This window comes from Pistacia vera, unplaced genomic scaffold (genome assembly GCF_008641045.1).
Source record: "Pistacia vera cultivar Batoury unplaced genomic scaffold, PisVer_v2 Contig607, whole genome shotgun sequence".
In the NCBI taxonomy this organism is placed as follows: Eukaryota; Viridiplantae; Streptophyta; class Magnoliopsida; order Sapindales; family Anacardiaceae; genus Pistacia; species Pistacia vera.
In genome coordinates, this window is record NW_022196454.1 from 8,759 (window position 1) to 295,419 (window position 286,661).

At 35.2% G+C, this 286,661-nt stretch overlaps 25 protein-coding genes, 1 long non-coding RNA gene, 2 other non-coding genes and 4 pseudogenes across 36 annotated transcripts; 16 read left to right on the forward strand and 16 right to left on the reverse strand.

Annotated features, from left to right (window-relative positions):
• The first annotated feature begins 4,702 nt into the window (after window positions 1-4,702).
• Window positions 4,703-6,637, forward strand: LOC116110584 (annotated as a pseudogene).
• A 2,523-nt stretch (window positions 6,638-9,160) lies between these two features.
• Window positions 9,161-10,135, reverse strand: LOC116110561. Its single transcript, XM_031396768.1, has 2 exons — window positions 9,455-10,135; window positions 9,161-9,364 (listed from the first exon to the last, which is right to left on the reverse strand). Exons 1-2 carry the CDS (start codon window positions 10,052-10,054, stop codon window positions 9,161-9,163), a joined length of 804 nt encoding a protein of 267 aa, XP_031252628.1. The 5' UTR covers window positions 10,055-10,135.
• Window positions 10,136-48,325: 38,190 nt separating this feature from the next.
• LOC116110576 (CBL-interacting serine/threonine-protein kinase 24-like) lies at window positions 48,326-55,433 on the forward strand. The gene is made up of 15 exons (XM_031396786.1): window positions 48,326-48,479; window positions 48,773-49,010; window positions 49,546-49,608; window positions 49,723-49,794; window positions 50,004-50,111; window positions 50,227-50,301; window positions 50,451-50,504; window positions 50,944-51,069; window positions 51,716-51,805; window positions 52,722-52,844; window positions 53,065-53,184; window positions 53,753-53,869; window positions 54,491-54,547; window positions 54,618-54,692; window positions 55,001-55,433. Exons 2-15 carry the CDS (start codon window positions 48,846-48,848, stop codon window positions 55,082-55,084), a joined length of 1,329 nt encoding a protein of 442 aa, XP_031252646.1. The 5' UTR covers window positions 48,326-48,479; window positions 48,773-48,845; the 3' UTR covers window positions 55,085-55,433.
• A 2,246-nt stretch (window positions 55,434-57,679) lies between these two features.
• On the reverse strand, window positions 57,680-60,186 carry LOC116110562 (EPIDERMAL PATTERNING FACTOR-like protein 8). The gene is made up of 2 exons (XM_031396769.1): window positions 60,096-60,186; window positions 57,680-57,915 (listed from the first exon to the last, which is right to left on the reverse strand). Exons 1-2 carry the CDS (start codon window positions 60,184-60,186, stop codon window positions 57,680-57,682), a joined length of 327 nt encoding a protein of 108 aa, XP_031252629.1.
• On the reverse strand, window positions 59,510-62,757 carry LOC116110575 (EIN3-binding F-box protein 1-like). The gene is made up of 2 exons (XM_031396785.1): window positions 62,537-62,757; window positions 59,510-62,177 (listed from the first exon to the last, which is right to left on the reverse strand). The coding sequence occupies exons 1-2, from the start codon at window positions 62,559-62,561 to the stop codon at window positions 60,268-60,270; spliced, it is 1,935 nt and encodes a 644-aa protein (XP_031252645.1). The 5' UTR covers window positions 62,562-62,757; the 3' UTR covers window positions 59,510-60,267.
• An 8,004-nt stretch (window positions 62,758-70,761) lies between these two features.
• LOC116110563 lies at window positions 70,762-74,031 on the reverse strand. The gene is made up of 5 exons (XM_031396770.1): window positions 73,975-74,031; window positions 72,074-72,335; window positions 71,717-71,807; window positions 71,286-71,352; window positions 70,762-71,000 (listed from the first exon to the last, which is right to left on the reverse strand). The coding sequence occupies exons 1-5, from the start codon at window positions 74,029-74,031 to the stop codon at window positions 70,947-70,949; spliced, it is 531 nt and encodes a 176-aa protein (XP_031252630.1). The 3' UTR covers window positions 70,762-70,946.
• A 1,837-nt stretch (window positions 74,032-75,868) lies between these two features.
• LOC116110587 lies at window positions 75,869-78,102 on the reverse strand. Its single transcript, XR_004124924.1, has 3 exons — window positions 77,982-78,102; window positions 77,192-77,348; window positions 75,869-76,117 (listed from the first exon to the last, which is right to left on the reverse strand). It is a non-coding gene; the product is annotated as an uncharacterized LOC116110587 (long non-coding RNA).
• Window positions 78,103-82,252: 4,150 nt separating this feature from the next.
• On the reverse strand, window positions 82,253-83,347 carry LOC116110588. Its single transcript, XM_031396797.1, has 2 exons — window positions 83,086-83,347; window positions 82,253-82,956 (listed from the first exon to the last, which is right to left on the reverse strand). The coding sequence occupies exons 1-2, from the start codon at window positions 83,264-83,266 to the stop codon at window positions 82,706-82,708; spliced, it is 432 nt and encodes a 143-aa protein (XP_031252657.1). The 5' UTR covers window positions 83,267-83,347; the 3' UTR covers window positions 82,253-82,705.
• A 7,469-nt stretch (window positions 83,348-90,816) lies between these two features.
• LOC116110560 (phospholipase D alpha 1-like) lies at window positions 90,817-94,462 on the reverse strand. Its single transcript, XM_031396767.1, has 4 exons — window positions 94,446-94,462; window positions 94,247-94,352; window positions 91,648-93,547; window positions 90,817-91,339 (listed from the first exon to the last, which is right to left on the reverse strand). The coding sequence occupies exons 2-4, from the start codon at window positions 94,322-94,324 to the stop codon at window positions 90,906-90,908; spliced, it is 2,412 nt and encodes an 803-aa protein (XP_031252627.1). The 5' UTR covers window positions 94,325-94,352; window positions 94,446-94,462; the 3' UTR covers window positions 90,817-90,905.
• Window positions 94,463-95,596: 1,134 nt separating this feature from the next.
• On the reverse strand, window positions 95,597-98,603 carry LOC116110577 (TBC1 domain family member 13-like). Of its 2 annotated transcripts, XM_031396787.1 has the most exons (9): window positions 98,109-98,600; window positions 97,861-97,953; window positions 97,495-97,599; window positions 97,193-97,345; window positions 97,006-97,104; window positions 96,666-96,794; window positions 96,292-96,471; window positions 95,969-96,085; window positions 95,597-95,843 (listed from the first exon to the last, which is right to left on the reverse strand). In XM_031396787.1, exons 1-9 carry the CDS (start codon window positions 98,511-98,513, stop codon window positions 95,664-95,666), a joined length of 1,461 nt encoding a protein of 486 aa, XP_031252647.1. In that variant the 5' UTR covers window positions 98,514-98,600; the 3' UTR covers window positions 95,597-95,663. The 2 variants fall into 2 exon arrangements, with proteins under 2 accessions (XP_031252647.1, XP_031252648.1); XM_031396788.1 differs by lacking the exon at window positions 97,006-97,104 and having other exon boundaries at window positions 98,109-98,603.
• Window positions 98,604-103,266: 4,663 nt separating this feature from the next.
• On the forward strand, window positions 103,267-104,491 carry LOC116110590 (ethylene-responsive transcription factor WIN1-like). Its single transcript, XM_031396799.1, has 2 exons — window positions 103,267-103,561; window positions 103,689-104,491. Exons 1-2 carry the CDS (start codon window positions 103,482-103,484, stop codon window positions 104,215-104,217), a joined length of 609 nt encoding a protein of 202 aa, XP_031252659.1. The 5' UTR covers window positions 103,267-103,481; the 3' UTR covers window positions 104,218-104,491.
• A 14,951-nt stretch (window positions 104,492-119,442) lies between these two features.
• LOC116110580 (SPX domain-containing protein 1-like) lies at window positions 119,443-122,600 on the forward strand. Its single transcript, XM_031396791.1, has 3 exons — window positions 119,443-119,868; window positions 121,631-121,757; window positions 122,048-122,600. Exons 1-3 carry the CDS (start codon window positions 119,569-119,571, stop codon window positions 122,491-122,493), a joined length of 873 nt encoding a protein of 290 aa, XP_031252651.1. The 5' UTR covers window positions 119,443-119,568; the 3' UTR covers window positions 122,494-122,600.
• A 3,424-nt stretch (window positions 122,601-126,024) lies between these two features.
• Window positions 126,025-127,766, forward strand: LOC116110583 (peroxidase 25). The gene is made up of 4 exons (XM_031396793.1): window positions 126,025-126,266; window positions 126,440-126,619; window positions 126,728-126,890; window positions 126,983-127,766. Exons 1-4 carry the CDS (start codon window positions 126,048-126,050, stop codon window positions 127,402-127,404), a joined length of 984 nt encoding a protein of 327 aa, XP_031252653.1. The 5' UTR covers window positions 126,025-126,047; the 3' UTR covers window positions 127,405-127,766.
• Window positions 127,645-127,726, reverse strand: TRNAS-GCU. Its single transcript has one exon. It is a non-coding gene; the product is annotated as a tRNA-Ser (tRNA).
• Window positions 127,767-129,767: 2,001 nt separating the features above from the next.
• LOC116110574 (heme oxygenase 1, chloroplastic) lies at window positions 129,768-132,418 on the forward strand. 2 transcript variants are annotated; one of them, XM_031396782.1, is made up of 5 exons: window positions 129,768-130,433; window positions 131,215-131,259; window positions 131,367-131,590; window positions 131,826-131,933; window positions 132,135-132,418. In XM_031396782.1, the coding sequence occupies exons 1-5, from the start codon at window positions 130,004-130,006 to the stop codon at window positions 132,225-132,227; spliced, it is 900 nt and encodes a 299-aa protein (XP_031252642.1). In that variant the 5' UTR covers window positions 129,768-130,003; the 3' UTR covers window positions 132,228-132,418. The 2 variants fall into 2 exon arrangements, with proteins under 2 accessions (XP_031252642.1, XP_031252643.1); XM_031396783.1 differs by lacking the exon at window positions 131,215-131,259 and having other exon boundaries at window positions 129,772-130,433.
• A 1,008-nt stretch (window positions 132,419-133,426) lies between these two features.
• On the forward strand, window positions 133,427-133,499 carry TRNAR-CCU. The gene has a single exon. It is a non-coding gene; the product is annotated as a tRNA-Arg (tRNA).
• A 1,074-nt stretch (window positions 133,500-134,573) lies between these two features.
• On the reverse strand, window positions 134,574-137,744 carry LOC116110582 (protein BUNDLE SHEATH DEFECTIVE 2, chloroplastic-like). Its single transcript, XM_031396792.1, has 5 exons — window positions 137,586-137,744; window positions 137,364-137,461; window positions 136,435-136,498; window positions 135,652-135,748; window positions 134,574-134,895 (listed from the first exon to the last, which is right to left on the reverse strand). The coding sequence occupies exons 1-5, from the start codon at window positions 137,641-137,643 to the stop codon at window positions 134,817-134,819; spliced, it is 396 nt and encodes a 131-aa protein (XP_031252652.1). The 5' UTR covers window positions 137,644-137,744; the 3' UTR covers window positions 134,574-134,816.
• A 198-nt stretch (window positions 137,745-137,942) lies between these two features.
• On the forward strand, window positions 137,943-141,066 carry LOC116110585. The gene is made up of 9 exons (XM_031396795.1): window positions 137,943-137,992; window positions 138,245-138,372; window positions 138,657-138,729; window positions 139,323-139,405; window positions 139,709-139,747; window positions 140,165-140,235; window positions 140,305-140,419; window positions 140,723-140,846; window positions 140,960-141,066. The coding sequence occupies exons 1-8, from the start codon at window positions 137,947-137,949 to the stop codon at window positions 140,789-140,791; spliced, it is 624 nt and encodes a 207-aa protein (XP_031252655.1). The 5' UTR covers window positions 137,943-137,946; the 3' UTR covers window positions 140,792-140,846; window positions 140,960-141,066.
• A 908-nt stretch (window positions 141,067-141,974) lies between these two features.
• On the reverse strand, window positions 141,975-144,099 carry LOC116110579. The gene is made up of 2 exons (XM_031396790.1): window positions 143,362-144,099; window positions 141,975-142,848 (listed from the first exon to the last, which is right to left on the reverse strand). The coding sequence occupies exons 1-2, from the start codon at window positions 143,965-143,967 to the stop codon at window positions 142,489-142,491; spliced, it is 966 nt and encodes a 321-aa protein (XP_031252650.1). The 5' UTR covers window positions 143,968-144,099; the 3' UTR covers window positions 141,975-142,488.
• A 1,347-nt stretch (window positions 144,100-145,446) lies between these two features.
• LOC116110573 (nuclear pore complex protein NUP205-like) lies at window positions 145,447-172,744 on the reverse strand. The gene is made up of 45 exons (XM_031396781.1): window positions 172,451-172,744; window positions 172,272-172,367; window positions 170,699-170,773; window positions 170,468-170,572; window positions 170,254-170,364; window positions 169,143-169,302; window positions 168,497-168,582; window positions 168,251-168,373; window positions 167,930-168,157; window positions 167,263-167,352; window positions 165,937-166,095; window positions 165,263-165,379; window positions 164,952-165,158; window positions 164,361-164,462; window positions 164,093-164,236; window positions 162,621-162,751; window positions 162,405-162,524; window positions 159,700-159,817; window positions 158,466-158,663; window positions 157,607-157,725; window positions 157,366-157,516; window positions 157,166-157,278; window positions 156,997-157,078; window positions 156,765-156,851; window positions 156,559-156,636; window positions 155,884-156,075; window positions 153,719-153,811; window positions 153,535-153,648; window positions 153,254-153,424; window positions 153,073-153,128; window positions 152,914-152,986; window positions 152,630-152,820; window positions 152,419-152,545; window positions 152,237-152,314; window positions 151,110-151,274; window positions 150,281-150,445; window positions 150,061-150,198; window positions 149,253-149,396; window positions 148,895-149,017; window positions 148,698-148,793; window positions 148,431-148,568; window positions 148,229-148,329; window positions 146,945-147,064; window positions 146,629-146,761; window positions 145,447-146,017 (listed from the first exon to the last, which is right to left on the reverse strand). The coding sequence occupies exons 1-45, from the start codon at window positions 172,589-172,591 to the stop codon at window positions 145,937-145,939; spliced, it is 5,640 nt and encodes a 1,879-aa protein (XP_031252641.1). The 5' UTR covers window positions 172,592-172,744; the 3' UTR covers window positions 145,447-145,936.
• Window positions 172,745-196,301: 23,557 nt separating this feature from the next.
• LOC116110571 (2-alkenal reductase (NADP(+)-dependent)-like) lies at window positions 196,302-225,983 on the forward strand. Of its 6 annotated transcripts, none has more exons than XM_031396777.1 (6): window positions 196,302-196,707; window positions 196,800-196,977; window positions 197,515-197,681; window positions 197,786-197,868; window positions 205,148-205,430; window positions 225,696-225,970. In XM_031396777.1, exons 1-6 carry the CDS (start codon window positions 196,474-196,476, stop codon window positions 225,789-225,791), a joined length of 1,041 nt encoding a protein of 346 aa, XP_031252637.1. In that variant the 5' UTR covers window positions 196,302-196,473; the 3' UTR covers window positions 225,792-225,970. The 6 variants fall into 6 exon arrangements, with proteins under 6 accessions (XP_031252637.1, XP_031252636.1, XP_031252640.1 ...); XM_031396780.1 differs by lacking the exons at window positions 196,302-196,707; window positions 196,800-196,977; window positions 197,515-197,681; window positions 197,786-197,868; window positions 205,148-205,430 and adding exons at window positions 203,688-204,081; window positions 208,279-208,456; window positions 208,691-208,857; window positions 208,967-209,049; window positions 209,134-209,416 and having other exon boundaries at window positions 225,696-225,983; XM_031396779.1 differs by lacking the exons at window positions 196,302-196,707; window positions 196,800-196,977; window positions 197,515-197,681; window positions 197,786-197,868; window positions 205,148-205,430 and adding exons at window positions 203,700-204,081; window positions 204,161-204,338; window positions 204,693-204,859; window positions 208,967-209,049; window positions 209,134-209,416 and having other exon boundaries at window positions 225,696-225,980.
• Window positions 200,438-202,263, forward strand: LOC116110570 (2-alkenal reductase (NADP(+)-dependent)-like). Its single transcript, XM_031396774.1, has 5 exons — window positions 200,438-200,709; window positions 200,789-200,966; window positions 201,201-201,367; window positions 201,477-201,559; window positions 201,644-202,263. The coding sequence occupies exons 1-5, from the start codon at window positions 200,464-200,466 to the stop codon at window positions 202,020-202,022; spliced, it is 1,053 nt and encodes a 350-aa protein (XP_031252634.1). The 5' UTR covers window positions 200,438-200,463; the 3' UTR covers window positions 202,023-202,263.
• On the reverse strand, window positions 217,524-220,711 carry LOC116110569 (beta-glucuronosyltransferase GlcAT14B-like). The gene is made up of 4 exons (XM_031396773.1): window positions 220,032-220,711; window positions 219,209-219,284; window positions 218,958-219,073; window positions 217,524-218,304 (listed from the first exon to the last, which is right to left on the reverse strand). Exons 1-4 carry the CDS (start codon window positions 220,594-220,596, stop codon window positions 217,787-217,789), a joined length of 1,275 nt encoding a protein of 424 aa, XP_031252633.1. The 5' UTR covers window positions 220,597-220,711; the 3' UTR covers window positions 217,524-217,786.
• Window positions 225,984-228,056: 2,073 nt separating the features above from the next.
• Window positions 228,057-229,343, forward strand: LOC116110565 (pentatricopeptide repeat-containing protein At5g66520-like). Its single transcript, XM_031396771.1, has one exon. It carries the CDS (start codon window positions 228,057-228,059, stop codon window positions 229,341-229,343), a length of 1,287 nt encoding a protein of 428 aa, XP_031252631.1.
• Window positions 229,344-231,848: 2,505 nt separating this feature from the next.
• LOC116110566 lies at window positions 231,849-234,420 on the reverse strand (annotated as a pseudogene).
• Window positions 234,421-236,963: 2,543 nt separating this feature from the next.
• Window positions 236,964-238,134, forward strand: LOC116110591 (probable sugar phosphate/phosphate translocator At4g32390). 2 transcript variants are annotated; one of them, XM_031396801.1, is made up of 2 exons: window positions 236,964-237,630; window positions 237,733-238,134. In XM_031396801.1, the coding sequence occupies exons 1-2, from the start codon at window positions 237,021-237,023 to the stop codon at window positions 238,077-238,079; spliced, it is 957 nt and encodes a 318-aa protein (XP_031252661.1). In that variant the 5' UTR covers window positions 236,964-237,020; the 3' UTR covers window positions 238,080-238,134. The 2 variants fall into 2 exon arrangements, with proteins under 2 accessions (XP_031252661.1, XP_031252660.1); XM_031396800.1 differs by having other exon boundaries at window positions 236,964-238,134.
• A 4,574-nt stretch (window positions 238,135-242,708) lies between these two features.
• On the reverse strand, window positions 242,709-245,415 carry LOC116110567 (annotated as a pseudogene).
• Window positions 245,416-247,941: 2,526 nt separating this feature from the next.
• LOC116110568 lies at window positions 247,942-248,860 on the forward strand (annotated as a pseudogene).
• A 3,954-nt stretch (window positions 248,861-252,814) lies between these two features.
• On the reverse strand, window positions 252,815-256,501 carry LOC116110586 (protein NRT1/ PTR FAMILY 6.2). The gene is made up of 6 exons (XM_031396796.1): window positions 256,389-256,501; window positions 256,143-256,245; window positions 254,676-254,893; window positions 254,014-254,561; window positions 253,559-253,893; window positions 252,815-253,468 (listed from the first exon to the last, which is right to left on the reverse strand). Exons 1-6 carry the CDS (start codon window positions 256,389-256,391, stop codon window positions 252,939-252,941), a joined length of 1,737 nt encoding a protein of 578 aa, XP_031252656.1. The 5' UTR covers window positions 256,392-256,501; the 3' UTR covers window positions 252,815-252,938.
• Window positions 256,502-261,303: 4,802 nt separating this feature from the next.
• Window positions 261,304-263,805, forward strand: LOC116110589 (pentatricopeptide repeat-containing protein At4g32430, mitochondrial-like). Its single transcript, XM_031396798.1, has one exon. It carries the CDS (start codon window positions 261,354-261,356, stop codon window positions 263,652-263,654), a length of 2,301 nt encoding a protein of 766 aa, XP_031252658.1. The 5' UTR covers window positions 261,304-261,353; the 3' UTR covers window positions 263,655-263,805.
• A 14,599-nt stretch (window positions 263,806-278,404) lies between these two features.
• On the forward strand, window positions 278,405-280,090 carry LOC116110578 (protein kinase PINOID 2-like). The gene is made up of 2 exons (XM_031396789.1): window positions 278,405-279,035; window positions 279,152-280,090. Exons 1-2 carry the CDS (start codon window positions 278,437-278,439, stop codon window positions 280,014-280,016), a joined length of 1,464 nt encoding a protein of 487 aa, XP_031252649.1. The 5' UTR covers window positions 278,405-278,436; the 3' UTR covers window positions 280,017-280,090.
• Window positions 280,091-283,716: 3,626 nt separating this feature from the next.
• LOC116110593 (early nodulin-93-like) lies at window positions 283,717-284,769 on the forward strand. The gene is made up of 4 exons (XM_031396802.1): window positions 283,717-283,848; window positions 284,224-284,285; window positions 284,383-284,458; window positions 284,557-284,769. Exons 1-4 carry the CDS (start codon window positions 283,758-283,760, stop codon window positions 284,649-284,651), a joined length of 324 nt encoding a protein of 107 aa, XP_031252662.1. The 5' UTR covers window positions 283,717-283,757; the 3' UTR covers window positions 284,652-284,769.
• Window positions 284,770-286,661: the final 1,892 nt, after the last annotated feature.

Consider the following 286,661-nt stretch of genomic DNA (forward strand, 5'->3'; position numbering starts at 1 on the left):
TTTTTTTTTTTTTTAAAAAAAAACTGGATAATGGTTTCCACCTAAATTATCATTTATTTCCACGGGATCATTAATCATTTGATCACAGTCTTAAATATATAAAATTGTTTTAATTAAAACTTTTTTAAAGTAATATATTTTAATCCATCACGTCACGATAAAGTTATTATGAATATTATGAAGGTCTGCAAGGTTAAATAAATTCAAAAAGAGAAAATAACATGCACCCACCCGTAGTTTGTCATAAAGACAAGTTGGTACCCAAAAAGTTTGTAAATGACAAACACCCGCTCTCCGTCAGGCTATGTTAGTGAATTCTGTCAGTTGAAGGACAGTGGTAAATTCAAAAGCAAATAAAGGATAATTATGTTATTTTATCCCTTTCTTCTTCAGTCAAACTCACATTTCTTCCATCAACTCCCCATCTTCCACCTTTCTTCTTCAAAGCAACCGCCGCCGGCATTCTTGCCGGCTTTCTTTCCTTTTTCCTTTACCTTTTCTGTTGATCTCACCTCCCATCACCATCCTCCTCCATCCCCAACCGGATTTGAAAAATCGGTTTTAGAAATATTCAATCAAAATCAAGTGTCTCTAGCAACCATGAATTCGATGTTCAACAGCTTTGATGTTTTCTGTGCTGAATTCTTTGGGCAGAAGGTGAGGGCTTCTTTTTCTTTTTGTAACCAAGAAGGTTAACAACATGCAGTCGGAGTCGAAGGATTCTACAAGGGTGAATAAAACTTCCCACATGGAGAAGAAGCAAGTGGGTCCATCTTCATCAAACGGAGTTTTGGGAAGGCTACATTTGCTCCAGAGTTGGATGGACTCAACTGTTTTGAGACAATCGTCTCCTATTAATTCAGTTTTCTGCTTATTATTGTTGAAGAAGCTGATGTCTTTTTTATTGAAGAGCTACAAACATATTCTCTCTCAAGTGAAGAGTTTTTACTTGTTTAAGGGAATTTAGTTGATTCATAGGAATTAGAGTTAGTGAATACAGGATTTTCTTCCTCCATTCTTTCATTCATATCTCTGTAAAATCTACTTAATTGATAATATGCTTTTTAATCTTAATGTTTAAGATTTGTTCTTCTTCTTCTACCTTTTTCTTCTTACTATTATTATTTGGGGTAAATAATTGTTGATCTTGAGCAACCCGACTCTCCTCTTCAAAACCCATTCCTCCACTAGCACTCTCCACTCGCCGTTTGCCACCCATGACCTGCATTTGTCGCCACGAGACAGTCGCGTTTTGCGGCCTTTTCTTTTGCGTTTTGCTGGTTTTCTGGTGTTTGATGGGTGTGTGGCTGTTTAGAAGTGTTTGTGTTGCTGTTGTGGTATTTTTTCTTGGTCGCCGGCCGCTCCCCCATCACTCCAACTTGCTGCTTCATTGTCGCCCACCACTTGTTCGACCTTTTGCCGCATCCAACTCTCAATCTGCCTAGCAACCAACTGCTGGAGTCTAGGCTTATTGGTGACTAATTGTAAGATTTACCCGGCCATTTCCCTGCTGCCGGCGACTAAAAATTTTCTGGATATGAAAATGTCCCACCACTTGTTTGCTTTTTTTCGGCTAAATAGAAAATTACCACACTGCCCTTCAACAGGCAGAATTCATTAACAGAAGCTAACGAAAAGTGGGGTTTCTCATTTTCAAACTTTTTGGATACCAAATAGTCTTTACGATAAACTATGGTGGGTGTATGTTGTTCAGCCTAATTTATTATAAAATATTTATTTCAGTCGGAGATTTGATTACCAAACTTCATGGTGAAGTGATTCAGATTCATATCATTACGGGGTTTTGCAGGAAAACTTTGATAACTAATAATAGAGACAAGATCACAAGAACCAAAAGCTTCAAAAACCAAAAAGGAAATATCAACCGACACATCGTAGGTCCCTATAAGAGAAAACGACTATACTTTTAAATTATTCCTTTTTCCTTCAATTTTAATTTTATTTTTCTTTATATATTTAATTTGGCATCATCTCTGTCATACTCAGGAAAAAAAAAGACGGTACGTTACCACTTCAATTTACGGTTAAGTGTATCTTTTTAGGTTAAACTCTAGAAAATAGTTGGAAAACTCTTTTCAAATGTATCAGTGCTTCTTCTAAAATGTTTCAACTGTTTTTAAGATTACAACACGTTTTAAAAACCCAATTTTATTTACTTTAATAAGATCTATGAGGGATTTACAATACTTTCTTATGGTACCATATTTTATTTATTTATTTATTGAAATAACTGAACTCTCAAATGCACTATAATTCCTTTCGGTTTGGCCTGCCACAAAATGTCTAACGTTACTCTTATTAATCACTTGTTACAAGAATCTTAGATTCATGCAATTAGGAATCAAAGAGCTGAAATTGCATATAATTGATTCGTGGCAGGATGTGCATTGGGAGATAGTGTTTTGTGTAGCTTTTTTGTCTTGGTTAGACTTTTGTTTTTTATTCTATCTCAGGAGTTTGTCCTATGGTTGGCTGATCGTCTTTATAGGTCTTTTTATACATTCTTTTTCTTTTTCTATTTAGAGCTTAATTACCCAAAAAAAAAAAAAAAAAAGAACAGGAATCAAAGAGCTAAAATTGTATATAAAAAACTCTAAGACGTTAGCTTAATGGTCAAAAAGGTTTGCTTCATTCCTTGAATTCCTAGGTTCAAACCTTGGGTTCAACTGCCACAATAATATTGTGGCTTACCTGGCCTTTTGAGGCTGTAAGGTGTTCAATGAACCTCAAAGATTAATTGACATGTGCGCAAGCTAGCCCAGACACCTGGATTACCAAAAAAAAAATTGTGAGAGCAAAGTTGGGTGTGTTTGGTTTATTATTTTGGATAGAATTTTGGGAATAATATTGGGTAGTTGGATAGGGGAGTATTATAAGGTAAAATTTATAAATTTATAAAAAAAAACCCTCTAGGTTTGCTAATTTGATAAACAACCCAATATATTAAAATATTGTAGAATGACAAAAACACCCCTACCACCCGCAGTGCCAGATTCCGGCCACCACCGTCGCAATTTGGTTGAAAAATTTTTTAAGGACACATACCAGTCAGATCTGGCAGGTATTCGATCGATATGACATTTTCTGGTCAGATCCACCACGAATCTGGTCGGAAAAGGCTAGATGATATGGTCGTCGTTGACTGTCAACGACGACCATTTCTTTGGCACGACTATTTCTTTGGCCATCGTCGACGGCCAGATCAATGAATTACCGCCCATTTTCGGTGGTGGTGTGACTATTGTGAGAGATTCCAGCTACCATCGGTAGTGGTTGCCGGAATCTGGCAAGTATTGGTGGGTGGAGGTGTTTTTGTTAATTTTTAAACTTTTTTTTTCTAAGGGTATTTAATGAAATTAATAAACTTAAGGGGTCTAAAAGTAATTAAAAAAATAGACTAATATTTCTAGAATAATGTGCCAAACAATATTTAGGAAATAAGATTGAGAATATGAGTAGAAATAATAACTCAAACGCATCCTAGATATTTGATCATAAATTAGCTTCATGAAGGTGAAGTGGATGACAGAGGTTGAAATAGGCCGGCTGAGTTGTTTTCAGGTGGAAGGTGCTTTGTAATGCCACACAATTTGGACATACGCACGGCCAATCATGTCTTAATTTGTTCCCATCAACTAGTTGAAATGTACAAGTACAATAATGCAGCTTCACCAGAAAAATTTATGCTAAATTTGTACTTGCCTAACCTTTCCTGTGAAGGCATGCTAGTTTTGGGTCACCTCTGTCTCTAAAGTCTGAACAACACTGAGCTCGCAATGGTTGGTGGTTAATTGCTAAATACAATATAAAGTGAGAAACGAATAACAGAAAAGACACATGTCAAATAGGGAATGAACAACCTCTCTCAAGTTCAAATCAACATCTCTTTGATATTACAGCAGAGAATCAAGTTCTGCACGCGGATCAATGGTTAACCAATGGCTACACTACTTCTTGCTCTCCTTGAGAGGAACTCTTCTTTTATTTCTCACCACCATTATCAATCACAAGAACAAGTAGTACTTTTGAAGAAGCTTGCCGCTCAATCCTCCTAACCATCATCAATAATTTTGACCATTTGCATTTCATCAAGAAGCTAATGGATTGTGAGAATATTGGTTTTTCATAATCATATTTATGCATAGTAAGTTGGACAAATATCAGTGGCCTGACCCTTAATGGGACGCAAGTGACAACCATTAAATCAGGGATAAAGATATTCGCCAGTAACTACCTCAGTTCTGCTAAGGTTCTAGCAAAGGACAATGCCAGCATGTGTAGCAATTGAATGAATCAAAAGCTACTTCTTCTAAACACGCCCATCCATTTCCGTCCCCACCCATTCATTTTCACATCCATCAGCCTCATTGATTCCAAATCCGAACCCATCAATCAAATCTATGGTCCTAGTAAGTTGAGCTGTCAGCTCCCGACTTACTTTAAGCTGGTTTAGTGTTGCTAGATTAATTTAGTCATCATATTTTGAACCAAGTTATTGCATATATATATCAATAAGTTGTGGTTTTTCACAAGCTTAGCCCCCCAGTTAGCTAGTTCGATCTCTTTATCAGCTCAGCTTGTTTATGCCTTTCTAATCATCTAGTCAATTCGATATGTACATGTCGCCGCTAAAATAAAGCTGAAATTTTAACACAACACTGTTTAGCAAGAATGCAAAAAAATGGAAGCTGTGAAGAGTGTTACAGATCGACTGAGCCAAGAGACACTACAAGATTGTTATATAATCCATTTCCTTCTTGGTGCAGGGAATTGCTTCCTTGGAATGTTTTTATAACAGCAGTTGATTACTTTGGTAGTCTCTATCCAGCTAGGCATGTTGAAAAGGTTTTCTCTGTGGCTACATGACTTCTCATTACTGTTCTAGTTTAGTGGTCAGCAGAGGTGGGTGGAGTTCCAAGCTGAATTATAGATGAGAATGAGACTTGGGGCTTTCCATGTTTGTTCTCTCTCTAGTGGTGCCTCCAATTATAGACCGAGCTGGAGCGACAGCGGGACAAATGGAGCATATGGCTTGTGACAGTGGCATCAGTTGTGATCTGTGGTTTAGCTGATGGCTTAATAGGTGGAAGCTTGATTAGGATCGGTGGGAAACTTCCAAAGAGGTATATGCAAGCTGTTTTTGCTGGAACAGCTTCTTCAGGTACAAAACGTTTCTCTTGTGTTCCTATTTTCATATCTTTTTGAATTATCAATGTACCACAAATACATGAACACTGCAGTAAGAGGTTAAGACATTTCAAAGAAAAATAGGAAACACACTAAATAAATCTATTTCCATGTCAGCAAATATGCTGATGAGAACTAGTTTTTAATGGAAGAACCAAAAAAAAAAAAAGCATACTTTTTAGATCAGTTGAAACAAATTGAGGAAGAAAGGCCTTAAACGACATGAGCATGCTTTGCTTTTTGCGAGAAGTTTAAAGGTGCATGCTCGAAATATTAAAGTAGTGCCTCCAATTTATGTTACCAGGAATCCGGAAGCTATTCTTTCACTTTCACTGTTTTCGTTAGCAGAGAGATCCTTAATGCCTCCTATGGGATCACCTTTTATGTTTTTCTAATCATCACTCACCAATTTACTTTCTGGTACAATAATTGGATCACTCCGAGAAAGTCTAAGCAGTTCCAAAACGATGTCGCATGTTGTTGCAAAAATACCAATTTATTATAAATATTATGATTGAAGAGACTGATGTTCTATATAAAACCATTAGATTGTTTTCAATGGCAATAATTTTCCTTGCACTAATCCATCTGGCTGCTCTGCTTAATCATCTGAATAGAACACTTAGACAGTGCTTTCAGTTTTTTTTGTCTAAAATAACCTGTAATATCAGGTGACAGGTTAGAAGAATCCAAGTCAAACTCAAATCAAGTAATGTGTCCTAATGAACCCTTTTTTTGTAACAGGTGTTCTCGTTTCCATCTGAGGATTGTTACAAAAGCATCATCCCACAGACTTCACATGGTCTTCGAACAAGTGCCCACTTCTACTTTATAGTCAGCACAGTCGTCATGCTATGCTGCTGTCTGGGTTGCTACGTTGTTAAACAAGTTACCAATCATTCGCAACTCATTACGGACTTCATAGTGTCAGTGCGATCCACTTTCTTCGAGGCAAAAGTTTTGGACAGTGGCAAAGAAAATTCAGTGGCCGCTTTTGGGGTTCTCCTTACATACATAGTGACTCTGTCAATTTTCCCAGGTTTCATTGCTGAAAAACTGGAATCTAAGCTTCTTCAGGATGGTATCCTGTTTACTGATCACAGTTATAATGTTTCGGACTTGTTGGGGAAGTCTTTCACTGCAATATATGTTCGAAGAGTGTGAAAAAGGCAACATGGGCTGGCACTGCCAGGGTTTTGTCTATCCACTTTTGCGTTGGCCTCCATGGACCCAAGGTTGAGAAGTGAAGCACCTTTTTAGCTTGACATTCATGCTCGGGTTGACTAATGGGTATCTGACAAGTGTGGTCATGATCCTCACTCCTAAGTGGTGCCTATTGCAGAAGCAGAGCTAAGCTGCCATTGTCGATGATTTTGTCCTTGGAATTGGGCGGGTTGGTGGTTCAGTTCTTGGTTGGTTGATTGTTTGAAGCTTTCAAGTTTTCAGGCTCATGGTCAACTGTGGCTGGAAGAAATTAGGCTGTCTCAATTAGATATTGGATTATCTCATGTAGGCCCAAAAAAAAAAAAAAGAACCATTAGTGAATAACAAAAAAATCATTTGCAATTATAATGAGTGTGATTGATGAACTACTTCCAATTCTGTAGTTTGTTGATTTTTCAAATCTGTCATGTCATCCTACCAGTTCTTCATCGTACTCTTTGACGGCTAATGGCAAAAGTACCCTGCCCAAATGAAATGATACGATATTAAAAAGGGCAGAAGTTAGCAAAAACAAAAATCATAAAATATCCAGCAATTAAGATCTCCAACTTCATGAATAAATAGTGGAAGTAACGGGAAAAAAAAAAAAAACATGAAGTGCACTGAGTAAGGTCAACGGAAAAAACCCTTCATTCATGTGCAATAAGAATTCTTCGGGCATTTCAAATCACAATCAACAGAGAATCAATTCCACTGAGGCTTAGCTTGAGCTACAACAGTATGTGGTTCTGAAACCGCATTTCATATAGTCTGATACTGTAATTTGGATTTGACACCCTGGCGGCGTACGATATATTTAGATTGTTGGGCATTTAATAAGGTTTATGTTCTTCAATAATTCAAGCCAATCCTTTGCCAAAAAGCAAAGTTTCAAGAATAAATTGTAGTAGTGATGCAGTGGAGAGAGAAATTTCAACAAAAAATTCATTCATTGTTAGTGATATGGCAAGTTTTGACCTGTTTATTATTTTACGTTTCTCATCCTTAAGTACCATAGGTTATTGATTGCAGAGTTCTGACGTAGAGGGTATATTACCAAACTGCCCTTCCTCTTCTTTTCTTCCGGCCATTGTCATTGTCATTGTCACCACCATAGCCGCTATCGCCACTGCTGCCACCCAGGCCACGTTGGTGGTGTTTTTAACAAACAGATGGTTGTGCTTTTTAACAAAAAAAGATGGTGGGTGCTGATGGGTGGGTGGAAAATGGCCGACTTTTCAACAATCTGATCTCTTAAAATTCAATAAATCAACTCTAATCAATAGCCAAGCAAACTTCAAACAAAAAACTCTTGCAAAATCATTTTCAAACAGTTCCAAAAATCAAATCCAAGCAACCCAGAGCAGTTGCGTGAATGGATAATCGGGAATGGGTTGGGGGTCCTAACGCGACCGACTTGCGGCGGCAAACGAGGAGCTTGGGGGGGGGGGGGGGGGGGGGGGGGTGTCAGAAGAGGTTGATTGATGTGTAGAAGGGGCGAGGATGAGGTTTCAATGGTGGCGATGGGGGGAATTCATGGGTGTCCAAAATGGACGAAAATGGTCGAGAAACAATGAGTTTGCGTACAAGTGCAAGAGGCCGTCGGTTAGCGATTGAGCGTGCGCTGGGGTAGAATAGAGAGGGGTTTTGGTGAGCGTGATGTGAGGATTTAGATAGAAGTGTTTGGGGGGTTCGGTGTGTCGAAATCCGACCAGATCAGGTCAAAAACGACCATCGAATGGGTTGAAGACGGGTCACAGGAAAACGGTGCAAATCTGGCTAAGAAAACACTCAAACAACCTTCAAAAGGTGAGGGTAGCTGAGTCCAGCTGATTTTGGTGGTCCGAACCAGCGAGGAGCCTGCTGAACAGCCGATGGCAGTGCCAGCAGTGTAATGGGTAGGAAATTATGGGGTTTTGGATTGATTATTTTACCCTTTAACCATTACAACGAAAATTTATGTTAATTCAAGGATGAAAATCTGGAATAATGAAATTGGGGGGAAAACTTAATTTTGGGTGGGGAAAACTTACTCTTTTATCTTTTTTATTCTACTACATGATATGGCTCGAAGAATAATAACATAAATAGAAGTTACAGGTTAAATACAACTCGTCTCAAAAGCCAGGAAAAGGTTAACGAAATCTACAGGGGGTATAAACAAAAGGTAGAAGGTTATGTCCAAACTGTATGATACAAGAAAGACAACAGGTGGGGAGAATCTAAGAAAGCAGCAGCTATTGGAGAAGGTCCAGAAGAAAATCCATGGGAAATAATAATAGGTGCTGCTGTTTTGGTTCATTCTTCTCCCTCCTCATCTTCTTCCTTCTTCCTCTCAGCATCCCAAAGAAATCGAGCATGATGATGCAAGAACTAACTGTACCATCAAATTAAATAAAACAAGGTCAACCCATTGACTCTTAGAATCAATTTAAAGGTAAAAAATCACAATAAGAAAAGGCTACAAGTCAGACTTATATCACCAACCACTGCAGGTTTCAAACAAATCTTTGTTTCTTCATTTCCCGACTTAAAAACAACTTTAGATTCGTCATAATTTACATAAAGAATATAAATAAACTATCATTTCAAGAAAAACCAACTCTCTTTATGCTCAATTAGCAGCCTCTAACCGCGCGAGATCTAGAATTATTACAATCTGTAGTCACCTTCTTTAAGAATTGTATAACATGTACCCATTAATAGTCCATGGTTAAGATCGGGTTCCATTCTTTTCCCATTAACTACATCAGAGATTTATAAAATTTAAAGATGATTCCACCAGCATCAGGAGTAGCTTTACAGCGTGATCAAAATAAGCTTCGGCTCGAGGAGCATCCTTATGACTCCGCCATATCAAATCCGCATACATAGACAAAACATTTCCATCATTTGGGTTTGCCAAAATTGCTCTCCCGCAATACTCCTCTGCCTTCACGAAGTCCGCGCGAACCTGTTTTCACATCCATCAAACCCATCAGCACAAACAACAAGCAATTGTATTTTTAAATTATTAAAGTGATAATCTTGAATTAACATTTACCTCTTTCAAATATCTGGCATAGTTACTAAGAAGTAGCGGATTTCCAGGATTAGCTTCGATCATCTTCTGATAATAAACATCAGTTTTATCATTTCCATTATTATTTGACTCCCACCTTCCATCTCCACTTCCACCGTTCGATCCACTGCCACCACCACCACACATCTTCCCGCCACCACCGTACACTCCACCACCTACCATAACACGAGCGTCACCCTCTTCACTCGCTAATCCAGAATTCGAAAACAAACTACAATCCAAAGCCGCCGTGCCGATTTCGTCTTCCTCCGCGACTGCCACTCCACTGATAAATGTGTTGGACAGTCTCTTCTTTGGCAAGGGCGGCACAGTACAGCTTCGAAGATCGGTCTCTGAGAGCGCTCTCGTCATAATTTTAAAAGAATCATCGCTTTGTGGAGGAGAAAATTGAGGAGTTGGAGACGAAGCTGTTAATGTGATGGATTTAGATCTTTGTATTTGGTGAAGTGTTTCTAGCTCCGGTGAAGACGACTCTTTCGCGTTTGGTATCCACGAATTCAGTATCGGCGTTGAAGAGCTTCGTAGAAGCATTTTTTTACAAGAAGCACAAGGGTTGAACATTAGAGAAAGTAAGTTTGAGAGGAGCTGTGAGATCTCAACTCTCCACTCGTATGGAGTTGGTGGTCTGAGGGAGAAGACGCGCTCTCATTGATTTTTATAGGAAGACAGAAAGGAAGGTACGGCTACGATCTCGGCCGTTGGTTGAGTGTGCAACGGATCAAAGTGGTACATATGACTCGGTGTGGCTCACGTGCTTTAATTATAGATTTCTACGTATTGTTGTTGGTTGACTGTTATTGCCTTCCTTGGCTACTATTTTCCAGTAAGTCCGATATTACATAAAAATTTTCTTTAAATAGATTGAATATACAATTTGTTTAATAATATGTTGACAAGTGCTCTTATTATCGTTGAATTAAGTAAAAACGTTATTTTATAATTGAGCAATGTCATGCTTACAATTGGGTCATATAACAGAACATATAACCATGTAAAATACGAAAGACAAAATAATCATTTTACATAAATTTTGTTTAATTTTTGCCTCAATCATATAAATCAATGGTAAGCAAAATATAATTATTCATGAAGTTGGTACTATTCTTTTACATAAAATCAAAATCATATACTAATGAAGAAACGTTGGATTGATCTCTTTCCTCCAACATGACTTTTCAACTTAAGAAAATAATCAAAGTATTCAAACGGTTTCTCATTAAAAAAAAAAAAAAAAATGGTCACAAGAAAATACTGACTTTGATATACATTGTATCCAACATAACCATAAGGGTGTGTTTGGTCAAGGTTATATGAGATTATTGAGGTAAAGTCGTTTTATATTACTTGATTATCACGTTTGGTTGTCAAGTAATATAAGATTCCGATAATCTTTCAATACCAATAATAATTATTGTTGGTAATACAGGAAGTAATCTGATAATCTTCATTTTCTTATATATTTTAAGATTATTTGGTAATCTTATTTTTATTATAATTTTACCTATTATTAATAAAATTTTAGGACAATAATGCCCTAGTTTTAAAAACAATATATAAATTGCTAATAGACTATTTTATCTTTATATACAACGTTTTTAAGACATAAATACCTCTGAAATTTAAAAAAATTACCCAAGGATGGTAGCTGGATCTGGCCACCACCGCTAGCCACCGGAAAACACTGCCAGCGGTAACGAAATGGCGCACGACCAGCCATATCTGGCCAGTCGTGCGTCGATAAGGCTGTTTCCAGCCATGGATCGCAAATCCATGGCCGAAAATAGCCCAATCTCCAATTTCGTCGCTGTCGGCAATGGCTTGGGGTGGGTGGGGGTGTTTTTGTTAAGTTTTAAACTTTTTTTACTGCTGGGGTATTTTAGCTAAATTTGAAATGTAGGGGGAAATTATTCAAAAAATAATAATAAAAATAATATTATATTAATATTTAAAAATGTAGGCAATTTAGCAAATTATATAATATACCAATTAATTTATTCCTTTCAACTAAACATATTAATATAACATACTCACCAATTTATTCCAACCAACCAAAGACATTTTCCTAAACATTCCCAATAATCTATCTTTCCATTAGTATAATATTCTCAGTAATACAATATTCCTTTAACCAAATACAATATTCCCTTAACCAAATATACCCTAACAGTATAAGTTTTAATTTCAAAGACTAATAAACAATAGACCAAAAAAAGTAAGAAAAAAAGAACGGACCACGATCTAACTTAGTTAATACTTAGTATAGTATTTTTTTTATGATTTTGTTTTTAAAGTTTAATTTTAGAAATAAAAATAACAAGTTTGATTCTTGTATTTAAAAGAAAAATTTTGAGAATGTGCTTACTTTTGTTTTCTTAAAATAGTGAAAAAAAATAAATATTATTTAAAAAATATAATAATAAACATATTTTCTTTTATATTATGTGTATTTCTTAATTTGTTTGAATTGTATGTGTAAATTGGAATTGTCTGTTCGATACGACTAGTGGTATTTTTCTCTTGGTTTGGAAGTACTAAGTCTCACATCATTTTCAAAAAATTTCACTAAAAATTAATAGTAAGATAATAAAATAATAATAATAATAATCTGAGCCAGTACACGGCTGAAATTCCACAAGAGTAGGCCTACATAAACACAGTCACGTGAGCTGGAACCCTTATTACCGTGTGATTCATTACGTACTGGAGTTTGACGGTCTCGATTCAGCTAAAGCACGTGATATTTCGCTATAGCGATTAGCGCGGTCGCTTCCTGTCAACATGAATGAAAGTGAAAGGGCAGTGTTTTCCCCCAAAAGCCCCTGCATTTTATCATATCGTGTAAGGCTATGTACGGGTGGCTGAGCTAAACTTTGGTGGGGCAGGTGGTGATCGGCAGTAGCGAATTGAAAACCATGAGCCGCATGACGGTGGAGCCCATGGATTTTATTCAACGGTGAGGCGTGAAGCTTAGTGTAAGTGGAATCAAGTCGTGATCATCACGTCTTGGCCATATTTGGAAAGTGGACAGATGCAGCCGCTCTTGGCTCTAGTCAGATTTTTAATGGATCCCACGCTTCCAGTTATTTTAGTTTTGTAATCAAGAGCTGCAACTTGCAAAAGGATGGGTACAATTGTCAATTTCTGTGGTGTCGATAATTTGTGCTAAGATATTTTCCTGCCTCTGGTTTATTATTGCATTTGTCTATTCTCTACATTATGTGTGTAATTGACAAATTGTAGTGAAATTTTGACGCACGATAAGTACGGGTTGCTGTTTAATAACGCCCATTGTGTGAACACCAAAATCATTATAATAATAGGATGTTTGAGGAGGTGCATAAAGCATAAACATAAGTTTCAATATTAATGTTAGATCATTATTAGATATTTAATCAAATAATTACTTGACATGATTTCAAAACTAAAAGCCTTATATTTGAATTTAATATTACAAGTGGTTTAAAAATCGATATTTATCAATAAAATTACAAAAAAATTGAAAGTACAAATTTCAAGTTTGAATAGCTTTGACTCATAAATTGGTAAAGACAAAATTGTACAAGCAAAAGAAAAAAGAAACATTATTATATGTAAGGGCATGTTTGTGAATACGAAGATTGTATTGAACTATTTAAAACCAAAATACTCACCCAATAGAGCAAGCAATTCTATTTGAAACAACGACCGCTGGGTGGCATGGTAGTAAAATAGAAGGATATAACATGGTCTTTCAAATTCGAATCTCTTTAATGGTAAAAGAGAAAGAGAATGATCCAACATATTCTGTTGAGTTTAATTCCCCATCACTAGAGCTTTTACTTGATTGCTATTAGAGTTTTTACTCAACCGATAGTTCTAAGATCCGAAAAGATTAGTTGAGGTGCGAGCAGACTAATCTAGACACCCTCAGTCATAAAAAAGAAAAAATTCTATTTGAAATACTACTTAATATATAAAGAGTAATGCTACGCCAATAACTCAATCTCACAAACTTCTCTTACAACTCCAAATGTGACAGTTAAGTTGACACTTTCATATCAACTCTACCATACCCAAGGCACAAATTTTTTTACTAGACCTAAGAAACAATCGTTCATTCATAAGGAAATGGCCATTCCTTCATAGAGAATTATTGTTCCTTATGAAAGAATGACCGTTCCTTTCTAAGGAACGATCATTCCTTATGTAAGGAATGAACATTCTGTTATAAGGAATGATTGTTCCTTATAAATTAAAGAACGATCGTTTGTATCTAGTTAAAGTTATTTAGTGTCTCAGATGTGGTGGGAGTTGATATGACAGCGTCAACTTTACTGTCACGTTAAGGTTGTAAAAAAAAGTTATAATATTAGGTTGTAAACGTAACATTTTTCATAAATAAACTTCAAGTTTAGAAGAACCAATCATTAAAATTGAGAGACGACCAATAGGTCAAGTAGATAGCCACCCAACCCAACTTGCAAATTTAATGTCATAATTAAAGTATTTACGGAGAAATATTTTGACCAATAATAATTAAGATGGCGAAAGATGTATTATGAGATGGGCCACCAAAAAACAAGGTGGAGATGAAGTTTATAAAGAGATTATGCGAATGAAATTCAGGAGAAGGATGCTCAAGATACATTTTTCACACAATCTCGATCTCAATCTCAATCACAATCCTATCAAATCAATTTAGTAAAATCCTCCGATTATAATTAGTTGATGGTTTTGTAGGACCCATATCTTCTTTAAAATTATTATTATTATTATGTTTATATTGATGATCATGCACTTCAAAATATATATATAAACTGGATACTCATACAGCTTGTTCGTCATGTGGTATGTTTAGAAGCTCATAGAATTGTTCCATTTTGATACAAAGGATTTGTAGTTACTATGTGGTTAAATTTTATTGGTGATATTGTAGAGAGATATTAATTGCTGAATTGGTATTCAAAATCCAAATGTAAAAGCATACCTATTTGAGTGACACGTAGGACACTTTTTTTTTTTTTTTTTTTTTTAAGCTCTAAAATTGGTTTATTTTGGAGCTCTAGAATTGCTCTCTTTTGTCACGTTGGATGTGTGGTTTAATGAGATATTTTTAACTCTAAGATTCATGAATACCCATGCTCGATGGTCGCCATGAATACCCATGCGGGTTGTTTGCCATGTGGCACATTTTGGAAGATTTAGAATAGCTTAATTTTGACACATTGGATTGACAAGCCAGTTAAATTGCTCTATCTTGATACGTTGATGCATTTATAATTATTAATTAATTAAAAAAATGGGATTTGTATTAATATTTCACCATGAATACCCATGCAGGTTGTTCACCATGTGGCACTTATTGATGCATCTATAATTATTAATTAATTAAAAAAATGGGATTTGTATTAATATTTAATAATGATAATAATGATATAGGTGCATTGTATTGACATTCCAAAGATGTGCATTAATAAAAAGTATACAGGTGCATTGCATTAGCATTTCAAAGATGTCTATTAATAACAAGTATACAGGTGTATTTGATTGCTATTACTAATTGTGGTTTAATGACATTTGTCTATGATTGCTATCTATAATTATGTAGGTGCATTGTATTCACATTAATTGCGTTGGTATTCAGAAGATCTAAATGAGGGGTTATAAAAAGGGCTCATGTTTAGTTGTGTATCATCGCAATTTGTTAGTTGACGTCAACGATACGTCTAGTCTTTTGTTAATTGTTTATATGTTATTTTAGTTTGTGAGAATAATATGTCTGTTCTTCACGTGCATCTTGATCGATGGTTTTTTATTTATGTATGTTTTGGTTGTTGATTACAGGTCAGAGATTCATGAATTGGCATGAAATAAAGGCAGGATGTCAGATTGATACTATCAGATGAGTTGTTATTTTGATTTATTCTTCTGAACTAAAAGTATATGTTCTAAGTATTTTAATGCGAAACTGTAAGTATGTCTCTTAACTATTTTAACGTTTTTTGTTAGATTGAATGATTACTTTTGTTCGGCCAATTTATCTGAATGATTGATTGTAAGGTAAGTGTGTTCCTTGATATTTTTAACATGAATACTGATGAACTTTTGTTGCTTCCATTTTTTAGGTACTAGTTTTTATACGGATGGATAATTGTTCCTTAACAATGTTAACATGAAGATGAGTTACATTTTGTTATGTTTGTTTCAGGGAAATGAGGATTTGTGTTTATTCTTTTTTTGGTAGAGTCATTGATTCGGTGTGATTCTTCTGCCGACCGATCGGTATAAAATGTGAATTCATTGATTTTGTTGATTTCATTTTATACGTTGCAGGGAAAAAAGTTGACATGTTTATACAATGTCTAACATGTTTCGTACCAAGTTGTGTTTATTAAGTCTTCGGTAAGTTCATTGATTTGGTATGTCTGTCATTGCAATCGATTAGCGTGAATTATATGCTCACTGATGTTTGCTAATTTTATTTTTCAGCTCACAATTCTGACCTAGTAGTGAGTATTTGTTGTTGGTATGTTCATGTGACGGGCAATTAGTTTTTCCTGTGTTGTTGACTCTGAGTAACATTAAATGTTTATGGTATGTACTTTGTCTAAAGATTAAGCATTGTTTTTTCAGCCATGCTATGTGTTTGTTTCAGCCGATATGTAACCATTTGTTTTGGGACTGGGCTACATGAAACGTTTGTGGATTGGTTTATGTTAACAAGATTCGTGTGGGTGTTGTTTTAGCTAGCTCTGTTCTCAGGTTACACAATCGGACCCCAACTATCATTGAATTGTGATGCTCAGTGCACTGTTGTCATAGGGTGGCAAAATCTGATAGTAGTTCAGGTTTGATTTTGTGATTTATGAATGGAATGTTATTGTATCGGGTTTAGTGATTGTGGATGTGAACATTTCATGTTGTCAGAGTGTCATGGTTGGTATCATGGCATGATGGTGATGGTGATGGTGATTTAGAGATTTGGTTATTTCGAGTTCGGTGTTGTTGGATTATGATGGTAGTTATTGTGCAAGCTATCTTGCCTACATGAACATTTGCGGTTTGGCATTTGATGAAGTAAAGCTTTGTTGGTTGTAGTCAATATACGATGATTTTGATGTATTCAACTGTATGTGTCTGAATCATCTATATATTTATTAATACTAAGGCAATAGATCAAACGTGTGTTTTCTGGATCGTGATATCTTATGCAATGAATTACAACAAACAAGTTGCCAAGCAAACCATGCTGCCAAATTGGAATAAAAATGTCGAACTATAATGTTAATAAAAAATAAAGTGGCTTGATTTCTCTTTGAGTTCATATTAGCCAAAGTGTCAAACAATAATATTATTAAAAAAATTGAAGCGACTCAATGTCTCTATCAGTTGAAAATTTCAGTATCAATCTATAAACGATAAAGGTTATATCAATCTATAAACGATAAAGGTTACGATAAAGGTTATGATTTCCATTGTAATAAACCTTTTGTTGTGCTGTAATTTATTTAGTATATCGGAGGTGTGGTTTCTGAATGATGGTATTTTATGAGGATAAATTGTAATAAACAAAGTGTCAAACTAATCATGTAGCCCGATGGGTTAATACACTTACTTTTTCATTGATATGTTCAGTGTTTTGATGATGTTTGGTGTTCTCATATTTAATGTTGTTGTTAATGGTATTAGTCTCTTGATATCGTGTTTTGTAGCTTTACAATTGCTCCTTTTCGATGCAATGGATTTGTGCTATTAATATTTTTATCCAAAATGAATGGGTGCATTGTACTATTATGTGATACTTTCAACATGATATTCAGCATGTTTGGTTCATTATTTTTATTCCTATTCTGGATTGGATTATTAAAATAATGTTTGGTTCATTTTTTTTAAAACTCTATCCCCAAAACATGATCCCGACACAAGTTTGAATTGTCTGCATCTTCACAGCTTTCTCAGGTTTTGACCGTTTCAATTTTTTTTTTTTTTATTCATTTTTCTGCACTGTGTGAACCATTTTCTGCACTGCGTGAACCATTTTCTTCACCATTTTTTTTCACTTTTTGTGACTGCTTCACCATTTTCTGCGCTGCATCTGACTGAGAAAATTAAACAGTTGGATTAGTACTCTATCCCCAAAACATGATCCTGACACAAGTTTGAATTGTCGTAGTTGTTAATGGAGTATACGTGTAATAATGATTGTAAGGGTTGATAGTTAGTACTTTTGTTATATATGTATTAATGTGATGTTTTTAAACAGTTGGATTAGTACTTGAAATTAATATGGGTTTTTGTTTTTTAATATCTACGGGTGACAAAATTACCAATAAAATATTTAGTATTATTAAAATATAACTTGATAAGTTATATATATAATAATACATTATTTCAACAAAATTCAACAAAATATTATATTAATAAACCATTTATAAAAAAATATATTAATCAAATATTCAACACAAATATCAAGGTCAAAATACTCAACCAAACACATATTCTATAAATCCTATTCTCGTAATCATAACCCTATCCAACTATCCAATTCTATCCCCAAAATCCTATCCAAAATAATGAACCAAACGCACCCATTACTATTAATGACCACGGTATCAGGATTTTGGTTTTGATTTATGTGTTTGATAGTACAATGATGTTTGGTATTCTGATATTTAATGTTGTTCTTAATGTAGTATTTTTGTTAAATTGTTGAAGAAATTTATGGTATTGTTTATGTCATATAATAGTGTAAGTTTGTATCGAATACAACTTAAATAAGAATTACACATGTCCAAGTAAAAAAATTACAAAAATGAAAAAATCCTAGTCGTTATTTAATTTTGTTATTATTCTTATGCTGTTTTTTAAGTGTTATTGAAGTTGATGTAATTTTGTGGATAGATGTTTATCTAAAAGAGATCAATACATTGTATTTGCTATGTATTATGTTTAATGTGAAATGTGAGGAGTATTTATGTGGATGTGAGAGGTTTTATACATAACTCTTGCAATTAATGTGTTTGTTATATATACGTAGTTGTTTAAGTTGTCGTTTAAGAGAAATAAGTAAAGGTACTTGAAAGTATATATTAGATCATTGTTCCCAAAAAAAAAAAAAAAATTGCTGGTATAATTGAGATATAGGTGCTGTTAAAGGTAATGTGATACGTTCAATTGTTTTTATCTTTCTATTGTAATGTTGTATATGTTGGATTATGAATTGGTCTATAAAAGCTATTAATTTGCATATAATAAAATGGAGTTTAAAATTTTAGTGCCGAACAAAAAATTCGGCATACTATTAAATTGTGATAAGAAATAATTATAGTATGAATTAGATTATAAAATCGAAACATTATGTTATTTATTTATAATTGTGGTACAACGACATTTGCTTTAGTTGTAAACTCTCGGTTGGGAATCTTTATTACTTTTACTGAATTGTATTAAGAATGAATTTCTTTTTGCAGGTAGGTCATAACAATGTCTAATACTTTTCTTAAAGATATTGATGAATCAAGGGATGAATGGATAGTCACTGTCAGAGTATCTAGATTGTGGGAATGTAGGAATTTCATAATGCGTGATGAACTCATGAGCCTTGACATGATTTTGATTGATGAAAATGTATAAAATATAGTCTGAAAATAATGTTAAGACTTTTATTTCCGATTTATACAGCTTTGCTTAAATTTGTGATTTTCAGTGGTTTTTCAGAATCAAGTTATTCATGCCTCGATACCAAAGAATAGGATTGCAAAGTCTAAAAATCAGCTTCATGAAGGGTTGATATATTTGATCAGACATATAAAAGTCATACCATCTACTCCCTCTTACAGACCCGTTGACGATATATACCGTATACAAATTCTCATTATCATGACCGTACAAGAAATAAAAGAATCGAGAGTTGTTATTCCAAGATATAAATTTGAATTTGCTGGTCTTCGTGATCTTCAAAATAGAAGGAACGATACAAGGTTATTATCAGGTATAGTTAATTTGAATATTTGTGTTTTAAATGTGTGAGAAATATATTTGTACATCAAATGTGATAAATTATATGCAGATGTCATTGGAGTTTTGAATGCAATAGGAGAAATTGAAGAGATCAAGTCGACAAAGACTAAAAAAAAAGACATCAGATTGCAGATGGCAAAGTAAATTCCTTTGTTAATGTTTTTACGTTCTTCTTCCACTTTAAATAATTTACAATAATATTGATTTCAGAGAAGCAGTTGACATTACGTTATGGGGGAAATTTTCTGAAGCAATAGGTGAAGATTTGTAATTAGCAAGTACCAACCCAATTGTCATAATAGTTACTTCAAAAAATGTTAAAGATTTTCAAGGTAATACAAATATATTACGTGAAGTTAATATATTTTCGATTACTAACTTATGTTCTTTTCCATACAGGAAGATTATATCTCAATACAACTTTGGCATCTAGAATTTATATAAATTTAGATATTGGGGAGGTGCATTCTCTACAGAAAGAGTATGTGTTTGAGAAATAGTTTTTTAAAGTAATTTCATGGATATAATTGTATTTAAAATTTTATCTACTCTTTGTTATTTCAGAATGGGAATTTTGCCAGTAAGTCAACTTTAAAAAAAGATTCTGAATCAAGTTCTGATTGAGAAGGAAATGTTTGAGAATAGAACATCACTCAAACATGTTACTAATCTTGTGTGGCATGATGTTGATGAGGTACAATATTCATTAAAACGTTAAACTGGTTATTGTAACATAGTTTGTGAATAGAAATTACAATTGTATAGGTGATGGATTATACAATTAAGGCCAAGATAATTGAAGTTGATGACAGATATGGTTGGTGTTACAATTCCTACATCTATTGCAAGAAGAAAATCCCTGATATTAATACCTATTTATATTGTGAGCAATGCAACAAAGAATCGAAATCTCCTTAGATGAGGTATATCATTGTTTATTTTTTACTATTTATAATTATGTATTGTCAATGCAATGAGAAGTATATTCAATTTTAGACATTTATTTGTAACAATGTGTTGTTAATGTTATAACAAATACAAGGTGGAAATGAGAGTGTCAAATGGAACTGCCAAAGCAACTTTTATATTGTTTGATACTGTAACCCAAAGATTGGTTGGGTTATCATGTTTTCAATTGTTGAACAAACAAGGTAATGATTAGAAGAATATCCCAACAGTTTTGAAGGACCTATGTGGACAAATGTTCGTTTTCAAAATCAAGTTGAGAATTATGGATCTGAAGGAAAGATATGAATCTTATACTATCACAAAACTTTTTCTGATTGATGAGAATCTTGAGGATGAATATAACTTACGAGAATTGCAAAAGATCACCACCTCAAAAAGCCTTCATCACTTTGAGTACGCTGGCATATGATGCATGAGTGCTCAATACATGTTAAGAACTCACGTAATGAAGCAGCCTTTTCCAAGATAATTTTATCTAGCCTTTTAATAATTTTTTCGTGCATCAGTGGAGAAAGACGTGGACATTCTATAAGAAGACTATGTGATATGTTGAGGACTTCTAGATTTGGTAGGTCATCCAATATAAGCAATAGGGCATCCTTAACTATCATTGAGCATCTCAAGCTCAAAACCTTCAAATTTGGAAGAAATTTGACTATCGTACAAGCAAAGAGAACCTCAAAAGGACCCATGATCTTGAGTTCATTGAAGTTCTTGCAATTTAGGGCTATTTCCTCTATAAGATAAGGCGGATGTACTATACTAGGCATTGTCAAGGATTCAAGAGATCTCCTTGTACGAATGGCCTTGCAAATTACATGCTTCTTTATTCTATTCCAAGCTGGCATAATGAGACACCTCAGATGCGGGCACCTGCAAACAACAATATATGGTGTGTTACTTCCCAATTCATTATACCAAAAAGAAAATTAAAAGTGATGATCATTGGTACCAAAGGCAATGCCAAAGACTCAGTCAATAAATAGTGAGAACAAAAAAACAAAATTACCTTTCGACAAGAGGTTTTAAATAGAAACATAAAAAAATTACCTTTTAGTAATATAGGTAAATTGTTCGTCCCCTGCATAAAAATTGAAGTGAAAAATCAAGGTTCTTATTTGTCCCCAACTGAGACTCAACAAAATTTTCAACAAACGAGTCAATGCCTCATCAACATAAACATATGGCTTTAATGGGTTTTGATAAAATTTGATCTCAACATCGACAAATCAAGAGTTTTCCAAAGCAGAAGATCATGGCAAGTTGAACGCCATGAATTACAAACGTGAGCAATGCCTAAAGTCAACTACAAAACATCAAAACACAGGAAGATTTTCACCAATAAGTTAGTGTCTAGATCCTCTCATCTTCTTACAGCAGAGGCACCCTCTTTCATCAGACCAGTTGCCCAATTATCTCATAGAACTTTCGGACTTCAGAGCATCAGACACTTGCATAAGATATGCACATAATTCATGTACGATGCAAAAAATATCATCCAATACATTAAGTTATATGAATTTAAAAAGATTTGTATTAATCGAATGTATCAAATACTTAATATACCTACGTAGAGATATAGATGAATGCAAACTGTTTACACTTAAGATAAATTAATACTTAACATTAAATGATTATGAACAAAAAAGTTTATATTCGTTGAATAAAATAATCAATTTTTCTCAATAGAATAAACAATGAAGGAATGATATATAATATATATAACAAAATCAAATAATTAATGTTCAACAAAATAAAAGTAACATCATTAATTTAGAAAAAATACTAAAAGCAAGTTTCAAAAATAACAATGCTAAATCTCATTAATAATTAACACTATAATATCTACCAAATCCAAATACACAAAAAACTATTCGCTATCCAATATCTACACAAAAATTATATAACCCACTAATACCATAACAACTTTATAATTTCAATATACTTTCACCGACAAAAATGCGACCAAAACAACATGATTCCGTACAAAAGAACAAAAACACAACCCACAAACCTGTTATGATTACCATCACAAATATTGCAACAAATCATTGTAAAAGCAATTCAAAATAACAACACCGCTCTTCAAGCAATATGATTAACGTAAGTTTTATGAATATCATCATGTTTTGTTAATATGTTGATTTCATTGTTTGGTTAGTTATATAGAAAACCGTATGTCGACTCCCAACAATTGAAACAGATTATGCTGAATCCCTTATGTCTTTAATTCTTAACAGCTTTCTAATACATAAAAACCAAAATACATGTTAGAATGGATATTAAGCTAAACCATATTTTTCACATTTTTTTATTGTTAACTTCTTCATCATACAAGTAATGATATTATGATTACCAACTGTTTGAAACCATTACTTACAACTTTTTTTTTTTTTTAATTGTGGATCTTGTGTTTGAAAACCATTATTTAACTTAGAATTTACAGGTGTAAATCTCTAAACCAATAGTCAAACGTAAAGCAAGTCTTACACAGAAGAAACATCTTCAAACAACGACATAAACTACTACCAATAACAACTGCAAGGCTTTCAATTCTAAAGATCCTTGCAGAAGCAGAAAATAAGCATGCTTCACTATTGCTTGGAATGCATTAGTTCTTCGTGGAACATGATAGAAACAGAGGATTACAACTACTTATTGCATCTTGCAAACAAAATAACTAGCAAACAATGTATCAGACCATCGTTGCTCTAATCACTATGCATGACAATAGAGGTGTAAAAATTCTAATGAAATTAGTGAAAGTAACCAATCAATTCCACAAAATGAAAAATTACAAGGAAGTGTTCAAGTCCATGACTCCAACTACAACAATTCTCATTAAAAGGAGAATATTTCGAATTTGAGACAAAGAGAATCAAAATCGTATGCATTGGAACAGATCAATGTCACCAGAAAATATTACATGTCCAAGATGTAACATAGATTACCAAATAGTATGTATGAAATATAACTTTTAGTGAGCTCTTTATATTATTTATTACACAAGTAAAAGTATCTCAATAAAAGTGTTTTCTTTATATTCAATTTTATCATTGGATTGTCTACACATGCTTGACAAACATCGATCTAATTATATTATAATGTAAATTAACAAAATCTATAAATAAACATTCCTATCGCACATTGAAAAAAACTTCGATTCTATTACGAACCAATTTAAATCCCATGCCGAATGATAACATCCATTTGAAGTAAGATTGTCGAACCATTATTGACTATACAAATGATATATTATAATATCATCATCACATTTCTGACTTGAATACTTAACAAAATAATTATTACATTTGTTACCGTTTCATATCCTCTTATGCAAGAACTTATTGATGTTTCTTCAATCAACGTGTTTACTTAGTCCTAGACATTTATTTGTTTTCCCAAAGAACCTTTGGTATTCTCAAAACTAGATTCAAATAACAATACTGACTCTTATTAATAATAAATATCAATCTTATATTATAATCTTAATTAAAAAAAAAAACTAGAAATAACCATTTCTATTACACATTTAAAAAAACTTTTGTACCATTACTGATCAAACAAGATCAAAGTCAAACTATATGCATGTTTCATAACCATATTACCAACCACAATTAAAAAATTAATAAATATATTGTGAAATTGTCATATCACCTCTGACTTTGATCACATTGTTTGTTTATCATAATAACTCAACATCTTGCCGAACCATGATTAACTATCTAACAAATATGGTGCACACTTAACAAAATATTTATTACGGTTTTCTTTAATATTGTACAAATAGTCTACTAACGTTTCGTATTACCTTATCCAAATAATTATTAACACTTTTCGATTGACACATTTATTTAGTGCCAGTTGTTTGCTCATATTCCACCTTTTCGTATCTTATTCTCCTATAAATATTGCTCTGACATCAATCACCCATTTAACTTTCTTCAGGTACTATACACTTTAATTGTTCATTTCTTCTCCAAAACTTAATTGAAAAATAGCTAACAAAACATCACAACCAAAAGAATCTGCAACTAATTCCAGCAATGACCTCAACAACAATAATTCTCCATCGAGGCAACCAGAAGGTATAAATATTGCACATCTTTTGTATGATAAATTACAAAATCGCAAACAAAACGATGATACATATTTGCTGCAATATAAAAACCATTAAAAAATTTTGATATGTCGAGAATTCATCTCATAATTATATTTACACATTCATGTTACAGTTTCCATATATTTATAAAATTTGATTGTATATTGTTTTTGCAATTGTTTTAGACATTTTTCAGGGAATGCCGAAATTGAAGGAGATTTTCAAAAAAGTTGAGAACAATCTGGATGATCTACATACTGCACGAGACAAATTCAGAGAAGTCAATGACCAAATGTTACAAATCATGAAATCTGCCGTGTATATTATTTATAACCTAAACAAAAGAGAGTATGCATATGCACTAAAGGAACTGAACAACTATAAGAAAAATAGAAAATAAAGTCTATATCATCCAAACCCACTTCACAGTATAAAAATGCAATGTACTTATTTCTTTTATAATAAAAGTGTTATTCTCTATATTCAATTTTGTCTTGATTTTAGTGTTACTCATAAATTGATTGAAAATTGTTCTCCATGATAACACCTTAGTTTTGATTTAATTCTTCCATTTTCGCACATTGGATGAGTACTAATAATAATTATATAAGTACATTACATAGATAAATCATCGTGATTGGAAAGAATCCTACATTGTGGGAAAAAAATTTACCAATCATGTCAAACGTGAAAATGAACTCAATATAAATTTTAAGTTCAAATAATTGATCTTCATAATATTAATTGATGTTAATAATTATAAAGGTACAATTATTAATTTTATATTAATACAACTTTGTACATATATAGAAGTTATATATACTCTAAAACTTGTATAATCTAGCAACTATCATCTCTTAATCTAATTACTTTATTCTGTTAAAATAAATTTGTTTACAACCTCATGTAACATGTTAAGATAAATCATTTTTTTTTTTATCAACCAAATTAAATTTGATTTGTTATGTGATAACATCAATACACTAAACCCTAAACCAATATTCACGATCCAAGCAATATATTATAATATCATCGTGACGTTTCTTACTTGAATACTTAACAAAATATTTATTATGTTTACTACCATTTCATACCTTCTTATCCAAAAAGTTATTAACGTTTTTTCAGTCAATATGTTTACTAATACTAGAATTTATTGGTTTTCCCAAAGCACCTTTTGTATTCTCAAAAAACAAATAAATACTTTTAAATTTTAAATAAATAATTTACATAACATTAAAGTGATACGAACTTAAACCACTCATGCAAGTTGAGAGGACTACCTGAATATTATGTGGTCTAATTATAGAATCAATGTTATTTTTCCAATTTATTCTTCTCATCCTTTCTATTAAACTCATGCCAGTTAGATCTTATCCTTCTTAAACAACCGTGTTTATTTATTATAACATCTTTATTCATGTTCCAACTGTTTCTTTTGTATTCCTAATAAAACAGAACATGTGTATCAATAACATCAATACCCTTCTCATTATATTGTTTGATTGATGTGATTGATATTTTGATGATATCTCGTGTTGGACTATGTACATACTAATCAAATATCTAAAATATTTAATATACCTATATAGAAATTAACATGAATGCGAATCGTTTACATTTAAATATAAGAAAGACTTGACATTAAGTGATTAATACAATCATCATTAATTTACAAAACTATTAAAAACCAGATTCAGATAAGAACGCTAACTGTTGGAGTTGTCGACTACTTTAGCATTAATGGGTAACGCAGACACATTCGGGGGTCCCGCTGAGCGGTCAGGGGTCGTGGGGGCTGCGCTCCTGAGCTCGTAGGCGGTTTTGGGCTTTTCCATGTATAACCGCTGTAGAATTTCTTTTAAGTTACTAATTCCTTATTGGGTTGGGCTTAGGAATAGGAATCCTTTTAAAACTAGGTTTAGTCTCTTAAACCTAGTATATAAACATTCTTTTATCTTGTTATGGAGAAGATAGCAAATCATAGGGCAATTCATTCATTTTAAACGAGAGAGGTGAGGCATATTGCAATAATATTGACTCAGCTAGACGTAGCCCACATTGGGTGAACCAGGGTAAATCACGCGTGTTATTTTCTTTGTTTACTGTTTGATTTGTTTTACTGTTATATTTTTGTTCCTGTTGTTGCCTCTATTTCGTTCAATTGGTATCAGAGCCAGGTTTTGTTAGATTGTGATCTAGAGATGGCGGGATCAAAGGTTGAGATTGAGAAGTTCGACGGCAAACGCTTCGAACTTTGGAAACTGCGGATGGAGGATCTACTCGTTGATAGGGATATGTGGGGTGCAATTGTGAATGATAGGCCGACAGTCAGGACTGTCGTTGTTATGACGAGTGAAACGTCTAGAACTGCATTGTCAAGTACGCCTGGGTCTAAACCTGCAACGCCACCTGAAGGAGAATTATCAACAACTGATCATGCCGTACTTGTTGAATGGGACAAGATGGATCGAAAAGCCAAAGGTTTGATTCGCATCTGTCTTGAGGACTCTGTTCTAACGAATGTGATGGATCAGGATACGGCTAAGGGTTTATGGCAGAAGCTGGAAAATATGTATCTGAGTAAGTCTTTGGTGAACGTGCTGTTCCGTTGCAAGAAACTGTACAATCTCCGTATGCATGATGGGGATTCTCTTGCTGCACATCTGGATGAGTTTAATACTCTGGTGAATCAACTGCTAGCTGTGGATGTACAACTCACCGAATCTGAGAAAGTGGTAACATTGTTATGCTCGCTGCCTGATACGTGGGACAATCTGATTGTTGCGATTGGTGGTGGAGGATTGACACAGATGTCGTGGGAATCTGTATGTTCTACATTGTTGGCAGAGGATATGCGGCGAAGAGGTTCAGAGGGTTCGTCTAGGGATGCTTTAACTGCTAGGGGATGAAACCTTGATAGGAATTCTAATAAGTCTGGCAACAGGGGAAAGTCGCGAGGTAGATCTAAGAGCAAGGATAAAAGTAAGATTAAATGCTGGAGATGTCAGGAATTTAGGCATTTTAAGAAAGATTGCGGAAACAAACCAGTGAAGGGGAAGGAAGCTGCAACTTCGTACAAACGGGAATCAAATAGTGATATGTATGTGGTTGCTGCATGTATGGCTAGATCAAACCAATCAGTCTGGTATGTTGATACTGGTGCGTCATTCCATATGACACCTCACAAGGAATGGTTTTGTGAGTACGAGACGTACAATGGAGGAAACGTTCTGTTAGGAGATGATACTGCTGTGAAGATTATTGGCCGTGGGAAAATTAGTCTGAGGTTGCATGATGGTTCAGTGATGATGCTCCCTAAAGTGATGCACATCCCTGGTATGAGTAGAAATCTACTCTCTATTGGAACAATGGCTGACGCAGGTATAGTATTCAATTGTGACAGAACATCCTATAAGATGACTCGGGGATCTATGGTTATTGCACGAGGAGTTCGACATGGTACACTATACAGGCTGCAGGCATCAATTGTAAGAAATTCCTCTTTGGGTGGTTATGTTTCGGAAAAGGAGGCTGAAAAAGAAATTGATTCTACAACATTATGGCATCAGCGAATGGGGCACATTGGAGAGACGGCTTTGTCTACTTTGGTGACTCAGAATATGGCTAAAGCTATTCCTAACTGTTCCATGAGTTTTGGGTTTTGTAAGGAATGTTTACAAGGCAAGCAGAATCGGGTTAGTTTTCAATTGACAGGCACGAAAGCAACAAAAATACTGGAGTTAATTCACAATGATGTTTTTGGGCCCACTCCAGTGGAATCTGTTGATAAATCTAGGTATTATGTATCTTTCATTGATGATTTTTCTAGATAATGTTGGGTTTATTTCATGCACAGCAAGTCTGAGGCTTTTGAGAAATTTCGAGAATTTAAAGCCTTAGTTGAGAATCAGTTTGACAGGAAGATTAAAGCTTTGTGAACTGATAATGCCGGTGAGTTTTGCTCTAGTAAGTTTGAGCAATTTTGTGCAACACATGAAATTGCAAGGCAGAAAACTACACCTTACACACCTCAGCAAAATGGAGTGCCTGAACGTCTCAATCGGTCACTGTTAGAGAAGGCTAGATGCATGCTAAATACGAGAGATTTGGGGTCTAAATTTTGGGCTGAAGCTACCGCAATGACTTGTTATTTGAAGAATCGGTCTCCCATTTCTTCTATTAAAGAGATGACATCGTATGAAGCTTTGTATGGTAAGAAACCTAATCTATCTTTTATTCGAGTTTTTGGTTGTGATGCGTATGTGCATGTGCCAAAGGAGAAGAGAAGCAAGCTTGACAGTAAATCTGAGAAGTGCAAGTTTGTGGGGTTTAAGGATGGCATCAAGGGATACAAGTTGTGGAATCTTGTGAGTAGAAACATTATCTATAGCAGAGATGTAGTCTTTAGAGAGGTAAAACAACGTGTGGGAACTCCTGAAGATCTTGAGCAGTCAAAGAAAATTCAATTTGATATGACTACAATAGAGCAAGAGGAGGAGATGACTCTTAATGTTGCTGCAGAGACTGAAAATTTAGAGTCTATAGAATCTGACCATGAAGATAAACTTGATAGTGTGGCTGATGATGGTTCTGTGGATGATTCAGAGGATGATTCTGATGATGAAGTTGTGGTGCCATCAACTTTGAAGAGATCTACAAGAGTTAGAAAGGCACCAATTCGTTTCTCTCTAAGTGCCTTGAGTGGATTACATACTTTGAATGTGATTGGTGATGAACCCAGGAATGTAAATAAAGCAAGAGCCATGGAAGATGCAGATCTGTAGGAGGTTGCGATGAATAATGAGATGCAGTCACTGGACAAGAATAGTACATGGATCCTAGGTAAATTGCCTAAAGATAGAAAGGCAATTGGTTGCAAGTAGGTGTTCAAAATAAAGTTGTAGGCAGATGGGACAATTGCAAAGTATAAGGTGAAGCTCATTGCAAAGGGATTCTCGCAGATTGAGGGTGTTGATTATGGTGAGATTTTCTCTCCTGTGGCCAAGTGTAATACCTCCTTTATACTAGAATACTCATAGAAATATATATAATAAAACTCATATATTGTAGTAAAAGTAGATGGGCCCAAAAAATTTCTTTTATTACATATAAACATTCTTTATGCAAGATAAAGCATCATTTACAAAAAGTCATCAAAAACAGTAGACAGTGCAGCTATTGCTCCTCGCTTGCCGACGCCCATCCGACCGCGTCCTCACCTAGATCCTGTAAACACAAAGAAAACAATGGGGTGAGCACAAAATAATGCTCAGTAAGTAAGTCCTCTACTCGTCTGTCCCCGTAACTCTTTCTCTTAATTCTTTCCTTACACTCTTCTCATGTCATTTATTTTCTCTTTTTGTTTCTCTTTCTCATAACTCTTTTCTATTAACTTTCTGTTATAGGTCACGGCCTCATCTTACCAGAGGTACGACTGGGTACTCATCCCACTCTTCGTGACTCTACTCATTCTCTCTCTTTATTCTCTCTCATGTTTGCTTATTCTTTCTCACTTGAATGTCACGACCTTATCTTACCGGAGGCACGGCCGGGTGGAGTTCATGAAGCGCCAACCCACTCTTCATGACTTCTACTCATTCTTTACCGATCGGACTCGGTTATGCATGGATTCAGAACCCTTGGCCACGTGAGTGTATTCTTTCTCTCTCTGAATATCACAGCCCTATCTAACCGGAGGCACGGCTGGAATCCAACATTCCACTCTGCATGACTTCATTCATTACTCACGGGTTTCCCATCGCACAACCTACTCTATTCTCTTATTTAGCACTACTCTCTCTTTTATTCTCTAGTGCTAAATCTCTTTTTCTCTTTACACTTAGAGTGTTCTCGTTCTCTTTACTCTTAAAGTAGCTTATGCTCCAAATTCTCTATTCTTTCTCAAGCTACTTCTCAATGCACAATTAATGCATATGGGTGGTTCATGCTCATTAATGCACTCATGAAATGCAATGATGCCATTTAGCAATAATTAAGGTTCTCTACTCTTACTTATATTTCTCTTAGGCATTTCATCAAACAACTCATGTGCATAGAAAAACTCTACTTTATCTATAACTCTACTCTTTTCTTTAACCATCCAAAATGGGAGAAAACTCTCTCATATACTATAAATTCCTGTCAAGGAAAACACTCCCACAAAGATTCATACAAAACTCTTCCAACTTCAATCAAATTCAACTCATCATCATGCAATCTCAACACTTCTTACAACTCAAGTATATTCAACAACAACATAGATAAATCTCATAGCATCTCAATCTCTCAACAAGCATAATACATACATGCATAAAAAAATCTCTACACAAAAGATGTCTTAAACCTAAACTTGGGTTGGATTTACTTACCTTGTGATGGAGAGATTTTACTAACACTTCTCCTTTCCTTTGGTAGCTTGTCTCTTCTCTACAACTTTAAACAATAGTACCATAAGACTTCAATATATATATAAGCAAAACTTCACATCTAAAGCAAGAATCTTTACCTTAGGATGCCTTAGAGTAACTTTCTACCCCAAACTACTCAAAAAGCCCTCTAAAATCCTTAAAAGATTGAAAGAAGAGTTGAGAGGAAGTGGTGAATGGGAATGGCGGTGGAGAAGAAGAATGAAGGGTTTACTAAGCTTAACCCCTTTTTAGCTCATAATTTACACATGCATTCCCATTTTACCCTTGCTCTTTCTTGAAAATTTCAACTTTGTCCTTTAAGTCCTTGCACTCACACCCCCAACTCTAACACATTCTCCATGAAATTTCCTTGCAATTCACTCCCCACTTTTCCTGCTAATTAGGGGTAGAAAGGTCATTTTGCCCTTATGAAAAAATATCTAGAAACTTCATTACACATTTCAGCCGGCTCATCGCCGCGGCGAAGCTTTTTCCATAGCTATGGCGAAGAATTACAGAGCCTACGTCGCCGCGGCGAAGACTGAAATTCAAAATTCGCCAAGTCTTAACCAATTTCAGGGCAAACAGTCAACCAAACCAACACATACATTCAACCAAGGGCCAACCAACCAAAAATAACAACATACAAAATCAATTACGTGCAAATCAATAAACATTTAAGTAATACAACAAATCTTAGTTACGTACCTCTAGTGGGGCGTTACACCAAGTTAACATCAATCAGGTATGTTCTATCTATTGCTGCATCGTATGATCTTGAAATTGAGCAACTTGATGTAAAGACGGCATTCTTACATGGAGATTTAAAGGAGAAAATTTACATGAGGAAACCTGAGGGGTTTGTATGTAAAGGGAAGGAAGACTTGGTGTGTAGGTTGAGGAAGTCTTTGTATGGGCTTAAACAATCACTAAGGATGTGGTATCAAAAGTTCGACTCCTATGTTCTTCAGCATGGTTTTAGTCGCAGCAACGTGGATCACTTTGTGTACATAAAAATGTTAGAAAATGTCTTTGTTATTTTAACCTTATATGTAGATGATATGTTGCTGATAGGGAATAGCAAGGAGTTGATAAATTCTGTGAAGGGTTTATTGGCTGCACAATTTGACATGAAGGATCTTGGGGCTGCAAATTTTATTTTGGGTATGCAAATTAATAGAGATCGTCAGAGTTGTAAATTGTGGTTAGGGTAGAGAAAATACATCGAGGAGGTGTTGAAGAAATTTAACATGGTAGACTGCAAACCTGTGAAGACTCCTATGACTTTGGGAGTGAAATTGTCTACTGATCAGAGTCCTAAGTCTGAGGAAGATGCTGAAGAAATGACACATGTGTTGTATCGCACAAGCAGTGGGAGTTTGATGTATGCCATGGTGTGCACGCAACCTGATATTGCACAAGCAGTAGGAGTTTTGAGTCACTTTATGTCAAATCCTGGTAAGGAGCATTGGAGTGCTGTAAAGAGGGTTCTTAGATATCTACGTGGGTACCTTAGATTTATCGTTATGTTATGGAGGCATGGCGACTGGGGATGAGCTAGATGTGATAGGTTTTGTGGATGCTGATTGGGGAGGTGATCTCGATAATAGGCGTTCCACAAGTAGGTATGTATTCTCTTTATTTGGTGCTGCTATTTGTTGGATAAGGAAAAGACAAAGTATTGTGGCTTTGTCATTGACTGAGGCAGAATACATGCCTTTAACATATGCTGGCAAGAAAGCTCTGTGGCTTCGAAGATTGAGTTTAGAGCTTGGTTTCAAGCTTGATGCTTTGAAGATTGGGTGTGACAATCAAGGGGCTATTTACTTAGCCAAGAATCCTACCTTTCATTCGCGATCAAAACACATTGACATACAATACCATTTCATTAGGCAAAAGGTGGAGGAAAAATTGGTGTTGTTAGAGAAGGTTGATACACTTGTTAATGCTGCAGATTTTCTTACCAAGGTTGTGAGCTTAGCAAGGTTTACATGGTGTGTTGCTGAGGTAGGCCTTCATTATGTGAAGTATTCGCCAAGTGGGAGAATGTTGGAGTTGTCGACTACTTTAGCATTAATGGATAACGCAGACACATTCAGGGGTCCCGCTGTAGGATTTCTTTTAAGTTACTAATTCCTTATTAGGTTGGGCTTAGGAATAGGAATCCTTATAAAACTAGGTTTAGTCTCTTAAACCTAGTATATAAACATTTTTTTCTCTTGTTATGGAGATGATAGCAAATCATAGGACAATTCATTCATTGTAAATGAGAGAGGTGAGGCATATTGCAATAATATTGACTCAGCTAGACGTAGCCCACATTGGGTGAACCAAGGTAAATCACGCATGTTATTTTCTTTGTTTACTGTTTTATTTGTTTTACTGTTATATTTTTGTTCCTGTTGTTGCCTCTATTTCGTTCACTAACTCCTATTAATAATAAATAGAACATTATCTAAGCAGTTTAAATACCAAAGAAAGAAAGAAAAAAAAAAATTGTTCGCTACCCACGTGCGAACTATATAAACCATAGATACCATATCAACAACATAATTTCCATATCGTTGCACCCAAAAAACAGCACCAAGAGATCATGATTCCTTTCAAATTAACAAAAAAACAACCCACATGTCTATTACAATTACCATTAGAAATTCTATAACGAATTATTGTAAAAGCAACCGACAAAGATCACACCGCTTTACAAGCAATACGGTTAACGTAAGTTTTATTAAAACCATGGTATTTCATTAATCTATTGATTTCATTATTTTCTTACTCATACAGAAAATGATATTAAAAAAAATGGTTAAATATACAATTAATAACGATAAGATAGTTGTTTGTTCCACAACAGTCTTATAACAATAACAGTTAACCATAGAAATGACTCTGTCGAACCATGTGTATCTTTAGTTGTTAATAGTTTTCTGATAAACAAAAAACAAAATGCAATTTAGGATCCATATTTAAGTGAGTCATATTTGGTACACGTATTTATTCTTAATTGCTTAATCATAAGGTAATGGTTCCCAACTGTGGATTTTTTTTTTTTAACTATTATGAATCTTGTGCTTCAAAAACATTACTTACCATACAATTTATAGGTGCAAATCTCTGAACAAACAAGCAAACATAAAAAAAATATTACAAAGAATGGACATTTTGAAACAACAACACAAACTACCAGCAATAACAACAGCGGGACTTTCAATTATGAAGACAATTGCCGAAGCAGAAAATAAATAAGCTTTGCTATTGTTGGGAATACATTTGTTCTTCATCGAACATCTTACATATATGAGATTAAAACTACTGATTGTAGTTTGCCAAAAATATAACATGCAAGCAATATATCACACTGTCGTTGCTCTGCTTACTGTACATGACAACAGAAGTTTACAAATTCTAATGAAATTAGTAAAACTACCAAATCATTTCTACAAACTGGAATATTGTAGGAAAGAATTCAAGTCCTTGACTCCAATTGCAACAATTCTCATTAAAAAACGAATATTTGGGACTTGCAACAAGAAGAATCAAAATTGTATACACTAGGATAAATCAACGTCACTAGAAAATATCACATGTCATTGACGTAACGTGGATTACCAATTAGTTTGGATGAAATTTAATTTTTAGTAACTTTCGTATGTAATTTCTTGCACATGTACATATTTAAATGCTTTTTAGTTTAATCTGAAAATAAAAGTTAAAACTTACTCAATTATCAACGATTGACCTAAATATTTAATAACTTATAAAAAGAAATTCATCACAAGATTACAATGATAAAAAAAAAAGGTAAACAATATTTAATAAAACTATTAAACACCAATGATTATGACAATTTCAAATAATTAAACATGTTCGACAAACAACAATCTAAATAATGTTCCTATAACATATAAAAATAAATTTCCATTCCATTATTCATTAGATTGAATTCTACGCCGAACCACAACATATTTTAGAAACCCGCCTGCTGAACCATTGTTAACTATTTATTATGCTCTCCTTTAATGCACTACAAACAGTTTTGCTATAAGTTGTCAAGACTTTTTTAATCAAAATGTCTATTTGTTGTTAGATGTCTATTAATTTTCCTAGAGCAACTTTTCATACTGAGTGATACAGTACCCCAAAAATTGTTCAAACATTATGTTAAAAAATTGAACATATATAACAAATATCAATCTAAATATCTTATAATCTTAATTTAAAAAATAAAAAAAAAACTAGAAATAACCATTTCTATTACACATTTAAAAAAAAAAAAATTGTACCATTATTGATCAAACAAGATCAAAGTCGAACTATATGCATGTTTCATAACCATATTATCGAACCACAATTAAAAAATTAATAAATATATTGTGACATCATCATATCATATCATCTCTGACTTTAATACTTGACAAAATATTTATTGTCCATCATTTAAAAATTTATCAATAAGATTTTATTATTAGTAAATCACATTGTTTCTTTATCATAATAACTCAATATCTTGTCGAATCATCATTAACTACCTAACCAATATGCCGCACGCTTAACAAAATATTTATTACAATTTTCTTTAATATCGTACAGATAGTCTACTAATGTTTCGTATTACCTTATTCAAACAATTATTAACACTTTTTCGATCGACATGTTTATTTATTACTAGATGTCTATTCATATTTCATCTTTTCGTATCCTATTCTCCTATAAATATTATTTTGATACTTGACAAAATATTTATTGTCCATCCTTTGAAAATGTATCAATAAGATTTTATTATTAGTAAATCACATTGTTTCTTTATCATAATAACTCAACATCTTACCGAACCATTATTAACTACCTAACAAATATGCTACACACTTAACAAAATATTTATTACGATTTTCTTTAATATTGTACATATAGTCTACTAACATTTCGTATTACCTTTTCCAAACAATTATTAACCATTTTTCGATCAACACGTTTATTTATTACCAGATGTATGTTCATATTCCACCTTTCTGTATCCTATTCTCCTATAAATATTGCTCTGACATCAATCACCCATTTAACTTTCTTCAGATACTATACACTGTAATTGTTCATTTCTTCTCCAAAACTTAATTCGAAAATCGGTAACAAAACATCACAACCAGAAGAATCTGCAACGAATTCCAGCAATGACCTCAACAACAATAATTCTCCACCGAGGCAACCGGAAGGTATAAATGTTCCACATGTTTTGTATCCTAAATTACAAAATCGCAAACAAAACCATGATACATATTTGCGGGAATATAAAAACCACTAAAAAATTTTTTTTTTGATAAGTCGAGAGTTCATCTGATAATTATATTTATACATTCATGTTACCGTTTCCATATATTTATAAAATATGATTGTATATTGTTTCTATAATTGGTTTAGACATTTTTCAGAGAACGCCGGAATTGAGAGAGATTTTCAAAAAAGTTGAGAGCAATCTGGATGATCTACATACTGCAAGAGACAAATTCGCAGAAGTCATTGATAGGCTATTATAAATCATGGAATCTGCCATGGATATTATTTATAACGTAAACAAAAGAGAGTATGTATATGCACTAGAGGAATTGAACAACTATAAGACAAATAGAAAATAAAGTTTATATTGTCCAAACCCACTTCATAGTATAAAAAAACGATGTACTTAGTTCTTTTATAATAAAAGTATTATTCTTTATATTCAATTTTATCTTGATTTTGGTGTTGCTCATTAATTGATTGAAATTTTTTCTCCATCATAACATGTTATTTTTTATTTAATTCTTCCATCTTCACACATTGGATGAGAACTAACAATAATTATATAAGTACATCACATAGACATTCCAAAAATCTAACCATTTTCAAGAAAACATGTATAAAGATGGAAATTAGTCTGTTTTCAAACCTTGGCTGGAAAGAACCCTATACTGTGAGAAAAACAATCAATATCAATCCTGAAAATGAACTCAATATAAATTTTAAGTTCAAATAATTGATCTTCATAGTATTAATTGATATTAATAATTATAAAGGTACAATTATTAATTTTATGTTAACACAATTTTATACATATATAGAAGTTCTATTTACTCTAAAACTTGTATAATCTAACAGTTATCATCTCTTAATCTAATTACTTTATTCTGTTTTACAACTTATTCTAAAAATATTAAATAAACATACCCACGCAACGCGCGGGCCCCATATCTAGTATATATATAAAGATGAATACCCATGCAAGTTGTTCGCCATGTGGCACATTTTGAAACTCATAGAATCATTCCATTTTGACACATAAGATTTGTAGTTGCCATGTGGTTGAATTTTATTGGTGATGATGTAGAGAGATAATAATTGATGCATTGGTATTCCAAATCCAAAGGTAAAAGCATACATATTTGAGTGACACGTAGGACACTTTTTTTTTTAAAGCTTTAAAATTGCTTTATTTTGGAGCTCTAGAATTGCTCTTTTTTGCCACACTGGATTTATGGTTTAATGAGATATTTTTAGCTCTAAGATTCATGAATACCCATGCGGGTTGTTCGTCATGGGGCACATTTTGGAAACTCTAGAATTGCTCCATTTTGACACATTGGATTAACAAGCCAATCAAATTGCTCTATCTTGACACGTTTGATTGATATTTGTTGCTCCATTTATAATTATTAATTAATTAATTAAAAAATAGAATATGTAGTAATAATAATAATAATAATAATAATAATAATAATAATAATAATAATAATAATATAGGTGCATTGCATTAGCATTCTAAAGATCTAACCATAATGACACCTTGGATTTGTGATTGTCATGTGATTGAATTTTATTGGTGATGATGTAGACAATATTAATTGCTGCATTGGTATTCCAAAGTCTAAATAAATAGACATAAAAATTGGATTACATAGATACATTGCATTGGTTGTATAAATAATTACTAATTATATAGGTGCATTGCATTGACATTCTAAAGGTCTAACCATAATGACACTTTGGATTTGTGATTGTCACGTGGTTGAATTTTATTGGTGATGATGTAGACAATATTAATTGCTACATTGGTATTCCAAAATCTAAATAAATAGACATAAAGATTGCATTAGATAGGTGCACTGTATTGATATTAAAAGCATATCTGTTTATTAATAATTATATAGGTGCATTGTATTGACATTGCAAATTTTTCTTCATATTCAATTCGTATTTAATTGTGTTGGCATTTGAAAAGTCTAAATAAGGGGTTATAAAAGGAGCGTATGTTCAATTGTGTATTATCGCAATATGTTAGTTGGTGTCAACAATGTGTCTGGTCTTTTGTTAATTGTTTATAGGTCATGTTAGTTTGTGTCAATAATACGTCTGTTCTTCATGATTATGTTAATCGATGATTTATTTTTTATTTTTTATGTTTTTGTTGCTGTTTATAGGTCAAAGATTCATGAATTGGAATGGAATAAAAGAAGGATGTTTGATTGACATTGTCAAATGAGTTTTTATTTTGATTCATTCTTCTGAACTGTAAGTATATCTTCTAACTATTTTAATATGAAATTGTAAGTATATCTCCTAACTATTTTAATATGAAATTGTAAGTATATCTCCTAACTATTTTAATGGTTATTATTTGGTTGAATGATTGTTTTTTGTTCAGTCAATCTATTTGAATAATTAATTGTGTTAGTCCTGCCGAACGGTAACTGTATTCCTTAACAATTTTAATATAAAGATTAATTAACTTTTGTTGATTTCATTTTCAGGTAATAGTTGTTATACAAATGAATAATTGTTCCTTAACAATCTTAACATAAAGATCGATTAAATTTTGTTATGTTTGTTTTCAAGAAAATGTTCATGTACTTTACTAAGATCAAATCGAGGATGATCCTATTATCAATCAAACTGTGAGTATGTGTCATAACTATATTAGTAGAAACCGTTCATTTGTGTTGAATATGTTTTCTGTAAAAACATTCATATATTTTAATTTGTTATATGAATGATTAATTGTTTATGTCATGCTAATGTGCGAATATATATGTTAAATGAATTAATTTTGGCTGATTCCATTTTCCAATTAATAGTTGTTATTTGAAATATTTCTTATCAGTCCTAATATGATAATCCCTAAAGTTTGGGTCAAGTAAACCATTCATTTTATCATCACTTACACTTTCGTTTCTACTGAACAATAAGTAGTAAATTGACCTTAACTTGCACAATAAAAATCCAACTGATAGGAGGATTGAATCTTTAGAAACTAGGTAGACAGTGCTTTGTTTTGATATATTATACGCTTAATTTGGATAACTATAGCCCCACTGTCGAACCATTCATTTCATCATCACACACATTTCGATTTTCACTGAACAGTCAATAATAAATTGACCATACTTTGCTCAATAAAAATCCAATAAATGAAAAGTTTGCATATTGAGAAACTAGATAGATAGGGTTTTAAATTGATATGTTATACACTTAATTTCAATAACTGTAGCCCTACTTCCAAACCATTCCTTTTATCATCACACACAGTTCAGTTTTCCCTATTTCTTGATTTCGACTGAATAATCAGTAGTAAATTAGCCATAACTTGCTCAATAAAAAACCAATTGATAAGCGTTTTAAATCTTTGAACACTAGATAGATAGGACTTTAATTTGATATATTATATTCTTAATTTGGATAATCGTAGCCCTACTTCCAAACCATTCCTTTTATCATCACACATATTTCAGTTTCCACTGAACAGTCAATAGTAAATTGACCATAACCTGCTCAATAAAACTCCAATTGATGAGAGGTTTAAATCTTTAGAAACTAAACATATAGGGATTTAATTTGGTATATCATATTCTTAATTTGGATAGTTGTAGCCCTACTTTCAAACCATTCCTTTTATCATCACACACATTTTGGTTTTCCCTGTTTCTCATTTTTCACTGAACAATTAGTAGTAAATTGGCCATAACTTATTCAATAAAAATCCAATTAATGAGAGGTTTAAATCTTTGAAAACTAGACATATAAGGATTTAATTTGATATATTATAGCTTAATTTGGATAACTATAAACCTATGGCCAAACCATTTCTTTTATCATCACACACATTTCTATTTCCACTAAACCGTTAGTAGTAAATTGACCATAACTTTCTCAATAAAACTCCAATTGATAAGAGGTTTGAATATTTAAAAGCTAGACATACAGGGCTTTAATGTGGTATATTATATGCTTAATTTGGATAATTGTATCCCCATTGTCGAACCATTCATTTTATCATTACACATTTTAGTTTTTACTGAACTGCCAGTAGTAAATTGACCATAACTCGCTCAATAAAACTCCAATTGATGAGAGGTTTGAATATTTAGAAATTAGACATATAGGTATTTAATTTGATATATTATACACTTATTTTGGATAAATGTAGACCCACATCCAAACCATTCCTTTTATCATCACACATATTTCGGTTCCCCTATTTCTTGATTTCCACTGAACAATCAGTAGTAAATTAGTAATAACTTACTCAATAAAAAATCCAATTGATGAGCTATTTGAATCTTTGGAAACTAGAAAGATAGAGCTTTAATTTGATTTATTATACGATAAATCTGAATAGTTATAGACCTGTGGCCGAACCACTCATTTTATCATTACACACATAAAACCAATTCAATTTTAATGATGACAAAGAAAAACAAATATTGACATGCAGATTTAATTGTATTTGTTCTATCTCTTTTTGTTGATTTTTTTTATGTCACATACATATATCGAAAACAGGTTGTTGTTGAATATAACAAATTTTATTTGTATCACAAATATCATCTAATGTGTGTTACCGAACCATGTAGTTTTAGTAAACCATTTATAATTTGCCGAACCATTATTATTATCGTTAAAGGAAAACAAATATTGATATGTAGTTTAATTGTAATTGTTCTATCTCTTTTTGTTGATATCTTTTTATGTTACATACATATATTATGAAAAGAGGTTGTTGTTAAATATAATTAATTTCATTTATTTAACAAATATCAACTGATGTTTGATGCTAAACCATGTAGCTTTAGTAAACTATTCATTTTATCATCATACACATTTAGGTTTCTACTGAACAATCAGTAGTAAATTGACCATAACTTACTCAATAAAACTCCAATTAATGAGAGGTTAGGTTTCTACTGAACAATCAGTAGTAAATTGACCATAACTTACTCAATAAAACTCAAATTGATGAGAGGTTTGAATCTTTAGAAACTAGACAGATAAGAATTTAATTTGATATATTATACGCTTAATTTGGATAACTATAGTGCCACTATCAAATAATTCTTTTTATTCTCACACACATTTCGGTTTTCACTTAACAGTCAGTAGTAAATTGACTATAACTTTCTCAATAAAGATCCAATTGATGAGAGGATTGAATCTTTAGAAACTAGACAAATATTTGTTTAATTTAATATATTTTGCTTAATTTGGATAGTCGTCGCCCCACTTCCAAACCATTTCTTTCATCATCATATACATTCTGACTTCCACTGAACAGTCAGTAGTAAATAGACCATAACTTGCTCAATAAAAATGCAATTGATGAGAAGTTTAAATATTTAGAAACCAGACATACAAGACATTAAATTGGTATATTATCGCTTAATTTGGATAACTGTAGCCCCTCTGCCAAACCATTTCTTTTATCATCACACACATTTTAGTTTCCTCTGTTTCTCAATTTCCACTGAACAATCAGTAGTAAATTAGCCATAACTTGCTCAATAAAAATCCAATTGATGAGCGGTTTGAATCTTTGAAAACTAGATAGATATTGATTTAATTTGATATATTTTATGCTTAATTTGGATAATTGTAGCCCCACTGCTGAACCATTCCTTTTATCATCACACACATTTCGATTTCCATGGAATAGTCAGTAGTAAATTGACTATAACTTGCTCAATAAAATCCAATTGATAATAGGTTTGAATATTTAGAAACTATACACACAAAGCTTTAATTTGGTTTATTATACGCTTAATTTAGATAATTGTAGCTCCGCTGCTGAACCATTCCTTTTATCATCACACATTTCGGTTTCCACTGAATAGTCAGTAGTAAATTAACCATAACTTGCTCAATAAAACTCCAATTGATAAGCGGTTTGAATATTTAGAAACTAAATAAATAGGTATTTAATTTGATATATTATACAATGAATTTGAATAACTATAGACCTATGGTCGAACCATTCATTTTATCATCACACACATAAAATCAATTTAATTTTAGTGATAATAAAGGAAAACAAATAATTGATATGCAGATTTATTTGTGTTTATTCTATCTCTTTTTGTTGATATTTTTTTATGTTACATGCATATATTGAAAACAAGTTGTTGCTGAATATAACAAATTTTATTTGTATCAAAAATATCATCTGATGTGTGTTGTCGAACCATGTAGCTTGAGTAAACCATTTATAATATGCCGAACCATTATTATTATCCTTAAAGGAAAACAAATATTGATATGTAATTTTAATTGTAACTGTTCTATCTCTTTTTGTTGATATCTTTTTATATTACATACATAAATTATGAAAAGGATTGTTGTTGAATATAACTAATTTCATTTATTTAACAAATGTCAATTGATATTTGATGTTGAACCATGTAACTTTAGTAAACTATTCATTTTATTATCACACACATTTAAGTTTCCATTGAATAATCAGTAGTAAATTGAGCACAACTTGCTTAATAAAACTCTAATTGATAAGAGGTTTGAATCTTGAGAAATAAGACAGATATAGCCTTAATTTGATACTTTATACGCTTAATTTGGACAACTATAGCCCCACTATCGAACCATTCCTTTTATCATCATACACATTTTGGTTACACTGAACAGTCAGTAGTAAATTGACCATAACTTTCTCAATAACAATCCAATTGATGAGATGTTTGAATCTTTAAAAACTAGGCAGATAGAACTTTAATTTGAAATCCAACTATAGCCCCACTGCCAAACCATTCATTTTATCATCATACACATTTAATTTCCATTGACTATTTAGTAGTAAATTGACCATAACTTGCTCAATAAAAATCCAATTTATGAGAGGTTTGAATCTTTAGAAACTAGACAGACAAGACTTTAATTTGATATATTATACACTTAATTTGGATAACTATAGCCCCACTATCAAGTCATTCCTTTTATTATCATATACATTTTGATTTCTCTTGTTTTTCGATTTCCACTGAACAATCAGTAGTAAATTAGCTTTAACTTACTCAATAAAAATCCAATTGATGAGCGGTTTGAATCTTTGGAAACTAGAAAGATAGGGCTTTAATTTGATATATTATACATTGAATTAAGATAACTATAGACCTGCTACCGAACCATTCATTTTATCATCACACACATAAAACAAATTCAATTTTAATGATGACAAAGGAAAACAAATATTGATATGTAGTTTTAATTGTATTTGTTTTATCTCTTTTTGTTGATTTTTGGATTGATTTTGTTTTTTGATTTGTGGGTATTGTGAGTTTTATAATTATCATCTTTCTTTAGGATGCTATCATCAAATGCTCTTTTTGCTATAGGTGGAGTTTTATAATTATCGTCTTTCTTTAGGATGCTATCATCAAATGCTCTTTTTGCTATAGGTGATGGTCAATTCTAATTGTAGCAAATAGATTTGTGTCACAAGACCTTTATCTTTGTGGCTTCTTCAATGCTTCAATTAAGTTGCAGATTTGTGTCACAAGACCTTTATCTTTATGGCTTCTTCAATGCTTCAATTAAGTTGCCACAAATTATGCTGTTGGAGTTATTATTGCTTTCTATGTGAGTTCTCTTCTCAACATTCTTAATTTTTTTTTAATTTCTAAAAATAATAATAATAAAAATAATTCATTTTTTCTTCTCAACAATCAAAATTAGTTTTTTCCTTTGGCTTGGCAAATATCTTGCTTAAAAGTTCACATTTTTCAACAAAGCTTTTCTTTCTTTGATTGATTTATAGACTTATCAATAATACCCAGTGGGTTATCCTGCAAATTTTTTTGCTTTTCTTGACAAAGTTTTAAAGTTTGGTTGCAGATTTCAAATAGTGACATATTTGAGAAGAACCATGATGATATATAGACTTTGAATTCAATTTGTGGATATTTTATTTATTGATTTTTCAATTATCAATTTAATATAAAATAAACTTCAATATATAAAATATATATTTAAAAGACAAAAAAAACCAATAATAATGTAAAAAAATATATATAATAAACATATCAGCGCAACGCAACTTAAAAATGAATATAAATTACATAAATTATAGAATGTCAGTATAAATTTTAAGTTTAAATAGTTGATCTTGATAATATTCAGGTGATCTTAAATATTATACACGATTCACTACAAAATACTGACATCAAATATCAAATACATGTCTGCAAAAATAATATCAATTGTATAAGGTGATGATCCTAAAAAATATAATTAGATGATATAATATTCAGTTGATCTTCTCAAGTTGGATAAATGATTTAATAATAATATTAATAATTATACAAATACAATTATTAATTGTATCTTAACACAAGTTTGTGTATATATATAAAATTTATATTTACTTTAAATTTTGTATAATTTAATAATTATTATATCTTAATCTGATTAGTTTATTTTGTTAAAATAAATTTGTTTATAACCTATTTAAAAAACATTGAATTAATGTACCGCCTGCACCCATGTCTAGTATTCATACGTAGTTAAAAAAGTAAAGTTAATCATTTTGAAGTTGGATTTTTCTTCCGTTTGTGTTTTTATCAAGAAGTCAGTTCATTGAATATCATGCTTAAGTTACGGCTGCGCCTTGCCTTCTCAACCGCTAGACTTGTTTGTCATATCAAAGTACTCAATTAATATAACATTATAACTTAATTTCAAATGTACAATGACTATTATTTTTTAACAAAACTAATTTAAGAGTTGTATCCAATATTATACTATACAAACCCCTCTTGTTTTAGAAGAGTAAACGACATATTCCCACCCAAGGTTTGGCAAAATCTCAAGTTAGTATCCTAAGTTCTATTTATTCTAGATTCTCACCTTTAAAATAATACTGTTAATAATTTTTAGGGTTGTGAGAGTGTAATTACCATAATGGCCTTAACCCTAAATTAATAAATTATGTTTTAACCTCTAAATTACTAAAATTATAAAATTAACCATCTTATTTAAAATTACTTCAATTACACTCTCAGTGACTACGCACCATCTCGGTTTTCACCGGATCTGGGCTGTTTTCGATGGCAGCGAACCCCCTAGTCACCTCCATCACCTTCCCCATCATTCGTCGTCCAAAACCCCTCTGGTTCCTGACTCATTGGGCCCTCCAATCACTGACGCCGTCAGGCTTAGGTTTTCGTCGTTCTTCGCTGGATTCTAGTCGATTCCTACGACAAAAATCCAATTGGACATCACCACTACAACCAGCGTCTCCAAATCTACAAAACCCTTATGTCCCCAGCAACTGTTTAGTGGCCATTCGCTGATGAAGACCAACAAAAACCAGTCGCATGTGGCGGTTGTTGTGGCTGGCGATCGGCGAGTGATGAGGGGTTGTGAAGGGTAAGGTTTTGTAGTGGGGAGGATGAGGATTCGAATGGTGGTGATAATGGTGATTTTAGGTGAAAGAATCACCGAAAAAGGGCAAAAAAACGTTGGCGGTGATGTTGGCTAACATGCGCCAGAGCTTTGTTAGGGGTGACGATATGCTAATGTGCGCCTCCTCTGTGAAATAACAATTTACCCTTGAGCCGTTATATCTAACCATTTTCTGTTTCTTTAAGGGTGGGAATCTGGAATAAATAGAACTTGGGATACCACCTTGAGATTTCATCAAACCTTGGGTGGGAATATGTCGTTTACTCGTTTTAGAAATATCGGATGAGATGTTGACAGTGGTAAGCATATTTATTAATATTACTTCAATTTGTGGTGTAATATTCTTTCGAAAACTTCAATTATTTTTTTCTTTTTAGTTTTTCCTTTTAAAAATGAACCGTTTTTAGTGGACTTGGATGTGCAGGTTCACCAAGGAAGACTTTCTGAAAATGATTGTAGGCGATACTTTCAACAGCTTATAGATGCAGTTGCACATTGTCACAATAAGGGTGTGTACCATAGAGACCTAAAGGTGCACAGAGTGGCAGATATTTGTCACTGACTTCTTTTCAGCAAATATGAATTATTGACATTATGATTCGGTCCTTATTCATTACTATTAATTATCTCTTCCTTGTAATGTCTAGCCTGAAAATCTTCTTCTTGATTCCTATAGATTGTAAACGTAACATTTTTTCATAAATAAACTCCAAATTCAGAAGAACTAATCATTAAAATTAAGAGAAAACCAAAAGATCAAGTAGAGAGCCACCCAACCCAACTTACAAATTTAATGTCATAATTAAAGTATTTGCGGAGAAATATTTTGACCAATAATAATTAAGATGGCGAAAGATGTATTATGAGATGGACCACCAAAAAAAAAAAAAGGTGGAGATGAAGTTTGTAAAGAGATTATGATTTAAGTGAATGAATGCCTCAAGATACATTTTCCACACAATTTCAATCTCGATCTCGATCTCAATCACAATCCTATCAAATCAATTTAGTAAAATCCTCCAATTATAATTAGTTGATGGTTTTGTAGGACCCATAACTTGTTTAAAATTATTATTATTATCGTATTATGTTTATATTGATGATCATGCATTTCAATATTCATATGGTTAAAAAAGTCAAGGTTTATTTTTCAGAGTCGGATTTTTCTTCCGTTTGTGTTTTTATATTGATCAACAAGTCAGTTCATTGAATATCATGCTTAAGTTACGGCTGCACCTTTCCTTCTCAACAGCTGGACTTGTTTGTCATATCAAAATACTCAATTAATTTAACATTATAACTTAATTATTATTTTTTAACAAAAAACTAATTTAAGACATTTATCCTATATTATATTCTAGAAACCCCTCTTATTTTAGAAATAGCCGGTGACATGTTGACCGTGGTAAACATATTTATTAATATCACTTCAATTTGTGTTTTTTTCTTGGCAATCAATGCCCAGATTTGTGTCACTTATCTATACACCATACTGAGATCTGACGATCAGGCTCATCCCACGTGTCGTTCCCACAGCAGATGACTTCTCCAACAAGTTCATCAGTATTAAGCATGGGTTATTCAGACTTAAGCATGGGTGGAGCTGACTCAGATCTAGATTACGAAGGATTATGTGTGTAATCCAACATCCACTGTCAGATAGTGTGTATAAAAGGGAGGATCCACATCCATTTTGGGGGATCGATCATTCATACCAGCAAAAAAAACCACTTAGAAAGAGATTTAGCTCACTATTATGTGTTTCCTCCTTGTAATCACCTTGTATATAAAAGCAAAAACAAAGCAATAATATAACTGTGGACATAGGCTGATTTACACTTACTAAACCACTTTAAAAACCGTCTCTTATCATTTCATTACCAAGTTTCCTTACTCATTCCAAACTTATTATTCTTAACCACGCACACATCTTACCTAATCCAACCGAAGGTCAAATCGGTACCACTGGTTGTTGCGTTTTTGCGTAACAACACCATCTACTATCCATATGCAATCTTTACCTACAGTCCTTGTATATTTTGGGCGTTATTTACGTATTTTGGAGCTCCTCCTCCTCTTAACTCACCCTAATGGATTCCTTCTTGGGGCTGGACCCAATTTTATTTTTAGCCCAAATCCATCAGGGGTTTATTATGTTTGACAAACATCAAGAGTCCAAAGAAAGTTCTAAAACAATTCGGAGTGCATGGATATAGCGTATTACCTCGGGATTCAGGGGAAATTATTTTATAACTTGAATTGGTTAAGTCAATTATGTTTGATAGTTTAGCAAGAGGTATTATTACGGTTTTGAATTTTAATTATAGCATATGATGATATCCGGCGAAACAACTGGCACAAGAAATACATAACAGCGTAAAAAACCCAACTTAATACGTCAATAACACATCATTATTTATTCTGATTATCACGTTATCTTCGCTAAATCTAAGTTTTGTCCTCACAAAGACAACAAAATCAAACAGATAAAACTTTGATGATTTCAGAATATATCAAACTAATCAAACTACATTCTAGAATCTATTAAACTCTCTTTCTTATTAAAAAAAAAAAAAACAAAAAAAAATAACCGTACACTATCACCAGCTCAGCAAGCCGTTTTAAACTTTATATTTTACTACAACTTTCTGCAAAAGTTAAAAAAAAAAAGAAAAAGAAAAAGAAAAATTCGATCGCTTTAAGCAGATACCTTACCAGAGGCCGGAGCTGACGAAACTCACTGCAGGTTTCGGAAAGTTCAATTTAACCGAACTTCATTACCTCAACTTTGGTGGTAAGAACCAAGAACTAAGAATATTGCAGCAATATTCTCCAAAAACAAAATGCTATTGCGTAAATTCTCTTCGATTCGCATGTTTGGTTGATGAGAAATTCGACGAAATTCGACGGAATGTAAACTATATAGAATTTCGCCTGTGTTCTACGCAACCACACAGACCATTTGTGGACATGCTGTCTTTTTTTATTTCCTAATTGTTAACCTTTTTTTTTTTATCAAGTATTTTTGGTGGATAAATATATTTTGAATCTAGTTTGTTGATTTTTTGTGTTATGGTCGAATTTAAGTTTCTGGTGAAGGTAGTGAAGAAGTTGAGCGAAGTTGGGGGTATTTTGTTGGGAAATGTGAGTTTGTGGAATCATGAGGAAAGGAACGAGGAAGGTGGGGAAATATGAAGTTGGACGAACAATTGGTGAAGGAACCTTCGCCAAGGTTAAGTTTGCGCAGAACAGAGAGACAGGGGAGAGTGTAGCCATGAAAGTTTTGGCTAAAAGTGCTATTCTGAAGCATAGAATGGTTGATCAGGTACTCAATTGTTCCTGCTCTTTAATTAGATTATCATGCAATTAACTTTCTCGTGGTTTGTTTCAGTTGATCATCTTGTGCTTTTGTTCAAGCTGGAGTTGGATATATTTTAGTTTTATTTATTCATATTTCTTGTATATTGATTGTGAAATCAGTAAATTATGCTTCCACATTGGCTTTCACCTGAACTGTGTTTATAGGCTAGTTAATTTATATCGAAATGGAATTTACATATTAATTGGAATTTGTACAGTAGTAGCAGGATATGTATGCCGTAGCAATAAAATTTACTGGAGAGGTTTAAGCTTTACAAGCACTAAAAAAATTTGTCTATTCATTCATTTATATTGTTTTGTATATTGTCAATTATTTTGTCCATTAATTCATGTTCACTATTGGCTCAATCAAAGTCTTTAAGTTCAATAATGGAAGAAATATATAGCTTTTGGTTTGATTTGTTTTCCATTTTTTATGTAGCAATAATTTGGGTTAAACTCTTTTTTTTTTTTTTTTTTTTTTGGGGGTTGGGTTTCAGATTAAGAGAGAGATATCCATTATGAAGATCGTCAGGCACCCAAACATAGTTAGGTTGCATGAGGTATGCTTGAAAACTTCATGTTTTACCTCATTAATTTACTGATCCATATTTGGTGGAGATTTGTCATTGTTGACATGCTTCTTATTTTTCCGCTCATTCTTGTAAGAATTCTAGGTTTTGGCAAGCCGGACGAAGATATATATTATACTTGAGTTTGTGACAGGAGGAGAACTCTTCGATAGAATTGTAAGTCTATTGATTTCTTGTTGCATGTAGAGTGCTGAGATCTGTTTTCTTACTCGAGTGGAGAACTTCAAAGAGTTTTTTCTCTTTTTGTTTGTGTTTGATTGCTGAGATCTCTGGTGTAATATTCTTTCGAAAACTTCAATTATTTTTTTCTTTTTAGTTTTTCCTTTTAAAAATAAACTGTCTTTATAGTGGACTTGGATGTGCAGGTTCACCAAGGAAGACTTTCTGAAAATGATTGTAGGCGATTCTTTCAACAGCTTATAGATGCAGTTGCACATTGTCACAATAAGGGTGTGTACCATAGAGACCTAAAGGTGCACAGAGTGGCAGATATTTGTCACTGAATTCTTTTCAGCGAATATGACTTATTGACATTATGATTAGGTCCTTATTCATGACTATTAATTCTTTCTTCCTTGTAATGTATAGCCTGAAAATCTTCTTCTTGATTCCTATGGAAATTTGAAGGTTTCTGACTTTGGATTGAGTGCATTGCCCCAACAAGTAAGAATGATTTCATTTTGTCTGCCTTTGCATGCCCAAGAGTCTTGCTTTTAATTATTTATTTTACTTTTGCTTCACTTATGTGTTTGTTTAACAAGAAATTTGTGTCTCTCTCTCACACTCTCTCATGCTTTGCTTATCATGAACAGGGAGTTGAACTTCTTCACACAACTTGTGGAACCCCAAATTATGTTGCCCCTGAGGTACTCTCTCAATAAAAAACTTCAATATTTTGTAGTAAGTGTGATATTGTTTCCCATGCTTTGCTGTGCCATGGACTTCTTGTATCTGTGTACAATTTTGCTAATTTGATGTTGCTCAGTGTGTTCATCATCCATGCTGTCATCTTAAATTTTAGACTTCTAGATTTTTATTGCTGAGATTTAGCCATTCAGGATCTTCTTAAAATAGCAATAGACTACTATTTCATAGTAATAAATCTTGTTGAACCAGTTTATAGTAGAATGCCAATAGAAATTTGCAAAATCCTATGGCTTCCTTAGTTGTTGAGAGTCATATACTTTTCAATTACTTCATTTAGTTTAAACATGAAAGAAGTTTCTTTATAATTTATTTCTGAGTTTAAAATAGTAACATGTGTAATTATTTCTTGAATTTCTTATATTAAATAATTGCTGATAGGTCCTCGGCCACAAAGGTTATGATGGTGCTGCTGCTGATGTGTGGTCTTGTGGGGTAATCCTGTTTGTTCTTATGGCTGGATATCTTCCATTTGAAGAGACAGACCTTCCGACCTTGTACCATAAGGTTAGCTGATACTTTCACAAATATGAATGAACTATCAATACTATCAATTACTAAATAACTCCACGGGAAGGAGTGAACAGCTTTTAGATACCCTTTTCACTAGTCTGGCAAGTGTGTTCATAGTTGCTTCTTCCTGTTTTGTTTAGCTGTGATTAACACTTCTTTTGTGTCCATAGTTGTAACTTGTTAGATTCCACCCTTTTTTTAAGTTGTATCTCATTTTATTGTTGGCGTTGGTAACATTAGCGCTAAGGGACATGTCAAGTCTGCAAACAAACAATTATTTTGTAGAAACAATATACTTTATTTACAAAATGACAAGAAGACACATTTTTCCCATGCATTGGAACAATAAAACTTTGTCTTTTTGTATCCTTATCATGTGCTCTGAAGGGAATATGTTAACAAATACCTTTTATGTTTTAGAGATTGTGTCAAATGCATCTAATTCACACGCTGATATTATGCATTTTTCCTATCACAATTATGTCGAGAGACATAAACTGCAAAATTCCTGTCTGATCTTTTGTTCCCCCTGCAGGCAAACTGAACCTTTCTTGTTCGATTAAATTAGTATCACACAATCTTTTTCTACTGCTTCATTATGATTGGGAAATTTGTAACTGTTCTTTCGGTTGATGTGTAGATAAATGCTGCAGAATATTCTTGCCCATATTGGTTTTCATCTGGGGTAAAGTCATTGATCCATAAGATACTTGATCCAAATCCCAAAACTGTGAGTATTTTGTTTGAATGTGTGTATACTGCTATTGCTATACCTTAGATATTTGCCTTACTGTTGGAAGGAAATCAAGTGCCAAGTACTGCATAGATATGAATTAAAATTAGCTGTAACTTTCTCTTTGACAATAATTCTCAATTCCACGATGCTCAACTCTGATCTACTTAGGGATATGGTGCTTGATGTTTAAATAGATCCACTTCAATTAGATAATTAGTCAAATGCCCTGATAAATAAAGTTTGTTAACATGATTTTCTTTTCGTCAAAATAATAATAATAATAGATAAACAGAATGATTTACTTTCCGATAATATGGCCAGATATGAACTTGTTTAATTTGAAAAGTGAGCATGTATAAGCAAATTACATTGGAAAAGTCGAACCTTCATAGTTAATGTGAATTTTGCACATTGATTTGGCTTAGAAGGTGATCTTTAGTGTACTGGTTGATGTACTAGAAGACTCTTGTTTGTTCATCCTATTGTGACTGCTGTTTTCACTTTTCGTAAGTTTATTTTATTATTATAGAGTATGTTGAAGAAATTGACACAAACCAAGGACTTGTTGGAATGGTGATCTGGTATTAATAGTACAAGTACTTTCTGTGTGTTATCACATATACATAGTTAATGTGTAAGAATGAAAAATAAGAAAACTAAACTTTCATATACTTTGTCTTAGTTTGGTTCAGTGTTTTTAAATCATTATAGAATTTGAACTATGTGGTCTCAAACCTTTATTTTCGGTTTTATAGGTTCTATATTAGTTATCATATCAATTCATTGATGTATTAATTTCATTATAAATTATTCATGTGCCATGGGCATTAGTGGGTAGGGTGACTAGAGTGAACTTTAGAATCTTTTTCGTCTGCATGTTTCCTTAACTGTGACTGTTTTCATAATGCAGCGTATTCAGATTGAAGGGATTAGAAAAGATCCATGGTTCCGGAAAAACTATTTGCCTGTCAAACATAATAAAGAAGAAGAAGTGAATTTGGATGATGTTCATGCTGTTTTTGACGACATTGAGGTTGGCTGTTGTTCAATTTTGTTTCATTTTTGTATGTTTTTCTTGTTTGAGTAGAATAGATTCTCTAGTGCAAGATGACAGTTCTGCATGTTCATGACATCAACATTAGATATTAATGGTTGTTACTTGAGTTTAGTAAGTTTGATTACCCTTTTAGCGGGTGCTTTGTTATTCTTGAACTCCAATTTGACTTAAGCTTGCAAAATTTGCTGTTTTGCAGGAAGGTTATGTGGCTGAGCAGCCAGAAAATAAAGAGGGGGGTCCTCTGGTAATGAATGCATTTGAGATGATTACACTATCCCAGGGGTTGAATCTAGCAGCATTGTTTGACCGGCGACAGGTGCAGTGATATAGTCCTGTGTCCTGAATTCCTGCTGCTAGATGTGTCTTAAATTAAGTCCTTGTCTATTTTTTAGCCTACTATTATAGGTTGTGGTAGTGATTCTGACATTTGATCTATTGCATTATTTTACCTAATTCTGGTTTCTGGTTGCTAAAACATGTGAATCTTAATGAGGTCTTCAAATGAAATGTCTCCAGGTTAATCTAACTTAGAACTACATATAGATAGATGTATTGGTCAGGAGATTGTGAAATATGTATGGCTAAAATATATATATTCTGAATGTTAATTTAATGGATAATTAGTTAAAAGAAAATAAGAGTAACAGGAACTAATAGGCCAAAAGTGTTTTGATCTGCTCTTGGAACAGAATTTTAATGCTCTACTAGTAATTTCCAGTCTATTAATATGGTACCGCTGCAGGTGATTTCCAGCAATACTGATGTTGCAATGCTGAACCTCAAATATTGCTTTTATTTTTTCTTTAATTTCTTTTATAGAATGTATTTGGATCCGGTGGTTTGATTATTAAAAACGAAAATCTTAAAAGCACTTGTCCTCTCAGGATTATGTTAAACGGCAAACCCGTTTTGTATCGCGCCAACCAGCAAAAGTTATAATTTCAAACGTTGAAGCTGTTGCAGAATCTTTGAGTCTCAAGGTTCATTCTCGTAATTACAAGGTATTGATTGTAATATGTACTTAAAATGTCATGTCATTGTTCTTTTATCAGTATCTTGTGTCTTTACTTTGACACTGAAATGTTGAGATATAATCTCCCGTCTGAAGATTGTATTTAGAATGATGCTATTACAAATTCTTTCTCCTAGTTTTGTGTTCCTTATGACGTGGATTTGTATATGACTAACATGTAAGGGTAGAATATTTTTTCAAATAAGGTGGACATGTCTTAAGTCAGTGTCACATCATTTGAAATGTAGAACTTGGGGTATAAATTCTGTAAGGACTAAGGATTTTGTTACTCTTCTGTTTACTATTCAATGTTAATATGTTAACAAATAGAATCATATAATGATTGGTCAATTTTCAAACAAATGTTTCAGAAAATGAGCACAACAAATGACGAAAGATATACACTGCAACTTTGCCAAATAATAAAATAATTGGAAAGGAAGAAACGGGAAGTTAAAAAAGTCCAAGTAACTTTTAGTTTTTTCTATATCTACAGTATATTTAACGTTGGGGTCACTGAGGTTATTTGCTTCATTGGGGCTCATGCTTTATGTATTGAATTATCTTCATATTCTTTTCTTATTATTTTTTATTTTTGGAATACCGACAGATAAGATTAGAAGGAGTATCTGCTGGTAACGTTGGACAATTTGCAGTCGTCCTGGAGGTAAGTTCCTAGATTTTGGTTTCCGCTGTTCCATTTTTATTACTTCCTCTAAGTGGTTTTTCAATATTAGGTTTTTGAAGTTGCACCATCCCTTTTCATGGTTGATGTTCGGAAGGCTGCTGGAGATACTCTTGAATATCACAAGGTTAGTGCATACTAGTTCTTATAATTTTGTGAGTTGTTTGAAATTTTTTTTTTTTTTTTTTTTTCCAATGTTACAGAAAACAATTATTAGATGGATCAAACATATGCATTTTTTTTATAGGAATCATTAACTGCTTGTGTATGTATTGGATCATCAACAACTTAAGATTTGCTTGTGTGACATTCAGATAAATGGTCTTATGTTATACAAATTAATGTTTAAGAATCATCTTCTTGAAGTAAAAAAGTTCAAGTTATCATGATAAGGCTATTGATGTAAATGACAACTTTCATGTGCCTGTTTTGCAGTTCTACAAGAATCTATGTTCTAAACTAGAAAATATCATTTGGAAACCGGAGGGTTCCAGTCTGCTTAGAACAAAGACTTGTTGATCCTTTGGTGTGGGTGTGACGCAAATCTGTTAGCAGACAAGCCCAAGGAAGCTCTCTTTCCTCAAAATGAGCGCCCTTGTAATATTTATGTGTGCTTCATGTGTGAATTTGTTTTAAAGTCGACGATCTCCTTTATCAGATATGACCATATTGTTTCTTTGTAGTATGTAAATGGCCAAGTCCTCTTGGGAGACCTGTGTATTATAGGGGCTTTTGTTGTGAAAAATCGCATTCTCATGCCTCACATAGTTTAAGAGTAATAGGGAAATAATGCAATGTAATTATCATGTATACCAGTAAGCAATATGAAAAATGTCATGCAACGTACTTGCCACTTGTTTGATCTTCCCTTGTCTTCTCTCAAATGGTATGAGATTTTTTGTTGTTGGGTTTCAATATGGCTTCTATCAAATTAATTTAGGCCGAAGTAAGCTGTTTGTATAAATAGATAATTTTTTGGCATTTATCTAATATTCGAAATTTACTCTAACCCATCTAATAAAAAAAAAATTGTGAAATCAAATGTCTAAGTTTAAACAACATAAACATATTCTTATCATTTACATAATTATGATTAAAAGATTGGGGAAGAAAACTGAGTAAAGACTGGAGAGTGGCATTATTCAAAACATAGGAATATAGGCGGTAAATTATGCGTCAGCAGACAGTATTGGGCCAAGCAAATATTTTTACCCTATTGCTAAATAGAGGTGTATACCAATGTTTTAAAATCCGGTCTGGCTCGACAGGTTGAATCAATTCAACCGAGGCCTTCATTGAGCTGGGTTAGCAACTTTCCTATTCACCGAAAGCCTTAGAAATTGGGACGGTGATCAGTGAACAATTGAAGGCCGGGATGTTGGGGCTTTTGAAGAGGAAGGGTGAGTGAGTGCAATGGTGGCAACAAAGGTGATTTTCGGTAAGTGAATTGATCGAAAATCGGAAGAAAAAAAAACTTGCAGTGAGTGTAATGGGGCTTTTGCTAGCAATTGGCGAGCTCTGTTTTAAAAACCGGACCGGCCGGTCGAACCAGGACCCGACAGTTTCTCCGGTCCCGTTCAGGTCTTAGGGGGGTTTTGTAATATTTCAAAATTATAGGGGTTAATTATAATTTTATAGGAGTGTTTTAGAGATATGTCAAAAGTTTAGGGATTAATTGATAATTTTTGCGGCATTTTTGAAATAAATAAAAATTTTAGGGACTAATTTGAACTTTTTTAGGGGAATTTTTGTAATATATTAAAATTTGAGGGATTACTATGTAATTTTTTAAAAATAAAACTGTCTCTGACGTCATCGGTCCAACCGGTTGAACCAATTGACCAGTGACCCAGACAGCAAAACGAGTTGCCCTCCGATCCGGGTTTTAAAACAATGTTGGCGAGATGAACTGGGGTGCGATAAGATGGGTTTTAGTCAGGAGGCTGAGGGGAGTATTTTGATACTGATGGGTAAGGTTGTTGACGCTGATGGTGGTGAGATCTAACTTGGGTTGTCGACATCGGCAACGGTGAGATCTTCGATTTCAGTTAGATCTTGGATAGATATTTTGGGGAATGACTCATGGATGATTGTGATTGCATTTGGTGTGTCGTTGCCACCAACCAATTGACTGCTGATTTGTATTTGGGGTGTGTTTGCTAAATTTTAAACTTTTGACCCATCAAACGGTTAAATCGGTCAACCCAAGACATAGCAACTTTGCCGGGTGTCACCCGAGTTATTATTAAAACATTGGTGTATACTTCTTGGTGCACCAACCGCATAGCATTAGCAAGTCACAGTGTTGTTATAACTTTATACTTCATTTACATTACTTCTCACCCACATCATTTCCCTTGTTATTATTTACACTAATTGACTTCGTTCATCACCATTCCAACTTGTTCAATTTTATTTTAATTTTCCTATTTTCATTCAGGAAAACCAAAAAAGAAGAAGAAGAAGAAAGAGTATATAATCACCTCTGGGTGATCGAGTAGTTCGATCAGAACTCTTAGGTATATTACTCAAAAGGTTCTAAGTTTGAATCTCTCATTGATTGTTAATACGGGTAACCATTGAAACTCTTACCTAATCGATAGTTCTAAAGTCATGAGAGATTAATTGAAGTACGCATAAACTTGTACAAACATCTCCTGTCATAACCCAAAAAAAAAAAAAAAAAGGGGGGGGAAAGAGAGAGAAAAAATCATGATAACTATTTCTGGTCTTATGATTTTCTTCTTTTTTGGATGGAACTTCTTCCTCTAAAAGAAAATTATACTATCACTTGGTTGCAAAAGTTTATTCCATTTTACGTTATAATTAACATGTAACATAAAATACAGGTAAATTAAAATATTTGTGGCTTTCATCACACCATTATGTGCATATACGCTATGGAAAACACACATAATTGATATAAATGCACGCCAAATAATTCACCCAAGAATTGTTAGAGACAGAAGCTTGGTTAGCAAGAGAGGCCTTCCTATATTCTGTTCATCAAAATGATAATGAGAATGCAAATAGTCCCTAAAGTCTAAACCCTAGCTAGCTACCTGTACATAAAAAAGTGCATATATATAAGACAATGTAATCTAATTGGTGGTCTCAAGGATGAAACAGCTTGTTCCCACATCTGCATTTCCATGAGAGCAGATAATAGTTTTCATCTTCTTCAGATGATGCTCTCAATCGGCTTTTAGGGTGGGGAGGAACAATTAAAGCAGCCACACATGGTTTACAATTCAAGCACTTGTTCACACACTGTGGAGGCCTTGAACCCAACACCTTTTTCATTTGCTTCTCCTTCTCACCTTCACTTCCTCTTGAATACTGTGACCCAGCTGCCAAAACATAAATGCTTTCATAATGATGACATAAAATGCAAGGATAAAAAACGCAGTTCTTAACTTATTTTTTCATGAGATTTTTTTGGCCATGCAGTGTCAAAACTATAGTGGGTGATTGAGTTTCTCTTTTTACCTGATTCGGAAGAAAATATTATGAAAGCAATGATGAGCATCACGACGATTCTTTTCTGTATGCCAATTTGGTAGTGTCTTGATGAAGCCATAAGTGTTGGTCTGTGAGCGGAAAAGAGAGAAAAAATGCATATACAGTGGATACTTTTGCTGCAGAATTGTCTGGAGTTTACTTGTAAAGGAAGAGACGAGATATGGGAATATATTGAAGAGTGGTGGTGTCTGTTAAAAATAGAGAGCATCTTGCACATGATGGCGGTCAGGCGGTGCTTTGTTCAAAAAACAACTACAGTACAAGTCAGCTCAAGGGTCCCAATTGAGTGCCTTCACACCGAAATTTCTTTTCAGGAAATAGTAACTCTCAGTTCAATTTTTCAGTGTGGATTGACTCAAGTTACAGTTTTTCATCTTTTGCCAGATAACTTACTTTTTCTTTTGGAACTAACAACTTTTTGGTGTGCAATTCCCACTTGTTTTTATTATCTGTCAAAAAATTTAAAAGAAAATGAAGCAGTACAGAATACAGACCCTTCTTTTGTCATCATGGACAATGTTCTGACCTTTTCTGCTCATTGGACTTGGCTTTTTTATGTTAGTTTATTAATGCATTCATTACCTACTTTCAATACTCATACAGTCATGGCAATGGCTTTTGATTTATCAAGTCCTATGGGAATCTTTGTTCAGTAAAAACAGAAATCAGGACTTTTTCTTGAGCGTGAGGTCAAGAAAGGAGATAAGAGGATATTCACAATTTTTTTCTTTTTTTCAAATTTTGAAAAAGGGATTGAACTCACTTGAGAAGTCATGGTCACTACAATATATTCATGCCTTGAAAAAGAAGAAAGAAAACAGCAGAAGTAATCGCATGTGTTAAAAGTTTATATAAACAAGTGCCATATCTTACATCAGAAGAGCCAATCTTTACACAGATACAATTCAGAAGCTTTTTATGCAAGTGCCAGGTTCAGTTAATGTCCAGAGAGTGGAAAACAATTGTTTACAATATGGAGAAGGACACGGTTTGTCAAGGTTGATCGTAAATCATAAAAAAAATAAGGGAGCAGTAGCTCTCATGTTAAGCAGTGAGTATGATTCATTGGCATTTCCAACCACAATGCTAAATTATCATTCAACTGAAAACTGCCAGAGCTACCAGCACCATACACTTCCCTTTCAAGGCCAACGTCTAAAATGCTGCTTATGCCTCAGAGGCTGATCAAATTCATTCTACTCCTCGGCAAATTTCTTCCGCAACACTGAAATGTTTTTAATTTATATTATAGTGACTGTTGTTGGGAATGTTAGATTTCAGAGAAGATGAGGATTCAGTGATTAGTAAATACTATTTATATCCTAAGGCTGCTTCTTCAAAGAAGAGGTGACTGCTAAGCCAATGTAATGATACACATTTAATTACCAGTCATTTGGGAATTATATCAAACCAAATATTATTTTCATTACCGATAAACAAAATATTTGCCGTGTACAATTCATATACAGGAGATGCCGGAAAACTTGAGACTTGGTTACAAAAAAAAACAACCAAAAACAAGGTTGTTGTGTCAGACCAATAAGGAACTGCCACCACCAAGCCCACAGATCTAAGGCACCCAGACATAGAACTGCCAAAGCAAACCAAACACTATAGGACTCAAGATCCCAACCCCTAAAAAAGGACATCTGAAACTACCATGGACTGATTCAAACAACAGACTTCATCAGGCTGAAAATGAAGAAAGCTAGCCCAAACATGCCATTATAGGATTGTAGGACTGCAGCTAAAACACCGGGCATAAAATGTCCAGTAATCAGGAACCATGACTTGGTAGGATAAGAGATCTAGTACCCACAAAAGGAAATCTAAAACCACGACTTGGTAACTGTATTCTCTGGGAACCATGGCCATCAATGAGGCAGCCTCCTATCAAAGGGGGCTAAACAGTCGCAACAAGCTTTCACATGCAAAGAAAGCCTGCAAAAAGAGGATGTAGTGACCGGCCAAAGTCCCCTGGAAAACAACTAAGCCGCTTGATTACTACCTGCAGGCCCACCACTGATGAGCCAAAAAACTACGCTGAATGCTGCTACCATGTAAACTGTCTGTAAAATTCTACCACTGTACTCAACCATAATGAACTTCTAGTCCTCCCTCTAGTTTCTTTGATCACTTATTTGATTTATAGGTGAAGGACATTCTATTTCCATCCTGAATTAGGAGAGGATATCGCATCTCCACAAACTTTCCACAAGTCGTGCAACTGTGCTGCTGCTAATTGAGTTGCAGTTTTGGATATTCAATCCCACTAGAGTCTTGCCCAATTTTTTCAGTGAAGGCATGCTCTTGTCTGATACTTCAGAGCAACCTGAAAAGGAAAGGACTTGCAAATTGAGCTTCTCTGCATGAGATAGGATGGCAACGCCAGAATCAGTGATTGCACACTTTGAAACATCTAGATCACTAAGAAACATACAGTTGTCTGCAATTGCCACCAAACTTGCATCTGTAATCTTCCTGCAACCATCAAGACACAATAATTCGAGAGTTTCACCGTGTAGCCTGGCCAAGGCCAAAACTACTTCATCTGTCAAATTCAAGCACCCGCTAAGATTCACCTTAACAAGTCCTGCTACACAGCTGTTCAGAAGAGGGAGAATTCCGAGATCTGTTATCCCACATAGTCCACTAAGGTCTACATGCTGAAGCTGAGGGCACAATTTCCCCAGCATGACCAGGCTAGCATTTCCAAATCCTGAGCAGTTTCGTATGGATAAAGATCGCAGAGAACTGCAAGGAACAGGCATAGGGATTTCCATTGCCATTTCCTTAATTCCCATGCACTTCACTAGCGTAAGTGACTTCAACTTCATTGCACAGTTGGATAGGATACCAGCTACACCTGATTGGCTAACCCTGTTACACTCCTCCAATTGTAGGTTCTCAAGAGATCCTGCAGCCTTAGCAAAAGCTACCAATCCATTGTCGGAGACAAAAAAGCACCTACGGAGGCACATCTGCTTCAGGTTTGAACAGCCCTTTCCAATGGCTTCAAGACTCACATCTGTTATGCCCCCACAGGAAGCAATAGTCAAAGAAACCAACTTCTGCAAACCTTGAGCATTACCCATTACCCAAAAGCCCTTCTCACTCACATGTTGCAGACCACCGAGGACAAGATTAGTAACAGCCTTGCCATAGTGCCCAATGACAGCCAGAGAAAAATCTGTGATTTTCAAGGCCTGAAGCTTGACTCTCGTGAGGACAGAAGAAGATGAAGACAACATGCTAGATATTCCTTGATCCCTGACCAGAGGACAGTCCTTGATAGAGATGCTTTGTAGATTGGAGCAAAACTTCCCAATAGCTTGCAGACCCTCATTGCCAATCTTTGAACAAGATTCAAGGTTCAGAGTAGTCAAATTAGGGCAGCTCTGTGCAATTGCAATCAAACCCTTGCTGGTAATTGAAGGGCATTGGCAAAGTTCCAGCTTTTCCAACAATTGGCATTCTTTCGCTATCTCTAAAAGACCTTCATCCCCAACAGATGGAACATTCCACAAGGAAAGAGATCTGAGAGACGGGCAACCACGGGCTATTGCTGATAAACCAAAGTTGGTGACACCACGAATGTAGTTGCTTCCCCGGATCGAAAGCTTTCCAAGCCCCCCATGGCCACTTGCTCCAACAGCAATTGCAGCAAGTCTCATATCTGTAGCTTTCTTTCCCTCCAAGCATCTAGTAAGAAACCCATCATTCTCTTCATTAGAAGGGATCATTTCAACATCATCAGAAACTGAAGCAGCTCCCTCCTTGTCTTGCAAGACCAAATCATTGCTTTTGCTCTGACAAATTTCAGCCTTGCGGATTCTGCTCAATAACATAAGCCACCGATTGGACACACAAGCAGCTGAACTCCTTTCTTTGCCACCAGGAAGGCGTCTAAAGATCTCAAAAAGGCATTCATCGGGAAGAACATCAAGTGAAGGTTGATTTTCCCACTCAAACTCACTTTCACCGAACCCAAATTGAGCACTGATGCGAGCCCTTTTACGGGGAGGGCAGTACGCATCCACATAAGAACCAATAGAGAACAAACATCCTCCGGAACGCAATTCATCATCTCCTGTAAATACCATTAACAACAATTCGATAAGCTAAAAGGCTCTAACTTTAACCTTTCTTACACGAAAATCCAGAATAAAAAATCACAGCTTTACAAAACTTTCCATGTGAAAACGAAAATCATTCGAAGATCTACAAGCCTAAAGAAAAATTCAAACTTATAAACTGTACGAAATTTGATTGAACAAAACTAAATGCTATAAATACCACCTAATTCCTAAAACAAGCGATCCCTAAATTAATTTTCAATAACGCAGAGCTAGCAATTCATATTTGCAGAAGAAGTATAACATATATGATCCGACTTAATTTATCCAAAATCATTAAAAAAACGCATCAACGGGTCTCGAAGAAACATACCACTGTAGTTAACGAGAGCAGGCATGACTGAACACTTTGAAAGAAAAAGCCTCCACAGAGAGAAAAACTTGCAAACAAAAAGGAGAACACGAGGAAGCAGACGAGATACAATAACCCGAAAAAGCTTGAATGCATTTACAAGAAAAAGAGGGTTCTGGGTGGTTTGCAGAAGAGAAACTCTCTATAACCCTAAACGAGTAGGGCAAAAAAGGAAGAGAAAAATGGAAGAAAGGGTTATGGAATAGAAAGTTTTCAGAGAATTTGCCCAAGATATGGCTTGACTAAGAAAACACAGAAACTGATGAACTTATACGAAAGATGAAGAAGAGAGAGAGAGAGAAAAAAAAAGGGGGTTGTCGTGTTTGAGAATTTCTGCAAGATACATTAACTGACGCCACTCTCACACATGCAATGTATCTTACCTTCCACTTTGCCTATTCTATTCTACTTTCTATTCTGCAAAACCTAATCTCCTTTCCCTTGCTTTCCACGTACTGCCCCTTGTACCCGTTTCTTTTTTCTTTTCTTATAATATGATCCAAAATACTAATCGAGGGATCACTTATTGTAAATTCGACTCATTATACATTACGTCATAATAAAAAGGTTATGTATATATATTATTCAAAATAAATTAAATAAAAAAATCGGTTAAAAGTATGGAGATAATAATAATAATAATCAGTCTAATACATGATGGTGTACTTCATAGGTTCATGTAACTTGAATTGATTAAGTGGAAATGACATCATTTAGTTCAAATATATGAAAAAAGAATAATGATAATTTAAAAGTGAATGGGACAAAAAGCGGATTAGCAGAACAAGTTGAGCAAGTGACAGGTAGGTGACAGAAGGAAAATGAACAAGTTGAAGTTGTGACTTGTGTGATTAATTGCATTTAGCCATCACTAATCCATGGTTGTAAAATTTCCAAAGTACGGATATGGACAGCAAGACATTGGGATTTGGAAATCCATCTCTATTAAATCGTCTTTATTAATATCTTATATTATAATGCTAATTAATACCTTAATTTAACGAGTCACTTCATTTTGAATTTTTGATGAGGCTAGAGCAACAACTATTTACATTGCATCTCTCTATACATTTAATCAGAAAAGATGGCACTTTACAATCAATCCCATTAGAAACCATCATATTAATTCCACGGTTAAGAAATTTGTTAAAGATGTTTTTACAACTACAGACACACCCATTAAAGAGTAAACGACATGTTCCCACCCACGGTTAAGCAAAATATAAGTGCCAACCCCTTGTTTCAAGATTAATCTGATTGGGGTTATCCCCGTTATTAAAATAATGTAATCTTATATGATTTAAATTATTAAGTTTGGTTAACAGGTAATATAATATTTTAATAATCTTTTAAAATCTATAATAATTATTGTTAGTTATATAGGTGGTAATCTATTATAGTTAGATCTAGTCGATCGTGTGTCATTCCAATGACTATCGATTACCGTCTAGTGACGGTGGCTGGCTGTCCTCTTAGGTAGCTAGGGTGCTTTAGTTAATTCTTAAACTTTTATTGTACGGGTGTTTAGCTAAATTAACAAATGTAGGGGGTTAAAAAATGATCTATAATAATAATATTAAAATAGAAGGACAATTCAGTAATCTATATAACATACTCGTCGATTTATTTCAATTTAACTAAACGCATTTCCCTAAACATTCCCAGTAATCTTCAAAAGTATTCTATATTCTCATTAATATAACATTCCTAGTAATACAACATTCCCTAAATCAAATGCATATAAATTAACAGAAAATTGATTAATATAATGGTTAAAGGGTAAAATGGTTATTCCAAATCCTAGATCTCATTCAACTGAAATCGTATCCCACAACCCAAACCCACCCGTGCAACTACCGTCTCAGGCCAATTCGGCATGATTCTGGCATCATCGGACACCCTTGACACCACCAAACGCTTTCCCTAAACCCACACTTAAACCCCTTTCATCCCCATCTAGAAAAACCCTTCAATCTTCGGCTGTCGCTCATATAGGATATGCACACTTCAAGTTGATTTCCGACCGATTCTAGCACCGAAAATCAACCCCTACACCACTATTCACCTCACTGGCTTCCATTCACCAAAACCCCTATCATCCCCACCTAAGATCACCTATCAGTCACGCATGTGTTAAGTCACGTGCGCTTGCAAGGGGAAGGCGAGCAACTGAGTGGGTGGGGCGTTTCATCGAACACCTGGTGAGCATCAGGGGTGAGGGCTGTGGAAATGAGATAGGAATGACGAAAAACCAGAAAAAATCACTAGAAAAAACCAAATCAAACCAACATTTCACTAACAACACACAAGCAAACTCAAAAACTCCCTAAAATAACCAAAAATCAATCTTCAATCCAGCACCACAAACAACAAACCAACTTATTCAACTAGATGGCAAAAGGCCAAGGGTGAAAAGTGGTGAGGGTCAGGTGTGTGATGGGGCAGGCCCGACACAAGGGATAGGCAGGTGAGGCACCTGCCTAGGCCCCCAAAAATAGGGGCCCAAATTTTTTATAATTTTTTAATATATTGCAAAAATAAAAATGGTGTATGATTTTTTATCCAGGCCAAGGAGTAAAAAAAATGCCAAAAAAACCCAAATTTATTATAAATTTTTTACATATATTCCCACCCAAAGTTTGATAAAATAGTAAGTTTGTACCTCTAGTTTCATATATTCCAAGTTACACCCATAAATTAACAAATTAAATTTCTTTTAACAATAAAAGACTAAAATAGTCATTTACATGTCTCAAATTACTCAACCCCAATTCCATCCCAAATTTTAACATTCACATAAATTATCTCCACCCCTCTTTCGCCACCAGCCATTTGGAGTTGATTTCCATCAATTTTCTCACCAAAATTGACTGGAATCATCACTTTATCATTTTCTCAAGTGTTTTTCCAACCTTGATAGCTCTCGATTTGATCGATTTTTTACGAATCTCATAACCCAACTCCATCGTGCACAAGAGCCATTTTTGACATTTTCAGCATGTACCCGACGTTGTTGGCCTTCCCTGACACCACCATCTTTCTCCCCTCAACCCTTTCACCAAAATACCTATCATACCTCATATGTTTATTCCGTCAAATCGCCGGCCACCGAAACCTTTTGGGTTGCGACTTCTCAAGCATTTTCTAGCCAATCCAGACATTGGAAATTACTTATTTCATCACCTATCGTTCCTCCAACATGTGCTCTCTAAAACCTCCCACCAACCTGACCCAGTTAGCCTGTCGATCGCCGTCCACCTCTCCTAGTGATTTTGCATTTCAAAATGCAAGAAAATAAATTTGAATTTTTTTTTAATATATGCTTATATTATTAGAAGGCCCCAAAGTAATTCTTGCATAGGGTCATAAATGTTATTGAGACGACCCTGTGATGGGGAGTGAGGTGGGTGTACAGCTGTTACAAGGAGTGCGATGCAGTTGGAAAACGCAGTTATGCGAGCGTGATGCAATGAGTGTGGGCAATGGCGTTTTCAGTCTCGAGGTGGTTGAAGATGAGGAGGGGAGATAATTAAAAAGAAGATGGGAAGGCAATTTGATAATAGCAGCTTTTGCAATTGTGTCATAACTCAACAACCACTAATTGTGTTACTTTAAGGATGAAAATCTGGAATTTATGAAACCATGGAATTTGACATTTTGCTTAACCTTGGGTGAAAACATGTCCTTTGCTCCCATTAAATATCAATAACAATTTTTTTTTGAAATGGCCTTAGTAAAATCCCATTTATTAACTCCAAGGGATTGGTCTAGTGGTCGAGAAGGTGTGCTCCCTTCATTGACTTTCGGGTTCAAATCATCTTGAAGCTATCTATCATATTTGTGATTTATCTAAAATATTGGGTTTATAAAGTGTTCAATAAGCTCCGAGATTAGTTAAAATACGCACAAATTGATCTAAACACCTCAATATTAAAAAAAATAATAATAAAAGAAAATCCCATTTATTGAGGCCAATTTGGTATAAATGTAGAGCGGGTGAAATGAATGGTCAAACAGGAGACGTTTGAGCTGATTTAGCAGTGGTCAAATAAGGTTATCAGAGAGAGACAGAGAACATCAAATTTTTGGATTTGACTTGGTAAGAAATAACAAATTGGGAGGGGGAGGGGACCCATATCGAAATGGTGGTTTTGGGGTTCTCTTCTCTTAGACAACAGCAGGGAAACTATGCAATGAATTTGACGAGTCTCATTTTATGTAGGTCCATATATATATATATAATAGAATCAATGGATCTCTTTCTCAACTCTCTCAATCACTCTAAATTTATACTTTCCCCTTTTTCATCATTCATTAATTCAATTAAGTAAAATCTTTTATAATACATTATCTTAAATACAGGGTTAGAATTTAGAAATATTGCCCACTTGGAGGACCCATTTTCTGAGTTGATGATTAACTGACAGCTTAATACAACTCCATCAATAGTCATTATTTTTTTCTTTTTCATCCACTTGGGTATCTAATAATTTCATTGTTATGTTTAAGCTATAATGTTAAGGGGTTCAATGGAATTAGATTAAGCAAGAATTTTGAGAAAGTCATGACGTAATTAGGGGATAATAATAATAATTAGAAAGAGAAAATAATGGGATTCGGTGAAGAGTATGATGATGGATGAATGGTAACCACAGAAAAATGAGACTGGGGGCCAGCCATTTCCGTAGGCAGAGAGTATTCTGTGTACCATATCTTTTTGCTTCTGGTGTTTCTTTTCAAAAGAGGAATAATAAATGTGATTTTCAGCTGCGATGCATGCATGGAAATTAATTATATTGAAACTGTTGACCATTGTTGTTTTAAATTGTTCATCGAATTGATTTTTTGTTGAATGGATCCGTGACTATGTACTCTGGGGCATGCATTATATTAAATATGTGGATTCAGAAAGTGTGTTGGAAAATATCATCTCTTTATTGTCAAATCAGCTGGCTCTGATCCACACATTCACCTTCAAGTTTTTTCCCGGAAATTAATCAGACCGACCAACCTCTTGTACTTTAAAAATTGAACAACATTTATATATCTTGGAATTTCAACTATTACATAATATAAATAATCTCTCTATTCTAGGTTGATTATTTTCACAACTTCATGCACTGCCCGTGTATCTGCTTCAATCAGAGGCTTTCTCCATAATTTTTTTTTCCTCTAAATTACAGCTGTTTAATAAAACCCCGAAGGTTTAGCCTAAACTTCCCTTCATGAGTTTTTAAGTTAAAATTTTTGAGTTTTTAAGTTCAAACTTTAAGATTACTTACCACAATAACATTGTATCTTACCTGATGTTCTTTAGACTTATAGGGTATTTAATAGACCCCGAAGATTATTATAACTTATTTAATCATTTAGATTTATAAGATATTTAATGAATTTCAGGAATTAGTTTGAAGTACACACAAACTAATCCAAACACATTGGTTAAAAACAAATTTGTTTAATAATGTTGGTTACAATGCTCTGAATCCAATTAATTAATTAATATCTCAACTTTTTACTTTACTTTCAAAGTTCATACCTAAAAACATTGCTTGTATTACAAGTATTCATTCTTTCTTGTGACAGCAAGGCTAGCGGTTGGCAACCTGCTTGTTTATTATGCTAATTAATTAATACAGCAGTTAATTATGGAAGATCTACCTGAGGGCGGATCCAGCCACTTGGAGGGCAGGCCTCAGATTTTAAAAAAAAAAAAAAAAAAAAAAAAAATTTAATAATATATAAACTACAAAAAATTGTTATTAAAATATATATTAGATTCACCTTCAGATTTTTTTTTTAAAATATAACTATTATACGTATATTTAAGTATATATAAACTTATTATTAAATATATATTTTTTAAACTCACGTCATATTAAAATTTTAAAATTCTCTTTACTTTTTTTTTTCTATGGTTGTACTTGCTTTTTATAATTTTATTCTCAAGATTCTTTACTCTCTCATTTTCTTATTCTATTTCTCATGCTATTCGCTCATTAAACTTTTGAAGACTAAAGTTATTAAAGCTTTCACTACTTAAGGTGTCACAATTAACTCTGTTTTCTGTTTTATCAATTTTAGGTATGTATATTGCTCATTTTAAATACAATTAGCTTTGTTTTCTGTTTTATCAGTTTTAAGTATGTGTATTGCTCATCTTAATTTAGTTTATTTTATAGTTGAATGATGTTTTTTTCTTTTTTTTGAAGGTTTTTTATTCTAATTTGAGGAAAAAAGACGTGGGTCTTATAAATTTATTTTGTGTTTTTTGTCTAAGAATGTACTTGCTTTTTCAAATTAAAACTTTAACTATATTTTAAAGAGTGTTATTTTTCACTTTTCACTCATCACTTTCTTACATTTCAAACGTCACTGTTCAGCTGTTCAAAATTATTAAGGAAATTTGAGTTACTATCTATGGTTATACCAAGAAAATTCTCATTTTTTTTTTATTAATTCATATTAAAAGTCAACTTAACGTTAATTTGATTTAAGTTTTGGTTGACTTTAGCTTAGGCTAAGTCTGATCAAAATCTTGATACTATAATCTTTGAAAGCCAAAAATTAAAAGCAGATTTTGCTTAAGGTTTATTCAACACATTTACTTAAAATTTTGTTTCTCATAGATTTATTCAAGTTGAAAAGTATTGTGTTATTGCATTATTTTCTGTTCTTGATATTATATTATTTTCTTTACTTAAGGTTGAGTGATTTTTTAAAAGTTTTCACTAATTGTTCGGCAAATGATGACGGAGACCCCCTTGAGCAAAAATCCTAGATCAGAAATACCTAATCAATAAGGATTTTAATTCCAAATTGAATAATTTTCAATTGTTATATCATTTCTACCTAAAGCCAAATTCAGAATATTATATTCATAACAAATAGAGAAAATTTTTCCTGGTGGCTGCAGCTCCCGCATTGACTCATCTTCTGTTAATAGCCCATTTTTTCATGGAAGATCCTTCCTTCTCTTTTCCCAGATACATTGATTTTCTTTTTGGTATTTGAAGAAGAACCTGCATGAATGGTACTAGCAATTGCATTGCATGAGTCCAAGCATTAATTCTTTGATGTTAATCAAATTTAAAATTGATTAAAAGTTAGTTAAGAAAGCACAGAAAGGTGGAATTCAACACGGTTTAACATATATATTGTTAAATTGTCAGAAAAAATATATGTTTGTCGATACGCAGCCGAGGGAAGGGATTCATGTATGCAAAATATACAATAACTAATAAGAATTTGGTGATTAAAATAAAAGGAATAGGTCAATATTCAATCCGCGATCAAGCTTAAAATAATGGTTGTGAAATGAGAACACATGGGCTGTGGTCAAATGAATGTGTTGAATTGCAGATTCATTGTGTACTAATTGCCGTTTTGTTTTGTAAAACCTATCCATTATATTCCTGGAAATCCCGGAAGTAGACAAATGTGAATAAACTATATTCATTGTATAGTATTAGGAATGTTTATTGTGCATACATCTAGATGTCTCTATTAGTTAACGCCAAAATGGTAATTTTAGAATGATGATGCAGAAACTTCCGTATTTGGAGGGCTTGACAGATTCAACTATAAGAATTCTGAGAATGAGATAGTTCTGGAAACATGAACTTAACTGGAATGAAATTAAAGTTGGACCAAGTTATGAGTTATTAATAGAAAAGTAAAATTAAAAGCTTGGCAGGATGTGCCGTCATGGAGGTGAAGATGATGTAGCTGGGCCTTCACTACATCAAATAAAATAGTGAGATGACAATATCAATCAGTATTCGAATTCCATTTGGTGAAGACAGGTGGAGAGACACGTGCAATTGTGGGTTCATCATCTCATTAAGTACTCACCAACTACCGTATTCTACCATTCTCTACCGTCTATAAATGCTTCCAATTTATCAGAAAAAAAAAGCCATTTAAATTTTTTCCTCCTTTCTCTCCATCAAACGTCTAAGGCATTTTGTGCGGACAGCCCAATGGGTTTCCGTTTTAATCTCAACCAGGCATAGGAAGCTTCCTGGGCCTGTTTCATTAGCCCACTTCTGTGCTAACTTGTGAAACACTGAAACTTAAGAATAAAGGACTGTTTGGAATTTTAAGATGTTTAAACAGGGAGAAAGAATCGGCCTTGAATGGAAGTGGGAGTGTCCAATGGATACGTGTATGTAAATTGTTTGAAAACAATAAAATAGAGAAAATATACGTCAACATTACTATCATAAAGTGCTACAGAAGAGCAAGAAACCTGTTGATCAAATTGTTCTTCCATTTCCCCACAACTATTTACAGAATCCTCTTAAAAACAGACACAGACGTAGGGGATCTACACTTATGATAAACTAAACCATTTTTGCATTTCAATTACTCAATCATACAATCCTTCATGCTCCCATACATCCACCAGAAAATCAACCATTTCCTGCAGTTAAAAATCCAATTACAAATTGAAAGAAAAATAAATAAATAGATAAAAGTATGCAGTTTTTGTAATATGCAATAACAAATCTGATTACTGGCTCCTTGTGGCTAAGCGGTTTGATGTATCTATCTCCCTTTCTCAGGGGGGAGATATCGAGTTTCACCTGAGGGTAGAAGTCTATTGGGGAGGGGGTGGATCACCCTCCTTCTGTGTAACCCAGCCACAAGAAAAATAAAATAATAAAATGATTTAACGAAAAAACAACACATTGCACAGAAAACTTACATTGAGAGGGATGGGCCTAGGAAAAGGATTTCTGGATCCAAGTAAACTTTCATATGTAGCAGGCCAGCTGCATATACAAAAAGTAAAATATGCAAGAAAGTAAAATGAAAATTGAAGCACAAGGATATTGGGTACTCTGAAGTGAAGACATTCAATTATCAAAACGTACATTATCTTTTTTTCTGCCAACATGTTTATTTACTAAATTATACTCATTGCTAGATGTGATCATTTGAAAAGTGCTCCTATTTGCTACTGGTCACCAACAATATGTTTGTCAGAAAAGCAATATCAATGAGGACTCACTAATTCAGAACAGGAAATAAAAATTGTTTTCAAGAAAATCAGTAGGCAATGACATTTTATTGAATGGAAGTGGAAGCTTTCGAATTAACACCTACGACTGAACTGTAATAAGGGTAGTTAAAGACCTTGATTTAGGTTCCCAACTATGTTGAGTTTGATTCTTTGACTTGCTACTTCCAATCCACTCAAGTCTTACTTGATTCCAGAGAAGAAGACCTGCAATTAACAATGTTATCAACATCAAATGATTTGATCTAACAAATGGAAAAGGAAATGCCATGATCAAGACCACAGTTAATTACATTTTTGTGACCATAATTGACATCAAACTGCTGTAAACTAAGTGACCACTTAAACCTAGTCAACTGATGAACAACACCTCTTATGCACACAATATTCATAAAAGTTTTCTCCAGCAACAATTCAACATATTTACCAGAAACTGATCAGAAAACTAAAATTGAAATATTATTGAAACTTGCCATGATTAACAAATTCAGAATGGCTGCTCGTGCCATTATTTCCACCACAGTGATTGAGGGTCTGATTTGATATGCTGATAGATGAAATGCTTCTCTGGGATTGAACAGCACTGTTTTCCAAATCACATGTGCTCGAGCTCCAAAAATCATCTGATATGGTAGGTTTCTTCACAGTCCGCCCTTGAATTTTCAATCCCTTTGATGGCTCATCCACAGCAATTATTGGTGTGGACTTACTGCAGCACCCAAAGCAACCACTGCACTGTTGCAAGCCAGGTTAAACCATATATGCATATACAAAACACAGTCACAGCAAGTTCAAAAAGAATTGAGTGAGACCGGATTAAAGAGTTAACATTTCAAAGAAAAGAACATGCGATGGTTATCAACATCTTTGCTTTTCATATTTATTTCCTCTGAGAAATAAAGAAAGAATAGGCCCTTAAACTCTATAGTGCCACTACTTCATCAGAAATATCAAAAAAGAACTGATTAACATATAATCAAAATGAGAAAACTACTTCTAAAGAACACCGTAGCTGCAGTTTCAGAAAATATTCAGCAGAAGAAACAATATATTGTTTGAGGTACAAAAGAGAAAGTATATAAACAATTGACATTGTTAAATTTTCGTGGTTGATGAATTGGAGCTTCAATACAGAAGTAAAGGTGCACATGAATTACTCAAGACAAAATATCAACCAATGTCACAGAAAAGAGTATGATTGTTTAAACAACAAGCGGAAAAAGTCCAAAACTATTCATGGAAGCCTTAGTTTAAAGTTAACCAGTGAACTATTATTGTTCTATTTTGTTAGCACGAAAAGCTGAAAAAAATATAACTCCTCTACTCTTTTCCCTCTTTGAAAATCAAGTCTGATCTAGGATAAATCATGTCGTGAAGATGGCTTAACTTGTAAAATCGAGATGCTAAAAGTTTGGTTCTGCATATTCTTTCCCTATTAAGTGTTAAATTGGAAGAAAAACAAAGTATTAACTTCATTGTATAAGGTTGACCCTAGATGAAACTGCTACTTAGAAACATATTGTGTTATTAATTCACTTGTTCCGCTAGGGAGGCTGAGACAACCATTTTCTCGAAGTTTAAGATTAAACTGCTTGGGTGAGTGCAGGAAAATCCATCTCACCATAGTGGATTGATATTAGATAGAAAATGATGAGAAGATAGGAGGCACCTATATACGATTTCATAGAGATGCTTAGTTTCACAGAAATCCTCTAAGAGTCCAGAGAATGGTTAGAGTTACTTTAAAAGGGCTTATCAGACTGCAACCTTAACCTAGTTCTAAATTCTCTAATTTATTTGAAGAGTTAAAAATTATGCTATATGACTCAAAGGGTTAACTAACAGCAAATTTAACATCCAGCTTCTTGTTTAAGGACAAATCACAGAATTTGATCACCCCCTAGTTTTCTTCTAAAATTTGTTCTTCTCAACAAAAAAGAATATCTCCGTAATTATTTTCTCTTCCAGAAACATGAGAAAGAAAATTTGCAAAGTCCATAACTAATATTCTACCAACGTGTCCGCATTAATCAGAGAAAAAGCTTATGATATTTCTTCTCACACCAGGCAAGATTCTTAACAAGAAATCTTCAAATAAAAAAATTGAATACAATTTGGTATTTTTGATCGCCCATAAGAAAAAAACAAAGCCACTGGTGCTGTGAAGTTAATTAAGCTAAGCTCTTACTAGCTAAAGAAAGAAGAAGGTAAAACTTGCAGTTGCATACACTCAACTACGTCCCAGAAGTCAGGCGACCTTTTACTACTCCACATTTAAAAAAAAAAAAAAAAAAAAAAGAACTGTTGTTTCGTACAGTTCTTTAAAATGAAAGCAAAGCAGGCATCAAAATAAGATTTGAAATGAATTGCTCACCCAGGCAGGCGAGAAAGTGGGCATACAATCAGTAAAAGCAGTTTTTATCATCACCATTTATGGATTCCACCTACAAAAGAAGAAGAAATTGTGATTGCTCCGATTCGTTTATCTTAAAAAAGGGGGCTGTTTTAGTATTAATTGATGCTATTGTTGGGCTGCTGGCTGGCTGCCGTTTACCCACTTTCTTCCACTTGCTTAGCTTGACCAGTGAAAGGGTTAGTAGTGATTATAACTGGTGGTGATAATTAATAATATACAGTAATTAGATATCTCATTAGTTATTGCCCAACTAGACTTACAACAATTTATTCATTTTAAACAACATCTTAATAGAATTCTGTTTAAGTTAACGATTTAAAATTATGTTTTATTTAAACTTAATGGTTATATGTATCTCAATCTTCAAATTATATCTGAAATTTTGCATTTCTAAATATGTGCTTCCGGTAACTGAAACATTATCCCATAGTTTTGCATTTCAAATCAGTCAGTGTCAAATACCATTAATACCTCTAAAACTATCCACCACCCCTCGCTTCATCACCACTCCCCTTCCATAATCAAATCCCTGAATTTGACTCTTCTTTCTGAACATTTCAAAGATTACAACAATTGCCATTTCTAATATAAGGGCATCTTTAACCTACGCTATTTTGGTGTAAGAAATCTGCTCTAACCTAACACCAAAAACTACATTAAATTAGTGTAAATAAATAGTATTACGACTAAATTTATTAAACACCGTTCATTAGGTGGGTATTATTTATCTATATAAAATATATTTTTTTATTTTTGTTATTTAATTTATGTTAATGATATTATTATATTAATATTTATAATAATAATTCATAATATATAATTTAAAAAAAGATGAAAAATTAAAAACAAAACTTTATTCAATGCAAATATTAAACTACATAACTCAAAATAAAAATAACACTATTTAAAAATACTAAAATTAAAGGAAAAAACAATATAAATAAGACTGCAGTATTATTATGCACAACATGATAATCGAGGATGATCGTAATGTTGATGCATCAATTGAGAATCAAATAGAAGCGGCACACTCCGAAGTTGAAATTATTGTAGATGAAAATGTTTGATTTCAAATTTGCTCGACAAAAACAAATCAAAGATACAGTGCTCACCAGTCTTTCGAAATGATTAATGACATTTGTAGAAAGAATATACTAATCGGAAAATTAAATTACTATCAATATGAAATTTTACTTTTGTGGTGTTGTTTTTTTTTTTTTTTTTTTTTTTGTGGCATTATATATTAGATATAATGTTTTTTTTGTATTAAATGTAATGTTTATTTGATTAAATAAATACTAATTTTATTAAATTAGTATAATTTTCAAAGTAATTATTATTTAAAAAAATATTATTCTCCATATTTAATAATATATAAAAAATAATTAGTAAAATGATTAATTGTTGATTATTAATAGAAAGAAAAAGAAAGAGTATATTCTAAAAAATATATTTTGGTATAATATTTAATATAATTAATTGAAATGCGCAATGTGACATACACAAAAAATACACCAATTTGGTGTTTGGTTAGAGATAGTCTAAGTAAATGTACAAGATTTGAAGAGCAGGGGTTTCCATTTGGCATGCATGATCATTAATTAGTAACGCTGGAGGATTAGGTTCGATTTATGTAAATACTCAACTATGCAAACAGGCCAGATTTTAACCAGACTTGATTGTAATAGGATCAAAGAAACCATTCCTTAATGTATCAATGTTACCCGTTTTTTTTATGGAGCTCACAAACTTTGTTCCTTCAGGTAACATTTTACTGTTACAAATTTCCCACAGAATAACATGGTGATTATGATTATGGCAAGATAAAGCGAATTTGAAAAGTGAGACTGAATTAAAACACAACAAAATAAGGCTGAACAGCAAAACAATATTCAAAAGCCTAAAAAAACTCAATTTAATATAAACTTATATAATTCTACTTCAGATCTGAGCTATTTTCCCTGTTTAAAGAGAAGAGAGCAAGGTTGGCCCTCCATCCATATATCAGTGATGGTTCATGTCTTTTGGGTATCAGAGCAGCCAGCCCTGGCTGGAAGCTGTGACTGGGTGCAATCTCCTGCTAGCATTTGTTTCCATGAACCTGAAAAAAGATACAAAGAAGAAAATTACAGATATTACTAGCTTCTTTTTTTTTTTTTTTTTTTTTTTAAATGAATAAATGAATTACTGGCGCAGTCAATTAAAAGGCTATGGTTATATATTCCAGAAAGAGTCTGCATCAATAATATGCCTACTACAGGCTAGCACAATTTCTTTTCTAGCTTCTTAACGAACTGCACTGTGCAACTAAGAACATGGTCACAAGCACACATTCATAAATGATAAATACACTACAGCAAGAATATTCCAGCATGGGATGTCAGAGTAATGGACATTAAGAGCAATTACTAATAGCCAAAGGAAAATTTATTGAAACCCTAAACAATCTTAAAAATGATATCTGAGCTGCTTCAAAAATTTGGTGCAAATTGTAGCATTAAACTCATGTATAAACCAGGCATTAGCCTCATGATAGGTACACAGGTCTGTGAACTCAATAACCATTGAATCAGCTAAAGGTCATTCAACAAGAAAAAGCTTCACGCAATTCAGCTAAGCTGAAAGCAAAAAAAACACTTACACACATATTTGTGTGTTGACACATTCTACGTCAGCCTCAATTAATGGCCATGAGACAAATTGAGCAAGCGATAAGTTGTATGGAAGGACCTAAGAAAACCAGGTGTCTCTCCACAGTATGGAAATATAGTGGTGAAGAACCAGAGCACTTCAAACTTTTTTGATTTCCATGAACGTGGAGGCCTTTCTTTTTTACAAGACATACTAAAAGGGGCAAGCACCACAAACTCACTTAATACTAGATTCTACTATGCCATACCTAATAAAATAATTTTATTGTAACCTTGTTTCATTCAAATCCTTGCTCAAACAATTCTTGCTCCTTTGATCAATATAATGAACCAAAGAATAATTCAAACTAACCAGTTATCATCCTTCAAGATGGAAAGAACTTTACTTAATTTAAAAAGTAAAATGAGAGACTACAGGTGCATAAATTACTAGTATAACAAACAATGACAAGAATAAAAAAGTTAAACAAAAATACATTGAAGGTAGCAAACAGAGAGAGAATGCTTAAGTTAAGATAACATACGTGGATGGGATTGGTCCTTCATTTGCAAATGTTGACATTCCCTGTCGTTGCTTGTGCTTAGGATTAGAAGAGCAAATTACATATAAACGTCCACGACGCTTAACTGTCTTACAAAACTCACACATCTTCTTTACTGATGATCGCACCTTCATGGTTACTGAAAATAAAAATGGAGCATTACACTATATATCCATATATTTAAAAGTGCATAATGCTTCAATGCAAGTAATAGTCAGCCATAAACTGCTATCCCTAATTATTGTGCCCACATGGATTTGAAAGTTCCAGATGAGGATCCATTCCGATTTAAAAACTTCCTTTGACAATTAGTCGTGCCCACATGTCCTAAAGCAATACTTGTATATAATCAAATCCAAAGCCATTTACCTCATCTCATACCCAAACTCGAGCTTAGTTTTGCAGTACATAAATTGGAGTTAAATCATGACAAGTATAAATTATTCTTTAAATTCATCACAAAATATGAAAACAATTTTGGAAAATAAATAAATAAATAATAATAATAAGACGCTAACATATATGTTGCTCTCTAGCCCTACAGCAGTTTGCTTTGATATCGCATCATATGAAGTAGTTAAAAGCTCGAAAGAGGCACAAAATCACACAATAAACGCTGTTTAGAACTGCAAAAGTGAACATATCAGTATTATTCCTTAAATATTAAAAGAAATTGGATACCCTATCGTCTTAAAGGAAACTATTAAATATTTCATGTAAAATGTTGAATCGAATTGATAAAAAAAATTTGCATGCAATCATAATACAGTACCTGGTCTGGCTGGTGAGGAGTCGGTTCTGGGATTCTGTTTTCTGCAAAATTTAGCTTATTGTTTGCCCGTAAATTGGTGGTGTTTAGGGTTGGATTTTGAGATGGGCATGGGCCAACCATTGGCAATCTTTCGGCCCAAGTCTCCTGAGCTCAATCTATACAATTACTTGGAAGAGAAAGATTGATATAAAAATAGGAGTTGTGATTTTTTAACCTCATTTTTTATTTTTTAACCTTGACAAGTTTAACCTTAAACAAAATTACTATAAAGGATATTATTAGGGCTGTGCAAAACCGGGTATCTGATCCAATTTTGAACAAAAATCGGATACCCGAATATTCGGGTACTCTAAAAAGGTACCTGCAAACCGAACCGGTTTTTAGAATACCCGGTTTTGCGGGTACCCGAATATTTGGGTCACAAATCGAGTATCCATATTTTACCCGAATTTGATTAAAATTCATCATGAATTTTAATTTTTTACAAGATACAATTCCTTCCAATTGAAGCCAGTATTCAACAATAAACTATTCCTCAACGCGAATGAAGCATGTGACCAGACAAAATATACCTTGAGGTATCAATTTGAAAATTCATGGCCACTAATGCCTTTTGATAATATTGTTGACCTAACTATTCCTCAACCAACTTCAGTCACAAAATTTATCAGCATAGCCACACTAACTCAACCACTTCAGTCTTATAAGGGCCCAATTTAACCCCTAGTTCACTAACAGACCCATTGTCTCCAAGTGAAGATGACATAAAAATAAAATGATTGAAAATATTTACCTCAGAGCTGGAGACTGAAAATCAAGCCAATGGCGTCGGCGACAGCGACGACAGTGCAGAAAGGTGATGGAGCTGGAGCAAAGTGAAGCCCAATGTTGAGATCAATTTAGAAGCAGTTGGAGTGTTTCTGCTTTCTATAATTTGCAGTCTGAAGAAGAAAATTTTAGTGGACTAGTGGAGAATTTTTAGACTTTAGTGGAGAGTGGAGACTGGAGAATTTGAGAGTTAGAGAGATGAGTGTGGGACCTGACGCAGTGATGTTGACGGGCTAAAATTTTAGGGCATAAGGTATTTGGGGCTTTTGCCCTTTGAAAATTGAAAGTAAACAAAAAATTTAAAAACTGTGTTTTTTTTTATTTTTTAATAAAACCGGTTATCGGTTATCTTAAAATAAATAATTGATACCTGAACCGAAAATTCGGGTATCGCCCGAAACCGACCCAAATTTTCGGGTACCCGAAAATTATGATTCGGTTCGGTTTGGTTGATGTGTTCGGTTCGGTTAACGGTTTTTTTTACACAGCTCTAGATATTATATGATATAAGTACAATTATCCTTTATTTATATATGTTTTTAGTTACGCAAATTTTAATTTTTAATTTTCGTAATGGTTAAAAAATTTTGTACAAATTTTTAGGAATCCTTCTACAAGTAGTTTTTTTTTTTTTTAAACTAGGTAGCTTGCACACACTTTAACTAAGTTCTGGCGTTCGAACACCCTTCAAGCCCAAGCCTAATGGACCAAGTAAAGAGTATATTAAACATTCTTTAAGTCTAAGTTCAGTGAACTAGATAAGTCATAAAAACACAATATATTTAGGTAACTCTAAGTTCTTGTCATCCGGTTCTATCATAACCAAGTGGTTTTCTAGCTGTAGTTTTTAATTTGATGGATTCATAATTTTAGTCAAAATCTACAAATAAACAATTCAACGTCCACAAACAGAATTTCTTGTGATTCATTGAAAGCCTACAATTGTAGAGGACAGGAAAATGTCAAAAGCTAGTTTTTGCATTGTAACTGCACCAAGTCTGGTGTAACTCCAGAGGATTTGTAGATAAGATAGACCTCTCAAATTTGAATATCAATGGCAGAGGCTCTCAAAAAGAGGCTAGATTATTAAACATAGAGGGCATTATAGTGATATCTAAAATATAATGATTCCTTAAAAACCCATTGGATTTTTGTTGTTGGATTAGAATTATTGATTTAAAATACCCTTTCAGATTTTAATTGACTGGGTACAATTTGAAATTCTAGATGTTTACATGTTGTATTAAATAAGTAATGTTAGAAATGTTCCAACATTTGAAGATGGCACATCAATCGAACCGACCTCGTCACCACCACTTGCCTAAAATAATTAATTAACTCAACTCGGTTGATCCTTATCTTAAACCGCCCACATTTGCCATTTAATTGGCCAAGAAAATTCAACATTACCCAAGTTGAGAGTCATACCATGCCTTTACTCTACCCACCACAATTCCAAATTAAAGGATGTCACACTTAACCGGGTTATAATAATAATGATTAGTTATTTGTTTATGAAGTATCATCAAAAACTAATATCAGATGTCGTCATTTAATTGCTTCTTTAAAAATAAGATAGCTTTCTCGGCAATAATACAGGCATAATGACAACAAGAATGAGGTAAGATGGTGCATTATTGGGTGACTTAGAACTTTTTCCTGTAAAAATATAAGCAAAAGATTGGCTATTTTTTTGACTAAATGGCCACTTATAAAAGAGCCCACCGTATGCTTCTTTGAAAGTTAACTCCTTTATATTATATACTTTAGGATAAAATATATAATATAAAGTTTGGTGAGGTCAGGGAAGCATCTAACCATGAGATTTTTGGTTTGTGTTGCATGTGTCATGTAACTTTTTTGATTGATGTGGTGATTCTTGATTCAATTTAAAGCAATTTTTAATGGGTGAATGTGGTGTCGTGTTTCACGTCCACCGTGGCTTCTACAAATTGGGTTTTTTTTTTAATTAATCGGCCCCCTAATCAAGGTGCTTAATCGAATTAACAATGGAGGATTATGTCACCAATGATGGGATTATGCTCACACTCAATCCGTTACTAGGGAATCAAGCTAACTACAGTAATTATTTTTAATACATAGTCAATAAACCATCAGAGTTTTATGAACAAAATAAGTGGAAAAAGAAAATGTAAAAGAATGATAGAAACATGTCATCAAGTGTGTTGTACTTATGACACAATATAATCAATTTCAAGGATCTTTTTCTAAATTCTCATCATAAATTTTAATTTCATTTGATGATAATATTATCCTAAATTTTTTCTTTGTGAAAGCGTGAATCGTGCCGTCACGACCTTTTATCCTATTTATTAATTTAATAAAAAAAAAAAAAATAGAATATAGTTTGTAAGTATATAGGTCGTTGGTTGAATTGTTCTAAAAGAGAAAAACTAACATAATAATAATAATTTAAAAGGACTACACTTTAGAAGGTGCTGGAGGAAGTTGGTTTGAAGTTTGGGTTTGTCGAAATGGCTGAGGAAGGGTAGGTTGCTTCTGGAACTTTATGAATATAAAATTTGAATTAAAAACAAAAGGGAAGCAATATGGGACACACAATGAGGCCACAAAAGCAACTCAAAAGACAAGGAAATTCAATTTGTGATAAAAAAACACATTCTGTTCCAACATTAGTGCAATTCCTCTGTTGCCCATCCTCCCTGTGCTTCCACCTCAAATACTTGTCTACTGTTCAAATCCCACGTCATTTTAATTAAATATCAACTTAATTCTATTGGTTGACTCAATAATTTAAGACCCTTCCCCAGCGAATTAAACAAATGAAGAAAGAAAACACGAGTTGTTTAGTTTATTAATTGTAATAATATTTGAATTGGATAAGGAAGCATCCTATCACCTGCCTGTGTTCACACATTGAAAGGATGGATTCATACATATACATGTGATGAGGCAGTTCTTATACAAAGCATAAAACAACACATGCACATTCCTTCACCCTCCAAACGCTCCAATTCTTCATACCAACCACATAATTACTAACTACTTTATTATATCACATATTTCATTAATAAGACTGTCCCTTCACCTATAAACTAACTAAAAGTTTTGTATCACATATTTACATTCCATTATTACGAATTAGCCGAGTAAATGACTTTTTTCTATCCAAATAATGGTTTAATAACACTTTTTTATCCACTAACTTTTAAAATATCACTTTACAACCCAAATTTACATTTCGTTTTTAATTTCGACATCGTTACGATCCTACATCACCACCATTTTCTTCTCTAATCATCACTCACTGAAACCCTTCAAACCTTACTCCTGCCAACCTTGTTAATTGTCGACAATCGAGCAATTAGGATTTGCGCAACCGTTATTCGTAAGTCAAATTCTGATCAATTATAACCATCAAAATCTAACATTCTAAGATCAAAAGACTCATCGGTCTCCTCTTTTTAAAAACCCCAACAGCTTGGATCAAATTTATTGTCCGTGAATGATATTTTACAAGGCTGTATGTGACAAAATGTCATTAAGCCATAATTTGGATGAGAAAAAGTCGTTAACTCTAATTAGCCTCTACACTTCTTTTCTAAGTGCTAACCATGAAATTGATTGGTATACAACATGGCCAAAGTGGTAAAAACTAAAATGAAGAAAATATTCTTTCAATTTTAGTTTACGAGCCCCTAAAAAGAAAAAGAAAAAAAATCTAAGAAGATTATACTGACAAGTTCCTAGTTCGAGAGGGTGGATCCACTCGGTAATTTCTGCAAATAACACCCAGCTTGTGGGTCCATCACCTTCTCCAATTCCAAAGATATATTTACAAAAATGGGCTACAATTAGAGAAAGGCCTTGACTAACTGAAGAATTATACAAATAGTCTACATGAATTTGATCAATCAATAGGAGCAACCCAATCGTTGAACACAACGACGATCTCTCAGTATTCCATTGTACAGAGCCACCCTATTTGCAGGCATTCCTCCACTCCTCTTGAACTCTGATGGAGACGAAGACGAAGACGAAGACAAAGAAACTTTTCTTATAACACTATGTTGCTTCCTGAACTCTTTTCCATTCCCTCTTGGATCCACAACATCTTCTGCAAAGTGCACCCTCTTCTTCTTCTTCTTTTCTCTCTTTTTCCCCTCTATATATATATATAAATATAGAAAAAGATCAACAACATAAAGTTATAAACATGAACATATGAATTGACTAAAAAAACAATTCTGGATTTACGTATGCATATATGTATATGGGTGTAGGCGTAATTTACCAGAAGAAATACAAGATCGTAGAACTTGTACTTGTGGGGAGTCATGAGGAATCCGATCAATGGAAAATTGGGTTGTTGGGGACGATTTCTGAAGGCGAAAAGCCAGAAGAATTACAGTACCGGAAACAGCAGCCATGGCGGTGGCTAAAACTACTCCTTGAGAACTCAATATTGAAGACATAGTGAAGATGATTAAGAAAAGAAAAAAAAAAAGTGAGTAGATGAATGAAAATGAGAAGGTGGGTTTCGGTGTTTACAAGGAGACAACGATAAATAATAGTATGATGGATGATGGAGTGAAAACACAAAATGTGAGAAATATTATTATAATACAATCATTAATTTAATAGTTTTTTATAAGGAGATTAACAGTGATTAATGTTAATTAATTTCTATCCATGTGTTTTGGCATAGGTAAGGTACTGCTAATGTTACTGTAACTCAATGACTTTTGCTCCTGCACCGCAAGGCAGTCCTTTACATGATGTCACCTCTGTTTCTTCTTTGGTAGGCCTACACTAGATAGAAGAATATTCCTTTGTTAGTTTCACACTATCTCGGCTATCGGCTGCGCGTCACCACAACGCTCCGGTTTAAGGCTTTCCGTTCCTCCTACTTCGGAACAAGAAGGACCCATGACACTTTTCTCACCTTATCCTTGATATAAATTTTGATAGCATTCGGTTCCTATATAAAGTCACATCAATTTGATTTAATTTTGAATGTTTTGTAAATTATGCTTATATGTGTAACATTAACATACAACATTTATTAATAGAAGACAAATCAATAATCTTATTAATTGTAACCTTATTAATCAATATAATAATAATAATTATTTAATTTCTATAAATCCTTAGTTTTAAAAAGTAAGCGTTTTTTGGCATCACGGGAATAATGCACAAAATACTTATAAGAAAATTTGTCTGAATTGAAGAAGACGCATGTATGTAAGATAAAGTTAGAGTGAGTGAAGTCCACGGCATAAAAAGGAGCGTATAGACTGTAGGAAGTAGTGTGAAATGTGAATTATTATGGTGTATCCGCTGCCGTTGGTAAAGATGATGTGTTTTAGATGCTTACATGTTACATCAAATTCCAATTCAATTCTCAAGATAGGACGATGACTTTACACCAATCATATTATTTACTTATTTTAAACCACCCTCTTAACCTTTAACTGTGGTTGGTTACATAACATAAAACAGCCCATTACTATATTAATAAAACATTAAGTCTAAACGTAACTGGAGATTGAGACTACATCATCGACTCTATTCTTTGGTTTTGAATCAAAAAGGTCTCCTTCTTTCACTTTTCACCTGATCAATCCACCCCATCATTCATATATCTGGCCTTTCATTGCCCTCTAATTGCTTCAATAATTATATAAACTTGAAGTTTTTTTCAATTAAAGGACTAAATCAATCAGTTTCATCCACATATGACGGCACTGGGACTCTACTTATTATATAAAGATGACAGAACCTCCTTTTGACAAGAAATCGACCACTCAAGCAATGGGGCGGTTCCAGGTGAGAAGGCCTTCTCCATTCCCCACCTCATTTACAATCTTGGTCTCTGTTACCCACTCCCTTACCCAAATTATTTAAACGGAGTGGAGATGGAGAGTCGAGTCCCCACATGGGGAGTGTATTTCCCAAATCAACTTTATTCCCCATTTTATTTTTCGGTAACCAGTAATTTTATCAAGTGTTGTGCGGCAAATTCTTGAAACATGGATTCATGCCACGTGCACAAAATTTACAAATTTTTNTGAGTAGATTAGGTTTAGCCGTTTAAAAGATGTGATGCCAAGATGAAGGGTTTAATTTTCAAAATAGATTTACTGAAGATATGGTTTTTAAATTTTTTGGGGAAAACCAATAGTAGATTTATTGAAGATAGGGTTTTAAATATTTTAGGAAAACCATTTTCGGTTAACTGGTTCAAAATTAGACTTGAACCGTTAACCGAACTGGTTTTCTGGTTTTCTTAATTTTCAAACCGAAACCGAACTAGTTATTCAGAAAAATTGATTTTTTGAACCCGTTTCAATTCGGTTTGGTTTTCAGACTTTTTTTTTGTAGCCCTCATTAATTTCAATTTGTCCTTGACAAATTGTCCAATGGTGAGCTTTGAGCATCTCATGTTTCTAGCCAATATCAACTTGTTGATTCTTGCCTGTATCTCTGCATTATCTTCATCACCTTCAAGCCAACATTTGTGTCTTTGATGGGAGTAGCATCTTGCTGGGGCTTGTTAGAGATATGTAATCTTGTTGAGAGTTTTCACACTTTCATCCTTAAGGTTATAAGTATATTGCACTTATTTCTAATACTTTGGGATATGAACAGTTTAGTCCTGTTAGGTGAAATTATTTAATAAAAAGTCTAGATTACCCTTGTTATTAGAAATGAAGAAAGTGTATATATATATATATATATATATATATTAATGGTCTAATATTACGTGTTATTGTAGTGAGTAACAAGTATTAATATATAAATAAATGATATTATGATTACGGATAATAGCATATTATGTATAATGTATAATATATAATATATTATACTCATTCCGTTTCTCTATAATTGACGTTTTAAGGGTATTAGCTTTTTCCAAAATAAATGATGTTACCAACTCAACCCTTTCTCTCTTGCTCGACATTTGCCCTTGTCTTTTCTCTTCTATTGTTTCTCTGACCCACATCTCCTTTCTCTCTTTCTCTACTCTGCCCCTCATCTACTCTCTCCACTTTTTATATGGCCCACATCTCCTCTCTCTCTCTTCCCCTCATCTCCTCTCTTCCACGTTTTCTATGGCCCATATCTCCTCTCTCTCTTTCTCTATCTCCGCCTCTCATCTCCTTTCTCTCTTTCTCTTTCAAGCATAGGTGAAGAGCGTGAGAATATTTATGATGTGAAACCGAGTAGTCCTTTGAGAGCAACGCATGCGAATCAATCCTTTTGCAAGGACAGGGTTTCAATTGATACTGTTATGTGCCCTTTCAAACCAGAGGAGTTAAATAAGAAAATTTCTTCCTTGATTACTAAGGTTGTAGAACCTGCAAAAAGGAAGGAAGAACTTTTTCAATTAAAAGCATGTATGCTATGATCTCTTGTGTACTCTACAGCCTCCTTTTTTTTTTTTTTTTTTTTTTTTTTTTTTTAAGATAGAGTTGCATTTTTGTTTAGGTTATCGAGATTTTCAATTGCGAAGTGGCTGCCCTTGCTCAATTTGGGTCAAACCTTGATGTTGCGACTCCGACATTACTCAATCTAGCAATTTGGAAGATGGTTGAGTGGCAGGTATTTCTTCCTTGCTTTGATAGCATTTAATTGCCTTGCCTCCACCTTTTTGTGCTTTGTTTGTTTGTGAAGTAAAATGTGTGCGACTAAGAAAAAAATGTTATGGTTGACTATGGATGATGTTATTGTGTTATTGTGTTCTACAAATTGAGGTTCTGTAAATACATCAGGCTGTAAACGTAGTGGAGATTATGAGTCGTAAACTTTTGAATGAAGAATTAGAACAAATGAGGATATGGGTGCCTTTATCATGTAAGTGGCTTTTTTGTGTTTTTTTTTAAGGTTATTATTCTTAAAATTGATAATGGTACATTGTTGCATGACTCATTTGACTTTTTAATTTATGAATGATTAGGTTTTGAAGATAATCATAACATCAACAATGGGGCCAAATTGTTGACACTGAAGGCAATACAAGCATTGCAAATGAATTTGGAATGGTGGATATGAATAGTGAAGGTTTTATTTGATTTTTTCTTTGGTCAATGTCAATACTTTTTTTGCTTTCATCAATTCAGTTAATTAGTTACAATATTTTCTCTTATACAATACATGTTACAAAAAACAATGTAGAAGCTACATCAAGACCGATTGTCAAAATTGAAATTTTTGGAGTTTGGAATAACCTAGAAAAATCAGCAGTGGGCATTGTAATGCATGATACACGCTGTGGAAATTTGACCTTACTGGAACAGTATGTGTCAACTTCTAACACACTACATGCAGAATATCTTGCCTTATATCATGGACTGTGTGTAGCTCGTGAAAATGGTGTTAAAGAAGTCCAATGTTTGTCTTACTCTCAAGAGCTAATTGGCAACCTTAATAGGAATGATGAACAAAAATGTGTATTGGGTGATTTGCTTGATTTCTTTACATATGTCGAAGTCTATAAAGTGCCTGTTAGTGGGGATATGTTCGTTGATGTTATGGCTCGCATAGTCGCCAGGAGATGATCGGGCCTTGTACTCCTTAGTGAGAGTGATTGTTGGGTGTTTCAGGTGTTTCGGTTTTTCTCAATTGGTTGCTGCTTTTTATTTGGGTTTTGGCTCAATTTTTGTGACATTTGCCTATGTTTTGTTTTAGTCTATTCTGCGAGGCCTTTGGTGTTGAGAAGGGCATGTGGCTGCCCCAAGTTGCAGGTCATGGATTTGGTTACAAAACCTCTTTGTTGGAGTTTCCATTCTTGTTAGGAGGTGTTGCTTGTTTTCTCTTGTCCTTGGGTGTGTGCTTTGTAGGAGTTTTGCTGTGGTGAGTCTTGGTTTTTTCTACTGGTTGGGGATTGAAGCTTTTGTTGGATTTCCTTAAGGGTGGTTGGAGTTTTGAGACTTTTTGGCTGCGGACCTCTATGTACAGACTGTGCAATTTGCTTTGTGCCCAGATAGCCTGCTTTTTTTACTACTGCCCTTTTTTGTCTAGTATTTCTTTGACTGACTACATGTTTTGTTAGAACTTTAATCCTTGTTTTTTTGTTGTTGTTGTTCTTGATTTGGTTTCTTAGGCTTGTCCAAAGACCATGACTTTGTAGGGTCCTTTGGTTGGGACTCATTCTTTTATTCTTATATATTACCATAACAAAAGCTTATATTACAAAATAGAACAAGTTCTTTTCTTGTATGTTGGGGTAAAATTTCTTTACAGCAAAAAAGCATAGAAATCAAAATGAAGCATAAACTACTCCTAAAAGACAATATCTTATCAAAACCCAAATGAACATCATAGACAAAACAAAACTAATCTACAATACTAGATAGGTCAATTGTAACACTTATTGATATTGAGCAATTGCTTCTCCAATTAACGCGGGGTCAACATCTAACTGTTTAGGAATGCAATTTTGTCCCTCCAACCTATGTTTTTTCATGTGCGGAACCTTATATTTGTTCAAACCTCCAACTTTCAAAATTGAAATCATAAATGACTGTAAAGTTAAAAACGTATGATTCAATTTTGTTGGCGAGTATTCATCAAATGACTTATGAATAGCCTCTATGAGCACATCTACAGAGTTGGGCGCCTGTTGGTATTGTAGTCCTTGTATTGCTTTTAAAAAAACCAAGTTTAGAACATTCATATCTGGAGAATTCGAAGGCTGATAGATCAAACGTATGTCGAAGCCATCTTTAGTAGCATTACTTTGAAAATACTCATCATCCAAACCAATAGGAGGTTTCGCATTGTCTTGTTGGATAAATATTGGACTTCTTGCATCAATTTTTGGCCACTTATCTCGGATAGCCGGCAAGATTTTCTCAACTATGTAAGATCGATAAATTTCTTTATTGATAGAATTGATTGTTTTAGTCTCCATGGTTCCTGTAGAACGATTTTTATTGCTTCTCCTTGCTGGTTCTTTATTTATGAAAGGAAATATCCCGATTTTTCCAGAAAATAATTCATTCCCTTATTCATCAAACCTTGGGCGTGTCACTGCAACCATAAACATGACTTTAGTAATAAAAGTCTTACTCTTATATGTGCGTAAAGGCTCGTCTTCGTCAGGAAGGAGGTAATCTTTCTCTGACTGTTTTGTCATGTAGAATCACTTCTCATCAACATGAATAATATTTTCCATGGTTACCAATCTCAAACAATTGGGGTTGTTGCCTTGTGCAATCATCGATAAACAAAAGTGTATTCTAGCTTTCATGTTTTCCACGTTTAATACAAGTTTTATAGCATTTGAATGACAACGTATGAAACCCTCTTTTAACCACCTAAACAACGTTGTCACTGAAAAATTTGTGGCAACAGATAAAGACCTCAATGTCGTCCTTCTTCACAATGGAATATGTCAAAATTGATTGATGTCAATTTGAAGACGCTTGCGCCCACAATTGAGTGCCTTTCAGCTAGACACATTAGTGTTAGAATCCAATACTTCATTTTCTTTTCCTCGTTGCCAAATGCGTTGGACTGTACGCATACTAATTGAAAATAATTGAGCCACCTCAGATGTAGTGTTTTTCTTCAATTGTCCATTGACACTTCGCTTCAACAGAAATTCAAAAATAGTTTGCCTTTGTTCATTTGTGAGGTTTTTCCAGCTCACATGTGTATTAACTTCCTCAACTATGTCACCAACTTCATTCGTAGCTTCTAATGTTGGAAGAACATTGAAATCAATTTCCCCAAGCACAATTCTACTATTACATTGTTCGGCCATGATAAGTGACGAATATAATCAAAGAGATGGAAGTCAGTAAAAAAGAGATGGCCATGGTGAGTGACAATTAGAATAAAAGAAATGAAAGTAAGTCAGTAGGAGAGAGAAAATGACAATATATACATATTAAATTATTTCAGTATTGCACACGTGTATGTAGCGGGAAAAACCAAAATTTTCCCACCTGCAACATCAGAGGAAGAAGTCAATAAGAGGAAAGATAAAATTGATTTATCAAAAAGTGTGCCGAGCCTTAAAACGTCAATTATAAAGAAACAAAGGAAGTAATAAATTCTAAATAAATTATACCGTCTACATTACAATGTCTCATTAATATTCTAAATAATACATAACATTACACATAATGTATTACATATGATACATTATACATATATATTATAATAAACTCTAAATAAATAACTACCATAATATAATAAGGGTAATTAGGTAATGGAATTGAAATAATGATTCAATGAGGGACCAAAAAAAAAAAAAATTATAATGATTTATTGATTTATTATAATCAATCAAAATATCAAATGATACATTATACATAAATAACATATATATTATGTATTTCAAATTATACATTATATACATAACATATTTATTATGTATTACAAATATTTATAATGATTTATTATATTTAATATAATTTTATTTATTACCTATTTGAATATAGTTTTATAAAATATTCACACAATTATAATTTATTCTTATATAATTAATGAATTAATTGATTAATTTTTAACTATTAAAATTAATATAAGATTAAATAGTTAAAATTATATATATATAATTCGGAGAAACTCCACCCCATTCGGGACAAGTCCCCACGAAGACGAGTATTATGCCCATTCCTAGTTTTCCCACGGGTATCCAAACCTATGGGGCATTTTGCCATCCCTAATTTGTGGAAGAGGTAGCTACCCATATACTCCATTAACCTTAATTATTTCAAGTCAACATTTACCAAAATCGGTTAATGTGAACACACATACTTGTTGTTGAATCATGAAACATGAATAAATGCAAGGTAGGGTAGATCAACAGTTTTTTGTCCCAGTACTGTCTACTTGGCATCTGCCAGTCAAATCACATATTCCACAAGACCTCAATTTTGGTTTCACAAGCAGCCGACAATTATAATTTTTCAATGCATTATCCAACACTTTCCTAGAATTGTATTCTTTCTTATTTAAGGAATTGAATATTTCCTGAATCGTTTGTTCGTAAAAATAAAATAAAATTACTTTTATGTACTGACCAAATGAACTTTATTAGCAATTATAAGAGAAGACAGTATCAGACAATTTGTTTTTTCCAACAATTGGGTGACGAAATTAAGTAGTGAGTATTGGAGGAAGTATCTCGGATTTAGAACCAAGAACTCGAGCTTCAGTGTCCGGGAAAAACTCTGTCCCTGGACGTTGTGTCACCTCTCCATTGCTTTTAACACAGATGGGATAACTAATCAAATGGCCTGGCAAGCAATGGTCTGATGCCTCGGAGGAGTAGATGTGCCAGTATTTTTCTGCAATTACGTTCACTTTTCGAATAGACTCCATGCTGGCTGGTTGGAGAAACGAATCATCAAGCATGCCTAAATGTTCATACCATAACGCCATTCGGAAGCCATGAATCTGACCCCTGGCTGGCTCTTTGGTGGACAGGTGATATGGTTGGTATGCTCCCATGGCAATCTCTGAATCCCTGGCACCATCCATTGATCTTTGATTGATGTTGGCGGATCCAATGATAATATATTCATCGTCAACTGCAAAATTGCAAGTAATGCCAAAATTTGGATTTTGATGTTAATTTGGATCAACTTAACGCCTGAGAAAAAAAATAAATGAGCAGAAAATATTTCTAGCACTACAGAGTTATTAATGTTGACACTTGACAGGTAGAAGAAAGTTGCACAAATGCAAAAATCCTGATAGTGGCGAAGCAAGTAATATTCCTCATTAGTATAACTGAAAGATAGAACGGGAAAGGTGATGTTATATGATTTGAAAGAGGTTTTGGCAAACTTTACTTCTACTTCGAAATTTTGAAAGAAGAATCTGTTAAATAACTTACCTATCATCATCTTGGCATGAACATAGATCATGAACCGCCTGGCTTCCTGAGCTCTACTGTAGTTTGAATTATGCTCAGGTGTGTCTGAAGGTGCATATTCCTCACTCTTCTTGCTCTCACGATTTGCCAGGCAAAAGAATGACAAATAGTCCTTCGGGTTCGCTTCCAAGTTCTTGGCTTGAAGGACCTGAGCTATATCAGTATACATCATCTCCATCGTCCTTTTCTGCCAATTCAGTATTGCTTGAACAGATGCACTCTCTGGGATACCCTCTGGCCACATTGGAATGACAATGTAGACAGTAAATCTCTCTCCTGATTCAATCTTGCTAACAATCTTTAGTGACAATTCTTTTGGTATAAGATGCAATGCACCGACCTCCTCAACCTTAATGTCATCTGAGTTCCAGCAAAAAGAGCTTCCAAGAAAATACTGATTTTCAATGTAGATGAAATCTTTTGCTCTACGAATGGCATTGATATATGCATCCTGAATGCTTCGGTCAATAATGCTATCCTTCCCACTGACCAGCCCTGCCCTTGCTGCATCCTCAGGAGTTTCTGGAAAGCCAAAAGCTGCTCCACCATCAATGGACCGAAGCAATTGAACATTCCATGTATCATGGTCTTGAGGAAACATTACAGGAGATGGAGGTATGAATATATCATCAAGTTCTTTTAGTTTAACGAGCAAGTCCTTCCCACCTTGCTTCCTCCACCTTTGTTCAAAATTGAACAATACATCCCAGGCAATGGGTCCTTCCAATCGGCTGTGGACATCATGCCAAGGCTCCCTTGGTCCTCCTTTAGCAATTGAGGCACCAGGGAAACAGGGTTGATGAAAATCATTGTGATGTAATGTGTCCAGTGTCCCGAAAATGGGATGAAAAGGAGTGTCATATCTCCCATCACAAAGATCAATGCCTCCAATAAAACTTACTATCCTTCTTCTATTTGATGCTCCACTGGGCATTTCACTATCCACAACTAGAGACTTCTGGTGATGAGTAAACATAGTAGAGATCTCCACGTTTTGAACAATGCTTCGCCCATTATCAGGATTACGTGGACACAGAACACAATGGACTCCAGTATTATGGAAGTAAGCTCCAGTGTCTTCATCATGCGTAGCCATCACCCCGTCATTCTTCAGTAACTTACCTGAAGTCCTGTCATCCCAAACTAGCATCAGAACTGTGACACCTTCATTGGCCTTCCTTATAAGCAGCTCGCCCAGAGACATTTCGCCTCCTGGTTTTTGTCGCCTCAAGTCCCTTATTAAGGTGATCTTAGCATATACAGACCAGCCTGTAATGTAAATCAAGTGCTTTGCATTAGTTATTGCATCGAAAATGTCTTCCCAGCATCTCTGTGGCTCATAAAACTTCCCTCCTGCAAGAGGGATATTTGGGATAAATTTATCCGGGACATGAGCATCTTGGTAAAGAGTAACTCTACAACTATTTCTCTGGGGAAAGAATGTGTAAGGAACTCCTGGAAATTTAGGACTTCGAATCCCTCTGGACCAGTTACTATGTCTAGTGACATCATAAAATTGTAATTTCACGTGGATCTTGGAACCGCCGTGTAGAGATTTATGATCATGATGCACGATATTAAGCCATCTATCCACTTCTTCTCCATCTAGCAGTTCTTCAACAGGCAAATAAGCTCTCCCAATAACTGTTGCTCCAATATGATTATTATGTTTGATAGAGAATCTGATATTAGAAGCCATGTGGGCGCAGTAAATGTGAAAAGATTCATTCCATTGCGGATCAGAGTGTTCATTTTCTAAAATTCTAGTCCTCCCAACTCTTGCTTTATCTATATCAATTGTTACATAGAGTTTTGAAAAACCTTTTCTGATTCCAAGAACCTCTTCAATGTTTTTCAGTGGCTGGAGGACAGACGATTATAATTTCAAATTAGACTTGAGATTAAGGAGAAATAATTAAAAATAAATGAATCAACTTTCACATAGGAAATATCTTCAGTTTTCAAGAAAGCATGAGAATTGGTTTGAATTTCAAAATTTTGAAATGCTACCCCAGGTGAGGGTGACTGACTCTAGATGTACTAAGTAAGATTACAACTTATCCTAGATAATCAAGTAGATTAGAATGGAAAAAATTGACAAAAAAGAAAAGCTTGAACAATTGTTGAGGCATTCTAGAAACGTACAGACAGAGAGAAAAGGGGTATTTCAAATAGATTGAAAGCAGATTTTCATCATACGACCAGTGACAGAAAAGCAGTTCCATAGATGAATTCTGAAAATAAATCAAGTTCAAACATCATGCCTGGCAAATCAGAAAGATGAAAATTAAATAAAGGCCACATTGAGCGTTCTTCTAAGTTATCCATCCATTGACACTACGAGAAATATGATGTCTTCCAATGCAAACAAAGCGCCCAGAAATCATTGAAATGGTCACAGTATCGATATGCAGAAATCATTGTTGAAGAAATTATGGCCTAATTTCAGTAATTCTTTAATGGAGGAAAAATGTACACAAGCACGGAGTCACCGAAGAAAAAATAAAAAAGAAATACAGACTTTGGCAGTGATAATTAAGGCTATTCTGAGTGAGCATACCTTGAAAACCTTTCCAGAGAGCTTGTCGATCTCACAGATTGTCACATGAAGCGTCCCGTGAAGCAAAAAACTTGCCATAAGTACTTCAAATATCACCAAATTTGAACTGAAATTTAAACAAGAGTGTTCAAATAAGCACACAGACAACAATTATCACCAAAGATCACTAATAAATCAGACAAAACAATAATGCTTATACATATAATACAATCGATCTTCCAGGGAAGGAAAGGAATATAACAAGTCTGAAGAGAAGCTTAAGCAATTCATGGAATGGAAGTTGTAATTTAAAATATTGACCAATGGTGTAGCAGGTAAACCGAAAGAAAGAAGCCAGTTGTCTCAGCTTAATTTTATTCAATTTGCTGATGTTGGCGCGAAAAAAGATGCAACCAGCTCTTTGTCGCTATTAAGGTTTTTTCTCTTTAACTGTCTTCTTTAAGGAGTACTATTCGGAGGCGGGAATAATCCCGTTTAATATATAGAGGAGGAGCAAGTATAAATAAGCAGATGGATCTTGGTAGCTGACGTCCAGGATCCACAAAAAACTACTGTTGGAAGAGAATGCAGAAGAGCTCTTAATTTTACACATAATTAAGGCTAAGAGAGATCTAATTTTGAAGAATTTGATTGATGAATGGCTGTGGATATATCACGCAATAAGCTTTGATTTTCACGTTTATTATTTATTGACCATTTTTTCTTCAATATGAGTCTGTCTTTGTTAACATCACTAGATTTGAAGCAATTTACGTCATTGACTTCTGAAAGATTATTAAGCATATAGTATTACATCAAGTTTAGGAATTAGATCATATTGTAAAAGGTTTCATGCTTAATCTCTACACAATACGGAAGCTACCGTTCCTCAACTCCAAACAACTGGTCAATTGGTTCCCCAGCCATAGAGGAAGTAGCAAGTACAAATATATATACAGCTTGCAAATGGACTTTTTTAATCCAAAAGATGCAGCAGGTTGCCTTATTGATCCCATGCCAACTAATCACTAAATCACACAAAGTACTGCGTCATTCATTTCGGGCATGCGGTGATTAGACATAGGATTAGTCATGGAAAATCCTGTCACCATCACTTGATTGTAATTTATTATAACTTAATCCTGCAAGGTGCGGAAAAGGGGCATGTCTATCAAGCATCAGTCAGTGATGGACCTCTGATTAAGAATAAGTGATTACTGATAATTGAGTTGAATCCTGATTCCAGGCCAGAAAAGAAGGAAAATGAATGTTCAGTACTCATTTCTGATAATGATGATATTTTCCTTTCAAAAATAAGATTAAAACTTTTTTTTTTTTGGTTAGAATGTACGAACTCAAGCTATAGGTTACTGATTACAAACCATGTTAAAATTAAGAGAGGAGTTGGTATACACAAGGCGCATTTAATGGAAGAATTTTACAGAGACAAGCGATAGGAAGACGTATCAGGACTCAGATCCCTGGCTACCTGAAGAAGGTATTCTATGTTGATTTCAGGATAGTGTTGTAAAAGCTTTAAGTTAGCTGCAAAATCACCACTTAAAAGTCTGCTTCGTATGCACAACAGCATTGCACAGCAGACCCGTAGCAGCATATCCTGCATAAAGTGGAGCTTGCTTTCAATAAATCAGTTAATTCAGATTGTTGTTATTTTATCTATAAAAAGAAATTGAGATAGTCAAACAAAACTACACCAAGAGAATCATGTTTGGAGAGAGAGACCTGGACACCAAAAGGATTACTCAAAAAAGAATCCCAAATTCTTAAGATGGACTGGAAATTGAATTCTTGAGTAAGTAGCAATGTGATCCACCTGAAAGCATAGAATTGCGGCTTAACCTGCTCATCATAATTCAAGGTATAAGTTTCTAAGAAATACAAGAAAAACAAGTTTATGAGAAGATAGAGACTTATTGAAAAATATTGTGCAGCCAGAAACCATAAAAAGAGGGGTCAAGACATTTAGCATCTGATCAATATGTTGAGACAGTATGTATTAAACATCCAAAAAGGCATACTCTATAGTCCCATTAAATTCAATTTACCTTGTTTGTGACTTCAAGATGGTGCCACAATTCCTCATTATTAGCTTTTAGTAACTCTGACAACCGGGAAAGAGTTGAAAGGATACCAACAGCACTGTTATCCAATTGTTGACAAAAGTGATCCACTGAGTCACTCAAGAGTCGAACAAAACAACAGAAACTATCTGCTTCTGCATTTACCTGTATGATGGAACAAAATGAATAGAGTTTAGAACACTCATGGTATAAAACATTCCATATAGGTTTAAATTCAATTCAATTACAACTCAAACATTATTCTTCAAAATTAACATGACAATTGTACCCCAAGATATTATACAGAGGATCACAAACCACTGAGCCTTAGAGATTTAAGAATATTGTATAATTCTTACAGCATTCTGTTCGTCAGGGTCAGTACTGAAAACATAGTATAATGGTGCCAAGACTTCATTCATGCCTTGAACATAGCGAATAGCAGGATTTAGTTTTGAAAATAGGAGAAGAATATTCCTCATTGCTTCCTGCAGATAAAAATGCATCACATCATTCACTTTGAAAGAACTTTTATTATTTACTTTTGCAATGAGAAGTGTCGGTGAGATTTCTTCTGTTGGCTACATGTTGAGACAAGCTTGTAGCACCATGAATAGAAATAAGAAGTTGCTTTTGCAGTCTGTATTGAAAAAAAGCATGCTGTTAATGCAAAACGTCAGGGGGTAGAGGGGAATATACCCTAGTTTTCCTACTGAATGATGTTTCCCCTGAGAAGAATTTCATATCAGGATGTGTACGCTGTAAATCACGGTCAATCTGTTCTGATATCTCTGTATGCTAGAAACATGTGTTTATTTCGATAAACATCAGCTCAGGTTTGCCAAGAGAAGTTTAAGACACATCTTGAAATGGAATAAAGACATACCTCAAAGTATTGATTCCAAACACTAGCCTTACCAAGACTCAGAGGATGATCCTCTTGAGAAATTTCATGTCGCCTAAGTAGTCCATCACCATCATTGTCAGCACTCTGTTCATTGGACTTTAGTGATTCATCTTTAATCCTTGTAAATTGTGACTGTCTAGATTCAAGATTTTGATTAGTGATGGTAACCACTTAGGCACTAACCAAAAGTAATGCACCTCATCTAATGAGTAAGAAATACTTGCACTACTAAATTAAGGAATCTATTCACTAGATTAAGAGCAAGGTGACTAGCATCTTACAGGACTCAACAGAAGTTCCTGTTTTAGCTTGGAATATTTTTGTCGATTCTCACTCAGCTCCTTTTCCCATAAGTCACGAGAAGGAGGTAAGTAACCCAAGAGCAGCTGCTAGCATAAAGGGTGAAAGAAAAATAAATAAAGAAGTTAAAACAGCAGCTAACAGTTAAATTGTCATGTAGATGATAGGCAATAATCCACTACTGATAATTCTTTTTGACTGCATTTTTTTTCTGCCAAAGCATTTACATTGTAGCATCATGCAAATTTCAAATTGCAAAACTATTTACATAAGCTGAATTAATCGAAACTAAATAAAATAAAAGCATGATACTAACAATAAAAATAAATAAATAAAACCTTACATACCTTCCAAACTGTTGCACGCAAACCTCCTCCTTCAGGAAGTCCTGTGTCAGCAATTCTCTGCAACTTCTCCAAATTTATCTCCATTTGAGATAACTGATCATAAAATATAAACAAAAATATATATTATTTGCATATCCAAACCAAAAAAAATATTTCTCTGGTAAACATAACAATGCACATATAATTGAAATAAACCCTAGCTACTACTTATTTTTTTAATTGAATAAATTATATTAACAATTTCTCACCTCATACTCAAGGTCAGACCTTTTGTCATCCGCCGCAATAACTTCCTTAACCGACACCAGACCCGTCCCTTCCTTTTCAGGTCTCTGCCGGATCCCTGACAGACGTTGTTCTTCTATCTTCTCCACATAATCATCCTCACTTGCCTCGCCGGACCCGGAGGCGTTTGGCAGTAAAATCTCGAGCTCTTTACCCACCTCGGTTTCCGAAGCTGAATCTTCGTTTTCTTCTTCTTTATCGTTGAATCCTGAAACTAAGCTCCCGAGCCGATCGGGAAACACTCGCCGCGCTTTATCGGGGAGTTTCAGTTTGTCTTTGAGCATTGTGGAATAATGAACGCGTGGGGACTGAATCAAAGGAGGCAACTCGGGCGATTTGAGTAGATAAGTTTTGTGTAATGGTTCCATGGATGGTCATGAAAAGATTAAAACAAAAAAAGAAGTTATCGTCCATACTTTCTCGTAAGTAGAAGAAGACTGGTAGTTAAAACGGTTGAATGGTAGGTGGATCCAGATCCTTGTTTCAGATCATAAGTGCTTAAAGGTCGTTTGATAATTAAAAATCTGCTTTTGAAACGGTTTAAATTCGAGAAGAGGGCCTGATACTTTTTAAGTGGGTAACGCAACGACACTGGCCCATTAAAATTATCATGACTAATCATTGGGCTAAAGATATTTAACAACATTATTGGACTCTGGTTATTCAAGCCCAAATATATCTCTTTCTTAGCCTCAATTTTTTATTTTTCATTTTAAAGAATATAACACCATTTGTTCTCGGAAAATTGTATATTTTCTGATCAAGTTAAAAAATGATCATTTTTTAAGTTTATTTACGGAAAAAAAAAAAAGTACAAAGTGTGATTTAATTTAAATTAAACGTACAATAACCAAAAAAATAAAAAAATAAAAATGTGTAATTAAATAAACCCTCATTAGTTTCACAAATTACTTTGGTTTTGGAAATGGGACTCTAGTTTCCATAAGAATCCTGGAAATTTTCTTTGAAGAAATAAAGAGAGAGAAAATAAAAAAGTTTCCGTAATTGGATTGAGGAACAATACATTTACGTCTATACGAAAATATCTTATAATTTATGGATTAATTTAGAAGATAACTTCTTATTTTTTTTCATTAGAATTCAAATTAAACTACTGCATAATGAGGAATTGATGAAAAATCTGTCATATGATGGAGAAAGAGTTTTTGTTTAATAAACCTGTTAATATTTGTCGTTGATTAAGGACGCAAAAACTGTGACATGATAATTAAATTCACAAAATATTGTCAATTTCACGATCAGTGTCAGGTGACGAGGCAATTTGTTTAAAAAATTTGTTGGCTTTAAGAATGTTACTCTTGGATCGATCACTTGTCATCTTATAAATCCTTTTCTTCACTTGTCACTTCATAGGGCGGCTATTTAATACTCATCATAAATTCCAATATCATAATCTAAACTAACAAAATGTACGACCAAATTGACATCAATACATATATAATTTACTTAAATTATTGAAAACATTATGTTTATATAGGAAATTAACCGTGAATTACAACGGTTATAACTTATTGATGTTGATGAGTAATATTTTTATCTTTGAGCAACGCCAATTTCTGCCCAAAACAAGCATTAAACCACTGTCAGCAATTACTGGATGCACATGTCTAGCTAGCCCTGATCAATAGATGAGGAGGTAACAAAGAGAGATGAGGATTAATACAATATTGGGTTAATCTGGTTATTCCCTTCTTCTTGGCTTATCTATTGTTTCCAAGGGACCACAGTCAGACTCCAACACTTACAGTATATTAAACACCATTTAAATAATCCGCAAGTGGATGGAAATGGCTTCTGTTTTCCACTTCTTTCGTATAATTTTCAGTCTCCTCTTAGCTGGAGATGTGTTGGTTGGAAATTTAACCACAAAGTCTCTGTCTTGCAGGTGTCTTACTAGGTTCTGGTTCGTTAGTTTGTGTATTTTGATGCCTTTGTGTGTAAACATCATTGTCATATGCATGTGAGTTTGCTCTCTACACTTTTCTCGTATTCAATTCCAAACCTTTACGTGGTTGATCATACTACCATAATTTTTTAAGTAGTTGTAGATCATCTAAAGTCAATCGTGATCGTCATGATGAAGTAAAATTAATGTACTTTGTTGTAACTTGAATCATCTCTTCTACAGTCTTTTAACATAATGTTCATATCAAGATTGACTGGCTTCTTTGCTTTTTCAACATGCTAGCAATCTGATGAGACATATAGACATAGGAGGTGGCAATTAACTAAGAAAGTAAGTAGAATGAATAAGAAATATGTTTCAGAAACAGTAAATTCAATTTCCCAAGCCAATTTATATAATGCTTTCGTCTTCTCCATCGTACCTCAGACATTGATCAGTGATTTAATTTTACCTACAGTTAATGCAATTATGATATTGCACGTCTGGTTTGATGTTGAAATATTACGTAAGAATATCTGCAAGTATATCATAATTAATTAATTCTTTCAAGGCGTACGTTGTACAAATTTACTGCGTACATTCATCGCCCTGGGATCATTTTTATTCCGGAAGAGACTGCTGTTCTATCGAGATCAAAATCAATCGTAAAAAAGTAACAAGCCATTGAGATCAAAAACCATGAGATATGAATAATGATGAGAGTGACATTAATTAGAGGATCTCTGCAAAACTATGGTAATACATGATAACTATCCAATATATTAATTTACTAAAAGTAGATGTTGATGTATCAGAGTAAACATCAAATGATGAAGTGAATTCAGAAATGGTAAGATTTGATGGCAGCAGTGAAAGTGACGATGTCAAAAGTTGGATATGTCCCAGAGGTTGTATTAAAGAAAGCGTTGATAAATCACGTGGATCTTTCCAGGTCCAGCAGTATAGTAGTGTGGTTGATATATATATACGATGGAGTTGGTGAATCAGTATGTATGTATCTATGTATGTGATAGTTGCGTTTCATGCAATCATACATGCAAGGGTTTTTTTCAGTTTTTGCGCTAGCTCCAAGTGGTTTGGAATTTGATACCTTTTATATATATATTATATATTGATTGGAGTTTCACCATCTAATAATTGCCTTCCTCTGATATTGGTTCTGCATGTCCCCCATCTTTATTATTGCATTTATCAAATACTTAATCCGTCCATTATTTTTTGAAAAATGCTACGAAACCGACGCTTTGCACTGAATTGAATCAGATGAGCCACATATCATGTTAACAAATATTCTGCGAATGAACAAATTGAATGTAAAATTTTTTAAACTAAACAATGGATAGACATCCATCTAAGAATGTAAAATTTTTTGAACGGGTCATCCATAATAAATAGACACATGTCCATATAATATGAAAGAGAGTCTATTAAATATGGATGGACGTCCATAAATGTTGGATGACCGTTTATTTATGAAAGACTCTAGTGTAGTCGCGTCTGACTAGTTGCCATGTTTTTCGGTACAAAAATTCTTTGTAAAATTTTGGTGTCTGTAACATTACTCTTATTTTCTAAGTTAATCTAATTAAAAGAGTTGTTGGTTACATAAAATTTACCACATGGTGTAAATTACATTTAATAAATATAATCATCAACAAAAGATTTAATGTTTCACGGACATTTATATTTCGATAAATCAAAACTCATTTCCAAGACTAGTTACTTTACAATTGATCCATGAAAATCAAGACCCTATATAATCAGCCATATGAAGAAGACGAGCTACAGTGAATTGCAGGTTGAAATGTAACCCTTCGGTTCTGGCAAGTGGCGACAGCTCTTCAAACCCAAGTGTTTTTATTTTTTTTTATTCTGCTAGTTGGTTGTTTAAATCAAAAGATCAAGCAGAAAGATCAGAGTACGGATATTAAATGATATAAAAAAGACGTCTAAAGTTCATATGACCACGAACAAATTAAGATCTTGACAATTTGATCGCTATTTGGCCTGAAACAAAGTTGCTTTATTATGACGAATCAGTTTGTGTGTGACTGAGTCCAAACTCCAAAAGCTAATTAATTTGTTGATTTTGATGTATTTGTTGAGTCTAAAAAACAACTTAGAGGAGGGGGAGTTCAACCTCATATATATATACTATAACAATATACTAAATTAACTATATACATTATAATAGTCTATTAAATTGATAATGTGGGACAAATAAAATTTTTAACACTTTTCAATAAGTTGATACATGATCTGTCTCATATTATTTATATAAAGAAGTTACTTAAGCCTGCAGGCTTGCAACTTAATGGTTGTACTCACTAGGTTTTGAAAAAATTAAGCCCCAGGTTAGTACTTGGAATGGATGTCATATTTTCTCTGGGTGGGAACTCCACCTTTTATTATTATTACTATTATTACTTGAAGAAAGCAATTACTCTAATATTTAAAGAATTAAAGTTTCCGTTTGGTACATTGGTCAAAAATATTTATGTTCTGTATTTATCTTGATTAATTTAAAAAGTGGGTTTGGCCTTGTTTTAAACAAAAGGATATAAAAATTGCAAAGCCAAACATAGGAAAACATGATTTAAAATTACACAAAACTCTCACATTCTTCTGTAGAATACTGGGACATGTAGTGTTTTTAATTCACATTAAATTATTTTTGAGATATGCTGTGTACTAGAAGCACTCTTAGATCTTGATGGCTAGTAAAAAGACTCTGTCATCTATTGATGTATACTTTGTTTGATATTTCTTTTACACGAACACCGTGTCTTATTCAAAACTCAACTAATAAACTCATAACATTATTATATATGTATTTCCTCTTTTAAGTTTTTTAATACAAAGTAAATTTTCGTTGGGTAAAAGAAAGCCCTGCAATCATATTTGATCATATAATATAGAAATGGTCATTCTTGGTTTGTTGATACCATTGCCTTGACCATTCTCCGGATGATTTTGTTTAATAAAGAAATATCTTCCTATCAGCTCAAGGCATTGTTTAGGATTATATCACTTTCGGTTTTCGTAAATAGAGAGTAATAAAAGGATGCACATATATCGCTTTTTTCTACTATAATGTTCACATGGAAGATGGCATAGCAAGTTAAGGGAAGCATAAAAGACACGGTTGCAATTGTATGAAAGAGAAGCCCCATTCATTAATTGGGTAGGTTTGGGTGTTTTTAAGGAAGGTGTAGGTGATTTCGTTTATTACAAGGCTCACTATGTACGACTTACTTCGCCGACAGAACCCCTTCAATTAACTCCTTCACACATCATCTCTCTATATCTTCATCATCTCTGAGCCATTCTGTACTTCATTCATCATCTGCATATCTTTCTGAGCCCTCTTGTATTCGTACTTTGTTTTCTCTCTCTCTCTCTCTTCAAAATGGTGCAATCAAAGAAGTTTAGAGGTGTCAGGCAGCGTCACTGGGGTTCCTGGGTTTCTGAGATTCGCCACCCACTATTGTAAGCTCCATCAACTGCATCTACATTGCTCTATAAACTTATAAATTATTCTTGTTCGTTCAAAGCATGTTATCCTTTTAGTTCAATTTTTTTAGTTTTTGTTTGTTGTTGCACTCGTATTTTACAGGAAAAGAAGGGTGTGGCTGGGCACATTCGAAACAGCCGAAGAAGCTGCTAGAGCTTACGATCAAGCTGCAATCTTAATGAGTGGACGAAATGCGAAAACGAATTTCCCAATAACACAAACTCCAACCGGAGACCCTAAACCTAGTCAAAGTTCGACCTCGGCACCTCCAAATGATTTATCAGAACTTCTGCACGCCAAGCTTCGGAAATGTAGCAAGGCACCATCACCTTCTATGACTTGTTTGAGGCTTGACACAGAGAACTCTCACATTGGAGTATGGCAAAAGAGGGCAGGTCAACGCTCTGACTCGAATTGGGTCATGACTGTCCAGCTTGGGAAGAATAATGCAGATGATGTTTCAGGAAACGTATTGCCTTTGGGCGCTCAGTCCGAAGAGATAACAGGGCCCGAACTCAAGGCAGAGATGGATGAAGAGGAAAGAATCGCACTGCAAATGATAGAGGAGCTTCTTAATCGGAATTGTCCTAGCCCTTCATTTGGGGTGGAGGACGGTGGAATTTATATCTAGTACTTTCATGGTGTGATGAGAAAATAAAGTACTGTATAGGGCTGCATGTGACTTTCTATATTTTAATACGTTTGTATTTAGTATTTAAGTATACGGTATGTATACAGTGAGCGAAAGAAAATGATTTGGGGGTATATGTGTTGGGATAAATATTATATATAGAAATAAGAATATCAGTACGCAAGTATGTAACATAGGGTTAGATAACATAATATTGGCGGTGTGACACAAAAATAATGGAAATTGTGAATAACTGTTTCTATGCATAAATAAATACGCGAGTTGTTTGTATTATACAGTTTTAATTTCTTTGGGTGCTTCGTGAGTATTCAATTATTCTGAGTTGCAAATTAGCTAGCTAATTGATCCACTCAAGGGTTGCTTTTTAGTAATTTTAATGGATCTCCAATTAGTATTAGTTAGCGCATTCACAATGGACATTTTCGTTTCTTCTATGTTTCTTTCGTGGCTATCAGCAGATCGTGGAAGAAGATGATTTGTGAAGTTCTGGTTCCAGGTTTTTTTTTTTTTTTTTTTTTTTTAATAAAACTTTGCAATTCCAGTATTCCCAGCCCGTGCGTACTATTAGATCAAATTTGTATATGAGAGTCAATTATTCTCTTTTTATACACCTTAACTGGAAGGTATTATAAATCAATTAACGTTCATAGAAATAAGTTAATAGAGTTTGTGAGAGTTTGCTTTTTAACTCCTCATAAGTCAACATTTTTAAGTTAATCTTGATGCATAATGATACTTTATTTGTGAGTTAATCCAATATTCTTATTAAGTTTAATGGAAAGAAGTTAATTAGGGGCATGCAATTATAATATTAACTATGTTATGTATTATGGAAAGAGTTAGCTAGAGGTAGATGGAAGTAAGAAAATTATGTAGACAAGAGAGGCAGGCAATTAATTGGTAGTGGTTCTTGTTTGAGGCGGGCAGTCCTGTCTTCTTCAATAGAAAGACTGATAATGTGAAAGAATTGATTAATGGTATATAGGGTTTGTGATGGCCGATGGGAAAACCTTGTAATAGTCTACAATGAGGTTGCCAATCATTCTCAGGTAGATACCGTAATTTGACAATTATACCGACTAAAGCAGCTATCGTCCATCTCTCAGTTTTAATTTAACATCACAGACTTGACTACGCACATTGTATTATTATTAATTAATTCAATGGACGCTAAAGTCCCATATACTTACCACTGCCTTTTTTATTATCAGCCTAACTATTGAACGAAATGGAAGCAACCACGAAACCAATATAACAATAAAATAAATTATAGATAATAAGTAAAGAGAAAATAATACGCGCGATTTATCTTAATTTACCCAATATAAGTTATGTCTAACTGAGTCAATATTATTGCAATATTTCATCATCTCTCTCGTTTACAATAAATGAATTATCTTATAATTGTTATCACACTTAGAACAAGAGAAAAATTTATTTATATACTTGCAAGGTTTAAAGTGACAAAACCTAGTTTTATAAGGATTTATATTCCTAAGCTTAAACCCAATAAAGAATTAATGACTTAAAGAAATCCTACAGTGGTTATACATGGAAAAGATCCAAACTACCTACGAACCTGGGGGCGCTGTCCCATGACCCTCGCCCACTAATCAGGCAGCAACACCCCTGAATGCATCTGTATAACCTATTAATGCTGAAGTAGTCAACAACTCCAACAACTATTATATCATAGTTTATTATTTTAAAACATTATAAGTTTATGTATGTTGTCGTGAGGCTTTAAGACAATTTTCTATCGGGTAATGTTATTTGTACAAACTCTTATATAAAGAGAGTATATACAAACTGACGTGATATATCACAAAGCATGTCATATGATATTGAGACCCACATAACTTAATATCACATTAATGTTATGTGGCCTCATGTTACGTGACACTCACATAATATGTCACGATTACTTTGTAGTTTGTACAAATTCTCTTTGTATAAATGGTCTGTACAAATAATTTTATCCTTTTTCTAAATGAGTCCATATTATGCACACCTCAGTATTAATTACAATAATTTATTCTCAACCAATACTTTATCAAAAGAAGAACGTGTTATAGGGTTAAAATACCAAACACAAAGGAGATAACGTGGCTCATTATTCTTCATATAATATACATTTGAGATCATTATGTCACACTTTAAGATAGACACCTTCCTCATAATACAAATATAAATGGCCTTGACCCTAATTTTAATCTTGAGGAACCCACTTCAAATTTAGCGCGTGAAATTCTTAAAATTGAAATTTAGTGATTGGATGATAAATTGTTAGCTAGGGTTGAAGCTTTCAAGCTTCCAACTGCCTTAACTGTAGCATTAAATTCCTCTTTGTAAAGTCACAAAGAGAAAGGAAGAGCGCCACATGTTAGTTGAGGTTATGGGATTAGCAAATGTCTAGCTAGCATGCATGAATATGAATAGTTCCTTTACCTTTATAATTAATTATCCGATTAATTAAAAGTTATTGGTAATAATGGGGTTTAATTACTTAATGCATTAATTTCAGCGTGCATTAGAATTGGAGAAGACTTTGGGATCAATTGAAAAGACTAAATATGAGAGATTTTAGTCAGAACAGTAGTTGGTTAATCATAAATTTAGCCATTGGGATCCACCCATGTCAACATCTTATACCGCTATCTTACCAAACATTTCTAATCATTTTTTTCTCAAATTAATGCAACTAAGATTTTTTTTTTTTTTTTGGATTAATTAATACATTTAGCTGTAAAATTAATGGATTCCGTTATAATGTATAAATACTTTTAAATGTAACTCAAACTTAATTACTCCTTGATAAATTTTCTTCTCAAAGAGATTTTGTACGAACCAAGCGTACGTGTGTTTGATTATTTGCCAAAAATAAGATAAATAAAAAAGAAGAAACAGGTGAATAATATTTGAATATTATAAGAAATTAAATATTCTCCCAGTAATTAGGACAGTACTATTTACAAGTGGCGAGGCATGGTCCAAAGGCAAAGCATGTGATAATGTCCACATAGGCCACAATTTCAGCTATAAATTACTTTAGATTTTGGACCACATTGTGGTTAATTTATGGCATTTATATTAAATTTATTATTATTGTCGTTGTTATTTATTTTAGGCCATTTGAATGATTTGATTGGAGTTAGAGGACCACGGTTGTCATTAACCTTAATTAACATTCTAAACCCAAAGATTATTTCCCTTAGGGGCAGGGGCATTACATAAAATAAATTAATTAGCTGTACAAGTTAGGTCACCTTTTACATCACTTATCCTTAGATCATTACTGATGAAATGCAGTCCAGTCATCCAAACGGACCCAATAAAAAGCGATCCTAGTAGCCACTGTCCAAGCCCAACTTTCGGAGATCGGGCTCGCTCTTTGTTGGGTCGTTAAAGATCTGATGGGCTGGGCAGTAGAATATGAAATTGAAAATATGTCAAGATTTGGCAATCCTATTAAAATGGACTGGACTGTGGTGCAAATATCTTTGACGATTGCCACAAACTTAAGTAATGGTGACATCATATGTGTTGGGCAGATTCTTTTTATATTTTAAAGTTTCCAGATGTTATTTATTGTTGTGGACAAGAGTTTCTATGGTTGTATACCTGTGTATTAATTTATCTTTACATTTTTATTATGCTATATTAAATTAATAATAATATATAAGACTCCGGCGTCCCAAATTAGGGTGTGGATTTGTAGTGTGATCATTATATTATTTATTTGTAAGGTTTATAATTTTTGAGGTGTTCAAGGGTGAATGAAGCAATTAAGCGAAGAAACAAGGTGGAAGCTATGGTATGGGAATCCAATTAAATTAATGTTATGATGAAAACAAAATTTAATAATTTTGAAAATACAAGTATTAATTAAGTAAACTCACATGGAAAGAAAGGCACCCCAAACAGGATATGCCAATGCTTTCTTCTTCTTTTTTCTTTTTTTTTTTCATTCACTTGCCCACCCTTCCCTTAAGAATATACAAACACTGATTTAAAAAATAAAATTATAAAATTAACCTCAGTTGTCCGGATAATTGGATCCCAATGGTTTCAACTCTCAACTTTCTTCTCTTGAAACTCATCTATCCTGAATATCCTTTCAAGACCCATTGTTATTTTTCAGTGAACTTTAAAATTTCCAAATTATATATATATAAAGCTGAATACCCATGCGGGTTGTTCGGTATGTAGCACGTTTTGGAACTCATAGAATTGTTTCATTTGTCAATTTGTGGATTTCGTGTGGTTGAATTTTATTGGTGATGTTGTAGAGAGATATTAATTGTTGAATTGGTATTCAAAATCCAAAGGTAAAAGCATACATATTTGAGTGACACGTAGGGCACTTTTTTCTTTTTTTTTCTTTTTAGCTCTAAAATTGGTTTATTTTTTATCTCTAGAATTGCTCTCTCTTGCCACGTCAGATGTGTGGTTTAATCAGGGGCGGATCCAACCCCTTTGAGGGTAAGCCCATATCATATTAAAAGTTTAAAACTCTCTCCACTCTTCTTCCGACTCCACCTGCTTTTTATGATTTTATCCCCAAAATTCTTTACTTTCTCATTCTCTCCTTCTCTTCGTCATACTATTCAATCTTAAAACTTTTAAAGACCGAAATTATTGAAGCTTTCACTACTCAAGATGTCACAATTAGCTTTATTTTCTATTTTATCAGTTTTATATGTGTATTACTCATTTCAATTTAATTTATTTTAGGGTTGAATCATGCTCTTTTTTTTTATTATTATTATTGAGGTTTTTTATTCTAATTTAAGGGGAAAAAACATGGATCTTGTGAGTTTATTTTGTGTTTTGTGTTTAAGAATGAACTTGCTTTCCCAAATTAAAACCTTAAGTATATTTTAAAAGACGTTATTCTTCACCCTTTACCCACTACTTTCCTACATTTCAAACGTCACCGTTCTGCTACTCAAAATAAATAAAGAAATTTGAGTTACTAGTTATGTTTATATCAAAAAAAATCTTTTTTTTTTTTATTAATTCATATTAAAAGTCAATGCAATGTTGACTTGATTTAAGTTTTGGTTGACTTTAGCTTAGGTTAGGTCTAGTTAAAGTCATAAAAAATTATATTATAATCTTTGAAAGCCAAAAATTAAAAAAAAAATTAAAAAATTAAATGAAGGTTTTGCTCAAGGTTTACTTAACACATTTAGTCAAAATTTTGCTTCCCATGAATTTATTTAAGTAGAAAAGCATTGCGTTATTACATTCTTTTCTCTCAAGTTCTTGATATTGTATTATTTTCTTTGCTTAAGGTTTGGTGATTTTTTGAAGTTTTTACTAGTTGTTTAGCAAATAATGACGGAGCCGTGGAGGCCCCTTGGGACAAAAATCCTGGATCTGCCACTGGGTTTAATGAGATATTTTTAACTCTAAGATTCATGAATACCCATGCTAGTTGTTTGCCATGAATACCCATGCCGGTTGTTCGCCATGTGGCACATTTTGGAAGATCTAGAATTGCTCAATTTTGACACATTGGATTGACAAGCCATTTAAATTGCTCTATCTTGACACGTTGGATTGATATTTATTGATGCATCTATAATTATTAATTAATTAAAAAAATGGGATTTGTATTAATATTTAATAATAATAATAATAATACAGGTGCATTGCATTGACATTCCAAAGATGTGCATTAATAACAAGTATACAGGTGCATTGCATTGGCATTTCAAAGATGTGCATTAATAACAAGTATATAGGTGTATTGGATTGCTATTACTAATTGTGGTTTAATGACATTTGTCTAGGATTGCTATCTATAATTATGTAGGTGCATTGTATTGACATTGGAAAACTTTCTTCGTATTGAAATCGTATTTAATTGCGTTGGTATTCGGAAGGTCTAAATAAGAGGTTATAAAAATGGCTCATTTTCAGTTGTGTGTCATTGCAATTTGTGCGTTGGTATTCGGAAGGTCTAAATAAAGGGATATAAAAGGGGCTCATGTTCAATTGTGTATCATCGCAATTTGTTAGTTGGCGTCAATGATACGTCTGGTCTTTTGTTAATTGTTTATATGTTATTTTAGTTTGTGAAAATAATATGTATGTTCTTCACATGCATCTTGATCGATGGTTTTTTATTTATGTATGTTTTGGTTGTTGATTATAGGTTGGAGATTTATGAATTGGCATGGAATAAATGTAGGATGTCGGATTGATACTGTCAGATGAGTTGTTATTTTGATTTGTTCTTCTGAATTGAAAGTATATGTTCTAAGTATTTTAACGCGAAACTGTAAGTATGTCTCCCAATTATTTTAACGTTTTTGTTAGATTGAATGATTATTTTTGTTCGGCCAATTTATTTGAATGATTGATTGTGTTATTCCTTCCGAATGGTAAGCGTGTTCCTTGATATTTTTAACATGAATATTAATTAACTTTTGTTGTTTCCGTTTTTTAGGTACTAGTTTTTATATGGATGGATAATTGTTACTTAACAATGTTAACATGAAGATCGATTATATTTTGTTATGTTTGTTTTCAGGGAAATGAGGATTTGTGTTTATATTGATTCGGTGCGTCTCTTCTGCCGACCGATCGGTATAAAATGTGAATTCATTGATTTTGTTGATTTCATTCGTACCAAGTTGTGTTTATTAAGTCTTCGGTAAGTTCATTGATTTGGTATGTTTGTGGTTGCAATCGATTAGCGTGAATTATATGCGCACTGATGTTTGCTGATTTTATTTTTCAGCTTACAATTCAGGCCTAACAATGAGTATTTGTTGTTGGTATGTTCATGTGACAAGCAATCAGTTTTTCCTGTATTGTTGACGCTGAGTAACATTAAATGTTCATGGTCTGTACTTTGTCTAAAGATTAAGCATTGTTTTTTTTACCATGTTATCTATTTGTTCCAGTCGATATGTAACCATTTGTTTTGGGACTAAGCTCATTTGTGGATTGGTTTATGTTAACAAGACTTGTGTGAGTGTTGTTTTTGCTAACTCTGTTCTTAGGTTACACAATCGATCCTCAACTATAATCGAATTGTGATGCTCGGTGCACTGTTGTCACGGGGTGGCAAAATCCGATAGTAGTTGAGGTTCGATTTTTTGATTTATGAATGGAATGTTATCAACCGCAGCAGACTTTGAAGAATCATAATTATGAGCAATGGTTAGGCAACGGATTCCACACTATTTATTAGACAATTTTTTAAAGATGCCAAACTACAATATCAATAAAAAATTAAGTGGCTTAACGTCTCTCTAAGTTGGTATTAGGCAAGCTGCCTAATACTTGTATAAAAATAGATGGAATTGTTTATCTTTATAATATATCAAGCTATCCAAATTTTTGTGTTCCTTAGACCATGGATAAGTATTCAAATTTATGGTTTAACAATGTTCATAGAAAAGTTATAGTAAATCTGCACGTAAAAAAAAAAGGTATAACTAGCTAACTTATATATATATATATATATATATATAAAGTACGTACATGCAACTGCTGCTAAACATGATCCATTGATTCTAATTTTAAATATAATCTTTAGCACATAACGGGGTACTGCAACCTACTTGAGTGTGTGTGGGTATAATATTCCATCTCAAACTTTTCATTTTTATATACAATTGATTATCAAATCAAATCAAGAAATAAACTGGTGCATCTTTGTTAGGGCCAAAAATCGTTCTTGACCCAAATAGAAAAACAGGACCACCAGTGAGGAAGAGATCGGGCCCAATCCCAAAGAGGCCCAAGCCAGATTAGTCCCAGTTGATACGCGAGATACGGCCTGCCCAAACCATCTGGGCACGGGCTTCCCAGTTCCAGTTCACTTCCTGGGCCTATAGGCGAGTCTAGAGCCCACGGCCCCCACTAATCAATTTCCTGTTCCTGATCAATCTCCTATTCGAAGTCACTTTCTTATTCCTGATCACTTTCCTACTCAAAGTGGCTTTCCTGTTCAGATCACCTTCCTATTCAGACGTTGGTAAGATAGCTCACCACCGCCCTAATTCTTCTAGTGTTTGCATCAGAGTCGCACTAGGACTCCTACTCCCACTAGGATTGGGAGACCAGACAGTCGCTATCTAAACAGAGGTCAGCCCTCTCACAAAGCACATTACATTACACCTTCACACCTGAAGCTCCTACTTGAGAACTTCACATCACTACCATAGTCACAGTCTCCGACTAGACTTCCGGTAACCTCTCTACTCCCTATCCCTCACTATACTAGTCTCTTTCAGTCTTGTTGACTTGAGCGTCAGAGTGCCTATGGCAAACACCACCCCGGTGCTTTCCTTTCACTTCAAGCGTTTGTTTCTCTACGTGTGCAGGTACAGCGGATCGCTAGTGGCCTCAATCTCAGGGGATCAGACCCCCTTTCCATACAGGTAGATTTTTACGTTTACAATCTTCCTCCATATATTCTGTGTCTTTTCGCCAACCTAAGTTTATTATATCTTTAAAATAATAAATTAAAGCTTGTTGTTGGTGGCTGGTGCTGGTGATGATGATGGCGTGAAGTGTGTTTGATCAAAAGCTTGATTCTTACGAAGTAATTAAAATGATTGTGAAAAGAAGAGATAATAATGTAAAGACTAAAGAGCACATGGCTGCAGTGTTGAGATAAAATGAAGCAGAATTATTATATATGAGTATATGAATCTGAATTTGTCCACATTACTTAATCGAAGTTGGAACTTGTCGACATTACATTACGTAACTTGACAGCAAATTCTAAAACCAAAGACATTAGTAATAGTGTTGGATCTCTCCATCTGCATTTAAATATGTCATCAATTCAGTAATCGGGTCCTTCAATTTGTAAGGTTGAGGTGAATTCTAACCCCACACAAAATCCATAAAAGACTCTTAAAGGCCCCACTTTCACCCACAACTTTCTTTCTTCTTCACATTGCCATGAATATGATGTGCCCACAAGCCCAACAGGCAGGATTTTTTGCCTTTGCAATTTTTAAGGGTTTGTATTCCGTACACCAACTCCTTTGGTACACCCAACACAACTGTATATTATATGGAAACCAGAATTTGTACAATTTGTAATAAAAGTTTGATTGTTGATGTGGCCCAAGACAAACGTTTTATGTACACTTGGGCCCATGACCCGCATTGTGAATCATTCACACTGGTGGGCCTCAATGGATTCGTCTCACTCAAAGCTGGGGATCGGCCTAGATTCTACGTCCACAATCCTCCCACAGCTCCGTATTCAACCTTTTTTTGTTGATCGGGGTATCCAAGTCAACTTGCATGTATCTCAACCAATCTCCTCGAGCTCTGAAGTTGACAGCTAAGTAAATCCCCTCAGTGGCCACCTTATTAACAATCCAGGTGGATTAAACTCAGAATCTCTTGAGTAATACATCCAAGAGTTTTAGTTGACCGTTGGGACACCCAGTGGTGGTTACATATTCAACCCTTTGATGATGAAAATTTAATGTATAATGAGATAGTAGTTTATGGAATTTCACTTATTAAGAAAATAAAATTTGAATTAGATGGTTATGGTAGGACATGCAGGTTAGGCAGAGCTGCACATTTCTGGTTTTAATTATACAGAAAAGAAAGCGATCAAGTATTGGATTTAATATCAGTTTGAGAAATCTGGTTTTAGCTTTACGAATATACTACACATCAGAACCACAAGCTCCATCTTTATACGTAATTTTTTATTTGATTGAAAATTATTCTCCATCATAACACGTTAGTTTTGATTTAATTCTTCCATCTTCACACATTGGATGAGTACTAATAATAATTATATAAATATATTACATAGATAAATCATTTAAAAAAAAAAAAGGTATAAAGATGGAAGTTAGTCTATTTTCAAACATTGGCTGGAAAGAATCCTATACTGTGAGAAAAAAATTTACCAATCAATGTCAAACCTGACAATGAACTCAATATAAATTGTAAGTTCAAATAATTAATCTTCATAATATTAATTGATGTTAATAATTATAAAAGTACAATTATTAATTTTATGTTAACTCAACTCTGTACATATATAAAAGTTAATATTAATTTACTCTAAAACTTATATAATCTAACAATTATCATCTCTTAATCTAATTACTTTATTCTATTAGAATAAATTTGTTTACAACCTCAAGTAACACGTTAAGATAAATCATTTTTTTTTATCAACCAAATTAAATCCAACATCGAACGATAACATCCATTTGGACCACGGTTGCCAAACCATTATTCACAATCCAAACAATATATCATAATATCATTATGACGTTTCTTACTTGAATATTTAACAAAATATTTATTACGTTTACTACCGTTTCGTATCCTCTTATCCAAAATGTTATTAATGTTTTTTCAATCAATATATTTACTTATTACTAGACATTTATTGGTTTTCCCAAAGCATCTTTTGTATTCTCAAAAAACAAATAAATACTTTTAAATTTTAAATAAATAATTTACATAATATTAAAGTGATACGAACTTAAATCACTCGTGCAAGTTGAGAAGACTACCTGAATATTATGTGGTCTAATCATACAATCGATGTTATTTTTCCAATTTATTCTTCTTATCATTTCTATTAAACTCATGTCAGTTAGATCTTATTATTCTTAAACAACCACGTTTATTTATTATAACATCTTCATTCATATTCCATTTGTTTCTTTTGTATTCCTAATTGGACAAAACACATCTATCAATAACATCAATACCATTCTCATTATACTTTTTGATTGATGTGATTGATATTTTGATGATATCTCGTATTGTGCCGTGTGCGTACTAATCAAATATCTCAAATGTTTAATATACCTATATAGAAATTAACATGAATGCGGACCGTTTACATTTAAATATAAGTAATACTTGACATTAAATGATTAATTTACCAAACTATTAAAAACCAGATTCAGATAACAACGTTGACTCCTATTAATAATAAACAGAACATTATCTAAGCAGCTGAAATACCAAAGAAAGAAAAAAAACTGTTTGCTACCCACACGTGAATTATATAAACCACATATACCATATCGACATCATAATTTCCATATACTTGCACCCAAAAAACAACATCAAGACATCATGATTCCTTTCAAATTAACAAAAAAAAAACCCACAGGTCTATTACAATCACCATCAGAAATTCTACAATGAATCATTGTAAAAGCAACCGACAAAGATCATACCGCTTTATAAGCAATACGGTTAACGTAAGTTTTACTAAAACTATCGTATTTCATTAATCTATTGATTTCATTATTTTCTTAGTCATACAGAAAAATGATATTATACAAAATGGTTAAATATACAACTAATAACAATAAGATAGTAGTTTGTTTCGCAACAGTCTTATAACAATAATGGTTAAACATACAAATGACTCTGCCTAACCGTGTGCATCTTTAGTTGTTAATAATTTTCTAATACACAAAAAACAAAATGCATTTTAGGATCCATATTTAAGTGAGTCATATTTGATACACTTATTTATTCTTAATTGCTTAATCATAAGGTAATGGTATTATGATTCCCAACAATGAATTTTTTATTTTTTTTACTATTATGAATCTAGTGCTTCAAAACCATTACTTACTGTACAATTTACAGATGCAAATCTCTGAACAAACAAGCAAACATAAAACAAATATTACAAAGAATGGACATTTCGAAACGACGACACAAACTACCAACAATAACAACAGTAGGACTTTCAATTCTGAAGACACTTGCAGAAGTAGAAAATAAACAAGTTTTGCTACTGCTGGGAACACGTTTGTTCTTCATCGAACATGGTACATATATGGGATTAAAACTACTGATTGTAGTTTGCCAAAAATATAACATGCAAGCAATATATCACACTGTCGTTGCTCTGCTTACTGTACATGACAACAGAGCTATACAAATTCTAATGAAATTAGTAAAACTACCTAATCATTTCTATAAACTGAAATATTACATGAAAGAATTCAAGTCCTTGACTCCAACTGTAACAATTCTCATTAAAAGACGAATGTTTGGAACTTGCAACAAGGAGAATCAAAATCGTATACACTGGGACAAATCAACGTCACCAGAAAATATCACATGTCATAGATGTAACGTGGATTACCAAATAGTCTGTATGAAATTTAATTTTTTAGTAACTTTCTTAAAACTCACTCAATTATCAACGATTGATCCAAATATTTAATAACTTATAAAGAAAAATTCATCACAAAATTACAATGATCAGTAAAACGTAAACAATATTTAATAAAAATATTAAACACCAATGATTATGACCATTTCAAATAATTAAATATGTTCGACAAACATCAATCTAAATATTGTTCCTATAACATATAAAAATAAATTTTCATTGCATTATTCATTAGATTGAATTCTACGCCGAACCACAACATATTTTGGAAACCCGCCTGCCGAACCATTGTTAACTATTTATTACGCTATGCTTTAATGCACCACAAACAGTTTTGCTACAAGTTGTCAAGACTTTTTTAATCAACGTGTATATCTGTTGTTAGATGTCTCTTAATTTTCCTAGAACAACTTTTATATTGCGTGATACAGTACCCTTGAAATTGTTCAAACATTATGTTAAAAAATTGAACATATACAACAAACATCAATCTAAATATATTATAATCTTAATTAAAAAAAAAAAAAAAAAAACTAGAAATAACCATTTCTATTACACATTTAAAAAAAAACTTGTGTACCATTACTGATCAAACAAGATCAAAGTCGAACTATATGCATGTTTCATAACCATATTATCAAACCACAATTAAAAAATTAATAAATATATTGTGACATCATCATATCATCTCTAATTTTGATACTTGACAAAATATTTATTGTCCATCCTTTAAAAATGTATCAATAAGATTTTATTATTAGTAAATCACATTGTTTATTTATCATAATAATTCAACGTCTTGCTGAACCATTATTAACTACCTAATTAATATGTTGCACACTTAACAAAAATATTTATTACGATTTTCTTTAATATTCTACAGATAGTCTACTAATGTTTCATATTACCTTATCAAAATAATTATTAACACTGTTTCGATCGACACGTTTATTTATTACCAGATGTCTGTTCATATTCCACCTTTTCGTATCTTATTCTTCTATAAATATTGCTCTGACATCAATCACCGATTTAACTTTCTTCAGATACTATATACTTTAATTGTTCATTTCTTCTCCAAAACTTAATTTGAAAATAGCTGACAAAACATCACAACCAAAAGAATCTACAACGAATACCAGCAACAACCTCAATAACAATAATTCTCCACCGAGGCAACCAGAAGGTATAAATGTTCCACGTCTTTTGTATCCTAAATTACAAAATTGCAAACAAAACAATGATACATATTTGCGGAAATATAAAAACCATTAAATTTTTTTTTTTGATATGTCGAGAGTTCATCTGATAATTATGTTTATACGTTCATGTTACCGTTTCCTTATATTTATAAAATTTGATTGTATATTATTTCTGCAATTGGTTTAGACATTTTTCAGGGAATGCTGGAATTGAGGGAGATTTTCAAAAAAGTTGAGAGCAATCTGGATGATCTACATGCTAAAAGAGAGAAATTCGGAGAAATCATTGACCATATGTTACAAATCATGAAATCTGTCATGAATATTATTTATAACCTAAACAAAAGAGAGTATGCATATACACTAGAGGAACTGAACAACTATAAGAAAAATAGAAAATAAAGTCTATATCGTCCAAACCCACTTCACAGTATGAAAAAACGATGTACTTATTCATTTTATAATAAAAGTGTTATTTTCTATATTCAATTTTATCTTGATTTTGGTATTGCTCATTAATTGATTGAAAATTGTTCTCCATCATAACATGTTAGTTTTGATTTAATTTTTCAATCTTCACACATTAGATGAGTACTAACAATAATTATATAAGTACATTACATAGACATTCCAAAAATCTAATAATTTTCAAGAAAAAACTTATAAAGATGGAATTTAGTCTGTTTTCAAACTTTAGCTGAAAAAAATCTTATACTGTGAGAAAAAAGTTATCAGTCAATATCAAACCTGAAAATGAATTCAATATAAATTTTAAGGTTAAATAATTAATCTTCATAATATTAATTGATATTAATAATTATAAAGATATAATTATTAATTTTATGTTAACACAACTCTCTCTCTCTATATATATTCTAAAACTTGTATAATCTAACCAGTATTATCTTTTAATCTAATTACTTTATTCGGGGTGAGCAAATTTGTTTATAACCTATTTTAAAAATATTAAATATGCATACCTGTGCAACTCGCAGATCCCATATTACTGTAGTAGATATTTCTTAATAATGAAAAAGAAGAGAAACAGGGGAACATTTCTAGAAGATATGAACGGTAGATTCCAGGTTCTATTCAAGAATATCCATCAGATAGATCCGAATCTTCTCGAAAAATGCTACCGATAAAATTACCAATTTAACCTTCAAGGTTTGAACGTATACATTACGATGCGGTGAATTTATCCTTTGATTGACTTGTTTGGTAATGTTCAAATAAAGAGGGTGTCGTTTTATATGAAAGTGCCACCCATGCATATTAACTTTTTAATAACATTTTAGGTAAGAGAGTGAATTGGATATTCTTCTCACCGTCAGAATTATACCATGCGTCATAAATGAGCATATGCACCTTTCCCTTTCCTTCCCTCGCCTCTTCGCCTAACCCAATCCAAACCACTCAAATTTCTTTTCTATTTGCTTTTTTTTTAATTATAAAGAAATTTATATATTTTTAAAAAATAGCCGATAATTTTGATGGAAGTCAGCCAACACTAAAATTATTGTATAAATAAAAATTCTCTTTATAATTTAATCAGAGCACGGCTGGAATCAAACCCAGTTGAGTGGAGTCATACGTCATTAGAGACTGAATGAGCCATTTGTTCTGTTCTAAAATATCTCTCCCAACACCGCACGGCCCACACACACACACACACACACACACACACACACACATCGCTAATCTAATTCAGCTCTCTCGAACCGCTACAAAAAAAGTCATATTGACACGTGGCATCTCCGAGTAAAAGAAATACAATAAGCATTAAATATGATATCTAATCTCTTTCAAAAGGGAATAAAACCAGAGATATACCCTTCTAAACAAACGGATATTCCAAAACTAACCCCCCGAATATTCTGCTCTTACAGTTATATCTCCCTCTCTCTCTCACTCTTTCTGATCCTCATTTTCCCTCACTTTTCTTTCTATTTTTCTCTCTAATCAAACATGAAATTTGGTAAGAGCCTCAGCAACCAAATTGACAAGACCTTACCTGAATGGCGAGACAAGTTTCTCTCCTACAAGGACCTCAAGAAGAGGTTGAAGCTCGTGGAGCCTAATAAAGGTGGTGAGAGGCCCAACAAACGGCCCAGATTCGACGAGTCCACGGTAGCCGGAGATGATAATAAGACTAGTGATACTATGTCGAGGGAGGAAATCAATTTTATAAGTTTGTTGGACGACGAAATGGAGAAATTCAATACCTTCTTTGTTGAAAAGGAGGAAGAATACATCATTAGATTAAAGGTAAGTTCATTCTCTTAGTTCGTTTCGCTTGTTCCGTAATTTTCTTTCGCTTTCTCATGAAACAAACATGGAATAATTTATTAGGATTATAATATCTTAAGTTTAATTTGGTAGAATGAAGATAAAAACGGAATATTTTTAGGTCACGTTGCACCCACTGAGATCTAGATGTCTGAGAACTGGACCGTTATGCTGCTATTCTCTTGGCGCTTTGCCGTTACTTTCGTAAAACTAACTTTCGCTATGTGCCAGCTGTCCTATTGCCAACTGTTTCACACCCTAGTTATAATGTTATCTTCAGGACTCAGGAAATTTTAGAATAATTCCATGGCATATTCGGCTAATATGCGATAGATGTCAAGTTGTGCTTTTCTGCTTTTTGTGTCAGTAGGTGTTAACTGATGTAGTTTGAGCTGGTAGTGGGGAATGAATAATTAGTAGTTTTTATTACTTGAAAGCTTTCTTGTTAAGCTGACTGTGTTGAATATGTTGCGACTCGATATTTTAATAACTACGATGGTTTAATGGGTCTGTAACTGATGTGATAGCTGATTTTATTCCTTTAATTACGTAACATCTTTATTTTTCTTAAAAAATATATTTCATAACTTCGGATTAATTTATTAAGAAATTTAAATTACGTGTTAAAATAATAAGTAGTTTTTATTAATAAAAACTTGATCGTTGGCTGTGTTGAATATGTTGTGATATCGTAATATTACAAATAGGGTCAACGGTAAATACCCAATTGGTCCCTATTGATATGATAGTTGATTTCATTTATTTAGAAAATTAGTTTAAATCCTAAGTAATGTGATAGTTGATTTTATTTGTTCAGTTACGTAACGTATTTTACCTCTTTTAAAAAAGAAATTATAACATTGGATTTGAGTTACAAAACGATCAAAAGGTATCCATAAAAACTTTATCATTGGTTGTGTTGAATATGTTGCGGTATTATAATATTACAAATAAAATACTCAATATGATAGTTGATTTTATTTATTTAGAAAATTGGTCCTAATGGATGTGATAGTTGATTTTATTTATTAGTTATGTGCACTATCTTTTTCTTTTTCTTCATTTAGAAAATTAGTTTAAATCTTAAGTAGTGTGATAGTTGATTTTATTTATTCAGTTAGGTAATGGGTTTTGCCTCTTTTAAAAAAGAAATTATAACATTGGATTTGAGTTACAAAATGATAAAAAGGTATCCATAAAAACTTTATCGGCTGTGATGTTGCGATATTATAATATTACAAGTAAAATACTCAATATGATAATTGATTTTGTTTATTTAGAAAATTGGTCCTAATGGATGTGATGGTTGATTTTATTTATTAGTTATGTGCACTATCTTTTTCTTTTTCTTTATTTAGAAAATTAATTTAAATCCTAAGTAATGTGATAGTTGATTTTATTTATTGGATTTGATTTACAAAACGATAAAAAGGTATCCATAAAAACTTTATCATTGGCTGTGTTGAATATGTTGCGATATTATAATATTACAAGTAAAATACTCAATATGATAGTTGATTTTATTTATTTAGAAAATTGGTCCTAATGGATGTGAGAGTTGATTTTATTTATTAGTTATGTGCACTATCTTTTTCTTTTTCTTTTTTAAAAGGAAACTATTACTTTGGATTTGGGATACAAAATGATAATTGTCAAGTTTGATTTCTTCAAGAATTGAAATTATGTGCTAAAATGTAATAATTGATATTGACAAGTTTGTGGTGTTGGGAATGGAACGCAGGAACTACAAGATGGAGTGGCAAAGGCAAAGAATTCCAATGAAGAGATGATAAAAATTCGGAAGGAGATTGTGGACTTCCATGGAGAGATGGTTTTATTGGAGAATTATAGCGCCCTTAACTATACAGGTATTTTAACATTCTCAATTTGTTTTCCCTCTGGTTGATCAAATTTTAAAATGAACAAATATAGTATTAACCATGTATTAGAGTGCATTGATTCCGTAAAATATTTTGATCTCTCGTTGGGTCAAGTATAAGAAGCTTTTTCTCAAGTGGAACTTAGTTATTGTTTTTAAAGATATAGAAACTGAGGCCCCTTTCTGATATGAACATATGGCCTTAGAATATGCAATGGTGGTTGTGTTGTTGTTTATGAGATCAATCGTGGATGTAATTAATATGGCTGTAAATTACAGGATTGGTAAAGATACTGAAGAAGTATGACAAACGAACTGGTGCTCTGATTCGTCTACCATTCATTCAAAGGGTATTGCAGCAGCCCTTCTTCACTACAGACTTGCTTTACAAGCTGGTTAAGCAATGTGAGAAAATGCTTGATAGCCTCTTCCCCATAAATGAAAAGCCAGTTTCAAAAGATGCGCCTGATGGGGAAGACGGTTGTGATCCAACTTCTTCGGCAACAACAAAGGATGGTGATATTCTTTCAATGCCCAAAGAACTTGCAGAGATTGAGTATATCGAGAGTTTATACATGAAGAGTACTATTTCAGCATTGCGGGCTTTGAAGGAAATTCGGAGCGGTAGCTCCACTGTTAGCGTTTTTTCATTGCCCCCATTGCAAATAAGTGGATTGGACGATACATGGAAAAAAGTCCCAGTTCTGGAACAAGAAGCCAAGTAATTGGACTCTGTCTGAGCAGATGGATAGTACTGAAAGAGATTGCCTCTTTCGTTTTGTATCATTTATTATTTTATTTTATTTTTTTTAACTTTTTCACGTTTCATGTATCTATGGACTATGATGGATGCTTTAGATACTAACACACATGTAAAATGTTAAATTTAGGGTGAAACAAATTAATATAATCATAAATATATGATATGATTACCTTAGGGAGGATATGAATTGTTTTTTATATTTCTGGATCTGAAATTTTATATGAAAGTTAAGACATAAAAATTGTGATGGATTACGTTTTTAAATTACATATTTGTTTTAGTAAGAGCATCCAGAAAATAAATTTTCTCAAAGAGGACAGACTCTAGATTTTTTTTTCAATAATTATCAATAGCAGATGTTCATCAAGTATTTAGCCTATGAGAAGTTGGGCTCCAGAGGCTCAAATTCTGCTTATAACCAAGTGAATCCCTCAGCAAATCCAACATGGTTAATCAATTTAAGCAATATTAACAGATCAATAAACCAAACATACAATATTCAACAATCGATTCAGTTAATCAATTAAAATACCATTGAAATATATACATTCAATGCCTTAGCTTTGATACCGTTGTAAGTAAATCGATGGGGGTAAACTCAACGAAAAACAAAAATATTTTCCATTAATTACTCTAATTAGCTCAAAATCAGAGCCTGATATATATATTACGAACTAAACATAAGATAATCAGAAATTCAAAATAAATTTTTTGATATGTAGCATTTATCAAATAATATTCTACAACTAAACTTTTTATTACCAACTAGTGCACATAAATCTTTTTTTTTTTTTTAATAACCAAGAGTGTCCGGGCTAACTTACGTGCATCTCAACTAATCCTCCGAGACGCTAAAACTACTGGATGGTTAAAAGCTCTAGTCGTTATCCTTATTAGCACCAGAGCAGAGACTCGAACTTATGACCTTTTGAGTATTACACTCAACTCAGCCACCCAATAGTTTAGTGCATATAAATCAATTTCAACTCTTGTATATAATGGTGTAGTAAAAAATGAGTAGATGGGTAAAAATTAAATAATAAAACAATGAGAGACATTAAATTATAACTTTCTTAAATAAGGGGGTTAACACTTAACATTGTTTACCCTTGCGGACCGGCAATCCAAAGGTTCACAAGGGATAAAAAACATTACCATCTTGTATTATAGTATTACTCTTTGGCAATGTTTTAATAACCAACCCAGGGTAAAACCCAATAAAGTTGTCAGGTTCGAATTGATCAGCCGATCAAACCCGGTGTCCAAAAGTTTAAAATTCAGTAAATATACCTTTAAAAATTATGTTAAGTCCCTACAAGTTTACAATTTAGCAAACATACCCTAAATACAAATTGGCGGTCGACTGGTTGGCAACGATGACACACCAAATGCAATCTCAATCATCCTTTGAGCCATTTTCCAGAAAATCTATCCAAAATCGGTTCGATTTCTGCTAGATTTCACTTTTGTCGGCGTTGACAACCCTCCTTATCACCATGAAAATACTCCCCTTAACCTCTTGACCAAAGCCCATCTCACCCCATCTCCGTTCGCCTCACCAATCGCCAACAAAAGTCGTCTATTGCTGCCACAGGTTTTTTTTTCGATTTTCGATCGATTCACTCACAAAAAATGACCTCCGTCGCCACCATTGCACTTACTGACCCTTATTTTTCAAAACCCCCAACATCTCGACCTTCTATTGTTCTCCGATTATCATCCTGATTTCAATGGTTTTCATTGAATAGGGAAATTGGTAACTCGGCTTGGTGAAGGCCTTGGGTCCTGGTAGAACCAGTTCAACCGATTGGGCCAAGATGGGCCAAGTTTTAAAACACTGCTCTTTGGTATCAACCAAAAAAGTTTGGGAAATAATTTTCATCTTTAGAAGGCTGAATAACAATAACAAATTACTGGGCTGCTAGAGGCCGATCTGCCATTGGACCATTTGATTATGGGAACGCTTGGGCGTAAAGCTCACATATGGGAAAGCGTAAAGGTTACAGAAAGTATTCAACAAAAACCATCCCGGAGGGTAGAATGCAGATGGAGAAATAAGAGGGTTTTAGTTTTTTTTTTTTTTTTTACCCTTACAAAATAACGTGAAATTAAACTACAAGTTTTACACATAAAAACAGTCTAAAGTTCAATGTTACCCTCCACCATTAATTTCTTTTGACGGCGTCAAATCCAGCGGTGGTATTTTACCAAAATTCAGAATCTTAGGGATGATTTGTAAAATACCCACAAATTCAGTATCTTATTTTACTTTTGAGAACCTTAGGTGGTTGTTGCAATTAACTTGATAAGGAAGAGTTTTGTAGATGATTTGGATACTGATTTTTTTTATTGAAAGCAGATGAAACTTGTTATAATGAATCAAAGTAAAAGAAAATGGTTTCTGACGATATAAACCAAACATAATTTGGTGTTGGCCATATCCTTTATTACTCCATCCACTCACTGCAAATGTCAAATGGTGTAATATTAAAACTGCTATTCACTTGTGGTGTGGTATACAATGATTGGTTACATAAATATCAAAAACAAATTAAAAGAAATAAAAATGGATGACACGCACTATTAACCAGTATATCTAGGATTAGTGTAATGTTATCAAAGAGTATATATTTAGATAAGCCATTAATTTAATAGTGAAGTCAAGATTGTCGAGTAAAGAATTGAAATGAAAATATCAGTTGACAGTTGACTTGTAAAATCAAACAAATATATGAAATTTTACCTTATTTTTTAATGCAATTTCAGTTTACATATTTTAATAATCCAACTAATTAATTAGTAACAGTTTTGACATCTTAATTTGTAAAGGAACATTTATTATATTGGAATTTCCATAAAACATACTCACTGTATATAACAAAACATTTTCCAGAACCTTTGTAACAACTCCAGAAGTTGCTTTCATGGGCATGCATGTAAAACAGTTCAGCAATTCAGATTAAAGAGAAGTATATATATATATATATATATTTGAACGCCCTACTACTAGCCATGCAGGACCAATATTGGCAAGTAGAATCATATATTCATTACATACATTCAAGTGGGTAGCTAAAAATCATCCATGCAAACACTAATGTGAAAACGATCAGCTGAATTTAGGGAAAAAGAAGCAAGAACAGAGAAAATAAATAATGGAATGGAAAAGAGGAAAAACGCGTCTAGGAACAAATTAAAGTTAAAGTTTTGTTGATAAAGTAGAATTCTCCGTTATTCGATATATCCTTTCCTTCAAAACCAACAGGAATCACAATCAAATCCACCTCCAAATTTTCCCTATCAATAAACAAACAAAATTAGAAAGAGGTCTGACCCCTATTTCATTAATGGTCCCACGCGTCTCCACTACATAAAGTGCATGGTAATGTGAAGACCAAAACATCAATGAAGTGGACAACCAGTTAAGCACATATAGTCATATATATATGTATGTATAGCTACTAGGTTGTGCTACAAATTGCTGGTACCCAACTCGAGATTCGTTTCAAATTGTTAATGCTACAAATGGAAGGCATGTGTTTATATTTCCTGGTGGTGATATTGGTGATGGTTTTGTCAGTACAAAGCCAAGGAGGATTGAGACCTGGGTTTTATTCTTCTTCATGCCCAAAGGCTGGGGTGGTTGTCAGGTCTACAGTTACATCACACTTCAACAAAGATCCCACCGTAGCACCAGGTTTACTAAGGCTTCATTTCCATGACTGCTTCGTGCAGGTTGATTTCATCATCTCCTCCTTACTTTTGTTTCTTTTTATACATACTGTAATATAAATAAAGAAATTCAGAATGAAATATTTTATAGCTATCAGTGAGGCTTAAATGAGGTATGCATATGGTTCTACTAGTAATTAATTGAAGTGACGTGGACATGGGTATATTTTACGCAGGGTTGTGATGGCTCAGTGTTGATTGCGGGGTCTTCGGCTGAGAGAAACGCGTTGCCAAATCTCGGATTAAGAGGATTTGAAGTAATCGATGATGCAAAAACACAACTAGAGGCTTTGTGCCCTGGTGTAGTGTCATGTGCTGATATATTAGCACTTGCTGCTCGTGATGCCGTTGACTTGGTACTTGTTCAACTCACGTGCTTGATTTTTACGCATGCTCAATCTGATTTAAGTGACTACTCATATTTCTATATATATATATATATATATATATACACTTTTATTCAGAGTGATGGTCCAAGCTGGAAAGTGCCAACTGGTAGAAGAGATGGCAGAGTTTCTTCATCATCCCAAGCCTCCAATTTGCCTTCACCTCTTGATTCCGTCGCTGTCCAGAGGCAAAAATTTGCTGCCAAAGGCCTTGACGATCACGATCTTGTAACACTGGTCGGTACGTAGTATTAGTGCCCTCTTTATCTACCACTTTAAGTTACTTTTAAATGGAATCAGCAGTATAATACATAATACGGGTTTATATGACAGGAGCACATACCATAGGGCAAACAGACTGTTTATTCTTCCGATATCGTCTGTACAACTTCACAAAAACAGGCAGTGCAGATCCTACAATAAACCAGTCGTTCTTGGCACAACTCCAAACCCTTTGTCCCAATGGTGGCGACGGTTCAAAACGTGTTGCGTTGGACATAGATAGCCAGACTGATTTTGATGTGAGCTTTTTTAAGAATATACGAGATGGTAAAGGAGTTCTAGAGTCGGACCAAAGGTTGTGGGGGGATTCTGTCACACGTAGTGTCGTGGAGAACTATGCGGGCACCATAAGAGGATTACTGGGACTTAGATTTGATCATGAATTTCCAAAAGCTATGATCAAAATGAGTAGCATAGAAGTCAAGACTGGTAGAGATGGAGAGATTAGGAAGATATGTTCAAAGTTCAATTAATTACAAATTAAAGGGCAAAATAAACCAGTGTTTAATTTAAGCGTTAAAGTGGGAGTGCAGAAATTCTATTGAGATATTGTATAAGGATTACAGAAGTGATGTGATTCCACTGATGCAACTATTATAACTACGGTTAATTTAGCCATTTAGGTGAATAAGGAATATGTTGCTTGCGGCGAATATCAGTTCAAGAGAAGGACATTACTTACTGTAAAAAAAAAAAAAAATAAATAAATAAACCGTCGCCTGAGAGATTCGAACTCTCGCGGGGAAACCCCATGTACTTAGCAGGCACACGCCTTAACCACTCGGCCAAAGCGACGTCTGTAATAGGAGTGTTTGAAAATATAATATTCTATGTAAGAAAGCAACAAGATTTATATAATATTCTAATGAGAATTATCCACCCCTGACTCTATTTGCTCAGGATTTGTTATGATGTTCTGTCACATGCCAAACATGTCTTAAATTTAAATATTTATTGATTTCTCTTTTTTTAGTTTTTTTATTTCTTTTGGTTTTTTAAGCATTATTGATTTTTTTTTTCACATTTTTTGTTTTTATAATAAGTTTTATTTCTTAAATAAATGCACTTCTATTAAATATTTACTGGGTAGTAATATTTTTTTAATTTTGATCGTTAAAAATTTAACCATAATTAACAAAACTTTGTCTACTATTTTGTATTTTAAAACAAGTTAATGAATTTTTCCTACCTAAATAATGATTTAATGATACTTTTTTTACCGATAAACTTTTAAAATATTATTTTATTACCCAAATTTATATTATGACTACAAACATAAAGTAAACTCGGTATAGACTATTGAGGTTTTTGAAGAGGGGAGGCTGATGAGTCTTTTAGTGATAAAAGATTGGATTTTGATGGGAATTTGACTTAGAAATGTCAGTTGTTCAAACTCTAGCTATTTGATTACTGACGATTGGCGAGATTGACAAGAATAAAATTTGAGAGATTTTGGTGAATGATGATTGAGGAAGAGAATGATAGTGGTATGATGTCGTAACGATACCATAATTGAAAACAAAATATTCGTTATAAAAACTGAAAATAAAGTATAAATTTAAATAATAAAATAATATTTAAAAAACATTAAGTAAAAAACTATCAATTATACTATGCATACTCCAAATTTTTACTAATCAACCTACAACATGATGTGGCGTCTGACGTGGCAGTGTCAATTTATCTGCCACGTCAGTCACTTGCCACATCAGACAACTAAAACAAAAAAAAAAAAAATTTCTGAAATTTTTTCGCGCTGGGTTACAGAATGAACTTTTGCCTCCAAAAACTTTGCCTCCCTAATCTTTGCCTCCATAATCTCAATCTTAATAACTTAAAATCTTCTCTCCCAAATCCCAATCTTAATNACATGCCAAACATGTCTTAAATTTAAATATTTATTGATTTCTCTTTTTTTAGTTTTTTTATTTCTGTTGGTTTTTTTAAGCATTATTCATTTTATTTTTTTGCGTTTTCACATTTTTTGTTTTTATAATAAGTTTTATTTCTTAAATAAATGCACTTCTATTAAATATTTACTGGGTAGTAATTTTTTTTAATTCAGATCGTTAAAATTTAACCATAATTAAAAAAACTTTGTCTACTATTTTGCATTTTAAAACGTGTTAATGACTTTTTTCTACCTAAATAATGGTTTAATGACACTTTTTCACTGACAAATTTTTAAAATATTATTTTATTATGAACAAAGAGTAAACTCGTATAAACTATCAAGATTTTTGAAGAAATGAGGCTGATGAGTCTTTTGGTGATGAAATGTTGGATTTTGATGGAAATGTGCTGTAACCATTCGATAAATTTAAGAGGTTTTGATGAGTGATAATTGAAAAAGAGAATGATAATAATATGATGTCATAACGATACCAAAATAAAAAATAAGAATATAAATTAAAATAATAAAATGATATTTTAAAAACTGAAAATAGAAAAGTATCTTAAATAATTATTTGAATGTGAAAAAGTCGTTTACTCTTTTAAAATTCGTGTTTCCGACATAATTGTCCCGACCATTTGATTGAAGGACAGAATCCCGGCAAAAATGCAGTCGTTTAAATTAGAAGGAAAAGAAACTTCCAACACTTAACATTCCACACACATCTCCATGTTGTCCACGGCACACCGCACAACACCACAAAACAAACGTAGTCGTTTTACGTGTTTACCCAGCAGTGCTCCGCTTATTTCGAAAACGTTGTCGTTAAAACAAGGCCACCTGGCATGACATTACCCTGACGAAATTCTCAGTTTCCATAATAATTATTTAATAGAAAATTATAAAATCCATTGGCGAAGGTTAGTATTGAATATTGATAGATAGAATTGGAAACCAACGCCAGAGAGACCATACTCACCCCCATAAGCAAAGACCCCATTAATTATTTATTAATTTTATATTAAAAATTATTGATATCTGTCTATTTACATATATCCGTAGCTTTGGCTTCAAGGGTAATTGAACCCACTCTTGCTATATTTTTTTCGTTTTTGTCACTTCATCGTTGCCGTACACTCTTTCTTCTCAAACCAAACTGATTAGTTTTCAACGTTCCAATGGCGTCTCTTACCTCAATTTCTCAGTCCCAATCTTTTTTAATCAGACCTCACCTCACAACCACCAACGCCAACGCCAAACCTAGTGCTTTCGGTTCCAGTTTCTTGCCAGTTCAGTTTCAATCATACAAAATTGCTAGAATGCCTCCGAGAAACGGGGTCGTTGTGGTGTCCGCAGCAACTGCTGAGAAGGCAAGAAAGCGTTACCCAGGAGAGGCAAAGGGGTTTGTGGAGGAGATGAGGTTTGTGGCAATGAAATTGCATACCAGAGACCAGGCTAAAGAAGGAGAGAAGGAGGTCAAGGAGCCTGAGGAGCGTCCTGTAACTAAATGGGAGCCTTCAGTTGATGGATACCTCAGGTTTCTTGTTGATAGCAAGCTGGTTTATGATACTCTTGAAGGGATCATTCAAGAAGCCCCCATTCCAATTTGTGAGTTTTTCATGGTTTCGTAGTTGTTGATGTTTTTGAATATGATTGTGTTGGTTTTACAATTGTGTTTAGTATAGGGTTTAAGGTAGTTTTAGTGCCACCAAGTTTTTGTTAAGGTTGTTTTATCATTATGAATTTCAGAACGTGCTTAAGAGAATTTGGTACTTGTGTTTTTTCTGTCATAAGAAGTAGGTTTGATTTAGTCTTCATTTATGTGGGATCACAAATCTGCGTGATATTTGATTCTGTATTTTTGGCTTTATTTAAAAAAATGGGCTTTATTTCTTCTAGTAAATCATAGAGCCTTCCTAAAGGAAATAGTTAATGCCTTCTCCTCAACTTCTTCTACAGGGAAAACGGAGAAATATAGGATGATTTTTTAATTCTAGCACTTTTTCCCTTCTTCCCTCTTTATTGTTTGAAGTATTCTTCTTGGATGAATTTCTGTAACTCCTATCAATTTTATAATTTACAAAGGTCCTCTCTGATTAAATTTATTCATTGTCCACTTTGCAGCAGGTTTCCATGCAAAGTATGCAATTTTTATTCTTAAACTGCGAATGGGCCTCCTGAATCCTCATTAAACAGAGTGTGATTTACCACAGAGAAAATTAATTTTTTTTTTTTTTTTTTTTTGCTTGTTCTAGTTGTTCAATTCTTGAACTGAAGTAGAGTTTGATGTTTAACTGCTAGATCTTGGTGGGATATCCTTTCGTATAGCTGTGCAGTGCTAATTATGAACCATATTTTGCTAAATTTTTTTTTATGGAATCTTAATTAGTATTTGCTATCTGCTTTTGTCTTCTCATTGGTAAAGAAAAGAGAGGTAAATTGGGGGTGTTGCACGTGTTGACTGTTAAGACTGGTTATTTTTTTGTGTGTCATATTACATGCCTAACCTAATTTATAATTTGCTACATTACTTCAATGTAGATGCTGAGTTCAGAAACACAGGACTGGAAAGGTCTGAAAAATTGGAAAAAGATTTGGAGTGGTTCAAAGAGCATGGGTATACCATTCCAGAACCATCTTCTCCTGGTATTACCTATGCACAGTATCTTAAGGAATTGTCAGAGAAGGATCCTCAAGCTTTTATTTGCCACTTCTACAACATATATTTTGCCCACTCAGCTGGTGGTCGAATGATTGGGAAAAAGGTATTAGCTTAAAAATGTGTCTTTGATATTATTTATGTATGTGTGTCTGGCATGAGAACAGTTTTGTGAACACAGGATTAACATGCACAATCTGTGTTAGACATGACACCGGAACTGCCCCTAGTTTCTGTTGTGCTCAGCTTGTATAATTTTATAGATTACTTGGCATGCTGCCGGGTTAGGTATTATCTTTTTATCTTTGCTTACTTTTATTCTCCTTTTCTTTCTATACTAGGTTGCCGAGAAGATACTTGATAACAAGGAATTGGAATTCTATAAATGGGATGGTGAACTTTCCCAACTTTTGCAGAATGTAAGAGACAAGCTGAATAAAGTTGCAGAGGTAAGTCGCTATTCTATTGCATATTCTTCTGTCAACCTTGCTTTTCCTTTGATTGAACAGTCCATTTTCATCTATAAATTTAAATCTTAATTGAATAAATTTTCCATACTAATTTTTAAATTTGACAACACAGATGGATAAATTTTTATTGCTTATCAATATAGTGAACTAATACATGTATTTATATGTGGGATTACTCAGAGCTGGACTAGAGAGGAGAAGAACCATTGTCTGGATGAAACAGAAAAATCGTTCAAGCATTCAGGGGAGATCCTTCGTCTAATATTATCATGATATGGATGACTGCTTTGCAGTCTTTGTGACCTTGTGTAAGTAATGGCGCAAGCCTTAACATTCTTGTTGATATTTAAAACCCTTTTATTTTTTCCTGTAACTTCACAAAACATTAAATTACTATGGTTGTGCATAAGCCAAACTCTTATTCAAGATATGATTCAATCTATGAACTTTGGTTTAACCATTTATGGATGGGTATCTAATTTTTCGTGATCTTTTGTGCCCTCGATTGATATTTGGGCCATTGTATTAATTATATTCTATGTGGATGGTTGGTCTATGGAAAAGCTAAGAAAGGCCATGTAACAAGAGGCTAGAATATTTTTGGAGATCTCTCTTTGAGGCCTTCCAACATTCTTATAAGCAGGAGCCAGATAATTCTGATATATGTATGTGCAATTTACAGAAGAGTAATATTTGGAGCAGTGGCAAAATTCAATTCAACTACTTAGAATATATGTTATTGTTATATGTAACTGTAAATTGAGTTACAGATATTGATTCTTCATAGGTTTTTGACATTGTTGGCCATTCCGCTTCAATTGCTTGCGCCAGCTGCTCTCTCTCTCCCAGGGTCCTTGGACTGAGAGAGCACCCAGAGTATAGTATAGAAGGTTAGAGTAGTTCCGTTTGGACCTAAACCAATGTTGAACCCAAAATATTGATGTTTAGAGTTAAAAGATGAAATTTTAGAAAAGTCTGGAGTCAAGTTTCTGAATGTAATGGCTACTGACCACTGTATGAGTCAAATAGAGATGAAATGAAAGTTGTTGTTTTCGACCATGCTAATTTGTTCCTTAAGTGAAAGAATAGGCACATTAAATGAATCATGTCAATACTTTAAATCCGAAAATTTTGTCAATGAAATGATAATGGGACCTGGGTTCCCTTTGGAGATCGCTTTTACTGTTAAAAAGAAGACTTATATGTTCAAAAACAGTTTGGTACAAGTGTTCTTCTAACGAGGGCAAACTTAGCTACGTCAACCTAGAAACATTCATTCATGCATAAAGCAAATCCCTCAAGCTCCAAAGGAACCACTAACCAGGTGTCTTCCCAAATCTAACACATTATAACACAGATTTTTAACTTCATCATTTAAATAAGACATCATTTTGATTTCTCCATTAATCACGTGGGGTGGACAATTGTGTAAACATGTATAAATAATTTAAATTGTTTTTAAATATTAAGCGGCGCCTGTAGCTCAGTGGATAGAGCGTCTGTTTCCTAAGCAGAAAGTCGTAGGTTCGACCCCTACCTGGCGCGTCTATTTATATTTTACTTTTCTCATTTATTTTATTTATTTATACTTTATATTCATTAGTTTATTTATTTTTTCTCATTTATTTTATTTAATATTCATTAGTTTCTTCCGACATATGTTTTTATTTTTATTTAATTTTCTGATTTGCATTCTCTTGGGATATTGTAGCTCATTTTCCTATTTATTCCCAAGTAAAATTGTATGTCTTTAGAAAAACTTTATAGTAAAAAATATAATTATAAATAGGAATAGAATTATGAGAGTCCAATTAGGAATTGAAATATAAATCCTATTAGGAATAGAGTATCCCATATACTACCTATAAATATAAGATTGATAATCAATTCAAGGTTACGAGAGAATGAGAGAATATGAGAATACAGAATATTTGATGTAAGGGTTATTAAACACCATGGGAAGAGTGTCTTAGAAACTAGGATCGTTTCCACTTTAGTTATTAGGTTGAGCGTGATTATAAACTAGAATAGTTTCCGTTTTGTTTTATATACTAGGTTTATAGTGTTGTGTACTCTTATATATCGTGTTCATGAAACTATAATAGATTTCTTTTTTCTATAGATGTAGACGGATTATGTCGAACCATGTAAATATTGTGTCTCTTTATGTAGTATAATTTTAATCCTATATTATTTATCTTGAAAATATGTTTTTCGCTGCACGATCTGTTAACACATTCAATTTTATTTATTGCTTTTATTGTTTAGTAGTCCCAGTTTCTAAACTTAGTCATTTATTGATTATGTTCTTGAAGATACTATAAAATTATGAAGTGTCATAAGAACAATAACTTCTTTTAAAAGTTTTAAATAGAGTATTTTAAGGAATAAGATTTCTTTGGCATGAGAACTAGGGCTAATATATGGCTTTCTCAATATTTACTTTTGAGCGTATTCCAAGTTTACTGGACTGGTTTTCTACATTCCTAATTCGTTCAAGTGAACTGTGGACTTGTAGACCATATTAGTTCTCTGTGTCAATTAAGTATTTAATTGAAGGAAGTGAGCCAAAATCTACACGAACAACTCTCAATTCAGATTAAATTTGAATGCAGAAAATACTTGAATTACATCATCGATACTGAAAATAGGTAAACAAATACATCATCAACATTACAAAATTTCAGCATATCCTGGTTGGTTTGGAAAATTTGGAAATTCCACTCCAAATAAATGGTACAAGACTTTTTTCATACGTCTGGAACTGTCGTATGATGTATTATATGACTGCCATTCAACGTACGAACATAACAGAACCTAATTAACACATAGCTTGGCAGGCAGACACAATTTTACTACCTCTTACTCATCAAATGTGCTCATGAATCCACCAATAAACCCAGCTCCATTACAATTCCCACACAAAATCTCTCTCTTCCCTCTGCAACAATATGTATTTAATAATATCAAATGCTCGTTAAATCCAAAAAATAAACAATAGTACAATCTAAATAGGAGGCTGCATGGAAGCAAATTTCAGATCATAAAAGTCAGGAAAAGAAGTTTGACAAATTCATTCATAGCATATAAATAGCTTGATGTAAACGTTGATAACTCAGAGTGATTTGTTGTAAACTATCATATAGAAGAGATCAGTGCCTATTATACAATACTTTCCAGGTTTTGAATCTAAATGAAAACCTCACATTATGTTCTCTATGTTTCAACAATTTTACCATAATTGGAATGGATTGTTTTCAGTGCACTTGAATGAGATACCATAATGACTCTGATACTACGTCAATAAAATACATGCATGAAAAGGGACAAATGGAAGAACTCCTCTTTATAGTCTACAATGACCTTAACTTACGGAATTCATGGTGACAAAGAAAATAAAAATAATGAAAAAATTAAAAAGTGGAAAATCCATGGTTTTGTAGGTTTGAAACTATGTTTTGTTACAACAAAGACATTACCATAGTAGATTACTTCCTACATAAAAACTATTCAGTCAAGCAAACCGGAGAGAAATCCCAAAATTTTGAAGTCTAAGAAGGAAAAAAGAAAAAATGAGAGGGTTGGAAGAATGAAAAAAGAAAGAAACTTAATTTCTTTGATGGTATTGTGAAACTATTATGATGAGAACCTTAAAAACCAAGAATTAAGAAAGAAAAACACAGTTTTACATCAGTACCTGCAAAGCCAACATGATCCGCCGGCTTTAAACTGTCCATTGAAATGATCCACAGAATTAACTCCAGTACCGTTGCATTGAGAACATTGTTTGGCACCTGGTAGTTTTATAGGAGATTACACAGTATATGAGCTATAAGTTATAACTATATATTGGTGGTAATCTCAGAAAATAAACAAGAAAAGAAATAAATTAATTTTCACCCCAAGAACCTGAAAATGATACTGGCAAAATGCTGATGTATGGTAACAATGTAAAACCTTTTTACAAGAATGGGAAGCAAATCTAAAAAGACTAAAATAGATTTAAAACCACCAGCACAAGGATGAGAACAACTGTACTTCCAGATCAGTGACCCATATCCAAGGATCACTTTTGAGGTGTTAAAAACAAACGTTTAAACACTCCAGAGGGAGACATCACAGAGACTGGGAGAAAACGGATAACTTTATACCCCTGATGCCATATGCAATGACTCATTATGAAGTAAATTGAATATATGTTTCTAGTCTGTCATTGACTCTTTCCAACATGAAGTATTGAAATTATGCACCATTCCACACGCAGAAAATATATAACAAGGAGAAACGGAAAAAAGAAAGGAAAAGAAACAAAATGAAAAGAAAATAAAAGTAGAGTAATATCACTAAATGCTGATATATATGAGAAACTATTTCAGGCTCAAACATCATGAATCAAACGACTGAGAATATCAACAAAGCATCTAGTCTCAAACATCAAGATAACACTAAAGTGGTAATTGACAAGCAATACTCTGCTTACCATTTCCTTCACAGTCAGCACAGACTATGCTCCTTGGTTTGGCGCTTTGATTGCTATCTGCAGCCTGTTGAGCCAAAATGAAAGAGAACTTGCAGTCAAATAATTACAAAGGAAGATAACCGAAATTTCAGATCAGTGTAATCCAACTGAACTATAAAACATAGTACCTATTGCAGTGCTACATCTTAGTTGTTCACAACAAGGTATAGAATTTTGCTACCCATTTGTTCTGGATCTACGTTAATGTCACAGGCAACCAAATATTATTAAAAAGTTTCAATCTATATTTATTGTCCTTCCTAGAATTTTTGCACCACCAACAATAATGAAACCACTCCTTGCTGCTGCACCAAATTATTAACCAACTGCTTAACACCTCTACTCATCCCATGAAGGTCTGAAACAGCAAGTGCATTGATTTATAATTCAAGCTTAGATCGCATTACCACCTGAACATATCAAATTCTATTATGTATTTTGGTATCACATATATAGAGAATCTTTGCCTCTAGTTTCCCTTCTTGACACATCATCTATCCTGCCTTAATAGTATGGGTAACATTCTAGTGATTCCAATCCTAGAATAGAGATATGAGTTTTTACGGTGTCTGTCAGGCTATCAACCTTTGTTACCAGCTTACTTGCATTCATTAAGTTTCACGAAAGATTAAATAGCCCATATGCAATGCACCATTCAACTAAACCTGGTGATTTCAAGCCACCTCTTCGCTATCCTAATTGGCAATTACCCAAATGGGTTGAGCCAATTAGTAACATTGTTGGAGAATTGAACCTAGACTTATTTGTCAGTGAATTCAAGTTCAACAAACAAATTGGAAAGTTTGCACCGTTCAAAAGGTAGCGAGCTGAAGTTGGATAAAATCTACAAATGAAACAACTTCTAATAAATAAGACAACAAATTCTTTACCTTAACCTCTAAAGATCGAATTTTGGCAGTTCTTGAGTTGTGAAACACTTCATTCACCCGGATAGACTTTCGAGCAACTGAATTGTCGATAGCTATACCTAACAAACAACACGAAAGGGGAAATATTTTTCAAAAACATATAATCAAGTAAAATTAAATACAGCAATTAATGTGAAAAATATTCATATCGAAATACATGCATATGCATATGTATGTCCATACCTGGCTTGTTCGGGGATTTGAAGGAACAAACGGGGGAGAAACAAAGGGAGTTTGCCATTCTCGACAGAGTTTTTGTTACTTCTTTGTATATTGAGAAGTGAAAGAATTCTGCTTTATGTTTTTGTATTGGTGGTGGTAACGAATAAATACAGCCATCACTAGATAAGGCTACCTCACCCTACACACCGAAGAGAAGGGACAATTTTCTCATTGAATTACTTAAATAACCTTTCCTAAGGTGATCAGACGAGGTCGTTTACAGTTTCAAGGATGTCGTTTTAAGAATGACAACAAGAGCATATCCGTCAATTAACATCACATTATCATGAAAAACCCAAAAAAAATGTTTCAAAAACAGAAAATGGCTTGCGCTCTCTTATCAAGTCCTATCCTTCTCTCTTCACAAAGTAAGCATTTAAGCTTTTTCTTAATCATCAAAATTGTAAATTTGCCAATGTTCTAGTACTGTTTTGTTCTTGTAACTTCTCTGGTGCTTTCTTTAATATATTTCTTACAAATTTTGTTGCATTCTCGTTAATTTTGTTGAGACAAATAGTTAAAAACAATTGCATCGGGAAATGTTAAGCTGTTCACAGTGGTGTTTATACATTCATATGAAATTTGAAGTTGTATGGGACTAATCATGTGCTAACGAACAGGAAGGGAAGTGGGGCTATATGCGAGGAGTTGCAGTAGCTCATTTTATGAGAAAGTTATATATAAACAGAGTTTTTTGAGAAGAGAAATTGGTAGCATCCGTGGAGGCAGAGTTGTGGTCGCCTCAGTGGTTTATAATGCTACGCCCTTTGCTTATACATTTCTTCAATTGTTTTTTTTTTTTTTTTTTGGGTTAATTTTTAATGACCTTATCTGTTGGACTTTTCAGTAAGTTACATCAAATAGAAAAATGATTACCCAAAACAGCTGGTAGAACATTGGTTCCAGAAATAAGAATTTTTATTAGATTGATTTTATAAGCTTACTTTTGAGTCCTTAAAAAACTTGGATAATGAGTTTCAATATTGATCAATTTTTATTCTGTTTATTTTTTATTATTTGCATGTTTGTCAGCTTGGAAGGAAGGTCAAGAAAAGAGAGACTGTGATTCCTGAACCTGATTATCGAATTCCAATTGTACTACTTGGTAGGTAACAGTGATTCTTTTTTGTGCTTCCTTTATGGCTTACGGCCTCTTCTGAGATATGTAGTTAACTAGTTACAAGGATCTGTCAATAAAGAGTTTATGAATGATATTGAAATTGTGAAAGTGCACACCAACTTTTATTTTTCTTTATAATTTTTAATTTTCTTGAATTCTAAGTAGCATCAAAACTACGACTATGATAATTCACGAATATCTTCAATGTTTACATGTACTCATGAAGATGTAGATGGTGTAGTAGCTAGTACCACTGCCAAGTTTACATGTTCCAATGCATTCAAGCTAGTCTTACATTTACATCTTCAATGTGTCAGCATAAAATTTGGATTTGTAGATAGTGTGTCAAATCTGAGAAACAAGTGATTTTATTAAGTTTGCTTTCTGCCTATATTTTTGTGTTACTTCTATACAAAATAAAACTCACCTTTCTTATCATTGACCCAATCATAGTGGTTAGACCTTGATGAACCCGTTCACCTTGATCATTGTCTGTTAAACATTCTTACTTTCCTAAACAAGATTGTATTTATGCTGTAAATTTTGATATATATGATGTATCATGTTTACTGAAACAGGTCTAGCTGGTGGGTTAGCTTATAATGATAATTTATTACCTGCTGCACCTGTTGGACTCCTTGGATTACTGCTGCTGTTCCAGGTAACAATAACTGGAAATTCACAGTTAAGAAGCGGACCTTCAAAAATCTAAATTTGAAAATGTCTAGTCAGTAATCATGCCAACCATCTTTGATCCCATTAATAGATGCATATTAACTTGTAAGAATTATCTAGTTGAGATTCTCCCACCGATAAAGGATAAGTATGCATTCAATGTTATGTTCAAGAATTACTTTGTTTAATAAAACACCTATCCTCCTTTTGTCATGTATTGCATTTTGATATCTATATTACTTTTTTCTTCTTTAACTGAATCCAGCTAACACTTGCTCCCTTCTTCCAGACTACACGAGTGAGATTTGTCTTTGACGATGAAGCTCTGGTCAGTACACTCAGTTTTCCAACGTTGGATTTGTGCATTAAATTAGATGGAGTGATCTTTTAAAAATCAAACTTTCTGTTGAATGAATCATAGGTGATAGTTTCTACTAGCTTGAGTGTTTGTGTTTAATCTATATAAGTTTATTCTTATCCTCTTTCTTTCTTTCTATTTTTCTTCTTTTTAGTGCACTGTACGCGAGAGACAATATCAGTTCATTATGATCAATTGTGATATTCAAGAGAAGTGTTTGATTATGCGCACATGCATATGTCAGTGAGGGATACATAGAGAACCAGATTAATTAATCTTTTTTGAATTTCTTTTGTGTTTATTTTTTTTTTAAATTTTTCTTATTTCCTGCATATTTCAGCTATCCTCCAAAATTCTTTTTACTTTATATGATGTTTATGGTTGTAGGAGGTCAAAGTAGGGGAGCAACTTGATGATTCAGGTGAAAATGTCTTTGTAGGGGGGAAAAACCGTTGGAAGTAAGTGTTCTTTCTCTCCCACCCAACTTTGGAAAAATGTAGGCAACTTATTAAGTTATTTTTCTTCAGATACTCAACTTTTGTGAATTGGGAGCTTTGGTGGCCAAATTTCCCCATTCTGGTGTATTTTAAAGAGACACAAACAAAGCCGGAAGGACAAGTTCACTTCTTCCCAGTAATTTTTGTAAGTATATCAGTAGATGCAAAAATTGGATTCATTACTGATTTGCTTATTCTTAAGTATCTTCCTTTCTTCTGCAAGTGGCAGTTAAGCTGATCTAACCTCTGAAATGGGCCTACAGCTTAACAGGGAGGGTGGCTAAAAACTTGAATTTTTATCTGAATTTGGAATATTAAATCTTAAAAATTGAAGTTAAAATATGAGGTATAGAGTTCAGTTATTATCTTACTAGGGTAATGAACTTAGAGTGCTGATACTTCTGTAATGCAATGCTTGATTTGTGCTGTTTTTCAATGTTGAAAATAGAATGGCAAGCAACTATATGATGTTATGGTGGAGAGAGCCGGCCCTTCAAAAACTAGTGGGCCAAAATAGTCTTACAGTCTGGCTTGTGACTCTGACTGTGAGGGCACAAGCATCAAATAATTAGGTATCACACTTCTGTCAGCATCTTACATTCATATAATGTGTTAGCTAAGATCAGAATTAAATTTTAAGAAGTCTGCTTTTCCTCTTTCGTTCATGTATTCATTTTTCTTGCAGGACATAAATGCCTTGCCCCTCATTTGAAGCTACATATGTTTTATTGTATCCGGACTGTGTATGAGTCGGATCAATCAATATAATAAAATATTATTTTATTGAGGTGAGGTACAGTTGTTAGTAAATCCTTCATTGAAAGTGTATATGATTAACAAAAAATCAAATATTATTGTGCATACACTGGGATTTCTAGGTGTTGTAAAAAATTCCTCATCTGCGCTTAATTATGTTATTTATTCATCAAATTAAATTTTTATGGTGCTAACTTGGCTTACCATGCTTGAAATCCGGAAACTTAGTGAGCTTTCAAGAAGTAAATAGGAGAAAGGAAAATAAGTTTAAATCTTAGTTTGGGTTTCTTTTATGATAGAAAATCCCAGCAATCTGGTTATTTGACTGTTTTATATTCAGAAGATTTCTTCTTTTCTGTTTCGGATTCGTATTTAACTAAGCTTCAAATCTACTTGGATAATAGTCCCATTCTGCATACCCGATATGATGATTCAAGATGCCGGCTTTACAAATGTAAGTATATGCCATTGACAGTCTTGCCCCATGTTTCTTTTACGACGGACCAAGAAAGTTTTGTTTGACAGTAGAAACATGGAGTTGCCCATTATTCTTTGGAGATAACAATACTTGTGTTCCTCTAAACCGATGGAAGGGATAATAATACTCTCCCAACTTCAGAAGTAATACCATTTTTCCCTGTTGAGATTCATAAATTAGGAAGAGTAATAATGTTTTTCTATTCATCATCTTAGAAGATTCTACTGTCTAACTTCCTTCTGAGGTACCTGCCGAAAACCGTTAAATGATTAAAGGGTTCCACGCACAATTCTGAAACAAGTACTAGCCACTCAGTATTGTTGCACAGCCATATCATTACACAAGGGTGAATAATTCGCGAGTGAACCATACCTTGTCTGAGGACATTATTACGCCTCTAACCATTCAAAAAAAAAAATAGAACAGAATGGAAATAACAATTTCAATGAAATAGGAAACAGGAATCTAGATGAAAAAATAACACAAAGTAATCGTTGATCTATAGCTTCATTTGTGTTCACTAAAAAAGTTCGATGAAACAGTATATGTAGGCCATCCAACAGAACATATAAACAGAATATATAAATGCTCAAAAATACACATCCAACAGAACCGATGGAAAAATACAAGCATATAAATGGACCAAAATTTTAACCAGGATGCAAGCTCAACAGTGTTGGATCTAATCCTAAGTTCCCCTTCACTTGAATTATAAACTCCAAGTCTCCTACAGCAGGTGGTTGCTCTGAGCAGTTCAGGAGCTGCTGTCTGAAGCTCAGTCCATATATATATGTCAGTCAGAAACCAGTGGGATTGTGTCATCAAAACCTTTTACTGTTAAACATATTTCCCTTAAAACAATAAAGAATTACGTGCGGTCAGCAAGAATCCAACTGCCGTTCATCAGGCAAGTGAAGACAGGCAAATCAACAGTGCTGTGGTTAAATTCTCTTTCCCAATGCAAAATTATGCCACTTTCATTAATCTTTGATGCAGTGGGCATCTGTACCATGCTGCGAGCAATGGTGATAACCCACACTATATAGGAAATCTCTAATCTCTTTGGCACTGCTGTTGCTGGCTTGCAACAAACGCTCATCTTCCTCATAAATTAGGTAGGGGGCTTCACCTTTCTTTCTTGATAGTAACTTTGTGGCTCCTTTTAACACGTGATATTCCCAGCCCTGAACATCAATTTTCACGAGCAGCACAGGCTCTGACTGTGGGATTACTTCATCAAGAGGGATGGACCTTACTTGAAGTGCAATTTCTTCATTGGACTTGAATGCCAACTTTGCTCCCGTCGCCGAAACAGCACTATTGTCAAGACGACCAACCAACTGGTAGTGTAAATAAGGATTAACAAAATCAGCATGACAGACTGAAGATTTTAAATAAACATGGTTGAAAGTGATGGAAGCTATCAGAAAGAATTTCACTAGAACATATAAAAGTGTTGAGGAATTTAGGATTAGGAGTTTGTGGAAAACACCAATTCCTAACAAAAAGAAATTGATGGATAACGTTCATCCAAATTTATGTAAACTAGAAACAAGCATGAGTGCCTCTATACCCGATCAACTCTTGCAAAAATTTCAAAGCAGGAGTCTTGGTAATTGATTATTAAACATTCAAAATTATTTATTTTACAATTTAGCATCACAAATTTGCGCACTATTGCCACAAAACTTCACCAACGATGTAGATCAACTATCTTAGTAAGCTAAACAAGGAATATAATTGCTGATAGAAACTTTAAGGATTGTTAATGCCACATAAATTGCTACTCCTAAAATCAAAAAGTAATGAGTTCATATAATCACCAAATTTTACATATGAGTAGAAAAATGTACCTTGTGAAAAGTAATATTTCCAATCCGATCAGATACAGCAGCCTCAAAAACCGTGACCGAATCCTCAATTCTATTAAACCAAATCCCGTCACAAATCCGTTGCAAATTTTCAAAAACAGGCTCGAAACTCAACACTCTAAATCCCATAACAGCAGCTGCAAAAGATGCCATCCCCACATTAGCTCCCACATCCACAACCAATCCCTCTTTATTTTTCTTGTCTTTCATTCCCTCCAAAACCTCCTGAATTGTCTCGGAAATATCGGGTTTCCTAAAGGGCTTCCCCTTCAAAAACCTCACAATGTTTTTATGAGGCTTGTCGGGCAACTTTCCAAAATCGGGAAGAGAGTAAATAAAGGGGTATTTAAGATTTTCGACAATGTTAGCAATGATGGGGTAGGATTGGGGGCAGTTTTTGCAATTAAAAGGAGATATTGAAGAGGATTGAAATTGGGTTTTCACAGAAAGATAAGGATTAGAATTAGGGTTGTTTGAGGAAGTAAAGAAATAGAAGATGAAGAGGAGAAAGAGGGATATGAATAAGAGGAGGATTAGGGGAAAGCGGAGTCTTGATTGTTTGGAGTCTCTCTTCCAAGCATTTGCCATAACGAACTAATTTTCCGGGAAATTTTGGATTAGATCTGCGAATGCAAAGAGACATACACTGACAGTGTGCAACTGCAGCTATGATGAAAAAAGAACGTCCTGCTTTACTTGCCACTTACCAGTTACCACTCACAATTAAGAAATTCCCGAGTTAATTTAATCGCCACCCTGACCCTCCTTTTTTTTTTTTTTTTTTTTTAATTACGGGATTTTCGGACCGATTTACGTTCGTCTGAAAAACTAACAGTGATACCCCAAATAATGGTTCTATCTATCAATCTATGTTAATTAATCGTAATTGTGTAAAAGGTAAAAAAATGCCCACAATTTATTTAAGATATCTTTTTTCTAGCCCTTGGGAGTTTTATGATGGTGGTTATGAGAGTAAACTACCGTAACGATTTTGAAGGTAAACCACTGTAATGATTTTGAGGGGTTTTTAGTAACGGTTTTTAAAACATCCAACCTGTACTGTTTTGATAGTTTTTTAAAATGATAAATTTATATATATGCCCCATAAAAATACCCTAACTTCTACCAATACTTGAGAGTTTTGTTTTTTTAATTACAAGGTAAGATTTCTTTATTTGTTTTCTATTAATTAGTATTTTATAATTTCAAATGTAATAAAGTCTTTTTATCCTTCTTCGTTATTCTTTGTAACATCTTGAATGATAAAAAAATTGTAGCTCCACTTCTATCTAGAAATGAGATTTTAATAATTTTTTTTCATGATTGCTTAAAATCATTTTATATTTAATATGGTTGAAGACGCGTATAATATGTTTAAAATTTTTTTAGATATAATTGAGATAGTTTTATAATAGATAGGGTATTTGTGAAATAAAATTTTAAAACCAACCAAAACATCCCGATTTTAGATGCTTTATAAACCCCTTAAAAATACACTACATTGATTCTAAGGGGTTTTTGAGCCAATCAAAACCAGTGCATAAAAAATCTAACAAGTAATACTTTTAGAACACTTCAAAACCAATCTAATTAAAAACCCCTCAAAACCAAAAAAAAAAAATCTCCCCAGCAAATCATATCAATTGATGAAAATATAAAATGCAAGACTAAATCTAATATGTTTCAATCACTTTTTAAAAATACTAGATTAAATGAACTAGATAATAGTAGATGCGTTAGTAAACCAAAATCTTTAAAGAGAAACAATTTATCGTTTAAGTCAATCCTTTCAAATTTTGAGAATTAGAATCAAATTAGCAAGGTGATTATGTATGACCAAACCCCAAATCACGCAAAACGTCTAAATTATCTTTAATGTTTTTGTCTTGTTATTATTAAAAAAAAAAAACATAAAATAATAATTTAAAAAATCTTCACTCCACCATCAATCCATCCGCCTCCATCACCCACCTTCAACTTCAAATCACCACATAGAATCTCTTGGGTAATGATAATTTCAACATGCATAGGAAACCATCTCCAGAGGTCTACTGACATTGTCAAGTCAAGCACCAACTTTTTCAGGTTTCTTTAATCATTCCATAAAGCAAGACTGCAGGAATATGAATTTTAGATTCACATACCATGTACACGGCCTTTATCAATGTTCAAAGGGTTCAGGTAACTCTTAAATCATGAAACCCGTCAATACATCTTTGCTTCTGGCTCCGCAACGCCCAACAATTTCTTTAAATTCATAGATGAGCACTACCATATAGACATCCCATCCATTTTACAGTGACAAGATCACGAAATGCCAGAAACAGATTAATAAAAAAACTTCTGGCTTGAAGATGTGGAAAAATGGAATCTATATAAACATGAAAAAGTTAATTACAGATTACATTATAAAGGTAGGATCAGACATAAAATACACTTGATACATTCTAGATTTGCAGCACCACACTAGTGCCAACATAATGTTTGGAAGAAAATGAATATAACTGTGACCTGAACTGATGACCAACAAATACATTTTCACTGCTTGCCACTTTCATCATGTCAACTTTGGTATAGTGATTTCTTTAAGTGAAGTAACTACTCTCCGGAATACCTTGAGATTGTGGCCGACTTTATCCTGAAAAAGCAAAAAAAAAAAAAACAAAACGCTTATCAATAACTTAAATTGAAGAGGACTAATAATAGTTGTTGGCACCAAAAAGAAATCTCAGTGTTTGCATAATCCCAATCATGATTTAAAAATGGTTCAAGTTTTGGCTCCCCACCAGTCACAATTGTTTTGAGCAAAAGTATCCTAGCTAAACTAGAAACAACTGCTAGTCAACTGAAGGCCTAATTAAGACCAAATCCGCAAATCAAAGTGAATGGGAGAACATTAGCAAAAAAGTGTTGGCCTTGTTTCCACATGAAGAACACGTGAGAGGATCCTGTAATCATTTGACTTTTAGCAAAATGATAGATTGTTTTTATATTCATTGCAGCAGATCCATGGTCATCCAATAGAAGGAAACAATGGAAAGAAAAAAGGCTCAAGTTTCATGTCTTAACCCTTTATAATCCAATTCCTATGATTTCAATTTCTTTCAAACAAATCAGAACTCAAATCCCAGCAAGCACCAGCTATACTCTTCCAAAACTAGAATGCCTCGAAGATGTGGTTTAGCACTTGAGTAGCAATGACTAGGAAAAAGAAAACCAGACAAAAGAAAAATCCAGGAATCAGCATACCTCACTAAGTAATTCAAGCCGTTCTAATGTTGGAATTAACTTTCCGCAGAACATACTAATGTCCTGTCCCAAGTCAGACTTGGCACCATATGTTATCATTCTCATAGTACCACTGCTATCAGATACAGCAGAACTGCCAATAAAAAGAAAAATCAATGACACGAGAATAACTTAAGCACAACATGGCATCAAAGCAACAATTAATTTACCAATGAGCCCACACTTCACAGATAAAGGGGCACCATAAATACAAGATAGGGGAACCTCAACCCCTAAAAAGAAATGAAAGAGAGAGAAAATGTGAATGGAAACATACCTGTCCTGAAAATGGATGAGAATGATATTCAATACATGCTCCACAAGAGGAAGTAATAAGGTGATTAGCTGATCCCTATTACCAGCAACCTGGCACATTTCCACCATTGCAACATATCTCCTGTAAAGTAGAATATTGCAAAACAAAAATTCATGTCAACAAAAGAAGAAATGTGCAACAACCAAGCAGTTGTTCATGTAAGCTTTAGTTTTAAGGTGAAGCAATAGCAGAATAAGAATCGTTGAATCAAGCAAAGCATTATTGTAATAGTGCAACGTTTATAATGAAAAGTACAGAATTAACATATATCCCACCACAGCAGTGGCACAGAATTTGAGATTATGCTTTGGTTGGTAATAAACAGATTAATTGTCGTAAAATAATGCTAAAGATTTTGCTCCGAAGGACTCTATACCACACTGACATATATGGAACACTAAATAATTCTAAACAACCAATTGTTTACCGAACACCATACAGCCTTTCTCCTCGTTATATGTGTGCTTCAAAGAATTTGAAACATAATTAATCAATAACAACCAGTGCAGTCATATATTGCAATACTCTATCTGAGAGAAGCATGAGAGAATATATAGATTCCCATGAGATCGATACCTCATGAATTCATTCAACTTATTGAAAATCTAAACCAACAATTTAAGGGATACACAGCCACAAACAATTCTATGGCAACTAACCATTAAATAACACAGATCTATTGGTAGGAGTAAGCGAAAGGACAACATTCATCATAAAGGTGGCAGCTCAGGTTATTCGAACAAAAGTAGTTCATTTTTTTTTTTTCTATAAAATATGTTAAAGAGATACAGATAATTAGGGATACCAAACCAGATTTTGTAATGCTTTGACATCATTCAAACCCACAGGAATGATGCTCAGAGATCATTCTCAAGAAATTCATAAAATTACAATTGGCAAATGATAGATCTGTTACCAAAGACAAAACTAGCATATACTTGTTTCCTCATAAAGTCAAAAAAAAAAAAAAAAAAAAAAAAAAAAAAAAAAAACCTTTAAATAACCACGAGACCAAAAAGCTTCTGCTCATAGGTAAGCGTCTATCAACAATATTTAAACTTTAACTTGTGCCCAAACACAACAACATGTACAGCCATTTAACTATTGCAAATAAGAAACTCCAACACAAAGACCATTTGGTCAAATCCAATACCACCCTAAATTAGCACCTAACCCAAGATCTAAGTACATAGAATAAAGGCTAACTTTGGAATTTAAGCTCTAACAAAGGTATCAAGTGAATACCTTTTCTGTATGTCATCTGATGATGAAACATAATCTTGTCGGCGACACATATTAATAACTTCGTCTACCTCCTGCCTTGATAGTTCATTTATGTCCCGAATCTGTGAAGTGATAAACATCAGTACCATTTGCACCTCATTATAGTACCATAAGAACTGAAAACAAAACAATTTTCTTCAGCTGCTCTGCAATCATATTTCACCTTATTAAGCAGTAAAGATTTTTCTTCAGCCGCTCTTTCAAGAACTGCTGTCACATAATTAAGAAGAGAACCAAGCAAATTCAATGTGGGCTGTTGCAGTCCAGAATGGGCATTGTAATCACCAGCACCATCTGAAACCTGCAATAAGACATGTAGGGCAGATAGAGAAATATAATTTAATCCATTAAGCATAACTAAACTAAACTAAATAATTCCAGTCACTGTAAAAGGCAATGTTTCTCCAATTTAACCTTCCTATATACCCACCTGCAACCTCAGTGATTTCTTAGTCACCAGAAAATATAGATAGGAGCTTAGACTGAAGCACAAGCGAAATGTGTTCAACTCTGACCTCCTCTGATTCTATTCACCAAAAAGTAAAGAAATTAAACTACAGTTGTGTATATTTTGATTCTATATGATATAACTCCTTTAGTTGTGCTTAAAACAAAACATGAGCATACCTCAGGAGGTCTTACTGACCGGGGAAACATTGAACTCTCCAGATCGCTAGAGAAAAGCACATGCATAATACCAAACAGACCTTGAACAAAGCCATATTCATCACTTGCCTCATAAGGCCAAACCTATAGAACATTAAAATGATTTTAACAAATAAGAAATAAGGGGTTGAAAAACATGGCTCCATATTAATGACAAAGTGACTTAAAAATATAAAAGAATGGTGGATGCAATTGTCAATATAATGATTTTAGCAATTGAAAGTATCAAAATTAGCCAGGTGTTAGAGCAGAATAAACAGTGCGTTGGACACCATAAAATTAAGCCATTAAGCTCAGAACACTCAGGAATGGCACTTACCTTGCTAAGTATACCAACAACAAGATTAATCTGCTCCATTATCAATTCATCACCCCCAAAAACATTTTCTTGAAGAACTTGATCAAAGAGTAACTGATGTCCTTTGACAAACTCTATGACTTCACGAACAATTTTATTCTTCACCTACCAAAAGCAAATAAGAAGATGAAGAAAACTAGGATCTTAGGAGAAATAAGAGAAAAAGAATGTACAACAAAAGGGAAATAAAGTCTTAGTAAAGAAACTTATCAAATTCAACAATCTATATTTCCAATGTCACATTTGGTGAAGCATATTATTTAAAACTTATGTTAATGTAGTTCTCTTAAGAAATTGGCATACTTCTTATTGATTCCATTAGAAAATAAGCAAGTCTGTGATTGAACAAGAACATTCAGGAGAGCTTGAGGTTGACTTTATGGTTCTGATAAAGATTGTTGATATATAATAATTATTACGGAATTAGGCTCCATATTAAGAAAATGACAAATATTTCAGGGCTGTTAGGTTTTCTGTTGAATTCATTTTACCAAAAACAACCTCTTCATAAGTTCATAAAATAGTTAAAACAATGGGAAGCTCATTTGGGTCTTCGTCGTATCTAGTACTCGTGTACCAATCACCACTTATATTCAGGTTTCCAAAGAGTAGGATCCAAACCCTACTAATTTGAACCAGGTCTAACTAGTGGAAAGGCAAGAGAGAACCCATTGATACTGCAACCAAAAATCTAAGGTAGAAGCAGAGTAGCCATGCACTGAGGTTAAGTTGAGAAGTTGCAGTATGGTCTAAGAATAAGAAGACTAACCTCAAAAAAGTCAGAAGTATCAACCAACGATGTGAAAGAAAACACCAATCTCAACATAGGAGTTATGATCATCCGTTGCCTGTCAATGTCCTTGGCTACATCTCTTCGGAGCTTTGTGCCAACTCGTCTCAAACTTCCCTGGTTGATTATGTAGCTTTATTTAGTCAAATTACCAGTGAAACAAAAAGAGGACTATTGAGCATAATGGCAACTTTTTCACCTGCAAATCAACAGCTCTGCATGAAGAAAAATGCTCCAGAGCTCCTATTGAAAACAGAACCTGGGCACCAGATTTCCCATACTTGTGACCGATTCTCAAAAGCAATGCAAGTTCGGCCTCAAGAGTACATGCTCGCTGCAATGAGTCTAGTGAATGCCTGCCATCCTAAATCAGAATATCATTTTAAGTAAGATGAATATATTTGCACAAGAAAAAAATATATATATATATTAAAAAAAAAAAAAAAAAGCAGCAATGAAGGGAAACTTAAATTGCAGATTTACAAGGTAGGCAAAAAAGATAATCCATATCCAATGATTGAAAACAAGACATAAGTCAGAAAACAAAAAGTGACACACTTTGACACTCCACATAATTTGAAAAAAATGGTCCTTGAAAAACAGAAAGGAGAGCCGAATAAGCTATGTTTCCATTTCCTAGTATGAATCTATGAGATAAGTGAACAGTACTATCCTCTTTCTACTTGTTCTGTGCAGGCAAGTGATGGGCGGCATGAGTTGGTTAGATAAAAGTGTCCGTACATTGGAGATGTCAAGGCAATATTCAGATGACAGAGGTGCTTGAAATAAAAATCCAAAATCATTCCTAAAAGCAGACAGCAATAAGATGTATAATTGAAAGATCATTTTTCTGAAACTTGACAGTGATCATATATATTTAGACTTGCACTATAATCTTCCTTTAAAGATACTTCAAAATGGTTGCTAAACAATTACAACAAGATGTCCCATCTCGTCCTTTGGAATCTGATTCACATGTCACTTTTGCAAAAACAACGTTGATACAATATTCTGGACAAAATAGATACCTGATAGGAAACATTACTGATGTTTGTTAAACAGGACCTTAAAAAACCCCTGCTTTGAAGCTGGCTTAAGAAATATTTTTCATGATCAAGACAGATCAGTGCATCCAGAACATAGAGAGAGATTGTCTTCCCAGGTTCACTGCCTTGAGTTGCATCTTTTATTACCTGAAGCATTGAAATTAGACAAAGGAGAAAGTGAAGATGCTCATCAAGACTACCAAGAAACCAAAATTGTACTGAACAAGAATGAGGACAATGAAAACATTTCATGATAACAAAAAATTGCAGAAAAGAAGATATGTGAATGAGACAATCAATTACTAGAATTAAATCAAAGAGACACATCTAAAAAAAATAAAAAAGAATCAGATGCCACAAGACAATGCATTTGTCATGTCTGATTATGAAGAATGAACATGGAAGACAAAGTCTCTGCACTCTATTGTCATTGAGGAAAGGCCTAAATTTTACTTTTTCCTGTAACAACAATTAGACAACCTTGCAGCACCACCATTCTTTCTTCCCTTAAAAGTGGGAAATCTTTCGATGAGAACTGAACACTAAGAGTGCAGCTCCCAACTAAGCTTACAATGGTTAAAAGATTGAACCAACAATGCAAAGAGATGGGACTATGTACACTAATATTAATATGAGATAGAGATATTAAGTTTAATTGAATGAAAGATGCTTAGATTTAAATATCACGTGACAAAACAGAAAAATATTCATCAACTGTAAAATTTTTGCAGTAAAACAAGAAAAACAATATCTGATATGTACAAATGACCTTAGTAACAAAGGGTCTAATAATAAATAATTAGTTGATAGAATCAAATATTAACATTAACATCACTGAACAAGAATATAATAGTTCGATATCAAAATTTTTGACTATTTGTCATGATCCTTTATAAGTAAAAATAAATCAAATTTTCTCAAATATAAAAATTTTCAAGATATCAGTATACCATTTTTTTTTTCAAACTTTATGGTGAGAATTTTCAACCCTGGCTCACCATATACCACTCCAGACCGGGCCTAGCCCGGGCAAGCCTGATCCAGGCACGGGGCTTTCACATCCCTATTTGACATTTTGTATTGAATGAATGAAGGAGAGATATACGCACCAAATCCAAGATGGCTTGAGCCTCTGTCCTTAATATAGAGAAATTGGCATGAGCTAGTTCAGCTTGTTCTTTATCAATCTGGGAAAAATAACACAATAATTGTTGACTGAAACCTTTCTTCCATCAAAGGAAAACAATTGTAAAAGAAAATGAACAGCTCAAAGGTTTAAGAAACAACATGCCTTCTGGAGATCCAGATCTTCACCATCTTGTTCATCAAGCAACAAAAACTGCAAAACAGTTGTTGGAACATCTGGAGCAAGCATATGTTGACAATACTGGAAATAGCTAAGAAGCAAGGCATATTGACTGAAATACAGAATGATAAATGAAGGTCAGGTGCGATCTACAAAAGTAAAGCAAGCTAGAAACAGAGCCCTATTTAAAGTGTACCGTCTCCTCAAGGCTTCAGACGATTCATTTCTCAAAATTGCCATGATTAGCTTAAACAACAGGGAGTGACAAGCACCATTTGACAATTGTTTCACCATGATAACATCAAGAAATGTGACACTATCAGAATTTAAACCACCCAGGCTTAAAAATCTTTCATCACGTAGTTTAGCCATGCATGTAAGGGCAACCTAGCAGCAAGCCGACTTAGATAAGTTAATCAAGCTAAATAGAAAAAAAGGGCAATCACAGGAATAAGTAAAAAATAGTTGGATAAGTACTACCTGGCACAATATAAATGCCATCCTTAATGAACAGTCCGGAGAAGCAGAAGCACCGAGGGACGAATCAAGAATTCTGTCAATGACCATATTAAACAGTTAGCTATTAGCTAATGCTCCTAATAGTGGATAAGAAATATTAATGATAAACAGGGGGCTCACTGATATAAGATTTCAGATCTGTTTCCAAGCAAAGATATCCGTCTAGATAAAGAGACCTACAAAAGCAATTAGGGGGGACAAATGGCATGATAAAGGTTGTTCAAATTATGTTCAACTGTCTCTAAGAAATCAAAGGAATTCTCGAATAAATACCATAAACTATATGAAAAAGTAAATTAACCTCAACAATCTGGGACCATCCTGTTAACATATGAAGTTGGGCAGCTTGTTCCTCAAGGTTCTTGTTGTACTTCCATCCCCATCTCAACAACTGTTGAATTGTCTCTCTAACATCATTTAGCTCTCCTTCGCTGCCTAAGTTACCCAACTGGGGATAAACAGAATTGAATTTCTGAAACAACTGAGTAACATCAGTACCAGCATCTGACTTTTGAAGTTTCAAGGGAACAAGTTCACAATAAAATCCTACTTTTAGGTAACTCTAAAGCAACTAAAACACACCTTCCATAATTTTTCACTGAACGAAGCAAGGTCAATTAGACGATCACCCCGCTCCGAATAGTAGTAGATACCACCCTTTTCCGAAGTTGTTGGATTCCCAAGTATGTCTTCTGCCTATAAATCATTTTTAATCAAATACAAAATATTAGGTCATACAAATTGCCATCAATGGCTAGAGTCTTACCAGCAAATCGTATTTCGTACTGGAAACAATCTGAGAAAGCTTCATAGCAGTATCTGGAGATCTGAATTGGACAACTTCAAGCAACTCTAAAACCTGAATATGATCCCAAAATAAAAATTGTTAATTTACAGCAACAAAAATAGAAATCTGGACTAACCCATCTAAAATAATCCACATGAAAATTTGAAGGCAAATGATTTTAATAATACTAATGATACCAACTACAGAACAGAAAAAATTGCATAAAGCATAATACAGTATTAGATACTAGTTCCACAAAACATTTATTTTAGTGTAGAATACAGGACTGGCATGGTATAAGTAGGCTATATCTGTAAATAGCATTTGAATCACTAATGTGCGTGTGTGTGAACACACACAGAGAGAGAGAGAGAGAGAGAGAGCAAGCCCACCAATAAAGAAATCTAAAATAAACTAGTCCCTAAATGCAGGGGCATAGCCAAAATTTTAGTCAAGCAGGCTGAAACATGAAAAATGCGCTTTACAAACAAATATGTGAATATTCAAAACAGCCTGTTGTTTGAGAAAGAGATAACATCATCCTAGTGTTTGTGTGTGTGTATATATATACACATAGATTGTTTCAAAAACAAAAGGACAAAAAACTGCCACTAAATACTTAAGACAACATAAACTCGAAATCTTTTTTCTTTTTCTAAATTCTAATTTAGGGGCATAGCCAAAATTTTAGTCAAGCAGGCTGAAACATGAAAAATGCGCTTTACAATACAAATATGTGAATATTCAAAACAGCTTATTGTTTGAGAAAGAGATAACATCATCCTAGTGTGTGTGTGTGTATATATATACACACATAGATTGTTTTAAAAACAAAAGGACAAAAAACTACCACTAAATACAATAGAACCTCTTTATAGTGATACTCTATATAGGAATAACCTCCATATAGTCATAGAAAATTATGGTTCCAACTTGGACCAGTTATGAATAAGAATAAATTTCACATTGTAATAAGTTATAATTTTTTAGGTCCCGTCTTAAGGAACTTGTCTCTACATAGTAATAATTATATGTGTATTACAAAAAATATATATTATGTTACATTAAAAGTTTAAGATGAAATAAAATATTTATCTAAACTTGTTTGACAATGATTTATACTATAGAGTTGTTACCAAATCTTTAATCTTGTGGATTCATAATAAGTCACCAATATGGACACCTTCTAATTAAAGCCAAAATATTTCTAACTTCTCAAGTATGTTTGGAGCTTTTTGACACGAAACTTTTGGTATTTCCGCACTATCATCCTCAAAATTATCTCCTTCCACTTCTTATCTAATTCTAGTAATGTTTTTTTCTTCAGTTAAAGCATACATGAATTGTTACTCATTTAGATGATTGAAGTATACATTAATATCTATTTGATTAGTATAGAGAAATTGTTGAATCTGATCACTCAATTCTGCAATAACTCTTTGATATCCATTTTCGTACTATCTTAATGCTACTAAAACAATGAATTGAAATCCTAATATTACTAAAACATAAATGGAAATCCTAATACTACTAAAACATGAATTATAAAATAATAAATTTTTTTGAATAAAAAATTTATTTTTGTAACTACACCTCTATTAAGTTATAACCTCCTCATAGTAATAAATTTAGTTGGTCTCAACATTATGACTATAGAGAGGTTCTACTGTACTTAAGACAACATGAACTTGAAATCTCTTTTCTTTTTCTAAATTCTACTGTACAAAATAAAGTTATTAGGAATAAAAGGTTCAAACTAAATAGATTTTCAAGAGAAAACATACAAAAAGAAGATAAGTTTTGCTATTTTACAAAGTAATAAATGAGAAGGATAAATAAAAATTAAACTATGAAAAAAGAATTGAAATATATAAAATAGTCTTGTGTACCCTTAATTTATAAACTTCTTGCGCCACTCCAATTAAAAACTGAAAATTGCATATTCAAACATTTTAAACTTATTGTTAAGGGTAAAAATATCAAAAAAGAAACCAACATTTTAGCTGTACATGTAATACACATACATGTCCTAATATCCTATAAAGAGCCACTTCAGGCCTGGGGTCTGCCTATGCCTGAATATCAGGATAGTACAGGAAAAAAGCAACAATAATGCATATTACCCTCCACGGTACAAAGAATACCTTGCTCTTACTGATGGTTCTGGTCCCACTAGCATCTGGGAAAGGGGAAGAAATTGCACGATCAGCCTTATCATCAATAAAGTCGGGCCCAAATAGATGAGCAAAGATGATCTGGCATGTCTCTTGGTGAGTGGAGCCACTCCCATAACCAGCATGCAATTCAATAGCTAAAAGCTTCAGTAGCCATGCTCTCTAAAGAAAGTAAGAGACAAAAAATTGACATGAATAGAATTTAGAGAATATTAAACAACATAGCAAAATTAGCATGCAATCCCAAAAATGTCAATACTTAGTTTCTGAATCAAACATGAAAGCAGCATGCATCATGATAGTTTGGATATTGCACCATATAAAATAAGAACACAGTGAGCGCTGGAATTACCAAGGCATCAAGAAAATTCATTAAAGTTTAGCATACAAATCTAGAATATATGTGCTAACTACAGCTGAATGTGTTTAAAGTCTTTGATCATCATTGTTTAATAAGCAAGTATATATACACATAATAATGTCCTAATACTGAGAACAATATTACTTCTGATTCCTCTACTTGTATGTGCTATGCAAACAAGTAAACACAAAGAAAAATTAACTCCTGTAGGTTCTGACAGCTAAACTGCTAGCACACAGTTTGCATGAGCCACAAACACAGATGAGAATGATACAAAAAGTCACCTGATGGAGGGAACTGATGCGAAGTGCCTGGTTACTATTTCGTTTAGGGAGTGGAGCTACACCGACAGTATCAAGGTGCTGCTACATAGCAGTAAAAGGATTTTAAGAAACACAAGCAACAAGAGAAAAAAAATTATAAAGGTAATCTACTGTATCAGCATTCAACTGAAGGGTTTCAAAGCTTCAAATTACAGTGCATACTTTACCTTAACAAAGAATTGATACTTTCTATTACTCAACATATCCATGGTAGGAGCACATGTTAATGGATCCAAGCATAACTCATAGAGCAGCTGCATAAGGCAACCAGTGAAAATCTCTCTACATTAGCAGAGAACAGACCCCGAAGAAAAGGAAAAATGTGAAACCTTTAAAACCAGGTTTCTTATTGAAAAAGCCAAAAAGAAATGGGAGGAAAACTGATCAAGTAGATCTAACCTGAAAACCGAATTCATGAAGTAATGCATTCACATCTGGTTTTGAAAGTTTGTCCAATATTTCAAGGATAATCTTCAAGCAACTGCAGATGACATAATAAAAGCACAACTGAAAATACAAACATTGAGAAAGATGTATGTTAACATATACAAGTTAAAACTGACTAAACCTGTAATGAAACTTTGGCTGCAAAATTGTCCGTTCAATAGATGTATCAAGATCAAATTTCAGCAATAAATGCGTAACATTTGGAACTGGCCTACTGATATTATCAATGAGAAGCTGCAAAAAGTGTCAAGCATCCATGAGTATCATAGATAATTCTTGCTATCATTTTTTGCATCTTAAAAGACACGTATAGAAACTGACCTGCATTATGAGAACCCCTGGATCCTCACCACTGTTCTCTACAATTTGACTCTCTTCTGATCGTAACTCAAGGCAGGCTGCATAATCCTCCACCAAACTGCTTGCTGCATTGTATTTTAGCAGCAGTTGTACAAGCCCAACCATGCGGGAACTGTTGTCCAAAGTAGTATTAAACATACAGAACCAGAAGTGATAACTAAGTGACACTAATAAATGTCAGAAAACGGCACAAAAGAGATACCTCAGAATACTCATGATTTTGATGGAGCATTGCTGAATTTTTGGCGAAAAATCATATCTTACATACTCCAACAAAGCCACAATTTGATTATGATCTTGAGAGAGTATAACATCCAAAGGCTACACAAAACAAGACCTAGTAATGAGAACTTCATCAAAAGTAATTATATGATTCTTCCACTACAAAGATAGATTCTCAGTCATTATGTGATGCTTCCAAAAATGGAATATCAAGATCAACTTTGAGTTACATGTTGATGCCAAGAGATGAAACGTCCATTAAATTATGCAACTTCTATGTTTTGCAACTATCCTAAAGATCAAAAAGAGAAAAGGGAAGTCTGTCTAAGATACTTTTTTTTTTTTTTTTTTATAGGAAACTGACTAGAATATTTTATTAATAGCAGAAAGAAAGGCAAAAGTAGTCCATTTAGTAAACAACACTAGCCTTTTGTGGATAATACAAAACAAGGTTTAATTCCTGTCATTTAGAACAAGTGAATAGCATATGGAAACTTTTAGAAACTGAAATATGTGCCACATATGCTGACACTAGATGTTACTCAGAACTTAAAGAACAGACTTATATAAACTGAAATACATGCCACAAATAAAAGTACACATGCTGACACTTGATGTTCCACTCAAAACTTCAAGAACAAAAATCACAGCTCAAGTCTCACTTCTAATTCTAAAATGAAAATGCTGCAATCATATGGTCCGTCAAAATGTAAAAGCATGTTTGTCAATCTTCAACTAAAAGGTAAAACAAGTCTAATGAGACAAAAGCTTCAGACTTAAATAAATACGAGAAAATATGAATAAGTTCAGTGAACTATCAAGCAAAGGAAATTAATTACCTGGTATAAAGGACGCCAGAAATCAGACACAAGTAAATCCGTCTCAAAGACAAGGATGATAATTTCCAAAGACAGTTGCACAGCCTTTTCTAAAAGTGGCCCATATGTTTGACTAGTCCGTTCAGTAATTACTGAATTGACTCCAGTCTGAAGGATACCCATAATATTACGGAAAATAGTCTTGCCACTCATGAAATCCTACCAAAAAAACAAAGGATAAAGTAAGGAAAAAACTGAATTATCAACACAACATTGAGTTAGACGATGCAATGTCAACTAGTCAGTAAATCAAACATATAACCATGGAAGGCAATCAGTGGAAGTATACACATTTTCCCAAAAGGGAATAAAAAAAATTGAGGCATTGGCCTTAGAAAGCACAAAAATGGGCTTTACCGACAACCAGTTTAATAAAACATGGACCAGAACAAATTACCAGCATATTGAATATGCAAATAATAAGTTATCAGCTTCTATACCCCAAGTCATTCTCTGTGCATGGGATATAATACATAAGTGGTCCCATGAGGATGGAACCTCAGAACTCTTGGTTGAAACCAAGGGTCCCAAGGTCATACAATTAGATAAATACACCCAGAATTTGTTCATAGTTTGATGGCAACTATTGATAATATACGAGGTTATACTATAATGGCTAAACCAATACGTCTACATCACAATGTCAAATATTCCATGTACATTTATTCTACTTTGGGCTAGTGAAAGATAAAAATGGGCAATAACATTAGTAAATGCCACTTGTTCCTACTGAAAATTAAAAAATCTGATGATAGAGACAAAGTCAAATCCAAAAATTTTACCAAAGTCAATGTTGAAAAGGAAAATCATTTTCAGAAGAGGAAAAAAGAAATTAGGAGATATAAGAGACGATATAAACACAATGACAAGAATAATACTAGAAAAATTGATTAGTAAAATTAGAGAACCACCATACTGAATTCTGACTGACAGTGTTGTGCAACAAAATTTAGAAAAGCATATAATATACATCACAGGTTCAAAGAATTATAATTAATCAACATTAAGCAGCAGGAATCTACAATCCGAATTACTACCATCTGCAGACATAGTTGTAGCAAATAACACCAAAATAATAAGTTTGAAACAAGCATACTAGACACAAAATATTAAACTACTTATATCACAAGCATAAACTAGCCCTATATTAATCGTGTAAAAGAAGAAATAAACCATCAAAATGAGAAACACATACTTTTAGCAACTCTAACATAGGGAGCTGCATCTGAAGCGAAGATGGCTGCATTAGAGTCGATGATTGTTCAACAACACTATCAATATCCTCATCTTGAATGTCATACATGTTCAAAACCCTGCAAAATAAATAACATAAGTAGGCTAATTTCTAAACATATAATCCAACATAATGAGCATACTAAATACGACTCTAATTCAGAGTCAAGTCAACCACTATGTTTCTAGTACTGAAACATATTCTCATATTCATATCTTCTTATGTGTGTGCAGGGGTTATCACACAAAGAAAAGCAGAAATTTGCCAAATTTTACGAGAAATAATAACAGCTCACAATTAAAATGAGTAGAAGTTCAAAATCACAGAGAAAACCTTCCAAATAAGAACCATGGTATATACTCACATTTGAAAATGCTTAAGACAAGCAACAACCAATTGCCATTTCTCACAAGGATCTGCATATGCTCTTTGCGGGAATGGCCCAAAAACATGATCATATATGAACCTGAAGATGCCAACAAATCTGCAAATAAAATAAAAAAATGATCCCCCAATATAAAATATGCAAGGGATAGTAAACCACCAGACTGAAAAGCACTAATATACCAAAAACCAATACCTACGCCCTCTGTCGCTCACATCTTTCTCTTCAGCAATTAGTACATTTAAGAGATTAAGGAAAGATATCGTTGAAGGATACTGCTCTCTCCTTGCTTCTATTTCATTCAGCTCAAATTGCATATCATAAACCTGTCAATAACAGGACATGACGTGATTGATCTTGTTCATTGCAAATAGAACGAGTACTATTTCCTGTCAAAATTTATACTAAGCCCAAGCATCTTGGGTTGGCCTACTAAAGCACAAGAAAATAACTCCTTGACATCAGCAACACTACTTCACTATATTCTTTGCCATCAACAAGTTTAGCTTACACCAAATGGCATTTATAATAAGAAAGCTTATCATCACATATTGTTGTTTACAAGCAATAGAAACGATGAAAAGGAAATAGTCTTTAACGTACTCTTATAAACAGTATATAGATTGCAAGAGACAAATACCGTATCTTGAAATTTAAAGGCAATAATCAGCACTCTGTAATGGACCAACGTTGAAGTTGATGCCAAAAGAATAAATGGAGAAAAAGTGAAGCACTGTATACTTCATTACCAAAAAGCCAGAAAAGAAGCAAAATTCCAAAATAAAAGTAATCATATAGCTCTTATTTTGAAACCCAACCAAAAAGGAGAGAGGAGGAAAGAATGTAATGCTTTTAAATGTAAACCTGAACTCGTTAAATAACTTTAATTGATTGAAAGAAAATGCAGAATCACTAAAGAAATCCCAGCATTTTTCATATATGTGATGTTATATGGACAGTCCAGCATTTTTCATAGCTTGTGGGAAAGTAATATTCATTTGATCCATTTCATCTAGTATAAGCTAAAGCCAGCTGCAAGACACTCAAGTATGGTTAATTAAAAATTAAATTTGATCTCTAAAATCAACTGTACTACAGAAGACACAACAGACTCAAGAATCAACACACATACAGACAAAAAGAAATGCACCATAAAACAAGTGGAAAAGTTACTCTTATCTTGTGGTGCATATAATTTTTGCTTTATATACATTATTCTTGGTTCCCACATCATGTAGCAGAAGTTCAAGTCATAATCTAGCTTCTTTTCCCTTTTTTATGGCAAATCCAAAAGTTCAGTTTAGCATTATCTTGAACCCAAGAGTCTGAGGATGCATGTAGCCTCCTTAAACAACTCTTAGCAGTCACTGTTCTAAAACAACCACAATTGATAACAGGACATCAATGAGTTCAAAGTAGATGACATGAACACTTCAAAACACCCCACGAAGCAACAAGCAGATGTAACATACCATAAACAAACTCAATTAATCTTAATCATGTGGTGGTAATAGGAAAAAAAATCAAATAGGAGCACCAACATCAATTAATAATTAGCAAGAGAAAAGTATGTCAAATCTGACACCTTCCAAGTAATTTAATAGACCAAAGACAAATTAGATATTACACCAATTAAAAAAAAAAAAAAAAAAAAAGAAAAATCTAACCTGCCCTGCCATTGGCTGTGCAGAGTTCCCAACATTCGTCCCAACGACCACAGGTAGATCATAACGCTCAAGGTAACTCCAAATAGCATCCTTTTGAACTGGAGAAACGTGAACAAAGGCAGCTATTGCATTCCGTAGAGCACCCTGTGAAAGCATGTGATATTTTTATTAAAGAAAAGTGCAGAAAATTTCAGTGGAAGCTTCTAATCCNTTTTAGCAACTCTAACATAGGGAGCTGCATCTGAAGAGAAGATGGTTGCATTAGAGTCGATGATTGTTCAACAAAACTATCAATATCCTCATCTTGAATGTCATACATGTTCAAAACCCTGCAAAATAAATAAAATAAGTAGGCTAATATCTAAACATATAATCCAACATAATAAGCATACTAAATACGACTCTAATTCAGAGTCAAGTCAACCACTATGTTTCTAGTACTGAAACATATTCTCATATTCATATCTTCTTATGTGTGTGCAGGGGTTATCACACAAAGAAAAGCAGAAATTTGCCAAATTTTACGAGAAATAATAACAGCTCACAATTAAAATGAGTAGAAGTTCAAAATCACAGAGAAAACCTTCCAAATAAGAACCATGGTATATACTCACATTTGAAAATGCTTAAGACAAGCAACAACCAATTGCCATTTCTCACAAGGATCTGCATATGCTCTTTGCGGGAATGGCCCAAAAACATGATCATATATGAACCTGAAGATGCCAACAAATCTGCAAATAAAATAAAAAAATGATCCCCCAATATAAAATATGCAAGGGATAGTAAACCACCAGACTGAAAAGCACTAATATACCAAAAACCAATACCTACGCCCTCTGTCGCTCACATCTTTCTCTTCAGCAATTAGTACATTTAAGAGATTAAGGAAAGATATCGTTGAAGGATACTGCTCTCTCCTTGCTTCTATTTCATTCAGCTCAAATTGCATATCATAAACCTGTCAATAACAGGACATGACGTGATTGATCTTGTTCATTGCAAATAGAACGAGTACTATTTCCTGTCAAAATTTATACTAAGCCCAAGCATCTTGGGTTGGCCTACTAAAGCACAAGAAAATAACTCCTTGACATCAGCAACACTACTTCACTATATTCTTTGCCATCAACAAGTTTAGCTTACACCAAATGGCATTTATAATAAGAAAGCTTATCATCACATATTGTTGTTTACAAGCAATAGAAACGATGAAAAGGAAATAGTCTTTAACGTACTCTTATAAACAGTATATAGATTGCAAGAGACAAATACCGTATCTTGAAATTTAAAGGCAATAATCAGCACTCTGTAATGGACCAACGTTGAAGTTGATGCCAAAAGAATAAATGGAGAAAAAGTGAAGCACTGTATACTTCATTACCAAAAAGCCAGAAAAGAAGCAAAATTCCAAAATAAAAGTAATCATATAGCTCTTATTTTGAAACCCAACCAAAAAGGAGAGAGGAGGAAAGAATGTAATGCTTTTAAATGTAAACCTGAACTCGTTAAATAACTTTAATTGATTGAAAGAAAATGCAGAATCACTAAAGAAATCCCAGCATTTTTCATATATGTGATGTTATATGGACAGTCCAGCATTTTTCATAGCTTGTGGGAAAGTAATATTCATTTGATCCATTTCATCTAGTATAAGCTAAAGCCAGCTGCAAGACACTCAAGTATGGTTAATTAAAAATTAAATTTGATCTCTAAAATCAACTGTACTACAGAAGACACAACAGACTCAAGAATCAACACACATACAGACAAAAAGAAATGCACCATAAAACAAGTGGAAAAGTTACTCTTATCTTGTGGTGCATATAATTTTTGCTTTATATACATTATTCTTGGTTCCCACATCATGTAGCAGAAGTTCAAGTCATAATCTAGCTTCTTTTCCCTTTTTTATGGCAAATCCAAAAGTTCAGTTTAGCATTATCTTGAACCCAAGAGTCTGAGGATGCATGTAGCCTCCTTAAACAACTCTTAGCAGTCACTGTTCTAAAACAACCACAATTGATAACAGGACATCAATGAGTTCAAAGTAGATGACATGAACACTTCAAAACACCCCACGAAGCAACAAGCAGATGTAACATACCATAAACAAACTCAATTAATCTTAATCATGTGGTGGTAATAGGAAAAAAAATCAAATAGGAGCACCAACATCAATTAATAATTAGCAAGAGAAAAGTATGTCAAATCTGACACCTTCCAAGTAATTTAATAGACCAAAGACAAATTAGATATTACACCAATTAAAAAAAAAAAAAAAAAAAAAGAAAAATCTAACCTGCCCTGCCATTGGCTGTGCAGAGTTCCCAACATTCGTCCCAACGACCACAGGTAGATCATAACGCTCAAGGTAACTCCAAATAGCATCCTTTTGAACTGGAGAAACGTGAACAAAGGCAGCTATTGCATTCCGTAGAGCACCCTGTGAAAGCATGTGATATTTTTATTAAAGAAAAGTGCAGAAAATTTCAGTGGAAGCTTCTAATCCAAAGTAGAAGCTGCATAAGCGACACAAGAATGCTCTCAGCATAGAAACAGCTGTCAACCTTCAAATATGGAGGCACATTTTCATAACTAAGAAGCTTAAATAATGGTTCGATATCAAGAAACCAGTTCTTTCTTTCAACAGGATTTCCATTTTCCATAACCTGCAGCACGACAAACAAGAAAAAACCAATTATTCCTTCCAATTGAAGATAAGGGTAACCCATTGCTGAATTTAGAAAGAGCCACGGGTAGGAAAAGAAAGAAAAGTGAGTATACTAACTAAACTTGAAAATGAAAGACATTTAGATAGGATGGAAACTTATTATGGTAAGACGGAAAGGAAATAGGAAAAAACAGAAAGAAAAAAAGTTTCTTGTAAGATGGTACAGGCACAGAAGGAGAAAGAAAGAGACGACATCACCAAGCCATTCTGCATAAACGGACAAGATTTTAATGGATAAGCAAACTGAAAAATTAATACATGCTCATCCTTAAAAGCATCTTTAAGTCTTTTAAATATGAAAGTAATGGTAATGAAGCAACAAAAAGAAAAGTTGAAACAGTGCTGTAAAAGGCAATCAACTTCATGAAACCATATAGTAATTATAAATTATATCGGATGATCAACTTTACAGGGAAAGACATGTAACCTTCTGAAGGACATTCAAATATGCAACAAGTGCTTTTGCATCCCCTTCCTGAAACTCTGGTAACATGGCCCCAGAAGTTTGAAGGGACTGTTTGAACTTTTCATCATAAATTGATAAGCAATCAAACAAAGTTCTCCACCCAACAGAGCGGAACGCTTTACCCTGGAGTAATTCATAAACCTTTGAAGCGCCTTCTTGACTAGAAGCCTGAAAAGAAAATTACATCATGAGGAGAAAAAACAAAAAAAGCATGCATGACATCATATAGAAGCGACAAACATACACACAAGTAAACTCCACAATTCACCTACCAAGGTACTCAACATTTTCAAGAAAGCCACCAGTGTTTGAAAATTTGTATGATCCTCTCCAGCAAAAATCACAAATGTCCACAGGACATCGTTGCTAGAAACCAGCTCCGGTTCCTTCTGAATTTATTACAGTAATCAGGCCATGAAAGCAAAGCAAACAAACGATGCAGAAAAACTGCATGAAACAAAAAATGAAACTCTACAATATGGATGTTGATTAATAAACAATCCCTAGTCATCTTGATCATCAACTAATATAATTCATCCGCATTCAATTACTAAACATAGACATAAATAAAACCAAAGTTGCAGTCTACATAATGAGGAGCTTAACTAAAGTATTGAACAACAAACAAAAAGTTCAAATGATGTAGAGGTTAAACAGCACAGCAGAAAATAGAGTTAGTCATCTAATAAAAGGAAAAATGGATAAGCAGCTTTTGGCAAAGCAATGTTATAGGTTCGATATGATTAATAAGCTGAAAATTAGGCTTAGCCAAGAGTGAAAATAGTCCCCCATAGTTGAAATTTCAATTGATTCAATAAAATTCTAAAACTTCCAGATTATTTTAATATTTTACCAGATTGCTTATTTGAAACAAGAAAACACAAGAAAGATTACTTTGTTTTCTGGTTCAAAATTCTTCCAGTGACAAATATATTGTCAAACAAACCTGATAAATTTCACTGACAAATTCCAAGAGAGAGATAAATGGTAAAGCGCCAGTTTCAATAGCCTGTTGAGAAAGTAAGTTGCTATCATGAACTTCATGTGATCCAGTTATTCGATATGAGTTAAGCACAGTCATAGCTTTCTCCTTTGATTCCTTAACCTGAAATAAAGTATCACAAAAAACTTTGTCAAGGTAAGAATGATGACCATGCACAATAAACCTTTCCGTTGTCAAACTACAAAATCAGAGTATCCTTTGCAAAATAAATCAAGAAGGTTTGGTTAAAGGCAATGCATGCTTTTTATAAACTTCATCAGACAGCATTTGTGTTGCACTCAAATTTCCCAGAGTAACTCCCCACACATTAAGACTTCAACGAAGCAGTGTGACCATAGGGGTACTGGTACTATAATTGGAAAATAAAAAAATGAATGCGGTGGTGATGGTGATTTAAGTCTTACTAAATTATAGTAATGATCTCCCTTACAGACCTGAAAAGGGAGCATTTAATTTGAGTATTTGCATGGGCAAGGGTGGGGCGGGGTACATGATAATTACCAAAAAAAGAAAAAAAAACAATAAAAATGTCTGAAACATATCTTTTAATAAGGAATTGGAAAGGAAGAACAATACATGCTTCCCTAGGAAGAATAGTTAGTGCTTGGATGTTTTCACCAAAATGTCATTTACTTGGACTGCAGTACTGGAACACATTCTTATTGCTTAACTACTTAAGAGAAAAGGTTCCTTGTGGTTAGGGCCTTATGTGCAAAGCAAGATGTGAAACTACATATGGTTTATTCATGAGCTTCGGTCCTTTTGATGAGCCAGCTTCAGTAGAATTCCGTAGCTAAAGCTTTAGCCCCTTTTTAGATGGGTTACTTTTGCAGGACTGGATTTCTGATCCACTTTCTAAGTTTTTTCATTAATATACATTTCTACATTTCCAATCAAAAAAAGCCATAAACACATGGTCCACATATTGCATAAAATGCGAAATTTAAAACCCAACTGCATAAAAGCAATATTTGGGCAAGCAATCAATGACACAAAACCTTGTATCAGTTGATGACTCCAAGCACAAACAAGGACAGAACAAAGAAAACAACTACATTTATCTTTTCAATAACCACGAGTAAATCCCCAATACTGCAAAGACAATAATAGAAACAAACATGGCACTTGCTCAATAAGCAGTAAGAGAAACTGACAGATTATGAGGTAATTTAGTAACAATCATCTGCTAGAATTGTTATATGTACCCTCCAAACAATTTGTTTAAAGTACCATTATTGAAAGCACAGGAACAGGAAGAGTTCAACTGACCTTGTCCCTAGCAAGTGGGTGAGATAGGAAGCAAGTAATCAGCTTGTGCAAATAAGCATTATACATATAGATCATATCCTCGTCATCATTCTGTACATTATAAACAGACAGAAGCCTTAAAATATGCCAAAAACAAAGCAATTATTACAATTAACATAATTTCCACCATGTTATCGAAAAAAGAAAAGAAAACATTCTCCCAGATTGCGAAACAACATCCCTCCATGGAAAAACCAGAGTACACAAATTCGTTTTAAGATGTCAAAAAAAAAAATAAAATAAAATAAAATAAAAGAAAAGAAAAAAAAGATGCAACCAAACAAAACAACATAAAAGCTTCAAAAATTACAGGTATTGAACGAAGAAAAGTGCTCCAATATTATAGATGAGTAGAAATTTAGTAATAGAGGCTGGAGATAGAAGGATGAAGAAAGATGCATTCTCCAAAAGTTTTCAAGCGCTAGACAGAAGGACCAACAAAAAAAGTGCAAATGTTTGTTCAAAGTATATGTTCCACAAGTTAAATGGAGATAATAGCCCCAGTTATGTTATCTAAAAATTTCAGTAATTGTAGGAACTGCAAAGAAAACATTTGCCTTGAAGGTTCCCCACTAAAATATGAAAATTTCCTTATCACTATTCAGAAGGGAAAAAAATTGAAACAAACCTGATAGGCTGCAGTTCGAAGAACTTTATCCAGAAAGAACTGGAAAATGTTGTTTGAGAAAACAGTTTCCAGAGAAGACCTTATAAGAACCAAATCATTAGATGAGAAACTTGAAACCGTGTCCCTTGCAGCAATTTCATCATTAGTCAACATCAAATGTACTGCCCAAGCTAGCCTTACACAACCAACAAAACCCTCCACATTTAAATCGCTTCCTACAGCCATCACCTATAGCATGAAAAAATAACACCAACTTAAAAATCATCACCATACCAGAAAGTTTGTTGAGAATGGGTAAAAACACCAATCATTTTATCTTACAATTTCATGAAATTCTTTCCTAAAAGAAGCATCACAAGACAGAAGAGATGATCTATCAGGTACCGCACTGAGAGCATCTGATATTAAAGCAATGACAAGAGAGAAGAGAAGACTAAAGGTAATCTGCATAGGAAAAACCAAAAGATAAAAATTAAGTTATAATTGAAAAGGAGCAACTGGGTAATTTTCAAGTGTTACAACAATCAAGCAGCACTAAATATCTCTGTAAATAAAACAGAGGCATGCCTGATGCTTTAAGGTGTCATTGCTCTCATTAAGTTCTGCACCGCTGTCTTTTAAAGCAGAGAAGGCATCCTTTACATCTTTTTGATCTGCAAGAGGCAATTTTTACCATCTTATCAGGAAATGCACAATCCATTATTTGGTTTTCCTCTAGCAGAACAAACTATATTTCAACCAAATATACCATTCTTGGCTTCATACAACAAATAAAGTCTATGAGAACATCGATCTAGCCAATCTGTGACATCTCATATCAGCTTTGGATCCTAGTACTTCAATAAAGAAAACATGTAAATTTCCAAAAAAATCTCATGGCTCCTTTATCATGTTGCAAAATTCATAAAGAGTATTTACACATAACTAATTTTACATCACTGCAAGGGACACAAAATGTCACTTATCCAGCATAGGATCACTTAATATAATCAAAGAGACTAAAGTCATCAGGTTCCAAGAATAACCGTAGCATATGACTTCAAAATTGACAGATTAGAAAGCCCAGCAAAACCCCGAATCTCAAAAAATAAAATAATAAAACATATATTGAAATTGTTTAAGGCACTGATATCAAACAGAAAACTGAAAAAATATAAACCATCACCTTGCACAGCAGTAAACATATGACTCAAGAAAATATTTTGCAACTTACTTGTTCGCACAACTAGAACAGAAAGGACAAGACAATGTCCCAGTATTAGCCTTTCCCTACAAACCACAGCTCTCCGCTCAACAAGAGCACCTCTAGAATCAAGAACATAACGCTCACAGAGGGGCCCGCCTAAACCAGAAGGTTCTTCCCGATTGAGTTCCTAAAACGAAACAAACAGGAAATTTGTGTCAAATGGAATAGAGAAATTCTATCAAGCCCAGTAATATGAGGCCAAAAATGAAAGTGGATTCTTATGTTTCAACATTTTGAGTCTTATGCTGAAGCAGGAACAGGGTAACATTTTAAGGATCTTAAGCAACATCTATAAAATCAAAATAACCCTTAAATGCAGTACAAATTTACAAGATCAAAAAAATTGTGAATTTTACGAGATCAAAAAATTGGTACACAATAGCTTATAAGTTGGCAAATAAGTTGCTTCCACAAGTTTATATCTTCATGATCACATATATTGTAACTTCCTGAATCAAAACACAACATAAACAACAAACTTTCAGCCATCAGCCGAACCATAGGAAATATACACAAGCCTCCCCCTCATGGCTTAGCTCCATGATCAACATTTGAAATAATTTTTTTCACAAAAAAAAAAAAGTAATAGTAAGAAACTGAGCATTTGAACTAACTTATAAAGACCCTAAGAAAAATAAAAATAGAAAGTATCGAGACATCATCAGGGTTATTAAGGCAGAAAGTTATTTACATACTAAAATCAAAACAGAGTCCAGAAACTGACAATTTGATCAAATATAAATGCGGAGAATGTCCTTGATCAAGAATATAAATTCGGACATAACCAGAAGATAAAATAATCGAGTAAATCAAAATTCAAATACCCAAAACTTTTTGGTTGAATAGCCAATACAAAAATGACTCTAGGAATTTTTGAAGGGATTGAAGAAGACAAGCAAAGTCAGAAATGGACTTTTAGCAAGACATATACAACATGAGAAGGGTCTCCTGTTCCAAAAGAATGGCCTATGGCATTGAAAAAATCTTGGTACAAAAGCAATACCAAAAAGCTACTCAAAAAAAAATCACCACATACTCCGAAGCATAATGTAAAAGAAAACATAATAGTGGTTCAAACCTTGATAAGGGAAATCAACCGCTGTCTAAGCCCACCATTGATAAGATTTTCCAGAAATTTTGAAATTTCAGCCACAATATCTTCTTCAAGTCCCTGATCAAGCACAACAGCCTGCAAAGCAACAGTGTAATAATTCTTAGGAGAAAATGATGAAAGGCTAAGGTAGCAACTGACAAGAATATAGACAACACAGAGAACAAGTGGAGGGGGCTACCCTTAGTAGTACATAGAGTGCTGTTATTAGATCTCGTCTCTCAGTGTACCAGAGTCCTGATGTAAGACGTAGAACTTCTAATGGCTCTCGTCCCATAAAACCCCACTAGAAATAAAAGGGAAAATGAAAACATAATTGTGATCATTATACCAATATATGAGCTTTCAGTCAGCCAAAAGCTGAAAAACATAATTTTCAAATTAAAAAACATAGGGATCATCAGAGACCAACCTCTTGATTCGCAGAAACAAGCAAACGAACACAATCTATTTCATTGAGATGCAGGTCATCACTCAATTTTGACGCCTATGATAAAAAATACACCAACCATCAGATGAAAAATGGTAATGTAGATAGTGGAGAAAGTGGGATCTAAAATTGTAAGTCTACAAACATGGTTACCTCCTGAGGGAACAACAATATCATGCACCATGAAGAAATAATGCACATAATCCAGAAAATGGTATCAAAGAACAAGACCAAACTTTCATGAATGGAGCAGGTAATACAACTTAAAAAGTTAGTGATATCATAAACATAAAAATAAACATAAAAGCAAAATATGTTCCCGTAAAAAAAACATTTACATTGACTAATTAGCAAATGGAGCTATGAAACCTGAAATAAATATGAACATTGAACTAAGCACACAATATAGTGTCAAATGAAAAGGATGGCCAACCATAAATAAATTAATTTTCAAAAACTCAACAGTGGAGGTCAGTTTATACGGTGACCAAGTATAATGATTTAGTTTAAAGATCAGCTGCATGATAAGTTAAAAGTGTAGTTTTGAATATAGGTTGTGATCAGAAATCAAACACCAGAGATTGAGTTTATCACAGAATCCTTTTTTTTTTTAAGTAAGAAACAAGAAGTTTTATTAAATATCTAGAGAAAGAAAAGCAAGTGAACCAGCAGTCCACAGGAAAAAAAAAGAAGAAGAAGAAAGAAATCATAAAAGTTATTATTATCATTAAGTGATTCCTGGTGAATGAATAATGATGTTTCCAATAACAAGCATTTCAGCAAAGAAATTACAACAATTAATTACTGTGGTGATAAATACCATGAAGATAGTGCATGTAGATTTATAAGTCAGAAATGAATTCTTGCTCTTGATGATGAAGTTCAGGAATAAGTGTCCATAATGAGGCTGTTTTAAAGCAATTTCTTTATCCAATGATATTTTTGCCAAATGAACACCATAATGGCAAATCCTTGGCATAAAAGCACTCTTTTGTAAAAAAAAAAAAAAAAAAGGATGAAGGAAAAGCTCATTAATAACCACTTTACCTAGTTATTACTACAGCAATCACAATAGCTGCCAACATCATACGAGCAACCATAAAACACTCCTTGGCTTATGAATGCTTCTCTGGGATTGAGAACAGTGGAATCTTTCCTTTAATCATCCACATTTTCAATTTTCTAAGGTATTAGTGAGCTATTGGTGAAATACATTGAAATGTCGCTACAAACTAAATATCATCTCTGCAATTATGCAGTATTCGAATGCCAATAGACAAGCTACAGAAAAGCAGACTAAACAAGCAAAACTAATTATATACAAACAGATTACCCCATCACCAGGAAAACAAGAAGAATCAGTGAGAAACTGTGTCCTAATGTGGAGGATTAATTTGTATAATAAACAGCCATCTCAAAACAAATTGGATAAAATATAAAGTAAATCAATTAAAAACAAAAAATCTAGAAAACATTTACTTAAAAGTGCATGTAGCTTGAAACCGATAACTAAAGGAGATAAACCAAACAAAAATTAGATACAAAGTGAGCTTACAATCTGAACATCCTGATCGTCAAGCGATATTGGCGGTGAATCCGGAAGCCTAACTTCTCTCGACTGTAATTGCGCTCGGTCCGACGGCTTCGGCGGCTAAAAAACAAAACAAAAAGCAGAATTATATCAATTAAAAGACATTGGATGGGCGGCAAGAAAAGGAAAGAATAAAAATGTACCGGATAAGAGAGAAGGGGCTGGAAAGAGGGTAAAGAGTTGCGAACGGCGTGAATGAGCTCGACCCGTTGGGCTGGCGATGGAGGTGAAGGGCCAAGGAGAGTGGATTCGATGATAGAGAGGAGTTGCTTAGGGGACACCATTTGTTAATTTCTGGTACGAAACGAATTGAAACCCTAAGGGAAAGAAGAAATCAGAGACACTGGAAATTTGGGGACAAAATGGGCGGGAAATGAGCGGGGAGCGTATAGTTGTGTAAAACCCTGTATAAGCCCTAACAAGGCGTCAACTTCTATTCTAGTGCGTTTACTCATCAAACCCATGGAGACTAAAGGGGGAAGAACTCAAATGGGTGGGCGCGGAACAGTATAAAAATGCGACGTCGTTTAGATAGGTCAAATAATTTTTCAACGGACCACCCCTATTTTTTCTTATAATTTTACGCGTCCCAGCATTGTAGACTTCTTATCACAAATTACCCTCTAATATTTTCACATCCAAAATGCAACTTTAACAACTGGACACACAAATTACAAATCATTTAAGAAAAATGTTTATTATTGTTCTACTCCTAAGGTTTGCCATGAAAACACTTCCCTCAATTTTGAAAAACAAATGCTCTCACCCCCTATTCCAAATAGCATTTCTGTTAGTTAAATATAATGATGCAGTTGGTACAAAATATATTTCCAATAAATTGTGACAATGTTTTTTTAAATAGCTAGAAGTTTAAGTCAAAGGGCTAGCCGTTTTAGCCAAAATGGCTAACCATTTTGATAAGTAGCTAACCATTTTAGTACTAGTGCATTTCTTAGATGTAAAAAAGGTTAATAATTTATTCAAAATATCTTGTCTACCCGTTGCACCATTACGAAACTAACAAAACATTCACTTAGGGGTGACAGTGTTAGTTTTCCAAAAATTAGAGGAGAAAGTGGGGGTTTTTAATGTCTTAATCATCTTCCTCAAGTCTGCCCCCAATAAACCAATATGCAAGCAAAATATAATAACGCAATTTTGATTGTGTCACCATCGTTATTGCCACACACAGCTTTGTTAAAGATCAATATAAGGTCACTACACGACACTGGCCTCTTGTTAGGAAAATACATGTCACATACTATCACTGTTTTAAAACCCATATCAGACCAGTCTGATCGGGACTCGACAGCTTCTCCGGTCCGATTTAGGTTTCAGGGAGTTTTGTAATATTTTAAATTTATAGGGATATAATTTTTAGGGGTGTTTTAGAGTTATGTCAAAAGTTTAGGGATTAATTGAAACTTTTTGCAGTATTTTTGAAATAAATAAAAATTTTAGGGACTACTTTCAAGGTTTGTGGGGGTAATTTTGTAATATACTAAAATTTAAGGGATTAATAAATTTTTTAAACTAAAATTATTGCTGACATCATCAGTCTAACCAATTGAATCAATCGACCCGTGACACCGTCACCTTGTCGAGTCTCACAACGGGTCAGGTAAACAATGTATACCATATGTCTCGTTGTAGATGGAACATATTTGTACAATGTTTTTGTGGTGATTAAATCTCAGTCTAGTGACCAGTGTAAACTCGTAGTGATAGAATCTGACATCCACCCCATTGAGACAAAACTAGAACTCTTCATTAGGATCCCCTTTTGTAATCTGACACAACGAAAATGAATGCATCAAAACTCTGCTGAATCTGGAGGCATCTATATCCAAGAACGACCTAAAACATGTCTCGGCAAACATAATTTCTGCTTGTCATTCAATTTCTTTCGGATATCACCCATCACATTGTAACCTCTGACAATCACTTGTGCTCTAAAATGATTCAAAGCCGAGAACATTTCAACAATGGCTCCTCATTGTATTGTCAATTCCTCTCTTTTCCTCTTCATGCTCAACGGTACATTCTACAAACAAATTATGCAAATAATTTGTTATTACTAAAGAAAACATCCCCTCATTGCATCATTTATCAAAAAAATAATTTATAAAATTGATTAAATATTTGAATACAATAATTGGTGTTTAAAAAAAAAATAAAAAATAGTTAGCGAGAGAAATCATGCCAATTGACTGAGATTTTGCTATATTAGTGTAGAAAAATACTCCAACCCAGGAAAAGCAAAAGACATTCCTTGTGGCCTGATGGAGTGAAGGATGGATGGAGGAATTAAATGACCAAGGAGTCTTGTGTTCAAGTTGTAGTAAGGGCAAGAGGTGGCCACTAATTACCATACCAAAAAAAAAAGGACATCCTTAGGTTGGCGTATTTTCTACGCTAACAGTGTGAAATCTTGGCTAATAAGCGTTCCTGGTGTAACTTTATCAACTTGGCATAAAAACTTATGCCAATTGGAGAAAATACACTAATAGTCAAATCGGTTGCAATTCAACCAATTTTGCAACAAACACAACCAAAACACTTTTATTCTCTTCAAACATAACCACACCCACATCGCAAACCACCAATAAACCAATAATTTCAACAAAACAACACAAAAAATCAACCCAATAGACTGAAACCCTAACAATGCACCAAAACTTTAAACCATAAAATTTTCATTGAAACAAGTATTTTTCAACAAATTTGAGTACACTATGGTATCAAAACATCAAAACCTAACCTTCTTGCCAGGGATGGGAAAATCCGGTTAACCGAACCAGATTAGGTAAATTATAAACCGAACCGGTTATTTGGTTCAAGCAAAAAGCTGAACCTAAATCGGATCGGTTATTTGCATAAACCATATTTGAACCAAACTGAAGATTTGGTTCGGTTAACGAGTTTTCAAATTCAACCCTAAACTTTGCAACTTTTACCTTTAAGTCCCAAAATTCAGATACATAAATATATAAATTCTTGCTGTATTATTTGTGTGATTGTCTTGTAAAATTATCCATTTTCAAATGCTAAATCTAGAATATGAAATAAAAAGACAAAGCATTCAATTATCCATTACTCCTTAATAAAAACATTTGCAAATTGCAATTTTATCTCTCAAATAAATAAATAAAAAGTCTTATTCAACCATCTTAAAACGCCCTTGACTTCAAAATTCATATCTCAAGACTTAGACCAAATCTCAAGTCTTCTTTAACCTACTGCTGAATAATGAGCAAAAGCAAAATAATGATCAACAATTCAGCATTATAATAATAAGAAATAAACTAATTAATCAAATCAGCATACAAAACTAATGATCACTTCACAACTGAACACAAAACAAATCATTTAATCATCAATGACAATATACCTCATAAATTGGAAAACCCTTCAATCATCAAGATGAGTTAGAATACTTTCCAATCCCGAAGATGGAAACTGTACACAAAGTTGGACAAACACATTACATAAAATCATAAATAATGATAGAAAATATATAATTATAATTGAAAGTTAAGAAAAAATGCTACCTGACTCAATTTCTGATAATTCCTCCAAGCTTTCCTCAATGGTCAATGGCCCACGCGTACCCCTAATCAAATCTTGTGTACAAATAAGGGCTTCCACCATCTTAATAGTAAAGGAGCTACGAAATAGATCTAATACACGACCCCTCGTACTGAAAGCCTACTCAGATGCAACCATTGAAACAGGCATAGCTAATACATCTCGTGCTATCGTAGAGAGAACATGATATTTTGTTTAATTAATCTTCCACCATTTCAAGATATCAAACGTTTTGTCTTTGTCATCCTTATAGTCATCCGCTAAATACTTATCTAACTTTGTTTTATGCTAAACAGCTTTCTTTGCAGCCCTTTTTTTCTCATTATACATAACCCTCATGAAGTCCTCATTATTAACATTTGCATCATGCACATCAATGTCAATTGCAACTCAGGATTTCTCACTTGATTGCGTATTGTCATCCACCTTAAGCAAACTGTATTGATTGAATGAAGACAACGAAGCTCCCTTCACTTTTCTCATCAACTTATTAGCTATAACAACATTATATGACTCATTAACTACCCAATCCACATATTCTAACTTGTGCATAGGATCAAGTACCTCTACAATGAATAACATAATGTTGATATTATCAACATTTGACTAGTACTTATCATATTTTACTTTCATCCGTGAAGCCTGTACACCATGTTGAAATCTTCAACCCCATTTCATAAATATCTTACATGTATGCATTACCAGTAATATAAAGAGACCCAGAGACATATAGAGTAGCATTGTAAAAAACTTTCAAACAAGGTAACAAGTAACGAGCATACTCCCAATCAATAAACGTAGGCAAACCCCGTGACTTGTCCCCACTAGTAAGCTCATTTGTGTACTTACTATCTTCCATTGCCAACAACTCAAAAGCTTTTTGAAATTTTAATGCCACATCTAACACAAAGTATGTAGTGATCTATCGGGTTTCTACATCAAGAACCAAATGACTTTTACTTCTGATTTTTCTTTCTCCACACACCCTTTAAATCTTTGTAACCTTGCTGGAGAAGATCTCACATACCTCACTACTGAACGAATTCTAAATATGGAGTCATCCATATCCTTAACCTCTCTTTCACAATTAAACTCAAAATATGTGCACATCATCTCTTGTGAAGAAAATCACCATCCAATACACTTCCTTTCCCACTTGCTAGTCGAGTCTTGAGATAGTTTATCCCAACATCATTAGAACTAACATTGTCTACTGTGATTGTGAATACCTTATAAATACTCCAATCAAGCAAACACCTTACAACTACTTTGCTAATCATTATACCTTTATGACTAGTGATTGGACAAAAGTTTAAAATTCTTTTCTATAGTTGCCAATGATCATTGATGAAATAAGCAATAACACACATATAATTAAGGTTTTGAAGCTTGTCCATGTATCAGTGGTGAGACAAACTCTTTGTGAAAGCTCATTGAAAAACTTCTTCAACTTTTGGCACTCTCCAATATAAGTTTTGAAGCAATCTGTAGTCACAATTCTCCAGCAGGGTACTTGAAAACTAGGTTATGCCACACTCATCACGTTTTGAAACCCCTCACGCTCCATAGCACTAAAAGGTAACTCATCAGTAATGATCATTTTTACTACAACCTCTCTAATCATATCTTGATCATATTCCATGACACCAATGAAGATTGTGCAAAGAAGGTAGTGTCGCTCAAGAGATCATGTGATCCTTGTTGAAAAATTAGCGTCTTCTGTCTCTTGTCCACCAAATTTGAAGGATACTTTTTTCATCTATTTAAGTGGTTACGTAGACAACTAGCACCACTCTTACTCAGACACGCTTAAACACCCCACAGTAATTACATGTCATAGTCAAATCATCCTTATTCTCGCAATTGTTCTTAATGAAGTGATCCCACATTTCAGAAGTATTCTTCCTATTACTTATAGCACTTGCACGTTTAGGGCATATAAGTGCTGGTGGTGGCATGGAATTTGGAGTTGGAGTTAGACTTGTCGGTGTTAGACCAAGAGTTCACATGTTAGTTGAAGTCTCACAAGGACAATTATTGTCAGTGGCCAAGGACATCTACAGTTCCATTAAATAAAAATATTCATTAAGTAAGACATACATATAAATATTTCTCATAACATTAATTTATTTATTATATTGAAGGCTAAAATTGAATAACATATTAACATTTACATACTTATCTTTTAGTACAAACACATTAATAATATTGATGAAACAACCAACAACCAACCATCAACATCATAAATAATAATATGTCATTGTAGACGTAAAAATCTACCTGTCCAGAAGGAGGGACTAATCCCGTGAGGTTGAGGCCACTAGCGATCTGATGTACTTGCACACGTAGAGAAACAAACGTGAAGCGACGAAAAACACCGAGGTGGTGTTTGCTGTAGGCACTACGACGCTCGAGTCAGCGAGGCTGAAAGAGGCTGATTTAGTGAGAGCTAGGGAATAGAGAGGTTACCAAAAGTCTAGTCGGGAACTGTGACTACGGCTGTAATGTGAAATTCTCAAATGGGAACTCCGAGGTCTGAAGGTGTAATGTAATCTCCCTTATGAGAGGGTTGGCCTTTGTTTAAATAGTGACTGTCTGGTCTCCCAATCCTTGTGGGATTGGGAGTTCTCGTAGTAATCCATTTCCTCTAGGGATATATCCTTTGGCCCCATTATCCTGGTGTGAAAGGGAGTCCAAGTATGACTCTGACATAAACCTTGGAGGAGTTGGGATGGTAGTGGACTACCTTATCAGTGTTTGAGTAGGAATGTGATCCCTAGGTGACCGTGGGCTCTGAATTCGACCATAGGTCCAGGAAGTGTACTGGGATTAAGAGGTCCGTGTCCAGATGGTTTGGACCGACTGTATTTCGTACCGAATGGGCCTTATCCGGGGAGTTTTGGCTTGGGCCGTTCTGGATTGGGCCGTATCGGGATTGGGCTTAGGCTTTTCCTCATTGCCAGACGCGTTATCCTATTTAGGTCGAAGACGTTTTTTGGCCCTAATAGTTCGCCCCACACTCTCTGAGTTATGGTTTGATTAAGTCAGAGAGTAGGAATCGAACGGGGCATCTCCGGTCGCCCTTCGCGGATGATCGATTGCTAGCGCACCTGATCGGTCGGGTGGAGATGACGTGTGGTTGGGTCACTCGGTGTCCTTCGCCAAGTCGGATTGTGTAACCAGCTCAAAAGGGTGTAGTGGATCAGTGTGCGGGGTTAAGCGGAGTGGGTTCGAGGTGAGACACCTGGCGTGCATGTAGCTACTCAGTGTGTCCAGCCAAGTGCAAAATTGAACAGGCAACCTATCACAATTCACAGGCGTCTTCGATCGGTATGCCAGGTCGAGTGAGTATACAAGTCACCAACTGAAGGTGCGTTCGCTTAATGTATTAGGACGAATGAGTGGGAGAAATCGACTCGACCAGCTTGCTTGACCTTGTGGAGGATACTAAGGTGATCCCTCGAGGTTGTCCTTATTAGGTGCCCTTGGCCGAATAGGTTACACTAGACCCAATGTTCATGTGGAGGCTCGGGCTGAGCGGTCTGATCCAAGCTATGGGTTGTGTGAATGCTAACCCTTAGGTGCCCACTCATCCGCTATGGAAGACCGAATAGACAGGACCTCTCTTACCTCGCTTGTCTCGAGGCAGAAAGCGGAGTAGAATGTTCCAAGCTAGTCGCCCCGGTTGGGAGAACCTCCTAGTCATGTGGAGCGTGGAAGTATGTCGGCTTCATTTCGGGAGTCGACGTGTAGTAATGTGCTGGATCGGTCGGATTGGAAGGGTGGTTGAGTGTGGCTTCCATACAGTGCTACGGTTTCCTAGGTGGCGTGGATCTTTGCCACGTGTACGGTGGTGATCCATTCTTTGTTTTGGGGCGGGAAAATGAAAAGTCGCTTTGTCCCCTACCCAATGAGGGGCCACCACGTGTCCTACCCTGTCAGGATTCGTTCATAAAAGGGAAAACACGACTGTTCATCTTCATTTTGCCTTCGGTCCAGTTGGTCTTCTTCTTCGTTTCGAACTTTCTTCAGCGACGGTGGATTTTTTCTATAGATTTCGGCCTTTTTTCCGGTAAACACATTATTTTCGCGATGTCTCTTTGTTTCTTTGTGCTTGTGTATGTGATGGGAATGCAAAATGTCATATTTAACCCCCTTAATGTTTAGTCTTTTATATGTATTTGTTTCCTAATTGTACTCATTATTACTTTATTTTGGTTTAGGAAGCAAATGGAGGTGTTAATTGAAAAACGGAATTAATTAGGGGAATTCGGACAGTTTCGCCACTGCTTCGTATTCTGGGCATAATTCTCTCATCCGAGCTCCGATTGAGATGATTCAAAATGCTGTGGAACGCTAAGAAAGAGATCTACAACTTTCATGTTTTGAGTTGTTAGAGATACTGACTGAATCAAGGTTGTAATTGAGCTTGAAGTTGACGCACCTGCATTACCGACGTCCTGGAGCGTTCTGACTTGTTATGCAAGTCAGTCTATTATTGCACGTTTTGAAGACATACATGCTGCACGAAAATTACAGCTGGAAACACCACCTTCCTATTTTATTAGGACTCTATTTTATTTTATTTCCAATTAGAATTAAATTAGGATTAATGTTATTTTAGGATAGGAGAATATTTCTTTTAGGAGATTGAGTGGGATTCGAATTCTAAAATTAGATTTTAAAAGGGAGATCAGAGTAGGTTTTGGGGGACCACGCCTCTCTCTCTTCTCTTCTCTGAAATTTTCTTTCACTTGAGTTTTTGTGATGGCCATGAGCGGCTAGAACTTTTGTAACTTGGTCGAAGGAAACGGAAACCTCGGAATCAAATAAACTGTGAGATCTTTCTGTTTTTAGTGTTAAATTCATGTTTGAGTATTGAATGTTATTCTGTGCATATTTTCATGATTGATGCATTTAATTACTAGGAGGCCTACTAGTGTATTATTTGTTGAAATCTACTGCTAAGTTTGATATCAAATCCGTAATTGTTTGATCCCTCCAACTTGTGAAGCAATTAGGGTTAGTAATTTGCTGCGTCAGGAATTAGTAACCTTACGAAGAACATTCAACTAAATTAAATACAACCGCTTGTGTTTGTGTTGTTTAGCTTCATCGATCTCTCTAATTCTTAAGGCTGCCACTAGATTAAATCTTGAGCGCTTGTCTAGGGTTGTTTAGGGGTAAGATTAATTAGGATCGCTTGTTTCCTGATTAATTACAATTAAGGAGAGATAGGAAATTAGTTCCAACGGTGAATATTCAATGTGTGAATTGATTATCTTTGCATCAATGATCAGTTGTAAGATTCCGATGGTGGATGTTGACAGAGACCAAGTTCGTCATTTTGATTGAATTCGAATTAAATTGTTTTTGTTTTTGCTGAGATTGTTTTCTGTTTTTACACAAACCCCCCAGCCTTTTTCACATCAAAGAAAATTCGTCTAGACACTCTTCGTGGGATCGACCCTTGCTTACCCTATTTACAGTTCAGTAGTTAGGTTCGGAAGGTTTTAATTCTGGGTGCCTACGACAACATGCTAGTATGTTTATTGAAGGGGTCAAGCAGTATTTCAAGCAGGTTTTTGTTTGTTTTCTAAAGAGTTTGAGCGGTGTTTGGGAGGAGTTTTGGTTTGTTCTTTTTTGAAAGGTTTTGCCTAAATAGTGGAGGTGTTGGATTTTTGGTTTTTAGAATAGGTTTGGATTTGGATTTTTGGGAAATTTTTGATGTTTTTGGGTTTTGGACAGAAAAAGAAAGATGAAGTCGATTTGCGTGGTACTTCGACTCGACTCGTCTCGTCTAGGTTTGCCTGACCGAGTCGAGCAAACATGTCTGATCTGAGTTGAAAGGAAACTGCTTTAATTGGGGTAGGTAGGTCATCCGGTCCATCCGACCAAGTAGTCAGGGGGTCGTGCGAGCGGGAGGTCGTAAAGTTGTCACCTAGTTCGGAGTAGTCAGTCGGTGACCCCGAGCGAGTGAAGTCATTAGAAGGGTTTAGGGTTTAAGCTTCGGTCAGTCGCTTGGGGCGAACAGGACAGAGTACTGTTGAATCTGGGGACCAGGTCGGTCGGTTGTGAGGGTCGATTAGGGTTCTTAGGGTTATGAGAAGTTTAGGGGAATAGGGCAAATTGTGTTAACTGGGATAGGTCGATCGACGTTGAAGGACGAGCAATCGTGAAGAAGTGTTTTTGGAGTGTAGCTCGGTAGGTGGTGAAGATAGAATAATGATTCTGGGTTTTGAGAGCTTAAGGTTATGGGCTTGGATAGGCTGGTCGGTGGTGCAGGGCGAGTGGTGATCTGATACTTAGGATTTGGGGAGTTAGGATTGTGGAGTTGAATCGGTCAGTTGGGAGGAGCGGAAAGATTGAAATGTCTGGTTCGGAGTCGAGTGGTTCAAGTGGGGCTAGGGCAGATGTTGGGAATGAGTACGATGTGCCCCGACCATGGTGGTGATACCCGAAGGGGGCGTTCCGACAGGTATACCGACCGGTGTGAATGTGGCTGTCCCTGGGACGAGTGCTGCTAATCCGAGTGGTTCGGATAGGCAAGGGAGGAGTGGGGAAGACTCCGAAGGAGTTGGTAATCCATCCTCGTCCAGTTGTGGCTCTGAGGACGAGCTAAGTCAACCAGGCAGTGGGATTCTAAGCAGGGATTACCCGCTCATACTTATAGATAATGACATGTGGCGGCTCCGGACATTGTATCACATTCCGGATTCGATCGAGATCAGGGTGCCACGGTCGTACGAACGGGTCGATTGGGAGACAAAAGGCTGGGTGAGTGTTTACGAGAAGTGGTTTCACGACGGGCTGAGGTTTCCCTTTCCTCGCCTCGTCTGGGAGGTGTTGAACCACTTCATGATTGCCCCGTCTCATATCATGCTGAACGGTTGAAGGTTGTTGATAGTACTAAAGGATCTTTGTGTGCGGAATCAGGTTATATTTGGGCTGCACGAGCTGCTTTATTCGTATTTCCTGAAGGAAAACGACAAGGAGAAGGGTCGATATCTGATCAACCTAAGGCATGATCGGTCTCGCCTGGTGACCTATCTTTGGTCAAGTGACAAGAACTGGAAGGATCGATACTTCTTTGTGAGGGGTGAGGCGGTCTTTGGAGATAAATGCCAAGGCGATATTTCGAGCACTTGGCGAGCCACTGGTGAGAAACCTTATCCTTTTTTTGTATTTTGATTACTAAATCTTATTGTGTTTCTTCTTTGCAGAGCTTAAGTTCAATTGGGCCGAGCAGAGCGAAGGTAGCTTGGACGTGCAGACTCAGAAGGTTCTAGCCATTCCCAAGGCGTAGAGGGATTGACGAGTGGTATTGGGGGAGGCCAACCTCAGGACCAGCCATTTCTGGGCCGGAGTAGAAGCGATTTGATAGAGTGGAATTTATATACTTTTTATTCCTTCCATATTATGTTTTTTGTTATGTTTTATGCCTATTTGAGTTGATTAGAGTTTATTTTGTAAGTGTGGCATATTTGGATAGACTTCAGGAAATAATTGAGAAAAGATTAGGAAATTCCAGATTTTTGTTATTCTGACCAGTGATGCGTTTTTCAGGTTTTTCATAGAGTCAGATTTCTTTATTGCAAAAGTGTTCTTTAGAAAAAGTAAAGTTGACGAATCAAGCTTTCCAAGAAGGTATTATAGGTGAGAATTCGAGTTCGCTTGGGTCTTCATTAGTTGTTACAAAATCGGACTTGGAATCCTAGTCACAGAAGGAATTCCTGGCCGAGTATTGAATCTTCAAATGGGCCTAACTGGAGTGTTAGATATCGAAAGCAAGTGATTCAAAAGCCCAGATTCATCTACACATCTGGGACTTCAATTTTTATGAAGTGATTGAGCCTAGAAAAGATCTTTTACATTGTGAGAATCCTGGTGCAAGCTGGAGACAAATTATGTTTTCCATATCTAATAAGATTTTGACAAATCTGGAAGTCTATCTTTTAGGAAACGTCTAGGAAAGATTTTTCGTGATTCCTGGGGTAGAATTAGGAGAAAAACATCTTATTTATGGAGGGGTGTTAGGTTAACCGGGGGTGAGACAGCAGTGGAGTTTTGTTTTTTTTTTTTTTTTCAGTTTTTTTACTTTCTAGGTCAAGATGTGCGGCTGATTTCTCTTCGTCAGTTCAAGGGGATTTTGAAGCCTAAATTCATGTCATTGGTGTAACTTGACTTCAGTAACATTGTTCTTGATCTCTTTTTTGTTGGAATTGTTTATGCTATTCTGTTTTAATTGTTTATGATTCTTGTTTGAGTGATTTAGTTTTGGCCTGCTAAATTGTTTAATCAGAATTTTACCTGTTAGAATTGGGAATTGTGATACGTAATCATCTTTTTTCTATTCAATGAGTAACATATGATGATAGATGATTATGGACAAGTTTTCATTCTGTCATCTTGAATAACATAACCTAAGTTAAATAATCCGAGCTTGCGAGATTGTTGCTTAGATTGATCTATTTTCCTAATTCTTAAGGCTGCCATTGAATTAAACTTAGAGAGCTTATTCTAGGTTGTTCAAGGGTTGGGATCTACTTGGAGAGCTTATTTCAGTAGTGATAATTAAGAGAAAATTCGGGTAACAGAGCTTGTTGTTTCCTAGGGTCAGTAGTTCCATAATAACGAGATAGAATAGTGTTACGGTTAGTTCATGTTCAATGCATGCTTAGGTGGATCTTGAACCGAGAACTGATTGCTTTTAACCTGATATTTTCTACTATTAGAGATTTCTTTGTTTTATTTAGTTTGCCTTGACTACAACCCCCTTTCATTACTGTTGCCATGTTTACTATTTAGGGTTTTATTTTATTTTTCTGTTGTTTCCATTGTTTTAGAATATAGAATTTAATCAAAGCATTCCCTGTGTGATTAACCCTTACTTACCCTATATACAATTCAGTGGTTAGGTTAGGAAGGTTATTAAATTGGTGCATTCGGCATGCTACCACTATTCAACGAGGTATTCCTTTCCCTTCGTTGAAGCAGACTTAGGATGTGCTCCTGACTCGCTATTGCAATCATACTAGTTTTGGTAAGTCCAGGCTAAACCCACTAATCGTTGGAGAGTTTGCGCTTGCAAAGAGATTGATGAAGAAGTTGACCGTCTCCAGTGTGAGCGAGTCCATCGCCCGGCTTTGGGAAAAGAGGAAGAAGGAGTCCTCGGCCAGAGAGGATAGAAGAGAGGAGGATGTGGTGGCGACATCGCTGAGCCGTCAGCCTGCAGTTGAAGCCGGTCATCCCAGACAGCGGTCTTGGATAAAGAGATTGAGATGATCACCTTCCATATTTCGGCTTCTGCGTCGACTTATTCTGACGCGGCTTCTATGAGCAAACTAGATGGGCACGGTCACAGTCGCGGTCGCTAACTGGGGGTTATCCCGTGTTTTTCAAGGAGGTAGGAGTTTTATTTTATTTTCTTCATTGTGGTTTTATACTGATGAAATTATTTTGTCGTACAGGCATTCACGAGCAGTCTGCATCTAAGGAAGTCCGTAGTGGCACAGGAGAAGAGGATACAGGATGTGTCCAAGGCGAACACTAGTTTGTGCCAGAGAGAGGTGACAGCCCAAAAGGCCAAGCAGGAGAGCCAGCAGCGTCTGAAGGCAGCCGAGGGTGAGTTGGAGAGGCTGATGAGAGAGTTAGCTGAGAAAACTGTAGAGGTTGAGTCCCTCGAGGAGTAGTGTCTCACCATTACTGATGATATCATTATTAGGGTCCGGGGGGAGCTCATGCTCAAGTACAAGGTCGAGAACACTTCTCACTGGAATCCGGATGAGGACATCTAGCTCATGTAGGAGATGTTGGAGGAGAGGGCTGAGAATCCAGAGGAGCAGATTGATAAGCAGATGCTCGATTTTGCTAGCCAGTTGGGGCCATCGATTACTAAGGATGTGAGCGAATAGGCTGTAGGGACGGGTGCTGGTGCTGGTGATAGGGTGATCGAGTCGGAGATAGGTGAGACGACTTGCACCGATGACACTTAGCTTTATTTTTGTTCTGTTCATGTATTTTGGGGCATGCGATGCCCTTTCCTGGCGTGTGTGCATTTCATTGTACTTTGAACTTAGCTGTTTGAGGCTTCTTCTATATGATACTTGTGATTATGTTTTTGATGATTTGTTAATTGCTTCTTTGTTCGTAGATGCACTAGGGGTTGAACCGTATGCTTGTGTTGTGATTTTGGTGCGGCCTAGTGGCTGAGTCGTGTAGACTTTCTGTTGGGTTGGGTTGACTTGTCGATTTTGAGGTGTAAGAACCCTTCACTCGGTCTGGCTGACTGAATATGTAGCTTCATGAACCGGGCAGGGCCGATCAAAGGTGTAGATCTGTTAATTGGACAGGGCCAATCTGAAGGTGTAAATCCGTGGATCGGGCAGGGCCAATCCGAAGGTGTAAATCCGTGAATCGAGCAGGGACGATCTAAAGGTGTAAATCTGGAATCGAGTAGGGCCGATCCGAAGATGTAAATCCGTGGATCGAGCAGGATCGATCCGAAGGTATAAATCCGTGGATCAAGCAAGGTCAATTGGAAGGTGTAAATCCGTGAATCGGGGCCGATCTAAAGGTATAAATCCGTGAATCGAGTAGGGCCGATCCGAAGGTGTAAATCCATGGATCGAGCAGGGCCGATCAAAAGGTGTAAATCGTGGATCAGGCAGGGTCGATCTGAAGGTGTAAATCTGCGGATAGAGCAAGGTTGATCCGAAGGTGTAAATCCGTGAATCAAGCAAAGTCGATCCGAAGATGTGAATTTCTAAATAATACTTCATTAAATTCGGGCCATAAGGCTGACTATCTATGGGGAGGTGGATAGGCTCACTTATCCTTTTTAAATAAAAACAAAAAGAAAACAAACATGTAAACGAATAAGTTCACCTAAAAGTAGTAGAGTTTGAGGTCGACTGCATTCCAATTGTTGCTGATGTCTTTGCCTTCGAGAGTCTGGAGTCGACAGGCGCCCTTCCCCACTTCTTTGATGATCTTGTAGGGACCCTCCTAAGTGGGGCCGAGTTTGCCAGAATTGATATCCCTAGTGTTTTGAAAGACCTTGTGGAGGACCCAGTCACCTGTTTTGAAAGTTCTGATCTTGACATTGTGGTTGTAGTGTCGGGCGGCCTACTGCTGGTAGACAGCGTTGCGGATGCTCGCCTGCTCGCGTAGCTCATTGACGGTGTCCAAGTTTTGGCAAAGGTTCTAGTTGTTGGTTTCCTCGTCTGCCTATTGGAACCTGGTGGATGGAACCGATACTTCGACCGACATGAATGCTTCAGAACCGTATGTGAGGGAGAAGGGGGTCTCGCCTGTTAACGAACGAGCTGTAGTTCAGTAAGACCAAAGGACTCCGAGTAACTCATCTACCCATGCACCATTCGCTTTCTGCAATCGCTTTTTCAAGGTCTGCGTGATGGTTTTATTCGATGACTCGGCTTGGTCGTTGGACTGGGGGTTGCGGGGGGTGGAGAAGCCTAGCTTGATCCCTCACATGTCGTAGAAATCTCTGAAGCCTGAACTGATAAATTGGGATCCATTGTCAGTGACGATTTCCTTTGATATCCCGAACCTGCCAATGACATGTTTCCAGACAAAAGCTTTTACCTTTCGGTCTCTAACTTGTGCGAAGGCTTCGCTTCGATCCACTTAGTGGAGTAATCTGTCACAGCCAACAGGAAAACTCGCTGCTCGGGTGCGGTTGGTAGCTTTCGTACAAGTCAAAGATTGTAGAAAGCGAATGGTGCCTGGGAACCTCTGACAACTATCACAGTTCTTAACATAAGCAGCCGAATCAGTGCATATGGTTGGCCAATAGTATCCAGCGGTGATCACCCGGTGTGCAAGGCTGCGTCCCCTAGCATGGTTTCCACATTTGCATCCATAGAGTTCGGCGAGAACACGTTTGGCCTCTTCTAGGCTCGTGCACTTGAAGTAGGGACCGAAGAATAATTTCCTAAGGAGTTGACCCTCATATATGGTGAACCTGGCGGCTCTTGCTCTCAGGCGGTAAGCTTCATTTTTGTCAACCGGGAGCTCGTTGTGTTCCAGGTACTTCACTATCGGGGTCATCCAGCAATCAGCCAGCTCAATGTCCATTGCTTCTTTGGGTGACTTGTTTGTTAGTTGTTCCTTCCAGTTTGCTGGCCATTGTAGAAATAATAGAGGGATGAATGACTGGGAAGAACATTGAAGGGCTGAGCCGAGATTAGCAAGGGTATCAACATGAGAGTTCTTCGCTCTTGGGACTTGGTCGATGGAGAATTCTTCGAAGTGGGCCTGCAATTCTTTGACTAGGTTCAAGTAGGTCGTCATCTTCGAGTCGCGTGCTTGGTAAATGCCTTGTAGCTGGTTGACCACGAGCTGGGAGTCGGACTTCACCTCCAGCCTTCTTACTCCGATTTCTTTGGCCAGGGAGAGTCCAGCGATGAGGGCCTTATACTCCGCTTCGTTGTTCATGCACTTGAAACCACATCGTATGGCTCGCTGGATGACGTCTCCTTCTGGTGTAGTTAGGACTAATCCGAGCTCGCTCCATTCACATTGCTTGAACCATCCACTGAAAGAGTCCACTTAGAAGGCGACCCACTATTCATACATAGTAACTCTTTTTCTGCTTGGACGGTGGTGCTAGGGGTGAAATCAGCGATGAAGTCTGCTAGTGCTTGGGACTTGACGGCAATACGTGGCTGGAAAGATATGTCGAATTCACTAAGCTCCACTGTCTATTACGTGAGTTGGCCTGATAGGTCTAGCTTGTGCAGTATCTTCTTGAGTGGAAAAAAGGTGAGTACAACTATAGAGTGGCATTGAAAATATGGCCTGAGCTTCCTAGATGCATAGATAAGAGCGAGTGCCAATTTCTCCAACTGATTGTACCATGTTTTTGCGTCGAGGAGTGATTTGCTTACATTGTAAACCGGTAGCTGTTTCGCATCATCTTCCCGAACTAACACTACTGAGATTGCTATCTTTGAGACCGCCAGATAGGTGTATAGCTTCTCCCCATCTATAGGCTTGGAAAGGAGAGGGAGGTCAAGTATCTCTTCAATTGTTGCAAGGCTTCCTCGCAAGAAGGGGTCCACTAGAACTTCTTGGATTTCTTTAGTGTGTGGAAGAAGAGGTGGCACTTGTCAGCAGATCTAGAGATGAAGCGGCTCAAGGCAGCTACTCATCCTGCGAGGATCGCTCTGATCTGGTTAAGGCTGGCTTCTATCCTTTGCTAAGTTACCATGTATCCCAAGAACTTACCTGACGAGAAGCCGAACGAGTATTTGGCTGGGTTCAGCTTCATGTTATACTTCCTTAGGACGGTCAAGGTGCTGCTCGGCTATCAGGGACTTGACGAGCATGTCGTCGATGTAAACCTCCATGGTGTCCCCGAGGTGTTCGGCAAACATTCTATTAACTAGCTGCTAATAGGTAGCCCCGGCGTTCTTGAGAGAAAATGGCATCACCTTGTAGCAGTAGGTTCCCCTCTCTATGATGAAGGTTGTCTTCTCCTGGTCGTCAGGGTGCATCAAGATTTGGTTGTACCTGGAGAAAACATCTATGAAGCTTAGGAGCTCGCATCGACCATCATGTCGATATGTGAGAACGGGAAGGAGTCCTTAGGGCATGATTTGTTTAAGTCCGTGAAGTCAATGCAGGCCCTCCACTTGCCCTTTTTTTTCTTTACTACCACAACGTTTTCCAGCCATTCAAGATAGTGGACTTCTCTGATCATACCATTACTCAGTAACTTTTCAACCTCTTCATTGATGATTCGGTTGAGCTCTGGTGCGGATTTTCATCTCCTCTGCTTTACTGGCAGGTGATTCGGATCTACTTTGAGGTGGTGAACCATTGCCTCTAGGCTGATTCTTGCCATGTCGGCGTGGGACCAGGCGAAACAGTCCTAGTTTTGTCTGAGGAATTCTATCAATTTCTCTCTTGTCTCGGGCCTGAGGCGAGAGCCTATTTGGGTCTTTCTTTCGAGGTCGTTTGGATATATCTGCACTTCATCTAACTCTTCTATAGATGGTTAGTTTGGCTCAGTCGGAGGGGTTAGATAAGACTATAATTGCTATGAAGCGTTACCCTTGTTCTTGAAGGCGTTCTTGTAACAATCTCTAGAAACCTTAGGGTCGCCCTTAATTTCTCGTACTCCCCATTTGATAGGAAACCTGATCGTTTGATGGAAAGTGGATGAGACCGCTTGCATGTCGTGGATCCAGGGTTAGCCCAAGATGACATTGTATGGTGAAGGACAATCGATCACTAGAAAAACGGTATGTTTGTTTACTCCGTTGGCGTATATAGGAAGGACGATCTCTCCAATGGTGTACTTCTGTTCGGAACTGAACCCGACCAGTAGGGTCGGCCCTTTGTTGATGTTTGCTTCTTCCAGACCCATAGCCTTCACCGCTTCAAGGAAAAGGATGTTTGCTGAGGATCCCCCATCTATGAATACCCTCTTGACTAGGATGTTGGCGATCTGGAGGGAGACGACTAGAGCATCTTGATGAGGAGCGGTCAGGGTAACCGGTTTGTCATCTTTGAACTGAATTACCTGGTGGGAGTGTGACCGAGAAGCCGGATGAATTGATTGGATTTCATGGTGGTTGTTGGCTCTGGCGTAGCGTTTGGCTGAGGAGTAACTTACCCCATTGATCTCTGACCCTTCTAAGATGATATTGTAGAATCCTTTTGGCGTAGGTTCCTGCGGAGGTGGAGATGTTTCTTTCGTGCTCTTCTGGCTGATGGTACTCTTCCCTTTATCTGTCAACAGATCTCGGAGATGTCCCCTCTTCAATCGTGCGGCGACCTCTAACCGCAAGGCAATGCAGTTCGGAGTGTTATGTCCATGGTCGCCGTGGAACTCGCACCACTTGGTCGTGTCTCTCCTTGCTTCGACATTAAGCTTGCCTAGCCACTTAACACTAGATCTCATTCCCTTCATGATCGCCACCACCTGGGCTGGTTCGACGTTGAGGTTGTACTCTGAGATTTTGTATTGGATCGGTCTAGTTGGTCTATTGTCGGTTCTAAGTTGCTGGCGGTCATACAGTTTTCTGGCTCTGTTCTAGTTACGAGGAGGGGGTTGGTGACGGGGTTCAATCGATCTAAACTCTGGCCTTCTATCATTCCGCCTTGGGTCATACCTGGCATGACTTGCCTAATTCATCTCATCTTCTTCCCACCTTATTTGGATCATTGCTCTGGCCAAGACGTCCTCCATCGTGGTGCAACCAAACTTCGTCAGTTCTTTGTATAATTCACCATCTGGGAGGAGACCCTTCCTGAAGGCATCTACAGTTGTCTCGAGGTTACAAGAAGGGATGGAAATTTTCTCTTTGTTGAATCTGCTGACATACTCTCTCAGTGGCTCCCCCATTCTCTGGTATACTCTGTACAGATCAGCCGACAGTTTCTTGAGTTTTTTGCTGTTGGCGAACTGCTCCACGAAGGTGTCGGTGAGCTGTGCGAATGAGTCGAAGGAACCGTTCGAGAGATTGGTGTACCACTGAAGTACTGGACCAGATAAGCTTGAACCAAAACTCTTATACGTGTAGGCTTCCCTCAGTGCTCGGGGTATCGAGACAGTGAATATCCGCTACTTGTAAGAGGCTATGTGGTCATTTGGGTCGGTTGTGCCGTCATAGGGCTTCATGCCAAGGATAGTAAATTTGTGGGACATGTCGGCTAGCGCGATTGCATACACAAAGGGCGAATCGGCGTAGCAATAGGGCTTGCTCTTTTTGGTGGGGATCGACATTCCTGGTATGCGTCTCATCACTTCCTCTACGTCGGCCAGTCTCTTGGCCAATATCTGTTCCATGGGAGAGGGGGGTATCAGTAGGTCATCCCGCTTGACTTGGTCGGCCATAGGATTCGCACTCGGCATGTTTTGTTGGGTCATTCCACGTGGTGTAACCTGGTGGATCATTCCTTTGTGTATTGCTTGGTAGCTTGGATCACCGTTCATTCCCTCCGGTTGGGTGACTCCCATTGTAACTGATCAGGTGTTTCGCCCGACATGAATGGTTAGGGGGGTTGTTTGGTACTCACTCGGTCCGTTGGGATGGATGGACTCGAGCGGGATGTTTTGATGTGGGTCACCACTCGACCCGCATGGGTGAACCGAGTCGAATGGAGTTTGTGGAGGGATGGTTGACTGAAGGTGAGGTGGGATGGCGAGGATGGGTGGTTCTTGTTGCAGCGGGCTTTCTGTCACTTGGACGCCTTGATTTTGTGCCTGAGGCGGATCGACCGAGTCGGATTCCGTTGGCAGATCACTTTCTCCAGGAGTCAGCACCGAATCGTCAACCACCGACGAACATAATTGACGCGACCTTTTATCTGAGGCCACGGGTCTGTGCTCTGGGGTGTGGAAAGGCTGCATAGATGGAACCAAGGCACGGAACCGATTGGGTGGTACCTAACAAGGTAGAAGCTCAAGATCATAAAACTGACTTACCTTCTCTTTCAGAGACTGGTTTTCGACCCTGATGGAGGCGTTTTCGGTCCGGATGACCGTGTTCTCAGTTTTTAGTGTGGCCACCTTATCTGAGTTCTATTGCATGAGGGCGATCAAAGCTTCCAATTTGGCCTCGAGGCCCGAGTTAGCGTTGTCAGAATTGTCAGCCATGGAAAGTTTCTTCACGTAGCAGGGTTCGTTGAGCCGAATGATTGTTAGAGGCCCCACGGTGGGCACCAAACTGTAGATGTAAAAATCAACCTATCCGGAAGGAAGGACTGATCCCGTGAGGTTGAGGCCACTAGCGATTTGGCTATACCTGCACACGTAGAGAAACAAACGTGAAGCGACGGAAAACACCGGGGTGCTGTTTGCCATAGGCACTCCGACGCTCAAGTCAGCGAGGCTGAAAAATGATGATTTAGTGAGGGCTAGGGAGTAGAGAGGTTACTAGAAGTCTAGTCGGGGACTGTGACTACGGCTGTAATGTGAAGTTTTCAAGTGGGAATTCCGAGGTCTGAAGGTGTAATGTAATCTCCCTTGTGAGAGGGCTGACCTCTGTTTAAATAGTGACTGTCTGATCTCCCAATCCTGGTGGGATTGGGAGTTCTTGTAGTAATCTGTTTCCTCCAGGGATATATCTTTTGGCCTCATTATCCTGGCGTGAAAGGGAGTCTAAGTATGACTCTGACATAGACCTTGGAGGAGTTGGGATGGTAGTGGACTACCTTATCAGTGTTTAGTAGGAATGTGATCCGTAGGTGACTGTGGGCTCTGAATTCGACCATAGGTCTAGGAAGTGTACTGGGATTAGGAGACCCGTGTCCAGATGGTTTGGACCGACTATACTTCATACCAAATGGGCCTTATCCGGGGAGTTCTAGCTTGGGCCGCATCAACATTGGGCCTGGGCTTTTCCTCGTTGTCAGACACGTTATCCTATTTGGGCCGAAGACATTTTTTGGCCCTAACAGTCATCAACCAACAACCAACAGTATTTTATTTACCACAATGCTAATATTAACTAAAATTCACTCTTTTATCACTAATTCAAATCATAAATCATACCTCCATTAAATTAATTTATATAATCTTTCTATTTACTTACCTAGTGAATGAGAGATTATACACAAAGAAAACAAAGCATGCAAATTGATTTTAGTGCATTCATTGATAAACAAAGCATGAAAATTTTCTTAATCTTTCCGCCGGAGAACTGTGAAGGTTAAGCTACTCTTGTTAAGTTAATGTTTCCTCTTTAAAGAAAATATGCTGGCTTCAAAATTCTTCTAAGTGAGATGTGTCTAAGAAATGGATTCATACTGGTTCTCTCTTTTTCTAGCAACCAATATAATGTCTTAAATCTTAAGTCTACTACATTAGACATTGCTGTTAAGAACTTAATATTGTGTCTATTGATATGAATGAAAGCCTATTTATTAATAAAATCAAAATTGTTAGATATGTGGTATTGAACAAGCGGTTGGATAAGTTTTTAGAGATAAATTTTGTGGATTAGGCATAATTCCCCTCCTATACAATTCAAAATACAAATATATTAAATAATAATCACCAGAGAAGGAGCAGGTGAGATTTGCGTTCCGATTGAGGAGCAAGTTCGCCTGCCTCCAATTTTTGAGTCAAGAAGTCATTGCATAATGGACATATTTATTTATGTGATCTGGCAATATGAATATACAAACTTTTTTGGTCATTTATGATTTGTTAGATGTGTGCAAGTCTTAATATCTATGATAATTTGTGAAGGAATATTACATACTTTTATATACAAGCTACTTTATATTCGAATTATTCAAAGTCAGGGTCAATATAATTGTCTTGGTTCACAACATTATTTAACTTCTATACAACCTATTGTCACATTTGACACATGGCTTTCATGATCAATTATATCAAATTCAATCCTGGCAACACAAGATTAATTAAGAATTGAGAATTCATTAGCATTCTACATGTTGGAGATTAAACAAAAATTGCACTCTGCACTCTACAATGCACACTGCACACCATTGACACCAACCCATCACCCCAACCCCAAACAAACCCCCAGGACTCCAAGTACACAACAGTTCAACCAGTGTAGCTGCAACTTTCCCAAAGGAAAGACAAAATGTAACAAAAAGAACAACAATACCCACCCTATAAAGCATGTAGAACTATTGGTCAGGTACGAGCTCCAATGGTCACCCCTGTTAGCAACTGTGGGGACTCGAATTCGGGAAACTATATATATATATATATATATATATATATATTGTATGATTAGGGTGTGTCCGGGCTAACTTACACACAACTCAACTAATTCCTCGAGACCCTGGAACTATCGATCGAGTATGAGCTCTAGTGACCACCCCTATTAGCAACAATGGGGACTCGAATTTGGAAGACTATGTTAGATCCTCTTCTTGCTCTTTTATCCTTAAGGGAACTCGAGCTTGGGAGACCATGTTAGATTGCCTTCTTGCTCTTTTGTTATCAAGGCGACTCAAACTTGGAAGACAATGTTAGGTCCTCTTTTGCTTTTTTACCATGTGAGCACCTGGTGGTAGTTAAAGTGTAAATAATTTGATATATGAGGTACTTAGTAGTCTTAAATAGAGGTAGTCGATAATCAATAAAACAAGGTGTTATGCCTAAAAAGGTAGGGCTGACACGGAGTCTTGTCAGCATGGGATGGTCAGAACTTGGGAATGTTTTGCGACCGTTCAGACACACCCACGTCACATAATGACGTAAATGGCATGCCCCTGTCAGTGCAGTAGGTGAGTGTCAGGTTAGCAGATGGTTGGAAATCGTCCGCGTGTCCAATCCCTACTTAAGTCTAGGAAATCACTCGGGTAGGTGAGCAATGGGACGCAGAGAAGGATTTGCACGGTATCCACCCACTTGCAGATTTAGTAATCATTACCTTAGTTTATCCCACTATAAATAGAGGTCTTCTCTCTCATTTGCGGGATTAGCTAATTTCACTCTTGAATAGCGCTCTCTCTCTCTCTCTCTCTCTCTTGTATTCTCTAAACTGTAATTTGGCTCTTTGAATGCAACCTGACCTTACTCTCATTAATACAATATCAGTAGACGTAAGATTCGCTTTTAAGCATCTAAAACACTTTAAACATTGTTTTTCTCCCTCCATTTAACTAAATATTCTCATATCACGTGTATCTTTTAAGTCCGCTTAGTATTTTTCACGTGTGAATAATTGATGTCAAAATCAAACATCAACACAAGATACTAGTATGTTGGATATTTCCATAACTTTAATACAAGACACTTATAATAACAATGGATAGAAATTCGGGTATATAATATTGGCAATTGGGTGTACTTTATGGGCTTAATTTATGGTGACTATAATAACAGAAGATTAAATCAGCTGTATCACGTGCCCAATGCAATGTTATGAGTACAATAGAGTAATTATTTTTACTTTTTATTACATATATAACAATGGGACGGCAAAGAATATACACGTTTCTAAAATGTAATAATAAATCATGCTACACTTACATCACTCTTTTATACAATTTTCATTACATCATAATGTGGTATATGTTACAATCACACAAATTTTTAATTATTTTAAATTTTTAATATTATAATAAAATTTGTATGGTTATAACATATGCCACATCATGATGTTTACAAAATGATATAAAAAATTGTATAAGTGTAACATTACTCATAACTCATAATCGTTTCTTGTTATTTTAATGAAGTAGCAAAGTTGTCATAAGAATCTTAGCTTCGCAGCGCCCTTCTTAAACATTGATTCCGACTTGTCATGTTCTTCACAGCTGACCTTCGGTGGGTGTCGTATCAGCTGCCATTTTTCAATAAATCTTTTAGAAAAATCCCTTTTATTTTCTAAGGCGGATAATGGTACGGCTATTTGTGGCTTGAGTTTGAGCCCACAGTTAACACATTACATCCAACCGACAACATCAACTCTTACATTGACTGAGAGCCTATAAATTTCTTCATCAGCTTCCCATTTGTGTATAATTAGTATTCATTTATCTCAACGTCATTTTCTTTATAAATTCAAACCACCCAGAGGTCGGACGGCACGAGCCACTGGGGATTGAGAAGGCTGTAATGGAGGTGAGCAACAGGTTCATTACAATAAAGAATCATGTAGATGGTGCACCCAAAGAGTCCGACTTTGAGATAAAGGCTGCTGCTCTTCCTCTGACACTTCAGCCTGGTTCCACTGATATTATTGTGAAAACTCTTTATGTATCAATTGATCCTTACCAGTTAAACCGCATGAAGACTGCCAGCTCCTCTCAGGGCACATCAAGTTATTCGGTTGCCGTTAATCCTGGCGACGTAAGTCAATCTCGTGATGCTTTCGGTTCCCTCGAGTAAGATTATCACTTTCAAATACCCAAGTTTTTTTTCTTTTTTTCTTTTTGTTGCAGACTATAGATGCTTATGGTGTGGCCAAAGTTGTTGTTTCTGGGAATCCACATTTTGAGAAGGATGACTTGGTAGTAGGGATTTTCTCTTGGGGAGAGTATTGTGTAGTGAAACCAGGTGGAATGATAAGGAAATTTGACCCCATGGGATTTCCATTGTCTTACCAGGTTGGAGTTTTAGGTAATCAATTCATCATCGACATCTATCTGTTACATCAACATCATGATCCTGACCATAATCTGTATCTCAATGTTTCCTTATCCTGTCTCTATATAAACCATCGAGAGATTGCTTTGCTTATACATAATTAATGAACAGAGAAATAATGAACTTGAAGGAATTGCTACAACTACAATCGAAATCGAAATTTTGTTGTCATCAGAAATACTTCAGCCAGCTAGCCGTAGGCTCATTTAAATAACATATCAAGTTTGGCCAAGCGATAAATCTTATATAGATTAACTATAGCCTGTTTCGTGTTTGCTGTATAACGTGATAAATTATGCAAGATTGTCTTCACAATTGGCTGAATTACGCAAATTAGAAAAAGAAACAGTATTCAGCCCAAACCAATATCCATTAGCGTTCGCAAGCAGATAAAATTAATCATACTGCAGCAATATGCTGTAGGGAATCCAGTGAATGCCTTTTACATCAGAAAAATTTTGATTTCAATTTTTTTCCTAATTACAAAGCATCTGGTGTTTGTTGTTGCAGGGTTTAGTGGACTTACCGCCTATGCTGGATTCTTTGAAGTATGTAAGCCCAAAAAGGGAGATAAAGTGTTTGTATCTGCTGCCTCTGGATCTGTTGGACATTTGGTCGGACAATATGCAAAACTCTTCGGTTGCTATGTGGTGGGCTCTGCCGGAAGCAAGGAAAAGGTTATTTTTATGGGTTAATTAATTAATTGATTTTTGTGATTTATTCAAGGATATAGACACTTTGACTGGAAAAAGTTTTTATCTACTTCAATGGAATATCACAGGTGGCAGTGCTAAAAGAGAAGCTTGGTTTTGATAATGCATTCAACTACAAGGAGGAAACTGACTTAAAGGCCACTCTCAAGAGGTAACAATTTCTGTTCAATTTCAACAAACAATAAAATTGTTTAAATTTCACAACCTGACAGACCCCAATTTTCCAGGTACTTCCCTGATGGAATTGACATATATTTTGACAATGTGGGAGCAGAAATGCAAGAAGCGGCAGTTGCCAACATGAACGTTTTTGGTAGAGTAGCAGTGTGTGGAATAATCTCTGAATACATAAATGGTGGCAGAAGGGCTGCACCTGAAATGCTAGATATTGTGTACAAGAGAATCAAGATGCAAGGGTTTTTAGCCGCTGATCACTTTGATGTACATGGAGATTTCATATCAACAACTTGTGACCACCTCCGAACTGGCAAAATTCATCCACTCGATGACATTTCCACCGGCGTAGAGAGCATCCCCTATGCTTTCATTGGACTTTTTCGAGGCCATAACATTGGAAAGAAGATGGTTCAAATTGCAGAAGAGTAAAATGAATTAAGACTTATTTAGTTTATCCAGAAATAAACATCCCACCAGTTGCTGTTGCTGTTGTTTCTATCATATTTTAACGATTGTCATAGCAAATTTCCAGGCTATCAAGTTAATTGTATTCACATAAAGAATGATGGAATCTGATGTCCATCCCAGTTAGTAATATTATAATACATTTCAGCTTATTTGTTGTAGGCCAATGTATTGTGTCTCTACAGAAAAAATTGCAATTTTAACTCTCTGCATCTCCTGCGAGGTTTTAATAATTGAAAAAAAAAAAGTCCTTTAAAACAACAGTGAACAGAAATAAATTTGAGCTATATGCTTCCTGTTCATATGCATCCCATTGGGTTGACCCTGACCCACCCTCAATCAAAGGTATAATACAGGAAAGCAATTTCATGAAATTTAGATTCTATCAGTTTAAGAAAAAATAAATTTATTTTAATTGCCTTTTTTTTTCTTTCTAAAATCAACTAACTGATAAAAACTCAGTAATGCTAATGGGCATGGTTTAAGGTATATTTGTTGATTTATCTTCCTCCTACCCCAAGGCCCAATAACTATTTCTTGGCGGATGTATTCAATAAAAGGAATTAAAAATAAATTAATTAATTTGAGCGTCATTGGTAGTTGCATTGACGTTCGATAAAAATAAAATTGAGCTTCATTGTTATAGTTGCATTGACATTCCACAACAATAATAATCCTATAATTTTCAAGTCTTCAGTAATATTTTATTTGAGCGTCAAAGTCTATATATTCTTATTATTAGTATTATTTTAATTTTAGTTTTGGTCTTATAGTCCAAAATCAGTTGCTATGAGCAGCTCTTGCTCTATCAATTGAGCCTGTATCCAATGATGTAATTGTGAAAAATCTCTACCTGTCGATTGATCCTTATCAGATTAACGGCATGAAGAGTTATAGCTTGGCGTCGTTGGCGAACTAATAATTAATTATTTATTACAAGCGAGGTAATGCATAGTTTATAGATAGCTCCTCATTTGGTTGACACTGAGACAGGCCATTGACGGTCATGGTGTGCCGAAAGTTGTTGTTTCTGGGAATCCTTAATTCCAGCAAGAGGAATTGGTAGTAAGGTCAATCAGCTGGGGAGAGTAAAAACTTGTCAAAAAGGTGGCGGCTTAAGGAAATTCGACCCAATGGGATTTCCCGTCATACCATGCTGGAATTTTCGGTGATTTAATTAATTTTTTCATTAACATTCTTTTATTTAGGGGTGTTCAAAAGCGGTTAACTGCTTTCTTGAACTGAATCGCTTTTTCGGTTTAGAAAAATTCTTGAATCGAAACTGAACCGATTTGGGGGAAAAACCGATTTTTCGATTAACCGAAATTTTAATTTTTCCTAAATTAAATTATAAACATCAATAATATATATCCAAATAAAAATTAAACATTCATACATATCAATTGATCACAACTAACAATACATTAAAAATTGATACAAATTAAAGTTTCAAATTAAACAAAAATAAGAGTCGGTAATAAAACGTCCATAATAAAACAACATAATAACTAAATAAGTCATAATGGAAAACAACAAAGAAATTATGTAAATTTAGAGATTACGATTATTATTATATATATATATATATATATATTTTAGTAAACCGGTTCAAAAAATCGGTTTCAGTTAATCGATTTTCATTTTTACTTGAACCGAAAACCGAATTTAAAATCTGGTTTTTTGAATTCTTTGAACCGCAACTGAACTGTTTTTCTGGTTAACTGGTTTTTCAATTTGATAACCGATTTAGTTTACTTTTTACATTTTTTTTTTTTAATATCTCTACTTTTAACTCATTCCTATGTAACAAATAATTAATTAATTAATTATAGTACTATGATGTGATTTTTTTCATAGCATGATTGGAATGTAGATAAGCGCATACGGCAAGTGATTTGTCAAGATGGAAATAAAGGAATTGAAGGGCACGGCCCACGGGTTGGTGACTAGTGAAAACGTTTAAAGCGAGTTGGAGACGAATTAAGGTGTCCGATATTTTTGAAGAATGAGTGGCAGCAAATTGATCCTGAAATTTCCACATGTGAAAAAAGATGTACCAATTAACTTACCTTCTTTATAAACACCAAGGCACATACCATCAAGTATGAAGGTTACAATGGAAGTGAACAACAGATACATAACAATAAAGACTCACATAGAAGGTGCACCAAAAGAGTCCGACTTCGAGCTGAAGAATGCAGCTCTTGCTCTATCAATTGAGGCTGGATCCAATGATGTAATTGTGAAAACTCTCTATGTGTCAATTGATCCGTATCAAATTAACCGCATGAAGAGTTATAGCTCATCACGCAAAGCAACAGTGGCTGCAGCGCCCATTAATCATGGTGAAGTAAGTAATAACTGATTAATTTGATTATGATGAGTGAGGTAATGCATAGTTTATTTATAGCTCATCATTTGTGTGACAGGCCATTGACGGTTATGGTGTGGCGAAAGTTGTTGTTTCTGGGAATCCTGAATTCCAAAAAGATGAATTAGTAGTAGGGTTCGTCGGCTGGGGAGAGTATAAACTTGTCAAAGGAGGTGACAGGTTAAGGAAATTGGACCCAATGGGATTTCCCTTGTCTAACCATGCTGGAATTTTCGGTGAATTCTTTAATTATTCCCTTTATTAATCATTAACATTCTTTTAATTCATTCCCATTTAGCAATACGTCAATGTATCCATATACTACTCAGATGAATCACACATCCAGGGCTTAGAGACCCAGGATTTTCCAGTGCTCATTTCTATTTGAGTTATGCCATTTTTGAAAGATAAGATTATATGGCTACTGCCTTCTTTGTTTGAAACTTTTGCATCTGCTTGTGGTTTTGCAGGATATGGTGGACTTACAGCCTATACCGGATTTTTAGAAATCTGTAAGCCTAGGAAGGGGGAGAAAGTATTCGTTTCTGGTGCATCTGGATCGGTTGGAAACTTAGTCGGACAGTTTGCCAAATTGTTTGGTTGTTACGTAGTTGGCAGCGTTGGAAACAATAAAAAGGTCATTCTAAAGGATTAGCTGGGTAGCTTTCAATTACTAATTTCAGGTTTGAACTGTGACTCTTGCAAGAATAGTAAATGTTATATCTACTAAAATTAAGCATAAACAGGTAGCACTACTAAAGGAGAAGCTTGGTTTTGATGATGCATTTAACTACAAAGAAGAACCTGACTTGAAGGCTACTCTGAGAAGGTAACTAGAACATCTATTCAACTGTGAATTTAGATCAATTACATCAAGTGTGTTACAGTGAACATCTTTAAATATAATGTTCAGGTACTTCCCTGATGGGATTGATGTATATTTTGACAATGTGGGAGGAGATATGCTAGAAGCAGCAGTTGCTAACATGAACTTATTCGGTAGAGTGGCTGCTTGTGGGGCGATCTCTGAGTACACGAATGCTAGCAAAAGAGCTTCTCCCAATATGCTAGATGCTGTGTACAAGAGAATCAAAATCCAGGGATTTTTAGTCTCGGATCACATTAATTTGTATGCAGATTTCGTTTCAACGATTGGTGATCACCTCCGTAATGGCAAAATCCAGCCACTTGAAGACATATCAAATGGTGTGGAGAGCATCCCCTCCGCTTTCATAGGACTCTTTCAGGGTGATAACATTGGAAAGAAGATTGTTTGTGTTGCAGAAGATTGAAAAGGAAGATACTCATTGTTCTTTATTTGTTCTCACTGGCAATGGCATGGTCTCATGTACAATAGCGTTTTTCACCATTTTCGGACCTAACATTTCTCGTCAAATTGATCAAAATTGATTTGTCGCATCAATTAGCGTTTGTAAGCAGATTAAATTAATCATACTGCAGCAATATGTTGTTGGGAATCTAGTGACTGCTTTTTACATCAGAAAAAAAATGATAATTACAAAGCATTTGTTATTTGTTGTTGGAGGGATTCTTTGAAGAAAGTAAGTCCAAAAAGAGAGAAAAATTGTTTGTATCTGCTGCCTCTGGATCTGTTGGAAATTTGGTCGGACAAAATGCAAAACTCTTTGTTGCTATGTAGTCGACTCTGCCGGAAGGAAGGAAAAGGTTACTTTTATGGGTTAAATTTTTTAAGTTTTGTGAGTTACTCAAGGATATAAGCACTTGACTGGAAAAAGTTCCTATCTACTTCAATGGATCATAGGTAGCAATTCTAAAAGAGAAGCTTGGGTTTGATGTTGATGATGCATTCAACTAAAGGAGGAAACTTACTTAAGGCCACTTTCAAGAGGTAACAATTTCTGTTCAATGTCAACAAATATTAAATTTCACAACCCAACAGACCACAAATTTACGGGTACTTCCCTGATGGGATTGATACATATTTTGACAATGTGATTGTGGGATCAGAAATTCAAGAAGCGGCAGTTCCCAACTTGAACGTTTTCGGTAGAGTAGCAGTTTGTGGAATAATCTCTGAATACACAAATGGTGGTAGACGAGCTACACCTGAAATGCTAGATATTGTGTACAAGATAATCAAGATGCAAGGGTTTTTAGCCGCTGATCGCTTTGATGTGACCACCTCCGAACTGGCAAAATTCAGCCACTCGAAGACATTACCATTATTGTAGAGACTAGAGAGCATCCCCTCTGCTATCATTGGACTTTTTCGGGGCCACAACATTAGAAAAAGATGGTTCTAATTGCAGAAGAGTAAAATGATTTATGATTTATTTTGCTTAATTAGGATAACCAGAAATAAACGTCACATCTATTATTGCTAGTGTTGTTGTTGTTTCTATCGTATTTTAACTATGAGTAATGTTACACCCATAACCTCTTCTCACAAATTTTCTCTCACAATCTCGACGTGATAGTTAGCAATTGGTCAATCGCAATTTATCAGATGAAACCTGGGTGAGACTCATTATAAGTTAACTAATTACGAGCTGTCACGTCGAATTGTGAAAAAAGGTTGTGAGTGTAATATTTTCTTTTAACTATTGTCTTAACGAATTTCCGGGCTATCAACTAAATAGTCATCACATAATGAATGATGGAATATCCATCCCAGTTAGTAATATTATGTTAAAATTCAGCTTATTTGTTGTAGGCCAACGTATTCATTCTCTATAGAAAAAATTGTAATGATTAAACCCTAAACCCTTAATTAAGGTATAATACAAGAAAGCAATTTCCTGAAATTTAGATTCTCTCGTTTTAAGAAAAGAACAAAATTATTTTAGTTACCGTTTCTAAAATCAACTCACTGATAAAAACTCATAATGGGCGTGGTTTATGGTCCACTCGTTGATGGAGATAAGGAATTGAAGGGCATGGCCCATGGGTTAATGGTGAGTGGTGACTAGTGAAACGTTTAAAGCGAGTTGGAGTAAGGTGTCAGGATGATAATTGCAAAATGAGTAGCAGCAAATTGATTCTTCCGCAAGTGAAACTGTAACGATAAACCAGTTAGCTCACCTTCTTTATAAACCCCATTGGCATATACCATTACCACCAAGTAAGAAGATTAAAATGGAAGTGAACAACAGATACATAACAATAAAGACTCACATAGAAGGTGCACCAAAGGAGTCCGACTTCGAGCTGAAGAGTGCAGCTCTTGCTCTATCAATTGAGGATGGATCCAATGATGTAATTGTGAAAACTCTCTATGTGTCAATTGATCCCTATCAGATTAACCGCATGAAGAGTTATAGCCCATCACACAAAGCAATAGTTGGTGCAGCACGAATTACTCCTGGTGAAGTAAGTAATAATTAATTAATTTGATTATGATGAGTGAGGTAATGCATAGTTTATTTATAGCTCATCATTTGTGTGACAGGCCATTGACGGTCATGGTGTGGCGAAAGTTGTTGTTTCTGGGAATCCTGAATTCCAAAAGGATGAATTGGTAGTTGGGTTAATCAGCTGGGGAGAGTATAAACTTGTCAAAGGTGGCGGCGGGTTAAGGAAATTGGAACCAATGGGATTTCCCTTGTCTTACCATGCTGGAATTTTCGGTGAATTAATTAACTTTTTCCTTTATTCATCATTCCGGTTAAATTAAAAATGCATTTGATGCATTATTTAAAAGAGGCCAAGCACCGTGGACGGCTTTATCATCCTAACAAATGAGTATTGGACCACCCTCCGCCTGTATATATACTGTATATGCTATCAAAAGCAATCACTTAAAGTCGAACAAGCGGCAGCTGATCCATATATAATACTCAGATGAATCCTGGGGGCTTAGGGACTAAGGATTTTCCAGTGCTCGTGCTCATGTCTATTTGAACTGTGCCATTTTTGCAAGATATTATATGGTAACTGCATTAATTCATATTGGAATTGGATGTGTGTGTGTGTTTTTGCAGGATATAGTGGACTTACAGCCTATTCCGGATTTTTTGAAATCTGTGAGCCCAGGAAGGGAGAGAAAGTATTTGTTTCTGGTGCATCTGGATCAGTTGGAAACTTAGTCGGACAGTTTGCCAAACTGTTTGGTTGTTACGTAGTTGGCAGCGCTGGAAACAATGAAAAGGTCATTCTAAAAAATTATCTGGAGGGCTTTCAATTACTAATTAATTTCAAGTTTGAACTGTGATTCTTGTAAGGGTCCTAAATGCTTATACCCACTAAAATTAAGCATATACAGGTAGCACTACTAAAGGAGAAGCTTGGTTTTGATGACGCCTTTAACTACAAAGAAGAACTTGACCTGAAGGCTACACTGGGGAGGTAATTAGAACATCTATTAAACTGTGTATGTAATTAGATCAGTTAACATCAAGTATATGTTACACTGAACATCTTTAAATATAATGTCCAGGTACTTCCCTGATGGGATTGACATATATTTTGACAATGTGGGAGGAGAGATGTTAGAAGCAGCAGTTGCTAACATGAACTTATTCGGCAGAGTGGCTGCTTGTGGGGTGATCTCTGAGTACACGAATGCTAGCAAAAGAGCTGCTCCCAATATGCTAGATGTTGTGTACAAGAGAATCAAAATTCAGGGATTTTTAGTCCCCGATCACTTGAATTTGTATGCAGATTTCATTTCAACGATAAGTGATCACCTCCGAAATGGCAAAATCCAGTCACTTGAAGACATATCAAATGGTGTGGAGAGCATCCCCTCCGCTTTCATAGGACTCTTTCAGGGTGATAACATTGGAAAGAAGATTGTTTGTGTTGCATCTGAGTACACGAATGCTAGCAAAAGAGCTTCTCCCTATGCTAGATTTGTGTACAAGAGAATCAAAATCCAGGGATTTTTAGTCTCGGATCACATTAATTTGTATGCAGATTTCGTTTCAACGATTGGTGATCACCTCCGTAATGGCAAAATCCAGCCACTTGAAGACATATCAAATGGTGTGGAGAGCATCCCCTCCGCTTTCATAGACTCTTTCAGGGTGATAACATTGGAAAGAAGATTGTTTGTGTTGCAGAAGTTGAAAAGGAAGATCACTCATTGTTCTTTATTTGTTCTCACTGGCAATGGCATGGTCTCATGTACATAGCGTTTTTCACCATTTCGGACCTAACATTTCTCGTCAAATTGATCAAAATTGATTTGTCGCATCAATTGCGTTTGTAAGCAGATTAAATTAATCATACTGCAGCAATATGTTGTTGGGAATCAGTGACTGCTTTTACATCGAAAAAAAATGATAATTACAAAGCATTTGTTATTTGTTGTTGGAGGGATTCTTTGAAGAAGTAAGTCCAAAAGAGAGAAAAATTGTTTGTATCTGCTGCCCTCCGTTGGAAATTTGGTCGACAAATGCAAAACTCTTTGTTGCTATGTAGTCGGCTCGCCGGAAGGAAGGAAAAGGTTACTTTTATGGGTTAATTTTTTAGTTTTGTGAGTTATCAAATATAAGCACTTGACTGGAAAAAGTTCCTATCTACTTCAATGGATCATAGTAGCAATTCTAAAAGAGAAGCTTGGGTTTGATGTTATGATGCATTCAATAAAGGAGGAAACTTACTTAAGGCCACTTTCAAGAGGTAAATTTCTGTTCAATGTCAACAACATTAAATTTCACAACCCAACAGACCACAAATTTACGGGTACTTCCCTGATGGGATTGATACATATTTTGACAATGTGATTGTGGGATCAGAACGCAGTTCCCAACTTGAACTTTTTTCGGTAGAGTAGCAGTTTGTGAATAATCTCTGAATACACAAATGGTGGTAGACGAGCTACACCTAAGCTAGATTGTGTACAAGATAATCAAGATGCAAGGGTTTTTAGCCGCTGATCGCTTTGATGTGACCACCTCCGAACTGGCAAAATTCAGCCACTCGAAGACATTACCATTATTGTAGAGACAGAGAGCATCCCCTCTGCTTCATTGGACTTTTTCGGGGCCACAACATTAGAAAAAGAGGGTTCTAATTGCAGAAGGGTAAAATTGCTTTAGTATTATTTATTACAAGCGAGGTAATGCATAGTTTATAGATAGCTCCTCATTTGGTTGACACTGAGACAGGCCATTGACGGTCATGGTGTGCCGAAAGTTGTTGTTTCTGGGAATCCTTAATTCCAGCAAGATGAATTGGTAGTAAAGTCAATCAGCTGGGGAGAGTAAAAACTTGTCAAAAAGGTGGCGGCTTAAGGAAATTCGACCCAATGGGATTTCCCGTCGTACCATGTTGGAATTTTCGGTGATTTAATTAATTTTTTCATTAACCTTGTTTTACTTAGGGGTGTTCAAAAACGGTTAACTATTTTCTTGAACTGAATCGCTTTTTCGGTTTAGAAAAATTCTTGAATCGAAACTGAATCGATTTGGGAGAAAAACCAATTTTTCGGTTAATCGAAAAACCGGTTAACCGCTTTGAAAAAACCAGTCAATCGATTTTCTCCTTTTTATTGGATAATTTTTTTTTTAAATTTTTCCTAAATTAAATTATAAACATCAATAATACATATCCAAATAAAAATTAAACATTCATACATATCAATTGATCATAACTAACAATACATTAAAAATTGATACAAATTAAAGTTTCAAATTAAACAAAAATAAGAATCCGTAATAAAACAACAAAATAACTAAATAAGTCCTAATGGAAAACAACAAAGAAATTGTGCAAATTTAGGAATTACGATTATTATTATTATTATTATATATATATTTTAGTAAACCGGTTTGGTTAATCGGTTTTCATTTTTACCTGAACCGAAAACCGAATTTAAAATCTAGTTTTTTGAATTTTTTGAACCGCAACTGAACTATTTTTCCGGTTAACTGGTTTTTCGATTTGATAACCGATTTAGTTTAGTTTTTTTTTTTAATATCTCTACTTTTAACTCATTCCTATGTAACAAATAATTAATTAATTATAGTACTATGATGTGATTTTTTCATAGCATGATTGGAATGTAGATAAGCGCATATGGCAAGTGATTTGTCAAGATGGAAATAAAGGAATTGAAGGGCACGGCCCACGGGTTGGTGACTAGTGAAAACGTTTAAAGCCAGTTGGAGACGAATTAAGGTGTACGATATTTTTGAAGAATGAGTGGCAGCAAATTGATCCTGAAATTTCCACATGTGAAAAAAGATGTACGAATTAACTTACCTTCTTTATAAACACCAAGGCACATACCATCAAGTATGAAGGTTACAATGGAAGTGAACAACAGATACATAACAATAAAGACTCACATAGAAGGTGCACCAAAAGAGTCCGACTTCGAGCTGAAGAATGCAGCTCTTGCTCTATCAATTGAGGCTGGATCCAATGATGTAATTGTGAAAACTCTCTATGTGTCAATTGATCCGTATCAAATTAACCGCATGAAGAGTTATAGCTCATCACGCAAAGCAACAGTGGCTGCAGCGCCCATTAATCATGGTGAAGTAAGTAATAACTGATTAATTTGATTATGATGAGTGAGGTAATGCATAGTTTATTTATAGCTCATCATTTGTGTGACAGGCCATTGACGGTTATGGTGTGGCGAAAGTTGTTGTTTCTGGGAATCCTGAATTCCAAAAAGATGAATTAGTAGTAGGGTTCGTCGGCTGGGGAGAGTATAAACTTGTCAAAGGAGGTGACAGGTTAAGGAAATTGGACCCAATGGGATTTCCCTTGTCTAACCATGCTGGAATTTTCGGTGAATTCTTTAATTATTCCCTTTATTAATCATTAACATTCTTTTAATTCATTCCCATTTAGCAATACGTCAATGTATCCATATACTACTCAGATGAATCACACATCCAGGGCTTAGAGACCCAGGATTTTCCAGTGCTCATTTCTATTTGAGTTATGCCATTTTTGAAAGATAAGATTATATGGCTACTGCCTTCTTTGTTTGAAACTTTTGCATCTGCTTGTGGTTTTGCAGGATATGGTGGACTTACAGCCTATACCGGATTTTTAGAAATCTGTAAGCCTAGGAAGGGGGAGAAAGTATTCGTTTCTGGTGCATCTGGATCGGTTGGAAACTTAGTCGGACAGTTTGCCAAATTGTTTGGTTGTTACGTAGTTGGCAGCGTTGGAAACAATAAAAAGGTCATTCTAAAGGATTAGCTGGGTAGCTTTCAATTACTAATTTCAGGTTTGAACTGTGACTCTTGCAAGAATAGTAAATGTTATATCTACTAAAATTAAGCATAAACAGGTAGCACTACTAAAGGAGAAGCTTGGTTTTGATGATGCATTTAACTACAAAGAAGAACCTGACTTGAAGGCTACTCTGAGAAGGTAACTAGAACATCTATTCAACTGTGAATTTAGATCAATTACATCAAGTGTGTTACAGTGAACATCTTTAAATATAATGTTCAGGTACTTCCCTGATGGGATTGATGTATATTTTGACAATGTGGGAGGAGATATGCTAGAAGCAGCAGTTGCTAACATGAACTTATTCGGTAGAGTGGCTGCTTGTGGGGCGATCTCTGAGTACACGAATGCTAGCAAAAGAGCTTCTCCCAATATGCTAGATGATGTGTACAAGAGAATCAAAATCCAGGGATTTTTAGTCTCGGATCACATTAATTTGTATGCAGATTTCGTTTCAACGATTGGTGATCACCTCCGTAATGGCAAAATCCAGCCACTTGAAGACATATCAAATGGTGTGGAGAGCATCCCCTCCGCTTTCATAGGACTCTTTCAGGGTGATAACATTGGAAAGAAGATTGTTTGTGTTGCAGAATTGAAGGAAGATACTCATTGTTCTTTATTTGTTTCACTGGCAATGGCATGGTCTCATGTACAATAGCGTTTTTCACCATTTCGGACCTAACATTCTCGTCAATTGATCAAAATTGATTTGTCGCATCAATTAGCGTTTGTAAGCAGATTAAATTAATCATACTGCAGCAATATGTGTTGGGAATCTAGTGACTGTTTTACACAGAAAAAAAATGATAATTACAAAGCATTTGTTATTTGTTGTTGGAGGGATTCTTTAGAAGAAAGTAAGCCCAAAGAAGAGAAAAATTGTTTGTATCTGCTGCCTCCGTGGAAATTTGGTCGGACAAATGCAAAACTCTTTGTGCTATGTAGTCGGCTCGCCGGAAGGAAGGAAAAGGTTACTTTTATGGTAATTTTTTAGGTTTTGTGAGGTATTCAAGGATATAAGCACTGACTGGAAAAAGTTCTATCTACTTCAATGGATCATAGGTAGCAATTCTAAAAGAGAAGCTTGGGTTTGATGTTGATGATGCATTCAATAAAGGAGGAAACTTACTTAAGGGCACTTTCAAGAGGAACAATTTCTGTTCAATGTCAACAAAATTAAATTTCACAACCCAACAGACCACAAATTTACGGGTACTTCCTGATGGGATTGATACATATTTTGACAATGTGATTGTGGGATCAGAACGGCAGTTCCCAACTTGAACGTTTTCGGTAGAGTAGCAGTTTGTGGAATAATCTCTGAATACACAAATGGTGGTAGACGGGCTACACCGAAATGCTAGTATTGTGTACAAGATAATCAAGATGCAAGGGTTTTTAGCCGCTGATCGCTTTGATGTGACCACCTCCGAACTGGCAAAATTCAGCCACTCGAGACATTACCATATTGTAGAGACGAGAGCATCCCTCTGCTTCATTGGACTTTTTCGGGGCACAAACATTAGAAAAAGATGGTTCTAATTGCAGAAGGGTAAAATGATTTATGATTTATTTGCTAATTAGGATAACCAGAAATAACAGCACATCTATTATTGCTGGTGTTGTTGTGTTTCTATCGTATTTTAACTATGAGAGTGTACACCATAACCTCTTCTCACAAATTTTCTCTCACAATCTGACGTGATAGTTAGCAATGGTCAATCGCAATTTATCAGATGGCGGGTGGAGATCATTAAAGTTAACTAATTACGAGCTGTCACGTGAATTGTGAAAAAAGGTTGTGAGTGTAATATTTTAACTATTGTCTTAGCGAATTTCCGGGCTATCAACTAAATAGTCATCACATAATGAATGATGGATATCCATCCCAGTTAGTAATATTATGTTAAAATTCAGCTTATTTGTTGTAGGCCAACATATTTATTCTCTATAGAAAAAATTGAATGATTAAACCCTAAACCCTAATTAAGGTATAATACAAGAAAGCAATTCTGAAATTTAGATTCTCTCGTTTTAAGAAAAGAACAAAATTATTTTAGTTACGTTTCTAAAATCAGTCACTGAAAAAACTCATAATGGGCGTGGTGTATGGTCCACTCGTTGAGGAGATAAGGAATTGAAGGGCATGGCCCATGGGTTTGGTGGTGGTGACTTGTGAAACGTTAAAGCGAGTTGGAGTAAGGGGTTCAGGATGATAATTGCAAAATGAGTAGCAGCAATTGATTTCGCAAGTGAAACTGTAACGATAAACCAGTTAGGTCACTTCTTTATAAACCCATGGCATATACCATTACCACCAAGTAGAAGATTACAATGGAAGTGAACAACAGATACATAACAATAAGACTCACATAGAAGGTGCACCAAAGGAGTCCGACTTCGAGCTGAAGAGTGCAGCTCTTGCTCTATCAATTGAGGCTGGATCAATGATGTAATTGTGAAAACTGTCTATGTGTCAATGATCCCTATCAGATTAACCGCATGAAGAGTTATAGCCCATCACACAAGGAATAGTTGGTGCAGCACGAATTACTCCTGGTGAAGTAAGTAATAATTAATTAATTTGTTATGATGAGTGAGGTAATGCATAGTATTTATCTCATCATTTGTGTGACAGGCATGACGGTCATGGTGTGGCGAAAGTTGTTGTTTCTGGAATCCTGAATTCCAAAAGGATGAATTGGTAGTTGGGTAATCAGCTGGGGGAGAGTATAAAATTGTCAAAGGTGGCGGCGGGTTAAGGAAATTGGACCAATGGATTTCCCTTGTTTACCATGCTGGAATTTTCGGTGAATTAATTAACTTTTTCCTTTATTCATCATTCCGGTTAAATTAAAAAGCATTTGATGATTATTTAAAAGAGGCCAGCACCGTGGACGGCTTTACATCCTAACAAAATAGTATTGGACCACCCTCGCCTGTATATATAGTATATCCTATCAAAGCAATCACTTAAAGTTGAACAAGCGGCAGCTGACCAATTATAATACTCAGATGAATCCTGTGGGCTTAGGGACTCAGGATTTTCCAGGCCGTGCTCATGTCTATTTGAACGTGCCATTTTTGCAAGATAATATGGTAACTGCATTAATTCATATTGGAATGGATTGTTGGTGTGTTTTTGCAGGATATAGTGGACTTACAGCCTATTCCGGATTTTTTGAATCTGTGAGCCAGGAAGGGGAGAGAAAGTATTTGTTTTCTGGTGCATCTGGATCAGTTGGAAACTTAGTCGGACAGTTTGCCAAACGTTTGGTTGTTACGTAGTTGGCAGCGCTGGAAACAATGAAAAGGTCATTCTAAAAAATTTACTGGAGGGCTTTCAATTACTAATAATTTCAGGTTTGAACTGTGATTCTTGTAAGGGTCCTAAATGTTATACCACTAAAATAGCATATACAGGTAGCACTACTAAAGGAGAAGCTTGGTTTTGATGACGCTTAACTACAAAGAAGAACTTGACCTGAAGGTACCTGGGGAGGTAATTAGAACATCTATTAAACTGTGTATGTAATTAGATCAGTTACCATAAGTATATGTTACACTGAACATCTTAAATAATGTCAGGCTTCCTGATGGGATTGACATATATTTTGACAATGTGGAGGAGAGATGTTAGAAGCAGCAGTTGCTAACATGAACTTATTCGGCAGAGTGGCTGCTTGTGGGGTGATCTCTGAGTACACGAATGCTAGCAAAAGAGCTGCTCCCAATATGCTAGATGTTGTGTACAAGAGAATCAAAATTCAGGGATTTTAACCCGATCACTTGAATTGTATGCAGATTTCATTTCAACGATAAGTGATCACCTCCGAAATGGCAAAATCCAGTACCTTGAAGACATATCAAATGGTGTGGAGAGCATCCCCTCCGCTTTCATAGGACTCTTTCAGGGTGATAACATTGGAAAGAAGATTGTTTGTGTTGCACAAGATTGAAAAGGAAGACAACCCATTGTTCTTGATTTGTTCTCACTGGCAATGGCGTGCCTCATGTAAAATAGCTTGCGTTTAATAATCCAGTAAAACTTTCCCAGCGATCAATTGATCCCCATCTATACAAATTTTATGGGGCCTTCTGTCTACAATTTTTTACCTAATAAGTCTCTTCAAATTTATAATTTTATGATACAATTAACTTTTGAGAATGTTTGATATTGTTGATACAGAATTCTACACCAACTAGCGAGATTCGATCGACCTTGTCAGGATCGGAACTGATGTGTGTGTGATTAATAATAATCAGCGATGAGTGCTTATAAAATGCAATAAAAGAAAGGCAACAGGATTTTTAAAGTGGTTCGGGGAGGTTAACAGTCTACATCCACTAATTTGTCTTATTCGCTATGTGAGCTTACAGTGCTATTTCTATTAAAATTTTGTAACTCCTCCCTCACCGTTTGAGGGGGCTTATATACAAAATTTGTATAAAAGAAAGAGTGAAATCAAGGGGATTACAATTGATTTGAATCGTAATCTCGATATCCTCGCGATTGGGCACTGTGATTGCTCATCTCGGGCATCGAACACTAGGGGGCCTATGTTGTGTATGATTTTTTCACCATGCTCGGGTCATTGCGAAGATATAGATTGACCCAGAACCAACTTGGCGACGATGACTGAGCGACCCAACATAAGCTCGTCGAGCCGTAACTCAACTCAGCATAAGCCAGTCGTGAACAATCTGAGTAATCATGCAATCAATCTCTGGATTGCTTCAAATCCCAGATATTACAGAATGACCAAGTCAACAATTATCACTGCGCAATCACAGTGCCCAATCGCGAGGATATCGGGATTACAATTGAAATCCCCTTGATTTCACTCTTTCTTTTACACAAATCTTGTATATAGGCCCCCTCAAACAATGAGGGAGGGGCTACAAAATTTTAATAGAAATAACATTGTAAGCTCACATAGCGAATAAGAAAAATCAGTGGACGTAGGCTGTTAACCTCCTGGTGGGTGGTTTCCACGTTCTCGTGGTTTCCTATGGTAGTTTTCGTTCTGGTGTACACCATTTTGGGCCTAGAATTGGTGAATTGCGGTGAACGTTTGCCAGAACCTTTGAGATGTTGTTGGCCCTCCTTCTAGCTCCAAAATGTTGATACAAAATTATGCACCAACTAGCGAGATCTGATTGACCTTGCTGGGTTCGGAACTGATGTGTGCGTGATTAATGATAATCAGCGATGAGTGCTTATAAAATGCAATAAAAGAAAGGCAACAGGATTTTTAAAGTGTCTGGCGAGGTTAACAGCCTACGTCCATTGATTTTTCTTATTCGATATATGAGCTTACAATGCTATTTCTATTAAAATTTTGTAACCCTTACCTCATCGTTTGAGGGGGCTTATATACAAGATTTGTGTAAAAGAAAGAGCGAAATCATGGGGATTACAATTGATTTGAATCTTAATCCCGATATCCTCATGATTGGACGCTGTGATTGTGCAATGATAATTATTGACTTAGTCATTCCCGCAATATCTGGGATCTGAAATAATCTGAAGATTGATTGAATGATTATTCGGATTATTCGCGACTTGCTTATGCTCTGTCGAGCTATGGCTCGATGAGTTTATGCTAGGTCGCTTAGTCATCGTCGTCGAGTTGGTTCTGGGTTGATCTATATCTTTGCAATGGCCTGAGTTTGGCTGAAAAATCATTATAAAGAAATTTTCGAACAAATATTCTACAAACATTTTTGGAATATTTTTTCAATAAAAAATTTTAGAAATGAAAAATTAATTTATCCCCACCAAAATCATCAGATCGAACCGCTATCATAATTCTGATAAACTCACCCAATAACAATATCCACCTAAGTACCAAACCTTTATAAGACAACAGAAATGTGCCGCCAATTCAGATGATTCAGAAAATTGTTACAGCAAGTAGAACCAAGACCCTCCTTTTACTCGCACGAAAATGCAAAACCTTAAACCAACTCAAGCAAATCCATGCCCACCTCCTCAAAACCTATTTATTCGAAAACCCTCTCGCCATCGGAACTCTCCTCTCTATTTGTGCTACCTCCAAAAACTCCTCTTTCTTCTCCTACGCTCGGTTGATTTTCGATCATTCTAGTGAAAGAAACACTTTTATGTACAATACCATGATTAGAGGTTATATGCAGTCTAATTTACCAAAACTTTCCGTTTTGTGCTACTTAAATATGTTAAATGTTGGGCTTGAGGCTAATAACTATACCTTTACACCGCTGATTAAAGCATGTACAATTCTTGGTCCTTCTTCGGAAATCATTGGGCGTTTTATACATGCCCATGTTGTTAAATTTGGATTCAGTTATGACCCTTTTGTTGCTAGCTCGTTAATTGAATTTTATTCGTTGGTTAATGAAATGGAAACTGCACGAGCGTTGTTTGATAAAAGTCTTGAGAGAGATGTGGTTATGTGGACGGCGATGATTGATGGATATGGCAAAATGGGAGATGTTCAGAATGCTAGAGCTTTATTCGACAAAATGCCTGAGAAAAATGCAATATCATGGAGTGCGATAATGGCAGCGTATTCTAGGATTAGTGACTTTAAAGAGGTGCTTTCTTTGTTTAGGCAAATGCAAGAAACAGGTGTGAAACCTAATGAGTCGGGTCTTGTTAGTGTTCTCACAGCGTGTGCTCATCTTGGGGCGCTGACTCAAGGTTTGTGGGTTCACTCGTATGCTAGACGGTACAATCTTGATAAGAATATGATTTTGGCCACTGCATTAGTTGATATGTATTCAAAATGCGGTCACGTGGAATCAGCTTTATCAGTATTTGAGGGGATCTCTAGTAAGGATGCTGCAGCGTGGAATGCCATGATTTCAGGCGTTGCAATGCATGGGGGCGCTAGGAAATCACTTGAACTTTTTGATAGAATGGTCATAAGCGGAACACAGCCCACGGAGACAACGTTTGTTGCAATCCTCACTACATGCACGCATGCAAGAATGGTTAAAGAGGGTCTTAAATTGTTTGAAGAAATGAGAAGCGTATATTGGGTTGAACCCCAGCTAGAGCATTACGCATGTGTTGTTGATCTCTTGGCAAGAGCAGGTATGGTGGAGGAAGCGGAGAAGTTCATAGAACAAAAAATGGGAGGGCTAAGAGGGGATGCCAATGTGTGGGGGGCGCTACTGGCCGCGTGTAGGATACATGAGAATGTTGAAGTTGGTAACAGAGCTTGGAAAAACCTTGCTGATATGGGAATAGCTGATTGTGGCACTTCTGTGCTTTCATATAATATGTATAAGGAAGCTGGGTGGGATATGGAAGCAAAGAGAGTGAGAAAATTGATCTCAGAGGCTGGAATGAAGAAGAAACCTGGTTGCAGTGTAATAGAGGTGGATGGAGTGGTTGAAGAATTCCTTGCAGGTGATACTCGTCACCTACAGACATCAGAAATATACAAGATGATTGATTCTTTTTCCAAAATGTCAAATTTTGAGGAACTAATGTGAAATATGGCTTTTCTAATAGAGGAAATATCTTTATTCATTTTCTTTTCTTCTTAAATAATTTAAAAGATTTTTAATGGAAAGAATCTAATAATTCTAGTTTTGATAGTCTTTTGTGATGAAAAGGAGTAATGCTACATAAACTGATTAGATATAAATATTACCATACATTCATGTTTTATTTATTTTTTAAATAGATTTTTAACTTTTGCTCTTTCAATTATTATATATTGTGTTTACAAGTGTAATATTATTCCATGAAAAGGGATTTATCATGTTTTTCTTGACCAATAACACCACCATGGTTTGGTTAAATATAGATATAAACACAATCACAATTCTCAAATGGGCAATACATTAATGTTGCCTGCCTCCTTTGTACCTGTCATTGGCTACCTTTATATTATTTTTTATTGACTTTTGTGCTCTGTGAAAACTCACTATTTTAGACAAATGGAAGTATCCAAATTACAAAAGGTTGTATCTAGATTCAAATTTTTATACAGATTAATATCATTCATTTTTGGTGCTTAAAACCTGTAAATTATCATGTCTATTGTAATGTGAAAGGAAAATTATTTGAAATTTTTGATGTCATGAGCTAATAATGACACTCATCCCAATGAGAAAAAAGAAAATGAATGCTAATGATAATCGGCGGAACTTTCTCACATGTATCTTCTTTTTAAAAAAAAAAAAAAAAAATTCCCTTTTCATCCGGCTGAGCTGATTCGGATAACAGTTGGAATTGGCTCAACAAGTCTAGTGTTCCTTTTGTTCGTCACGCAATGATTCCAAAAAGGCCTTTCTCTTTGGTTATCTGGAAAGCAAAAATAAGATGTAGATCGTCGGCAAGGGAATAATTATTAAAGGGAACAGGCCATCATTCTGATCTCTATTGCTTTGGACAAAAATATGAATCCAAACGGAGTGAGATTATATGAAGCAGTGCCATATGATAAATATGAGACTATATTGCTTTGGACTAAACTATGAATCCAAATGGAGTGAGACATGTAGCAGTACCATATGATAAATATGCGACATGCAAGGTTAAGTTTATAAGCATCCAGCAGCTTTTGCGGGTCAGTGTTGGTGATGCGTGATTCCATGAGACTTCTCATAGATTATGCAAACTAATAAACACTACATTTAAGTCCAGAATCAGCAACTTTAGTTACAAAAATACATTTTAGAAGGTCAAATTGTAAAAGGTATAGCATATACTCTGCACGGGAAGTAATTTCTCTTCCCCTTTAATTCCTCCTTTAATTCCTACACGGTTGTTATCTGTGCCGCTACCAATCTTATATTAATAAATGAAGAGAGGAGTGTTTATCTGCCCATCAAGTACTGGGGGAATGAGGGCTGCTTCACTGGAATTCTGGTGTCAGATGCAGTGGCTTTTATGAAAATCTTCGGCTGATAGTAAACCAGTGATAAGGCGTTTTAGCCTATCAGCACCAGGACCAGGCCTGAGTTTACTGGTGTTTGTCATGACATGATGTGGAGCACCCAAGTTTGAATTTCTTTCTTTACTGAACCATCCACCAGGTACATATCCATCAGCATTGCGACCCAGCAGTTCAGAATCAATCTTGTCAAGAATTGGCTCATTCCTGCCAAATTTCCTTGCAAAGGGGGCATTGCTTTCGACCATCCTCTGATAATCATCGGTAGTGAGGAAATGTGGGTGTTGTTTTGGAGGGTTGTCCCAAGATATGAAATGGAGGTCATGGTTTACAGTAGTATTCCGGAACTCTTCAGCATTACACATAACCGTATGAAAATATCCTTCGGGTGAAGATAGAAAGTTGGCATAATACATAAGGACTATCCTGGGGAGATTATCCCACCCCCACAAACAATATTCTAAGAAGGGATGCGAGAGCATCATCCAAGCAGAACCTGAAGAAATCAACAAACAAAATCCACAGGTATAAATAAAATAAAGTTTGCTAGAATTATGATTTGATGTTAGTTGCAACAGAACCTAAATACTTCCAATAAATGAAGATTGCAATGAGAAATGAAAAATAAAGAAAGGAGAAGAATTACATGCAAATTTTGGTAGATAGTTTCGAACATCACTGCAACAAATATTAATACATAAATCAAAGTTAATGTGCTTTTAGAATTTCCACACCCATCTGTATCTATAACAGCCTCATACAAATTGATGTAGGACAGATTTTCATAAATTAGGATTAGTTTTTATTTTTCTTTTTGTTATTAGATTTTGCATCACAAATTGTTTTTTTTTTTTAAAGATGCTTTTATTGGCATGGGAGAATGGATAGCCAGTTAGTACAAATGAAAAGTGTTTTGAGCTGTAGCTCAGCAATTTGAATCTACAAGATCCCAGTTGCATGTCAAATTTTTCTGATGCAACATTAGATCTGTAAAAACATGATCTTTTTTTCATGTCTGAATATTCAAGGTTAAATGAAATATGGAATCTGTTTGCCATATATCGCTTGCATTAATCCTAGAGGAAAAATGGTAAAAATACATCAGAACCTTTTTCATTAAGTTAGCAGCACAAGAACAAAAATCCTCACCTGTAAATAGCCTATATGCATTTGGAACACTCCGTTTCTGTGTGACCCAGAAGACATCAGATTTTCGCACACTATACAGTCCTGGATCAATTATAACAGGCCTGGCTCTCTGATGCCTGTTAAAAGAACATATATTTCTTATGCTTAATTGGACATAGCATTGTAGATATCTTCTACATTATCACCTAATCATTTCCCAAACACACAAAAACAAAAACAGAATGCTTAAAGACAAAGGAGGAAGCACATACTCCTTCCAACCGATGTCACTGGTATGCTCAATAAAATTAAGGTCTCGTGGAATAGTTGACAATATATGGAGCAAATCTGTTGAAGAAAAAAGAAACAATCATTAAATATATCGGAAAGCGACCTGGAGAGTAAACAGTAAATCAGCACTTCTTTTCCCATATATAGTGACCTAACTAGTCCAAAGGATTGGACAAAATTAGCTCTATATGAACAGAAATCTGAAACCAACAAATCAAGGACATTAATGCTGCGCAATATTAGCAACATCAGGAACAACAAGGTCGGTCAAATTAGATTACGATTTTGATTTACCAATCCCAAAACAATGTCGGGTTAATAGTCAACCATGTTAATTACAAATCAGCAAAACAAGAACAATGGAATTGGTAGAAATTGTTTATGAATCTACGAGTCAGCCCAAATTTTAAACTTGTGAATTCATGCTTAGAAATTTCAATCAAGAGGGAAACAAGTAAAAATTTAGCAACATCGACTTGCCCATTACCATATATACAGAACATTGACTTTCCCATTACCATATCTATAGAAAATTAAAATAAATAACAATGCAGTGGTTAAGATGATAAGCTATATCAACAGCAATAGGTAGTTACAAATACCTAAAGAAACAACTAGTTCAGATTCCATGCTAAAAACAGAATCACCAATCAAAGGCATCAGTGCAAATGGACATAACATTCTCACATAAAGAATAAAAAAGAAGCAGAAAACCCCGCATTGAATGGTGAACACATCAACTCCAAATCAGGCAAAATTAATGAAAGAAGCAACCATAAAACAAACAAATTAAGCCCGACATACCATCTTGTGTGATCAGAGGATAATCGGAAGCACTCAAGTTAATAAACCAATCCCAGTCCCCACCTTCCTTGAACAAAATGGCGGCGGCATGAAGCGTGTTAGTAACCATAGTTGGGCCTCTATAAGTCACCAAATTAGCCTTCAAAACCATCCTCACATTACCCACTTGCTTAAAAAGCGGCTCACTTTCAACAAAACTCGCCAACTCCATCCTCTCCTGAACAGAAGCCTCTAAATCCAAATGAACAGCATACTGATTCCTGGGATGATACAAAGCCTTCAAGGTTCTCCTCAAGCTATCACCATCTCCCTTTGATCCCGAAATCAAGTACGCCAATCTTGGTATCTTCTCAGATGACGTGGATAACACGTGCAGCTGTTGTTCAACGAATTTGGGACGTGGGTTCTGTACATAGGCGCGGTTGTAAAACCTTGCGGAGTTTGAAGAAAAGGAAACACTAACAACTATGAGAAGGGTGGATAGTAAGAGTGAAAAAACCAACGACAAGAACCACTTCTGCTTCTTCTGGCTCTGGGGCTTGATATTGTTGTTGTAATTCTCCATATTGAGAATGTTTTAACTTGGATGATTTTGATGAAGGTGCGTGTTACTGCAGCCTGCAGGTATGAAAGTGGGGGAGAAAGTGGGAACGGAAGCTGAGTAGGGAGATAAATACAAAGAGAGTGATTTGATTTGTTAAAAGATATATCGAATTAAATGGTGGGGTTGGATCACTGTACGTAATCTTTCTTCTCGGTTTTCACCTGGGCCTCTCGAAGTGAACTCTGCTTTTACATGCAATTAATAAAAGATTAGTTTTAATTAATTATTGAATTATTTCATTTTATTTGCTTTAATATATACTTCCATTTGGTTTTTCTAAGTCAGAATTGACTCCTTAGACTTCTGTACGTCAATACAAATGAAAAATTAATAGCAAGTCAACTTTAATTTTATATATAAATAGTATCTTTTCAACATAATATAAATGTAATCTTAAGACTACAATAAATTCTACAGAAGATGTAAGGCTTCGTGTGGTTCACAATTAGATGTTTTTGGAAAAAGTTTTCTGAAAAAAGTTAAAAAAAATTGAATTGGACGGGTATTACGATGTAGGATTTATAAATTAATAAAATACCCCCTATATTTGTTTATTTACAAAACACCCCTATAATAAAATCTTAAAAGTTAACAAAAATACCCCCAACCCAATGTCAAATACGGACAGCCGGCCACCACCGTCGGAGGGTGGCCGGGTTTACCGTATTGACGCATGACCGGTTGGATCTTGCCGGTCGTGCGCCGATATGGCCTTTGCTGGCCGGATCCACGATGGATCTGGCCGACAAAGGCCAGATCAACTGCCAGATCTGGCTGTATTTTCTCGTCAACGACGACCAACAAACGTTCGTCGTTGATGGTCAACGACGACCGTTTGTTGGCCGTCGTTATAAACCATTACGGCCAAAGATCTGGCCGTCAACGGCCAGATCTTTGGCCTTAGATCTGGTCTTTTCCGGCCAGATCTACCGTGGATCTGATCGAAAAATGTTAGATCGGTGCACTACCAGCCAGATTCAGCTGGTAGTGCACCATCCTAACAGATTCTGGCCATTTTCCGGCAGTGGTGGCCAGAATCTGGTAAATATGAATTACTGGGGTGTTTTTGTAATTTTTAAAAAAAATATTGAGGGGTATTTAATTAAATTATCAGTTATGACCCTTTTGTTGTCTAGCTCGTTAATTGAATTTTATTCGTTGGTTAATGAAATGGAAACTGCACGAGCGTTTTTTGATAAAAGTCTTGAGAGAGATGTGGTTTTGGGACGCAGATGATTGATGGATATGAAAATGGGAGATGTTCAGAATGCTAGAGCTTTATTCGACAAAATGCCTGAGAAAAATGCAATATCATGGAGTGCGATAATGGCAGCGTATTCTAGGATTAGTGACTTAAAGAGGTGCTTTCTTTGTTTAGGCAAATGCAAGAAACAGGTGTGAAACCTAATAGTCGGGTCTTGTTAGTGTTCTCACAGCGTGTGCTCATCTTGGGCGCTGACTCAAGGTTTGTGGGTTCACTCGTATGCTAGACGGTACAATCTTGATAAGATTATGATTTTGGCCACTGCATTGTTTGATATGTATTCAAAATGCGGTCACGTGAATCAGCTTTATCAGTATTTGAGGGGATCTCTAGTAAGGATGCTGCAGCGTGGAATGCCATGATTCAGCGTTGCAATGCATGGGGACGCTAGGAAATCACTTGAACTTTTTGATAGAATGTCTAAGCGGAACACAGCCCACGGAGACAACGTTTGTTGCAATCCTCACTACATCACGCATGCAAGAATGGTTAAAGAGGGTCTAAATTGTTTTGAAGAAATGAGAAGCGTATATTGGGTGGAACCCCACTAGAGCATTACGCATGTGTTGTTGATCTCTTGGCAAGAGCAGGTATGGTGGAGGAAGCGGAGAATTTCATAGAACAAAAAATTGAGGGCTAAGAGGGATGCCAATGTGTGGGGGGGCTGCTGGCCGCGTGTAGTACATGAATAATGTTGAAGTTGGTAACAGAGCTTGGAAAAACCTTGCTGATATGGAAATAGCTGATTGTGGCACTTCTGTGCTTTCATATAATATGTATAAGGAAGCTGGGTGGGATATGGAAGCAAAGAGAGTGAGAAATTGATCTCAGAGGCTGGAATGAAGAAGAAACCTGGTTGCAGGTAATAGAGGTGGATGGATGTGTTGAAGAATCCTTGCAGGTGATACTCGTCACCTACAGACATCAGAAAATACACAAGATGATTGATCTTTTTTTCCAAAATGTCAAATTTTGAGGAACTAATGTGAAATATGGCTTTTCTAATAGAGAAATATCTTTATTCATTTTCTTTTCTTCTTAAATAATTTAAAAGATTTAATGGAAAAGAATCTAATATTCTAGTTTTGATAGTCTTTTGGTGATGAAAAGGGTAATGTCACTAAACTGATTAGATATAAATATCCATACATTCATGTTTTATTTTTTTTAAATAGATTTTTAACTTTTGCTCTTTCAATTATTATTATAGGTGTTTACAAGTGTAATATATTCCATGAAAGATTTATCAGGTTTTTCTCTGACCAATAACACCACCATGGTTTGGTTAAATATAGATATAACACAATCACAATTCTCAAATGGGCAATACATTAATGTTGCCTGCCTCCTTTGTACCTGTCATTGGCTACCTTTATATTATTTTTTATTGACTTTTGTGCTCTGTGAAAACTCACTACTTTAGACATATGAAAGTATCCAAATTAAAAAGGTTATATCTACTTCAACTTTTTATACAGATTAATATCATTCATTTTTGGTGCTTAAAACCTGTAAATTATCATGTCTATTGTAATGTGAAAGGAAAATATTTGAAATTTTTGATGTCATGAGCTAATAATGACACTCATCCAATGAGAAAAAGAAAATGAATGCTATGATAATCGGCGGAACTTTCTCACATTATCTTTCTTTTTAAAAAAAAAAAAAAAAATTCCCTTTTCATCCCCTGAGCTGATTCGGATAACAGTTTGGAATTGGCTCAAACGTCTAGTGTTCCTTTTGTTCGTCACGCAATGATTCCAAAAAGGCCTTTCTCTTTGGTTATCTGAAAGCAAAAATAAGATGTAGATCGTCGGCAAGGGAAATATTATAAGGGACAGCCATCATTCTGATCTCTATTGCTTTGCTAAAATATGAATCCAACGGAGTAGATTATATGAAGTAGTGCCATATGATAAATATGAGACTATATTGCTTTGGACTAAACTATGAATCTAAATGGGGTGAGACTGTAGCAGTCCCATATGATAAATATGCGCCATGCAAGGTTAAGTTTATAGCATCCAGCAGCTTTTGCGGGTCAGTGTGGTGATGCGTGATTCCATGAGACTTCTCTAGATTATGCAAACTAATAAACACTACATTTAAGTCCAGAATCAGCAACTTTAGTTACAAAAATCATTTTAGAAGGTCAAATTGTAAAAGGTATAGCTATCTCTCACGGGAAGTAATTCTCTTCCCCTTTAATTCCTCCTTTATTCCTCACCGGTTGTTATCTGTGCCGCTACCAATCTTAATTAATAAATGAAGAGAGGAGTGTTTTACTGCCCATCGTACTGGGGGAATGAGGCTGCTTCACTGGAATTCTGTGTCAGATGCAGTGGCTTTTATGAAATCTTCGGCTGATAGTAAACCAGTGATAAGGCTTTTTTTAGCCTATCAGCACCAGGACCAGGCCTGAGTTTACTGGTGTTTGTCATGACATGATGTGGAGCACCCAAGTTTGAATTTTTTTTTCTTTACTGACCCATCCACCAGGTACATATCCATCAGCATTGCGACCCAGCAGTTCAGAATCAATCTTGTCAAGAACGGCTCATTCCTGCCAATTTCCTTGCAAAGGGGGCATTGCTTTCGACCATCCTCTGATAATCATCGGTAGTGAGGAAATGTGGGTGTTGTTTTGAGGGTTGTCCCAAGATATGAAATGGAGGTCATGGTTTACAGTAGTATTCCGAACTCTTCAGCATTACCCATAACCGTATGAAAATATCCTTCGGGTGAAGATAGAAAGTTGGCATAATACATAAGGACTATCCTGGGAGATTATCCCACCCCCACAAACAATATTCTAAGAAGGGATGCGAGAGCATCATCCAAGCAGAACCTGGAGAAATCAACAAACAAATCCACGTATAATAAAATAAAGTTTGCTAGAATTATATTGACGTTAGTTGCAACAGACCCTAAATACTTCCAATAATGAAGATTGCAATGAGAAATGAAAAATAAGAAAGGAGAAGAATTAACATGCAATTTTGGTAGATAGTTTCGAACATCACTTGCAACAAATATTAATACCTAAATCAAAGTTATGTGCTTTTAGAATTTCCACACCCATCTGATCTATAACAGCCTCATACAATTTGATGTGGACAGATTTTCCTAAATTAGGATTAGTTTTTATTTTTCTTTTGTGTTATTAGATTTTGCATCACAAATTGTTTTTTTTTTTTTAAAGATGCTTTTATTGGCATGGGAGAATGGATAGCCAGTTAGTACAAATGAAAAGTTTTTGAGCTGTAGCTCAGCAATTTGAATCTACAGATCCCAGTTGCATGTCAATTTTTCTGATGCAACATTAGATCTGTAAAAACATGATCTTTTTTCATGTCTGAATATTCAAGGTTATAAATATGGAATCTGTTTGCCATTATCGCTTGCATTAATCCTAGAGGAAAAATGGTAAAATACATCAGAACCTTTTCATTAATTAGCAGCACAAGAACAAAATCCTCACCTGTAAATAGCCTATATGCATTTGGAACACTCCGTTTCTGTGTGACCCAGAAGACATCAGATTTTCGCACACATACAGTCCTGGATCATTTATAAGGCCTGCTCTCTGATGCCTGTTAAAAGAACATAATTTCTTATGCTTAATTGGACATAGCATTGTAGATATCTTCTACATTATCACCTAATCATTCCCAAACACAAAACAAACAAACAGAATGCTTAAGACAAAGGAGAAGCACATACTCCTTCCAACCGATGTCCTGGTAGTCTCAAAAAATTAAGGTCTCGGTTGATAGGTTTTACACCACTTGAAGACATATCAAATGGTGTGGAGAGCATCCCCTCCGCTTTCATAGGACTCTTTCAGGGTGATAACATTGGAAAGAAGATTGTTTGTGTTGCACAAGATTGAAAAGGAAGACAACCCATTGTTCTTGATTTGTTCTCACTGGCAATGGCGTGGCTCATGTAAAATAGCTTGCGTTTAATAATCCAGTAAAACTTTCCCAGCAATCAATTGATCCCCATCTATAAAAATTTCATGGGGCCTTCTGTCACCAATTTTTTACCTAATAAGTCTCTTCAAATTTATCAATTTTATGATACAATTAACTTTTGAGAATGTTTTGATATTATTGATACAAAATTCTGCACCAACCAGCGAGATTCGATCGACCTTGTCGGGATCGGAACTGATGTGTGTGTGATTAATGATAATCAGTGATGAGTTCTTATAAAATGCAATAAAAGAAAGGCAACAGGATTTTTAAAGTGGTTCGGGGAGGTTAACAGCATACGTTCACTGATTTTTCTTATTCGTTATGTGAGCTTACAGTGCTATTTCTATTAAAATTTTGTAACCCCTCCCTCATCGTTTGAGGGGGCTTATATACAAGATTTGTGTAAAAGAAAGAGCGAAATCAAGGGAATTACAATTGATTTGAATCGTAATCCTGATATCCTCGCAATTGGGCACTGTGATTGCTCATCTCGGGCATCGAACACTAGGGGGTAAATGTTGTGTGTGATTTTTTTACCAAGCTCAGGCCATTGCAAAGATATAGGTCGACCCAGAACCAGCTCGGCGACGATGACTGAGCGACCCAACATAAGCTCGTCGAGCCGTAGCTCAACCCAACATAAGCTAGTCGCGAACAATCCAAGTAATCATGTAATCAATCTATGGATTACTTCAAATCCCAGATATTGTAGAATGACCAAGTCAACAGTTATCACTGCGCAATCATAGTGCCCAATCGCGAGGATATCGGGATTACGATTCAAATCAATTGTAATCCCCTTGATTTCACTCTTTCTTTTACACAAATCTTGTATATAGGCCCCCTCAAACGATGAGGGAGGGGTTATAAAATTTTAATAGAAGTAGCACTGTAAGCTCACATAGCGAATAAGAAAAATCAGTGGACGTAGGCTGTTAACCTCCTAGTGGGTGGTTTCCGCATTCTCGTGGTTTCCGATGGTAGTTTTAGTTCTAGTGTACACCATTTTGGCCCTAGAATTGGTAAATTGCGGTGAACATTTGCCGGAACCTTTGAGATGTTATTGGCCCTCCTTCTAGCGCCAAAATGTTGATACAAAATTATGCACCAACTAGCGAGATCTGATTGACCTTGCTGGATTCGGAACTGATGTGTGCGTGATTAATGATAATCAGCGATGAGTGCTTATAAAATGCAATAAAAGAAAGGCAACAGGATTTTTAAAGTGTCAGGCGAGGTTAACAGCCTACGTCCACTGATTTTTCTTATTCGCTATATGAGCTTACAATGCTATTTCTATTAAAATTTTGTAACCCCTCCCTCATCGTTTGAGGGGGCTTATATACAAGATTTGTGTAAAAGAAAGAGCAAAATCAAGGGGATTACAATTGATTTGAATCATAATCCCGATATCCTCACGATTGAGTGCTGTGATTGCGCAGTGATAATTGTTGACTCGGTCATTCCCACAATATCTGGGATCTGAAATAATTTGGAGATTGATTGAATGATTACTCGGATTGTTCGCGACTTGTTTATGCTGGATGGAGCTATGGTTCGATGAGCTTATGCTAGGTCGCTTAGTCATCGTCGTCGAGTTGGTTCTGGGTCGATCTAGATCTTTGCAATGACCTGAATTTGGCTGAGAAATCACACACAATAGATATTATAAAGAAATTTTCGAACAAATATTCTACAAACATTTTTGGAATATTTTTTCAATAAAAAATTTTAGAAATGAAAAATTTAATTTATCCCCACCAAAATCATCAGATCGAACCGCTATCATAATTATGAGAAACTCACCCAATAACAATATCCACCTAAGTACCAAACCTTTATAAGACAACAGAAATGTGCCGCCAATTCAAATGATTCAGAAAATTGTTACGGCAAGTAGAACCAAGACCCTCCTTTTACTCGCACGAAAATGCAAAACCTTAAACCAACTCAAGCAAATCCATGCCCACCTCCTCAAAACCTATTTATTCGAAAACCCTCTCGCCATCGGAACTCTCCTCTCTATTTGTGCTACCTCCAAAAACTCCTCTTTCTTCTCCTACGCTCGGTTGATTTTCGATCATTCTAGTGAAAGAAACACTTTTATGTACAATACCATGATTAGAGGTTATATGCAGTCTAATTTACCAAAACTTTCCGTTTTGTGCTACTTAAATATGTTAAATGTTGGGCTTGAGGCTAATAACTATACCTTTACACCGCTGATTAAAGCATGTACAATTCTTGGTCCTTCTTCGGAAATCATTGGGCGTTTTATACATGCCCATGTTGTTAAATTTGGATTCAGTTATGACCCTTTTGTTGCTAGCTCGTTAATTGAATTTTATTCGTTGGTTAATGAAATGGAAACTGCACGAGCGTTGTTTGATAAAAGTCTTGAGAGAGATGTGGTTATGTGGACGGCGATGATTGATGGATATGGCAAAATGGGAGATGTTCAGAATGCTAGAGCTTTATTCGACAAAATGCCTGAGAAAAATGCAATATCATGGAGTGCGATAATGGCAGCGTATTCTAGGATTAGTGACTTTAAAGAGGTGCTTTCTTTGTTTAGGCAAATGCAAGAAACAGGTGTGAAACCTAATGAGTCGGGTCTTGTTAGTGTTCTCACAGCGTGTGCTCATCTTGGGGCGCTGACTCAAGGTTTGTGGGTTCACTCGTATGCTAGACGGTACAATCTTGATAAGAATATGATTTTGGCCACTGCATTAGTTGATATGTATTCAAAATGCGGTCACGTGGAATCAGCTTTATCAGTATTTGAGGGGATCTCTAGTAAGGATGCTGCAGCGTGGAATGCCATGATTTCAGGCGTTGCAATGCATGGGGGCGCTAGGAAATCACTTGAACTTTTTGATAGAATGGTCATAAGCGGAACACAGCCCACGGAGACAACGTTTGTTGCAATCCTCACTACATGCACGCATGCAAGAATGGTTAAAGAGGGTCTTAAATTGTTTGAAGAAATGAGAAGCGTATATTGGGTTGAACCCCAGCTAGAGCATTACGCATGTGTTGTTGATCTCTTGGCAAGAGCAGGTATGGTGGAGGAAGCGGAGAAGTTCATAGAACAAAAAATGGGAGGGCTAAGAGGGGATGCCAATGTGTGGGGGGCGCTACTGGCCGCGTGTAGGATACATGAGAATGTTGAAGTTGGTAACAGAGCTTGGAAAAACCTTGCTGATATGGGAATAGCTGATTGTGGCACTTCTGTGCTTTCATATAATATGTATAAGGAAGCTGGGTGGGATATGGAAGCAAAGAGAGTGAGAAAATTGATCTCAGAGGCTGGAATGAAGAAGAAACCTGGTTGCAGTGTAATAGAGGTGGATGGAGTGGTTGAAGAATTCCTTGCAGGTGATACTCGTCACCTACAGACATCAGAAATATACAAGATGATTGATTCTTTTTCCAAAATGTCAAATTTTGAGGAACTAATGTGAAATATGGCTTTTCTAATAGAGGAAATATCTTTATTCATTTTCTTTTCTTCTTAAATAATTTAAAAGATTTTTAATGGAAAGAATCTAATAATTCTAGTTTTGATAGTCTTTTGTGATGAAAAGGAGTAATGCTACATAAACTGATTAGACATAAATATTACCATACATTCATGTTTTATTTATTTTTTAAATAGATTTTTAACTTTTGCTCTTTCAATTATTATATATTGTGTTTACAAGTGTAATATTATTCCATGAAAAGGGATTTATCTTGTTTTTCTTGACCAATAACACCACCATGGTTTGGTTAAATATAGATATAAACACAATCACAATTCTCAAATGGGCAATACATTAATGTTGCCTGCCTCCTTTGTACCTGTCATTGGCTACCTTTATATTATTTTTTATTGACTTTTGTGCTCTGTGAAAACTCACTATTTTAGACAAATGGAAGTATCCAAATTACAAAAGGTTGTATCTAGATTCAAATTTTTATAAAGATTAATATCATTCATTTTTGGTGCTTAAAACCTGTAAATTATCATGTCTATTGTAATGTGAAAGGAAAATTATTTGAAATTTTTGATGTCATGAGCTAATAATGACACTCATCCCAATGAGAAAAAAGCAAGAAAGAAAAGATGCTACTGATAATGGCGGGGGACCTTCTCCGCAATGATGGCTTCTTTACAGAACAAAATTTCCCTTTTCGGTACGGCTGAGCAGATTCGGATAACAGTTGGAATTGGGATCATAAGTGCAGGCTTCGTTCGATTGCATTTGGGAAATACTATTTTTATTATTCTCAAAAAAGAAACAATTAAAATACGTAAAAACTCAATATTATTCAACTTTTTTTAAACTACCTAAATATTGTTTGTTATTAATGAAATACCCCTAAATATTTTTTAAAAAATTATAAAAAATCTCAACAATCCACATTTATCAGATTTCGGCCACCATACGGGAAAATGGCCGGAAATTGATAGGATAGCGCACTACGATGAATTTGGCCAGTAGTGCTCCAATTAGCCTTTTCCGGCCAAATCCATGGTGGATTTGACCGGAAAATGACGATTGAGGCCCAAAGATCTGGTCTGTTGACGACCAGATCTTTGCCGTAACTAGTCAGTAACAGACGGCCAAGAATGAGCGTCGTTGACCATCAATGACGAGCCGGTTTGTGGGCTATGAGTTGATGAAAATATGCTAGATCTGGCTTTTGCCAACTAGATCTATTGTGGGATTTGGCGGGAAAAGGCCAGATCGGCGGCACGACCCACAGGTCTAGTCGATCATGCTCCGATACGACTACTCCGACACCCTCCGACGGGTAGTGGCCGGCTGTTCCTGTGTATTTGAGGGTGGGGTGTAGGGTATTTTTGTTAACTTTTATAGGTTTATTATAGGGAGTTTTTGTAAAAAAAAAACATAAGGGGTATGTTTATTAATTGGTAAATCCCACATCGTAAACCTGTCCAATCAACTTTTTTTACATGTTTTCAAAAAACTTTTCCCAAAAACACAAAATTTGTGAACCAAACGGAGCCCCTAAGAGTTCATTGTGTAGTCAACCAATGATTCCAAAAGAGAGAAGTGCAAGTCTCACAATAAAGACAAATACAAAAGGGATATACAAAGGAACCCATACTTGATCTTCATGATTTCTCTCTCTCTCTCTCTCTTCTCTTTTTCCGTTTTTTCTTTGTGTTTTCCTTTTCACTTTGTAACCTTCTTGTATAACGTCTTTGTAAGGATATGCATTTTTCGATTCCAAAAAGGCCTTTCTCTTTGGTTATCTGGAAAAGCAAAATAAGATGGAATCGTCGGTAAGGGAATAATTATTAAAGGTAACAGGCCATCATTCTGATCTCTTATTCTTTGGACAAAAATATGAATCCAACCGGAGTGAGATTATATGAAGCAGGGCCATATGAAAATATGAGACTATATTGCTTTGGACTAAACTATGGAATCCAAATGGGTGAGCATGTAGCAGTACCATATGATAAATATGCACCGCAAGGTTAAGTTTTATAAGCATCCAGCAGCTTTCTGGGGCAGTGTTGGTGATGCGTATTCCATGAGACTCTCATAGATTATGCAAAGTAATAAACACTAATTTAAGTCCAGCATCAGCAACTTTAGTTACAAAAATACATTTTAGAAGGTCCAATTGTAAAAGGTATAGCATATACTCTGCACGGGAAGTAATTCCTTCTTCCCTTAATTCCTACACGGTGTTATCGTGCCGTACCAATCTATATTATAAAGAAGAGAGGAGTGTTATCTGCCCATAGTACTGGGGGAAGGGCTGCTTCACTGGAATTCTGGTTCAGATGCAGTGGCTTTTATGAAAATCTTCGGTGAGTAGTAAACCAGTGATAAGGCGTTTTAGCTTTCGACCAGGACCAGGACCTGAGTTTACTGGTGTTTGTCATGACATGATGTGGAGCACTAAGTTTGGAATTTTTCTTTACGGACCATCCATGGTACATATCCTCAGCATTGCGACCCCAGCAGTTCAGAATCAATCTGTCAAGAATGCTCATTCCTGCCAAATTTCCTTGCAAGGGGGCATTGCTTTCGACCATCCTCTGATAATCATCGGTAGTGAGGAAATGTGGGTGTTGTTTTGGAGGGGTTGTCCCAAGATATGAAATGGAGGTATGGTTTACAGTAGTATTCCGGAACTCTTCAGCATTACACATAACCGATGAAATATCCTTGGGTGAAGATAGAAGTTGGCATAATAATAGGACTATCTGGGGAGATTTCCCACCCCACAAACAATATTCTAAGAAGGGACGTCGAGGAGCATCTCAAGCAGACCTGAGAAATCAACACAAAATCCACAGGTATAAATAAAATAAGTTTGCTAGAATTATGATTTGTGTTAGTTGCCACAGAACCTAAATACTTCCAATAAATGAAGATTGCAATGAGAAATGAAAAATATAGAAAGGAGAAGAATTACATGCAAATTTTGGTAGATAGTTCGAACATCACTGCAACAAATATTAATACCATAAATCAAAGTTAATGTGCTTTAGAATTTCCCAACGTCTGGATCTATAACAGCCTCATACAAATTGATGTAGGACAGATTTTCTAAATTAGGAGTATTTTATTTTTCTTTTTGTATTAGATTTTGCATCACAAATTGTTTTTTTTTTTTAAAGATGCTTTTATTGGCATGGGAGAATGATAGCCGTTAGTACAAATGAAAAGTGTTTTGAGCTGAGCTCAGCAATTTGAATCTACAAGATCCCAGTTGCATGTCAGATTTTTCTGATGCAACATTAGATCTGTAAAAAACATGATCTTTTTTTCATGTCTGAATATTCAAGGTTAATGAAATATGGAACTGTTTGCCAATATATCGCTTGCATTAATCCTAGAGGAAAAAATGGTAAAAATACATCAGAACCTTTTCATTAATTAGCAGCACAAGAAACAAATCCTACTGTAAATAGCCTATATGCATTTGGAACACTCCGTTTCTGTGTACCCAGAAGACATCAGATTTTCGCACACTATACAAGTCCTGGATCAATTATAACAGGCTGGCTCTCTGATGCCTGTTAAAAGAACATTATTTTATGCTTAATTGGACATAGCATTGTAGATATTCTACATTATCACCTAATCATTCCCAAACACACAAAAACAAAAACAGAATGCTAAGACAAAGGAGGAAGCACATACTCCTTCCAACCGATGTCACTGGTATGCTCAATAAAATTAAGGTCTCGTGGAATAGTGACAATATATGGAGCAAATCTGTTGAAAAAAAGAAAAAAAATCATTAAATAATCGGAAAGCGACCTGGAGAGTAAACAGTAAATCAGACTTCTTTTCCATATTAGTGACTAACTAGTCCAAAGGATTGGACAAAATTAGCTCTATATGAACAGAAATCTGAAACCACAAATCAAGGACATTAATGCTGGCAATATTAGCAACATCAGGAACAACATGGGCGGTCAAATTAGATTACGATTTGATTTACCAATCCAAAAACAATGTCGGGTATGTCAACCATGTTAATACAAATCAGCAAAACAGAAGACAATGAATGGAGTAAATTGTTTATGAATCTACGAGTCAGCCCAAATTTTAAACTTGTGAATTCATGCTTAGAAATTTCAATCAAGAGGGAAACAAGTAAAAATTTAGCAACATCGACTTGCCCATTACCATATATACAGAACATTGACTTTCCCATTAACATATCTATAGAAAATTAAAATAAATAACAAGCAGTGGTTAAGATGATAAGCTATATCAACAGCAATAGGTAGTTACAAATACCTAAAGAAACAAAATAGTTAGATTCCATGCTAAAAACAGAATCACCAATCAAGGCATCAGTGCAAATGGACATAACATTCTCACATAAAGAATAAAAAAGAAGCAGAAAACCCCCATTGAATGGTGGAACACATCAAATCCAATCAGGCAAAATTAATGAAAAGAAGCAACCATAAAACAAAACAAATTAAGCCCGACAACATCTTGTGGACAGAGGATAATCGGAGCACTCAAGTTAATAAACCAATCCCAGTCCCCACCTTCCTTGAACAAAATGGCGGCGGCATGAAGCGTGTTAGTAACCATAGTTGGGCCTACTATAGTCACCAAATTAGCCTTCAAAACCATCCTCACATTACCCACTTGCTTAAAAAGCGGCTCACTTTCAACAAAACTCGCCAACTCCATCCTCTCCTGAACAGAGCCTCTAAATCCAAATGAACAGCATATGATTCCTGGGATGATACAAAGCCTTCAAGGGTCTCCTCAAGCTATCACCATCTCCCTTTGATCCCGAATCAAGTACGCCAATCTTGGTATCTTCTCAGATGACGTGGGATAACACGTGCAGCTGTTGTTCAACGAATTTGGGACGTGGGTTTTGTACATAGGCGCGGTTGTAAAGCCTTGTGGAGTTTGAAGAAAAGGAAACACTAACAACTATGAGAAGGGGGGATAGTAAGAGTGAAAAAAACCACGACAAGAACCACTTCTGCTTCTTCTGGCTCTGGGGCTTGATATTGTTGTTGTAATTCTCCATATTGGGATGTTAACTTGGATGATTTTGATAAGGTGCGTGTTACTGCAGCCTGCAGGTATGAAAGGGGGGGGAGAAAGTGGGAACGGAAGCTGAGTAGGAGATAAAATACACAAAGAGAGTGATTTGATTTGTTAAAAGATATATCGAATTAAATGGTGGGGTTGGATCACTGTACGTAATCTTTCTCCTCGGTTTTCACCTGGGCCTCTCAAAGTGAAAACTGCTTTTACATAAAAGATTAGTCTTAATTAATTATTGAATTATTTCATTTTATTTGCTTTAATATATACTCCATTTGGTTTTTCTAAGTCAGAATTGACTCCTTAGACTTGTGTACGTCAATACAAATGAAAAATTAATAGCAAGTCAACTTTAATTTTTTATATAAATAGTATCTTTTCAACATAATATAAATGTAATCTTAAGACTACAATAAATTCTACAGAAGATGTAAGACTTCTGATTTAGAAAAATAATAGTATATTGATGGTGACATTAAATTTTTTAAGTACAAAGTATATAACATTTTGAGAAATGTTTATATAAGAGAGATTTATTTACAAAATTGATTCCCGTTAGAAGATTATTTTGAGTGTGTAAAATATTGATTTGAAATGAAAGTCAAGTTGACTTAAGTGTAGCCATAATTATTCACGGAATTGATCGAGCGAAATGAGGGCCAGCAGCCACGCATTTGGGTTTGGCTTTAATATGGGGGCGGTGCCGGTGGTGTGACACAAACTTCATAATTGTGGGCATGGTTAGGTGGGCAGCACTTTTTGTGGTTACACATGCATATCACTCATCTTCCATTAATTAATAATTCCATTTTAGATAATGTGTCAACATCAGTGTACGACATTTTTTTGTTTATAAGGAGCATTAATTTCTAGTTTCAGGTTATTAATAAAAAAATTGATCAGCTATATTGACATATTTTGATATTCAGACATCAATTGATTCGCAAAACCAATTAAGAGTTACCCAACAGATTAAATGCACAGCTATCAAAAGCATCAACACTGCATATCATTCAAATCAGAAATCTATTCTTGTCCCACCAAATTAAGGGCGGAAGTAGCCCAAGTCCATTATTTCCTGGGTCTACTGGGATCCAGAGAAAACTTTACCAAATTGATCAAATTTACATGAGATTTTCAAAAGAAAAAAACTGGAGCACTTACAACATCAAACTCAATCAAAAATATCGATTTCATAGGACCTGTTTGGTACATTATTTAAAATATGGTATTCTAAAAAGTTATTCTGAATAGGATAAAATTAAATTAAATAAGATAAGATTATGAGAATATGTTTGGTACATTTTTTTTAAACATTTTCTGAAAATATTTAGATGATTTTCTAACCCTTTACATTTGTTAATTTAGCTAAACACCCTCCAACAATAAAAAATTATAAATTAACAAAAACACTCATATTCACTCACTTGACTACCAGTAGCTGGCTACCAGTGCCGGAAAGTGGTCTACAGTCACCAAAATGGCACACGACCGGTTAGATCTAGTTGGTCGTGAGCCAATCTAGCCATTTCCGGTCAAACATACCGATCGTGCATCGATCTGGCCATTTCCAACCAGATACACCGGTCGTGCATCGATCTGATATTTTTCGACTAGAACCACCGTGTATCTGACTGAATATAGCTAGATCTACGACGAAAATATGACTATTGTCAATGGCCAGATAGATCTAGCCATCAATGGTCAAATCTCAAGCCATAGATTTGGTTGGAAATGGCTAGGTAGGCCAAATCCGATCGATCATGCGTCGTTCTGATGTCGGCTGACGGTGTTAATTGGTGACCGACAATGGGTTGGGTTAGTATGGGTGTTTTTGTTAATTTATAAATTTTTATTGTAAAAGGTACGTAATTGTATCTTTTGAGTTAAATAGAATAAAATTAGATTTTGAATTGAATTCCGTAAATAAAGAAACAAATGCGTTTTTTACTATTTACAATAGGATAGATAGGATAAAATTTGAAAAGTGTACCAAACAAGGGGAATAGGGATACATTTTCAAGATTACAAACCCGGAAAAATCCCCAAAACCCCAATTCATTGACAAGCCTGGAACTTCTACTTTACTTTGAGGAAAAGTAGAAGGAGATGCAATTCTTGGAACGAGAAGATTTAATTTGTTTGTAGGTGATGGAATATATTACTTTGTTTTCGGGATCTTCCAAATTCCAATTGCAGAGATGTTGAACGTTAATCCAGAGAAGGGTTTTAATTAAACTCTAATCCTATGGGTGTTAGGCAGGAGTGCCGAGTGAAATCATACCCCTCTTGTTCATTCTTTTTGAGATAAATATTTTATACTATTAATATTACATAATTAATCGTTAAAAATATTAAAAAATAAAAGTGATGACTACCTATATTCATGACTTTAGCTCAACCGTAACTGCTAAACAGTTGATGTGTTGCTATCCCACTGATAAGTTTTCGTTCTCATGCATGTGTTTGAATTCTATAAAAACTCCAAATCTCACTCACTCAACTACAAAAACCAAACACTTAACAACCAAATTAATTAACCCTACTGGTTATTCCGTTGCCAACTCCAACATCTCGTCAATGGGGAACGGCGGCGAAGCCTCAAGCTCAACTACCACCTCCACACTCTCCCATGGTGTTCTCAAAAAAGTCATCCTCGTATATGCATATGTAGCCCTATGGATCTTCCTCTCCTTCACCGTCATTGTTTACAACAAGTACATTCTCGACCCCAAAATGTACAACTGGCCTTTTCCCATTTCTTTAACTCTAATTCACATGGCCTTTTGTTCTACTCTGGCTTTCGTTCTCGTTCGAGTCCTCAAATGTGTTGAGGTGAATTCCCTCCCCATGACTCGCCAAATCTACATGGAGTCGGTTGTCCCCATTGGAGCTCTCTATTCCCTCTCCCTCTGGTTCTCCAACTCTGCCTACATTTATTTATCTGTTTCCTTCATCCAAATGTTAAAAGCTGTAATGCCCGTCGCTGTTTACTCCATTGGCGTGCTCTTCAAGAAGGAGAATTTCAAGACAAATGTTATGGTTAATATGCTCTCCATATCGTTCGGTGTGGCCATTGCTGCTTATGGCGAGGCTAGATTCGATATTTGGGGTGTCTTTTTACAGTTAGGAGCCGTTGCTTTTGAAGCTACAAGATTGGTTATGATTCAGATTTTGCTTAACTCAAAGGGTATTAGTTTAAACCCAATTACTTCACTTTACTATGTTGCACCTTGTTGTTTCGTGTTCTTATTAATGCCCTGGATGTTCATGGAGTTGCCACTGTTGACAGAGACGTCAACTTTTCATTTCGACTATTTGATATTTGGGACGAATTCGTTTTGTGCGTTTGCGTTGAATTTAGCCGTGTTCTTGTTGGTGGATAAGACTTCGGCCTTAACTATGAATGTGGCGGGTGTTGTTAAGGACTGGTTGTTGATTGCATTCTCTTGGTCCGTAATTAAGGATAAGGTGACGCTCATGAATTTGTTCGGATACGGAGTTGCTTTTATGGGGGTTGCTTATTATAATCATACCAAACTGGTAGCTCTCAAGGAGGCAGAAGCGCAGAGAAGAGCTCAAGCAGCCGATAAGGAGGCCGCTGGTAGGTTGATGGACCAACACAACGAAGAGAACTGAAGCCATTTGATAACACAATATCGAAATCTACATTTTTATTTTAGTTTTTGTTTATTTATTTATTTATTTGTATGGGTTGACAAAGACAGGAAATCGTTAATCATATGATACAACTTTGAGGGTAACTTTTTATCTTGTGGGTTTATTAGAGGTAGAAGTAATCTTGTAACTGTATGCTTGCCTCTTACTATTGCAACAAACCAAATTAGAGAAATGAAAGAAAAAGATACAACTAATTAAATTATCTGGGAGGGACATCAACATCAACTTCTCTATCAATCTTTTCAGTATTTTCACCGTGATTGGGCTTTTACTTTGTGGCACATACAAGGAAAAGTCCTAAGTTTAAAAGGCTACAAGCCCATAAAAATAATCCAGTCTGCCATCATTAATCCCATAAATGATTAAAAATGTAATTGACATAGCAGCCGCCTGTTTGGTCCTATCAGCTGGATCACCCTTTGTAATCAACTACATCTGAGATAAATGAATCCATCTTCCTTTAAAAATTAAAAAAAACATAATTTTCTGATGAAGAAATTTAAACATAAATAGCTGAGTCCAGTATTAGCAATTTCATTGTGTTAAAGTGTTAATGAAGGTGTCTATATATCGGGTTTTGAGTGACAGATGGTGAAAAACGAAGATTTTCTAAATGAAGCAGGTGTAAATTTGCTATAATAAAGTAAGAATTGTAAGTTAAATATGTCATGGAAAAAAGTAAAAAAGAAATTATAAAATGGATTAAAGCAAATAGAGAAGGATTGTCCACCTAATGCAGCCTAGTGATCTTAAATTGAAATTAACTTACCAACGAAAGAAATTTGGATTCAAGGCATATTTGGCCCAAAAAACTAATACAAATCTGCAAACATATTTAATTCCCACCTCTGACTTTCGCTAAGCGTTCAGGGCCTTCAGGCGCTCCAGCTCCAGGCTTTGTAATGTATAGATGTCAATAACACGAGGATATCCTTAATTCTTATTATCTTCACCACTGTTTCACTAAAAATGGAATTCACTGAGCACAGCTTGTGGGCATTTATGTATATATATATATATAGTGACGTCAATGCTTTAAATATGTGCACTATTTTTGTTTTTGTTTTTTTAATGACCCGGGTGTCCACTAGTTTGTATTTATCTCAATTAGTCTTTTGAGACCTTAAAATTGTCAATTAGGTTAGAGATCTAGTACCCACTCCTATTAATAGCCGTGAGACTTGAACCTTAGGACCTTAGAACTATCGGCCTAATAAGAGCTCCTGTGGCCACCCTTATTAAGGGTTATGAGGACTTGAATTCGAGAGACATGTTAGATCCCCCTCTTACTCTTTTACTATTAAGGGGGACTCGAACTTAAAAGATTATATTAGGTCCTTATTCGCTTTTTTACTATCAGACCACCTGGTAGTTGTTAAATGTGTGCACTCTATTCTCAAAGGAAACCTGAACAAATGATTTATTTATTTATTTGTAAATTATCAACTACTTACCAGGCTTAATATAAGCATATAGCTGCGTTACGATTTTACTTTATTTTTTCCAATGATAATAGAATTACTATTTGGACATGTGTTTTTTATATGCTCTCTCTAGATCCCATCTGTAAAATTATACATCCAATAGACAACAAACAAAACCATCATAATTGCTGAATATATTCTGTGTTTTGTCAATTACGAGCCCTCTGAATGTCTTCAATTACACTTGAAGTTCAATTCATATATTTCCTTATTGTGATAAAGCAATCACCATAATTCATGTCATGAGCTTAACGTAAACAGGGTAGGCAAAGATGACAAGTGATTCCACAAAGAATAAGAAAGAGGTGAATAATGTTCATGAACTATTGAGGAAATCAAAATCCCCAAAATCAATCTTATTAAACATTCCATTCCATATTTGATTTGACAGCAAAAGGCAAGTAGAAACAGGATTTTAAGGCTTATATGACAAGAAAAGAACCTTTCATGGCAACATTGAGTAAGCCCCACCTGGACAGAAGAGATGAGTTGTTCATATTCTGGGAAGAATATGCTTTTGAGTTGATGGTGAGTATGTGATCTTCTGCAAAAGTAGACGCCTTTTCCAACTCACTAATATTCCAAATATGGGGCACAGAATCCACCGACTTCTGTTCAGCTATAGGCGACCTGTTTCTATCGTTAAATATTGTATATCATATTTTCGTTGAAAAATATGATATTGTAAATTATCATATTTTCGTTGAAAAATATGATATTGTTAATTATCATATCATATAAGACTTTAAAGATGGTTAATGTAATCCAAGCTTTACACCAGCATTTTTAACTTAAAATATATATAAACTATTTGTATTGATGAGACAATCTAATAGAAACAATCTCTCACAATATGATATATGACTATTTAACGAAAGGGTTATATATATTATAGAAAAAATGTAGAGATATAAAATGATGTATTAACCACTTGCTTTAATGGTTTGTAGCTGAATGGTAAGACCTTAGTTTATCCAAATGTTTTGTGTTTGAGTTTTACTAAGTGATCAGTTATCATATTTGTAACTTACTCTGGTCCATTGTTCGAGGATTAGTTGACTTACACGTAAATTGACTCGAATGCCTCAATCATCAAAAAAATAAATAAAATGATGTATTTTAATGTATTCATATTATATGTTGACATTATTCCATTCTCTTATCTTTGTAAGAATATTTATATGTCAATTTATTGATCCAAATTAAAAGACTTTCCATGTTCATATCCAAAATTATATATCTATTTATGCATCTAAATTCTTGGGGCGTATATTGGTAAAACATTTTTTTTAATAGTTATCTACAATAGGGTTTAGTTTTCTCAAACAACATAATNGAAGTCATGAGCTAATAATGACACTCATCCCAATGAGAAAAAAAGAAAGAAAGAAAAAGAATGCTAATGATAATCGGGGGGACTTTCTCACATGCATCTTCTTTTCAAAAAAAATTTCCCTTTTCGTCCGGCTGAGCAGATTCGGATAACAGTTGGAATTGGCTCATCAAGTCTAGGCTTCGTTCGATTGCATTTTGGGAATACTATTTTTATTATTCTCAAAAAAGTTAAACAATAAAATACGTAAAAACTCACAATATTATTCAACTTTTTTTAAACTCCCTAAATTTGTTAATTTAATTAAATACCCCTAAATATTTTTTAAAAAATTATAAAAACATCTCAACAATCCACATTTATCAGATTTCGGCCACCACTACTGGAAAATGGCCGGAATTTGATAGGATAGCGCACTATCGACTGAATTTGGCCAGTAGTGCTCCAATCTAGCCTTTTCCGGCCAAATCCATGGTGGATTTGACCGGAAAATGCCAGATCTGAGGCCAAAGATCTGGTCGTTGACGACCAGATCTTTGGCCGTAACTAGTCAGTAACGACGGCCAATGAATGGTCGTCGTTGACCATCAATGACGACGGTTTGTTAGCTATCGTTGAATAGAAAATACTGCTAGATCTGGCTTTTGCCAACTAGATCTATTGTGGATTTGGCCGGAAAAGGCCAGATCGGCGCACGACCCACAAGGTCTAGTCGATCATGCTCCGATACGACTACTCCGACCACCCTCCGACGGTAGTGGCCGGCTGTCCGTATTTGAGGGTGGGTTTAGGGTATTTTTGTTAACTTTTAATGTTTTATTATAGGGGGTATTTTGTAAAAAAAAAACATAAGGGGTATTTTATTAATTGGTAAATCCCACATCGTAATACCTGTCCAATTCAACTTTTTTTTAACTTTTTTCAAAAAACTTTTCCCAAAAACACAAAATTGTGAACCAAACGGAGCCCTAATGTTCATTTTGTTAGTCAACCAATGATTCCAAAAGAGAAGTGCTAGTCTCACAAAGACAAATACAAAAGGGATATACAAAGACAACCCATACCCTTGATCTTCATGATTTCTCTCTCTCTCTCTCTCTTTCTCTTTTTCCGTTTTTTCTTTGTTTTTTCCTTCACTTTGTAACCTTCTTTGTATACGTCTTTGTAAGGATAGCATTTTTCGATTCCAAAAAGGCCTTTCTCTTTGGTTATCTGGAAAGCAAAAATAAGATGTAGATCGTCGGTAAGGAACTTGATTCCGTAAAGGTAACAGGCCATCATTCTGATCTCTATTGCTTTGGACAAAAATAGTGAATCCAAACGGAGTGAGATTATATGAACAGTGCCATATGATAATATGAACTATATTGCTTTGGACTAAACTATGAATCCAAATGGAGTGAGACATGTAGCAGTCCCATATGATAAATATGCACATGCAAGGTTAAGTTTATAAGCATCCAGCAGCTTCATGGCGTGTGTTTGGATGCGTATTCCATGAGACTTCTCATAGATTATGCAAAGTAATAACACTATATTTAAGTCCACATCAGCAACTTTAGTACAAAAATACATTTTAAGGTCAATTGTAAAGGTATAGCATATACTCTGCACGGGGAAGTAATTCCTCTTCCCCTTTATTCCTACACGGGTTGTTATCTGTGCCGCTACCAATCTTATATTAATAAATGAAGAGAGGAGTGTTATCTGCCCATCAAGTACTGGGGGATGAGGGCTGCTCCTGAATTCTGGTGTCAGATGCAGTGGCTTTTATAAATCTTGCGCTGATAGTAAACCAGTGATAAGGCGTTTTAGCCTTTCAGCACCAGGACCAGGCCTGAGTTTACTGGTGTTTGTCTGACATGATGTGGAGCACTCAAGTTTTGAATTTCTTTCTTTACTAACCTTCCACCTGGTACATATCCATCAGCATTGCGACCCAGCAGTTCAGAATCAATCTTGTCAAGAATTGGCTCATTCCTGCCAAATTTCCTTGCAAAGGGGGCATTGCTTTCGACCATCCTCTGATAATCATCGGTAGTGAGGAAATGTGGGTGTTGTTTTGGAGGGTTGTCCCAAGATATGAAATGGAGGTCTGGTTTACAGTAGTATTCCGAACTCTTCAGCATTACACATAACCGTATGAAAATCCTTCGGGTGAAATAGAAGTTGGCATAATACATAAGGACTATCCTGGGGAGATACCCCCCCCACAAACAATTCTAAGAGGGACGCGAGAGCATCATCCAAGCAGAACCTGAGAAATCAACAAACAAAATCCACAGGTATAAATAAAATAAGTTTGCTAGAATTATGATTTGTGTTAGTTGCAACAGAACCTAAATACTTCCAATAATGAAGATTGCAATGAGAAATGAAAAATATAGAAAGAGAAGAATTACATGCAAATTTTGGTAGATAGTTTCGAACATCACTGCAACAAATATTAAACATAAATCAAAGTTAATGTGCTTTTAGAATTTCCACACCCGTCTGGATCTATACAGCCTCATACAAATTGATGTAGGACAGATTTTCAAAATTGGATTAGTTTTTATTTTTCTTTTTGTTATTAGATTTTGCATCCCAATTGTTTTTTTTTTTAAGATGCTTTTATTGAATGGGAGAATGGATACCAGTTAGTACAAATGAAAAGTGTTTGAGCTGAGCTCACAATTTGAACTACAAGATCCCAGTTGCATGTCAATTTTGTCTGATGCACATTAGATCGTAAAACATGATCTTTTTTTTCATGTCTAATATTCAGGTTAATGAAATATGGAATCTGTTTGCCATATATCGCTTGCATTAATCCTAGAGGAAAAATGGTAAAAATACATCAGAACCTTTTCATTAAGTTAGCAGCACAAGAACAAAAATCCTCACCTGTAAAAGCCTATATGCATGGACACTCCGTTTCTGTGTACCCAGAAGACATCAGATTTTCGCACACTATACAGTCCTGGATCAATTATAACAGGCCTGGCTCTCTGATGCCTGTTAAAAGAACATATATTTCTTATGCTTAATTGGACATACCATTGTAGATATCTTCTACATTATCACTAATCATTTCCCAAACACACAAAAAACAAAAACAGAATGCTAAAGACAAAGGAGGAACACATACTCCTTCCAACCGATGTCACTGGTATGCTCAATAAAATTAAGTCTCGTGGAATAGTTGCAATATATGGAGCAAATCTGTTGAAGAAAAAAGAAACAATCATTAAATATATCGGAAAGCGACCTGGAGAGTAAACAGAAAATCACACTTCTTTTTCCCATATATAGTACCTAACTAGTCCAAAGGATTGGACAAAATTACTCTATATGAACAGAAATCTGAAACCAACAAACAAGGACTTAATGCTCAATATTGCAACATCAGGAACAATGGTCGGTCAAATTAGATTACGATTTTGATTTACCAATCCCAAAACAATGTCGGGTTAATGTCAACCATGTTAATTACAAATCAGCAAAACAAGACAATGGAATTGTTAGAAATTGTTATGAATCTACGAGTCAGCCCAAATTTTAAACTTGTGAATTCCTGTGAAATTTCAATCAAGAGGGAAACAATAAAAATTTAGCAACATCGACTTGCCCATTACCAATATACAGAACATTGACTTTCCCATTTACCATATCTATAGAAAATTAAATAAATACACTGCAGTGGTTAGATGATAAGCTTAATCAACAGCAATAGGTAGTTACAAATACTAAAGACAACTAGTTCAGATTCCATGCTAAAACAGAATCACCAATCAAAGGCATCAGTGCAAATGGACATAACATTCTCACATAAAGAATAAAAAAGAACAGAAACCCCCCATTGAATGGGTGAACCACTCAACTCCAAACAGGCAAAATTAATGAAAGAAGCAACCATAAAACAAACAAATTAAGCCGACATACCATCTTGTGTGATCAGAGGATAATCGGAACACCAAGTTAATAAACCAATCCCAGTCCCCACCTTCCTTGAACAAAATGGCGGCGCATGAAGCGTGTTAGTAACCATAGTTGGGCCTCTATACACCCAAATTAGCCTTCAAAACCATCCTCCCATTACCCACTTGCTTAAAAAGCGGCTCACTTTCAACAAACTCGCCACTCCATCCTCTCCTGAACAGAGCCTCTAAATCCAAATGAACAGCATACTGATTCCTGGGATGATACAAAGCCTTCAAGGTTCTCCTCAAGTTATCACCATCTCCCTTTGATCCCGAAATCAAGTACGCCAATCTTGGTATCTTCTCAGATGACGTGATAACACGTGCAGCTGTTGTTCAACGAATTTGGGACGTGGGTTTTGTACATAGGCCGGTTGTAAAGCCTTGTGGAGTTTGAGAAAAGGAAACACTACAACTATGAGAAGGGTGGATAGTAAGAGTGAAAAAACCAACGACAAGAACCACTTCTTGCTTCTTCTGCTCTGGGGCTTGATATTGTTGTTGTAATTCTCCATATTAGATTTTTAACTTGGATGATTTTGATGAAGGTGCGTGTTACTGCAGCCTGCAGGTATGAAAGTGGGGAGAAAGTGGGAACGGAACTGAGTAGGGAGATAAATACAAAGAGAGTGATTTGATTTGTAAAGATATACGAATTAAATGGTGGGTTGTTCACTGTACGTAATCTTTCTCCTCGGTTTTCACCTGGGCCTCTCAAAGTGAACTCTTTTTACATGCAATTAATAAGATTTTTTTAATTAATTATTGAATTATTTCATTTTATTTGCTTTAATATATACTCCATTTGGTTTTTCTAAGTCAGAATTGACTCCGTAGACTTGTGTAGGGGAATACAAATGAAATTAATAGCAGTCAACTTTATTTTTTATATAATAGTATCTTTTCAACATAAATAATGAATCTTAAGACTACTAAATTCACAGAAGATGTAAGACTTCTGATTTAAAAAATAATAGAATTGAGGTGACATTAAATTTTTTAAGTACAAGTATATACATTTGAGAAATGTTTATATAGAGATTTTTACAAAATTGATTCCCGTTAGAAGATTATTTGAGTGTGTAAAATTTGATTTGAAATGAAATCAAGTTGACTTAAGTGTAGCCATAAGTATTCACGGAATTGATCGAGCGAAATGGGGGCCGCAGCCACGCATTGGGTTTGGCTTTAATAGGGGGCGGTGCCGGTGTGTACACAACTTCATAATTGGGGCATGGTTAGGTGGGCAGCACTTTTTTTGTGTTACACATGCTATCACTCATCTTCCATTAATAATAACTCATTTTAGATAATGTTTCAACATCAGTATAACAAACTTTTTTTTATAAGGAACATTAATTTCTAGTTTCAGGTTATTAATAAATGATCAGCTAATTGACATATTTTGATATTCAGACATCAATTGATTCGCAAATTCAATTAAGAGTTACCCAACAGATTAAATAGATGAAGCACGCTATCAAAAGCATCAAACTGTATATCATTCAATCAGAAATCTGTCCCACCAAATTAAGGGCGGAAGAGTAGCGCAAGTCCATTATTTCCTGTTCTACTGGGATCCAGAGAACTTTACCAAATTGATCAAATTTACTGAGATTTTCAAAAGAAAAAAACTGGAGCACTTACCACTCAACTCAATCAAAATATCTTTCATGACCTGTTTGTACATATTTAAAATATGGTATCTAAAAGTTTATCTGAATAGGTAAATTAAATTAATATATAGATTATGAAATATTTGGTACTTTTTTTAAACATTTTGAAAATATTAGATATTTTCTAACCCTTTACATTTGTTAATTTAGCTAAACACCCTCCAACAATAAAAAATTATAAATTACAAAAACACCATATTCACTCACTTGACTACCAGTAGCTGGCTACCAGTGCCGGAAGTGTCTAAAGTCACCAAATGGCACACGACGGTTAGATCTAGTTGGTCTGAGCCATCGAGCCATTTCCGTCAATACGATCGTGCACGATCTGGCCATTTCCAACCAGATACACCTGTGCATCGATCTGATATTTTTCGACTAAACCACCGTGTATCTGACTGATATAACTAGATCTACGACGAAAATATGACTATTTTCAATCCAGATAGATTCGCCTCAATGGTCAAATCTCAAGCCATAGATTTGGTTGGAAATGGCTAGTGGCCAAATCCATCGATCATGCGTCGTTCTGATGTCGGCTGACGGTGTTAATTGTGACCGACAATGGTTGGTTAGTATGGTGTTTTTGTTTATTATAATTTTTATTGTAAAAGTACGTAATTGTATCTTTTGAGTTGAATAGAATAGTTAGATTTTGAATTGAATTCCGTAAATAAAGAAACAAATGCGTTTTTTACTATTCACATAGGATAGGTATAATTTGAAAAGTGTACCACAAGGGGAATAGGGATACTTTCAAGATTACAAACCCGGAAAAATCCCAAAACCCCAATTCATTACAAGCCGGGAACTTCTACTTTACTTTGAGGAAAGTAGAAGGATGCAATTCTTGGAACGAGAAGATTAATTTGTTTGTAGGTGATGGAATATATACTTTGTTTTCGGGATCTTCCAAATTCCAGTTGCAGAGATGTTGAACGTTAATCCGAGAAGGGTTTTAATTAACTCTAATCCTATGGTGTTAGGCAGAGTGCCGAGTGAAATCATACCCCTCTTGTTCATTCTTTTTGAGATAATATTTATACATAATATTACATAAAATAAAGTGATGACTACCTATATTCATGACTTTAGCTCAACCGTAATGCTAAACAGTTGTGTGTTGCTGTCCCACTGATAAGTTTTCGTTCTCAGGCATGTGTTTGAATTCTATAAAAACTCCAAATCTCACTCACTCAACTACAAAAACCAAACACTTAACACCAAATTAATTAACCCTACTGTTATTCCGTTGCCAACTCCAACATCTCGTCAATGGGGAACGGCGGCGAAGCCTCAAGCTCAACTACCACCCCTCTACTTTCTCCCATGGTGTTGTCAAAAAAGTCATCCTCGCTATGATATGTAGCCCTATGGATCTTCCTCTCCTTCACCGTCATTGTTTACAACAAGTACATTCTACCCAAAAATGTCAACTGGCCTTTTCCATTTCTTTAACTCTAATTCACATGGCCTTTTGTTCTACTCTGGCTTTCGTTCTTGTTCGATTCCTCAAATGTGTTGAGGTGATTCCCTCCCCATGACTCGCCAACTCTACATGGAGTCGGTTGTCCCCATTGGAGCTCTCTATTCCCTCTCTCTCTGGTTCTCCAACTCTGCCTACATTTATTTACCGTTTCCTTCATCCAAATGTTAAAGCTGTAATGCCCGTCGCTGTTTACTCCATTGGCGTGCTCTTCAAGAAGGAGAATTTCAAACAATGTTATGGTTAATATGCTCTCCATATCGTTCGGTGTGGCCATTGCTGCTTATGGCGAGGCTAGATTCGATTTTGGGGTGTCTTTTTACAGTTGAGCCGTTGCTTGAAGCTACAGGATTGGTTATGATTCAGATTTTGCTTAACTCAAAGGGTATAGTTTAAACCCATTACTTCACTTTACTATGTTGCCCTTGTTGTTTCGTGTTCTTATTAATGCCCTGGATGTTCATGGAGTTGCCACTGTTGACAGAGACGTCAACTTTTCATTTCGACTATTTGATTTGGGACGAATTCGTTTTGTGCGTTTTGCGTTGATTTAGCCGTTGTCTTGTTGGTGGATAAGACTTCGGCCTTAACTATGAATGTGGCGGGTGTTGTTAAGGACTGGTGTTGATTGCATTCTCTTGGTCCGTAATTAAGGATAAGGTACGCTCATGAATTTGTTCGGATACGGATGGCTTTTATGGGGGTTGCTTATTATAATCATACCAAACTGGTAGCTCTCAAGGAGGCAGAGCGCAGAGAAGAGCTCAAGCAGCCGATAAGGAGGCCGCTGGTAGGTGATGGACCAACACAACGAAGAGAACTGAAGCCATTTGATAACACAATATCGAAACCCATTTTTATTTTGTTTTTGTTTATTTATTTATTATTTGTATGGGTTGACAAAGAAGGAAATCGTAATCATATGATACACTTTGAGGGTAACTTTTTATCTTGGTGGTTTATTAGAGGTAGAAGTAATCTTGTAACTGTTGCTTGCCTCTTACTATTGCAACAACCAAATTAGAGAAATGAAAGAAAAAGATACAACTATTAAATTATCTGGGAGGGACATCAACATCAACTTCTCTATCAATCTTTTCAGTTTTTCACCGTGATTGGGCTTTTACTTTGTGGCACATACAAGGAAAAGTCCTAAGTTTAAAAGGCTACAAGCCCATAAAAATAATCGAGTCTGCCATCATTAACCCATAAATGATTAAAAATTAATGACATAGCAGCCGCCTGTTTGGTCTATCAGCTGGATCACCCTTGTATCAACTACATCTGAGATAATGATTCCATCTTCCCTTAAAAATTAAAAAAAACATAATTTTCTGATGAGAAATTTAAACTAAATAGCTGAGTCCAGTATTAGCAATTTCATTGGGTTAAAGTGTTAATGAAGTGTCTTAATATCGGTTTTGAGGGACAATATTGAGAAACGAAGTTTTCTAAATGAAGCAGTGTAATTTGCTATAATAAAGTAAGAATGTAAGTTAATATATTCATGGAAAAAGTAAAAAAAAATTATAAAATGGATTAAAGCAAATAGAGAGGATTGTCCACCTAATGCAGCCTAGTGATCTTAAATTGAAATAACTTACCAACGAAAAGAATTGGATTCAAGGCATATTTGCCCAAAAAACTAATACAAATCTGCAAACATATTTAATTCCCACCTCTGACTTTCGCTAAGCGTTCAGGGCCTCAGGCGCTCCAGCTCCAGGCTTTGTAATGTTAGATCATAAACACGAGGATATCCTTAATCTTATATCTTCACCACTGTTTCACTAAAAATGGAATTCACTGAGCACAGCTTGTGGGCATTATGTATATATAATAGTGACGTCAATGCTTAAATATGTGCACTATTTTTGTTTTGTTTTTTTAATGACCCGGTGTCCACTAGTTTGTATTTATCTCAATTAGTCTTTCGAGCCCTTAAAATTGTCATTAGTTTAGAGATCTAGTACCCACTCCTATTATAGCCGTGAGACTTGAACCTTAGGACCTTAGAACTATCGCCTATAGAGCTCCTGTGGCCCCTTATTAAGGGTTTGAGGACTTGAATTCGAGGACATTTAGATCCCCCTCTTACTCTTTACTATTAAGGGGGACTCGAACTTAAAAGATTAATTAGTCCTTATTTCGCTTTTTTACTATCAACCACCTGGTAGTTGTTAAATGTGTGCACCTATCTCAAAGACCTGATCAAATGATTTTATTATTATTTTTAATATCAACTACTTACCAGGCTTAATATAAGCTATACTGCGTTACGATTACTTATTTTTTCCAATGATAATAGAATTACTATTTGGACATGTGTTTTTTTATATCTCTCTCTGATCCCATCTGTAATTAACATCCAATAGACAACAAACAAAACCATCATAATTGCTGAATATTCTGTGTTTTGTCAATTACGAGCCCTCTGAATGTCTTCAATTACACTTGAAGTCAATTCATATTTCCTTATTGTGATAAAGCAATCACCATATTCATGTCATGAGCTTAACGTAAACAGGGTAGGCAAAGATGACAGTGATCCACCAAAGAATAAGAAAGAGGTGAATAATGTTCATGAACTATTGAGAATCAAAATCCCCAAACAATCTTATTAAACATTCCATTCCATATTTGATTTGACAGCAAAAGGCAAGTAGAAACAGGATTTTAAGGCTTAATGACAAGAAAGAAACCTTTCATGGCACATTGAGTAAGCCCCACCTGGACAGAAGAGATGAGTTGTTCATATTCTGGGAAGAATAGCTTTTGAGTTGATGAGTATGTGATCTTCTGACAAGTAGACCCTTTTCCAACTCACTAATATTCCAAATATGGGGCACAGAATCCACCGACTTCTCTCAGCTATAGGCGACCTGTTTCTATCGTAAATATTGTATATCATATTTTCGTTGAAAAATATATATTTATATCTTTTTCGTTGAAAATATTATTGTTAATTATATATCTATAAGACTTTAAAGATGGTTAATGTATCCAAGCTTTACACCAGCATTTTTAACTTAATATATATAAACTATTTGTATTGATAGACAATCTAATAGAAACAATCTCTCACAATATATATTGACTATTAACGAAAGGGTTATATATATTATAGAAAAATGTTAGAGATATAAATGATGTATTAACCACTTTGTTAATGGTTTGTAGCTGAATGGAAGACCTTAGTTTCCAAATTTTTGTGTTGAGTTTACTAGTGATTCATTATCATATTGTAACTTACTCTGGTCCATTGTTCGAGGGATTAGTTGACTTACACGAATTGACTCGAAGCCTCAATCCAAAAATAAATAAATGATGTATTTTATGTATTCATATTATATGTTGACATTATTCCTTCTCTTACTTTGTAAGAATATTTATATGTCAATTTATTGATCCAAAAGACTTTCCTTGTTCATATCCAAATTAATATCTATTTGCATCTAAATTCTTGGGGCGTATATTGGTAAAACATTTTTTTTAATAGTTATCTACAATAGGGTTTAGTTTTCTCAAACAACATAATAATTATTATTATTCTTTTTTTTTTCTTGTATATTCTCTGAATGCTGTAACAAATTTGTAAATTATTTTTCAATAGTTTTCAAAATCCTAACCAAACATATATCTTCGCAATTCAATAATATATTTTAATTTTTAAAAACAAAAAAAAAATCATAAATGAGACTTTTTATTTCATTCAAATTACAAATGTAAACTCTTTTTTATTCATATTTTTGTATAGAACTCTTTGAGGCTAGTTAGGTGGTTCATATGATCGTATAACCGTGCCTTTGAGTTGCTTTTGTTTTGCTTGGTTGCTTGGGCTTGTCCAAGGAACTTGACTTTGTAGGGGTGCTCTTATTGGGATCTCATTCTTTTGATCTTATAAGATTTTCGGTAGAGAGGAAAATTGTAGAAAGAGGAATTTTATTCATCATTCTCAAATGTTGTTGTACCGTACACTTAATTAAGTAGAAGTAAACTCTAACTAACTCAACCAACTCAACTAATTCCATTAACCATAGTTACATTTAACTAAAGCAACACTAATGAGCTATACTTGATAAGTTGAGCTGAGCTGAAGTATGCTGCTGTAAGTGGACTGTATCTTCAATACCCTTCCTCAAGTTGGTGAGTGATAAAGATTAAACACTCCCAACTTGGATAAGAGGTGATGATGAAGCTGGCTGCCAAGGGCTTTAGTAAAAATGTCCTCCCTTTGATCACCGCTAGGAACATATTGAGTTTGAGTGAGACCAGCCTGCAATTTCTCTTGGACAAGTCTATATCAATATGTTTAGTACGTTCATGAAATATCGGATTCGAGATAATGTACAAAGCTGACTGGTTATCACAAAACAAGGGAATAGCAGACGATGGGGGATAACTAAGCTCTGTCAACAGTTGCACCAACCAAACTATTTCACAAACTGTAAGGCCATGGCCTTGTACTCGGCTTGTGAAGAAGATCTAGAAACTATCACTTGCTTATTAGATTTCTAGGAGATAAGAGAGGAACCCAAAAAAATACAAAAGCTAGTGACTGATCTTCTTGTAAGCAAACAAGAAGCCCAATCTGAATCACTAGTAAGCTGCAATGAACCATTTGATGGAAAAAATAACCCAAACCAAGAGCAGATTTAACATATTTCACAAATAAGCTGTACTTGATAAGTTGAGCTGAGCTGAAGTATGCTGCTGTAAGTGGATTGTATCTTCAATAATTCTTTAAATTATTACCAAAAATAAATAAATAAATAAGAAGCCAAACACAAGTCTTCACATATTTTACAAGGTTTGATTCTGATCAACATCGAAGAACAAACATAACAAGTAAACCACTCTGATATTCTAATCAAACCTAGCACCTGTTCTCTGCAGAGGACCCATTAACAAAAGTCTCCATTTGCAAAGCTTTAGGTTTATTCGGCTTGAACCAAAATGCACAGATAATATAAATTACAAGGTTTATGAAACTTATTATGGCTAGAAGACCATAGAAGCAATCAAGCCTGCCGTCGTTTATATTGTCGGCTAACCATCCTTGTCCTCCATTGCTGTCTGTCACCTTCTTCACAACGGACACCAAGAAGCTACTAACAAAGAAACCAAGTGATAAAGTTGTGAGGAAGAGACCAGTGCTCATGGTCTTCATTCCTTTGGGTGATTGTGTTATAAAGAAATCGAGTTGACCGGTGTATATAAATGCCTCACCAGAACCCACCAAAAAGAACTGTGGGATCAGTAAGAAAACGCTAATGGGTAGGGTTCCAGTGTTCCGACCCACGGATCTCGCCACTGATAGCCGTTTCTTCTCGGCTAGTGTTGCTGCAACCATTCCGCAAGTTGATAGTACTAGTCCTATTGCCATTCTCTGAAGGTTGGTGAAACCTATTAATTGCAGACATGAATTGAATATATCATATTTCTTTTCACGTTATATTGAAATATAATGTGAATTATATATTCAGATGTATATACCTGGTTTCCCCTGCCATTTCTTCCAGAAAGGCATAATGAGACGGTCATAAAGGGCCAGAGTGATCAATATAGCTGATACAAAGAACACAGTGAGAGAGCCTGCTGGGATTTGGAAATTGCCAAATGATCTTTCCATGGTGGTAGCTTGCTCAACTGAGAAGGTTATCATCTGCGCAAAAATGGTCCAAAAAGTAATGGTTGTGGCCCATATTGGCAGGAGTCTAGCCACCATTTTCACTTCCTCCACCTTTGTGACTGAGCAGAGCTTCCAAGGGTTTGGGGTGGAATTAGTCTCAAAATCTCCTTCAGCAACAATTGCAGCCTTGTCCAAGAAACTATACATAACAGAACCGATGAAGCACGAATATGAGCCAAATGTTTTACTAATACCATATATTATTATAATTACAATATAATTTGATTATTGATGATCTTAATTGCTATATGGGACTTACTGGAATTGATCCGTATGAGGAATTCTGGACGCCTCAGGAGTATCCTCATACAACATGCTAACATTATAAGGAAGATCCATCTTCCTCTTCCGTATGGCAGCTACAATAACTTGGAAAATATGAACTATAGGGCTTCCCGAACTTTTCTTGTATCTATATCTTTTAGTCCCAGCTAAGAATATTAAGATGGCTGTAAACATGGAGACCGAACAAATTCCATAACCCAAGCTTCGACTCACTTCATCTTGTACATAGACAAGCACAGTAACCGCCGTCAAAGTCCCTAAGCTTATAAAGAAGAAGAACCGACTGAAAAAATAAGCCATTTGGGTTTTCTCCTTCTCATCTTTCTCATCAAACTGATCAGTTCCAAATCCTGAAACACTTGATTTCAAGCCACCAGTTCCAAGTGCAATTAAATATAAAGCCATGTATAAAATTCCCATTTGAAATCCATTGGCTGGTTCGCATGTGGAGGTGGCAGATGCGTGACAAGGATGTGGACGCAGCCGTGGCAGTTTTGTTACAATCGCTAGCATGCCAGTACCCTAAATCACCATATGTCATAACAATAAAAATTAAAACCAAAAAAGGATTAATCATTGTCCTTAGACCCAAAAAGTAAAGAAGAAGAAGAAGTTGCAAAACAAGTTAATTTTTACAAGTGTTTGGACGGAGGCAAATATAGCGATAGTTTTGTATCTGCCAAGGAAAGAATCAGCGAGAAAGCCTCCGAGCAAACACAGAAGAAAGGATGTGCCCATGAAATCTGTCACAATGTTGGCCGAAGTTGAACTCGCCAGATGCATTGTCCCCACCAAGTATGTCACAAGGTTAACCGCGATCCCCATGGTTGAAAGTCTCTCGCATAATTCGATCACTGTAAAAGTTATGAATTAACTTCAGTAACATATAAATACCACCAGTAGAATGCTTTTTAATTTCTGCATTAAAGAAACAATTAAAGAGTTGCTTATATTTTCAGATTCTTTCACTTGTTTAACTTGTATGCATGTAATTAAGAGTCAAAATTTTTACTTTCAAAGCCGTCATGTCATGCAGGCGTACTATAGGTTACGCACTTTAATATATATATATATATATATATATATATATGTAAGTGATATGAATAACCATAAAAATAGGTAGCACGTAACATCAACTTTTTCTATTTCCGGCTGGGAAATGATAGCAGAAAGTGATGCTTATGTTATTTTATATAAGTGGGACCATAAATATAAAAATCAACAAGCGGAAAAGATTAAAATATTGGTATGAGATATTGATAATATCAACTTAATTCAGGCGCAGGAAGGAGCCAAATGATCATAGAATGTCTGCCTTATCCCATCGACGCCAAACAGAAAATGACATGAACATTATCAACTTTGGAAGTTTAAATGGACTAGAATTTCGACTTTTGGTCCCAATCAATTTGTCTACTTCCTCCAATCTACCCCCACTCCACCCAAAAGTAATAAAAAAGTGAATCAGAATCGGACAATAAACTACAGACCTTGAATATACAGGACCATCATCAACAAATTTGACTGGCCATGAAGGAGTGCCATGTGTATTACGGCTAATTAATACGCTATTAAACTCATGTTTTACTCGTGAAACATTTCTTTTTGACCTATACTCCCATCACTTTTTGCATGAACCACCTGCTTGTTACCACTTTTTTTCTTTACTTGAATCATTTAATATAGCATAAAAAATACTATTACATGTATGGTCTTATACGAAAATTCTTTTTGAAGTTTTAAATATGTGGGTTAGAGGTGAGCGATTAATCGTCAGTTTTTCATTTTGTTGTTTACGAAAGTTGATGATTAATCACTTACTTTTAATCCACACATTAAAATCTTCAAAAAGTTCACACTGAAGATTGACTATTGTTTTATATCAAATAAACATAAACAATTAATATCGGTTAAGCCTTTCTCTCTCTTAATCCCTGAAGATGCCCTCATGAAGGCTGAAGTAAACATCCCAAAAAAAAAAAAAAAAGACTATTCGATTTGGAGACCATAAAGGCATATGAGATCATACATATCTAAAGCCAAACTCTATGAATTTGGACGGGGAGGGAATGCATCATGAGTAGTAGAATGAAGAAAACAAACCTAGGATAAGTGCAGCGGGAACCCAACCACCAGTTTTAGATCTGTCAGCAGGAAACCCCTTGTAGTCCACGGCGTCTACAACTGTCCAACTCATCTTACCCTCCTGAAAAAGCACAAGTTTTTAGAGGATAAATATCGTTAGATGACTTATAACGTTGACAACATAAAAGAAAATATTACAATTTCCATTGTACAGGGTGGTGTCTCAAAAGAGTGCGAGAAACTGTATGCTAATTAATTACAAACCATTTTCAAAGTTTGAACAGGGAAAAGAGCGCACAAAATGCTGAAAATGAAAGCTGCAAGGCTAAGAAGATGTTTTTTTTTTTTCAAACTCCAATTCACAACTCTAACGTATTTGGAGCTTCTCCTTTTATAGGCGAGGAGCCTAATCAATGAAGAACATAAGTGAGCCCCCACTATGAAATAAAGACAGATCAATGCTTGATTATGATAAAAGGTAGAGATTAGGTTTATCGCATTTGTGATGGAAGGTTCTGGCACTGATTAAAACTCTTTATTTCAAGCGATAGTGAAAATTTAAAGGTGATAATGATTTTGGGATGGTAAGAAAGAAATTTAGAATCAGGAACATGCAACACCAATATATTGATTCAGTGTCATCGCATCTTAAATTGTGGTCGGATAGATAGGTTGTGAACCACAGCGTTCTAGTCCGTGAATTTGCTTTTCTGCTACCCCACTACCTAAGTCTTTCAGGCTTTATCTTTGTGTATGGGCACAAAAATGAAAAGTTTTTGATGAATATGGAGTGACATAAAACTAACGCATGATCAATAATTTTGATTTTTACCAGACATATTGGTAGTTCTGTCAACTTAAGGAAAAATAAATTAAATAAAAGGTTTTTCCGCCAACCCCGTTGTGATCATCACCTATGGACCATGCATCAAGAAATAGCTTATTGGTTATCTGGGTTTAACTACAGGATTAACTTCCTAATTTTTTCTAATGCAGTAAAGTAATTTTCTGCGGCTTAATTATTGTAGGGCAGACTTGTCCCTTAGTAAGTTTGAAAAACCCTAATTAGAGTTGACTATTAACTACAACCATTGATGAGTGGGGTCATGAAAGTTGACAATATAAACACCGATTATTGCTCACACTAAAACACATTAACGATGGAAGTATATCCATATTGAGAATGTCCACGTGATTTACGAGTGCCACTTCATAGGTGTAGCGAAATAATGCAATTGAACCTGCAAATAATTAAGATTGTAGAACCAGACAGCTTTAAGTGATAACCCACCGGCCATTAGAGCAAACATGCAACATGTAAAAAAGCGTCCACTGTATATATAACCAGACAAACCTATATGGGTCCTCTTCTTCTCGACTTTCCTTCTCCCACTAACTATTCAGATGCACAGGTTTTTATTCATTCATTTAAGTTCTGACTTATATATATATATATATATATATATATATATATGTCTCACTACATCAAGCTCCAAGTGTAACGGACGCATAATCTTTTTATTTTATGTTTGCCAACTTCTTGGTGTTGGGAACTATTAATTTTTCTTGTTTGAACATCCCAATTAATGACCAACAATACCAAATCTGCACTTCCATTGTTCCAATTATATTTCAATATTCAAGTATGGACATCCAACTTTTCTTCAATTTTAAATCTTGACGGATCCTGAGACATAACTTTCTCCCAGCAATAATTTCAGCGCTTCATGACAAGCACAATTGACTTCTCTTTGCCACTCCATCTCCATGGTTATAATAATCTAACATAGCTTATACTATTCCTGCCACCTAGGGATGGGAGTGGACCGGGGACCCCATTCCCTGTCCCCATCCCTGATATCCACTCCCATGACCGCCCCCAGCCTGTCCCCACTGGCGGGGACAACTCTTATGACCATCACCGGCCCGTGGGGATAAAATCACTCTCATCCCCGGCCCGGCTAGGCCTAATGAACAAGGCTTCGCAGGAAAATTCGTCCCACTGGGATTTCCCCCCGAACATAATTAAATATATCTACATCTAATCTTAACATAATTTATTAGATAAATTGATTAATTATTCAATTGTATAAAGGCTTAAGCTCAGTTAGCTCTATTACTTAATTAATTTTTCATAAAATAAATATAACTAAATTCAATCTTAACATAATTTACTAGGTAAGTTGATTACTTATTTAATTGTATGAAGGCTTAACCGATTAGGCTTAATTAACCCTGTTAATTAATTAATTTTTTATAAAATAAATATATTTATATCTACTCTTAACATAATTTATTGGGTAAATTGATTAATTATTCAATTGTATAGAAGCTTAGGCTTAGTTAGTCTTGTTAATTAATTAATTTTTCACAAAATTAATATAACTAAATTCAACCTTAACATAATTTGCTAGGTAAATTGATGAATTAATTCATAAAACATTATTTTCACTACAACTAATAAAATTAGTCCATTTGTGAAAGGAAAAAATCTCATTATCTCAAGTTCCCAACATTGATTAAGTTTAACATCGTATTTAATTGACCCATTAAATAATTACAAGAATAATTGAATTTATGTAATTTGTAAGTTGTTAAGCAATTGTGTATATTCTTATACTGGTTTGGCAAATTTATGTAATAATTTTAATTAATTTTTCACAAAATTAATATAACTAAATTCAACCTTAACATAATTTGCTAGGTAAATTGATGAATTAATTCATAAAACATTATTTCCACTATAACTAATAAAATTAGTCCATTTGTGAAAGGGAAAAATCCCATTATCTCAAGTTCCCAACATTGATTAAGTTTAACATCCTATTTAATTGATCCATTAAATAATTACAAGAATAATTGAATTTATATAATTTGTAAGTTGTTAAGCAATTATGTATATTCTTATACTGGTTTGATAAATTGTAATAATCTAATCAAATTTATTTTTGGGCCATGTATTATTATTTTGTGAAATGTACAAAGTAATAATACATATATTTAATTATTAGACTCTCTTGTTTAAATTATTTTTTCTATAAATTTAATACAAATATTAGAAAGTATTATAAAAGTAAATATCATAAATTTAGATTCATTACTTGAAACTATGATTTAAACTCTAACTTTATATATAATCTCACAAAGAAAAAAAAATTCTCAATAAAAGAAGGTGGGGCTCGGTTGACAGGCCAAGGATTGCACAATCCCCTCCCTCGGCCTGTCCTTAGGGGAGGGGATTTTTTTGAGGACCGTCCCCGACCCTGTCCCCGATATTTCCGGGGATTTTCCACCCCATTCGGTCAGGTTGGGCAGGATCTTTGTGGGGCTGAGGCAAACGCGCATCCCTACCGCCACCCCACCAACCGCCACTAATTAATTAAAATTTTCTTCTCCAGGCACTTCTCTGGCACGCATATCATGGCCATAATATATATAGAATGATATACTTAACTGTTACTGGCTAAGATATTATAGATAATTATGTATTGCCAATTTTATAGACAGATTAAATATCAATACAACCAGTGTCGATTGTATTTGGAGCAACATATATATAAAATAAACCCATCCTAATCAAATTATTAATCATATATTTATTTTTTTAATCATCGTGGGAACTTATAATATAAATTATCCTGTTAACAACGTTGTTAAAAACAAATCGTATCTTGAAATTAATAAGAGACAATCGAGTAGGTAAGAAGAAGAATATGCTTGGTTTGAAATTCCAAATTCAGAGTCTAAATCTCTTTGATTATACAAGTGTAAAGTGACCCCAAATAAACAACAATATCAACAATCTTTTTAATGGTGATTAGTTACATCAAATATAATATACGTTAAAGTAAAATTAATTATGCTAGATATATTAAAAGAGACGTCTTCTGTTTCATGTGATTTGCTTCTCAATATTGTTGGTGGCATGCATAAAGATAAAGGCCTCATGTTGAGATTTGATTCTTAATCAAACATTTGGAAAGCAAAGTTTGAATAATTGTACAATAATGCCAACCAACAAGGTAGGTTTGCATTTCTTTTAATTTAGATTAATTGAAATAATAACTCACACTTGGTTATGTGAATCAATGTTTTAAAACCTGGTCTAGCCCGATCGGTTCAACCGAGGCCTTCACTAGGTTGGATTACAAAATTTTCTATTTATTGAAAACTCTATAAATTAGGACATCAATCCGTGAACAATCGAAGATTTGAATGTTAAGAGTTTTTAAAAAAGAATGGTTGGTGAATGTAATTGTGGCAACAACAGTGATTTTTGGTAAGTAAATCGATCGAAAATCGCAAAACTATGTCATTATAAAAAGCCTGCTGTTGTTGACGATTGGAGAGGTGGACGGGGAAAGGATGAGATATGTTTTGATCAAGAGGTTGAGGGGACCCGACCATTTTGTCAGGTTTCACCCTGAGTTAGGTTTTAAAACACTGATATATATGAATAGGTATAATCTTAATCTAAATGGAAGTGGAAACACAAATTAAGAGAAGATAAATAATCTTTTATAAAAAAATAAATTGTTTAATTAATTAATGAATTTAATGCAAACTTGAATATGTGATTGTGACTTGTGAGTATGAGTGCAGAGTGCTTGACACCTGATGAGCTAGCAAAGACTGGTCCCCAGTACATATCAGCCCTTTGGACTCAAACCTCAATCGCTGTACGGGACCATTTTGGCCTGACATATTAAACACTTTTCTTTGTCACCACAAAAGCTTATTTCCATTTTATTATTTTTATTCACATGTGGTCCAGATATTTCTTTAATTATATTTATTAAAAATCAATTAAATCCTTGCATATATAAACTTTTTCACTTGTCACAAATTTAATTATATTGAATAAATATTATTGAAGACAATAGTAATAATATACTTGGAAAAAAAAAAAAGATAAACTGTCCTAATTTAATTTTCATAATTATAGCTTTTTAAAAATTTATATAGAGTTATTATAAGAATCAATTAAGACATCACAATGTAATGCAGTAATATCAATATTTAGAAAATAGAAGAGATTATATATATATATATATATATATATACACACACACACTCCTATCGTATCGCACAGAGTCACGAGCCGCCGCGTGATATTTGATTTTCACCCCCCCCAATCTACGTGGCACAAACCCTTGTATTTGATTTTAACTAGCCCATGTATTAATCTGGGCTGTTTCTCTTTCACAAACGATCTGTTGTTACACTCTCATGATTACCCGCCAACTAAATACCAAAACCCTTCAAGGACTAGCCAAACAACGGTCGACAAATTTTAAATACATCCACTCATCCAACCATGTACATCAAGTGTTCGACAAAAGCTCCCCTCGAAATGTTTTGCCAATTAATTCTTCTATGCTCAATTCTATGCGCAAAAAAAGTCCCTCTCAATCTCTCGAAATCTTCAGAAGGCATCTGCAATTAGGTTTTCTCTACGATATTGATGAAGTTACGATTGCAATCGCTCTCAAGGCTTGTAGCGGAGACCAAAAACCAGGGTGCCAAATACACGGGTTTTCTATTACTTCTGGGTTCATTTCTTATATTACGGTTTCAAATTCATTGATGAATATGTACTGTAAATCTGGTCAATTTGATAGGGCTTTATGTATATTTAACAACTTGAGTAATCCTGATATTGTTTCGTGGAATACTATTCTTTCGGGGTTTCCAAAAAACGAGGATGCATTGCAATTTGCTCTTAGAATGAATTTATATGGGGTTGTTTTTGATGCAGTGACTTATACTATTATTCTCGCGGTTTGTTTGGACCAGCGGGGTTTTTTATTTGGGTTGCAATTGCATTCTCTCATAGTCAAGTTTGGATTAGACAGTGATACTTTTGTAGGTAATGCTCTTATAACCTTGTACTCGAGATGGGGGCATTTAGTCGAGGCTAGGAGCGTGTTTGATGCAATGCCAAATAAGGATTTGGTATCGTGGAATGCTATGATATCAGGGTACACCCAGGAAGGGAACTATGGGTTGGAAGCTATTTGGGCATTTATTGATATGGTGAGAGAAGGGATAAGGCTTGATCATGTCTCATTCACCAGTGCAGTTTCAGCTTGTGGTCATGAAAGAAACTTACAGCTGGGGAGACAGATACATGGTTTGACTATAAAAACAGGATATGGAACACATCTTTCAGTTGGAAATGTTTTGATCTCAACATACTCAAAATGTGAGGCAATTGAAGATGCAAAGTTGGTATTTGACTGGATGGATGAACGTAATGTAGTTTCTTGGACCACAATGATTTCAATGAATGATGCAGATGCTGTGTTTCTCTTTGGTGAGATGAGAATAGATGGGGTTGATCCGAATGATGTTACATTTGTTGGGCTACTCCATGCCATAACAGTTAGGCATTTGGCTAAAGAAGGGCAAATGATTCACGGGTTTTGTATAAAGACTGGCTTTGTGTTGGAATCAAATGTTTGTAATAGCCTCATCACCATGTATGCTAAGTTTCAGTCCATGCAAGACTCAAAGAAAGTTTTTGAGGAGCTTAACTATAGAGAAATTATATCGTGGAACGCTTTAATCTCAGGGTATGCTCAAAATGGATTGTGTCAAGCAGCGTTGTCAACATTTTTATTGGCAAGTTCTGAATCTAAGCCAAACCAATACACATTTGGTAGTGTCTTGAGTGCTATTGGTTCTGCTGAGGATATATCTCTTAAACATGGGCAGCGGTGCCACTCTCATATCATAAAGCTTGGGTTGAATACTGATCCAGTTGTTTCTGGTGCTCTTCTTGACATGTATGCAAAGCGTGGGAGCATTTATGAGTCCCAAAGAGTTTTCAGTGAGACACCTGAAAAGAGTCAATTTGCTTGGACAGCAATAATCTCTGCCTATGCAAGACATGGAGACTATGAATCAGTGATGAATTGGTTTAAGAAGATGGAGAAGGAAGGGGTCAGACCTGACTCAATCACCTTCCTTTCTGTACTAACTGCTAGCGGTAGAAAGGGGATGGTTGATATTGGCCTTCAGCTCTTTGACTCAATGGTGAAAGATTATGAGATTGAGCCATCCCCAGAACATTATTCTTGTATGGTAGATATGTTGGGCCGTGCTGGGAGACTCAAGGAGGCAGAGGAGCTGATGGGTCGCAGTCCTGGAGGGCCGGGGATGTCTATGTTGCAAAGCCTGCTAGGCGCTTGTAGGATACATGGGAATGTAGAGATGGGTGAGAGGGTGGCAGATGTTTTGTTGGGAATGGAGCCCATGGGGTCAGGTTCATATGTATTGATGTCTAATTTGTATGCTGAGAAGGGGGACTGGGAAAAGGTTGCAAAAATAAGGAAAGGGATGAGGGAGAAAGGAGTAAAGAAGGAGGTGGGATTTAGTTGGGTGGATGTGGGTGATATTGATGGTTTGCACGGGTTTTCATCAGGTGACAAGTCTCACTCACGATATGAGGAGATTTGTAGAATGGCAGAAAGCCTGGGATCAGAAATGAAATATTTAAGAGAGAAAAACAGAGCTTATTCAAAATAGTTTCATTTAGAACAGAAACCTTAGAGATCTGACGGTTATATACTTATCCCAAAAAGAGGGGAACATTTCCTTTAATGAATTTATTTGTTTGATAAATGAAATGCACTCCAAAACTACATATAAACAGATGTCAATCAGCTACATCAGCTAGAAGGCCAAAATCTAGAACAAGCAAGAACTTTTATTTTTAGCCAAGATGTCCAGTTCAGCCTACACGTTGTTTTTTTTTTATTTTTTTTATTTTTTTTATTTTTTTTATTTTAACTAAGGTGTTCGAGTTAGTTTATATGTATCTTGATTAATCCTTTGGAGAGACTAGTATATCAATCTATCGTCACAGCCTCCCACTTAAATTGCAGATGTTCAAATGGGAAATCGAACCTTAAACTTTGTTTTTATTACACTATTTCCGATTTGCCCTAACCATCTGGACTACCCACGGATGGGTAACAACTAAGTACATAATGCATAGTACAATCTATATTTTATTATTTTATAAGCAAACAAAAAAAAGTATAAGTTTTAACTAAAATTTCCGGTCGGCATAAGGGTCACAGTAACCAGGCTTATCTTTGAATTTCCTGCACCAATGTATTACAACTCGCAACACATAATCTGTACTATAAATCCTTTGATTTGAGTTGCCGCTATGAATTTCCAGTCGGAACACGTATGTGGATGACTGGAAATCGTATGTGGATCACTGGTTTACTTAAGCGTTTCAAAAATCAGAGGCCCAATGTAAAACAGGATTAAAGTGAGGGCTGTGGCCTGTGGCCTGTGGGTGGCATGGCCCCAAATACAAGTACTACAAATCATACAGCCATGTAATCTTACCAACAGAGTTGTTTGCTCCAGTCCCTTTACCACACCACACACCGTGTCACCCAAACTTTAAAAAACCTAAGAAGAGGATGGATGAATTTGAATTTTGAAACATCCATCATATTGAGATTGCAATTTCAGAATTTTTTGAACCAAATTGTCAAGCACACCTAATATTGTAGTGTATGCCAGGATAACACCACCATATATTCACGGATTTTCTTGACATTGTGCATTTAGATTTTACTTGAAGTCTTGGGTTTCATTGTTATCTAATATACTAATGGCGGTGATATCGTTTGTAGAATTCTTGAGATTTTTTATTCGTAACAATGATTTGTAGCTAAAATGCTAAGCACATGGGCGAGGAAGTAAATTCATTATGAATTTGCAAAATAAAAGCATTCAGAGTTCCAAAGCAACACGTACGCAGGCATAAAAACAAAAGAAATGTTTTGGACCCCATGAGCAGAAGCTGCCCACGACAATATGTCTTATACAAACCCCCTATAGAGAACAGAAGAAGATGAGATGCAGTAACTCAGTATATGCATCCATATCCTCTTTGAATTCAGTTCACTTTTCACTGAAATTTATGGTTTGAATGTTTCTCAAATCAGCTTTGGTTTTATATATGGTGTTGTGGAGTTGTCAGGTTAGCCATGTTTTGCTCACTCTATTCTATACATTATTGAAGGGCTGAAATTAAGTTTTGCAGTTTTCTGTCGATTTGGCGGTTTCTGGTGGTTTCTCCAACCAATATCTTCTCTCTTTTTTCTTATTGCTGTGTTTGATTTTCACCAACACCCTTTTGCCTCGATTTGCTTCCTCTATAATATTAAATATATATGTTGTTATGCTTCAAAAATTAGGACTGACGTTAGCCTACGCCAGCAAGCATCAATCAGAATTCAGGAAGGTTTTGTGCCGTTCAGGAGCTGCCATGTCGCTCCATGACAGGAAGAATATGACTGTCATCAACTTGGCAGATTCAGGTTTTGTCTATGAGTGATAGAGGACCGTACACTTGTCCAAGCCCTAGGCAATTTGAGGATATTTCCTAAGTTATCAACCAATTGAAGGCAAGGAAGGACTCACACGGTATCTACTCACTTGCAGATTTGTAATAATTACCTTGAATTCCTTTACTATAAATAGAGGACTCCCCCTCTCATTTTTGGGATTTTGATCTTGAAGCCTCATTTTGATTGTAATCTTTATTTTCAGATCAAAGACAATCTATGAGAAAGAGACTAACTTGATACTCTCTGAATACTAAGTTATTGTACCTCTGCTCCCTGTTTGCTATACGTGACCTCTTGTAATCTCTCATATATAAAAAGAAACATTGGACATAGGATTTGCTTTAAGCATTTGAACAACTTAAAAACCCATCTCTCATTTATTATTTAGTCTTTGCATTTGTTATCCCAATCATTCACGTGAATTTCTAAGAACAGCTTAGCACTTTGCACATGCGAGCCATTGGTGTTAAAATCAAACATCAACAGTTTGGCGTTAGAAGGAGGAACTGATTTAGTATCCGCTCTTCATCAAGAATCTGTGATCAATCAGCTTTACTCACGAACAAATGGCTCGTGGTCTTGAAACCGAGCGAACTAGCATCAACAGCGAGGAGATCCCCCGGGTACAAGATGTTACTTCTCCCAAAGTACCTCCAATTCCGCAGAATACTGCGGTGGATATCCCCTCGACCTCTTAGCTCGACCCAGCTGTGATGAATTACCTAAAGAGGTTCAACAATACTCTCCAAACGGTTAGCTGAAGGATATATAGATCGTTTGGATCAGGTTATACAGCCCAATTCCAATAGGATAGTGCCGCTGCCAAAGATGCTTGTACGTCGCGCAAAAGCGTGGAAACGGGCGAAAGCCTATGTCGCGTGCACTATGACGCATAAAGACAAGGGAAAACAGGTGGCAGATAGTAGGCCAAAGGGCTTGAAAGGACTGGTGAATACTGGTCGCGAAGCAAGTATAATACCTATGGCTTTGTGACCTGGTGGTATGTCGTATCATGAGCCATCCCACGCCACATCGCATGGGCACCCCTACAAGAGTGCAAGGCAAGGAGACTCCCATTATCGTTGGAATAATGATTCTGAACATCACCGCGAGGGAAACCGTGAAGGTTGGGATAACTCCCCTAGCCATTCAATGCCTTCACATGGCTCCAACCAGTGTGTGCCAAGGTATGCCGAAGGCTCTGACTAAGACGGGGAAGAGTCCGATCTGCGGTCTTTCCTCAATTGCAATCGTGCGGGGCGAACCCACTTTGCGAAAAGTGATCCCTAGGTAGCTTCGCTTCCTCAAATTGAGGAATTACAACAAGCTCTGGATTAGATTAGAGCTTAACATAATAAGCGAGGGCAGGTCGCTGAGGCATCTCCATTTTCTCTAGCAATGTTGATTGCTCCTCTCCCGTCCAGGTTTAGAATGCCCGATATACGAGCATTCGATGGGAATTTTGATCCGCAGGATCATCTCTATGAGTTTAATGACCTCATGGAGCTTTACCAAGTTTCCAAAATGTCGTTGCTTAGTAATGACTCTGACTACCCACACCAAGCACTGGTTTAGATTGCTTCCACCAAGATCTATTAACTCGTGGCAGTAGATGAGTTCGTTATTTCTGAGACACTTCCAGGCTAATAGGAAGTTCTCAATGTCGTTGAGCTATCTAAGCAGCATACGACAATAGAAGAATGAGTCCTTCCAGTCCTATATTGACAGGTTCCACAGGGAGCTGAATAAGATGACTAATACACTCGAAGAGTCAGTTCGAACTCTTATTATTGCGGGAGTTCGCCTGTAAACTGACCTGTGGAAGAAGTTGCAGTCTGAGGATGATATTTCCCTCACTTGCTTCTACAACCTCATTGAGAAATATCTCAGAATTGAAAATTCAGTGGCTACCTTGAATCTCCATGAACTTGGTCCTTCGACTAGTGCTCCCAGTTGGAGGGAGGAAAACCGGGGAGAGGGTAGTGGAAAACCTGATCGCAAATGGGCTCATGATGATCATAGAAAGGAAAAGAAGCAGCGATTTGAGCCCAAAAGTCTTATGCCCAGGTCCCTCATCGCGAGCGCGACAAGGATCAATATATTTCGTTGAATGCATCAGTATCAGCTATTCTGGATAAATCAGAAGAAGCTAATCTACTCGAAAAGCCAGTGCCCATAAATAATCCCCCTTCAACAAGAAACACAAGGAAATATTGCCGTTATCATTGGGATAATAGGCACTATACTAATGAATGTCGAGCTCTTAAGCAGGCAATTGAAGACCTCATTAAAAAGGGACACTTCAAGAAGTATGTTGATGCTCCAACTCCCATTTCGGAGAAGGATCAAGGGGACTAGGGGAAGAAGCGTTGTGGTCACAAGGGCCTCCATCTTGTCGGAACTATATTTGGAGGACTACAACTCGTGAAAAATTCTCAGAGTGCTCAGGAGAAGTATGCCCGAGAAGCTCGCCACGACCCTGTGAGTGTGATGAGCACGACGTCGCGACCTATTAAGGTATGCAGGAAGGAGGAGATTACCTTCTTAGAAAAAGATGTGGTATGATTACATCACCCTCATGAGGATGTAGTCGTTAGCGTGACTGAAATAGGTCGGTGCAAAGTCTACAGGATGTTGGTGGATAATGGGAGCGCCGTAAATGTCCTATTTCAGCGAGCATTCGAGGAAATACAATTAGACGAGGCAGATCTGAAGTCTGCCTCTACCCCTTCTATGGTTTCACTAGGGATCATCTAATTCCCAAAGGAACGATTGCACTTCCTGTTACTTTGGGTGAGACCCATGAAGTGACTAAGATGATAGAGTTTTGGTGGTAGACTGTTCGTCCACTTTCAATGGTATATTGGATGACCCCTATTGCGAAATTTCAAAGCTGTCACTTCCATTTATCATCTAAAGATGAAATTTTCCACTCTGACGAGGTGTGGGAACGTCAAAAGGTCTTAGCGTGAATCTCGCGACTACTATATAAGAGTAGTGCATATGACATGCAAAGGGAAAGGAAAGCCAGTGGGCGTTCCTGAGCAGGCTGTGGTGATCAACAGGATCGAACCACAGCCAGGTCTAATGGAAGATAACATAGATCCCTATGTTCAGAAGGAGTATTCCCATAATGGGCTTATTGAGACTTTAACTGAGGTATCAATCGACCAGAGTGAGCTGACTCGTGTATTGAGAATCGAAAGTAATCTCAGCCCTAAGCTCGCTACTGATTAACGAGCTTGCTTAGAAGGAATATTGATGGCTTTGTATAGACTCATGCTAACATGGTCGAGATTAGCCCGAATGTAATATGTCATGTGCTTAACATCGATAGAGAGGTCAGGCCAGTTCGTCGGAAAATGAGAGCCATAGACCCAGAGCGATATGCTGCTATTAAGATAGAGGTGGATAAACTTCTCTCAATCGGGTTCATTTAGGAGGCTCATTACCCAAGTTGGGTCACCAATCTTGTTTTGGTGAAAAAAACCCAACGGCAAGTGGCAAACCTGCGTTGGTTTCATGGATTTCAACAAAGCTTGTCTGAAGGACAGTTTTCGTTTGCCTAGAATTGATCAACTCATTGATGCCACTTCCGGGCATGAGCTATTAAGTTTGATGGATGCCTACTCGGGGTATAATTAGATCCCGATGTACATGCCTAACGAGGAGCATACCTCATTTATCACAAATTGAGGACTATACTACTATAAAATCATGCCCTTCGGTCTAAAAAACGTTAGGGCAACCTATCAGCATTTGGTTAACCGTATGTTTTTCGAGCAGATCGGGAAATGAATGGAGGTCTATGTTAATGACATGCTAGTCAAGTCGCATGTTGTTTCAGATCACATAGCCACTCTCGTAGAGATGTTTGACATACTCTAGAGGTATAGGATGAAACTTAATCCTTTTAAGTGTTCTTCGGAGTATTCTTAGGGAAATTCCCAGCGTAAATGGTTAACCATCGGGGACTCGAGGTCAACCCTGAGAAGATCCAAGCTCTCCTAGATATGAAAAGTCTAGTCAATAGGAAGCAAGTTCATAGTTTGAATGGGAGAATAACAGCTCTCAGTCGCTTCATATTGAGAGCAACAGATCGTTGTTTGCTGTTCTTCAACATACTCAAGGCCAATAAGAAATTTGATGGATTTTAGAGTGTGAGTAAGCCTTCCAGAGCATAAAAGAGCATTTCGGAAAGCTACCTCTCATGTCCAAGCCCTTTCCCAAGGAAATTTTGTTTCTTTACCTGTTCGTCTCCCAGTATGCATTCAGCGCATCTCTTATTCGAGAAGAGGGAAAAATTCAATAGCCAGTATACTACACAAGTAAACAATTAGTAGACATCGAGACTCGGTATCCAAAGATGGAACGATTAGCGTATTCCCTGCTGATCACTTCTAGAAAGCTGCGACCTTATTTCCATGCCCACACTGTTCATGTATTAACCAACTACCCATTCAGGTAGGTCCTTCAGAAGCCAAAGGCTTCGGGTAAGTTGCTTAAGTGGGCTATAGAATTGAGTCAATTCAATCTGTATTACATAACGAAGACAACAATGAAAAGGCAGGCTATTGTTGACTTTATCTTGAAATTCTCTCATCAGCCAGATCGAAACTCTGAGCAGCCTGCCAATGAAGTTGTTCGAGAAACTGTTTAGAACTTATCAACATGGAGTCTCTGCTCATTAGCCCTGAGGGAACTCGCATTTATAGTCTTCGGGTTTGGATTTAAAGCTACGAATAATGAGGCCGAATAAGAAACGTTATTCGTTGGTTTGCGACTAGCAAGAGAAATGGAATCAGATATGATCGACATTAATAGTCACTCCCAACTAGTTGTCAATCAGATTTTGGGAGAGTATCAAATCAGAGAAGAGAATATGGTCAGTTACTTGAAGAAAGCTAAGACCGCACTTGAGCCCTTCAAGCACTATACGATTAGGCAAATCTCAAGGGATAGTAATTCTATTGCAGATGTTTTGGCAAAGATAACCTCATCACTGGACGACGATGCTCCAGATAGTATTCCAATCAAGTACATTGAAGCTTCCAGCATCAGCTCACTTGATAAGGTCTTAGCCGCAAATGAATCCATTTCCTGGATGACTCCGATTGTTCAGTATCTTAGAGATAGGGTTCTTCCTAACAGAAGACTCAGGCAAGACTTCTGCGAACTCGAGCTACTCGTTACACTCTTATCAGAGATCAGTTGTATAAGCGAGGGTGTAGCACTCCCCTCCTCCGATTTGTAACGGATGATGAAGCAGATTATATTATGAGAGAGATACATGAAGGGATATGTGGTAATCACACTGCTACACAATCTCTTGCCAATAAAATTATCCGTTAGGGCTATTATTGGCCCTTACTTCATGAAGATCCTTCAACTTTGTGAAGAAGTGTGATAAGTGCTAGAGATTTGAGAATATCTTACGAGCTCCTTCCCACCAGTTAACAACAATGACCAGTCCTAGCCATTTTCTATGTGGGGAATTGATCTCATCAGACCCATGCCAGCTGGTAAAGGGGGCGTCAAATATATGGCAGTCGTAGTGGATTATTTCACTAAATGGATTGAAGCAAAGCCGTTGGCTACGATCGCTACAAAAAAGCTTAAAAACTTCATCTTCAAGAATATAGTGTTCCACTATGAGATTCCTCATACACTCATCTCTGATAATGGGAAGCAGTTTGATAATGAGAAATTCAAGCAATTTTGCGAAGAGCTAGAGATTCACAAGAAATTCACCTCAGTAACAAGGTTACATGCTAATGGTCAAGTTGAAGCTGTCAACAAGACTATCAAGCACACATTGAAGGCCAAATTTGGCACAGACAAGGGCAATTGGGCTGATGACCTTTCAGAAGTTCTATGGGCATATAAAACTACTCCAAGAACCTCTACTTCAGAAACACTTTTCTTGCTAGCTTATGGCTACGGGCAATAGTCCCAGTGGAATTGGTTCTCCTCGGAGAGAATTTTTCAATGAAATAGATAATAAAGCACTCCTATGTGCAAGTCTGGATTTGGTTGAAGAATACTGCAATAAGGCTCGGTTAAGGATAACTTCCTACCAGCAACGGGAAAAAAGATTCTTCGACTCTAAAGTCAGGAGAATGGACTTCCGGGTTGGTGACCTGGTGTTAAAAGAAGTTCTTTTCAACACAAGAGAACCAAGCGCGGGAGTATTGGGATCTAATTGGGAAAGTCCATATTGCATCGCTAAGGTGATACGACCTGGAACATATCACCTCAAGAGGCTTAATGGTTCTGAAGTACCGCGAGCTTGGAATGCTGAATATCTTTGCCCTTATTATCAATAATTCCGAACTCGCTTATAACTTGATCATTTCTACTTGTAAAGTTTTCATTATTATAAATTTTATGAATAAGATTATTTTAATTCCTCCCAAAGAATTGCTTGTGTCATAATCTCAAATTTTTAATAATCTTGTTATTTATAACATTTTACAAGTTTAATTATTAGATATGCTATATTTGTTTTGTGAAGTGCTTAAGTTATAAAAGTACTATCACAAATGGTCAAAAGTTCATTTTTATATATCTTAAAAATATGTATAAAGGATGACCAAGAGCTACATTAGAAAAAAATAAGCACAAAAGAATCTATTTCAGCGGAGAAGAGAACGATCACTGGTCTTCATTTTCAAGATCCCTGGCTGCGAGCCCTTGGTCATCTGGCTGACCACCAACCTCTAGATTGATTGCTTGATCTTCAGAGGCATCTGTTTCCTGTTGATCATCCTCCGGGGCATGCTCTCGTTCTTCTTGATCTTCAGTCTCGGCCATGGAAGCAAGAGCAACTTGATAGTCCTCGAGGAGGTCAGAGATATCCATGTTCGAATTGTTCGGTCATAAGCTGAAGATAGATTGCAGCGCCCAATAAGCAGTCTTCCTCTCTATTTTGAGGTTATGTTGCTTCATTTGCTTAGCTAGAGAAGTGATTTGCCCTTAGGCTAGCTCAAGATTTGTCTGCAGCGGCCTCTTCTCCTTCTTTGAGTTTTCCCTTAACCCAACTCGAGTTTTTTCTGCTGCTTTTTTGCACTCTAAGCTTGCTTGCATCTCCTTTTCTCTTTGGCCCAACTTTTTGGTAAGCCTCGCCATCATTCATTGGAGCTCCTTATTGTTGCCATCTTTCTTCTCGAGCTTGACCTTCTGAAAGTTAGCTGCTCGCATAGCAGAATTCCTTTTAGTCAAGTATATGTTCGCCTGAATGTGGGCAGTTTTTGCCTCTGCATCTGAAGTTACAAGATCTTGTTTTAGTTTGGCAATTTGCTCCCTCATCTCATGGAGTTTACTAATATAATCAATCTTCATCTTCTGTTGGGTCACATTCGGGATGAGCAAAGACTACATAAAAAAGGAATAAAAAGTTAGTTTTTAGAAGGTCAACTTGTATGAAAGAAGTTCTCGAAGAGAGCAAGTCATCATTTTACCTAACTTTGCATTTGAAGTGCGATGGCACCAGATCAATAGGTTGAGAAGCCACGAACTTGTCAAAGGTCTCGCCAAGTCCTTGGCAAGTCGGCATTCTAAAAAAGTGTATACCATCGGCCGTAAATGATCTGGTAGTTCCCCTAAAAGATCCAACACGGGTGGGTCAAGCCTTGTTGAGGCATGGTCGCATGGCTCTCTTTGACCTGATGATCACCTACTCCCCCCTGAGCAGTCATGGTCGCTCCCTCTTCCCTTTACGAACTCCCAGGGGTAATCGACGTTCGGGGAGCCTCCCTTGAGGTCGTCCTCGCAGAGAAGGCTTGGTAAGGCTGAAGCCTATCTGGCAATACCTCGAAGCCTTTTGATTCAGATTCAGTTTCCTTTTCGGTGGGTATTGTCTTTCTTTTCTTCGACTTCTGACCCACAGTCTTCTTCTTCGATGGACGAGCAATGGTAGGCCGAGGAGCCTCCTCCTGTTGCTTTGCGGTCTGGTGCCTTTTGACACCAATTTGTATCCCTCTTGTAGGGATATTGTTGGAGGTCGCTCCAGTTGTTTCAGTTGGATTGATCCTGGGGAATGGAACCCCCTAGGCTTTTTCATCATTTTTGAGACCTATGGTGGCATAGTTGCTACATGGCATAAAGATACATCAGTAACCAAAGTCTTCATTTGTTAAAAAAGACTTAGAGTTCCTGTGTGTAAGAGATACTTACGAGCTGAACCTTCCAAAGATGCATCAGGAGTGAAAAACCCATACTTTCGCAGGTTAGTGGAAGTCATGAACAGCCTTACATCGTGACTCTGGTTAGGCAATCGATCAAATTCTTCGATGTGACTATGATCAGCTAGCGCCACCAATCTGGTTGTTTTGTTTTCCGTAAGAAAGTAAAATGTTTGTTAATCTAGTATGCTAAGGAAAAGTTAAAAGACGAGCATCTGGAAATTAAATGGAAAACCTACTCATTTCATTAAATTTACAAATTTCATCGTACTCGAAGAAAAAATATTTGATTTCGTAAGCCCCAATGTTCCTGGGGTAACCAAATATATCTCCTTCGATCGTTGATCGCTTGAAGAGGCAGTACGAGTCCTTGTCTTTGCTCTTCTTTAAATAGTAGGCACAGCAGAGTTCTTCTATTGTTAGCTCGCCGAGGTTGTGCTTGCTAAATGCTATATACATAGCGACTGCTATCATATATGCATTTGGCATCAGCTAGAATGACGCGATCTAGAAATGGTCGAGAATCAACCTGATGTAGGGATGGAGGGGTATCCTCACCCCACATTTGAAGATTACTTTCGAGATTGCCGCCATTCCCTCGGGAGGTTCCTAAGCAGTGTGTGACCTGTACCGATGTTTACGTTGATCGCGTGTTGGTCTATTGCTTTTTGGATTTCATCCTTTGTGACTATTGATCGTATCGCCTTTCTGGGACCCTCCGTGGTGTTCGATGGTTACGAGCTCCCCTTTTCGACTATTCTCGCCTTAGGAGTATCCATTGCTCTTCGAGTTTGTAAATGTGTGACATGTAGAGGTGACTCAGTCTCCATATACATTACCTTGTACGGCGACTCAAGAGAGTAAGAGAAACTTGCATAGCCACCAAAACCTAAAAAACCCTAAAAATTCTTAAGAAAGATTTTCTAAATATTTGCGCCCTAAGTTTTTACTCTTAATAGTGTTTCTTCTCAAACACTACCCGAGAATGTTTATCGTCTAAGCCTATCAGACTTCCATACCCACCATTACTGTAAAAATTAAGTTTTTGACAGAAATGGAAAAGAGAATAAGAGAAGAAATTTTCTTTACCTCTTGATTATTGGGAATGGTTGCTATGTCGTAGCGTTGAGTGCGCATTAATCAAGAAGGGGATGAACTGATCTTTTGAGTGCAAAAACGTTGTTTTTTCTCTCTAAAAGTTTGAGTTCTGTGAAAAAACTTAGAATGGAGTTTGCGTTTTATAGAGTGAAAGGCGACATTTGGTTTCTTTTATAAGCAATGTTTAGGCATGAACGCGTTTCCAACCATTGATTGTGACCACATGTCATTAATCTGCGCGAAGAGTAACCTTCACACTTCATGGAGATCAAGTGGCGTGATTATCTCCTCCACATTAAATGCGCCCTCATCTGCATTTAATGTTTCAAAAGGGAATGTCGCTTCAACATGGCTAGCATTTAATGCTCATGGCTGACACTTTTTACGCAGAGACACCTCTGTCAGATAAAGCTTATTTTATTGACCAAGACAGCTGTCAAGCACAACAGATAACATCTGAGGAGGTCGTTCGAGTCGCTTATGTAACTCTCAAAAATCCATGTCACGGTCTACATTTAGTTCGCTGGTCAAGGCAGACTATCAGCCTCACATCGTTTGTAACAATGTGGTTAATCTCAACTGTTAGTTTAGACAAATGCTTCTTGAAACAAGTCAAGTTGCGGCATAATCATGAAGTTGTCAAAATTCAATCTTTGAACCTTAAGAACTAGGGAGCTTCTGTTATGTATAAAAAATCAGGCTGACGTTAGCCTACGTTAGCAAGTACCAATCAGAGTTCAAGAAGGCTTTGCGCCGTCCAAGAGTTGCCATGTCGCTCCATGATAGGAAGAATATGGCTATCATCAACTTGGCAGATTCAGGTTTTGTCTATGAGTGATAGAGGACTGCACACTTGTCCAAGCTCCAGACAATTTGAGGATATTTCCTAAGTTATCAGCTAATGGAAGGCAAGGAATGACTTGCACCCACTTGCAAATTTGTAATCATTACCTTGAATTCCTCTACTATAAATAGATTACTTCCCCTCTCATTTTCGAGATTCTGATCTTGAAACCTCATTCTGATTGTAATCTTTATTTTCATAGCAAAAGTGACCTACGAGAAAAAGACTAGCTTGATGTTCTCTATGAATATTAAGTTATTGTACATTTGCTCGTTGTTCGCTATACACGACCTCTTGTAATCTCTCATATATAAAAGAAACAGTAGGATTCACTTTAAGCATCTGAACCACTTTAAAAACCATCTCTCATTTATTATTTCGTTTTTGCATTTGATTATTCCAATCATTTACGTGTAATTTCTAAGAACAACTTAACACTTTACACGTGCGAGTCATTAGTGTCAAAATCAAGCATCAGTATATGTCATGATCAAATATGTAAGAAAGTAATTGCAATCTTAAATATTTTTACTGTAAAAAGAAGAATAATTGAGGCAATTGGTAACCGTAGAAGATTTGTTGTGATCATAAGAAAAAATATAAAGAAATGTGAAGAAAAAAGGTTGATGGATTTGGTTTGACATGGGGAGAAGAATGTATGGGGCAAGTGATGGAGGATTGACTGTTCCTATATATTTGCCACCTCTGCAGTACAGCAAAAATTGCTGGGTCTGCTACCTGGAAATGTAACCAAAAGTGAAAATGATAAGATGTTGCAGAGAAAAGTGGAACATTCACAGGAAGAGATTAAGAAAAAAGACGAATTTAGAATTGGTATTATATTTGAAAGGAAGAAACAAAGAGAAATCTGATACACTTTTCATAAAGTCTCCAAATCCCATCAAATGAGGAGAGATTTTTGATATGATCTTGATCTCCTTTGGGATGGTTTTTATTATGGATGATGATCAAAATTTTGTGCTTGATTACAGGCCCACAATATCATTTATCATCATATTTAGAATGGAGGATGTGACAAAGACAAACAAGTCCAAGGCCAAAGTAATTGGATGAACTCGATCCTTTTGTCCCATCCAATTATCTAAGAATGGAATGGTAGGTAAAATATGATGCCTTCACATTCTCAAATTATGAAACAAAAAGATAAACTTACCTCAAATTAATGAGAGCTAGCTGTTTTTCCAACCTATAAATAAAATAAAAAATGTGAAAACCAGTTTAAAATTGACACGTGTAAAGGCAAGAACATGGACCCAATGCAGGTCCCCTGGGTACAAGAATTCACATGCATGACAAGAACACCATAAAGAAAAAGAGTAAACGACTTTTTCCAGCCCAAGGTTTGCCTTAATAACATTTCTCACCTAAAAGGTTTTCAAATATCACTATTTCACCAAAAGTTTAGATTTTATTAATACCCAAAATATATTTCACTTTCTCAACCGACATTTTATAAGTTAACAAAAGATAGGATAAGAGAGGTTTTGTAGAGTGGAGACCGATAGATTGCATGGTGGTGATAGGTTGAATATTCGTCATAGGAATCAACTAAGAACCAGAAACTCTAACTTTACGGTGGTTGGCAATAGACGAGTAATCAAGTGTCTGAATGAGAGAGATTTTGTAGAGAAAAGACCAGAGGTTCAAATAGTGATTATGAAGAGAATTTTTGTTATCGAAATCAGCTTTGGATAGTAACGAAATATTAACTTTAGGTGAAAAAATGATATTTTAAAACTTTTTAGGTGAAAAAGTAATTAAGGCAAACCTTAGGTGGGAAAAAGTCGTGTACTCTAAACAAAAATAACATAATACTCATTTGATTTTTATCACATTAAATAGGTCACCTCTCGGATTTAATGTTCATCTCTGAGGTGGAAATGAATTTAGTCCACGGGTGTTTCGTGTATACCCGCACCTTTTTGTTACACCACTGCAACTACCAGTCAAAAAAGAAACCATTTTAACTTGTGATTGATTGATTGATTTGTGGCCGTCAAGATCATATGTTTTGTTGTTTGCTTTTTAATTATAAGTTAATCGTTTCTCGGGAAAAGCATGTCATAAAAATGGGTGTTAAGAAGCTTTTTAGCAGAAAAGAACAAGTGCTTTTGACCATTGCCTTTTTCACAAAGCCAGTGTCTTCCCTCATCAAAATAACCAAATTCCCACGAAATTTTATATGCATGCGTTTCAAAAGTGTTTCCAGAAGGCATATTGTTTACATCAGGATCAGAATCATTAAAACAAACATAAATATTTTGACATTAATGAAATTTTGAGATACATTAATGTTTACATGCATCAGCATCACCATTCCTCCTCTCTGTAACCCACTTCTTCTTCTGCCAGACCCAGAAACAAACACTAGTGGCTGTGTCAGTTGATGACTTACCCTCCCTTTAAACTCTTTTCTTAATTACTTTAAGCTTTTCCAGATCTTCAATTATAGATCGTGTCATCGTAATTGGTTGAGCCACAGCACTTTTTTTTTTTTTTAATTTTCTTTTTCCATTCAGTCAATTAATTTTAATTTATCAGTTTAGGTGAATATTAAATGATCAACCGAAAAGTTATATCGACAGTGTTGTGATAATTAGTGAAAATAGTGGGCAATTCGATAAATATAAAACATATAGGGGTATTTTTAATTAAATTATGAAAAAAATAACACTTTGTAGCCTTTCATTCCATGCTTCACATTACATATATCAATTCATATAAAAAGCCATTGAAAGCAAGGCAAAGGGACAATCAAAATCCCCTCTTCTTCATTCAAACACTACATGCATGCACCACCAACAAAAATGGCAGCCACCACCGTTAACAGAGATGAATCCGACTATGACAGCAGCTCCTCCTCCATAACGGTCCCCGACTCTAGCCGTAGTTTCATGAGCAACCTCAGCTTCGGTAGCCGTCGTAGCTCCGTCTCTGTTTGCTCCTCATCCGCCGAAACCTCTCTTTACAACTCCCAAAAGCCACACAAGGCCAACCAAGCCGCGTGGGAAGCCATGAAACTTCTCAGAAGAGCGCAAGGTCGAGTTGGGCTCGACCATTTCAGGCTCCTGCGCCGGCTCGGCAGTGGTGACATAGGGAACGTTTATCTTTGCCAGATAAGGAACCCTGTGGTGGGACTGCCACAGTGTTTTTACGCCATGAAAGTGGTGGATAGAGAAGCACTTGCGATAAGGAAGAAGCTACACAGAGCCGATATGGAGAAGGAGATTTTAACCATGCTCGATCATCCTTTTGTACCAACTCTTTACGCAGAGTTTGAGGCCTCTCATTACTCTTGTTTGGTCATGGAGTACTGTCCCGGCGGAGACTTGTACGCCGCTCGCCAACGCCAGCCGGGGAAGCGCTTCAGCATTTCATCTGCCAAGTAAGTTAGTTTTTTTTATTGCGTTTTAAAAAGAGAGATTTTGTTAACAGTTTCAGTTCTTATGATAATGATAATGGTTGATACTTAATATTGCAATAAATTGTTAATTGGTTCAGGTTTTACGCGGCTGAGACACTCTTGGCTCTAGAGTATCTACACATGATGGGCATAGTTTACAGAGACTTAAAGCCAGAAAACGTGTTGGTTAGAGAAGATGGTCATATCATGCTTTCGGATTTCGATCTTTCTTTAAAATGTGACGTTGTGCCGAAGCTGCTGAAGCCAAAACTCAACTTGGAAGCCATTGACAAGTATGAAAAATACTGCTCAATTCCATCGTGTGCTACACCCATGCAGCCGGTGCTATCTTGTTTTTCGGCCTCAACCAGAAAGAAGAAGGTAACAGTTACAACAATCACGGAACAAGTTGAAGGCACTCAAGAAGTTGATCCGGAACTAGTAGCTGAACCAATCAACGCTCGATCAAAATCCTTCGTGGGGACGCATGAGTACTTGGCGCCGGAGGTGATATCAGGGCAAGGGCACGGAAGCGCTGTGGATTGGTGGACTTTAGGGGTGTTCTTGTACGAGATGATTTACGGGACAACACCATTCAAAGGTGAAAACAACGAGAAAACACTAATTAACATTCTTAAAAAGCCATTAAGCATGCCGAGAATGGGTGTTAGTAGCAGTAAAGAATTTGAAGAAATGGTGAAAGTACAAGATCTTATAAGCAGGCTTCTAGTGAAGAATCCAAAGAAGAGAATGGGGAGCTTAAAGGGTTCAGTTGAGATAAAGAGGCATGAGTTCTTCAAGGGTGTTAATTGGGCATTAATTAGATCGATTAAGCCTCCAGAGGTTCCTAATGACCAATATGTTTGCAAGATTAGGAATAAGGGTTACAATAATTTACCCAAATTAAGCAAGAAAGAGAGAGAGGCCCCTTATCAGATACCCCATCATTTTGACTATTTCTAACTGTAAAATGTAAATAAAATTAAGTGACAGTTTGTTTGATTTTACAGTAATGGAAGTGATGTTTTAGATGATTAATATTATTAATGTAATACTAATTTAATTAAGTCAAGTCAGATCAGTGCTTTGGATTCAAATATATATGTATATATATATATATATGCTTACGTGTAAAAGGAATAGGAGGCAATGTGGTAGTCATGATAAGTGTATGAAGGTGATCATGTGGTGACATAATGAGTGTTGATTTCTGATGATGGTAAAATTTAAAAATTGCAATTTTCTTTTACTTTTTTCACATAGCCACGCATTCCCATGTTCTTTCACCGATTACAGGAAATAAAGAAAATATTTCATCATCTATCTTTCCACCTTTTCTTTATTTAACACACACCCAAAACCCAAATGAAATTCTTCAAAATAAACTAATGTATTGGAAGCTATCTCGTACAATCTAGTTTACTTTGACAAACTTAAAAGAATATAAAGGGCGAACGGTATGTTCCCAACCGAAGTTTGCCCTAACAACAACTTACTATCCAAAAAGTTTGAAAACAACAATTACCCACCCATCGTTAATATATGTACGACAATTACCCATTCGCCGTTAAGATTTGTTAATAAAATATGTTATCTAACATGATATAGTAACCGTAAAGATGAAAATACATTTCCTTCTTTGAATCCAAATCCCAAATCTTATTCAACCGACCGAAATCGTGCCAACAGAAACTACTCCTGGCCAGGCACGATTCCAACCAAATCGCATCTAGTTAGGCACATGACACAATCACAACGAGACAAGGGGGCAGATGGTGGATGTCATGGAGTTTGTCAACTGGGGTGTAAGGGTTTGTCGCGTGATTGCGAAAGAGGCAATCAGACATGATTGAGGGACTTGGATGGGTTGGGAGTCGCAAATTCGATGGCTACGGGCGGTTGTTGGTGAGCAGGTAGTTGGAAAGGGCGCAGAGAATGGAAGGGCTATCAAATGGGAAATGTTGGTTGTTGGAAAGGCAACGAAATTCTAGCGGTGGAGGCATGAAGAAGAAGAAGACGGGAGGGGGATGGGGATGGGGAGATTAGAAAAATGTTTTTTTATATATGGCGTAAAATGACAGAATTACCTTTTGACTATTTTTGAATTTACCATCCTATCATTTTTCAGTTCAAGTTAACGGATATAATTAATGGTTGGTGGGTAATTGTCGTTTTTAAACTTTTTGGGTAGTAAATTGACGTTGGGGCAAACTTAGGGTGAGAAGATTCGTTCGGCCAATATAAAGTTAAGAGGTATCATGACCTCAAGCTCAGAGACATAAGAAGTATATGTAATGTAATAATTAAAGTTTTAAAAGACCAAAACTAAAACAAGGGAAAGCAGTTAACTATGAATGTTAATTGAAGGACATTTAAAATATTTAGAAAAGGGAAAGTCAAATGAGGAATGTTAGTTGAATCATGTATATATATTAATGTGGCCCAATGAACACTTAAATCATAATGTATACAGATTAAGGCTCAAGTATTTTATTAATGGAGTCAAAGATTTGATGAGTCTAAGAAATGAATTGATTGAAATTTGAAATGGGGACCGTCAGGAGTCAGCTTGCAGAAGCACGCGGGTTTCTTTGGTTCTTTCTCACCCACTTGAGACTGAAAATGACACCTATCTCATTTATAATTAAATTAATGAATTTTGTTAAATAATAAACAACAAATTCACTATACGTATTTATATTTATTACATTTGCAAAATGACAGAAAAGAACTAAAGAAGAAGAGCACTCATAACATAACATGCAAGGCAAATCATCCATTTTTATTGGAATTTGGACTCTTAATTCTATCACTAATGAGACTCAACTATGTCTATTTATTAATGTCTCTCACTCTCTCCAATAAAACACACTTGGTCAACCAAACATTAATATATATAAATATAATCACTTCTTCCATCATTTTTTTTTATTGGAGTAATCTTTTAAAGTCTTTGAAATTAACGATGGGACAAACATTCACTTGCTACTCTTATTATCAGTAGAGATAAACTATATTAAAAATCTCATAAATAATACATCAAAAAGTTTTAATTGATCACTTTTTTCATTGTTATCTTTCAATTAAACATCTCTATAGGACTTTTTACATGATCCAAATTTTTTATTATAAAGAGTTTATTCATGAAAACAAAAATCCAATAGATTCTTTATCTTTAAAATATAAATTAGAGAGTGAGTTTGACTCTCCATATTTAAAGAGTCAAATTTTACTTTCTATCCTAATTCTAATTAATAAACTATAAGTTTTTATGTATTTTATTTATTAATTTTCTCTCCTATCAAGTCTCTTTCTTAAAAATAAAGAATATCTTCATTAAATTTAAAGGATCTATTAGATTTAAATAAAAATTATATTTTTTATATTTAAAAATTAACAAAGATATTTTTTATACGAAAGACGTTCTTAAAAGTAAAAAGCATTTTAAAACATTAGATTTAAATCTGCTATTCCTTATCCCCTTAAAATATGTCCAAACTTAGGCTAAGCCTATTTTCAAGTAAAACCACACAATATCCTTAGCAACAACGGGCTGCCCCACACGTACATCATACATATTCAATAACCTTTATCATAAACATAAACTTGCATATATAATTTACATTATTGTATTGACAATATAACATCTGTACTTTTTAATTTAGGGTCAATCAAATGATTCAAATCAAGAGTAATTTAATTATGAACAGTCAGCCCAGTAAAAGGTACTTGCAACCCACTCAAGATTGAAGATTGAAATTGAACAAAAAATCCCATCAAATCAACGTTTATGGGAGGACACTTGTTCAAATCTCATGGATATTGCAGTTACACATGAAGCCTACCCATGGTTTTGGAGCAACCCGCTGGCTCTGGATCTATGTGTAAGTGAATAATAAAATAGTAATACTAATTTTATAAAGAGTCGTACAAAGAGTCAAATCTAGTTTTTTTAGAGTCGTACAAAGAGTCAAATCTAGCTTTTTTAGAGTCGTACAAAGAGTCAAATTTAGCTCTTAAAAAAAAAAAAAAAGAGAAAGAAAGAGGCGATCATGAATTTCTAGGGCTAGATTTGATTTTTTGTATAGCTCTTTGTAAGGTTAGTATTATTCATAATAAAAAGTAGGTAAAGTGACCAAATATCTATACCTTTTGTTTTCTCTATAATTACGTATAAAGGCATAATTAAATCCCGAATAATACTACATATATAATATTTTTATAAATATATCTCCTGCAACATGATAGGTTAAAAGATAGATTAGGTAAATTTTTTTCTTTTAAATTTAAATTAGCTAATCACCTTTTAGGCATCATATTATATAAAGACGTTATATGTACAGTATTATGCGTAAATCATGTAAGATACTAAGATCTCCTTTGAGGCGAAGTCCACCTACTTTCACCTATCTATGACAGAATTGCAGGGGAAAACCAGGGGCATATAGATATAAAGGGAACAAAGCCAAAGAATGAACCCACCATAAACACAAACCCAGGTGCGAGCAACTGAAGTGAAACCATCAAACTCTGTACTCCAGTGCTGTTCAGTATTTGAAAACAACATGACCTCTGTCTCTCTCTTTCCGTCACAGCATCTACTCTCAATTCCCTATAAATATCCAATCCAACCATGCAATACATCAATTAACTTCCTTATTAACGTATCCCGTTTGTGTATTTTTTCAAATTACATTTCTTACAATGGCAAAAAATGTGGCTCAGTCTCCTCTTGAGAGATCTAGCTTGGCTTCACTTGATCAAAAGCTGGCCATGGCTAAGCGTTGCTCTCATGGTATATGTCTATGTCACCTTTCTTTTTCCTTTGTTTTTTACACCAAGATCATCATGAGATAACATGTTAAATTTTTTCACATCATTTATAGCTATCCGATTTAAAAGATCCTAATTATTTCATGGGTATCTCTCTCCATTGTCAAAACTCAAAACAATGGCCCTTTTGGAAGTAGAGGACCGGGATATGCAGAGACCCGAATCACACATCTTTTTCACCCTCAAGTATTGAGCAAAATTTAATCTTTGGCATTTTTTTATATTCCACAGTCAAGATTGATGATGCGGTGGGCCAAAAAGTAATTGGATTTTGCTTATATATAATGATATAAATAGCTCTATGAATCGTAATTGTTTTGTCTTAATTAATCAACAGAGGGTGTAATTGCGGGAGCTAAGGCAGCTGTTGTCGCTGGCATTGCCACAGCCATTCCAACTGTAAGTCTTTGTAAAGATCTCATGATTTGTAATTAAGACGACATATATATTCTAAAACAATTAATCATAATTTCAACATTTCTCAAAATGCATGCAGCTGGCTAGTGTGAGAATGTTGCCTTGGGCAAGAGCTAATCTCAACCATACGGCTCAAGCTCTCATTATCTCCACAGGTGACCATATCCTTACTATGTTCTTATATATGTGGATCATTATTATCAGACCGTTTGGTTGTTTATGTTTATTAAATTGATTCATTGATCAATTACAGTGGCGGGCGCCGCATACTTCATAGTTGCTGACAAGACTGTTCTGGCGACGGCACGGAAGAATTCTTTCAAGCACTCTAACATGGAAGCATATTAGCTATCATTCAAACCCGATCTTGAATTGCTATCAAGATTCAAGATTAAATATTCTGTCATGGTTATAATCTTTTAAGAAGCAGCTTAGCATGTAAACTCGTTATCTGTATATAAATAAAAAATGGTATTTATTTATAAAATTTAGTTGCACAACAATCAGCTTCAATCTTGAAGTGACAGTGAATGGCTTGTTTTAAAATGTGTTTGACACCTGACAACAACAAAACCCATAAATGGGGCTTCAAATTCACTTTGAACAATATGGTAATTGCATGAACAATTGGAGCCATCTTTGGAACGATTTCTATCTCTACACCAATAATTTCCCCATTAGATATGAGCTTGGAAATCGTAGAAGAATGAAATAATTGCTGTTCCCGGCTTTGTACCAGTCAAACCAAAAGCAATTGCCAAACTTCTCACGGCCCCTTCCGTCCACTCATCATCAAGTCATAAGGAATTTGAACTGTATCCTCCAAAACCTATATATATTTCACTAATTATCAGTATTTACCCTGTACTTATGAAGTTTTTCTTTGTTGTTTGTGTGTTTATATATATGCTTATTCGGTTATTCACCATTAATAACCACAACAATTTCAATATGAAGCAAATATATATAAAATTCTTATTTAAATTTTCATCAAAAATTTCAAATCCTTCGTACAAAAAGGATTATGGTGTGAATTTCACCAGTCAGTTAGCTATACATGTCCCTAAATGTGTTCTAAGTTAGGCAGCCACTTGGTTTTTCTAGTAAATAAAGGCAAAATTATTGTGAGGGACGGAGATGCCAGGCTGCATATGGTTAGGGCCTTAACAGGATTACTTCGTTAATCTATCTTTTAATCCTATCATTGTCTTATTGGGTTCAATAGGTAATAAGTGATTCTAATAATATTTTATTACTTATATGATATGAGAGATAATATATGAGGTCATGTGATTATTGACTTAGAAGATGATATTTTAAGATTATCGTGATAATCCTATTTTTGTTTCAATTTTACCCTTAATAAAAATTCTGAAAATAAATGTCCTCATTTTGATGTCAAATAACAATTAACCCAACTTACCCAATTTATTGAATAACTTCTTTAACCTTATTAATTAATTATTTGGACAAAAATACCTTATATAATAATAATAAAAGGTATTTTAGTAAAATAATATTTAATCATTTTGTAATTATCACCCATTAAATACATTAATTATTAATATAGTTTACAAACCAAACACAAAAATAATTTATATTCATTAATTTTGAAGGTTATATATTGGTAATTCTCCCAATATAAATATATATAGGCATAAATTATTCGCGATTGATAAGATTATTTACCTAAACATGGTTGAAAAATTAAGCATTGAACCTTTAATTGTCAGACAGTCGAAAGTTATCAAACAGCAGTAAATCAAAGTTACCTCTAAAGTCCAGTTGCTTATTCACGCAAGACGAAACCATCAAATAAAGGAAACCCATGATCTCAACACATTTTTGGACTCCTGTCCTGTCGGTCTGTACTACTCGTAGCAGGCAAAGACAAGCTAAGGATCGATCCCAGCGCTTGGTTTGGGACACTTGTTCAAATCTCAAGAACATTGCACATGAAAGGCATAACTCAGCATAAGGCTTCCCATGGTTTTGATACTGTTTGCTTCAAACCAGTGGCTTCACTGATCAGGGAGAAATAAAATTATAAAAAAAAAACAAACTCCGGAGAAAAATCGATTAAAGTAAAGAACAATTAAAAAGCCACTTTATGGGACTCGGTGTGCAAGTGAATAAGCTGAGTGGATCAGAAAGTGACCCAGTTATCACTGCCCATTGTTTTCATCATAATTACGGATCACCCACCATCATGAACTCTGATAATTAACACAGTAACTAGGAGGAGTGGAGTCAACACAACTGTTTGTAATCCTTAGCTACTACCAGTATCAGTCCAACAATTTGTTACCATTATGATAAATAATATCTTTTAATTAATTTATTTATTTTTTATCATTA

Bases quoted from the DNA above. Each gene is read 5' to 3' on its own strand.
- LOC116110561 (XM_031396768.1), bottom strand. From the start codon at position 10,054: ATGTTCAACCCTTGTGCTTCTTGTAAAAAAATGCTTCTACGAAGCTCT. The intron at 9,365-9,454 runs GTAAATGTTAAT...ATGTGAAAACAG, and splicing joins ATGCCAGATATTTGAAAGAG to GTTCGCGCGGACTTCGTGAA.
- LOC116110576 (XM_031396786.1), top strand. From the start codon at position 48,846: ATGAGGAAAGGAACGAGGAAGGTGGGGAAATATGAAGTTGGACGAACA. The intron at 49,795-50,003 runs GTAAGTCTATTG...TTGGATGTGCAG, and splicing joins GAGAACTCTTCGATAGAATT to GTTCACCAAGGAAGACTTTC. The intron at 52,845-53,064 runs GTTGGCTGTTGT...GCTGTTTTGCAG, and splicing joins CTGTTTTTGACGACATTGAG to GAAGGTTATGTGGCTGAGCA.
- LOC116110562 (XM_031396769.1), bottom strand. From the start codon at position 60,186: ATGGTTGAGTACAGTGGTAGAATTTTACAGACAGTTTACATGGTAGCA. The intron at 57,916-60,095 runs GTAGTAATCAAG...ATGTTTTGGCAG, and splicing joins CATCAGTGGTGGGCCTGCAG to CTGGGTCACAGTATTCAAGA.
- LOC116110575 (XM_031396785.1), bottom strand. From the start codon at position 62,561: ATGCCTGCTCTCGTTAACTACAGTG. The intron at 62,178-62,536 runs GTATGTTTCTTC...TGGTATTTACAG, and splicing joins TGCTCTCGTTAACTACAGTG to GAGATGATGAATTGCGTTCC.
- LOC116110563 (XM_031396770.1), bottom strand. From the start codon at position 74,031: ATGGTGATGATAAAAACTGCTTTTACTGATTGTATGCCCACTTTCTCG. The intron at 72,336-73,974 runs GTGAGCAATTCA...GGCTTGCAACAG, and splicing joins CCACTTTCTCGCCTGCCTGG to TGCAGTGGTTGCTTTGGGTG. The intron at 71,808-72,073 runs GCAAGTTTCAAT...TGTTAATTGCAG, and splicing joins TTCTGAATTTGTTAATCATG to GTCTTCTTCTCTGGAATCAA.
- LOC116110588 (XM_031396797.1), bottom strand. From the start codon at position 83,266: ATGTCTTCAATATTGAGTTCTCAAGGAGTAGTTTTAGCCACCGCCATG. The intron at 82,957-83,085 runs GTAAATTACGCC...ATATATATATAG, and splicing joins ACGATCTTGTATTTCTTCTG to AGGGGAAAAAGAGAGAAAAG.
- LOC116110560 (XM_031396767.1), bottom strand. From the start codon at position 94,324: ATGGCAAGTTTTTTGCTTCACGGGACGCTTCATGTGACAATCTGTGAG. The intron at 93,548-94,246 runs GTATGCTCACTC...TCTGTCCTCCAG, and splicing joins TCTCTGGAAAGGTTTTCAAG to CCACTGAAAAACATTGAAGA. The intron at 91,340-91,647 runs GTAAGTTATTTA...GCAATTTTGCAG, and splicing joins TCATGCCAAGATGATGATAG to TTGACGATGAATATATTATC.
- LOC116110577 (XM_031396787.1), bottom strand. From the start codon at position 98,513: ATGGAACCATTACACAAAACTTATCTACTCAAATCGCCCGAGTTGCCT. The intron at 97,346-97,494 runs GTAAGATGCTAG...GAATCTAGACAG, and splicing joins AGGAACTTCTGTTGAGTCCT to TCACAATTTACAAGGATTAA. The intron at 96,472-96,665 runs GTAAGAATTATA...TCCATCATACAG, and splicing joins ACCCTGACGAACAGAATGCT to GTAAATGCAGAAGCAGATAG.
- LOC116110590 (XM_031396799.1), top strand. From the start codon at position 103,482: ATGGTGCAATCAAAGAAGTTTAGAGGTGTCAGGCAGCGTCACTGGGGT. The intron at 103,562-103,688 runs GTAAGCTCCATC...CGTATTTTACAG, and splicing joins GAGATTCGCCACCCACTATT to GAAAAGAAGGGTGTGGCTGG.
- LOC116110580 (XM_031396791.1), top strand. From the start codon at position 119,569: ATGAAATTTGGTAAGAGCCTCAGCAACCAAATTGACAAGACCTTACCT. The intron at 119,869-121,630 runs GTAAGTTCATTC...AATGGAACGCAG, and splicing joins AATACATCATTAGATTAAAG to GAACTACAAGATGGAGTGGC. The intron at 121,758-122,047 runs GTATTTTAACAT...TGTAAATTACAG, and splicing joins TAGCGCCCTTAACTATACAG to GATTGGTAAAGATACTGAAG.
- LOC116110583 (XM_031396793.1), top strand. From the start codon at position 126,048: ATGCTACAAATGGAAGGCATGTGTTTATATTTCCTGGTGGTGATATTG. The intron at 126,620-126,727 runs GTACTTGTTCAA...ACTTTTATTCAG, and splicing joins CTCGTGATGCCGTTGACTTG to AGTGATGGTCCAAGCTGGAA. The intron at 126,891-126,982 runs GTACGTAGTATT...TTTATATGACAG, and splicing joins CGATCTTGTAACACTGGTCG to GAGCACATACCATAGGGCAA.
- LOC116110574 (XM_031396782.1), top strand. From the start codon at position 130,004: ATGGCGTCTCTTACCTCAATTTCTCAGTCCCAATCTTTTTTAATCAGA. The intron at 131,260-131,366 runs GTAAATTGGGGG...ACTTCAATGTAG, and splicing joins CATTGGTAAAGAAAAGAGAG to ATGCTGAGTTCAGAAACACA. The intron at 131,591-131,825 runs GTATTAGCTTAA...TTTCTATACTAG, and splicing joins GTCGAATGATTGGGAAAAAG to GTTGCCGAGAAGATACTTGA.
- LOC116110582 (XM_031396792.1), bottom strand. From the start codon at position 137,643: ATGGCAAACTCCCTTTGTTTCTCCCCCGTTTGTTCCTTCAAATCCCCG. The intron at 137,462-137,585 runs GTATGGACATAC...GTTGTTTGTTAG, and splicing joins CAAATCCCCGAACAAGCCAG to GTATAGCTATCGACAATTCA. The intron at 135,749-136,434 runs GTAAGCAGAGTA...TAAAACTACCAG, and splicing joins TGCTGACTGTGAAGGAAATG to GTGCCAAACAATGTTCTCAA.
- LOC116110585 (XM_031396795.1), top strand. From the start codon at position 137,947: ATGGCTTGCGCTCTCTTATCAAGTCCTATCCTTCTCTCTTCACAAA. The intron at 138,373-138,656 runs GTTTATAATGCT...CATGTTTGTCAG, and splicing joins GAGTTGTGGTCGCCTCAGTG to CTTGGAAGGAAGGTCAAGAA. The intron at 140,236-140,304 runs GTAAGTGTTCTT...ATTTTTCTTCAG, and splicing joins GGGGGGAAAAACCGTTGGAA to ATACTCAACTTTTGTGAATT.
- LOC116110579 (XM_031396790.1), bottom strand. From the start codon at position 143,967: ATGGCAAATGCTTGGAAGAGAGACTCCAAACAATCAAGACTCCGCTTT. The intron at 142,849-143,361 runs GTACATTTTTCT...TTACACTACCAG, and splicing joins GAAATATTACTTTTCACAAG to TTGGTTGGTCGTCTTGACAA.
- LOC116110573 (XM_031396781.1), bottom strand. From the start codon at position 172,591: ATGGTGTCCCCTAAGCAACTCCTCTCTATCATCGAATCCACTCTCCTT. The intron at 168,158-168,250 runs GTAAGATAAAAT...TTCATGCTATAG, and splicing joins GGAAAGAATTTCATGAAATT to GTGATGGCTGTAGGAAGCGA. The intron at 148,569-148,697 runs GTGGGTATATAG...GTCTTATTGCAG, and splicing joins AGAAATCACTGAGGTTGCAG to GTTTCAGATGGTGCTGGTGA.
- LOC116110570 (XM_031396774.1), top strand. From the start codon at position 200,464: ATGAAGGTTACAATGGAAGTGAACAACAGATACATAACAATAAAGACT. The intron at 200,710-200,788 runs GTAAGTAATAAC...TTTGTGTGACAG, and splicing joins CGCCCATTAATCATGGTGAA to GCCATTGACGGTTATGGTGT. The intron at 201,368-201,476 runs GTCATTCTAAAG...AAGCATAAACAG, and splicing joins GCGTTGGAAACAATAAAAAG to GTAGCACTACTAAAGGAGAA.
- LOC116110571 (XM_031396775.1), top strand. From the start codon at position 207,954: ATGAAGGTTACAATGGAAGTGAACAACAGATACATAACAATAAAGACT. The intron at 208,200-208,278 runs GTAAGTAATAAC...TTTGTGTGACAG, and splicing joins CGCCCATTAATCATGGTGAA to GCCATTGACGGTTATGGTGT. The intron at 209,417-225,695 runs ATATCAAATGGT...CCACTTGAAGAC, and splicing joins AAATCCAGCCACTTGAAGAC to ATATCAAATGGTGTGGAGAG.
- LOC116110569 (XM_031396773.1), bottom strand. From the start codon at position 220,596: ATGGAGAATTACAACAACAATATCAAGCCCCAGAGCCAGAAGAAGCAG. The intron at 219,074-219,208 runs GTATGTGCTTCC...TTCTTTTAACAG, and splicing joins AGTGACATCGGTTGGAAGGA to GCATCAGAGAGCCAGGCCTG. The intron at 218,305-218,957 runs GTGAGGATTTTT...TGATTTCTTCAG, and splicing joins TGCATATAGGCTATTTACAG to GTTCTGCTTGGATGATGCTC.
- LOC116110565 (XM_031396771.1), top strand. From the start codon at position 228,057: ATGTTAAATGTTGGGCTTGAGGCTAATAACTATACCTTTACACCGCTG.
- LOC116110591 (XM_031396800.1), top strand. From the start codon at position 237,021: ATGGGGAACGGCGGCGAAGCCTCAAGCTCAACTACCACCTCCACACTC.
- LOC116110586 (XM_031396796.1), bottom strand. The intron at 254,562-254,675 runs GTAAAAATTAAC...ATGGTGATTTAG, and splicing joins TTGCCTCCGTCCAAACACTT to GGTACTGGCATGCTAGCGAT. The intron at 253,469-253,558 runs GTATATACATCT...TGCAATTAATAG, and splicing joins GAAATGGCAGGGGAAACCAG to GTTTCACCAACCTTCAGAGA.
- LOC116110589 (XM_031396798.1), top strand. From the start codon at position 261,354: ATGATTACCCGCCAACTAAATACCAAAACCCTTCAAGGACTAGCCAAA.
- LOC116110578 (XM_031396789.1), top strand. From the start codon at position 278,437: ATGCATGCACCACCAACAAAAATGGCAGCCACCACCGTTAACAGAGAT. The intron at 279,036-279,151 runs GTAAGTTAGTTT...TAATTGGTTCAG, and splicing joins TTCAGCATTTCATCTGCCAA to GTTTTACGCGGCTGAGACAC.
- LOC116110593 (XM_031396802.1), top strand. From the start codon at position 283,758: ATGGCAAAAAATGTGGCTCAGTCTCCTCTTGAGAGATCTAGCTTGGCT. The intron at 283,849-284,223 runs GTATATGTCTAT...ATTAATCAACAG, and splicing joins GGCTAAGCGTTGCTCTCATG to AGGGTGTAATTGCGGGAGCT. The intron at 284,459-284,556 runs GTGACCATATCC...GATCAATTACAG, and splicing joins AGCTCTCATTATCTCCACAG to TGGCGGGCGCCGCATACTTC.